General features: G+C 37.7%; 1 protein-coding gene across 1 annotated transcript; it reads left to right on the top strand.

The window, feature by feature from the left end:
• Positions 1-266: 266 nt before the first annotated feature.
• On the top strand, positions 267-241,635 carry LOC140244063 (voltage-gated inwardly rectifying potassium channel KCNH6-like). Its single transcript, XM_072323713.1, has 15 exons — positions 267-342; positions 2,727-2,957; positions 117,413-117,592; positions 122,727-122,777; positions 133,224-133,539; positions 134,254-134,477; positions 138,317-138,555; positions 220,565-220,999; positions 221,655-222,054; positions 228,574-228,773; positions 232,515-232,767; positions 233,384-233,577; positions 234,326-234,434; positions 236,302-236,643; positions 240,797-241,635. Exons 1-15 carry the CDS (start codon positions 267-269, stop codon positions 241,633-241,635), a joined length of 4,089 nt encoding a protein of 1,362 aa, XP_072179814.1.
• The last annotated feature ends 46,723 nt before the right edge of the window (positions 241,636-288,358 follow it).

A 288,358-nucleotide genomic window follows, 5' to 3' on the forward strand; every position in this document is an offset into this window, starting at 1 on the left:
CAGACCGTGTGCGTTTTTCTTCCATGGACCTAAACACTGCGGCACTCGCGGCAAGATGACGCACACACACCGGAAAACACAGAAATGAAGCTGCCCTGCTATTATTGCGTGCATCATGTACGGTAGCAGACGATATGACATGGACAACAGACGTACTATCGAAATGCGACGCCTAGCGAGTGGATAACATCACTGGTTCCCCCTAATTGGATTTTTACCCCATGGATTGTTACTGGAAAATGTCTCACAGATAAATAATATACATCATGCCTGTCCGGAGGGGTCATGTTGCCCCACAGAACACATTTATTGACACGATCATCAGGAAGTTTGACGGGCAAAGTGAGTATAAACTGCGTTGTGTTGTCTGTATTTTAGAGCGTTAACACGAACCTGTTCAGTGCAACATAGATCTATTATGTACACTACCGTCACCTCTGTGACGAGGCACGTGCAGCAGCGGGATCCGAGAAGCCCCACCGCCACTTCAGCCTGCGGCTTGATCTCTCGTGCTTGACTTGAAAGACAGCTAATTCCCACATTAGCCAGTTCCATCAAATTCCAGCTATCAAATGCACTTATCGCATTAGTTCTTTTCAAGAGAGCTTTTCCAAAAACGAACTTAATATATGACGAAGTGATACTGATATCTTAAATTCATGTTTTTACTGCTAGCTTGATAAAAGGGAAAGTGAATTGACAATCTACAATAAATCATTCATAGTTCAAGCATTTGCCATTAGCATTAGGTGGTTTATAAGCCTATGGGATATAAAACATTGATGATCTGTATGTGGCATTACTCTGAAAATTTTTATGTGACCAAAATGTTGTTTATGGTGAGATAGCATTGACAGCAAATATCAAAACAAGACTTCCACATGATTGGTGATATACCAAGTACACTTGTAGTTGTGGTGAGGATGTAATATAGGCCAGCCTACCACATATCTTACTTGTAGTTTTTTTTTTCCAACTGCATACCCATGTTTATTTTTTCCTCTATAGCTATGTTTTGAGAGGAAGTAGAGACCAAAATCACCAATAGTTATGTTATCAATGAAGAACTAGTAAAAATATAAATAATGTAATATTTTTCCCTTTTTGTGGTCCTCATAAGAGAGATTTAGTCTATTCAGCTGGTGATATGTTAGTTTTCTTTGGAAGATTTTTCATTGGCAACAGTTCCTTTGCCTCATTCCCGAGGAGGGTATATAATGTGACATTATAGAATACGATTAAAAGTATCAGGATATATAATATATCATTCAAGTTGAACTTACCAAAATACCATATACTGCCCTGTGATTGTCCAGAGTAGTGGGTTTGGGTTTTTTTTCTTTATGATTTAGGACTTTTCATGAGCATTTTAGTCTTTCGTATTTGCATGATGAATTATGATATTTGTTCATAGAAGATGTGAATTACAGGTGCATTAAGTCATATGAGTAATTACATGATATACTCCACACACTATAATTCATTGCGAGATAAAATCCACATATTATTATTCAAAATGAAGCTGTGCTATATAATAGATTCTCCTGAGCTTGATATGATGCAAACATTAGATGCAAAAGTATGCAAAACACATAATCAAATGAATCCAACAGACAAGTTTTGCTTAAAAGAAAATCAATATGTAATTCTGTCTCAGTTAACAACATTGATATATTTCTCCATCATTAGTTGAATACGGGAAGAACTGTCGTGATCAAGCTTCTCATAAATTTGAATGTTATTTCTTTGATATGCAGAAAAGGAAACTGACTACAGTTAACAAGAGATGGAAAGCATTGCTAAAAAAAACTTTGGATAATGACTTGTAATATCTCAAATAATATAATCCAGTTATGTGCAGAATTTATGTATACATAATGTACAACCAATTACCAGAATTGCAAGAATAATCTTTGTGTTACAAGAATAGTCCAAGGCAGAAGCGCCTACAGATAATTACATTCCAGGGCATGTATGCTGTAAAATCTGAAAAAGAGGAGATAATTCTGCATTTGAAAGTACAAATTAAGTTTATTTCACAAATATAAAGCTTAATAGATAGACAATAGACTAATCATTGGTAGTTTTTATGACTTTTTATTGTTTTGACCGATAAAAATGACATTATTACAAGCCAGTGACCTTTCTCTTCAGTCCCCAATATACTCTGTTTTGTCTGAAAGAGTACCACTAGGTGTATTTATAAATAAATCAGTGTGACAATACTTCACAAAATTTCATACAAAGTCATGAATGTCAAAAATAAGTTGAACTCAGAGATTTTTAAATGTACCTTTCATGAATATTTTGAAGTCTACCAGTTAGGTTTTGCGTTGTTTTGATTTTGAGGACATGTTTAATACTGTTGGCTTGAGCTGAGCTAAACAGGCTTTAGCTGCATCATTTACATCTCATTCAAATTCGGGCCGCATCACACTTTGTAATATGTGACGAAATGTTCCGAAGCAGTCTGTGCATTTCCATGCAGTCAATCAGCAGTGATTGATTGAGAAGTATATCAAATACTCTCTTGACCTCGTCACAGTACCTGCACTCACAGCAATGGGGAGCTTTTCGATCAAAGCCTCCCCAAAGCTGTCACTTTTCATTTTCACGGGGCTCAGATTCCGCCCTCCGCCTCGTAATCTTGTCATCTTGATATGTTCCTCTCAACTTACATCCCTCCCCCACCCCCCCCCCCCCCATTTTCTTTCCCCCCTTTCCAGATCGGAACTTTATCATTGGAAATGCTCAGGTGGAGGGGTGTGCCATTATTTTTTGCAATGACGGCTTTGGGGAGCTCTCCGGCTTCTCGCGGGCCGAGCTCATGCAGAAGTCGTGCTCCTGCGAATTCTTGTACGGCGAGAACACCAGCGAGGAAGGAATAAATCAAATCAAAAATGCCCTGGAGAAGGGCGAGGAGTGCCAAGTGGAGATCACATTCTACAAGAAAGATGGTGAGTTTGACTCACTTCAGGTTCAAACTATACTAAAAGTACAATTCAGCATCTTATGTAAGTTTGGTTTTGATTATATAAAGTAGAATTATACAAGCGGAGCGATAAATGGCTTCATCTAAATTGGCTCTGAAATAAAGTTTAAGCGTCACAACATGTTTTTACCAATCCGTGCTATGGATCGCAGCCGCTTGAGCCATTGGAGGTGATGAGGAGAATGAGATCTTCAACTCACTTGCCACTCAATGACTTGCACATATATCTTCACTTCTGTTTTATTTTTTTTAAATCTCCTTAACTTCGTATTGCTCAGTCTAGATGACCTATTCTGCTTTGTGTAGTGTGATGGTCATGACAAAAATCACTGTCAGTGAAACCAGATGTAAAGCTTTCATATTTCAAAGCTTTCTAATAATAAATTATTCTTTGTTTTACTTTGAACCTTATTTCAACCCTGCAAACAACCTGCAAACTGATTTTACTATCATTTATTATCAAATGCATCTTGAACACAGGTCTATATTTAATACATTGGAGAACTGCACTGTAGGGTCCCTAGGAATGCCATCTTGGCCTTTCATGGTGGTAGACACTGTCATTAAGTAATAGACTCTGGGTTCAAAAAGAGGAGAGCCCAAGTTGAAATCCTGCCTGGTGCAGCTATGTCTCTAGACAAGTTGCTTTATTCCTTGTGCCTCCTGTGGCAATGGTTTAATAAACCCTGAGGTTCTTGATGTTGCTTGGGTGATATACATAATGTGTGTATATGAAAGATTTGTGTGGAAGAACAATGCTTGTATCTAAAAGACAATCTTATGTAAGTCACTTTATGTAGACACTGACTTTATATTGAGATCAATATTATTTTTGTCATAATTATTGTTGTTGTTGGTGGTGATGATGATGTTCTGGTTTAATGATGATTAATGATTATTGTCATTATGATTATGATTATGATTAAGTATGCTAACTCTACATAATGTTTCAGTTAACTTCCTTGTAATGTAATCACCTCCAAACCTAATAATCCCACTTGAACATCTTCACTCTCCTAGCTCGCTCTGCAACATCTGAGAGGGTTATACGATGTGCGGGAATTAGAAACCTAAAACTCTGAGTGCCCTTAAAATGATATGTACCAGATATTTATATACTTCTGATAGTGCTATTTTCAAGTAGCTCTTCAGTAAAATCACGGAAACTTGTACAAAGAGACCACTACCTTGGTGCATGCATGGAAAATTTCACAGTGAACTACAAATATGAAAACAGAGAAACACTTCTCAATATCTTGTACATATTTGCCTGATTTTTACTGGAAAAGATGTCACCTTCATCATGCTTTCTTGCCGTAAAAGGTTGATTTTCTACCCTAAGATTGTCAGTCAATGCCTCAAAGGTGCATGACCTTGCAGTGAGCTTACTACAAGCACAACACGATTGGAGATAACACTTGCTATCATCCATTTGGGCATCAAAACTTACAATAGGACCATTCTGAATTAATATGCCATTAGTTGTGACCTAGACAATAAGCCCTCCTATTGTTTGCGGCCTCACCATTGTCTATTCTTTGTATACAATTTTTTTTTTTTCAGAGTAGGCATTTGAAACTGGAGTGTTGTCTATATTAAATGGTCATTAAGCTTTTCCTGTGCCTCCACATTTATCTTATCTCCATTGAACCACAATACTCCTGAGCTATTTTATGCACCCTTTTCTTCCTGGTTTGGCTTTACCTTGTCCTAGAGATGAAAAAAAAAGGAATTGTATACTCTAAATTAATATCCATTCTTGCCACCAGTCTAACCTTCAGGTGAGGATGCTAGCTTTCACATAATTATAGCCTATGAGCACATGTATCAACACATGTATACAGCCAAAAGTGGTAAACGTGTAAAGCTTAACCGCATCGCATGTTGCACAATGTTCGGCCGTGTTGTAAACCGCTATAATGCCGTACAATGAAGAGGTGTTCAGCTGCCCCCCTCGCATTGGCTTGCTTTTGTCAAGGCCGACAATCAACGGTGTCTTCACATCAATTATTGATCTGGGGCTCTCTCTCCACCTATTGATTTTTAGGTGAAAACCCCAGTGACTGAGTGGATGGGGATGTTGTGTTTGTAGACAAACACACACACACGCACACGCTTTCTCTCTTGCTAATTTGTGTCCATTACTTTATAGGACTAATTTTAGTATGAATTTTAACCCGTTGATGACGGGCTGATTTTACTACAACACTCATTTCCCGTAGACCCCTGCCCGAGTATACTCAGGACTTGTCCTCAATGGGTTAATATCTTGTGTGGGATTTTCTCCACTTATGTTTGTCTGTTATATGTTCTTCAGTTTTTTTATTCATTTGAAGGAGACATGATTGCTTGCTTACGTTGTGAGTTAACAAATTGCGAGACAATTTGAGAAAAAAATGAGTCAAACTTGGCAGTAAAGTAAGAGATGTGTTTGTAGACTTTCTCTCTCTTTCTCTTTCTCTCTCTCTCTCTCTCTCACACACACACTGTTATCTATATCTTTATTAATCAGGACTAATGTCAGTACAAATTCCAGTTTATCTTGAGTGGTATACAGGTTTGTTGATTTATTTCTCAGTTGTGTTTGCTTCATATATTTTTTCAAGTATTATTTGGTCATCTGGAGAAATGTATTTCAGTTTGAAGTGTGAGTTAGCCCAGTGCAAGTCAAATTGAGGAAACTAAGTCAATCTGAGTACCGATAGTGAAATAGGAGATCTGTATGAGCGATGATGATATCTGATACTGTACTTTATTTAGGTGCAGATTGTGTACTATTTCTTGTTTGCAAATAAACTTGTCATTTTGAAACATGATAGATGCAGTAGAATGATTGACAATGACTTTTTAATATGAAACTGACATCCTTGAAGAGCTGTCAATAGAGCAATTTCCTCATATTTCTCTCTCTAATGTAGACTCTTTTGGGGGGAACATAATAAAATTACCATAGGTCATGTTGCATTTTGAATGACAATACATGCAAAAGAGTTTAATGATAAGTTGCGTTAATATAAATGAGGGTTTGAGATGTGTATTACAACTCTGTCAAAGGTGATATCTTGTATGAGCAGCATTAGCGGCTGTTGGCTGTGACTAATGCCCAGTTGATCAGATTGAATAAGTTATATCGTCATGGCATCAGCCTTTTTCAGATTTGTCCTTGATGTACATGATGATGCAGTTGATAGTGAATCTTTCCAACGTAGATGTTCACCAGACAGATGACTGCAACCTTCAGATTTACATGGCTGCTATCTACAAAACCTTTCTCCTGGATTCACTTTTGTTGTTGTTGAGTTGTTTGAAAATATGGCTTCATGAACGGTCTCTGTGCTGTGCATTGAGTAGAATCATTATCTTGTATGTTTTCTTCATTTGCTCCCCTAGCTCACCCTAAAAGACTTTGAAATGCATTTTGGATTTCATAGAATATGAACAGTATGTCTGAATATTGCTATCTGAAGAGAAAGCCTGTGGAAGGGTGAAAGTATAAGGCTAACATTTCAAGACAAAAGAAAATAAACTGTAAAGCTCTCTTTCACAGAAAAAAAAAGATGATGCGTGTGCTTGCACATGTGACTGCTATATTTTGTCTTTCAGTAACTGCCCTATTGATTGGTATAAAAGTGGGTAATAAGCTCAGACAGAGTAGATTTAGTGTTAAGTACGTAACCTTCAGAGCCTCAAGTGTTACATTTAAGTGATTTGGATGGCGATTACCTACTGTGACGATGAAAATAACAATTCACAGAAATTGCCACTGACCCTGAGTTGTCCTGAGATACAGACAGATGATTGGTAGAAGCAGTGGTTGTTGCAGAAATTACATATTCTTTAGGAATAATGATGATTATAATGTAATGTTTTATTATAATAATGATTGCAATCATTATGAATATTGAAAGTAATAGTGACAGTACTGACAATAATGATAATAACAATAGTAACAATATGGCGGCAAGAATGATATTAAAGATAAGAATGATGATAAATAAAATTGCATCAAGGTGGGCATAGGAGAGAATTAATCAATGAAATAATTATAAGAATAATAATAGATAGTGATGATGATAAGTTGATAACTATATTGATAAAATCATGATAATACTCATGTATCCAGACATTAGTACATAAAAGGCCACATACTGTGTACGCTCGCATTAGAAAAAGAATGGGATTCATTACCTATGCATGTTTGCTCGCGAAGGACACTGCTGTTATGTGGCAACATTGCCCGGGAGGTGATATTATGCGAAATGTGTTCAAGGAAAGGGCAAATTTCAGAGAGATTGTCGGAGTTGATTTACATTCGAATGACGGCTAATCATGACAATCATTTATGTTCTGTTGTACTGCTGTGTACATACAAAATGACACATCACAAACCTCTCTTCCCCTCTCTTTCTGTCACGCTCTCTCTTCTCTTTACACTGTGTGTACAGATATTGAAGGTCAGAAGTAGTTATTAAAGGACAAGTCCACCTTCACATACATAAGAATTGAGAGAATGCAGCAATATTAGTAGAACAAATCAGTGAAAGTTCGAGGAAAATGGGACAATCCGTTCAAAAGTTATGAATTGTTGAAGTATCTGCGCAGTTACTGCTGGATGAGAAGACTACTACAGTGTATGATGTCACATGCGTACAACGATAAAAGGAAAATAAAAAGAGAATTTCACAAAACTTTACTTTTTGAATAAAGTTCACATTTCTTCAACTTGTTACTGACGTATGTTAAGGGTAATATTATTCCCCCTGCCTTCTGAAAGAGAGAAGTCAAGTGTTCTTTCGTTATGCAAGAAAAATGGAAATATGTTGATTTTTCTTTATTCTTTCTTTATATCGTAGTACTCATGTGACATCACAAGCCATAGTAGTCTTCTCATCCAGTCGTGACTCAGCAGAAACTTCAAAAATTCATAACTTTTGAACGGATTGTCCAATTTTCCTCAAACTCTTACTGATGTGTTCTACTAATATTGCTGCATTCACTAAACCCACATGTCTATGAAGGTGAACTCGCACTTTAACTTTCTTTTTGACAGATAGAGAGATTGAGAGTGAGAGGTTTTAGAAAGTGAGGAGTGATTGCTTGTCATTGTGTAGTATTCAAGATAGAAGAATAATGTTTGGACAATTCAACAAATAAAATGCAAATTTAAAGGCTAGATTCAAAAGATTAAACTTTGTCATTATTGTGGTATGATTTTTCTTCAGTTTGTCTCCCCGCTGTACTTATATGAAATTTGTAAGATTGCAACTGCTGATCTACATTTTAACAAAGACATCAGAGAAAGGAACCAAGGGGATTTGAACCTGTCATCTACTGCTTTCCTGGCAGTGACACAACCACCAGGCCATCCATGGATGCTGGCAGTGACACAATGAACTTGGAACAAATACCCAGGCTCTGAAATTCCGACATCAGTAATGCTAAGATTATCTAAGGTGGAGAAGCCATATCTCTTGCTTTCATTATCATTATTCATCTACATTCTGAACAGTAGAAACATTAAATACATAAAGATTATGTGACAGATCCTCTGTCAAGTATCATTACAAAAAAGAAAGAAAGAAAGGATATTGTTTTGGTTTGTCGAGTGACTATCAGGGATATATATATTTGAGAAAAATCAAAAAGTGTAAACACTTTACTTCAATCGTCAAAATTATTTTGAAAAAGATATTCAGAGAATTTTTCAACTGCTCCCTACTGGCTTCTCATCTGAAATTATGAAATGCTTACAAATTATATTTGTATATTAGCTTTTAAGCTTTTTTTTTCCTGCAGGCACCTTGCATACCTCGGAATTGTTCATGTTTCAGGGCTGCTGCAGGCCTCACATCTAGCAATCATTAGCAATCATATTAGAAAACAAAAAATTGTGCATTCCACCTTACTGATGTTATGGGACACTCATGTTTTAAACAGTGGCTTATTACATTAATAGCTAAGAATTTTTGGGGTCTGCAGAGTGTTAATTTTGTAAAAAATGTTTTGGAGTGGTGGCTGGGTCAGAATGCTAAAAAGATCCAGGGTTATAGTGGACTTGCATTTTTTTTAAAACTGTACTCATGTTTTTGTAATCATGAAATGCAGTTATTGTTGATCATCTTTATAGCCTAAAGGTTCAGTGTGGTTGCAGGGTAGGGGAAGGACTGCAACCTCATTCAGTCCTTCATGTTGAGGACGGACTGATTTTGCTACAACACGCATTTTCCATAGACACATGCCCGAGTATACTCGGGACTCTTCCTCAGCCGGTTAAAAAACAAAACAAAACAAAACAAAACAAAACAAAACAAAACGGAACAAAACAAAACAAAACAAAACATGCATGTCAGGGAGCTTCATGGAACATACCCTCACAAGCTAAACGCTTCATCTAGCAACTACAGGGCCCCATTTCATAAAAGATGTTAGGATGACAACATTTGGTGGAATGACAACTTCCAATAGCAACAGCCAATCAGGAAGCTGGATTCTTGTTGTTACTATGACAATTGTCATTCCAGCAAGGGTTGCTATCATATCAACTTTTTATGAAATGGGTCCCAGGACTTCCACTGGCCTCTGTATTCTTCTTGACATTGATTTAATTTCAGTTTTGCTTTCTTCTTTTTTTTTTAGACAGAAAGTAAAAACATAGCTAAAAAAAAAACAAAAAACCAACAAGTTAAATGACTGGCAATATTTTGATGCATGAATATAAGAGAGATGGATCTCAGATATAAACTTGTATAAATGCATGAAGCAGTATATTGTGGAACACAATTATGTCCTAGTTGTTCAAAAAGAAAGAAAGTAGGAATTGAAATGAATTCATTGTTAATACGTATCCATTGGCAGGAAGAGACCGCCATTTTGTGTGATTCTCCCTGATCTTAAAGATACGTGCCTTCATTTGCTAAGAATCAGTTGGAAACATAAAGAGTAATGGCTTGTAAACTGACAGCTCCATTCGGTATGGCTCTACATACAGCCCCCGCATTCGTGTTGGCAATCCAACATTAACCTAAAACAGAAGACCCTTTTGGCCTCAAGGCAAGTCAGATGAAAAAGCAAAAACAAAAACAACAACAACAACAAAATGTACAAAGAATTTAATGGGACTGCTAAAAGAAGTGGATTCTTAAATGGCAGTGCTTCGTAATAGTAGGGGACATGTAGTGACATTAGAGTCATGTTGTTAATATACGAATATTGCCTAAAAGCAGCCTACATCTGCCTGTACCTCCATATCTGGATCTGTTTATTCATCCCTACAGAAGACATAGTCATTACATTCTGAAAAAGAAATAAGATTGAAAAGTTATTCATTGGGAGTTTGAAAAGGAATAGATTGTGAAAGGACAGCTCGCATTAAACATGTCACAATACAAGATTCGTGATGACAATTTAGCATTTAATAAAGTGGAGCTTTTGCTTCTGGAAGACATTACAGAAATCATTGTTAACAACTGGCAAAGCTGTAGAAAGGATGTTGGTACATTGAGGGAAAATAGGATTCAGAAATTACAGTACCTGGCATGTAAAAGAGAAATAATAAAACTTTGGAGTCATGTAGCCAATTTGCAACAGACTTCTAAAGACAAGTAGATCCTTTAAACTGGAGCCAACAATGTAATTTATATATAATTATGTATAATTTGATATTAAATGAAAGATATATTAAATTAGAGAGTATTTTCACTTTTTAGAGTTCCTTGAACTTATAATGTGCTTACAAGTTTGTAACCAAAATATTTGAAGAGTTTGTTCGCAAAAACCAGTAAGTCCATTTTTGAAGATTTTGAAGTACGGTCTCGGTCATAAAGTACAGAATAATACCTTTTAAATGATATATTGGTCACTACATATAAAGGTGCATTCTTGAAGTTATGGTCAAAAGAAGCAAAAAATGTTTTATTATTCTCTTTATTTTATTGACCTTTAATCGCAAATATCTCCATTTGGCAAATATGGACTTATCAGTTTTTGCGAACAAACTCTTCATTTGTACTTTAAGGCACTTTACTGAATCCAGTGTCGTTATCTGATGAAATTAACTGAAAATCTGTATGTCTTCCAAATTGCATATTTCCTTACCCATCATATTAATGATGTCACTTTGCTAGCACTTACTTATTAAATAGAATGATAGAAGGTTTATTGAGCATGTTGTAAAATATGAAAACATTAGTTATAGACATTTAAAGTCTCACATGTTCTTATACAAGGCAGTGATACAGGTGATATGTGGCTGTGAAGCCATTGAGTCAACTGTAACTATTTCTATATGACATTATATAACTAGATTATTTTTGTCTAGTGATAACTGAGTGATGATGACTGGGGGGGGGGGTGGGATGGAAAGGGATTTAGTTGCTACATTTTTATCAGACATACACTTTTCATAATATTTTTGTGTACACAGCAAAAGGGGTGTTGGAGGTGATAACAACACTACCTCTACTTAATTACATGTAATTGTGAGAACTGTCATTAATGTCATGAGAGTATTCAGAACTTTGAACCTTGCTGCTTTGTTTTTTAACCTGTATTAAAGGACAAGTTCACCTTCATTAACATAAGGATTGAGAGAATGTAGCAATATTAGTAGAACGCATCATTGAAAGTTTGAGGAAAATCTGACAATCCGTTCAAAAGTTATGAATTTTTGAAGTTTTTGTGCAGTCACCACTGGATGAGAAAACTACTGCAGGGTATGATGTCACATGCGTACAACAATATAAGGAAAATATAAAAAATATAGAAAAATATATAAAAATATAGAATTTCACAAAATTTCATCTTTTGAAAAAAGTACACATTCCCTTGACTCGTTACTGACATATGTTATGGGTAATATTATTTCCATTGCCTTTAGAAAGAGGCAAGTCAGGTGCTCTTTTATTATGCGAAAAAAGTGAAAATATGTTGAATTTTCTTTACATTTTCTTTATACCGTTGTACTCATATGACATCACGAGCCTTAGTAGTCTTCTCATCCAGCAGTTCCAACACAAAAATTTTAAAAATTCATAACTTTTGCATTGATCGTCCAATTTTCCTCAAACTTTCAATGATGTGTTCTACTAATATTGCTACATTCTCTCAATCCTTATAAATGTTAATGAAGGTGAACTTGTCCTTTAATGAAGCTCCTTCCATTTTGTATGTTCTTTTTTTCTTCATACATCCAATTTAGCTTGAACTTGTGTCACTGTACTTTAAAGATGAGTATACCATTTACATGCTAAAAATAATGAACCACACCTGTGTATAATGAAACGGGATATTATTTTCAGCTTTCCTACTTCACCTCAGCACTTCAGACTGAATAAACCACCACTTACCGCTCACATCATTAATGGGATAGAATCGCCGGCATAATTTCTATTTTCCAATGACAATCTACAAGTTGAATGGTGTTCCCGCGAAAGCCTGTTTTTTAATCAAATACAGATGGAGCCTCAGTAAACACATTAAATTGTCATTAAAAGAGCATAAAACATGCATTAAAAATTGTTGAAATTATAAACGTGTAATGGAAATGACTCCCACGGGGCATGATTTATAGCTTGCTCCTCACGGGAACTTTGATCTTTATGATGGGGGCTGGACTGTAGTTTACATCAAAGAGCACTTTTCATCCCAACTTTGAAAGGATCAGACAAACACAATAAAATTGTTATCATGTAGAGCTGATAGCTGTGTAAATACACAATTTGCAAATCAGAAGTATGACTTCCAACGGCTGGGTGACTAGAACAGAACCCTCTGGGTTCCTTTAATTAGTCCATTCAGGATGGGCTGATTTTGCTACAACATGCATTTCCCATAGACACCTGCCCGACTATACTCGGACAGAACAGGGCAGGGTTACATATGATACATACATCATCATGAAAGCCACATAATGTTTGGAAAGTAATTTTTGATTTTTGATGCATATATATTTGCAAAATGTTAAGCTTTTAATTGATTTATAATTTATCCTACTTCAATACAAGGAAAATATTTTCTAGGAATTAAAAATTAGAAAAATATAAATGTTGTGTTGCCAAAGTTAGATTTTCTTGCTCTTATGATCTCTGACTTGGGTAATGTAGTGATGCACCATCAGTGGCAGATCCAGAGGTTAAAAACAAACTGTTAAAACAAAAGAAATAAAAAGAATAAATGGGGGTGGGGTGCGTGCGCCCCCTTTGATTCTGTAAAGGCGCCTCCCCTTTGTGGAATTCCTGGATCCGCCCCTGTAACTCTTTGTCTAACCTGTCTACCTTTAGTACATATGTATTAAAGCAGTTAGTTATCAAGACGTGTCCCTTTCTAACTGCATGGTGAGGTGGATGTTATGTTCTCTACCAAAATATTATGATACAGAAGGAACAATCAGAAGCTCTACTACCTGTAGAAAAGATCATTGTCAAATAGGATTGTTTTCAGGATTTCAGTGAGAAAAAGGATTCTGCCCTAATGTCTTTCGTGCAACTGATCACTGCTGGTCCATGCATTGTGATCGTTCACACGTACTGAACACAACATTATTATTATAATTTCTTTTTCGCAATTCCTCTTTTGAAAGGCAATGAAAAAAGTTTGTTAAATCTTGTGTGTGGACCCTATAAGATTATCAACTCTCGATAAACGGGCCAGCTTGATTTTCTTTTTCCTTTTTTTTTCAAAAACATGCACGATAATTTGCCGTGTGCCATGTGAACAACAGTGAAGACATAGGTCTGCATACTCCACACTCAGGGGCCGGGGGTCATGCTCCTATCCTACATTAGGCAAGTGCAGCCTACTGGTTCAAAATGCTTCATTTGCAGCTGAGTATTTGTGTGTGTGTGTGTGTGTGTGTTTTTGGTTTTTTTCTGCTAGGACTTTTTTTGTTGTTGTTGTTGTGTGTATAAACGATATATCAAGCAAATGAGATTGATTTTTGTGTCACAATGCAAAAACCAGTAACTCGTATGTGTGTATGTGGCTATTGTCCCCCTAAAATCCTATCAGTTTCAACTCTTCAATACAGGGTCAGATCCAGAAATTCCCTAAAGGGGGAAGGGGGGGGGGGGGCTTTACAAAATTAAAGGTGGGGGCACGTGTGCTCCTTTTTATTTCTTTTGTTTTACAAAAATTAAAAGGGGAGGGGAGAGGGCAGTTGTGCCTGGCGGCCCCCCACCCCCCCCGCATCTACCACTGCAATATTTGTGACCCGCTACAACAAAAGGATCCGAAAGTCAGGGGAGGACAATTTTCTGAAAATGACATGACATTATTCCCTTACTCTTCTTCTTTAATCTCATATATAGCGCAACTCATAAAAGTACTGGGTTGCGAAGATATCGATGAGTTTATTAGCGCATGTCAAGTGGTTGAGGAAATCAGAGTTTCGAGAAAAACGCCTTGAAAGTTTTGCTTCCGACGCTATTATGATCAAGGGGAGGCGAGACAGTTTTCACCACTTGACAATAGAAGGTATGCTCCTAGCGACCTCCGCGATGTTCAATCAAGCTTAGCGCCAGTGGTCTATGCACGACCAATCAGTAATCAGGATGCCATGCACTGACCAATAAGATCACTCCCTCGTTGCTAGGGGCGGAGTCTAGTTGCGGCGCCAAATCTTCGGACATGTTTCTGTTACGTTGAAAGTCTGAAAATCATGGCCCAGAAAAACGCTAATTTCTTGCCTTTCGTTTGGTCATTTAGCTTCGAAATTTCGGCAGATGATAGACAAAACATTAGACTACAAAGTTACGCCAAAAACAGAAATCCGATTGTTTTGACCTATTTTGATGATGCGACTTCAAACTCGATTTTCTCGGTTTAGCCGTCAGCGACTGTAGGATCTTTTTGTTGTAGCGTGTCACATTTATCTGAAAGGGGGGGGGGATGAGAAGGCACATTTACAAAGTGAACTTGATGCGGGTACATCAGAAATGACAAATCAGTTTCAAAATGCAACATTTAAAAAAAAAAGATTTATTGTTAATGTTTAATTGTTTACCCACACAATAAGTGCAAATGGTTACCATCTAGTGACAATTTAATGATACTCATCTACTAGCTACAAGATTAATGAGCAAGCCCAGACTATTCTAGTAATGAGAATGATAATGGAGTGGCTGTTTTTGTCCTGTTTTTTTTTTTTTGGTTTGTTTGTTAAGAGTCCTTGCCCCCAGCATGAGTTAATTGAGAACAAGAGCAGGTGGTACAGAAAAGGTGACTGCATGATTACTGAGGAAATATGATGCATTGTAGAATATTAGGAGTGGTGCAAATGTCATCTATATAAATTATGTCAAAAACCACAGGAAAAGGAGCTAAAATAATGCATATTGACATGTAGTGTATAGCCTCCCCAGAGAAGCAATCAAAAGCTTCAGTGTATTGATGGAAGACAAGAAATGATTTCTTTTTTTTTAAGCATGAAAGCGTGGGAGTTTAGACCAGTAAATGTGTCAGGAAATGCTGTAACTCATCCATATGTAGCAGTCACTTCCAATGCATGCTGCATGATGCATTTGCCGTGGATGAGAGCTGATATGTTCATCTATATGTAGCAATCGATAAACTGGTGGAACGTGCCGTGCGTCTATCGCTACACATGTTTCGTGTTCAAGTCACAGCATTCATGCATGTTGCGGTCAAAAGAGCAAATGAACTGTTAATAACTGCATTGCCCTCATCAATCATTATATGTGGGACCTGATGGTGCCTATACTGCTTTCTAAAGACAGAACAAAATTTGAGAAATGTTTGCAACTCTCAACTCTCAGAAGTCCTGTTTACCTTTGGGAGCAGTGATTTAATAGATGTTCAAGATATCACATTTGATGCATATACATGTGTAGGTCTGCTGTACCACAAAACATCCTACCATATAAAATTTTTGAAATAAAACCTAAAATACTGTATAAGGAAATATCAGCATTTTCTCAATAAACTGTAACTGTAGACAGTTTAGTCTAGAGACATTTTTATTATAACTATTCCCATTTTGTACATTTAACAATACTTACAGTTGTACAATCGATTTTACTGATTGACATTTTTAGAGTGATTGTTTCTATCCCTAACTCACATTTTAGAACTACAATGTATTTTAAAGCACTGATGCTGGGTTTTTGTTTCATCTGCAAATGGTAAATTATGCCTGTAACCTCAAGGCATTTCTAACCGAGGCTTTGTGACATTTTTTTTTTTTTTTTTTTGGGGGGGGGGGGGGGGGGAGGGCAGAAGAGACAAATTTCATTTAACCATTTCATTACCACTTGCTACCTGTCCATTCACATTAACAGTGCTTCTTTGAGATAGCGGATTCAAGGGTGGTAGGAAATTTTGTTGGTATTTTAAAAATAAAACAAACAGCACTTCTGTCTTTTAAGTCATTAAAGGGTGTGTACAGTTCTGGTCTAGGTGAGGATTTAGCTTTTAACGTTTTGCGAGATATTCAGAAACCACTCTATGAGATGTCAAATAGCATGCAATTCTAAGGGGTATCAAAAGTTTATTCGATGAAAATCGGTTTTGAAATGACTGAGATATCCAAAAACAAGGTGAAACAAAGAGATTCTAATAAAGTTGTGGCATGTCGCCTTTTATTATTAGCACTTTTTGGGATATCTCAGCCATTTGAAAACCAATTTTCATCAAATAAACATTGAATCCTTCTTAAAATTACATGCTCTTTCATATTTCATAAGAGGCTTTTCATTATCTCACTTAGGAATGTTCAAAACATGAATCCCCTCCTCAACCAGTACTGTACAGTCCCTTTAATGTTGGTTACCCTGGCGAGTACATTTAGTACATTTGTCGAGATGTGATCACCTTTTCATCCGTGATGTACAACCTTTTAGTCAGCCTGTTGTAATTACGGCGCTGGTGTGTATTTGTCAAACCTTTTCCAGTATCGTTCTGCCCCACCCCTTCTCTTCTCTGACCTATAGTCTCTGTCAGTTTTTTAATTTGTCATGCACTACAGCACATGACGCATTTTGACGTGTGAGTGTGTGTTCGGGCTGTCATTCCAGTCCATAGAATTCCCCTTGCCAAGGGCACTTTTGCTAATGACTAAGGTCAAGTCAGTTTTTGCATCTTTTTTTTTTTTAAATCTGTTCCATTATCCTAACAAGCCCCCTTCAAAAAAGACAAAAACAAAAATAAACTCTGCACATTTCTGTCATTTAATGTTGTGTCTTTTTATCATACTTTTAATCAGTAATTGCTAATATTTCATAATTTGGTCAAATGATAAAAAGTTATCTTTCACATGAAGCCTATTTTGGTCACGTGCCATTGACTATCCTAGTTGCAAAATCATCTAAATTGCTTATTCTACTATTCATCCTTAACTTGTTCTTAAAGACATTTCAGAAGATGAAAAATAAAGGTAATGTTCTGTCAAATCAGCAATCATTGTGCCAATATTTCAACAAATCTAACCAGTCTTACCCACTCTTTCTCTCAAAGGGGGCACTTAGTAGCATTTCCCAAAATGTTTGGTGAGTTCAAGACAATATCTCAAGAATAAGACTCTCATAAATATCTCACATGCCTTAGGGGCCCAAACATCCTTTGCTGTCAAAGAACATTATCATCTTCTCATAAATCAATTAACCCTTTTTGTGCCAGGGAATGTGGACAGTGTGTATAATACTATGGGGAATTTTTTGTGCCAACTGGCACTCAAAGCAGATAAAGGGTTAATGTATGGTAGTGGTTTGATATGAATTCCATTTCACTGCCTATTATATACCATCATACAACCTTAAAGCTTCAAGATAATTACTTAATTGCCCTGCAAGGGGGTCTGAGGAAAGAAGGTAGTACTCATCCAATGTGCATTGTATTTGTGCAGGGGTGTGGATGAGCCAGTAAAGAAAGCTGTCCCACCCATAGAGGAAATCATAAATGAGCTCTTAACCCATAGCCCACCAAGATATTTATTCTCCATAGGATTAACACACCACCCCTCCAGTTCTAATGTGCACTGGGTTTTACATACTCCCCTCAAGGCATATAGCTCTCCTTAGATATTTAAACACCTGCTGCATAGTATGTTGGACCTACATGTAGTATATAACCATGTCATTGCTTCTCCTGAATAGGGGATGTTTAAAGGTGAACTTTTATCTGCCATCAACAATTTCAGTAAAGTCATGTTTTTAGTTTAAAGGTTGATTGTATAGTTTTGGTTGAGTTAACTTCAGGTTTCTGATGTTTTTTGGTGAGATAATGAGAAACCTCCTATGAAATGTGAAAGAGCATGTAATTCCAAGAGGAACTTAAAGTTTATTTGATGAAAATTGGTTTTGAAATGGCTGAGATATCCAAAAACAGAGCAATCCTAATAAAAGATGGGGCCCACCTTTTATTGTGATTGTTTTGTTTTATAGTTTGTTTTGGACGTCTCGGCCATTCCATGACCGATTTTTATCAAATAAACTTTGAGTTCCTCTGAGACTTGTATGCTCTGTGCTATTTATGTATTTCACATGGCTTCTTGGCATCTCGCAAAACATATTAACCCCAATCCTCATCTCCACCAATACTATACTATCCTGTCTCTTTAAAGCCCACTGGACATAATATGTCTGAATTGGACACCAAGGCAACACTGGCCTTAGGTGGGTTTAAAAGTTTGATCTTTGGTGCTGGTGTGGTTGTCGTTGTTTGAAGGTTATTGTCCTCTTTCATTTTGAAGACAGCTCAGTTATCCTTGGTTTGGGATGAAGGATGCAAACAGGGAGGTACGTGGGATCCCACCTCCCTGATGCAAAGGTGTACCGTAGAACCCAAGTTGGAGGCCTTGATGATGAAATTATTTTCTGGCTGTGTGTTTGTTTGTTTGTGTGTGTGTGTGTGTGTGTGTGTGTGTTCATGTGTTCATGAATGTCTTGAAAGTGGGTGTTTGAGGTTTGAGAGAATTGAGTCTTGGTTGGAGCTATACCAGTTTAACCCTTTGTGTGCCCTGAATGCCGATTGGCACAGAAAACCCAATAACCTTGTACACACTGTCCAAAAGTCCCTGGTAGAGAAAGGGTCAATGAAAATAGCCTTTGGCTCAACATCATAGCACACACACGCACACATGCACACACACACACACACACACACACACACACACACATATGAAAGTGGCTAGCTCCTACTCCAAGTGTTTTGTTGGAGGTGTGAACTCCTTTTAGTGCACCCTCTCATCGAAGTCCCTCTGACGTCATCCTTCTGTCCATTAGTATCAACTTTCCGAGCTCAGCATGGCTGCGATTAGCCAACTCACAATGGTTTAAAGCAAATCAATAATGGCATGCAGACCTGGTCCAGAAACATTGTTACAATTCTTTGGCAGCTTTTTAAGCTACGTGCAAATCGCTTGACTGTCTGCGGCTCAATGTGTGGGCCTAAGTTGATCATCTGATAAGGACATTTATGTGCAAGTTAACTTCCTGATGCATCAGTCACAACTTCTTTCAACATGTGAGAATAAAACAGCCTGTGCTCTATATAGAGTTTAATCTCCAGTGTGAGCTAGTTCACTGAGCTACGTGCATGTTTCTCGATCACATCAAAAAACATGGGTCTGAAAAGTCAATACAAATCAATATCACAAGGAATGTTCAGCAAGAACATTGCAGATGGACTGTTGAAATGTGCTGTGATGACATTCAGTAATGCTACTCTGGTCAACTATCTCACACATGTATTGAGGACGCGACAGCAGTTCTTACCCACAATGCAGTTTTCACTTCCTGTTTGATACTTGTTAACAGTTTGTTTCAGATGATATTATTTTCCTGCTAGTTTCTGGTTGTGTGAAATCAGGGAGGAAGACTCTTCCACCTCCATGGTGAAATGCACAAATATTTCAACACCTCAAAAATTTCCACATATCAGAGATATATCAGAGATGCCAACTTTTATGTTTTGCAGTGTTTTGTAATCTTTTTGCCCAAACCCTTGAAGAAAAAAGAAGGGCTCATGGAAAATATTGTTTTTTTTTTATTTTCAGATTGTATTACTACATTAATTTGTATATCTATTGCAGGAAAGATAAAAATGCTGTTTTCCACCTCAAATATCCCTTCACAGCCTTTAGAACACAGTTACCTGCTATGCTGTTTTGATGAATGGCATACCTGCCTTGATATTCTCATATGACTAGCCATGAACCATAGGCTGTGTTACCTGTACATGTGGTAGTAGTCAGTCAATTCAACAATTTGCGTCAATTTGTGACTGTCACTGAATAATGGGGTCAAAATGATGTCCTTTGCCATGGAGATGAAAAATTGATTAATTGAAGTAAATATTCTCTGCTCTTGAACAAATACATGGAGTCAAAATATGACCGTGTCTTCAGGGGTATAGGTGTGAAAATTGATATCACTAATAAGAAGAGAACCATTTGACTTGTAATGCCATGTTTTGCTCTTTTGTAATCTAATGCAGAGTTCATGTATTATGTGTATGATGTAAATTAAACATCCACTTACAAGTCAAACAGCTGTCGCATCGTGGCAGCTTCTTCAACGGTTGACTGAGTGAACTCTTCCCCATGTATTATGACTTTGGATTAGCAGGTGCGTGGTAGAGGCCCTGCTGAGTTAGAAGAAAGGGTTATAAAATGTCACTGATATTAAGTGTATAATTATGATAATGAGTGTGTATATATAGGTGTTTGTCTGTGTGTGTGTGTGTCAGTATGTGAGTGTATGACCATCTATTAGCTAGTACTTGAATTACATGAGAATGTGGGGGGGGGGGGCGGAGAGATGGAGAAAAATATGAAGAGATAAATATGAGGAAATGTCAATTCATCTGCCACTGTTGCAATGCAGAATGATACTAAGTGAGAGAGGGAAATAGAGAAGAGAGGAAGAGAGTAAAACATAAATAGCAAAATGCCATATATAATTAGCAAATATATATATATATATATGAAGAGTTTGTTTGCAAAAACCGATAAGTCCATATTTGCCAAATGGAGATATTTGCGATTAAAGGTCAAGAAAAATAAAGAGAATAATAAGAACATTTTTGCTTCTTTTAACCATAACTTCAAAAAATACCTTTATAAGTAGTGACCAATGTATCATTTAAAAGGTATTATTTTGTACATTATGACAGAAATTGTACTTCAAAATCTTCAAAAATGGACTTATCGGTTTTTGCAAACAAACCCTTCATATATATATATATATATATATGTGCGTGTGTGTGACTTCCTGACAATTTTGCGAGTGGTTAAATTTGCGATTGTGGAGTACATGCAGTACTGAACAGAGAAATATATATGCATCCACATCACATGTATGCCGCAATCATAGTTGATATTTTTGTTTGCTTTTTTATTCCAATTTGTGAATTTTTGTGAGACATATTATGATGTTTACAGTAGATAATATAGTGCATAAAATTCACAGATTGAGAGAGAGAGATCCGGCATGCATGGTAGAAGGAGAGAGAGAGAGGGAGAGATGTCCATGATTGGTACATGTCTGAATGTAAGGAATACTGGGCCAAGTTAGATTACCTGTAACCACAGAGGAATTTTACAGTAACGCCAGAGAGAAAGAAGAAAGACAGGCAGAAGAAATGGGCAGAAATCAGACAATGAGAGGAGAGAGAGGGAGAGATGGGGGGGGGGGGGGAGGACCGGTGGAGTAGATAGAGGGATGTGAGGGGGGGGGGGGGGGCTGGTGACCGGTAGAGCAGATACGGGGAGGAAGACTGGAGAAAGTGGGGCCGGAGGAATGACACTGCATACAGGATGCCAGTGAAGAGTGGCACGGCCAGTTAAGGAAGGAGAATGACTGAATTATGGATTAATTTGAGAGAATTATCTCCCTATCGAGTCCCCCCATCAGCGCTGGTTCCTGCGCACAGCTGTGTCAGTGACATCGACTCTCGCAGGTTTACGCCACAGTGTCTGTTTAAAGGTGTCGGTTAGCCCCTCGGCGCAAGCCTTCCCACCTGTGACAAAATTAGGGTTTTTCAGATGGTTGATAAAAAGTGTCACATTTGCATGGATACATGTTTCAAATTTTGAATCAAGACGCTGCTACTTATCTTATATCATAAGGCACAACATGGCTTTTATTGAGAAAATTAATCTTCCATTTCCAGTTGTATTGATATTATTTTGACAGTAGGGATCGGTCCTATCATTTTCACGTTAAATCATTCTAGTATTTTGAATCTTCTTTTTCTTTTAATGCATTGGACTCATCATTCCAGTGTCTTCAGGTGAAGAAATTATTGATATTGATTTATTTACTCCATTTTACGGTAATTTGAACTTTAAAATTCTACCAGGTAAATTGAATCAAGTGTGTTGAGTTAACCAGCCTGATGGCCAGCTGAAATCCTCTTTAGCTTCCTTGATTAAAAATTGTAGACCGTGTACAGTGTAATAAAGTCAGCCAGCTGTTTTGTATGTGGTCTGCAGCATACCAGGTGTCAAAACACTATGAAATTTAACTGTCTTCCGTTTTCCGTTTTCCTTTAAAGATGTTGTATTATAGTTTTGGTTGAGATGGGGCTTGAAGTTTCCAGCTTTTTATACAAGATAATGAGAAACCTCTTATGAAATATGAAAGAACATATAATTCTAAGAGGAATTCAAAGTTTATTTGATAAAAATTAGTTGTGGAATGGGTGAGATGTTAAAAAAAAAAACAACAACAACAACACTCTTAATAAAAAGTGGGACCCACCTTTTATTTAGGATCGCTTTTTCTACTTTTTTCTTTTGTATCTCAGCCATTTCAAAACCCATTTTCATCAAATAAACTTTGAATTCCTCTAGAATTGTATGCTCTTTAATATTTCATAAATGTGGTTTCTAACTATCTCACAAATAATTAAAAGCTGAATCCTCATCTCAACCATCCCTTTAAAGATTTGTCACCATGTATGGGCATAGTCTGTGGGCAGGGTCTATCATGAATGCATATGATATGATCCTGCACAGTGCAAGGGGAATAGAATATGGAATAGTCAGAAAATGCCTGCCCTTCTGCATAGAGTTGTTCCTTTAATTGGCTTAGGGGTATTTTAAAGGTAAAAATAATTCCAGTGCATCTTTAGAAAGTCTTGATTTTTGCTCAGAAATGGACACATAATGCATAAGAAATGTGTGACATAATGTTGTGATAACACAATTTCAGTTGGGTAAAGATGAAAGTGCAAAATGTTGGCTAAAAAGGTGCACTGACAATATTGCAGTCTGAGAACATATCCAATTGTGCTTGCTATGTGATGTTTTGTAATCATATTGATAATCAACAAACTGGGCCAAAGCACTATCCATCTCTGAGCATGTGTGAGAGAAAAATCACACACAGCTGGTTGATACTATTCTTAGGGCGCGATTGATCATCACATGACGTTCTACCTACCTACTGATGAATGGGGAGGATTCTTCTGGAACGATAGTCACATACCCCGATCTAAATTATTCTACAAGTGCTTTTGATCTCAAAATACTCCAAAACAACTCAATATCCTGGCAAATTGCATTAGCCAGACAAGTTTCTTGGTATAACCTTTCAATGTATTGCAAGCAAATTCCAAATGGTGGAAGATGAATTTTGAGCTCTTCCGAACACTATGTTTTGCCTTTAATAGTGCTGAAGGGTAGTTCTGAAAGTGTTTTTCAAACAAATTGCAAGTAGGTGAAATTCCATGGAACATTATGCACCTGTTTTTGCTATTATTCTTGTCACTTTGCCCTCTTAACTGTCAGAAGACAATAAGCGTGCTGTGTTCTTGACCCATTAAGATAACAGTCTGTATTTTGTCCCACAGACATTTTGTTAAACATTCTACATGTTACATTTTTGTACAGAGAGAAAAAAAAAAACAAGCAACAACAAACTCCATTAGCACCAACAGGTATTCAAACATTTTTTTCTCAACATCTGAAATAGGTTATTTGGCATTCAATCACTTTGTGTCTGTTCAGATATTTTGATTTTTAGCGAAGGTGTATAGAACTCCTCTCCTTTGTACTGGTAATTCTCTTGATGGTAATTAGGAAATTTGAATGAGCAGCAGTGAGTGTAATAATGTGTAATGCTGGGATTTCCAAAGATGAAATTTGTATGGGTCAACCAACTATAGACCCTTAAATGAGAAAGAATGATTTTCAAATGAATGCATAATTTTGCTAAATCTGATCAAATGGAGCTACTTCATTGCATATTTACCAGTCTTAGCAATGCTCTTATTCCAAAATTTACTCTTGTAGCCAGAAATGTAGCATTTCACCTCAGAACTTTATTGTAGCAGCTGAAAGTTCGAGTTCAATGTCACTGCCATTGGAGGAAAAAATGGTTTCTAAGCGACCGCCTCCCCAGAGACATTGCTGAGAACGTGGACATCTTCAAGTAGTCAGTCATTAAAACCGAGCAGAGCATACCTATTTGTTACACTTGAGTGCATCAATGTATCTCCTGCCAGAAGTATCATTAAGTAATGAAGCAGCTTTTAGGTGGTGCATTGGATGTAATGTCCCTTCCCCCCATTCTTACCACATATGGGCATAATGTGACCCCCCCCCCCCCCATCAAAACACCCCATCTATTAGATAAACACACACACACTCTCTCTCTCTCTATCTCTCTCTGTGCTTCCATCTCAGAAAAGTAACCCCCTCCTCCCCCTCCTCCCCCACTTCTTTTTTTTTTTTTTTTCTACATGGTGTCGCTCACCTCCGGTTCATGCTTGAAATTGTACAGCACACTCTTGAGTATTAAAGAATGTGTTATGAGCTTGTCGGTCCGTACAAACTTAAATGACAGTACCTCTCCAAAACCCAAACCAAAAAATGGAAATTTATCACTCCATGCCCTTCTTCTCACTCTTCATTTTCCACCTCAGATGCTTCTTGCATACTGAGTAATGTACATAAGGAATGTCTTTTTTCATCACAGTTGCCGGCAGAAGTTGTAGATTTCATCTCTTATTACCATTGTTTCATTTCATTCAGTTTTTCTGCCAAAAGCTCAGAGACAATTTCTGTGTTAGATATACTTAACCAGGTGAAAATTCAGTACATTGCCTGTAATCAATGTTCTCATTATAGCATATGGAATTCGCATTTAATGTTGGGTGTTTTTGCTATCTTTTGGTAATTTTCATGTAGATATATATTTTTTTCCTCATGAAATAGTAATTACCAAAGGCAAGCACATTTTTCCGCAGTCACATGACACACACACACACACACACACACACACAAAAGGAAAGAATGCATTTAAAGTTAAATGAAAAATTTCTACATTCCAAACTGGACGTGTTTAATGCAAGGTACATTCTTTGTGTGCCACATTTGCAAACCTGACTCACTTTCAGTGGCTTGCAAACCTTGCATATTTTGATCAAACTCCAAACTGTGCTCAGTGTGACTGATGTATCAAGTATTAGCTGTCTGCAAGGAAAATAGCTGTAGCTTTGTCATGGAATTTACATCAGAGCAAAGCTTGCAATTTTCTCCACAATTTTGCTACACTGCATTCCTAGTAGAAATGCTTCATATACAAAAAATTAAACATTTTCTAAAAGCTCTCAAGTGTTGCTATCTCGGAATGATATGGCCTACAGGGGGTTAGCACCATGGTAAATGAAGTGTCCAGAGGGGGAAAAAGTAGGAGAAAACCACACCTTTTTATGGAAACGTACCATGCATTCCGTCGGGAGAGGAGAGACGGTGATGACAGATCGTGGAGTAATACAGGAATGGAAGAAGACCGCACGAGCTATGATCCAGAGAGGAGACCAAAACTCTTTGTTTGAGGTTTTTGATGCGAAGTTAAAGGGGAATATATCCATGTAGCTTTTATGTACAAACGGATTGAGGTAATGCAGCAATACTGGCAGAAAACATCAATGAAGTTCGAGAGAAAATAATTGCTTCACGACAATTTGTTAAAAAGTTATGAATTTGTTAATTTTTTCATCCGGGCATCACTGGATGAGAAGACTGCAACAGTTTGTGTTATCAATACAGGAAACTATATAAAGAGAAAGGGAATTCCAGAAACTTTTGTTTATTATTTTTTTTTTTCATGAGAAGTACACATTTCCTTAATATTGATATAGTACTGACATATATTAAGGGTAATCTTATTCCCCGTCTTCCTGAGAGGTAAGTGAAGAGATCTTTCGTTATGCTGGATGCAAAAATGAAAATACATGTATGTTATAAAATTATCTTACATTTTTCTTTATATTGTTGTCCTATACAAACTGCTATATATATAGTCTTCTTATCAAGTGATGATGGTGCCAAAACTTTAAAAATAAAAATAAAAACTTTTGAATGGATTGTCTGATTTTCCTTACACTGCACAAATGTGTTCTACTATAAATATTGCTGCATTTACTAGCTCCACATGTATATTTCGGTACCATTTCTGATTGAGATTGTGCAGAGAATCAATGTGACTTTAACCCAAAGTTTGCAAATTATAGTTATGGTATTCAGGTGTGCAACATTGAGTTCAGCCTGTTACTGGCAGGTGAAAAATTTTAATGCTTTCAGGTGACTTCAATTAATGCACCCTTGGAGAATGCAATTTGTCATTCATTTTTTAACATTCTGGCAGATTTGTCGGTCACGGTATGTCTAGAGCATCAAGAGCAAATGCTGATTTCCCCCCTGAACCTACCGTTGAATATTAATACTTCACTCTTCCGCTCCGATGCCGTAGGGGTAATTAGCCCCAGCCAGCAGCCTGTTTAATCATAAAACAGTCCAATATTGACAGTATGGAGGATAGGCTCTGCAGGGGGAAAGAACTCTGGCAAATTTGCACAGTGTCCTTCTTCAGTGCTAAATTGGCAAAAAATGTAAATTATTCATAAAACAGATGAGGTTCTCATTTTTTGTCCATTTTTTTTTCATTCCATGTGTCACACTGCCTTTACTCTACAACAGCCCATCAATTTGCATTTTGATGAATGTATTTTGCAAAAAGAAAATGAAAAAGAGGAGAGAAAACTGTAAATTATTCAGCAAAAATGCCACATTGGGTGGAAATTACTCTTCACAAATTGACATGTTCCTTCCTCCTACTCAATTTGTGTCAAAGCAGTATAATCACAGCCCACATTCATTCCAGCAGCGGTGCCCGTCCATAATCCTTGTTATTCCATATTTTGCATATACCTGCCTTATGAAAGATTTGAGTTACTCTTTTTAAAAACATTAACATGATTAAATTTAATTGTCATACAGTAAGACACATCTTAATAAAGTTTCTCTCCATAGCTGGAAAGTCAAGATTTTTATATTCCAAGCCATTTTCAGTGTTTAATGAGATGTAAATGAAATGGATTCAGAGTATTAGGATATTCCATCATTTGTAACACATTTGCAACAGAATCTTTGAGAATTATTGTACTTGCTTATTTTTCCCTGCTTTTAAATGTATGTTCATTATATTTTGATATATGATATGATAACAGAATATATTTGATATTGGAAATTAAATTGAATTGAATTGAATTGAGTTGAATTAAGCCGATAAAAACATAAAATGTTGTGTAGAAGTAAGAGAAGGCTGCCTAGTTACTGGTATTGCTGAACCGAATGTTTTATGAGCCCCTGGATTAATACTGTATTATGAGGGAATGCAATTACATTTACATGTGTATATGTCTTTTTGGATCAAGACAGTATTCTGTGTAGAACGTAGCATATTTCTCTGTTTATGTAGGTCCTATCCGTTTATGTAATGACAGAAAAAAATAGAGACGCACTCTGAGAGTACAGACCTCTGCCAAGCATGCAGCTCAATTCCATCATTTATCTTGTTCTTCCATAGAGGTATCAGTGATTTCCACCCACATGTACTTATAGCATTGTGTGCTGAAAGTTGCCCGATTTCCCAATATAGAAGCCTTTGTTATGTCATAAACCCTCACTTGCACGGCGCGCCTCTCCCTAGCAGAAACTAGAGAGCATGCACTTTAGTGCGCGCATGCAAACCTCAAATACGCACAGCCTGAACTCCCAAATTCTCGGATCACTACCAAAAGTTACTCATTTTTTACTTGTGTCATTCTCAACCTTTCCTGCAAGTTTCATCCCAATCTGTGAACTACTTTTTGAGTTATTCTGCACTCGGACAAACTAACTAACTAACAAACCAAAGGTAACGAAAACATAACCTCCTCTCTTGGCCGAGGTAAAAAATGTTTGACAAATGATTCTTTAGATCCCTCTACAATAGCATTGCTTCCAATAAGTCTAGTAGACACTCACATTGTAGATGTTGTATATGGGAAAAGATCTGAATCCAGTTCATTAACCTTTGATCATATAGTGGACTTTGGAAATGGCGTGGAACATAAAAATCTTGATTTCAGTTAAATGGAGAAAAATGTGATAAATTGCTGTCACAATCAGTCTCATCATGAGAGCTGTTCACACATGTCAATGAATAAAAATTTGACGTTTTGATGAGTGTTGCTAGGCAACTGCCCATACGAAAAAATTGCATGGAAGTATGGCAAGAAAAACCACAGACCCGGTTGCAATGAATTGCTCTTATTGCCACAGTAAATTTGACTATATTTGTCGTGTGATTTCCATCTGACATTTGGATTCCTGCAAGCAGAAACACAAAAACATGCATCACTATCCCTGGGTAAATAAAGTGCTTGTTCATAACTATGTACAGCAGGTTGCAGAGCCATGCATGCACAATCCATACAGTATGTCCCCCCCCCCCAAAAAAAAAAAAAACAACAACAAAAAAACAAAAACAAATACAATCAGATTTTCTCGTTGATAACAATCAATGTGATTAAATTGTGTAAATGCTACTTCAGGGTCTTAAAATATAACATCTTAGTTACAGAGAAATGAGGATTGTTGTATTACTAAAGCATGTCATGGGTCTGATTCTTCCAAGTTTAGCACTTGGATGCTCCTGGAACTGCATATTAATGTGTGAGCACAATAGACAGAACTTGGAGGGACAGGATTCCTGACATGCTCTACAAAATTCCTCATTTCTCTTTGATCACTGAAGCAAATCGGATGGGGTTTTCTGTGAGATGTGGGTAATAAGTTATAGTTTCATACCCTGAAATTGTATTTGGATTGATTCACTATTTTTTCATTTTTTTTTCATTGCAAGGGTTCCCGTTGTAATTTTTTTTGACATACGCTACAGTTAGCCTTGTAATACTTACATTTTCTTTCACAGGTCCTTCTTGCAATGTGAATAGAAGGTCATCAAATTTTGAGAATTTGTAATGTCGTGATATTTTGCAACTAGAATGTACCCATCACTGAAGTGAAATTTTCAGCCATTGCCAAATGAAATGTTTATGTCATTACATTGCTAGCATGCTTTCAAATTGAACAGAAATACTTGCTTCTCCATTTCTGTACTGAGAATGGATTGATGATACTACTGTGACCGTGCACCTCAAAACGAACATAAAGTCGCACACACTGATTTTGCGTGAGGACTGAAAATAAGTGAAATGGGTCAACCTAGCCGAACTTCACTTTTTCATATTTTCTGAAAGAGCGGGTCTTCTTTTACATTATGCTAAAATTTGGTATCATAAAACGGGCAGGAAAGTGTGTGTTTTTAGCAGTTTATCTCGAACATTTTTTTGGTAGAATAGTGTGATTAGGTATGTCTTTGGAATCCCTTTTTCATTTCTAAAAAACCTTGTCCACACTCTTCACTTTCAACTCTGATAACTTTTGAAAGGATAGCGCTACTGCTTTGAAAGTTGGCATTAATTATGGACAGAATGTGTTAATGAGGCATGCTTAATTTCAGTTTAATCTGATAATCTCTTCATTGTTGTTACTCTGGTGGTTTACTTCCTGTTTTTTTTTTTGTCCCATTCATGGCACAGCCAGCACGGTTTGGTAAAGATTAAGCGCTTGAATAGACACTGTACTTCAGAGCCTGTTTTCTCAGTTCACACTTTTCCAGAGTTTGTGCTTTCTTTCCAATATTTAGATAGGTTAGGAGAGTCTATTTGATTTGAGTTATACATCATTTTAAAGCTTAAAGTCTGCTCTTTCAGAATATGGTCGTAACTAAAAATTCATGCCTGGCGACTTTTTGTTTGTTTTGAGGTGCAGGGTCACACTACTCATCCAGACCATGTGAAATCATTTAGGAGAGCTACATCCTATATTCAGGGGGATTTTGTCGTGTATTTCCTGTTAGTAACACAGGCATTTTAAGCCAGAGGATGATTACTGCATTCAATGTTTCCTTGCCTTTATCCATGTCGAACCAATGACATGTGAATAACGTCATCACATTTCATATACACTGATTTCTCTCTCACCCTTTCCCCCTGAAAAAAAATAAAAGGATCAACAATTATGTCATCTGCCTGATTCAGTTTGCATTACTATTCATAAAACATAAAATATTGCAAAGTCAGACAATTTTCATCCTTTTATGCATTAATGGCTGAGTTGATTCATGAAATTCTAATCACTTCCATTTTAAAGCGGCATTCATAATTTCTTATCGAGATCTTTCAATTTTGCAAATGAGAACTATGAGTGCACGTGAGCGTTTATTGATAGTGTTTAAAAAAAGCCTGTGAAGTTTTCGTGAGATATTTTTAGTTGCAGAAATTGAACATTTATTTAGGTCATATATCAACTTTTGCACCTGCTCCTGTGCACATATTTTATTCATGTGGTAATAAATCATTCCCACACTTTACTTTGAGAGTAGCTCTAATTGCAAAGGTCAATCAGTGTTTTCCATATTTTTTAGTCACAAGCCACACACAAAGCTCAAATTTTCACTCGGCTTTTAAAGGCATGGATGTATTCATTATGTCCATGATACTGCTAGCAAAACTGTAATGGAAGCACTTGCAATGATAATGTCATAATGATATAGTCCATATCACTTACATTGTGTGTTATATAGATGTTATGCCACTATGCTATCCAAGAAGAGTGTGTGTGTGTGTGTGTGTGTGTGTGTGTGTGTTTGTGAGAATGAGAGAGAGAGAGAATGTGATAGAAAATCAGATTTACATATAACATATCAGTGAAAGTAATATCTTTTTAATATGTTTTGGATTTTTTGAGGGTGAAATCCTTCAAGAAGTATCTTAAGGTAATTTAGAATAAACGATTCATTTCCTATAGACACTTGCCCGAGTATACTCGAGACCAGTCTTCAATGAGTTAAAGGTTTGATAAGTTGATCTATAGTTTTGGAGATCAGTGTGAATGGAGAAAATGATGCTGTGGGGAAAGGGTGTTGAAGGAATAAGCTCAGCTAGTTTTGTGAGTGCTATGGACTTGTCTCAAGGTTGGCAGCATTGCATCTCTTTCTGTGAACGTTTAATTGTGCGAGAGACACAATTGACGTCGTATGCCGTCACTCATTTTTGCGATTGACAGTCTCCGCGACGAACCGCTGCATATCTCTCGTTACCATCTCTTGACATGGTATGACTTCCGGGATACATCTCTATCCTCTTCAAGCATGATCTCAAAAACATCTTGTGTCTGCTCAAGAGTTGCATATCGGGGGTTTCAGTTCCCCGAAACCATATTTAGGGAGATGTGTGTGTCTTGCATTAGAACAGTACAATAAACGTGTTGATTTCCTTAGTTGTTTTGTGCTTTTGAGTAGGGAATATCTCTTCTCTTGAATACTCTTATATGCTGAACTTCAGTTGTTTCATTGCTACGTGAATCTTCTTCCAGTGTTTTTATGAAATTTAATTCTGTGATTGATGCCCTGCAAAATACATGACCGTATTAAACCCTTTGTGTACTTTGAGTGCAGATTAGAAGAGGAAAAACACCTAGCATTGCAGACACTGTCCAAATTAAGTAGCATATCAGCCAGACCATTTTTTTTTTTATGATTGACTTATCCAAGTTTTGTTTCAAGAGCTCTTGTTTGTGTGAGTAGATTAGATTGTGTGATTATTCGATGTCAAGGTGTCCAATCTATGCCAGTTGTTTGGTAGCAGTGATAGTACCAAAAGTAAATCTGTTAAGTGTTTTACAGTATCTCTGTACCGCAACACAGTGTACAAAGCACTCTTCAACATAGAGTTATTTGATTGCAGAATATTTCAAGAGAATATGTAATATCAGAGCAAAAACACCCTGGATAAACTAATAATCAAGCCTCTGTTTTCAGTGATGTCTCTGTTTGACCGAAGCCTTGGACAAATGGCTGCGAACAAACATTCACGTAATAGAGCAGAGTAACTGTGTATATAATCAACTCTGACTTTTATGGTATGCTGGAAGCACGCAGCACACACTCACTCACACCAAGCATTCAAACAAATCTTGCAGGTGGGGACCATTTTTTCATAATGGTGCCTTAAAGGTTCACAACTGAGTATGCTTTTATCCCCCGTGATACCTTATTTTATATTTGTAGGGTCTCCTCTGCTCCCTGTATGCTCTCTCTCTCTCTCTTTCTCTCTTTCTTTCTTTCTCATTCTTCCTCTTTCTTCCTCTTTCTTCCCAGGCCCCTAGGAAGAGTATCTGTATCAATCACAGACACAGCTGAAATACGGCTATCCATCATGCTTGCCGGCTCGGTAATTTTGTCATGATTGCACATACTTTAGCTGATGTGTTAGTAGCAAGGTTACGTGTTCTTTGGTTATCTTCTTGGTCCTGTAATTTTAATGAAGATACATGCCCACAACAAAATACACCAAACAACAACAACAACAACAACAACAACAACAACAACAACAACAACAACAACAACATCATCAACAACAACAACAACAACAACAACAACAACAACAACAACAACAACAACAACAACAACAACAACAACAACAACAACAACAACATATCATTTCCAAGTGCTCCATTTCATCAGAAGTTGCTATGATAAACAACTCTTGCTGCAATGGCAAGTGTCATGGTAACAACAAGAATCCTGCTTCCTGATTGTCTGTTGCTACAAGAAGTTGTCGTTCTATCCAAAATTGCTGTCATAGCACTTTTAATAAAATGAGACCCAGGTCTCTTGAATCAAACCTACACCTGCAGTACACTCGTTCATTCCACTGGGGAGCATTGTAGCTCCATTACCACTTGTTCATTGCCATGAGTGCTGCTGTCGTGCTTTGAACCCCAGACCTTCCTAGCAAAGCGCCTGTCCATCATACCACGCCACCTCCAGGAGGAGTTCAACTTCTTTTATGTGTTGTTTTCTCAATGTTCTGAAATCTGTACAACATAAAGCAGCAGCTAGCTCATATACATGTATATAACCTCTCCCACTACCCATTACTTATACATTCTTTATGTCTTACCCTTTTGTGTGCTTTGAATGCTGATTGGCACAGAAAATCCCATAGCATTGCACACACTGTCTAAAGTCCCTGGCACAAAAAGGGTTGAACATATACATGTATATCTTATATTAAAAATCAGTGCAGTATGCCTTAAAGGGACTGTACAGGACTGGTTGAGGTGGGGATTTATGTTTTGAACATTCCCAAGTGAGATAATGAGAAACCTCTTATGAAATATGAAAGAGCATGTGATTTTAAAAAGGATTCAATGTTTATTTGATGAAAATTGGTTTTCAAATGGCTGAGATATCAAAAAAAGTGACAATGATAACAGGCGACAGGCCACGCCTTTATTAGGATCTCTTTGTTTCACCTTGTTTTTGGATATCTCAGCCATTTCAAAACCGATTTTCATCAAATAAACTTTTGATACACCTTAGAATTGCATCTCTTTGACATCTCATAGAGTGGTTTCTGGATATCTCTCAAAACGTTAAAAGCTAAATCCTCACCTCAAACAGAACTGTACACACCCTTTAAAAGTGGGATTTTGAGATTGCTGAAAATTGAATCTAGATGAATCCCCCCCCCCTAGTATTCAGAATGAATGACCAAAGAGAGAAATAGAGAAATATTTCACCTCTTTGTACTTTGCTAGTAAGTGATACTCAACCTATTCATCCACTTCGTAGCAGAATAATTATCTTCCGAGGGATGATATACCAAGCAAGGGATGAAGAAGATAAACTCTTCCTCCTCTTTGTAGTGTAGCTGTCATCCTTGTCTCTCGTCCATTAACTGGTCGCAAGAAGTTCATGTCTATTTTTAATTTTTCCTCACTGGGTCATGCCGCTCCGCTCGATTCACCTCCAACGTCAGCTCGATTTCCTGCTACTCCAAAGGTTGTGAAATGAAACATGAGTCACTCGCACCCCCATTGGAAAAGTTCACCCGCCGTTTCATCTTCCCAGTGAAACATGTTGGATCTTATTCTTCAGACCCCTCCCCTCCTTTTCTTGAAGTGTAAATGTACCAACAGTAGGTATGCCCTATTTCCACAAATAAAAAATGTCACAAGAGTCAGTATGTTTTCATCACTTTAAACTTTTCCTGTGGCTATTTTCTGAGAACCTTCAATGCACCCACATGAGCATTTTTTTTTCCCATCAACCAAAAAGGCAATGGGACAGGTTGGTAATCTGCTTGTGGGAAAGCAGTCAAGCAGTACATGTTTTCCCTTTCCACGTTCAACTTTTATTGCAAAATAGGTGCACTACTATGTTGGAAAAGGTCAATTAGATGAAAATACACACAATTTTGATAATGATAATAGTAAGTACAGCATTTGTTATGTACCTATCAATCTAGTGGCCTATTCTGAGGCACAGAGAGACATATAAAGAGAATTACATACACTGTATAGTTGTGCAAATAAAAGTTGAAGAACAAGGAAGAGATAGAAATATATATATACCCGGTAAGGAATTCAACAAATATTCCACCAAAACAAGATGCAAACATAAATGTATGACTTCAAACGCTTGAAATGTTTCAATGGTTTCTGCTGATCAGATCCTCAGTGGAAGAGCATTCCAGAGAGATGGAGCTGCAGAAATAAAGGCTTTTTCTCTGAGAGTCGAGGTTGTTCTTTTAACTGTTAATTAATCACTATTACATGAGTGGAGATTTCTCCCAGGGACATATTCTGAAACGAGATTTTGAAATATTTTGGAGCTGAAGAATGTATTGCTTCCCATGTATCGGTGTATGTTTGGATGTATTTCTGCATTTTGTTAAACAAGTATGTAAATCCATGCCTTGATAAAGTGTAATCTTATATAACTGTGATAGCATGGATTAAAAGATTTGCAAAGCAGAAGTTATATTTGAAGAGTTTGTTTGCAAAAACCGATAAGTCCATTTTTGAAGATTTTGAAGTACGGTCTCTGTCATAAAGTACAAAATAATACCTTTTAAATGATACATTGGTCACTACATATAAAGGTACATTTTTGAAGTTATGGTCAAAAGAAGCAAAACTTTTCTTATTATTCTCTTTATTTTTCTTGACCTTTAATGGCAAATATCTCCATTTGACAAATATGGACTTATCGGTTTTTGCAAACAAACTCTTCATTTATACTCTTGAAAAACTTTGGGAATGACTAGGATAAAATTTACAAAAGAAAATAACAGTAGGGACCTCTGTCTTGAGCTTTTGCTTGAACCAAAGCAGAAAGGTCACACCTAATTTCCTATATTAACCCGTTGAGGACAGGCTGATTTTGCTACATCACACATTTCCCATAGACACTTGCCTGAGTATACTCAGGACTCGTATTCAACGGGTTTAAAAAAATCTCCACATGTCAAGACGTATCACGCACATACTGTTGAGAAAATCTGCAGTAGTTTATTTCCCCCATTCTGTATGTCATCAGTAGAAGTTGGTGAAATATTAAGGCCTCAATCAGATAATGTGAAGGATTCAAATTGCACTGCAATCAATCACTGCACCATTAAGCTACACCTTTGTCGGTTTGAAATGGTGGTTTCTTTGTAATGCCTGACAGTAAGAAAAAGAAAACAATAACAAAAGCAAAACAAAACAAAATAAAATGAACAAAACAAAACAAAGAGATAAAATTTTGTAATGAAATGAGAGGAAAGAGGTTATTGATGGAGAAAATTCTTGGGCGTGATGAACCCAACAGGGTTTGACAGACTTCATCAGACAGCTAAGATTTCAACTCAAAATGTCAATCAAATGTACAGGCAGACCAAGAGGAGACAGTACAGATGTAATCAGTGATTCGTGAGAGATAAGCATCTTTCATAAAGACAGTTTTCATAATTGAGATGGAAGGGGGATTTTTTTTTTTTTTTTTAATTTCGAGCAAATGGTCTTGCTTCTCCTTACCAGGCCTACTGCAATGTGCTGTAGGGATGTATGTATTTTGATTGTAAAACAAGTTAATTCCATTCTAGCTAAGTTTTGATATTTGCGATCAAGGCTTCTGAAAAACAAAGAAAATGACAAGAAAAAAAGGATATTATTAATCATAATATCAAGGATATTTTTTTCTTATGTTACAAGTGAGATATCACTGGAAAGGTTTTATTTCGCTCAATGTGATGATAGACTTACTTGAAAATCTTTAAAAATGGCACTTAGCCCATTATGAGATCAAACTCTTTGTATACTCATATACATGTATATGAGGGATAGAGAGAAATTCCAGTAGTGTTTGCCAAGATGTTGTTTTAATAGAGTCAGTAAAGATGAATAATGCATGGTTATTTACTGCAGCAAATGAATTTGAAAAACAAAAAACATTGTGGTATGGGAAATTGAATACTGAATGTATATTTTTTGTGCTTGATATGTAAGATAAAAATGCACATGATGGTTTTTCAACATGACAGTATGTCTGGTTTAAAGTTAACTTTCTTTTCATTTTTTTTTTCTGATACTATACAGTTGTACATTGTGTCATTTAGTACTTTCATATCTCCTGAAGATGATAGGTTAAGCCAAGAATGAATGCCAGTATTGTATATCACACAGTTTCTGAAGTTTTGACAAATTCATTCATTGGCATTGATTCAGCATAAGTTAGTTTTGCATTATGCCGCTGCCAACTTTGTTTTTGATTTTCATTTGTTATTTTATTATCTTTTATCTTGGGTCTAAAATTCATAGCATATCATGATTTCCTCAAACATTTGGTTTTCTTTGGTTTTGTTCAGTGATGACCTCAATGACAAAGTGACTTCAAGTTTATTCTCTGACAGCTAATCATGTACATGGAAAATTGCACGACAGCTGTTGTAGCTAGCCCCATACTGTGAAGACAGACTGAGTGGTCAAAGGTGGCTAGCTGTCTGTTTTAACCCGTTGAAGACGATCCCAAGTATACTCGGGTTGGGGTCTATGGGAAATGCGTGTTGTAGCAAAATCAGCCTGTCCTCAATGGGTTAATATGACATTTACGTTACAATGAAGGAAAATGCAAGCTGTAATTTGAACTTGAGATTTTCTTGTCTATGTTCATTGTGTGCAGGGATTTTTTTTTTCTTGGCAGACCTCCTTTGTTAGTGATCCAGTATTGGCATCTAAGACAGCAAAATGCTAATTATGGAGAGAAGACTTTAATTTCCTTTTCCCCTCATTTTCATCATCACTCTAACTGAATTACTAGGAGAGAGCAGTTTTGTCTGATAAAGGTAGAAATGAGACTTCAAAACAATAGCAACTAAAATAAAAAAGCTGTTGTCAACAAGTTAGAACCTTCCTGCTACTTTTCTGACTAGGTCAGCCTCACTTATACTGCCCTGAGAAATTTTTTGTATTGGGAATATTTAGCTTAATTAGCTGTGTGTTTGTCCAAGGCTTCTGTTTCAGTGTGGTTTTCATTGATTGCCTGTGGGCCAGGTATGACCCATTTAAAATGAGCTTAATGAACCATTTAAATATTGTGCATGTCAGTATGCTTTTAGAGGGGGCTGATCAATAGGCCTTTGTGTTATTTGGCCGAGCGCTGTAAAATTAGAAGTACCATCCCCACCCCTGATTCTTCTTGCAGGTAATACAAAAACAAAAAAACAAAATAAAACATGAAAAACCTCACCGAGTCATCTTAGCCAGAGTACCTGAGTGCAGTTTAATAGTGGAAAACAGCAAAGAATAAAGTGTCAAGGCCTTTGGCGCATTCAGTCCAGAGTCGCTGGCATCCTGTAATTATGGGTTCAATTGCTCTGATTCAGTATGTAATTTGCCCAAAATCTGAGAATGATAAAGTCATCTCCTGACAAAGAAACCCGAGATCCATTCCTCCCCTTGAGTTCAAGTATAACTGGATCACGATTTATTGCAAAACACTTTTTTTTTTGGCAAAGATTCTTCTGCAGTGATAATTGATGTAACAGGAATGGTGCATTCTTGCATTAGATGGTTTATTTATAGTCACTTTTCCAACGACACAGTGATTTTGTTCTAAAAGTTTAATATAGGTTTTGCACTTGCTTATTTTGCCACTTGCATACATTGTGTACATATGCTTGCATTTTATATTGTATTACATTGACTTTTGTAATTATTGTGTTTGAAAGAATTTTGTGTGATAATGGAAGTATGAGTTGATTTGAATTGAATGGAATTGAATTACTGTATGACCCATAACTCTATCACCATGGTAAAAATGTATACAATAAAGTTTGGAAAAATATGAAAGATGGTGATGTGTTCTAGAAAAGAAATAATAAGGATGGCATTTGTTAACAACAATGTCAGTTTGACAGCTCTGCTACTTCCTGTGTGGATTTCAAGTCTACATATGGTTTGTAAAATGATAAACAATTTTGGAGGCTTTTTAAAGTCTTGCAAAGACACTGTGTTGAAATATTGACACAATAATGCCTATGTGATCGGCAAGTGGACAAAGTACTAAAGTGAAGACACAAGGTGAAAAAAAAAGAAGAAGTTGGCAGCAACCACAGCAGTGCAGTAACACTGCCTGCAGGGGATCATTTTATGCAAGGTAGGACTAGCTTCTAGGGTAAGAGAGTATCGGTGGGTGGGAAGGTGTGAGGGTCACGGGGGTGGGGGGAGGGGTATATGAAGTGGGGTAGAAGATGCTTGGGAGGGTCTTGCAGATGGCACTGGCCGGACAGAGTCGTACGGAAAATGCTCGTGGAAGCCGGGGCAGGGCGGTTTTGCTTTCTCCGCCATCAGTTTATGCATGTGGCGGAGATGATTCTCCTCCATCACACACACGCAGGGAGGCACTCTCCGACTCGAAACAGTAAAGCCCAAGGGAACATTATGTATGTTTGTCACATTCTACTGCCGACTTGTAACTCATCCCTTCTTCTACTCACATTACCCTGCACTTGTTGCCACGGTGAAAACAAAAATGCAATTTAAACAAAAACAAAAAGACCCCTAATGCATTACTTCCTGCAGACATTTCTTTGCAATTCTTTCTATAATACACAATACTGTGTATGCCTTTTTCTGCAACTTATACAGATCATATGCTATTAAGATTCTGCTGAATGTCATTCTTTTACAGGTTATGTGTTTTACAGCAAATCACAAATAGATGTTCTTGATTCTTACATTTCTGTTCTTGTCAATACACAAAATTAAAGCCGTATTCTTAAAGCTTTTGTATGTTCATTCGTTTGTTGGTATTTATTTTGCTTCTCAAAATCAAATCAAATCAAAATGAATTACATGGGTGTGAACATTTTAAACAAAACATAAGCAACTGACAAAGCAGCAATACAAAAGTGCAGTTTACACTACATACATAATCAAAAAAAAATCTTTGTAAAACATTTATAGTTGCTTATAAAACAGCAAAGGCAGTACATAGGATTCAACAAGGAAGCAGGAGACCATCAGCATTAGAATGGCTTGACTGGGCTAATAGCCTCATTGGGAATATCACACAGGCTTGCCTCTCACGAAAAATAGTTTTATATGTTTTCTATTGCAATATTATGCTTTAGAGGGAAAAAAGAATATGTGAGTGAGTGCTGTGCATGTGCAATAAAAGGTGCGTTAAATGTTTGTGTTTTGTGTGAACCATTAATTTTCTAAAATACAGTGTAGTTGTCCATTGATATCCATGTCATGACCCTAAAAGAAAAATCCTCCATAGTCTCTCAAATAACTTACCCCAACACAAGGATTTATTTGCCCAAGAACACCTGTCAAGTGTCTGCTTGGCAGTCACGTAGGAGAAGACAAAATTATGTGTGAGCGAGAAAAAAGGGTAACAGTTTGTCAGATTTGGCTGCATGGGTATGAGGTATTAGTAACGACAGATGGTTTGAAGTCGTCAGCAGGAGTGATTACAGTGTAAAAGGCTTAGCAAACAAATTGTCTCAGTGATACAAAGAAGTGGTTATCCATTCATGAAATAAACGTACGTCTGGTGTAATTATATTCATCCACCTATTTATCTATAGATAAACATTAATTCATAGGAACATGCTCTATAATATATAAAAGCAAGTAGATATATGGAAGAGAAAGAGAATAGAGAGAAATATATAGTCCTATGTGTAAAGTAATCATTGCATCTCCATCTTTTGTGAAACCTAGCACAGGTGCCACTGAATTACATTTTATGGTAGTAATCAATTTCAGTCGGAAGCATGTTCTGCATCTACGCCAACTCCATGTCTCCTGCTGTCTGCTATACAATGATCGTGACCTACGAAGTATAAAAACTCAACCCCACTGTCTGAATGAAACAAAAAAACTGTGCGGAGGAGTGGCTCAAATGTCCCCAATCAGGCTCTGATTAACTGTCAATTTTCACAGGTACATGGCAGGAAAGTATCACTTGATCTGGTGGGTTTTTTTTTTATTGATTTAACAATTCAAAGGCTGTCTAACTACAGTTTTCTCTATTGACAAAAGAGAGAGAGAGAGATAAATATTTGTTCAAAATAGTGAGTGATTACCCCAAATTGGTATACATTATGCCTCAAAAAGTAATGATACATCTATGAAACAATATATAATTTTGTATCAGATAATTGTTTAAATTGTCATTGGAAGAATGAGCAAAATTCAGACAGTTTCTGCTTTAATAAACTGACAAATTTTTGACCGCCCCTTATTTGCACAATTTGATGTCCATCCTGTAGGAAAACGAGTATGGAAGAAGGATCAATTTATGATTCAAAAGAGATAAGAGACCAGAATATTGTTGGAGGTTTGAACAAAATTTTAAACAGTTGCTGCTTAAACTACAACAACTTTTACTTTTAGCACTTCATGCCTGTCATTGTCTTGCCTGTAGGGACATCTAACAATAATCATGGAAGAAACGATCAATCATAGTTTTATATGATGAGATAAGAGAGCAAAATACATTGGAGGTTTGAGCAAAATGAGGCAGTTTCTGCCATAAAAATTGTAACAAGTTTGAGTGTTAGTAATTCATGCAGCTTGATGTAAGGCCTTTGGGGACAGTAAGAAAGCTATGTCTTCATGGAAGTTTGATGGTACTTGCCGACACATCTTCTGCTTTTGTATAGTACAAGATCAAATATTTAACTAGTTTCCTCTTATACTACTTTTATGTAATATGTTTTGTGATCCTGTGTTATTTGTATTTCTGATAGTAAAATCAACATCTCATTTATTTACTCTGTATGTGTACACAACCATGCAGTCAGATATAATTGCAATGCTGTCCCTTCCAGTGAATTAGCCGAATCACCATGTCCATGTCTTGTCTTGTACTTGTTTGCGTTGTTGTTGTAGGTTAGTGTGATTTCACAGAAATGCGTCTAGATGTTATGATACAAGGATAATGGTAAAGGTTGTGCTTGGAATAGCTGCATTAAAGTTTCAAAGAAATTTCCCCCTATTTTTTGAGCAAAGCTGACCTTTTGTATATTATGTGTAGAGTGCTTGTATATTACCAAACAGAAAGAAACAAAAAAATCCTCTTCTTGAAGGACTAGTGGGGAATTCAAAATTATTTCCAGTGAGGTACCTCCGCGAGGAATATGTCCATGTGCCTGTGGCCAGTTCATCAGATGGGGGGATACGCTCCTGTCCCTTCCAGCACGTCATTTTTGATTCTCTGTAGTCGAGTGATGTGTAGCGAGAACTCATTCTCCTACCAAGTCTCCATGTAGAGCTTTACATGGATCTTTCTCCCCACTCCCCTCTCCAGTCTGCCCCCCACCCCACCCCACCCTCTACCCTCTACCCTCTCCCCTCCACCCTCTCTCAGTTATTATGTATTAGGATGCAGAGGCGAGGACTGCTTCTTGTCCGTACAAGATTTCATGATCACATTCATGAGCGTTACGTTGTCTCTCATCATCAATGAACTGTCGTGAAACATTTATGTCAATCAGCAAAATAAAACAATGAACAAGCAGGGCATGACTAGAATGAAAAGACAATATTACAATTAGACAAGCAGGTGAATTGAAAAGACAACAACAACACCACTATGAATAACACCAGTGCGCTTAGAAACACCCGTATAAAGCGTCATATAAATGCAATTATTAAAGTCATTGTTGTTATAAGCATTATCATAATCATTATTATTATTGTTATTATTATTGTGATATTATTATTATTATTATCATTGTTATTATTATTATTATTATCATCATCATCATCATCATTATTATCATCATCATCATCGTAATTATTATCATGATTACTAACAACAACAACAACGACAATAATGACAACAATGACAACAAAATGAAGGTCTCAGGTGATGTCAGTCTTTGCCTTCATTCTCAATTGCAGGCCAAAGAGTCAGCACCTGAACTTTGTTTCTACAGAGATCATTACCCATTAACCCTTTCTGTGCCATGGACTTTGGATAATGTGTAAAACACTACTGAGTTTTCTGTGTTAATTGTCACTCAAAGCACACAAAGGGTTACAAAAAAAAAGTCTTATATTAATCATATTGTAATTTTATCAAAAGAAAGTTGGTATGATTTGATCACACTCAGTTACATAGTTTACAGTTAAGGCACGGAAATTTGCATTAATAGGCAAAAAACAAACATAACAAGCATATATCAAGGATTTATCTTTGCTGTGATGATATTTATTTAATTCCTGCATTTGAAAGGCAAATCACAAGTAGACAAACTGAAAAGAGTTCCAGCCATTGGGGTTGATAATTAACCCTTTCAACATCAACACCCTCAAATCCTAGTAACTTTTTACAAGCATTTGCCAGTGAGACTCAAAGACTGTAAGTAATTCAGCTTTCCTTCTTCCTTCCTTCCCCCCACCCCCCAAAATAGATTATATAAGATGTAAGAACTTGAATTTAGGAAAAAAGATATCCATGAATAAATCTTATACTTTATGTGGTGTTGACTGTAAGTGTAAGGACTTCTACATTGTATCTCTTTGTGTTTCAGTATGCATTTATTATTTTTCTGTTTCTCTTTGTGTTTCAGTATGCATTTATTATTTATCTGCTTCTCTTATATATTTGGCCTGAGTGGCATAATCAGTCAAGATATTATAGAGAGACAGGTAATACCTCATCAAACTCTAGATTTCAAAGAATTGGCATGACTTGTCTGTTTATTTTTCTGCTCGTCATGTATTCTATTGTCCAGCTAACAGTGCCAAACTCATGAATAATATCTGAAGTAGTGCAAGTCAGTGATGGAAATTGTCACTTTTTGTTGAGACATCAAACACTGTACATCTTGAAAGGAATAGAATATTAATGATATTTCACTCATGGATACCGACACTCGGGCCCAATATGAAATATTATGAATATCATGCCTCCCCTGTGGAATAATGAATGCCTTGAAGGTGGTGAAAGAACGACACATGTGTGAGACAGTCTTGACTTTGGATGCAAACGAGCGATCGTTAGGAATTCTAACGCCCAGAAAAAAAAACACAGCGACAACAACTTGATGATACTGCTCCAGCCATTTTGCCAGCTAAGTGTAACATTGAGCAAAGCTTTGCGTGATTACTTCTGAGAAAAGTGGGCTGTTCAGCCCATTCGTCGATCACGCTCGCCGTTCTTACGCCCGCGGGAAAATGGAGCTGTAAATATCACGCCATGATGTCCAATGCATGGCGCTTCTTGCCGTTTGTGCCTGGAAAAGCATGGACATCTTTTTTCATGGACCTCGCGCGGTGCAACTATTTCTGCAAAATATCAGCATCACTGCTCAATCTCTGGCAGAAAAAGTAAAAACATCTCTGTTTAATAGTTTGCATAAATACTAGGAAAGAGCTAGCTGTAGGTTAAGAGACACCTGTGAAAAAAAAAAGAAGATTAAAAGAAAAGTATTCAGAGTCTATAAAGATGGAGTTGATTTCTGTACTTTTTGTTGAAGTATTGCAAAATTGACTTAACACTGCTTTGTGGTTATAAATGTCGATGACAGCTTTTTGTGAAGGATGTATCGAAAGTGTAATAATGAGTGTGCTTTTGCTTAAATCACAGCTCTGTTTCTCACAACAGAGACCTAGATCGAGATATGTTATTTGAGTGACTTGAGACTTTTTGAAGGCAATTCTATCATGCCACATAGTTGGGGTAGTCAAGGCTGTGAAGTTGCCATTTTAGCACAGATGAGAGTTGTAGCTGCCATTGCCTATAGAAATTTCGTAAGATATGTAAAAAAAAAAAAATCTGTGGGGATTTCATCTCAAAAAAAAAATGGGCTAAGCTCTATTGCCCATTTATACTGTGATGTGTTTGTTATGTGTCACTTGTTTTGAAAGTTTACCTTCTAGAAAGAAGCTGTCGATATTCAGCCTATGTCCAGCTGATAACCAGAGGAATGTAGGTCCATAGATTTAGCATAGGATTCATTTCATTTTTACTTTTCACTTACTGACAATATTGACTTCATATTTTTATTTTTATATACAAACAAACATGCTTGTACATAAACAAATCAAATAGTTGTAAATTGACACCACATGAGTATATCAAATCAAGACAATATGGAATTTTGGCTGGATACCTAGAAAGTGTAGCAAAATTGCTTTAGATCATCTAGAATGTATTCCAAGAACAGGTGCCATGTGTATGAAATCAGGATTTGTGAATAAAGTTCTACCACATATTATGCAACAATCATTTGTGAGGTTGGTATCATAATAATGATTTATATTTTTGTTCCGGAATGAATCATCAAAATAATGTGGGAGCACATTATTAGTATAGAAATGTATCAAATAGTGCAAATTAATTGTGTTCTCCGTATTGCATAGGAAGAGTAGTGTTGGAAGTTGATTAATTTCCTCTGCATTTTGAAAAATTTGTACTACTTTTGAAAATGTGCTTTAGATGGACAGTCCAAATTCTCATGTCTGCATCCGTGTTTATTAATTGCTACCTTACATATTAAAGATAATAGGTATGAACAACATGTGTATAACAGGCACATATATGTCTGTCTCTCTTCCCCATTTCTGTCTCTTCATCTATCAATCAATCAACCAATCAATCAATCAATCAATCAATCAATCAATCTTTCATCTATCTATTGATAAACTATCTATCTATCTATCTATCTATCTATCTATCTATCAATCAATCTATCTATCTATCTATCTCTGTATCTGTCAATCTATCTATCAATCTATCTACCTATCTATCTACCTATCAGTCTATCTATCTATCTATCTATCTATCTATCTATCTATCTATCTATCAGTCTGTCTGTCTGTCTGTCTATCTATCTATCTATCAATCTATCAATCTATCTATGTGTAGACAAAGAGAGAGAGATATATAAAGGGAGATATGCTCATACAGAGCAAGCTCTGTGTAAAGACTTGTACATCCTTTCAGTACTTATTATACACACTGTAAAAAGGAAATGGTGTACGTGAATGTTTCCACAGTGGGGCATGGTCAGACAGAATGTGCATTTATGTGAGCCACTTGAAGGAGTAATGATATGTGGACCTCTCTCTCCCCTCCTCTCCTTCTCTCTGTCTTTCTTTCTCCCTCATTCTCTCCCTCGTTCATCCCATCTTCTCTTCATTTGCGCCTGAAAGCCGACATACTCCCAAGACGATGCACATTGTAGGAGCAATTATTGCCGTAATGTGATGTGGAAAAGTCGGGTGGGATCCAGTGGCTGGCCAAGATTATCTGCAATGATGGGGACCCATTGGTAGGATGGGGGGGGGGGGGGGGAGAAACGGCAAGAAGGAGGGAGGGAAAAGATAGATAGATAGATAGAAAGATAGACAGATAGGCAGATTATCTGCAATGATGGGGACCGGCTGGTGGGATGGGGGGGGGGGGGGGGGGGGGGAACGGCAAGGAGGAGGTAGGGGAAAGATAGATAGAAAGATAGAAAGATAGACAGATAGGCAGATTATCTGCAATGATGGGGACCCATTGCTGGGATGGGGGGGGGGAGGAACGGCAAGAAGGAGGGAGGGGAAAGATAGTCAGATAGATAGATAGATAGATAGATAGATAGACAGATAGATAGATAGATAGGATAGAGATAGAGAGAGATAGGTAGATAGACAAGATTGATACATATATATATATATATATATGTATAGGTAGGTAGACAGATAGATAGAGAAATAGATAGGTAGATAGATATATATCTTGATAGATATTTTGAAAAAATAGAACTGATAGAGAAGCTAATGCTGTAGATGAAGTGTATGAGAGAAAAAATGAGAGAAATAATGATAGATTGAAGATATAAAATATGGAATCAGAGAAAAGAGGAAGGTGTTGATAGATAGATAGATTGATAGATAACTGAAGATGGACAAGGGGAGAAGGTTGATAGGTAGATGGAGAGGGATGATGAGGGAGGAGAAAAAGAGGTGGTGAGTGATTAAAAGAGGAGGAACAGACAGAAAGTGGGATATAGAAAAAAACAGATAGTTGAGAAATGAGGAGATTTAGGAGAGATGGGGGACTCATTTGATTAAAAAAAGAAATAGACTGTGAGAGAAAATAAAACAAGGCTGAATAAAAGGGGGTTGAAACATGGATGCACAGAATTTGAGTTGGATCACACAAGAGAGAAAAATATATCAAAATGATAAATCAGATAAGAGAGTAAACAGAAATCTATATACTGATATAAATATATATTATATTCTATATATAAAATAAGCTGAAAACCAGAAACAGACTATTGTGTTCTAAGATTTGAGTATAAATAGAAATAAAAATCCGATCAAAAGTGGATAGATTTATAAGCATTGTTCCAAATGTCACATAAAATAACACCCTTGTGGCTTTGATTTTTAGCATTTTACTGAAATTTGAAAATGATTTGAAATTGACACCATAATGTAAAGGAGATCAAGCTCTAAATGTGATCAATAATTCATTACCCCCCAATATTACGATGATGTCCTTCTGGTTCCCAGCTGATGATATAAGAGAGAGAGACAGGATGGGAGTGTGAATATAGAAAAATAATAAATGAGAACAAAGGGAGCTTGCAAGGGAAAAGTAGATAGCTAGAAAAACCTTGTCAGTGCTCATGTCTTTGCAAATAATGTGCTCCACATAACAATGTACTTGTGGTCATAACTCACATAAAATCTTACAAAGCCTTTTCTTTTGCCTGCTGAGTATGCTGAATGAGAACACATTTTCTGATGAGCGGGCGGACTATTTACGTTGTCCTATTCTGATGCAGAGCCAACTATCGCTACCCACTTTGACAGGCAGGAAGCTATAAATGCGATTATGAGATTACGACGTCAGGTGAATGCGATCAATACCTGGTCATAGTGGATTTCGAGTTCGAGCCCACTCAACTGCCAAGTCAATCTGCGTTTGCCCATTTTTACCCCCCTGCACCCATATAATAGAATAAAGTATGTATCAAATGAACCGTACAAGTGTGTTTGCGTGAATAAAAGGGGAAAAAATAGAGGACACCATATTTACCCACCATATTAGTTGTGTTCAAGGCATTCTCATCTTGTCTCCACCTGAACACCTCTTAGTTCCACATACAATCATCTGAGCACTCTGAGTGATAACTGTGAGCATCTTTGTGGAGTGGCTGTTATTAAGTAAAATGGATCTTCAACGTAATAATTTGATTTGTTCTATCGGAAGAGAGATCTGTTTGTCCGCATGGCTGTATTTGACTTTTTATATATCTTTTTCTTTCTGTAGGGGTTGGGTGGTTAGGAAGAGGGAATAATATATCTTTTTTTTTCTTTTGGGAGGATTTTCTGTGAATTTACCTTTAACCTGTTGAGGTCGGGCTGATTTTGCTTCAACACGCAATTCCCAAAGACATGTGCCCAAGTATTGACGATGATGACAGTGATGGCTTATTGCTTGGGTGGGCTTGGTAAAGAATAACTTGTGATATGCTTTACCAGAATGGTGCAGGCAAAGCTTAACAAATTATAGCCAAGGACGTGAACACTATGGCCCGAATTCACGAAGGTGGTACAAATGAAACCATGGTTTAAACCATGGACAAAAACCATGGTTTAAACCATGGACAAAAACCATGGAGCGCCAAGTGTCGCACGGAATATTTCATTACGAAATTGGTAATTTTGTCAACAAAATCACCGTTTCGTTAACGAAATTATCATTTCGTGAACGAAATGTTAATTTAGTTACAAAATAATCATTTCATCGACGAAATTATTGATTTCGTAACAAAATATTCCATGTGACACTAGGCACTCCGTGGTGTTTGTCCGTGGTTTAAACCATGGTTTCATTTGTACCACCTTCATAAATTTCGGACCATAGAGGGTTCCATAGCAGCTTAACCTGTTGAGGATGGGCTGATTATGCTACAGCATGTATTTCCCATAGACACTTGCCCGAGTATACTAGGGCCTCGTCCTCAATGGGTTAATAATAACTATCATGAGATGACATAATTTAATCATGATGTAATTTAAATGTGATAACCTTTATGTCTTTACATTTTTCTGTCTTTTCTTTGCTTGTTCTCTGCTATGTAGTTTTTGTTGCCTGAAGTTTTTCCCCTTTCGATTACAACTGTTTTTGTTTGTTAGTTTGTTTGTTTTATTTTTCTTGCTCTTAAGGCAATTTTCGTATTGTAAAGCAGCAACCCATAGAATTGTCTTGTTAGTTGTTGGCAAGGTATGTTCCAATTTCCGCGCTGAGAAATGATCTATGTGAATATTACGCACCAAGAAAAAAAAGGCGACCATCTTAAGTGGATATTACCACCGTTTATCTCTGCTAATTAGTCCTTGTAATGAATCATGGAGTAGCCAGAGAAATTGATGCGGTGCCACACAAGAGCGTCCGAGGCGCTGGAAGAGGTCGCAGAGGCTTTTATGCACAATCGACCGCAGTGAATATCAAGTCGATGAATTTCGGCACGGCGCGGCTAACGGAGCGGACGCCAATTGCACTGATATAGAGCATGAAATCACTGAAAGGCAAACACATTCTACATGACCTTTACATTTTTGCGCTTTTATGTTCGTCATTCAGGTGAGCAAATGTTTGCCATGGAGAACAGCGCATATAGGATCTTCTGCACTGCTGCTCCTTTGAGCACAATATTGGAACAAAATGTCCAACATGAGCTTCTCCTTTTTTCCCTAATTGGTAATTGTATCAGTCGTGGCTCCTGTTGCAAAAAAACAAAACAAAAACAAAGCAAAACACTAAACAACACAGACAAGCACCCCTCCCCCAAAAATAAACGAGACAAAATCAGCGGGATTGTGAGGCAAAATTAGAAGAAAACTGAAATATAGGACAAATAAAACAGTCTGATATATTACAGGTGCGATCCTTTAACCCATTGAGGACGGGCTGATTTTGCTATAACACACATTTACATAGACACCTGCATGAGTATACTCGGGACCAGTCTTCAATGAGTTAATAGCCTACATGGCATGTGACGGAGCCTGACATAGCACTTGTCAATAAACAGCGAAGGCTTGGCATGATTAATCATTGGCTCTTTTTATATACAAGGTGTATGACGATGCCCAACAGACTCGATACATGGCTTACGGGGTACCCAGAAGCAATAGGTTTAGGAGATACATGTATATAGAATTTGTTTAACCCTTCACCTTCTTAACCGTTTCTGTGCCATAGACTTTGGACAGTGTGTACAATGCTATTGGATTGTCTGTGCCAATTGGCGCTGAATGCACACAAGGGATTAACTACCTACTGTTGCCTTTTAATTGTGTGTGTTGGGTAGAGAAGTGTATAAGAACTAAGGAATGGAACAAACTCCCCACTTTCATCAAATCTGCAAGCTCAGAAGTACACACTATTAAAGAAAATGTTAAAAAAAAACTTATCCATTTCCTCACTTGTGATGATTTGAAATAACACGATGTACTGTATACGCTGAATATTTCGCGAGGTTTTTTATTTTTGCGAATGTCGCGAGTCAGCTGCTTTTCGCGAAATTAAAAACATGCGAAAATATTGACTCTAATCCTGATATGAATGTGATGTATGCGTACATATTTTTCTGTTCAGTACAGGACTCCACGAGTGTGAATTCAACCACTCGCAAAATCGTTTGGAAGTCTCGATTTGCCAAAATTTAGACTCGTGAAATATATGGCGTATACAGTATTTTGTTTGTTTTTGTGCATGTATTTCTTGTAAGAGCAGTGATATTGTTGAACTATATATAGCATATCTAACTGCCTGGTAATAATAATGATCTAATAGATAAATAGATGCATATTGTCTCTTTGGCATCCATAATATATCACACAAGTCTGTCCAGTCATTGTTACTAAATGCATGTTCAAGCTCTTCCTATACATGCAAAGTGAAGTGAAATATACATCATCCTTATTATTGAGGAGAGATTCTCACAGCAAGGAAATAAAAAAGGAATGAGAAAAAATAATGAGTGCTAAAGGGGTTACTCTCAAGAGATGATTGCAGGAGAAAAACATGTTTGAAAACTAGGAGGGATTTGAATTCAAAGTTCATCATCGATCAAAGATTCTACAGTACTATCTTGCAAGAAAACAAGGTTCAATTCAAATGTCAGAGAGGTGTAGTATGTCACAAAGAGAACACAATTGTAATATAACATCTTTTGTTGTCACTCTGTTTGTCTTTATTTACTGAATCCTTATCACAAATATTAGATTTTTGATGGACATGTCTGAAAGCTGACAACACCTCTGCCAATGCCCGACAATGACAAGAATGAAAAAAAAAAGTGCTGCGGGCTGAGGCAATTCAAATCTGATATCGACCGAACAAGCGCCAATCGAGCATCAAAACAATCACATTTAGTTACGATAACATGCAGGAGTTGAGACCATTGCTTGAGGGATGAAGGGGGGGGGGGCAACTTTGTCCTATGAGTCCCCTCTGGCTTGTGGGCAATTTAATTTGACGTCGAAATCCTGGGGGATGATTCTGTGCCTTTTTTTTCTCCCTCCACTTCGCTTGGGGGGGGGGGGGTGATGGAAGGGGTAGCGTCTTGTCAAGTAAGCTTCATTGTGAAGCATGGCGGTATTGAGTCCCTCCGATGGCTTTATCCATATTTCAGCAGCAACATCATGAAATATTAAGAGGGTTAAAAGAGGGTCTGAGAGATGAGTTTCTCGGGGCACACTTGTTTTCATCCCTCCATAATTTTATGCACCCGTCGTGGCACACTGGCAAGAGGTGATTTGGGATTGATTGGCAATTTCAGGTATTAAAATAGAAATATGATAGACACTGATCGTAATGGTACCCAGGCAAGAAGATAATACCCTCCTAAAAAGTAATGAAGTTGTGTGGCATTACACTTAGGATATTATGCACATTGTAATGAGATATACCAGGAAATTATGTTGTGAAAAACCCTTCTTTTAACAATCAGCAGTAGATTCTATAGGCCTACATGACTCAAGATTTAATTTTGAAGAAGCACGTGCGATTTACTAGAGTTATCGTAATCCTGCTAAGCAAGAATTTGTTGAAACTATTCTCTTTCTCCTTTTATGTCAGTGTTTTTGTAGATGCCAAAGAACTTGGAAACCTTTTTTTGAATGCTGAACAGAATATTGAATATCAAATTTCTCCTTGAGATGTGGCATGCAGTGGAGTTTTCATACATGCAGCTCACTTCCACACATAATAGGAGTGCTTAATTTGAAAGACAATTGTAATGGCGCATCACTAGAATTGTGATTCAAATGAAGCATTCTCACCGTGTGAATTCAAACTGGTATTGCAGAGGGTGATTTGAATTGTAATTTCAGTCGTGTTTCAAATGATGGCCCGGAGGTGTTTTCCAATCATGATCTGCTAGAATTACGTAACGAAACAGTCGTGCGAATGGATTGACCTCCAATTGTGTTTTGGAGGCAGAGTTTATGGTGACCTTTCAACCACTTCCGCTGGGGAAAAAAAAATGCGCTTTTCAAGTGCTGGCACTGCAGTCAAAGCGTGGGCTACTTACTGCTCTATAGTGATTGATGGGAACTTGGAAAAAAGCCAGACCTCCCTTCCTTGCTCTGAAATTGAAAAAACTGCATTATCTGCGAAGTCTTCCTCGGCCGTCTGAATGGACAATAACTCGAATCGTAATTCCAGTCATGCTTGTAATTCACTATTACAATTACGTTTCTTGACAGGTGTGGAAACGGCCATAGTCTTGGATAACCAGTCACCTGCAAATTACCACAATGACTTTATTTGTCTTACTATCATCATCAGACTGTTTGGGTGGTGAGTTGGCTCAGTTGGTAGCACGTCTGCCTCACGATCACGTGGCCTGGGTTCGAACCCAAGTCTGGACTGAGCAATGTTGTGTGTAAGCATACCCTCTAGCAAGAGGCAAAACACTCTGTCCCTCGGATGGGACATAAAATGGAGGTCCCGTGTATGAGAAAGCAACAGCTCATGCACGTAAAAGATCCCGCTTCATTCATTCATCGCAAAGAGCAGGGTGTTTAACCCGGTGAAGTGGTCCCACCTCACATCCAACTGGACCCCATGGAAGACCAGCTTAACGTAGCTGAATATGGGCTATCCAGCCATCTTGTCAGATGGAAAATGAACAAACAAACAAACAAACAAACAAGATTGGTGTATCCTACCACAGTCAGTGCAAATAAAGTGGAACTTTGTTGGATCTCAGAATCTGTGTGACTAGATATAAACAACGATGAGATCTGTTCACCTCTGGGAGTAGCAGCTGGGAATCAGGTGTCGTTTTGAAAACAGTTAGCCCTTACTCTGCTTTGTTTTCCAGTTGGCACACACGTTGATGTGCCTTCGATGCCAGTTATGACCAATGTCTTGAAACCAATAGTTAATGAATATAAATTACCTAATCCCTTGATCCCCTAGATTCCTATTGTGTCAGCATGTGTAACTCTGTATTCACGGCCTCTCTGAAAAACAGCCTTACCTGGCTGATCAAGGGCATTTTATTCCATGATTAAATAGAATAAAAGAAACAAACCAAACAAACAAACCATGGCTTACAGTTGTTATGCATGAATTGGCCGGATAACTTACAACTTTGTCTAGTTTGCGTGGAATATTGAATGATTGAATATAAAAGCATGTCAATTTAAACTAAATGCCTAGGCAAGTCAAGGGTTAAAGGTAGCAGTTTCATTCTCAGATTAATGACAGGGAACTAAGCATTAGATAATACTGATTAAAAAAAACACACACAAAAAAACTGATGTTTTTTAAACATTTCTCCCATTCCTGCAATTCCTTAATGAAAAGAGATCCCAGTACATAATATCCTACAGCTGTTGTTACTTGACACCAATTCATTTAATTTGATAACAGTTCTAGGTTTTGATCAAAAAAAGGGTCATAGCCAAAATTGTAGTGGCGTCATCAAATCGTGCAGGCCAGGGACAATCACTGTAGGCCTACACGTCAGATTGGAGCGAGAGGACGTCATGATAAAGAGGACTCTTTATCATCTCGGAGAGAGGGCATCTTTCATGTTGTCTTTGCCAAATGGCTGGACATGATTGAGTAGGTGCTGAACACCTTTTCCAGTTGCCTTAACTCTGCTCTCACGTGCCCGCCGCAATTTACCCGCCGCGATAATTGCCCGCAGAAAGCCATCTGGAAGAGGGCCGATCGACGAGTCTGCCGTCGCCGAGCGGCGTGCCAGAAATCCAATAATTGTAGAATGGGGGGACCGGTTTATGGAGCGGGATGGGATTAACCGCTTCCATTCCCCCCTTTCAGTGTCATTCACCCACCCCACCCGTGTGCCCATGGACACTAACCCTCTCTGTTCCAGGGACTTTGGACAGTGTGTACAATGCTATGGGCTTTTCTGTCCCTACCTGCACTCAAAGACTTAATAAGTGTCTGTCACTCTGTTGCCTAAAACATTACTGTTACTCTGGTAGCAAGCATCATGCACCTATACTCTTATTCATTCAAAAGACGCACACATACACTTGCAAAAGTCAGTCAATGATCCAGTTTTTCTGTCAATTGCACATAGTGAATACTTTCGTAGGACTGAGTTATGCATCATATGGAGATATATCTCTATCTTTATAATGTTTAGAATGCTACTTATCTTCTCAAGCTCCACTGAAATTGGCCAACCCCTTATTAGGCCAAGTAAAAAAAGAAAGTAGTTTCTCGTCCGGGTTTTTTTAGCAAGGCGATGAGGGAGGTCCTTACTATTTGATATCTTACTATTTTTTCGAGAATTGTCAAAATGAAAGTAATATGTGTTTCTCGTCCGGTAATTCTGAGAAAGGTAACGAGAGAGGGCTTTACTATTTTCTATATCCAATTTATGATATGAAATATCACTCTGGTAGCTGTGTTATGAGATACCAGGTCCCAAGTGTATGTCTTGCCTGGGCACTCTGTGCATTTTCAAACAAATATATATATGTACCATACTTGAAATGAAACTTCATGCATGCAGAAATACATTGGCTTTTTCTTTCCACTACAGATGTCAAGGGAAAATGACCATCTTAAAACTGGTATTTAGTGTTGTAATGGCATTTCTGATACCAGTGTACTTGCAATTCTGATGTATTGTGCTATTAATTGAAGCAGGTATAAAACATGTCTTTCAACAAATGTATAATACGACTGAAATGAATTCCATGATATTCAAAACACTGCTTTATTTATCATTGGTGTTTGTGACTTTTTGTGTCCACACAGCTGGTATGTACGTCTATCTGCATTTCTTCACAGTACAATGGTAGCTCATTCAACTGGAAACTGGCTTGTACAATTGCAGATGGATGTCAAAATGATACTGATATGGCATTATAGCATTAAACATTTAAAGATATTTCTTCATGTTCTAAAAAGACATTTGATAATCACTCATCATTTGGATGATGAATGATTGTATACCACACTACAGATGATACGACTCACGGCCGTGTCCGTGAATTTACATCGTAAAGAAAAGTATCCCGCAGAAATACGAGACAAACCAGAATCCGTGGAAAAGTTATTTATTTTGTAGATACACCCATTTAATAATTCTACATTTGCTGGAAAAGCGCATTCATTTTATCTTCAAAATATAACAATACATCGCCGTCAGATGCAACGTTACAGAGCAGAGTGTACGGGCCTCTACACAGCTACAGACACGCACATGGCCAATAAACGGTGCGGCACGGCCACTGCATTACCGTACCTTCCGACACTGCACGCACATGCACATAGTCACAATGACAGGAAAATGTATACAAACTCCATACAATCCTCACAAGCATTTGTACAGTACAATTCATCCGCTTAAAATATGAGAAACGGGGAAAAATACGAACAATGCGCGAAATACGCGTGGAATATCAGCGATTGTTCGCAAAAATGTTGCCGCTATCGCGTTCACGACGTACCGAGTGCGCTGACATCACAGCCCAGGCCCGCCCGCGGCCCGCCCATCCAACTACAGTTCGACTGCTTCGTGGAGCAGTGTGAAATGCATGCGTTTTTACATACGCATTACAGAAGCTACAGCTGTACTACAGCTAAGTAGAGGACGCAAGGCGTAATTAGAAATGAGACATCACCATTGGTAGGTGAGTATTATTGTCAATTTCTTTTTTCGGCGGCCGAAAAAATAGTAAATATCAAAAAAGTCGATTCGGCAACTGAAAATCGATGTGGGCGGGGAGCGGGCTGGGACGAGAATTATGAATTTCTTGGTATTTTCAGCGCCATTTTGAAAATAGTAAATAGTAAAAAAATCGATGCGGCGGCCAAAATCGATGCGCGCGAGGACGAGAAACTGGTTTCTTTTTTTACTTGGCCTTAACTAGTACGACATTACACTGTCATAATAAGTTTGTCTATAATACAAGCTGTGAATGACAAGTTTACTGAACAATTATTTACACATATATCTTTTGTGGCATTGTCAAGTTGCATGTCATTCTATCTTAAACAGTTTTGTCGAGCATATTCTTAGAAAAATGCAGAAATTAAAAACAAGTTCACCAACACTTCTTCATCATTTCTCTCCTAGACTGACAGATCGCAATTGGAAAAATCGTAATATCAACACTCATACTCAAAGAACCGTTTGTCTCATGCCTTGGAACATCTTACTCGTGAGCAGCAGAATCCTTTCATCACTAGTCATGCTTATAAAATTTCGACAAGACACGACCCAAACACCCAAAATTGGAAGACTAGTTATTTTTCCTATCCTCAAATTAGTTCCATGAGTAGGGTCACTACGTCATCGGGGCTGTCTTTGGTAGTAAGCAAAGACTCATTCCTCCACCCTGCCCCCCTCCCCATCCACTGTCTGTCGGCTAAATCCAGAAAGCAAAATAATTCTCGCTCGATTTGGCGATGTCTATTTTTTGCTCCGTCCGTGTCATAACCGTGGCAAAGCAAGCAAACAAAACATTAATCTTTATCACTCATCAAATGCACTCTACAGGCTAGACATTTCCCTCGAGATTTTTTTTTTCCCCTTTCATGTACCGCTGATGAAAGGGGAAAAAAATGTTGTAATAAATGAGAGCTGGGAGATATTGTAGGATCTAACTCTCAGTCCTCCGTATGAGTGATGCACACACTCTCTCAAATGTCTGTGGGTTCATTCACACTGCAAAATATCACAACATGAAAACTCGCAATGGTTTACACTGTGTGTCCTCATTACTTACGATGGTAGCTCTGGTTAAAAAAAAAAAATTATGAAGTTTCTGGAAGAAACTGCGCATGCCCACTTTACTTGTTCAATTGGTACCAGCACCATGCATGTATTCAAATCTATTGGGGCAGCGCATATGCAGAATCAGAACACTGATATGGCTGCCCACACACTTAATTGTCATGTGCTATACAAAGAAGAACAGATGTGGAGGTCGCATGAGCAGAATCAACATTTTTGTGTTTTAGTTTTGTTCATTTTTTCCATCACAAACACCTAGCAAAGTTTTATAAATGCAAATTTAAACAAATTACACTCAAACTTATGATCTTTTGTGTGAAGTTTCCTGTGGAATTTCGAGCAGCTGGTAGGCAACTTCCATCCTAACTGTGCGATTTTTTTTTTTTTTTTAACTTTGTAACATTTCAAGTCCAGTGAGAATGCCCCTTGTGACCCATTCACTGTACACCTTGTGTCATGTTTGAAGTAGAGGGATTTATGAGAAGCAAGATGTTTGTAGACAGAGCTAAGGTAGATACATGTGTTTATAACCTAGTGGGCATTCTACTATCCTATTCGAACATCTCTGAGTCTAACCCACATTCAATCACATCACTTCGAAAGCTCTGCTTTTCTACTCTTTGTCAGGTATGTATGTGTAATAAAGTCATATCCACTTCAGGACTAAAATCTTCAATATTTCTACACCTAATTTGTTTCCATGGAGTGGGAAAAAATTAAATCCAGTCAAAAATGCAGTCAAAGTCATTTTCTTGATTTACAATGAATTGTGAACATTAAAATCCTTTTCTTGTATCATGAAAAATAGCTTACTCAGTTATGTATGATAACTCTACAATGAATGAATTCAATCCATAACTAATATGCTCACAATTTTCCCTATCAGTATACATAATAATTAATCCTGCACTGGTGGTTTTTGTTTGTTTGTTTGTTTGTTTCCTTGTCTGTGTGTATTTTTGTTTCTGTTTTTGTTGCTGAAATTGATGTCTATCCGTAAATACATTGTATGTTAGGCATGTCCTATACAAGTTGTGCTTTTTTGGTGCCACACCTCCTTAAATGTATACAAATTGTCATTGTACATAAATTTTTACTGTAATGATTAGGTATTTAATTGAAGGAAATAAATGTTGCTTTGAACTTGAACTTGAACTTGAACTCAAACGGTTGCTCTCTTTCAATCACCCCAAGGTGAAATCCCAGGTGTTATCTCTTGTGAGGCAACGTAGTCTCCATTATATTCTCTTCTCTCGACGATGATGAATTTTCCACCTTTGGTGGACGCGGTAGAGGAAAATAGTTAATTAGCATTTCTACAAAAATCTTGCTCAATTCTTCTTTTATTTTTTTTTCAATTCTGCTTTCTGTCTCTTTGAACATGCCTGGGAATGCAATGATTTCCTGGGAGGTAAAAAGTTTGTGATTTCTGTATGTCACCAATAATAGACTTTGTTGTTGTTGTTTTGTTTTTCCATAGAGTAAAACTCCGAAGAAATATGTTCTGGGAGAGTTTTATTAACCCGTTGAGGTCAAGTCCCGAGTAAGTCCCGAGTATACTCGGGCAAGTGCATGTTGGAAGTGCATGTTGTAGCAAAATCAGTCCGTCCTCAACGGGTTAAAGTAGTTCAGTTGTCCACAGGATGAAGAGATAAATCCAGAGCATGTACCAGTGAAAATTGATTCTTATCTACCAAAGGACACACACAAAAAAAGATCATTCTCAAACTGAGTCAAGTTGAGGACCAATATACTTCACTGTGTCAGGCCCTGAGTTAATGGCCTTGATACACTCTCCATACAGGCAAATGAAATGAAAGCGAATTAATGTGTACATATCTTGTTACATTGCCCAGGGTTAGATTGCAGTGGGCCTGAACTGGCTGCCCTAATGAACTTTTCTTTTCAAGGGTAGGGGATTGATGGGATGGGGGGAGGGGAGGGGAAGGGGGGGGGGCAGCTGGAAGATGGGCAATGGGATCGGAGAAAAGAGAACTCATCATTCAGTGCACACATCGACCTGATACCTCTCCTCCTCCTGAGTCACACGCACAGCTGGTAGCAATACAGTATCATTTGTTTTGACTAACAGCCATCCCTCCCTACCTCCCCCCCCCCCCCGACACGTCTGTCTAACCCATGGGGGCCATCTTGTGGACAAGTTCAGGTTACTGATAGATTCTCCAACAAGGGGGTATCCATGAAGGGAAGGGACCCCTATGCCAGCATCTCAATGGACCACACCCGTTTACCGTACCTCAGCCAGAGGGTGGCTGCATGCTTGGAGCATTTCGGATGCTGGCGTCGGAGAAAGCTTAATTGTTACATCTCTAAATCTGTCCAACACAAAAGCTGCAGTGTGTCATTTTACAGAATGTAGACCTCCTTGAAGTGCCCATCCCTTCTCAGCCAACCCCCCCCCCCCCCCCCCCATTAGAAGATTGACAAGGGCCACAGGAATACATGTAGGAGATGAAGCTATTGTACTTGCCTGGCATAGTTTAGCTATCAGAGAATGGCCATCACTCTACCAAGGGATGGGGGAGGGGGACAGTTTGTGAACCTTGTTTCTCCAACCCCTCATTGGAGAACCTCTCTCTCTCTCTCTCTCCCTCTCTCATAATACAGAGCTTTAGTTTCAGTTGTAGTTATTGTTGTGTTTCTTTATACCATTCCAGTATATACTCTGTTTATTGTTATATTTGTTTGGCTATGATGTGATCTATTTTTTTTTTTTCGGAGGAGTAAGTAACACAAGCTGTGCTCATGACTTGATCTCTCCCACTTTGGTTCCTACGACTGTTACCATTTGTTGCAAGTGATGTTATTAGAATAAATGTTTTGATTGTTTTTGTACATAAAAATGGACAAAATGTTATTGTATAGTAATAATCATTGCATCTCAGGTATGTTTGTGCCTTGTATTTATGAACACAAAGTGGAAATAAATTCAAATCAGTCAATAAAAAAAAAAACCGACAAAAAATAATCCTGAGTATTTCCGAAGAGAGAGTCACTGGAGGTAGTCCTGAAATTAGCCAAGCTGTTGTCATATTGCAGTAAGAGAAGTCTTTTTCTCCCTTACATTCTTAAAAATCAAATGCTCCTATTATCTTTTCCCATCATCTATTTCCCCAGTCACATATGGTATACACAAACAAGCAAACATACCCGCATATCCATAAGCCAAGTGCTGCGTTCATTGTGATTGATGTACACCAGACCATCCAGGTGGCGGATTGTGCAGGAGTATAAATGAGTGTCTGGCATTGTTTAGTTGTATCACGCCCTTCCCATCCCACTTTGCACCCTCACCTGTATATTCTAAGTCACTTTGCATCCCATTAGATCTTAAAGGGCCCCATCATGATGCCCCGTCATCCCAAAAAGAAGAAAAAAAAAAACTGTTCCAGGCGAGAACTTCATATCTAACAAAGCAAGCACCATGGTGCAAATCTGGGTATGCACTGTCAAACTGCATCATATTTGGTCTAGTAATTCCCTCTAGAGCTGGATACTCTGGAAACCCTATCAATATCCATCTTACAGTGTGTTTTCCTTTTTTGTAGATTCCTGTTAACCCTTTGTGTGCTTCGAGTGCTGATATACACACAAAACCCCATAGCATTGTACACACCATCCAAAGAGAACAACTGCACACTTATTCAATTGCCTTCACATTTGTTGCAATACCTTAATACTGAGGTTTGGGAAGTGCAGGATTTTATTGATTGCTCTTTTTATTGTGGAAATGTCAGTTTGATTTCGTATCTAAATCATGTACGTGTAAGTTCAAGCAACTGTGGTGGGTACATTTTGTTGTAAAGCTCCTCACAGAGAGAGCAAAATTGATCCTCTTATCTGACTGCTCTTCATTGTAAGCCACTAACTGTCACGCAGCAAGGTAAGTGTAATGGGATATGTTTAACGCCACATGGGTTCAAAGTCTGTTGACTGCGTGAGGCGTACAGTACTTGCACTTGACATGTGCCTCATTACAGTCATGTATGTATAATGTGTGATGTACAACTGAGACTGGACACTGTGTGAAGCATGAACAGAATAAAATAGTTTTTAAAAATATGTCAAGTAAACGTTGTCATTCTCTCTGACCTCCCTGCTCTGACATTGATTTCTCTGTGGCAGATTGTGCAAAGTTGTATTGCTTACCACTTATTTTTTCTATGTGGATATGATTCCATTATTGGAAGTTCTGAATTGGTCATTATCTCAGTTCACTTCATTTTTATTTGTGCATTCCATTTCAATACAGAAAGTGTTGGCATTTATTGCTTGAATTATAATGATAATAAACCATTTTTATAGAGCGCAAATTACATGCAAGTCTCTAAGCGCTTTTAGAAATGAGAAAAGACAGATTATACATGTGTAAGAACACACAGTACAAAGTAGAAAATTACATATATATCAACTTAAAACACATTAAACAATTTACAGAACAATGGTTACTTTACAAACAAATGAGACTTCAATAAAGACTTGAACTGATCTAATGATGAACATTCTCTGATATCATTGGGGAGCTGATTCCAAAGTTGAGGTATATATCATCATAGATTATTACATTTGTAGGCATGTGTTTATGAGTATGCATGTATGTTGTATGTTTTTGTTGTACATAGGATATCTCTCATGTGTCTCTAATGTCAGCCATGGATGCTGCACTTCTTCATATGAAATGAGAGCACTTGTTATTGAGAGTATATTCTGGATGACAGAACTACATACCAGCAATTCCAACTATATAATGCTGTACATGTGGTAGTATAGAAACCATCCATGCACTTGTCACAGTCTTCACATAGAGGTGTACAGAGGAAGGAAACATTTTGAAATGTGTGTTTGATTATTGTACCAGGATGTATCGATCTGGCAGATCTTTTCTGGCTAGTGTTTGGTAGGCATGCATTGGCAAATGGATGAGACACAACATTGGGCCAGATTTGTGCCTCACTCACACACACACACACACACACACACACACACACACACACCACACCATGTGATATGTCTGTATCTACATGTTTGCCAGAGCGTGCATGAACTGTTTGCACGTGTTGCCCCAAGGGTTGGGGTGTGGTGGTATACATTGTAGGTTTGGGAAGGTAGGTTTGGGGGGGGGGGGAGGGTTTGGGATGGGGATGGGGGGGCTAGGTCTGGCTGTTGTCTGCAGCTTGCGAGGTACGAACTGGCTGGAGTCGGTTGAACTCATCAGCACATATTTCGGTGGTCACGGGGAAAAATTTTCCACGGATGCCGCGCTCGGCTCAGTTCGGAGACTGCTCCTAACCCAATCGGGACTGATTACTTGTCAATGAGCTCACTGACATATCTGTCCGGTGCTGCACTCTGATGTTTACCAAAGCTTTGTCATCATCCTCTTTCCTAATGGCTATTATGATAATTCTGATGATGCTGTATCTCCCAAGGATAGATGTTTTCCCATGCCAGGGCCCCCCTCACCATCTTAGTTAAAGATGGCATTTGACGTAAGCAGCAGAAAAACAAAACAAAACAACCTCACCAATCCTAAACATATGACAGAAGACATTGCAATGTTTACTCACCGTGAATACTTGGGGATTTAAAGTGATTTTTTTTTTCCATCTTACATCTCCTTTATTATTGTTACATTTTCTTGACACTACACATTATATCATCAGCAGAGAACCAGTGGAACGCTACCACGTTCTAAGATTGAGCTTAAATAAAAACAAAACAATCAATTTTCATGAAATAAAAAAGTTTATTCAACCAAAAGTTGACAGATTTATAAGCAATGTTCCAAACATAGGGTAAAATTGTGCCCTTGTGAGTTTGATTTTTAACAGTTTACTGAGAATGAAAATAATTTCAAATTGATACCATAATGTAGAGGAGATTGAGCTATATCCAAAAAACTTGCAATAAAGCCCTTCTGGTTTTCAGCTGAAGAAATTGACATTGATGAATTGCTTCCATTCTTGCAGGATTGTTATAAACAAGAATCTGATGACCATGCCTGTCCTGTATTTGCAATATTTCTGTGTCTTTCAACAGAAATAAGTATACAAAGTGCTAGCATTTGAACTTCTACTCTGTAAGCCTTGTAATTGCACTTATTCTGTACTTATTTCCTGCATACGGGCTATGGATAAGTGTACATATAGTACACTGAGAATATGTTCCTACGTTTTTATTTTAACTATCAATTTAATTGTTGCAAGATGGCAAAAAAAATTCATCAAAAATGCTATTGCAAAAAAAAAGGAAAAAGAAAAACAAAAAGAACCGTCATTACAGAAACAATGAAATTCTCACAGTGCTTTGGATGAAATTTGAAAGATAATTATCTGACTTGGAACAGAAATAAAATGTGCCCTGTCAAATCTGTGAGCATTAAATTTTTCAAGGTTTGGCTTTAGTCCAGCTTTTTGATTTCTCCTACACAATCAGATCAGGGTCGCAGAGGTTTTCTACACAGTGTGTCAGTGTATTTGTGTGTGTGTGTCTCTTGGCTACGACTAGATTTCCACCGAATTATCATCTGGGATGCGTGCAGTACATCATCACATGCGGAGTGGGAGGGTCTATCATGACATTATTTGCACATCGTTTGTCCCGATGCTTTGCCGCAAATTGCCATCCGTTCCGCTGATTGCAAAACTGTGAGCTCTAGTCAATACCCATCACCACACGGCCCATGTGTTTATGATTGATGGGTGTGAATATTACAAGCATCCGTTAAAACCTCCCGAGCCCTTATTTCAGTCCCACCCCCACTGATCAGTCTGCACTCTTGTATTTGCCTTGCGAATGTAAACACTGGTTCCTATTTCGGAGATACACAAGGGGGGACTTTTAAATCTCGGTGTTTATTTTCTGTGCCATGTGTTATTCCCCATTTTCTCGTAACCCCCTAATACCCCCATGAGCCTGGTCTTTGGATCCCTAAAGGGGGGGGGGGGGGAGATGGGAAGGCAATCGGGGATGGGATGAGAGATACACCCCTTTTTTTTTTCCATGAGTGGACGAAGACACAGTATCACATGACACTTGGGGTCAGATACAAATGTTGGACCTTGATGTTGGTGATGTGATTGTTGAGTTTCCCCAGATTATCAATAGGAGCTATATACAGTGTCATCTCGTCATTTTTGTCTTCTTATTATTAAGAAAAATATTCAGTGAAAATACCGACATTTACCGTGATGTCAGAATGGGTACGGTGTCAATTCGAATGTAGTGACAACTCCAGAGCCCTTTATGTGGAAGAGCAGTGCTGATGTAAAACAGGCTACCCTGGCTAAAGACCGTATGTGGGTAAAGTGCTGTTTGTCATTTTCACTTCACCATGAATAACGGCCACTGGCCACAGGACAATTCAAGGCGTGTGGATAATAAAAGTTGGAGTGTACATAGATTTGTTTATCATACATGTATGCTACGGCCCATTTCAAATGTTACAGTAATAAGTCATTGTCTGCCAGATATTGTTGTCTTCAAGACCTTAGCTCTCCATGCATCAAATCCATAAAAGGATTCGGTCTCGAAAACATTTGCTTTGTGTCTAGAGTCATGTTGAAAATCAGGTGTGTTTCATTTTCTCGCAGTGATATTTAAATAAATGAAAATCTATAGTTTCAAAATGAAACATATACATTTTTAAAAAATGATCATGTTACTACAAACATGATCCCATAATTTTATGATTATGATGTCATAAGTGCTGATGTGGTACTTTACTTTGTAGATGAACATGAGCCCACATGTTTCATTGCTGTGATTTGAATTATTCATGAACTTTTAGGTGGAGGGGGGGGGGGATAGGGGATGGGGGCAGTACACATATCTTTGACTTTGTATTTGGAAGCATGACAGTACGCTGTAGAATGATACAATTGTACTCTATACACCCTTATGCTGCAAAATTGATATATTTCTGCACTGTTATTGCAGCAGGAGACTCCTTGAAAATGTGAATATCTCTTCATATTTTGCCAAGGTAATATGTGACCCTGGGTCACAAAACTAACAAAACGTTTCGAGACATGGATTTTTAGCTAAGGGCAGATTCTGAAAGAGCAGACTCAAAGCTTTAAAATGATGTATAACTTAATACAAATGGACTTTCCTAACCTATCGAAATAATGGGCAGAAAGTGCACAACCTGGAATAGTGCTTACTGAGATAAGAGGCTTTGAAGTTTAGGGTCTATTCAAGTGCTATGATAATCTCACCAAGCTGTGCTCTGCACAAGGAATGGAACATAACACAGGGTGTAGATCTCCAGGGCAACCACAATGAAGGGATTATCAGATTAAGTTAAAAGTTTGCATACTCTATGAAAACATTTGATTCATGCCCACTATTAACTCTGAAAGCAGTAGCATTATCTTTTTGAAAGTTATCAGAGTTGAAAGTGAAGAGGGTGTAGAAGGTTTCTAAGAAATAACATAGAGCCTCTTAAACTTACCTTATTACCCTTCCACAAAAAAGTGTTCCAACAAAAGTGCAAAAACATAACTTCCATTCATCTTATGATCTCAAACTTACACATTATGTAAAAGAATGATGGCTCTTTCAGAAAATACCACAATCTGAAAACTGACTCTGTTCACCCATTTCACCCATTGTGAGTCCTCGCGTAAAATCTCGGCATGCGACTCACATATGACAACCTGCATGATTTGGGAATATCTTTACGTCTTTTGAAATGTGTCTGACTCAAGAGTAGCTGATTGCTCTTAGACTGAATTTCCCTGAAATCAATGTGTGAAAAGTCTCCAGCCCTTGGAGGTTTTTTTTTTTTTTTTTTCTGTAGATGGTTTGATCAACAGGTCAGCATGGGGCCTGAAGCAATTTTCAGATTCCATGACAGATATTTACTTTGAGTGAGATCTCAATGTGACACTTGTCAGTTTTTGTTGGCAGATGGGTGTATCTAGATAAAACTGACTCTGATTCTGGTGCTGAATAGTCTGAAAGGCTAGGAAATTTAATAAATAATAATGATTTTTAAAAGTATAAAACACAGGGCCTACCTGATGACAAACTCTCACATGAAGCATCTGTTACTGTGGATTCTATAAGAGCAAAAGCAAATGCACAAACTTTCAAGCCATTTTTCCCAATTCTATTTCTCCCAGTGAGAAGGGAGCAGATACACCCTTTTGCCTTGTTACGGCAAATTATGAGGACAATATGAATCTATGTGTGTGTGCTTGTATCCGCCTCTCCGGAATCTCAGAAAAGTGCCCTCCCCTTTTGTTAAGTATGCAATAATGCATCCATAGAGAGCAATTTGTTGGGGGGGGGGGGACAAAGCAGAAAGATAGAGAGACACAGCCAGCCAGACAGACATACAGACAGACAGACAGATAGACTAGATTACACACATTCATCAAGACATGGGTTGAAGAAAATTGGTTTTCAAAGTGCAAACTTTATCAAGGGCCCATTGTCGGGGGCAAAATACCGTTGGGTGCCAAGAAAAACTAATCAAGACCGGGGGAAGCTCATATTTATTTGCACGCTGGGGTCAGCAGACGTTAGTGGACCACACTTGGCAAGTCTAGGGACGTCAGACAGGGCCTGCAAAATGAAAGGAAGTAATCAAACTGGAAAAGGAGAAATTTCATTAGTGAATTCCCACAACCTGACCCTTTTTTTTTTTGGCTGTGGATTCAGTTGTGGGACGTGAACTGCGGTCGTGCGGTTCGTGTGGTGGTGGCCCCCCGTGATAGATTGAAACTCGCGGGCCGGCGTATCGGTTTCGGCAATGTCTCTGGCAGCACCATCTTGGGATGAGAGCCGTTGCCCAATGGACGGAACGGCAAACGCATTACCAGTCGATCCGGCGAGTGTAAACACATGATCTCGGCAGAGGTATTTGTCGCGACCGACAATCCTGAGTCAATACGGAGAGAGGGCCTTGCCTGACAAACATCTATCTTGGCTTTGCAGGGGATATTTGACATTTATTACAAGCTCTGTCCATTCAATCAAGTCACTCAAACTTTCTAGAATGTGCCTAAGGCAGGACAAAATATGTTTTTGAAGAGCGTAAATCAGCCTGTCTCAACAACATATCTTTATAGCATCAAGTTCCTTCTCTACTACTGCTACTACTACTACTACTACTACTACTACTACTACTAATAATAATAAATCGGCAGAAAAAGAGTGCTCAGAAATGCGCTCATATTTGTCAGTTGGTAGTGTGAGAGTAGAGACTGTGAAGTGATGGCTAAATATTTTCTCTTTTACTTTGACTAAATATAACATCAATCAAATTTATGGATTTCTATATTTTTTACGAAGAAAGAATGGGAAATTGGTATCTTCAATTCAATTCAATTCAATTCAGTTCATTTCAATTCACTTCAATAGTTTATTTATTTATTGTGACCTATCTATATTATCTTTATTTATCCTGATTACCTTTTGTTTAAATATCAAAGTCTTGGAATGTTTGGAAAATTTGAAACCTTTCTTTGTTTTCTTTATTTAAAGTAAACTATGCTACTAAGGTATTTAAGAATTACCTAATGTTTTGTTGTGTTCAAATTCTAAGGAAATTTTCTCCTAAAAAGAAAATGACAAGAAAGTGCATTGAATTATGCATCAGTGGAAAATTTAGAGCTTGGATAATCAAAAAATATGAACATTGAAAAAAGTGCTATTTATTCACTTAATCAGCTTTCATGAAGATAAATGATGAACAATTACAGGATTAATAAAGCTGAGTCAGTTCAAAGGCCACAAAGTGATTCCAGACAAAGGTCTTTTAAATTAAAATTAATCTATGCAACTTATTTCAAACTGAGGCAATAACCTTAACCTGTTGAGGATGGACTGTTTTGCTACAACAAGCATTTCTCACAGACACCTGCCCGAGTCTTCGTCGAGAATTCGTCCTCAATGTGTTAACATGATATACTATCTGTCGCAGTGAAAGAACTGATACCGTAATATCTATGAAGGTCTAATACTGGAGACATCATTTCCTTGATGACAGTACTCCGAGCTGATTAATTGATGAACGTGACCATTCCCTCGTTGATGACCTCATTGTTATGTGTAGTGAACAGAATGAAGGTTTACGACTTAGTTTGAGCTTTGCAATGCTTGTGCAGCGGACATCATGCATTGAGTATTTTTTTTTTGTCTGTCTTGTTTTGTTTTTCTCCCAACCCGTTGGCGGTGGTCTGTTCATCGCCCCATGCATGTATACCCTCCGAGGCACGCCTTGCGGCTGTGTTCTCCCTCCCCTCAAGCCTCAGGCGCCTGGGGTGTGCGAAGAAGACGCACATAATGGGGGCCTTGCACCATTTATGACGGCCATACACATTGTTGCTCTCACTCTGTGCTGGGATTTAAGTACTTTCTTCCCCCCCCCCCCCCACCCTTATTATTTTTTTTTCCTTATTGGGATCTGGCTCTAAACCCTGTATTGATCTCACTGCCTTCTAATCCTCCGGGGTCTGCTGTGGAAAGGGTCCCGATCAATAATAGTAAAGGTTTAGGCAAAGGGGGAGAAAGGGAGAGAGGAGTGGGGGGTGAGAGATTCGTAGCTTCTCGGCTTCCACACATTGAGATTGAACGCGGTATGATATGACATGTTGATGCCAACGTGGTGTATGGATTTAAAAAAAAGAGAGAGAGAGTGTAGGGAAACAAATGGAGTCCTCCACCGTCAGCCAAGGGACTTCAGATCCATCTTCTTTATTTATTTATTTATCTATCTATCTATCTATCTATCTATCTGTCTGTCTATCTATGTATTGAAAAGAAATGCAAATGTGTGTATATGTTTCAGGCTGTAATGATATACCTATTATTTAAAGTATGTATGTACATGTGGGTAACTGTCATTTCACAAGGGATAGTTGCACATGTATGGTTGATATAACACAGTGTCTGTCATCTTTTTTTTTGTAAAATAAATACAGGCATTAATATGTCATCATCAACGCTACTAAAGGAGCTTTAGTCACCCATTATGCTTAACCCATTGAAGACTTCAGATTGTAGTCCTGAATATACTCGGGCAGGTGTCTACGGGAAATGGGTATATAGAAAAGTATTTTCATCCTCAGTGGATTAAGAAAGGAATGAAAAAAATGTTTACAGGTATTGATATTTGGTAGGGAATTGATATTGAACATGCTGAGGTCAAACAATTGCAGAAATGGACAAGGAATTGTCTTGTGGCGTCAAGTAGTAACCTGTTACTTCTTTGGGGGCTTGACGTGCGTGGCAATCGCAAAATAAACCCTCAGCTGAGAAGGTCAAGTGCATGGCCATTGTAGAGATGATATCTACTCAATCAAAATACATGTGATTATCTCCAACCCACCCCCCCCCCACCCAAGCACTCCTTTTTTTACGCAAGCATGAAGATCGGAGCTTCTCATGTTTAGCCTTGGGCTGTATCTTCCACATTATATTCGGGTCGCCATGGTTACATGGAATATAATTGACGGAGCTGTCAATTTGGCCTGGGATTAGAGCTCAATTTGCTGGATTGCAGAAAAATCAAGAGAGCCGCCGACCATCACCTTGCAATAAGATAATGGGAGCTTGTGATCAGCCCCATGATTGACAGGTTGGTCTGGGGTGGGGGTGAAGCGACCTTTTTATATTTTGACGTGTGATTGCTTTGAGTTTCAGTTTGTAATCAGCAAAATGTGCGGACTGAAATAAAGTCCTCTTAATTGTTAGAAATGTGGTGAAATTCCCTCCATGTTGATGCATTTGGTATGTACCGTCCTGTCTGCTAATGGGCCATTATATACATTTGAGGTTGAGTACACTCAATCATGATGAGATTTTGTACACTCTGGCATCATTTCGGCCTTGTATTCTCATATCGGCTGATTGCAAAATTGTGCTGGGTCTTTCCGATTAGTCAGCCTGGTGAACTCGTCTTGCCCAAGTAAATAAATCAGCAGAGATAAACAAGCATGAAAGTTTTTTTTGTTTTTTTTTTTTTCATGCCAAAAATGTAGGGAAGAATGTTTTAGCGTAATTCTAAAATAACATTCATGAAGTTATGTTGTTTTATTTTTGTTTTTCATAAAATTTTTATTAGTATGATTGTTAGATATGAATGTAATCTACTAATTGCCCTTGCCTTAACCCGTTGAGGATAAGTCCCGAGTATACTCGGGCAAGTGTCTATGGGAAATGGGTGTTGTAGCAAAATCAGTCCGTCCTCAATGGGTTAACCTGTATTCATTCCTACCCAGTCTGGATGCTGATCCACAAGAGCTCCACACCCTGATGATCCTGTGTACAATGTGTACAATTCAAATCAGTCTAATATGTTTTTATTTCCATCCAATAAAAAGGTAATTAATAATACAAATGGCATACTTTTGTTGAAATATATTGCTTTGACAATTTGTAAGGAGTACAAGTCTTAAAGTACAGTGCACTCCCATTGTAGCGAACATGGTTATAACGAAATTCCAGTGAATACAACAAAGTAATATTCAGGCCAGAACATTATCCACTCTATATGTATTTTTATTGTTTATTTGTTTGGTTATAACAAAATTTTGATGTAACGAAAGAAAACTGCCAGTCCCTAGGACTTCACTTAAAGTGCACTGTATCATACAAAATATATGAAGTGTTTGTTCGCAAAAACCGATAAGTCCACATTTGCCAAATGGAGATATTTGCGATTAAAGGTCAAGAAAAATAAAGAGAGTAATAAGAAAATTTTTGCTTCTTTTGACCATAACTTCAAAAATGTACCTTTATATGTAGTGACCAATATATCATTTAAAAGGTATTATTTTGTACTTTATGACAGAGACCATACTTCAACATCTTCAAAAATGGACTTATCGGTTTTTGCAAACAAACTCTTCATATGTAGGAAGGAATATGCGATGAGGGAAACAATGCATACTTTGCAAGGGTAATAAAGAAGTAAACATAAAGATGAAAAAGAGCGATCTACTGAAAGTGGATACTGTGTGATACGGATCACTCAATTAACAGTATCTACAAATAACATATTCATCCAAAATTTACCTATGTGTAGCTTGTTGCTTGCACCTCACTTTTGCTTTCTTTTTTTTATTTCTTTATCTACTGAGAAAGAGAGAACACTTGAAACAGATAAGTGAAGGGACAGAAGAAGAAAATCAACTGATTTGTTTTTATTGGTACTGAGATGAAGTTGGGATTAGCTCTAGTCATCTGCTTAATTTTATCAGTCCAAACATCCAGAATGTCATATGGCAATTCTTGTTGTATTGCTGAAAGTTGTTTAAAACAATGTCGAATAACAGAAAAATGTAAACATTACTACCTTTGTAGATATTGCACACTTGTCAAAAGCTGATATGAAAAAAAGTAAACTGTAAAAAATGAATAGACTAAGTTTCAGATGCATCATTACCACTAAAATATTGATTGTTCATACATAAATATATTTCACTCACCAATCCATTACTGTCGTTGTTTTTAGTAAATGTCTTCTCAGAAAAAAAGTATACTTTGTCAATGCTATCATTTCCCATATCTCAAAGCAGTCTTCCTTGCTTTGTTGTTGTTTTTTTGTCTACAAATATGCAGCAAGCAGATGCTATTCAACAGAAATGCAGTTGCAAAGAATGATTACTGAATGTAGGCCACTATTATATGGAGATGAAGAGTTGCTATAATAGTTTCTGTTATGTTAATGGAAAATACATCTCTCTGAAATCTGTCTACTGTATAAGCACTTATTTTGTGAGGGTTTAATTTTTCGCGAATTTCGCAAATCACAGTTGATCACGAATTTTGACAACACACGAAAATGTTGCCATGCACTAGGGTAATAATGCATGTAAGATAGCATTGGGGTCAACGAAAATAGCATCTCGCGAAAATGTCTGTGACCTCCTAATTTGTAAAAATATTTGTACACAAAAATGACAGCTTTTACAGTATCTATTTATCTATCTATCTATCTACCTGTCTCTCTGTCTGTCTGTCTGTCTATTTTTTATCTATCTATGTTGTATATATCTGTCTCAAATGAATACTGATATGACTGACAGTAAATTCATCTGTCCGCTTTAACATTTTGGTCCTTTCCCAGCTGCCTGCAGGCTTAGTGACTAATTTGTATGATTTTCTTGATTTTGAGACCTGTTCAGAAGTGACAGAATATTAGAAAATGAAGGAAGAACTAATCATATTGCAGAAGGAGTAGAATGAGGAATCTTAATAGAGGTTTTCAATTCTGTCATTATTGTTTTTGTTTTTGTCTTTTTGTGCGTGCCCAAATTTTGTTATCTTAATTTCGATGGCTAGATCTGCACTCTGGCGTATGATCTCCGGCAGCATGGTCTAACATGCCCGGCGGAGATGAAAATTATTGAAATCGATCGGTCTTTCAAGAGGGGAAACCACCCTGAGATTTATTCGCCGAAGTCGTGCACATGGTTGTTTGAGGTTCTTGAATAGGCTTGTTGACTCTACCTGGGAGGCAGAATGGCATACATCGCGCATTATTGTAACACAGATTCATGAAATTATTCTGCTGCCCCGAACTATACAAGATGCGGCTTTCACTTGCTGCCATGAAAGAGTTAAAATAAAAACACAAACAAACACAAACACGCACACACACAGACACAGACACACACACACACAGACATACAAAAATAAAAAGCCACAGGCCAGTATTGTGCCAGCGTTTCATGAAAGAATAGACCGTGTTTGACAAACAGTCAATAACTTGTCACTAAAGATTGAATAGGGAGTCAGGTAGACCAGAACAAATCTAATAATGGCAGAAGATGACCCAAACTGCACTCACTAATGAAACCGCAGCTCACAATAGTACTCTTGTTGACAGCATCTCGTGGGCATCTCGCGGCTCAGTGCTCTCCAGCGTATAAATCCCCATTTCGCCGCGGTCGGACGGTGCTACTCGCAAAATATGCATCTTGGCAATTCCTCTGTGCAGGTTGTATACCTCCAAAGAACATGTCCATTTGATTCTTACCTCCGCCAAGGAGGTTATGTTTTTGGTGCCGTTTGTTTGTTTGTCCATTTGTTTGCTTGCCTCTATGCAAAATAACTCAAAAAGTTGTGGACAGATTTGGATGAAACTTGCAGGAAAAGTTGACAATGACACAAGAAGCAGATGATCAAATTTTGGTAGTGATCCGGAAATTTTTATGAATTTTTAATGGATTTCTTAATGTTTTGGCATATAAGGACAATGAACGTGGAAATTCAAGCTGCGTGTATTTGAAGTTTGCATACACGCACTAAGGTGTGTGTTCTGCTCAAGGTGTGCGGAGCTGCACAGCAAGAATTCTTAAGCTGATGACGTGGACAAAAGGCTCCTATATTGGGATATTGGGCGATTTTCAGCGTGTGTGAATGGGTAGAAATGAGCTGTTTGGCGGAGGTCTGCACTCTCCATGTGCTTTTCTAGTTTTAGTCTTACTTCAGCGTTCCAGTGAGCTTCGCCTGACAACCTCACTCACATCACCTTTCTGTCTGTCGTCCCTCTTCCCCAACATTCTCAGTGACTGATTTCATAAGCTCGACTACCTCCTTTGAGGGACCAATTATTCCAATCTGGGTCACCCCCTCACTTCTGCCATCTTATTTTCCCACCTGATCTCTCCCCCCCCCCCCTTTTCTCTGTCTCTACTGTTCTATGTACTTATTTTGTTTTTCATTCTTTTGAAACAAATCTATTCATCTTCTCTGAATGCCCATTTTTTGCTTTATTAGGTGATCCGAGTATCCTCTCGGATCACCTTCTGTATCTGTACTGATTCTTTGTTCTTCTTCTTTTTCTTCTTCTTTCTCCGCAAAAGTTGTGTAGAGGTAATCTCGGAAAGTCCTCTTCATATCAATGTCAAAATTATACCATACATGTATCATGTCCCAAAGACGATCCTCCTAATAAAATCATAGTGATTAGTCGACCGTGACGTCACTATGACGTCATTATATGAAAACACATTTTCATTCATATCTCATTAATGGAATAGAATTTTGCAATGAAATCTACGTCACATGCATTTCAAATTATGCGCATTTTACTCATATTCTCAAAATTCATATTTTCTCTTAAAACGTGCGCGTACGTGCGCGTTGAAATATTTGTATGCTCAAATCGAGCTCAAATTTTTTTTGCACACGTTTCAGACCATTTGGAGCATTTTTTGAAAAATTGAAAAAATTGGACGGACGCGTACGCGCGCGCACATATTCGCACACACAGCTCATATGCAATGGAAATTTCCCGGTTTTTTACACTAATCGGATGCCTGAAATGTCAAGGAATATTTCTACCAAGTTTCAAGTCAATCCGACTCAATATGACGTCATACGGGCCCGTCAAAGTTGAAATTCCGCGCGCGCGTCAATGGCGATATACAGTGCAACGATGCCAAAAAAAACGCAAATTTTAAATCCGATTTTAATCATCAGGATGGACGGTAACCCCCATTTTCTTTACATATTCTGAAAGCTGATGAGTTGGACATGTTATTTCATGGGTTGGCGATGCTGGCAAAATGATTAAAAGATATCAAATTCCTTTATAAAGTAAAAAAAGTACATTTTCAAAATGACGTCATCAAATTTCAAGTTCACTCGAGCGTATCTCACTTATCCTTTGCCAATTTACACCCAGATTTCAGTATGTTGTAGCTTAATATATGATCTTTCATTAATATAATTACAACATTTTGATCGGATGACGGCATTACCTCGTAAAAATGGATTGAAAGTAATATTGTCAAATTTGATCAGTTTACGTGTTATCTCTATGGGAGAGCAGTTTTTCTGGCAGTGAAAATTGACATGACTCTCTTTTTTTAGCACTAGCTCACTTATGCTTCAGTGAATTTCTCCCAGATTTTAGTATGTTGTAGCTGAGACTTTGGGCTATCGTAAGTGTGCCCTCCATTTTTTCATACGATTTCGGCATCACGTCGAAAAACTGGGTTGAAAATGGCACGAGGCTTCGATGCAGCGTCATTTTGCTTAATACAGAGGGCCTATGGAGAATGAAATAGGTCATTGCGTAGCGCATCCGACTCGTAATCCTAAGGTCCCTGGTTCGAGGCTCACCCCTGCCAATTTTTTTTTTTTTTAACACTTTTGTTCTTTTTTTCTTTAGTTAATCTTAGTCTCCCTTTCCTTACTTTATCTTTTTCTGATTTTTTTATGCTTCTCCTTCAAATTTCTATAAAATAACAATTTTTTCTTTATTTTTCTTTCTTTGTACTACTTTCTGTGCAATAGATGAACAACAACAATGGCTATCAATCCCATATTTTGCACATGTTTAGTACATGTCACGTACATTATTTCATAAAATAACAACTACTTGATCGGACACCATCTTGGGTATGTAAATTAGGGTCAAAGGTCATAAATGTTTCATCCTGTATCTTGGTGAATACATGTCCTCCCTTTCCCATATTTTGCACACGCAAAGACCATGTTACAAGAATCATTTCATAAAATAATCACTTTTTGCTTAGACGCCATCTTAGGTGTGTAAAGTGAGGTCAAAGGTCAAATATACTTCATTCTGTATTTCCGTTAGTGTATACGGAATTCGGTACCAAAGATGGCAGGTCTCACTCCCTTTTCTATTAAAATGAGAATACAAACATCACACGGCCAATGTCCCGTCAACACAGATGAAACCTGTATGGTCATGAATATTGGGATCAGGACTGAAATCATTGATTTTCGAAGAGATCGGATCACCTAATTTGTCAGTGTTGACAAATTCCGGTTCTAGTTTCTTTTTTTTTTTTATTTTGGCTCATCTCTGTAACCATTTTCTTTTTCAATGCTTTTATTTTTTGTTTCACTTTTTGCCCTGCTGTTTCATATTTTTCCTTTCTCTTCTTTTTAATGTCTTATTATATCTGTCTTGCCAAAATTTCCTTGACTCTATTTCTTTACTTTTTAAAAAGCAATCTCATTTTATGTATCTCATTTTGTATCAGTTGTCCATATTTCTTTCCCCTGTACATTAAAGTAAAAACTAGGCTATCAGTTGCTCAGAAGAAAGTCTCTTCAGGCTTGCAGTCATATGTAATAGTCCTCCCTGCCCCTCCCCCTAACCCCACCTTAGTCCCAGAGGAGAAAAGAATCCTAAGAAATTACACAAGATGTGTTTAATCTCTCCACATAATGGTGGTGCCAAACTGTGACTCAGTCTCCTCTCTCCTTCTCTGTCCGTCACAAGTGATGGAACTCGCCTTTCTCCCCCATATATTTCTCGCTGTCCGGAGGAGTCATTTGCAGGCGACCAATTCCACGCTTGCCACCTCGGACCGGAATTGTCCCCAGCACCCAGGCACCCTTCCAACTGATCAGTCTCACACCCTTTATCATTCAGGGACTATTCTTGTAAGTTAATCTTGCCTTACCCCCTTCCTTTTACCCTCACCCTCACCCCTCCCTGGTGTCCATCCCTCTACCCTTTCCCAATCCCATCGCACCGCTCTTCTTGGTTAACTCCAAGAAGTGGAGGGCTGGGAGTTGTACAAACCCTTAAAATAACTATTAGAAGAACTGATTGATGGTGTTCTTAATGTATGATATGATTTCCCCTCAGTGCCTAATCAAATTGTACTCAAAGATTGAGGCCCAGGTAAAAACAATCATACACTATATAGGCTTCAGCAGAATACCTGCTATTCTTGCGTATTTTTTTTTTCAGGATCATATTGTTTCTTTATAGTTGAATGTCACATTAGGTCATCATCATACATATGAGGACCCATATCTAATCATGAAGCAAACACACATCATATTCATTCAATTCAATTCAGTTCAATTCATTTATTTTTCATTCTTCTTTTTCCAACAAAACATAACGCATAATAAATTTGGAATTACATCATGAACATAAACATTCGACTTTGCAAAAGATAAATGCCATTTTCATCCTAGTCTCTGTAATATGCACAGTATCTACCCTTGCTCAAATCTATTTATCTGTAAATGATTAAAATCAATATATTTAATGAAGATTGATTTTGAAAACTTGGTGATAAAAATCATTTTGGGTTTTGCTGTGCAATAAATGGTTGATATGAATGGCAAAGCAAAAAGCTGCTATTGACTGTTTGGGGCCATATGAAGTAGACCTTAAAGCACTTTAAGCACCCATGGTTGTCATGGCAACTTGCCTTGGTCTGACCCCGAGGGAGATGTTTGTATGTACTAGTGCCTCCTCGACGCGGCAAACTAATTACGAAAATTGTGTTTGAATGGAGATCCGAGCCGGCCCTCTCGGCTGTTTCTATGAAATACGGCGCTCTTGAGAATCTGGAGTCGTCGCGCGTGATGTCACCTCATAAATTTGGAATAGTTTTTTTTTTTTTTGTTATTGGTGGTTACCTAATTTTGTGCGATGTGTTTAACTTGTAGTCATAACTAACTCACTCAGGGCCTCGGGCAAATTGTGTTTGAAATTCAAATTGGCTTGAGCTGGGAGAATGCAAGAGTGCGTTTAGACAGGAACAGCCATACAAATAATGATTCTGGAAACTTTCGTGCTAAGCATTTGGGATGAACGTTATTAGATGTTGCCATGTTCCCCAGATATTCTAAAGAGCAGAGAATGGGGAATTTGATAATCTTCCAATTTTCCCGTACATTAATCATATTTGCAAATGAGGGAATTAAACTATATTCAGAATTTAATGCCAAAAAAAAAAAAAAATGGAGAGAATGTGCATATTGAAGGGACAAAAATGCATCCATTTTATTGTATCTATTTCTTTCTCATGGGTTGATTTCGTAAAAATTTCAGGTTGAAATTAGTTACTTTATTTGGCAGAATTATACGCTTGAATCATTTCACTTAATTTTCTGTCCTTAAAATTCTGTTGTCACATTCTCAAAATCAATCGCTCAGAGAATGGGAGGCAATGCCAATATTGACAGTATGAAAGTAATTTGAAAGAGTTAACTGAATGCTGATGAAAAAAAAAAATGTGTGAAGTCTTTACAGCCAAGGGGTTGCCATGGTGATCATTCCAATAACTCCCTGGCACAGCTAAGTAGTGCCTGTTCACATAAAGGGTCAAACTTCTTGAGGCAGTTCTAGACTTTATTGTCAGTGGTAGTGTTTAGGATATGGTACATTTGTATATCAGAAAAAACAACAACAACAAACGATTTACAAATTACTCAGTTTGCAGAGAAAAAAAAAAGGATTCATGCTATCATTTTGTGGGCAAAGATTTCCTGTAATTAGAAGGAGCTTGATATTTGCCTGAAGCATTCTGTATACTAAGGAGATGTTTTGATTGTGGCGCTCATCATAGTTTTGCCATACATTGTGGTATTAACCCGTTGAGGATGAGTCCCGAGTATACTCGGGCAGTTGTCTATGGGAAATGCATGTTGTGGCAAAATCAGCCCATCCTCAATGGGTTAACCTATCGTCACTGGGGCGACAAGACCTTGTATCTACAAAATGTCAAATGTTCAGGAGAGCCAAAAAACATGGCGGCCAAAGCACTATAGCGAATGGGATAGCCTTTCCTTTGACATGCCATGGTGGCTTCATTTTTGGAGTAAGATGGTTGGGATTTGGACAGGACCTCACTTAACCCATTATTTGACTATTGATACAAAAAAGTCATTTTCACCAAAATTGCAGATACAAGGTCTTGTCACCCAAGCAACGCTATGCTTGTACTCAAAGTACATTGTTAACTCTTCATGTACCAGGTGCTTAGCTCAGTCTACCAAGTTGATTCATCGGTGTTCAGTAATCCATCCAAACTTGACCTCATAAAGTTAACAAGGGCACTCAGGAGTAGCAGTGTATCTCACTCAGTCCATCAGGGAATCCATGGTTACACAATAGGGATTAAGGGGATTAGCTAATGTCTATTCATTGACAGTTAGTTTTTAGACATCTGTACCATTAGGCAAAGAAAGCTTTCCAGCATATGTACCAATCAATAAAACAATAAAAAGTAAGGTTTAAGTACAGGATTAAACCCTAGATTCATCTGTCATTCAAATGTCTGAAAGAAATGACGTTATACACATGTAAAGTGAACGATGGCTGTATTTACACCGGGTCACTAACTTGGTCATCTGAGGAGAGTGACATTTCTGAGGAAATCGCAATACATTTGTACCGCTGAGACGTTTGACTGAAGTTGCGTCGGTCGGTCGTCACGCTCCTGCCTTGAGGGAGCAGTGATAACAAAGTTAGGAGCAGACAGCTAATGTTGGCACAGCTGGCTTCATTAAAAAAGGAAAAGAGTGACCACGTACTTGTGATATACATTGTATGTCAGCGAATTGAAATGCGGAAGTCAGGAAGCTGGGATGGACAGAATGGACAATATATTTCTTTCTTTTTTTTTTGCCTGTCTAGATGGCAAGAGTGCTTGCTGCACTAATTTCGTGAATCATGGATGTGCTGACCAGCCTCAGATTATGGTGGAGTGAAATATTTCGACCAAATTCATGGTGCACTTTTAGCGGTGACACAACATTTGCTCCTGTGACAATTTCTCTGGTCTTATTTTCTTCAAGGACTTGGGTTATGGTTGTGATAGGGTTTTAGGTTGTGGTTGTTCTGGGTTTTGAGGATTTGGATTAGGATTATGGTTATATTTGTAGGTAGGATTTATGTTTGGCTTCTAGCATGCAGATATTTCATGGGAGCAATTGTCGCAGAAGCAAATGTCATGGAACCACTTTTAGCACAGTGGAGTCATATGATCAATCAAAGACTTGTTTGACATTTTAAAGGAGTCCTCTTCATTGTGAATGCATCATAATCTGCATATCAGAGGTCAAAAAATACAACCTACTTTCAGAATGTAACTGTGATAATGCTTCCAATGCAAAGAAAATCTTTCAGTTCCTTCAACTTTGAGATGTACATGCATTTTTAAATGACTTCAGACACATCATATTTTTGTTACATATCTTCTAAAGCTTACAGTAGCATGCACAATTTAATGAGACAATAAAATACCATAATGATGGTATGAACAGAATATATTGCAGATATTAGTCAAACAATAGTTTGTTGAGCATACTATTTGATTCATTTTTTTTTTTAATGTAACAACAAAAAAGCTGACATTTAGTCTGGTAATCCAAAAATATTTCCCTAATGAGACATTGATATATCATTGGAAATGTTATGGGGGAAAAGTGTCTACTGACTTTCAGATGATTTTGCATGATGTGTAGGCGTACGTGAATATAAGGTATTTAATCAGGCCAGGCTGGCTGAAATGTGTCATGTCAAATTGGTATTGGAAAAATTATATTGATTATTTTAGAAAAAGATTGTGTGAAGCAAATATTTTCATTGATTGCGATAAACAAGTGTATAATATATTGTCCTTGGGGTGACAAGATCTGGTGTCTCATTTGGCCTGTGCAATAAAAATCTCCTAACTCAACGTAGAATGTCAAAAATAATAATTTCAGGGCCCTGTTTTATGAAGAGTTAAAATTTATTACATAGTTGATTTCAACTGTAAGTCTATGGCATCCTGTGTGATAAGGAAATTTAAAATTGATTTTATCTTTTGATAAAATGGGGCCCAGTTTGAAAACAGGACAGTTACTATTAATAAATCCAAATCAGTTGTCTCTACATTATTTGACATCAACACTGATGTTATTTTGTATTAAAAATGTTGTGAAAATGAAGTTTTTACGCTCTCCTGAAAATGCATGATTCTTTTTTCTAACCCGTTGAGGGCGGGCTGATTTTGCTACAACATGCATTTCCCATAGACGTTTGTCAGAGTATACTCGAGACTCGGATCGTCCTCAACGGATTAATATATTATCAAAGTTCTTGTCACCTCAGGGACAATATGTACCAGGGAGCTAAAACTACATCTGTAAGAGTATGCAGACATCTCATGATTGTCTGGCCAGTGGGCAGCAGCAGTGAGAGTGCTGAATGTCTTTTGCTAGATTAATCCAAGAATGCTTTCCATTAGCCTGATAAGACATCACACTCTGTCCTGACGTGTCCTTGGGCTTACTTCCTCGCCCTGGCCAAGCATGCTCGTCAAAAACAAAGTGATAATGCCCCCATTCCCTCCCCCCTTAAAAAAGTAAATAAATTAAGCATCAGGTGCTTTGTGTCATTAGATGGTAATCATGAAACATTATTTGGTGGAAGCTTTAAAGGGGATGTTACTTCTTTCTGGAGTTCATCATTTTGAATCTGGAATAGCACCATGAATTGTGAAGTCATATACAGAGTGGCAGGTTTTTTTGTCAAATAATCAAGAGTTCTTGTGAAGTCAAAGTGAAAATCTCTTAAAGGAAACCCAAACCCAAAGAGAAATGTGGATTATAAAGGAAATTCCATAGAAATTAATTTTTCATGAAAATTACACATTCCATCAACTTGATACTGACATAGCAATTATTCCCTCTGCTTTCTGAAAACGGTTAGTCAAGTGCTATTTCATTATGCTAGAAAAGTAGATTTTTGTGGAATTCCCTTTATATTCATTTTATATTGTTGTCCACACATGATGTCATAACCTCTAGTAGTCTCCTCATCCAGCAGTTCCAACACCAAAATATTAAAAATTCGTAACTTTTGCATTGATTGTCCGATTTTCCTCAAACTTTCACCGATGTGTTCTACTAATGTTGCTGCGTTCACTCAATCCACATTACTCTTTGGGTTTTGGTTTCCTTTAAGCATGGTTGTCAAAGATATCAAGAAGCTTAAGAAAGGCCAATATGTACTAGCTATGGAGTCAAAAGGGGCCTGAGCTTTCAATCCTAGCAGAATCTTCATCAGAGCATTCGTACAAATGGTTCATCTCAACTTATATGTGACATTTAATGACTAAGATCTACAGATGGTTGTCTTTCTGCCCTTCACTGGCTAAAGGAAGCAAGTACAGCAGACAGGACCTATATTGTACAATACAGAGCAACATGTTTGCATTGATATCAGTACACTTGTGACATCTAGAACTAGATGTAACTCTCAGGAGGATGAGTGTGTATGCTATAAACTTGTCATCCAATAACAACAAATTGAGTCTAAATCTGAAAGGGTGAGTAAGTCATATTTTGATGGCTTGTCACTTGCTTCCTTTTGCCAACAACATAATACTCCCAAGGTCTTTAAGATTTCCACACAAGTTTCACTGCGACAGCTCTCTATTTCAACCCGCTCAGGATGAGCTGATATTGCTGTAACACACATTTCCCATAAACACTTGCCCGAGTATACTCGTGACTAGTCTTCAGTGGGTTAAAGTATACAACGGAAGCCACGATATGCTGAATCTCACTTTGTCCCAACATTGTTTACACTTAATCAATTATATTGCATCTTGGTGATCTGTTGCTTTGATATTATGAACTTCACTCAAAACAAAGTCTGTGTCTCTGAGTTAAGCAAAGAATCAGATGTGTCTTTCACTCGCCTGAGTTCGTGAATTCAGTGGAACGGAAAACGTCGCTGGATGAAGAGAGAGCGCAACATGGCCTTGAGTTCATTATATCTGGAATGTCATACAACCCAATTTGGCAGACCCTGAATGTGCAAGATTCGTGCCATATCTGTTGTCCTTCATTATATTATGAGAGATCCTTTCTAACTCACTTTTTTTTTTTTTTTTTTTGGCGGTACAGCCGTAGCAGAATTGGCATCCAGACACACAATAAGCATCTTAGCCTGTTCCTGCTGTCATCCCAATCGCGAAATATGAAGCGGTTCGGAGATTTATTAGCCACATGCGCCCATCCTTTGGGAGCTTTACTTCGGGACATTTAAGCTGGTGTGGCAAGGCTTTATAACCACACGTGTATTGGGTATCGCTCATTTGGTCTGGGAAAAAAAAAAAAGATATGAAAGATACCTGGTGTCTTCGAAGCTAACCCGTGCTGTGATTAACCACTAGGACAACATGAGAGACTGACAAAAGTATCGAGGGCTAAATATTGCGAAACACGGCTGGGGCAAACATGCACAAATTTCCCCTTGATGCATACATGTACATGTACCATATTCCCATGAAAAACCAAGCTCGAAAACTTATCCCAAAAATGGTCCAGGGATTCTACCACAAGACTATAATCACCCAATCGTCAGTAAATGTATACCTCTCTTAAAAAGTGATTTTTTTTTTGGGGGGGGGGGGGGAATTCTCTTATGCTTAACAGGGGTTGTTACCGAATTATTTTCTATATCAAAGCTTGACAATAGTTCTCTCTTCAAAACCTTAAAATAGACCAAGCAAGGAGATTAATCTTCATTCATTTATAAATTAATCCATTAACATCTTTAATAAAAATAACAGAGTAGGTCATCCAGTCAGAAAACTGCAGCCCTTTTGCATTTATAAACATATCAATTTTATACGACAATATGAATTTACATTATTCATAACAACAAAAAACATATCTCATCTACAGATTGGCAAGCCTTTAATATATGTTACATGGGACATAGAAAGGAAAACAAAACAAGCAAAAAATAAGAAAATAGAAAAACAAGCAGAAAAAACTGAAGAAGTCATTTCCATCACTATATTTACCTTTTGTCACCTTTGCAAAGTATGCGTTGTTTCTCTCTTACATTCCTTTGCATTACTTTGCATTGATACTTTATTACTTATTAAATTGTTTAGACTATTTTTGTTCATACCAACTTTCAAGACTATAATTGTTTAAACTTTAAAAACTATTTTTGCGTAAACTTTAAAAACTATTATAATGTGTTAAATGTATACATTGTATTATGTGTTACCTCTTGCATGATGGAAATACAGTATATTTGAACTGAAATTGAAAAACAACACATTTGTGTTGCCAAGATCTATAGAGAAGGTCGATAAAAGAGTGACAATGTCTTTTGAATGCATGCGAGGGGAGAGCTCGTCTGCACATTCTATGGAAGTTCAGTGAACGAAGATTGGGTAATGACAGGAAACAATGGTGTTTGTCTTTATCAAAGTTTTGTTTTTGTTGTCAATTGTCAGATGAGGAAGCATCTGAGATGTCTGAAATTCCATTTGCCTCTGCTGATGGTATATATACATATTTCATGTTGCGGACTTTGTCCATATCGCCCGATATTAATGCCACATTTCATTCTTTTTCTTTCTCGCTCTTTTTCCTCTTCCTCACCCTTGCAACGTTGCTGTCCGGATGCACTGAATACGTAATGCAGGTAAGAGCCTCATTTGCTATTTCGAGCTGTGTGATGATGTCTTGCCATAAAGCACTCTGTATGAATAATCAACACTCGAGAAGATGACAGGTTGTGAGAACGGGAGAATGCTCTGCCGTCTCAAGAGCGAGAGAACAAAAGGAAGACAAGGAGATGAAGAGATAGCAAAGAGTGATAGACAGTAGGCAGCTCTGAGACTCGGTGAAAGAGAGAGAAAAAATTTGTGAAATGTCTTTGACATGAGACTAATAGACATTCTGCTCTATCATCTTTTTTTTTCAGTCTTAATAGTAGCTTTGAAAATGAAGCAAAACAAACATGCTCGTAGAACAAAAGACAGCCGTTAGTACACTTGAAACATTACAGATGTATTTTGTGATGGGCATTTCTGAAACCAGTGCCGCCTCAATCAGTCACTACTACCCCCTCCCCCCTTTGAAGGGAACATATCTCCACTTTACATACACACATTACTCGATCTTTATAGAAGTGGATGTCTCCATTAACTCTTTATGTGCCACGTTCGCACATCCAACTCAGTTGACGGCGTGCCAACCTCACATATTCTGCTCAAATGCACAAACCCACCCAAAGCAACCGATAAATTGCCAAATGCCGCAGTACAATAAAAGTGTTTCCCTTGCTTCCATTCCTCTCACATAAAGCTTGCATTTTTGTTATGAAAGAGTAACAAGTGGTGTTCCCTACTGAATTTACATGTAAATTCTAACTTTCTGTCAATGTTTTGTGTGCAAAAGTCATGCCTTTACAATTTAGCTATAAACTAGTCATTTGAAAGAAAAACAAGCATAGATTTGTCATATAATTTACATCAAAGCAAAGCTTTGCATTTTCTCTACAACTTTGCTCTCTATAATGCCCAGCTTAACAGAAATCTATTGAAGTGACATTAATTTGAAAAAACAGAATGTTTCTCAAAGCATGACAACGTTGGTGTCTCAGAATAATGTGGCACACAGGGGGTTTCACCATGGCACATAAAGAGTTAATATGTGGACTCGAATTGTGCACAATAAGCCATCACATCATCAGACATTGCTTTATTGTGTCAGCCCCGTCAAACTATGTCTGCTAAAATGCCGATCAGCACACTCTCACCTGCACCCACCATGATGTATGCTATCAGCTGACTTGCCTCATCAGTTGATTGCATGTATCAGATCTCCATTTATATGATTTCTTTTTTTTTTCAATAAAGACTATATTTTCTTCCTGCAGATTATGAATTGGTTCTGAGAAGTAAAAATATTGACGGGGGGGGGGGGGGGGGAGGATGTGGAATTAGATAAGAGAGACTAGAATCTTCTCAGCATGATAGATGTGAGAGGAAGAAAGAGGTTGGTGAGTGAGTGGAAAGAGGAATGATTATGCAACAACAGCGGATATTTCTTTTCTTTATGGATTATTACTAATGCAGATTCCCAGGGTACAAGGATGATCTTCTGGCTAAAGATTGTTATCTGGAGGGAGACAGACAGACAGACAGACAGATAGACAAACAGACAAAGAGAGGGAGAGAGAGAAAGAGATATGGCGAGAGGGAGAGAAGAAATATATTCAGTATATGAGTTGCCATGAAAACATGACATTGATCATTAACTGGTCTCTGGATGTGAATTCCTTAAGGCCAATCTCATATGGTATTAGAGAAAGAGTATTATGAGAAAAGAGTGAGAGATAGGTAGAAATGGAGAAAGAGAAAGTAGATGGAGGAAGAGAATTTTGAAAGGGGAGAAAAGGAAGGAGGCAGATAAAGAAGTAGATAAAGAGAGATAAAGAGAGATATGGCAGAGAGGGGGAATACATGAGGTATATTGGTACATACAAGTAGAGACTCATGCTAAGACATGTGAACATCGTGTTGTGTAACCTTCATTAGTAGAAGTTGTTCTTTTTTATCTCTGGCTGCCATCACTGTCAAGTACCTGTCCAAGACGGCAGACTCTACATTTTTATTTCTCTGTCGTAAACGGGAAATATGTATGTTGCTTATTTCTGGAAATTCATTGTATTTGTTCATGTAGTGTAAAAATCATTGTGATCATTATACTGGGAATTTATTGTTATAGATTTTTGTTCAAATACATGTATTATTAATTCATCTTATTTTCTTGGAATTTGCATAGATAAAATCAAACTGAATTGAAATGGCAGAATTTTTTTTTGAGTGGTAAACTTACAGGAAAATTAAGTAGTTAGATGTGTCTACTCTTTCTGTTCTTCTTCACAGAAATTGAAATACATTGAAAAACTATGTACGCTCCTTCCTACATGTATGTCAAAGCCATATGCTTTGGGATAGTCATAAAAAGTTAAAGAGGAAGCTACGTGTATCTCTTTGTTTGGGAATGTATATCTTAGTAAAAATGCACCATTTCTCACACCAATCTTTCTTTGCACCCCAACGTTGATTACAAAAAATTACCCCCCCCCCAAAAAAAAAGAAGGCATACGTGACTTTATGCCCATTCACACTGGTGGTGAAACACCCTGTTATTTCATGCAATATTCTGTAGTGTGAATGCAAATACCTTGTGAAATACAGTGGTACGTATCTAGGGTGGTAATTCAATCTTTGCATGGAATAAGCATGCAAACTTTGAGTGTGAATCGTGTCAAGAAATACCACCCACTGCTCTGCATTGTATTTCTCACGTACCATGTGATATGACACTCTTCCTGTCCTCTCATCCTAGGAGACATGAGCATGCGTTGTGCTTACCTGGGAGAGGTATACTTTCAGGCCAGAAATATGTACCATGGTATTTTATGAATGAGAACTGCACTAACTGAAGCGTCCCAGTATCTATTACCAAGCTATTTCTTCAATGGGAACAGTGCCTACAAATTACTGTGGTATCGAATACCACGGCACTTCCAATGTGAATGCACCTTATGATAAAAATTTTTCCCAATATGTTTGCTCAGTGAATTATCACTCTCCTTACAAGTGTTGATGAGCTTATTTCTGCAACTGGAGTGATGCCTTCCGGAGGGGTTGCCACGAGAATGAGGATTATACCCGCAAAATGAGTTTCCACCTCGCGGATTACTGCAAGGGGAGATGGGGAGGTCAGTGGAAGGTAAACGAGATTACTGGAGGAGTTTGACACCTTCTTCATAGCCCATTAAGAAATTTTGTGCCGAGGCCGAACTGGACTTCTAGTTCTTCTTATGAATCCAATGTGTGAATCCCAAGGGACCATACCCTTTCATGTGCACCATCTTTCCTTCTGTATGGGTGAATACATGGAGGGATGCTTTTGACCACCATTATTCTGTTCAATAGAGATCTATCACAATTTTTTCTTCTAGAACAAGTAAATTGTGTGTATTATCAATGGTAAAAAGAAAAAGAAGAGAATGAAAGCACGTCTTGCTGCAACTCATGCAGAACTCCAAGAACAATTTCTCAAAGAACAGGTGTTATCTAATGAAGATGTGAATCCCCCTTGCAGTCTTCTTTAAAAGGTTTGAAGTGTGGATTATGTGGATGTAGCACCAAGGATCCATGTTCTGCCAGCATGGATACAATCTGGTGCCTCAAATGGAGTGATCATGTTGAGGCTACCAATACCTGAACAGAGACGCACTTCAGAATATGCATGCCTCTACAACATCTAGTACACATATGTTCTTCCTCTTCATCCACATCCATTGCAATGTTTGCATTGCTTTTGAAAAGAGATATAATAGTTGCTGTTTTTTTTTTTCCTGAAGGTTGTTTATCAGCCTTTGCATGCATGATTTCCCCATTTACAAAGAAAATGTTTTTTTTTTCCATCAAAAGATTGTTTTCTTTTTTTAGTGTGCCTCAGTATGTTAGTTTGCTTGTTTGTGTGGTTGTGTCTGTATGCAAGTGTGTGTGTGTGTGTGTGTGTGTGTGTGTTTTGTGTTTGTGTGTACACAGGGGTTTGCAGCTTTGGTGCTTCAGTTGTTGTTTTAAGATTCTTGCAAGGTTTTCTCCTGTGCAGACATGATGTACCATCTCAGTACTGCTTTGTTTGAGCAGATATGAAAAGCTCTTCACTAATATTAAAAAATGACAATGCACAAAATGTAAAATATTTCAGATTATGTAACAGTGATGAGATTCAAACAGTGATGATGCTTTCAAAGTCCTCCATTACCAATTAAGAATTTACCAGTTAAGAATTTACCAGTTATTTACTCATGCAATATTTTTGGCTGTTGTGGAAAAGACCTACCACAGCCACTATAACCTCCGACAGCAGCAAATCCTACTATTGGTTTTTGTACATGAGATACAGCTGTATCAGTTGTATTTATAAAACATATATCTCCTAGACAAAACTTCTGGCCTCAATACCACTAACCTTGATATGGCTACCACCTTTGTGAAATTCATGTCTTCAGAGGTCCAAGTGCTGGAGGCGATGCCAGTAGCTTCTGTACTGAAGCTGCCCATTTTATACAAATATGTGTCTCTGAAGGGTTGTAACATATAACACTTCTGCCGGGGAGCTTAATATATAGCAACCATCTCCCGAGTGTGGGTAGACCATGTATAATGCATCGTGAGGAGAGAGGTAAATGCTCTCGCAAAAAGTTTGGCCCAGTCTAACAGACCACTTGCACATTATTTAAATCTATATAGGTAAAACATGAGCGCGAAGTGATACCCCTGGGGGGTAAGCCCCCACGAGGGAGATTGGTTCTCGTTTCCGATTGACAGGTTTCCCCACTTTCCAGCTGTGATGGCGCTCAATAATTCAGGCTCTGTTTTGACTCGTTTTCACATGCAAGGGTGGCTCGTGTTGTTGAATAATCTCTCGCAGTCAAAAAGCGAAATTGGGAGCAGTGGATTTGTGGAATGATGGACGAGGAAAAAGCGGGGAAAAGGAGAGGTAAAATGTGTGTGTATGCACATTTACGAAAACTGGATCCTCTTTATTTTCTTGGAATCACTAAAAGCAACAATGGGATTGGTGATAGATACGTAGTATTCTAGTATTGTAGCAAAGCGGGGGATCATTCATTTAGTGTGGCTGCATCCAAAGAATGGAACAGCATCCCAGCTTTCATTTGAAGCAAATAACTCTACCGATCAATCTAAAAGATTCCTGAAAACATATCTCTTCCCCAAATAGTTACTCACATGTAGTTATCTTTCTGTATCTCTTCTATGCCATTTGATTATCATTTTTGTTGTTTGACTATTTTGTGTAAATGCTGTGATATTAGTCTATACTGTGAAGAGCACAGTAAATATTTGTTATCATCAAAGTACATTGTATGTGACATATCCATTGTACCACATTATTGATGACATGCTGTGTTTCATAATGATGTTTGTTTGAAGGAAAGTCTGTTGTAGAAGTCTAGAGAGGATTACGTGTACAGTGGCATTAAGATAAAGCATCAATACTGTAAAATATTTAGGAAGATTTGTATTTTTTTCAGCTGATAATGTCTTCAAATCTGCTGAAAGCCTCATTTCTATTCAGTTGTGCATGTATCCCACAAAACATGGCATTTCAGTTTTGAGTCAATGATGCTGCATGTCCATCCATATTTTTTTCAAGAATTCACTTGGCAGCAGGGAAATGTAGGTTTGGTTTTCTTTTTTATGCTTTTAATCCAAAAGGTGATATTTTATGTCATATCATAGATGTAATGATCTCTCATGTTAGGAATATGAACAAAATAAGGCCTTTTCTGTTACTGTAATATCCATCTATCATCCTCTCAAACTTTTTGTACCGATGCACTCCCTTGGGTATTTTGTGCTATTCCATTAGTGTTTAACCCGTTGAGGATGGACTGATTTTGCTACAACACGCATTTCCCATAGACACCTGCCCGAGTATACTCGGGACTCGTCCTCAACGGGTTAATGGTTGACCTTCATCACCCCTTTCCTTCACCACCCTCCCCCCCCCCCCCACCACAACAAAATGACCACAATGTGAATGATAATATCCGCTGAGATAATACAATACCACAGTCCAACAGGAAGGCCTGTGTGATACAATGGGGATGGGAAGGATTATGTAATCACCATTCATGTCGAATAGTTAGTTTCAGGACGTCTGTACAAGGAGGCTGAGATAGCAGGCTGATGGATTTGCGTATTTGGAAAACAAAACACAGTAATATCTATAGTCTGAGTGAGCCTTCCACTTCCAAATTAGTATTCTGAGTTTAAGTAAACATCTGTCTCCTGCAAGCAATTATTTTCATCATTTCACGAAAAGGAATTATGGATTTTGATAATGATCAAACAGTAAGAGCGCTTGGGTGTTCATTTTTTTGGAGCACAGAGTTTGCAAGTATTGTGGCCTCAAAAAGCACTGCCCCCCCAAAAAAAAAAAAAAAAAAAAAAATATGTAATTATATGTGACCCTCTACAACAAAAGGATCCTAAAGTCAGGGGAGAACAATTTTCTGGAAATTGCATGATGTTATTCCCTTACTCTTCTACTTTAATAGCACAACCCATAAAAGTACTCGGTTGCAGACATATCGATGATTTTTTTAAGCACATGTCAAGTGGTTGAGGAAATCAGAGTTTCGAGAAAAACGCCTTCAAAGTTTTCCTTTTGACGCTATCATGATCAACAGGAAGCGAGACAGTTTTCACCACTTGACAATAAAAGGTATGCTCCTAGCGACCTCCGCGATGTTCATTCAAGCTTAGCGCCAGCGGTCTACGCACGGCCAATCAGTATTCAGGATGCCACATACTGACCAATGAGATCCCTCCCTCGTTGCTAGGGGCGGAGTCTAGCTGCGGCGCTAAATCCAAATCTTCGGACATGTTTCTGTTACAGGTTGTACGTTCAAAGTCGGAAAATCATGGCCTAGAAAAACACTGATTTCTTACCTTTCCTATTATCATTTAGCTTCGAAATTTTGGCAGATGATAGACAAAACATTAGACTACAGAATTATGCCAAAAACAGAAATCCAATTGTTTTGACCAATTTTGATGATGTGAATTTAAACTCGATTTTCTCTGCTCAGCCGTCAGCGACTTTCGGATCCTTTTGTTGTAGCGGGTCACATATATATGTAAATACATACACTGTATGTACACAGACCTGGCCTACTCATATCTCATCTTACTCTTTAGAAAATGAAAAGGATAAAGTCACAAGAATTACATAAACATATCCCAGTACATTACCACAATATACATATGAAGATTTTGAATGGAAAAACTAATAAATGCCATTTTCATTTTTTTTTTACAGTAAAGTCATCATCAAATAGTTAAACATGTAATCTTTCCCATGAACAGTCTCTAGGGATTTATTTAATAATCTTTACAGTGAAGAGGTAAAGTAGTGTGTGTACATGGTACTGACATTATGACCCACCAAAGAAAATAAGCGCTTGTCAATAATTATTTTCAGATTATGATGTATGTGATGAATGTAATCATAAATGATATATTATTTTGATACGTATTGCTTTTTCTCAAGAAGCCATCATTCACAGCAGACATTCCATCCTGTAAATCACATATCCTCCCCCCACCCCCCCCCCCCACATGTGTTCACAAATCCCTGCTCCATTTAAATGAAAGACGGGACAGATCTTTCCAAATAAATCGTATCTCGTGCCAGAAAATTGAATTTTTAGAGTGGAAAGGAACGCCTAAAGACAAGCTCATGACTGTTTTCTCCTCACTTCCTAACAATATTTATTATTTGATAGATATTGATTCAGAACAGCTGTCACGGAACCGCTCTGGTTCCGCAGGCACTCCAAATCTCTGTATATGCATACACGCTTGTGCATTCATGGAAATGTGCCAATATTATCGAGTGTGTGTGTCAAGAATACTAAAGTATGTTCCATGTAGTTCTCTAAGAGGTCCTGGATGTAGCCCTTCCATATACACATATATATATATATCTATTCCCGAATATTTATTCATTCATTCATTTATATATATATCCTAACAAAATGTGGGGCTCACCTTCTATTAAGATCTCTTTGTTTTACTTTGTTTTTGAATATCTCAGCCATTTCAAAACCGATTTTCATCAAATCACCTTTGAATTCCTCTTAGAATTGAACTCTTTATATTTCACAAAGTGATTTCTAAATATCTCGCAGAAAGTTAAAAGCTGAATCCTCACCTCAACCAATACTATTCCATACCTTTAATGAAATAAGACTGCCAATTAGGAAGAGGTGTTAGTGATCAAAGACAGTGAAACAAACATGGACAGTCATTTTGTTAGAATGTAATTCTTTCCTTACCACTGTCAAGTTTCCATCAACTTTGCTTTGCTGATTACGAACTGCATGAACTCTCCGACAATATTAGTATTCATAGAGATGAATCAAATCTCTATGGAAAGGAAGACCATGTTTGTGCATCATGAATACAAATGTGGCAAGGATAACTGAGTTAATACACACAGAAAGATTACTGTAACATTATTGTAATTCTAAGTACATTGACTTGCACTGCCTATCAGGTGGGACGCCCCCTTGAATATCTTAGCTCCAAGTGGTGGTTCGAATGCAGTGTATTTGTTGTTGTTGTTTATCATGCTTTGACACATACAGAAGCTAGAGCAAAGTATCTCTACGTGCCCTCCATCAATCTGAACCCTCGTTTGCCCACTTCAGATCGTGGGTTTCGAAAAGAAAAACAGGAGGAGAAAAATCCAAATGTTTGTCACCGTTGAAAGTTTGATACGTGTATCTTGAGAATACTGGCAGTTGTATTGTTAGGAGATTAATCACATCTCACAAAACAACAACCCTGAGAAAACTATCAGCTACTAGTGTGTGTGGCTGCGGCTATGCGTATTATTCTTCGCTCGTTTTCAGTTACGGGCAAGTTGTCTTTGTCCATACGTCATCAAAACACGTTGGACAGGAAAGGGAAAAATCTCAGCCTTATCGGTTTCCTCCTTAATTAGGTTTGTATTCTGCCAGCAAAGGTCGTTTAAAGACTCCGGCGAGAGTTTTGTAAGGAGAGCGTCGGGATGGGGTGATTGAGTGGTTTTGTGCATTGCCACTACGTAGGGACACCGTACGGGGAGCAAATCTATGCTCAGTTGTAATTACACGATTGGAATATTCATTTGCTTTTACACTTGTGGACAAAAACAAAGTGTACGAGTGACTCGTGCACGCACCTGCAGAATGACAAGATTGTCATGCTCACGGACTGCACTCGGATTGCAATTGTTCAAGATATAAATGTGTTGCTCCTTCCTCTGTAGTGACACATATGTCTAACCACAAGTTTGATGATTTGTTGAGTGTGTGGTGATACCAATATGCATCTATCATGGAATTAAAGAGTCATATCTCCCATTTTAGTGAAATTCTTGTTTACTATAAACTGTGATGCCATCATACAACTGTTGGAATATGAATGTAGATATTATTCAGGAGGCCATGCTCATGTATTGCTTTTAACCACCTGATGCAACCCTCTGGTCACATTTGAATGCATGTCAGGATGAAGGATGAAACTTTTGAGAGTGGTATACTGCTGATCAACTCTTTTGGATACCAACTGTGGCAATTTCCCATAGAGTTGATGTGCATGAAGTGCTTGTTCTCGTAAATAGCATGTCCCTTCCATGTTCCTTTTGGCACAGTTGTATAGATTGGTACCTAGCAACGCTAGGGTTGTTTTCAATGGCAGGGCCTTCTGGTAGAGCAGTGGTAATACTAAAGAGGCTACCCTGGATAAAGAAGACCATACTGTTATTATCATCATCATTATCTTCATCATCATCATTGTCATTATCAATAATATCATATTTGTAATTATTATTAGAGGCAGATGGAAAAGAAAATTGATGCTGTTGATGCGTCTTGATTGTTTGTGTGAAAATGCTATGAAATGTTAGTCAGTAGCAGATACAGAATACAGAGGGATGAAGAGATGTTGTTCTTCGAGCATGAATTGCAAATTAGCCATGGTCTGGTTGGCAACCAAGAAAAAAAAAGAATTCCATAGCAACTAGTATTCAGAATAGTAGTATTGCGAACTGAAACTGTAAAAAATGTGATGTATTTCCCCTTCCATTCCATTGTCCTTCACAACACAGGCTGTCTGAGTAAAGATAGCTATGCATGATGTCCATTTTACTGTGAGTAACTGAAAGATTTTTCATGGGTAGGGGATGGCCAAGGGAGGAAAAGGAAGGAGGATGGATACACGAGAATAGATCTACACGTAGGATCCTCATCGTACCAATAATAAAGTGCACTTTGTAGTCTATTTTGTAAAGGTCAATTTTCTTTTTTGAAAGAGAGAATTAATTCTTACATACACATACATTTTGGCCTGAAAAGAAAGAAAAGAAGAAGGAAAATGCAAGCAGTTTTTCAATTCCTTTATAAAATAATTTATATGTAAGCTTTTTTTGTGGAAAGAAGGTGGATTTGTTGGACAAGTGATGTACTGCTGCCGAGAGTGTGAGTACACATGAATGAAGTCATAGCATTATAATTTGACTTCATTTCTAGTTTGACTGATGATTGAGTGCCATCCTTGACACTGATAGGATATTTGTTGATATTTGTTGCCAATCTGACTGCTTGATGCAAAAAGCAAAAAAAAAAAAAAAAAAAAAGAAGAAAAATCTGCACGAAGTGTGTTTATATCAGAGATGACGTGTTCGAGAGCAGCTAGGCGTGAGATTTTGAGGCGCTTCAGAGCTGCCTGAGGGAGCGAAATGACCGAGCGGGGTGGGGGACGTGGGTGGGGGTGTACCCCCTCCAGCAGTAAGGACCCTTTGGCATTTTAATGACCCGGTAGCACAGGGATACCATGGGGTGGGAAGGCTGGCCTGGCTTGGATACATTTTCTGTTACAAAAAAACAAAAACATATTTGCATATTATGTTCTTGTCGAAATATGAAGTAAAAAATTGAATTGAATTGAAATTGAATATTGAGAATCCCCGTTAAAAAAAAAAAAAATTAAAAAAAATGTGTACAGCTTTATTACTGATCTCTGTGTAAGTACACACACAGCCAAAGAATTTTGACTGGAGTCAGTGGTCACAGATGAGCATGTGGTATACACTAACAGGGGCTATTTGAGGTTTTCAAATGTACCCCAGTCGGTAGCGAATGAATCAGGCCACCCATGAATCCCCACATTACTGGTTCTTTAAATTGTATAATCTGGTGCATTATAGGTATAATGTTTTGACAGATTCTGATTTAAAGAAAAGATTATTAAAAAAAAAACTTAAAAAAAAGAAAGAAGAGAAAGCAGTATTTGTCACATTGTATGAATTTGTAAATAAATTTGAACTTTCTAAAAGGTTTAAAACCCAGAAAAAAAAAATCAAAAAAAAATCAACTTTTAGTGGATGGAAGTCCATGTTTGTTTATTGTTGTTGTTGTTGTTTGGGGGATAATAGTGAAGGGCATTTGTTTGTTTGTTTATTCATTTGTTTGTTTTGAAAAGGGGAGTCAATAGACTAATGTGTGTGACTTGGTATGTCTGGTATATAGGCCTACATACATGTATATGTGTTGATAGAGAAAGAGATATCCAATAAACACACATGCATACACTCACACACCTGCTTCAACGCACTGGTGGTTGCAAAAAGTAAATATGAACACATCTCATGCTGTCTGACAAGAAGCATCATGGTTCTAAATGGAGGGGAACGAGCTGCAAGTCCAAAAATGCTTTGTTTTTTTTTAAATATTTGGTCTGCCCTAGTCCAAGCTTGGGATTTCTTTGTAAAGTGTTATAACTGATAAGAAGAATAACAAAGATATAGAGATTGTGCTTCTTTACATTTCAGTTTGGTCTTTGTTTTGTATTTGTGTGGAAGATAGTAAGATAGAGATATACATGGCAAATGTGTGTATTTTAGTAAGTGACACAGTGAAATAGAAGACATGCTCCAGTGTGTGTTTATTTGTATGTGAAAGTGCAAGTGCAAGTGTGTGTCTGTGACATAGGCAAGCAAGAAAGTGTGTGTGTTTTGGTTTGTGTGTGTATTACCTTGTGGCATTAACAAGGTTAGTGTGTGTGTATGTGTACATGACCTAGAAAAGTAGAAAAAAAATATGTGTGCATTTAGGTCTGTATGTGTATTACCTTGTGACGTAAATAAGATTAGTGTGTTTGTGTATGTGCATGATCTAGAAAAGTAGAGAATGTGTGTATTACCTTATGAACAAGGTTTGCGTGTTTGTGTATATGACCTCAAGACATACTGTATTAGTATCTGTGTTATTGTTGTTAATGAGTGTGTGTGGAAAAGATAGAAGGATAAACACAGGGGAAGAAAAGTGACATGGCTTTTACTTGCTGTAAAAGCTGTTATTTTGTACAGAAATTTTAGCGAATGAGGGGGTCACAGACATTTTCGTGAGATGTTCTCGCAATTTGAAACTTAGGCTTATTGTAGTACACTAAGTAGAGTTTGGTTTGGAGATGACTGATTATGTAATACTGTCCATAAGAAGAAGAAAAAATACATCAATTTATTTAACCTGACAAACATTCATAAATTGACTGTGATATTCATTTCCTCAACCCATTTTGGGTTTCTGTTTGTTTCTTTGCTTGTGTTTTTTATTCAATGCTTGAGTTTCGGCCTGACATTACCAATGCAACACGTTCCCTCGTGTGAATGCATGCGCCAAAGCCCATCACCGCAAAGGTTACCTCTGTGATAAACAATTTAGTCAGCACACAGACATAATTATTCTGAGACCTTACCTTTTTTTCAATGAAGTGCCATGTTACCATGACAACTGCTTCCATCATGCTAGATAGCAGGATAGCAGGGAATGGTATATCTCACTTTTTTCTATTCCTCTCTCTTCATCTCTCTCTCTCTATCTCTGTCTCTCTTTCTCTTTCTTTCTTTTTGTCTAACATTCTTTTCAATTCCATCTCTTTCTTGCCGCTTCAAGGTTAATGAATAGTATTGGCTCAGTTTTCAGTGGCAAAGTGATGTACACCCTGCTTTGTAGAATTTTTTTTTTTCATATTACAAGATTTATTCAATCCATAATTGCTAACTGCTACTCTATCAAGATTTTTTTCTCTCTCTCATCTCAGAGATGACATATCCCTCTGATACAAAGGCATATGATTTGTAAAATATTAATGATCACAAACCAGCTCATTATGTGCATTTGGTAGTCCAGGGCAGATTGTTTCATTGTATAGTTCAGATGCAATTGCCTCATGTTTGTCATCTGACATCATTGTTTATGTTACAGTCAAGTTCTTCTTTCATCTCACAAGATTTTATTTGTTTTCTTGGTTTAAGTGCCCTCATTTTCTGCTTAAAAGTGCATTTCTTATTAGCTTCTCCCACCATACAGTTGTATCTTCTATAATTCTTAAAACATGTATGCTCTGTTGCAGAAGGTGATTCTCATGTTGATGATGATAAGTCTTAGAAGCTAATTTGATAATGTGGTACCTTATGAATGAATTTACAACAACATTTTCAATTAGTACTTTGCTCTATGCTTTTACATGAATAACTATTGTGTCCTACATTTTGTGTATGTAATAAAATCAAGGAAGGCTTGCTTACTGATATAAATAATGTGAACTGTTCATCTACTCACACACATGTATGAATAAATATGAACGAATAAATATGAACTTTAACTTGAACTTGAACTTGAACATAGTATGTGTGCATATTTCTGATATCATAGTTTATAAAAAAAGTTTCCTTTTCTGTTTTCCTTAAAACATTTCTTTCTCCTATTTTATTTTTTTGTTTTGATTTTAAGAGTAAAGTTTGCACATTCTTCAAAATTGTACCTAGCAAATTGGTTTTGTCCCTCCATTCTGTTCCGAGGTAATTTCCATCTAAAGTATTCACAATTTAGCACATAGATCGATGATCCATTTTCTTCTTGTGCTCTATAGCGCATATATATCTCTGCATCATATCTTTCATTATTGAACGGTAGCACCCTTTGTAAATGGTATTCGATCCTCAATCATATTCTCTGTTCCCCCATCCCTCTCAATCTCGAACTTTTTTTTTTTTATTTTCTATTTCTGTCACCCCCCTCTTGTGGACCAATTCGGTAATGGCGAATTCAGAGACGTCTAATTGTCCAATCTGACTATATTGGCATCCTCCCTATCGCGGCCATGCACAATCGGAAACACTGTCAACTCTGCAAGCTCAAATTGCGTCCTAATTGATTAATGAGAGCGGAGTCACGCGCTCGGCATGCATGCTCGCCGTTCGTATAGGGCCCGCTTTGCAGTTTTTTTTTGCGAAGACGGGCTCGAAGCGACGAAGGCAAGCAGGTGGATATTGCCAGCACGAGATCACAATCATTACCCTCCCAGTGCCCGTCTCAAGGAAAGTTCTGTTAAGATTAATGTAGATTAATTTGCATCCTTATGCCATCCCCAAACTCCCAAAGGATCCTAATTAAAGCCATTAGTGCCTTGATGTGCAGATGATTCAGATAGATAAATACTCCTTTATTCTCGGTGGCGACGTGAGTTCCGTCCGTTCTTTTCTTCTTATTCTCATTGATGGGTGGGAACCTTCAACAGTAATAGGTCATCCAGAGGTTTTCTTAGAATTCCATGTAGACCATTATCTGATGAGGCTACCTATGGACCATACAAGGAATGATGACATCACACCTGCTTTTATTCTTCTAACAAAGTTATGACATCATAGAGAAGAATCTATATTTTTTCCCCATCTTGGAAAAGTAGTCGAGCAGGGAGGTGCAATCATAGATTCAAAGTGAAAATGAAGACTAACAGGTTGATGTCCAGCTTCAGTGTGTGCAGTTTGCTAGAGTAGAAATGGATTGAAAGTTGAATCCTTTGACTGAAATTTCGTTGACATTTGGGATTTTTAAAGTGAGGCCCCAAAAAAACTTTAAAGGAAACCAAAACCCGAAGAGAAATTCACTGATGAATTCTACTGATGTTGCTGCTTTCACTCAATCCACATTGCTCTTTGGGTTTTGGTTGTACCTTTAATTGTGGTGTGGATTTAATTCCTGTAGTGTCCTCCATGAGAACAATCTTTTGTTTTAGATTTGCATCATGATAGAACAAAGTGAATAAGAAGAACCCTGTGTGGTATTTCAACCTGTCACTATACTGCTTATTGGGTTGCAACAATATCATCAGGGCTAAAGTCAGTTTATGGCATGTGCAAGGACAAGAAAAACATGGAGCAGACACCCAAGTTGTTCACCTAGTTCATTTCTCTGCGTAGTCTAATTTCATGATAGTTGATTACATGTCTTGTTGATATTTTCGCTGCTTTGGCACTCCAAAAATGTAATTAAAAAAATGAATATTCATGTTACCCTCTCCACAAAGATAATGCTTCTTTACACTTATTCATACACCCTGGTTTCTTGTGACAGTCACATACAGCTATATATGAATATTTCAAAAAAAGACTACATGTTCTGTATCTTCAGCAAAGTCTTTAAAGGACAAGTTCACCTTCATTAACATAAGGATTGAGAGAATGCAGCAATATTAGTAGAACACATCAGTGAAAGTTTGAGGAAAATTGGACAATCGATGCAAAAGTTATGAATTTTTAAAACTTTTGTGTTGGAACCGCTGGATGAGGAGACTACTAAGGCTCGTGATGTCATATGAGTACAATAGTATAAAGAAAATGTAAAGAAAATTCAACGTATTTTCACTTTTTTCGCATAATAAAAGAGCACTTGACTTGCCTCTTTCTAAATGCAATGGGAATAATATTACCCATAACATATGTCATTAACGAGTCAAGGGAATGCATACTTTTTTCAAAAGATGAAATTTTGTGAAATTCTCTTTATATTTTCCTTATATTGTTGTACGCATGTGACATCATACACTGCAGTAGTCTTCTCATCCAGCAGTGACTGCACAAAAACTTCAAAAATTCATAACTTTTGAACAGATTGTCCGATTTTCCTCAAACTTTCAATGATGTGTTCTACTAAAATTGCTACATTCTCTCAATCCTTATGTTAATGAAGGTGAACTTGTCCTTTAAGTGAGTGCATAAACGTGCGAGTCATAGCATGTGACTGATCACAGAAACATTCTTTTTAAATGTCAATACTATAGACTTGTGCATTTCTGTTTGTAGATTTATATGTCTAAATCATGCTTTTTAGTCATATGCATCTTCTACGGTGAAAAGGGCATGAAGCTGTCAATCAAAAAAAAAAAAAATATATAAAAAAGGTTGGTCCACAGCGTGCAAACCTAGTCATGCCTCTGCTGTTCCCATGGCAACAATAATGTCTCGACACCAGGAGACAGGCGGGGCAGTTAAGTGCCAGATGCTTCCCCCCTTGATTGATTTTGTCTTCAAAGTGTGTGGTGTGTGTGGAAAGAGACTGCAAGCTAGTAAAGCCTGGATAGGAAGCAGTCACTTTAGTACTCGTGGAAATATGGATTGTTGGAGGGGGGGGGGGGGGAGGGGTGTACTGGTTTATCGAGGGCGTGTCTTCCGCATGTGCTCGTAGACCGTAAGTGATGAATCCGGCCGGGGGAGCTAATCCGACAACCTGTTGCCCGGCCACCTGCAAATGATCCGCGATCCATTTATTCGGGAGCGGGGGAGGCAAAATTCTAGCTGCATCAGCTGACACCCGTGCACGACATGCGAGACAGTGTGGAGGATGCAAATAACCTTTCATTTCCAACTCACTTGGCCGACATATCATTTAAACCAACTGTGAGGCTTTCAAACATTACCAGCCACCTGACTGTGCCTTGCATACTGCGTATGTGTACTGTGTTATGCTGCAACCTCTTTCCATCCCTTCTCCTCCCCCCCCCCCCCAAAAAAAGGACCAATTTCCCATGAATCTGTATCTTGAGAAGTACTGTCAGTGTACACAGTATATCATTAAAAAGGCATTTCCAATTATAGCTCTTTTCTGTCAAAACCCATTTATTTCAAAAACAGGACCGATGATTATGTAATTGTGGATTATTTGAACTCATACAACGTAGTCGATTTATATGTTTGTTTTCTTTTGTTAGTTGTAGAAACATTTTCGCCTTAAGCGCTTTATATAGAATTTCCATATTCTTATTATTCGTGACCTTTTACAAGCATGCAGCATGTGGTAAAAATCCATGTCTACTACTTGGCAATTTTTGTATATGGAAGACAGTTTTTTGTCCTGCATTCTCAGAGTTGTCATGGAGACCTTCTGTGGCCACATCCACCAGACATTACCTTTCAAGTAGGTCTTTTTTATCTCAGTTGTAGGATGAAACAAACTTTGAGCATAAAATTCAAAACAAATTCAACGCAACGTTTTATATAATTTCCCTCCCAAAGGTTGCATATAGTGTAGCTGAAAACAAATTCAGGATTAAGCTATCTGAAGGACAGCAGGCTATTTTGTATGGATTTTTTCCCCTATCAAATTGCATTCATTTAAATGTCATGGAAAGTTGCAAGATGGCAGTTGTGTTGCTCATTTGACACATTGTGTTTTGATTGAAATTGTTCCAAAAAAAAAAAAAAAAGGAATCTACATCTATCAAGAAGCAGATGAGAAATAGAATAAGATGAATAGTGATAGGGAATAAGGATCATTAAACTCCAAAGTGATTCAGGACTATATGATATGCATAAGCCCATATCCTACCAATAAGAACACAAAATGATAATATATGAGAATATGTTATGATATATAATGAGAAGATGTTACTCAGAATTATTGAGGAACCGGTTGTGGCTCAGTGAATAGAGATTGCACAAACTCTCAACTTTGAGGTTCTAGGTTTAGGTAAGCTGGCAGGAAAAGTTGTGCCCTAAGGCAAGACATTTTATTTTTCATGCCTACAATACATTAGTCCCACCGAGGGGACTCGAAGCTGATGGGTAGCTCATGAATATTTAATTGATTCCTAACAAGTGCCTGCAATAAATCCAAAGACACACATATTCATAGGTCAATAAAACATAGCAGGAAGCTTATTCAAAAATAGTATAGCAGCTGTAATGCAAAAAATAAATATATACAATGTAAATGAATAAAAAGGCAGAGTTTTGTATTACATTGTAGGTATGTAATCAAAGGTTTGTACCATTTCCTTGAAAGCACTTCAGGGGACTGTTTCTCCCAGGCACGGGGTTGACTTTATGTAGAAAGTATTGCTGATCGCAAGCTGTTTAAAGCGCCTTCACTGCTATAAATACATGTGATATTTGAAACATCCCCAGCGTCCAGCCAACTACCCCACCGGCGCAATGATTTCCCGCTCGCGCGAGGAGCATCGCTTTCAAATTCATGCGAGCGGTGCTAAGTGCATCGGGGGAGAGTGGCGGTAGCTATACTCAAATCTGTTGTGACAGTGAACATGTCTGGTATGCTGTGAATATTATTTTCTCGGGTCTTGTGTGTCTTTGTAGTTCAGAAGTAGAAGAGCATAATTTCCATATTTTTACCTTTACGATGTTTACATCCTTCTGGCACCCAAATGACTTTGCTTCTCTCTCTCTCTCTCTCTCTCTCTCTCTCTCTCTGTCACATTGAAAATGAACACAAACAGTCAAAGGGGAATGAAAGCAAAATGTACACTTGTTTGCGTGGATTGAGTACAATTAGCAATATGAATAGTAAAACATATCTGAAGTTTGAGGAAAATTTGACAGTTCATTCAAAAGTTTGGAATTTTCAAAGTTTTGGTTCCACCATCACTGCATGAGAAGACTATATTCATGAGGTCACAGATGGAAAATGATGTACAGAAAAGTAATGGTGTGGAGCTAGTATGCTGATGTGGTGGTGGAGTATTGTTGTGGTAGTCTGATAGCGTAGTAATGTGGTCTTGAACTTTTGTGGTGATGGTGTGGTAGTGTGGTAATGTGGTAACATGAAACCTGTAATGATATATACATATATATATATACATATGTATGTATGTATATATATATATATATATAGTTGAGACAATGTAGATAACAGAAGATGTCGCATGAAACCGGCAGAGTTGTGAAGCTTTCGACCGTGGTCTTCCTCAGCTTTAATGTCTGCTAAGCAGACGTTTGTGTTACCTGGATGTCTCGTGGCTGAGGAAGACCACGGTCGAAAGCTTCACAACTCTGCCGGTTTCATGCGACATCTTCTGTTATCTACATTGTCTCAACTATAATTTCACTTAAGATGACAGAGGCGTGCGGTAGGAATATCAGCATCATCACACTATATATATATATATATATATATGGTGTACTAATGTGTTAGTGCTGCACTGTGGTGCTGCAGTAGTGTAGTGATGATCTGGTAGTGTTTTGGCTTGGTAGAGTATTGGTGTAATGTTCATTGCTGTATAGTTTCCAGACACTGAGCCAATCAGGAAATAATTAAAGCACTCCAGTGTGCATGCCTTCCCATGAACTAGAAACGGTAGGGGTTAACTCATTTAGGATGAACTGATTTTGCTGTAGCACATTTTCCCCATAGACACCTGCCAGAGTATACTGGGGACTAGACTTCAACGTTTAAAAATGGGTAAAATGTTTCCAAGGAGTTATCCCTTCCTATGTCAGGGACTTTTAACAGTGTGTATGATGCCATGGGGTGTTTTGTGCCAATCAACACTTATGGTATAGCAGTCAGAGGGTTAATGTGTGGGATGTACCTACTTAGTGAGAAGAATTGCATCTTAGATGAGAGTGGAGGAGGATAGGAATGAGACACGGAGTGAGGAACGTAATGATTGCAAAGTGCTTTTAGCAGTGCTTACATTCACACTGAGGTCAGTGAGGGAAACGTGCTTAATGCATGTTTCATGTCGCAAATAAGCTTAGTATGCATATCTCAGTGACGTCATTGGTCCGAAAGTGCGGTAATATTATACATGCATATCATTGCAGTTCGTATTGATATTGATTCCCTGTATGTTACAAACTTACCTCGACAATGTCAAATGCAGAACATCTTTCTTGAATCGGTAAGCAACATGCAATCTCTGTTGAGCCACTTGAGTGTTGGTACCACGCATTTGACGTACAATACATGATGCATTTTTCATGCAGTGCTTGGGTTTGTGGATCTGCATTGTGAAGCGGTCAACTGATAACAATATATGCTAAACATGATCTCATGTAGATATGAATGTGGCAACCAGTCATTGTTAAAGGAAACCAAAGCCCAAATATAAGTGTGAATTGAGGAAAATTGGACAACCGATTCAAAATTATGAAATTCATTAAGTTCAGGTGCTATCATTGCTGGATAACATTAACAAGACTACTGCAGTTCATGAATGTCATTTTGGACAACAATATAAAGAAAATAGAAGGAAAATTCCACACAAGTTTATTTTTCATGAAAAGTACAGATTCCACAAACTTGTCCCAGACATATGTTAAGGGTAATATTACTCCCCCTACTTTTTGAAAGAGGGTTTATAGTCAAGTGTTCTTTTCTTATATTAGAAAAGTGAAAATAAGTTGGAATTTCTGTTATAATTTCCTTTATATTATTGTCTACAATGATATCATAAACAGTATCAGTCTTCTTATGCAGGCATTTAATTGCACCAAGACTGCACCAAAACTTAAAAAATTCATAACTTTTGAATCAATTGTCCGCTTTTCCTCAAACTTTCAATGACGTGTTTTGCTGATACTATTTTTTCTTCACTCAATGCACATTTATATTTGGACTTTGGTTCTCTTTACTGGTGGAATTACAGCAAAGTGCAATGTGACATTTAAAGTAATACAATGAAATCCTGAATTAATGTAATAGGGGTGGGGGGGGGGGTAAGGTTATTCAGAGGGTGTTTATATGTGGCAGCATTTTTGTAATTAAAAGTGCAGTCACTTTCTATTTATCACTGATGATTTGTGGAATCCTGTTTGTTCACCCAAAAATTAGTTGCCTTTACAAAGCTTGTTGATTAAAGTGTATTTTTTTTCTAAATCTCTTACTCATACTTGTATTATTACTGTTCCTGTCCAGAGTTACATAGCTTGTTCTTGGTGACCTGTCATTGAAAATGTGTGCAAGCTTCTCCAATTACACCTAATTGCAAAACCTGTTCACACCCATGCTGCCCCCATATGTACGTAACATAACATCTATTTATAGGCTCATACAATATCAGTAAAATGTCATGAAGTTATTAGCAATTCAAAGGTTTTCTATGGGGATGTAAGTTATATATTTCACATAAAAATATTGTGCATTTAGTATATTTCATTCAAATTTTGAGGATTATGCAATTCTCTTTGACCTACAAATACCTTGAACATTCTGTTATGAGTATAAAGAAACAAGATCTATGGAGATGGCAAGTATCTTTTTTATAACCCCGCCAAACCCCGCCAAACGAAGTTAGAAGGGGGTATGTGGGAATCAGCGGACGGTCTGGCGGTCGAGCGGTCGGGCGGTCGGTCCGTTGCAAATCTTGCGTCGCGAACTACTTCCTCAGTTTTCAACCGATTCCCATAAAACTTGGCACAGATGTGTGCCTTGGGTTGTAGATGTGCAAGACGTATTTTTTGACAGTACCCAAAAGTACGTTGCCATGGTAACGGCATATTATGGGCAAAAATGGGTACAAATCTTGCGTCGCGAACTCCTCCCACAGTTTTTGATCAATTTTTATGAAATTAGGTACAGATGTTCATCTGAATATGTTAATGTGCGAGACACATATTTCCGCAGTGGCAAAAAGTGCGTTGCCATGGTAACGGCATGTTATTGGTAAAATACAGGGCAAAATGCTTCATGGCAAAACTGCTTCATCAGTGTTCTTCCAATTCTCATGGAATTCATATTGAATGTTTGTCTTAGGATATAGGTCAGCATGACACATTTCTTGACAGTGACAAAAAGTATGTTGCCATGGTAACAGCTCACATATTATGAGCCAAAATGATGGAAAATTTTGTGTTGCAAACTACTTCCTCAGTTTTTGCCCAATTTCCATGAAACTTGGTACAGATGTGTGCCTTTGGTTGTAGATGTGCAAGACGCATTTTTCGACAGTACCCGAAAGTACGTTGCCATGGTAACGGCATATTAATGGCAGAAGATCAAGGAAAGATCTTGCGGATTTAACTACTTCCTCAGGTTTTTGACCAAAGCTTATGAAATGTTGTTTTTACCAAAGCTTATGAAATGTTGTTTGGCGGGGGTATAACCAGTCGCTGTAGCGACATTTCTAGTTATTTTTAGTTCCTTTTCTGTTGACTCAGGCAAAGAGTACGGGTAAAATTGTGATACCAGATTTCCAATAAGAGCAAGAAGGTGTTAACTCCACAGACAGACTTTGTACATTATTAATGCTGTCTTGGTTCTCACATGTATTATGGTATCTTTGGCGTGTATGTTATAAACATGGAAAAAGCTTTCTGCAAGTTGCCGTCGTTTATTCATGACCAGCCTCGAGAAGCATTTTTCTGCGTAAGTGTTGCACATCCAGGGAGACTCTTGAAATGAATACCATACCCCACAGACCAGGGAGATCATGGCAGTAGTGAGGGTGTTATGGGGGAGGGGTAGTTGAGGAGAACACTTGTAGGAGTCAATGAACCTCCTCCAAGTTGGCCAGAGCCTACTCATTTCCATGATTCCATATCTTGACACCAAGAGGGGAAAGGGGGGGGGGGGGGATGGAGAGGGAAAGGGGGGTGTGAGATTTACCCCCATGCACACACACTCATGGCTCTCCTACTTTCAATTCATTTGCAAAATTCATCAGCTTCTATTCCACTCTCCTGAAGGTTTAGCGCACTGTCATTAGTTACCAATCGTCTGCACGCCCAGTGATGGATGGCGAGTGGAGAGTGTGGTGAGATTTCAGTAGCCTTGCTCCAAAGCTAGGATTTTTCCCTCATCAACCCTACACAGAAGATTATCGTGTGTTTATGGTGAAGACTGGTTTGAATGTAGCAACAGAGACCTGATAAAGTGAATTGTCAAAGTTTGTCAGGGTACACTAGCAGAGCTTCTTAAAAATTAAATCATGATTGAAGATTTGATACCTTACCTTTATCAATTCCAAATATTCAAGTCTTACATTTTCAATTTGAAATACATTAGAAACTTTTCAACTTTTTGATGAAGTATCTATTTTACTAGTTATTAGTATTGAATACTCTAAAAGTTGTTATTTATGTGAGGGTTTAATTTTCACAAATTTCACAAAGCACTGCAAGGCAGCAAAATTCTTGTAGCCTTGCTCCAAGCTGAGATAGAGTTTATTTTTTAATCTACCATACACAGAAGATTCTCATGTGTCCATGGTAAATACAGTGATTTGGATATAGTAACAGAGATAAAGATGAAGAGCATTATAGTGCATTAGGGTACGATAGCAGGGCGTCTGAAAGGCATGACACTAATTATGAGTTCATTGATCAAGATGAGCCGTTCATAGTTGGAGGAGGGCAGCATTCTCAGAAGTGTAAGTAAATGTCAAGGGGTGGAAGAGACCATCGACCATTTGAGAGTTCTGCATTCAGACTCTCTTGTCCACACAACTTCAAAGAGGGCACAATCAGTGTGGACAAACAAAATCCATGCAGGATGAATATATTTCTGCCCGTCTGATGTAGATATGAGATGTGAGAGATTTATAAGTCCCTCCTTGACATATGTATAGGTATCCCATTACCCTACTGTACAGATGAAGCTGCATACAGCAAAGGCAGTTAAACTGAAAATAATGTATGTTGTGCAGAAATGTACACATTTGACATTTGCATCCAACTGAAAATACTATATCTTAACTTAAATACTCCATTCTAAGTATTCAAGTCTCAAAATGTTTAAAATTCTTTTCTGAAATTCTTCAACTTTTTAAATGAAGTATGTAGTTCTTAGTACTAATGAAGGATCATCTTTATGGTATAAATGCTTAACATTTTGCAAAGCCAGCTGCATCTAGAATTCAAAGTTTTTGTTTTTGTTTTCAAAAGTATGTTTGTCTTGAGGCAAGCACTCTTGCAGTTCTTTTCCAATAATAAATCATTCATCAATGTAAGACTTTGAGTCTAGAGAATATAGTGGGTATTTCAAGTTAAGGACATCCATTTTGTTGGCTTTATCGCAGTTTTGTGGTGACCACTCACATGTGGGGCTCTCGTCATAATGACAGGTGATCATTTTTCACACGATCTCTCTGCTCACTGACTGTCCCCTTTGCAGGTGCCTGGACAAGTCATGCCACACCTGCCCCCCATTTGTATCTTAAGGATGAATGGCATCTCAGTACAGTATAGTCCACCAAAGACGCGTATGTGTGTGTGTGTGTGTTTTATGTATTATGCGTGAAGGGAGTTTGGAAGTACATGCCTTAATTACCGACATGGATGTATAGATGTAAATGTATATTTTGTGTGTGTGTGTGTGTGTGTGCGTGTTGTGTGTTTGTGTGTGAGTGTTTGTATGTATAAATATGAATGCAATGGAGGTTACAGTAGTGAGGTTGCTGCTAGTATGACTGCATTTTCAATATATTAATTTCTGTATGCCTGTGTAAGAAAAGTATTCAAGGAATGCACATCAGCTCATTAAGAACAAACAGAGAAGTCCAGTCCCTGTATTAATTGCTGCGTAGCTCAAATAGGCCATCTATAGATACTCTCAAGATGGATCCACATAAATTGTTCAGTCGGTTCCCGTGGGGATGTCATAATGCAAGCTGCTCTACCTCATTCCCAGGTCTTCTTATTCTCTATTATGTCCACACTTTCCTCTCTCATCTCATGCACATACTCTCATCATCATTCCAGCGCATATTTCGTACCCCCTTTTTACGTTAACATTCCAAGTCTACCACCTCTCATTCCCTAGGGGCGCAATGTTGCCCCCCCTCCCCCCTTCTCTCTTTCCCCGCCTACCATCATGTAACAAAAGTTCTCTGTCAGATCTGCTTGTAATATTTCCCTCTCCCCTTCCCAAGTTGGCAATCTAGTAGTTTTCATCTTCATCTTCTCCTTTCCTCTCAGCGACATCTTGTTAACAGTCAATTCTCATCCCCAGCAGCTCACATTTTTACTTTTTTTTTAAAATTCTTTTTCCCAGCAGGTAGATTTTTTTGCTAATTCCCAAGTCGCATTACCCATCTATTGTCCCACTGTATCCTCCCCTCTGCTACGCCCATCCAGGCCAACCGTACAATGCCATTGCTACTTGCTCACAACATGTTTACACCACTGTCATCAATCAACATCATTCCCTGCCTCCTACTTCTCCCCCCTCCTCACCCCTCCCTCATCTTCCCTCCAAGTCCGACCTTTTCTTTCCACCATGTCTGAGCCTGGCGGAATCACCACTGATCCCCCATGAGCCCAATCAGGCCCCCCTATGAAAGCCCATTCTGGCACCTTTCAGATCTCCACAGTGCTACTTCAATAGCCCTCTTATTTGCTCATTGCCATTTGGTGCGCTAAATTTATCCCCTGATGGTGAAAATTGCTGCAATTGACAGTTTGCATATAGTCTCAGGTTTATGCCGGTTGAAATATTGCAGAGATACAAACATATATATCTATATCTTTCTCTCGCTTTCTCTCTCCCGTACATACTCTCTCTGTATATATTTCGAAGTACACAGAGTTCAGCACAGGTGCATAAGAGCCGTATGATTATTTTCATGTATTGATGTTATACATTATTCATTTACACAAATAAAAAAAAGTATGCAATATTTTACCATTTACAAAAATGCCCAGGAATATGCAGAATATGTGCTGATATTATTTGAACACTTGTCTCTGCATAAGATATAAAACATGAAATGAAACCGCTCTCATTCACTCTGCAACCATTAATCTGTGACTGTATGTGGCACACCCACAAGAAGTTGACAAGAACTTGCAAGAGTTCGTTTTTTTTTTGTCCGGAAGTCCAGTGTTACATTGATAAGGACAAGTTTGGGTTTGTTTTGCTTTCTGAGTTCTAAATTTGATATTTGGAGAGCTAAAGCGAAGTGGGAGGGTGTTTCTATCGGTTTTTGTACACCTGATCATTTTTTAAAAACTCTTCTCATGTTGGTTTTCCCCAAGCTCTGTATGTGAACTTGTAACATGAAAACTCTACAGAGGCTGCCTTAACAGTAGCCTGGCTGTATGACAAAATCGAGTAAAGAATATTGTTAATGAGTGTGTCATGTTCGAGATTAATTTGACCATCCCTTTGCAGTGGTTGCCATGGCATTTTAAATCTCTTCTTGTGACACCCACACAAAAGGTAGAGTCAGTGCATTCAATAAATCCTGATTTTGAATGCCCCTTATTTTAGAAAGGAACTTTTCAAACATTATGGATTTGTGATCATTTAGTTTAGTGGGTTTGTGACGTCAAGTTACGATGAGTATGTATCAGTTTAAAGGGTTGGTACAGTATTGGTAGAGATGAGAATTGGGCTTTTAACTTCTTGCGAGATACCAAGAAAACACTTATGATATAGTACAGAACATACCATTTTAAGAGGAATTCAAAGTTTATTTGATGAAAATCGAGTTTGGAATGACTGAAACATCCAAAAACAATGTGAAACAATGCGATCGTAATAAAGTGTGGGTACGTCCCACACTTTATTAGAATCACTCTTTTTTGGATATCTCAGCCATTTCAAAACCAATTTTCATCAACTAAACATTGAATTCCTCATAGAATTACATGCTCTTTCATATTTCATAAGAGGCTTCTCATTATATCACCAAAAAATGTTAGAAACCTGAAATTGGGTCTCAACCAAATCCATACGATCCCTTTAAGTCTGAGAGTATCTTCTTTCAAAATTTGACATGAAGTAAAAAATGAGAAAGTTTGTCTGACAGCTTTTTATGAAAAGGGGCTATTAAGATGTATTGGAGGAAACTTTGTGCTTTTAGAGAATAAGGCAGGTGTGAGTTGCCAAGTCAAACTTATCCAGTTTACAAAGGAGGGAGACCAATGGGGGGTGGGGGGGGGGGGAGGGGGAGTGGATGTGGATGACAAGTTTAAACTACCTGATAGACCTCTCTCTGTGGAGCATGATACCATAGAGACAGACCTCATCAGTTTGCAATTAGCTAAAATTTGCACACCTGGGGTTCTCTCCCGCTTCACTTCCATCGGTGCATTCCTGGCTGCATCTTGCGAAAAATTGCATTAACACGTCATGCGAGCCCGGCCTGGCGGAAGCTAATTGCAGCCTTTGCCGAGCGATCTCCGGCAGCGGTAGAATCACAGGTGTTTGGAGGCTCACTTTTCGAGGTCAGCGTCACCAAGTGGCATCCGCGCCTTACTGTGCTCCCTCAGCACCGAGTGATGCCCATTTATCATTTATACCCCCCCCCCTCCACCGTACCCTCTGTGGTACCCCACCGTGATCTTACAGACACTATCTTCTGAGATGAGGTTAATGTTCGTAGGGCAAGACCCCACACCTCTTGCCCGAGATTAGAGTTTGAGCTTGGCGTTGCCAAACTTTTTATGCCTCCGCCACGAAGTGGTGCCGGAGGCATTATGTTTTCGGGTTGTCCGTCCGTCCGTACGTACGTCCGTACGTCCGTACGTCCGTCCGCTTTCGTTTACGCGATAACTTGAGTAATATTCACTGGAATTTTACCAAACTTGGTCCAAGTATGAAGTATGATGGGGCAACGATTTGATAAGATTTTGGGTGAAATCGGCTGAAGGTCAAAGGTCAAAGGTCAAGGTCAAATCATGAAATTGTATCCGTTTACGCGATAACTCAAGACTGTATGGAGCAAATTTCACCAAACTTTGTTGGAGGATGATGTATGATGGGACAATTACTTGATTAGTTTTTCAGTGAAATCGGACAGAGGTCAAAGGTCAAAGATCAAGGTCAAATCCTAAAATTTGTCTGTTTATGTGATAACTCAAAACTGGATGAAGCAGCTTTCACCAAACTTGGTCCAAGGATGATGTATGATGGGACAATTAGTTGAGTAGATTCTAGTGACATTGACAAGAGGTCAAAGGTCAAAAGGTCAAGGTCAAATGCTAAAAATGTTGCTATTTCCCCCATATCTATGCAATGCCCGCAGTTATTTTCTTGAAACTTAGTGTAGACATGTACTACTGCGTAAGGATTCTCCAGAGAGAATTTCATGTCATAAGGTCAAAGGTCAAAAGGTCAAAGGTTAGGTGAAAATGTTGCAATATCACTTTTCTCGCAAATGGTTCAATGTATCTTCATGGAGCATGGTACATATGCATGTACTGACTGGCAGGGATTATCTAGGGAATTTAGGGGTCATGGGTCAATAGTCAGGGGTTCAAAGGTCAAGGTCAACTCCTCAAAATGTTACTACTGTATTTTCCTCATACATGCATACTAGTATATGCAATGATTGCATTATTAGTTTTAAAAGTGTTTAATATATGTACATGTATTACTTGATGGAGATTCTCTTGGAAATTTCCAGCCAGAAGGTCAAAGGTCAAAGGTTAAGGGTCAAAGGTCAGGTTTAAATGAAAAAAAGAATATTTTGTACTGTAATTACACTCTTTCTTCATACCTTGAAAATTATACTCAATGCATAAACTTATAATAAGGTCGGTCAGAAGTCAAGTAAAAATTTTCAATTCCCCAAATATGTGTACCTGCACTCTTTAATAGACAATTATAGCAAACCCAGTTCGTGGAAAGTGAACATTCAAGATATTTCTGACAAAACCTGTTATTTCGATATTTTGCCAGTTATGTGAAACTGTCATCACACATTGTCAAGACATTGTACTATACACCTATTGGGAGAATCATGCATTATGGCGGAGGCATCAGTCGCCGTAGCGACATTTCTAGTTTTCAAGTTTCATTTCTCCTCCATCATATGGATGAAAAGACATTGCCATCTCTTCATTCATCTACATTGTATGAGTTGTCAAGTGTTCACAGCATCTTATTTTAAATATATTTCATTTACTTTTGCAAATTTTTGTGAGTTGGGTGCTCTTTGTGAATTAAATGACATTTCAAAACAATAACTCTGATCCTGACATCAATGTGATTTGCATGCACTCATACTCCGTGCAGGCACGCACACATGCAGGCATTCCGTGCACATTACTTGAACAAGGTGCGTGATGATTATTGTCCACTTAATGTAACCACTTGCAAAATTGTGTGGAAATCCCTATTTCGCAAAAAAAAAAAAATTAGACACACTGAATATCTGGCATTGTATATATTGATTAATGCATTAATCAGCAGCTACATGTATGACTTTTGTTATAACCTCATGTTGAATGTACATAAGCATGAAATTGCTGTTGATTTGCCAAAAAGACAAACAAAAAACAAAAACAAAAACAGAGAGAGAGAGAGAGAGTAAAATCAGAATGTTGTTGAAGGCTGGACTCTAACATTCCATAGCTCATGGTGTTACTCCTATACTTAGTGTGGACCTTCAACTGTCTACCAGTTGGAATAACAGCCAGGAAAATCACTTAGCTACCACGCTCCACCAACTCAAAATAACTTCTTTATTGGAAAACACAGAAACGTTGTGAAATTCAACCAGACATCATCATTTCCAGATCAAAACATTGTCCAGTTTTTTTTTTTTCAGAGTTGCAAGCTTTCGCATTACTTCAGATTTGTTCTTCTTTGTTTTGAACATAATAAAGAATGGCAAGAAAGCTAGTGCGAAGGAACTATTAAAAAAAAAGTTTCAACTCAATACTTTGAAAGAACCCACACCCTTAGGGATAATTACCATGTGTTGGAGGTAACTGGTAAATTTTAATGCTTGGATGCAGCCTGCAAAACTTCTAGGGGGTAAGGCATTTAAAAATATTATTGATCAATTCAAAACAATGCAGCAACATGCTTCTAATATTTCAAAACTTTCTGAGACAGTAAAAATATGGACTAGAGGTAGATTAGAAATTAAACATTATATGTTTGAACAAATGTAAGTTTGTTCATTTTTTTTTCAGCCTCTTGCACCTTGGGCTACAATATTGTCTGAAGCAATGTCCATGACCATTTAAGTTTAGTATTAAGATGATTGATCACACACAAACAAGAGACTCTGCGATTCCATTCATTAGCACCATCTTTGCTTTTCGTAACAAGAGATGAGAATATGTTGACAGATTCGAGTGCCTTTGACGTTGTTTTGAGCATGCCTTTTTCAAATTGTCAAGACATCTTCTGGAGAGTGATTAGACAGGCCGATTTTGCCAAGGGATGCGAGGCTTATTTGTTTTTGTTTTCTTGAAAGGTCAATTCACGTCAGAAGAGAAACAGAACAAACAACAGACCCTCTCACTTTGCCACAGTGTGCACATATTCATCATTTTATTTTCTTTTGTTGTCTCAGCAAGACAAGAGCAGACAGTGAAATGCCTGGCAGAAGTTTGACTTTACTGGTGATAATGGAGGTGATGATATGATTTTTTTTCTTCTTTTTAGTGGGTCCCTCCATTTTTTGAAGTTTGTGTGTCATTTCATTTTCATCACTTCAGTTTTCATGATAATGTATAATTACTACAAGTTTCCACAATCATTTTATACTCTTCTCAGTTTACTTTGTTTTGCTTATGAAACTTTATTCTCTGTTCCCCCAAAATAGTGAAATGTCTATGTTCTTTTCGAGAAATGAAATAAAATTCGAGTTAAATTGAATATGACAAATGGCCATGTTGACATAGCCTCTCTATCACCAATGGCAGCATCAATTGAAAATTATGCAAATTATATCTCCTAACTGTGAGTTACATTCACGTAATGCTTATCATGGGTGATAGGATTCATAATCTCTTGGCTAATTGAGATACACTTAAGAATAAACTGGAAGTGCAGCACATCACATGCAGTGAGCGTCATTTCATGCTCACTGAACATTTATCAACTTGACTGTGGCTCTTTATGGTTCTGTGGCTATATACAGGGTACGGTTGAAAAGCTATCACTGGATACAAAATTGGTGGCTACTGGACACATTCAAAAGACAAGTGGATGCTGTGCACAGGGTCTTTAATGTGGCTTTTCTGTCAGGGGTTTCTGTAGAGACCACATACAGCAGGTGTCCATTTAGACAGGTTTGACTGTACACACACACGCACACACACACACACACACACACACACAATAAACATGAATTCAGGCCACGGCAGGCACACTCTTGTCTACCTTTTGGGAACGTGGTATAACAGGTTCCCGTATATCAGCTCACCACAAAAACCTGGTATGCCAGGTACCCGTAAGGAGCAGGTTAACTGCGAGAACTCTTACTATTTAACCCGTTGAGGATGAGTCCCGAGTATACTCGGCAGTGGTCTATGGGAAATGCGTGTTGTAGCAAAATCAGTCCATCCTCAATGGGTTAAACTTTGACATCTGTTTTTCAAGTCAGTCTCTTTCTCTCTGTCTCTCCTCCTCCTCCTCGTCCTCTTCATCTTCTTCTAGTTTTCCATCAACTGTACCTGTTAAACTCCTTCAACGTCATCCTAATTGCAGGAATTCCTCACAGAGTTGCAGAGGGCGAGGAGAAAATGGCGAAATTAATTTTCTTAACCTAGACCCCACGCACTTGCTTAAGCAGCAATGATTTGGTCATCAGCGAAAGTCGTATGCAGGGGTTTGACGTTCGTCAGTCTCAAGGTGTTACTGATGGCTTGGCACTGCTAATTGTGCATTTTAATCTGCTTTTCTTTTCTTTTTTTTTAGAGATGGAAGAGCTGAAAGTGTGCAGGAAGATACAACAGAGTGTATTGTGTGTGGAGAAGTGAATGTTAATCACAGTATTCCAGTTGATGACGAGCATAAAACGTGATTGCTTAAAATGACCTGAAAGGTGTGTTTATGCAGCAATCTTAGAGACGTTGTCCCCCGCCCCCCCAAGAGAAAAGTGTTAAATGAAAATGATTTCCTGAATTACCTACATAGTTCTTATCACAGTGAAAAACAGTGCTCCAAGCTTAGATGACTTCGAGTTGATTCTCGTCAAAAGGTGAAAATAGGAAAATGAAATAAAAATTTCATCCTAAACACACCCGTTTCTAGTGTGTATGCTACTTCTATATGATCATCGAACTTTTAATATGAAACTAGGTGTGTGATTAAGCAATAATTGCACTAGGATTATTACTAGGGCCTATCCCTCAGCTAATGGGGGCTGTAAATGTAGAAATATTTGCTGCGTGATGCATGGGTATATGTGAAGGCCAAAACTAACACTTGGGATTGCCAGTCTTTAAAATCTCATAAACAGCTAATCTTTCAACGAAGGAGCTCATCGGAATATAATATACAATCACAGCAAGTCTGGTTAAATGTCCTGTCTAACAGTGAATCATAGAAACAATTATTGAATTTTATTGTCTTCAAATGTAGTGTTTCCTTCCAAAAGTATTTTGCCTTTTTCATATAAAAAAAAACAGACCAGTCAGTTGTGAGAGGTCTCCTCGAAATTATGGACTATATTCTATTAATTTATTTATTTTTTTTGCTATGTATCTACTCAAAATTGTTAGTTTACTATCATGCTGACAATAAAAAGCAAACTTGGTGATAAGGGAAAAGAATTAGTCATTACCTGCATATATATGTATGTATGTATATATATATATATATATATATATATATATATATATATATATATGCATATACTATTTTTGCAAGTTCTGGGATATGTCTGCTTGCTAACATCAGAAGAGCACATTGTCACACTTTCTTGATCGCCTGTCCAATGCAGTTTCCGTTGAGACAGACAGTGCAGATACTGTGGAGTTTGATTTTATAAACCTCTGTTTTCTATTAGCTTTATGTGCCATGGTGTAAACCCCTGTGTGCCACATAATTCTGAGACACCAACGCAGTTATGCTTTGAGAAAACATTCTTCTTTTCAAATCTATGTAACGTTTATACATTTCTGAACCTCTACATGCAGTGAGCAAAGTTGTATAGAAACTGTCAAGCCTTGTTTTGACGTAAATTCTTTGACAAATCAATGATTGTTTTGCTTTCAAATGACCAGTAGCTACATTAAGTAATGTAAATGCATAACTTTTGAACACAAAACAGCGACAAAAACTTAGAATTTACATGCTAATCCAGTAAGGTATACTTCTTGCTGGTCAATCATTACATAAAATGCGAGTTATATGCAAGAGGAAGAGAATCGCGACAAACGCTTTCAGTGTACTGTGGCATTTAGCGATTTATCGATCAGTTTGGGCGGGTTTGTGTGTTTGAGCAGAATATGCGAAGTTGGCACGCCGTCGACTGAGTTGGGCGTGCAAACGTGGTACATAAAAAGTTAGAACTGTTCACATCCTTTGTACGGTTCCATTCGCAGGATCGCCATTCCTATGCAGCGTCCTCGTCGCCCCGGTCAAGAACGAGAATGAGGAGATCATCATGTGCATCCTCAACTTCGAAGACATCAGCGAGGCCAAGTTTGCGCCGACGCCGGAGGAGACACCACCGGCCGCCGCGGCAGAAAACAGTGTAGGCTATAAATGGCGGAGAGGAAGAAGTGAGTATTGTGCCTTCACTGTATCCCCCTTCCTTTTTTTTACATGTACATTGTGAAATTTTGCATTCACAGGAGCCCATTACCAGACCATTTTATATACTGTAAAAGTGGATATTTTTGCGCGACTAATTTTTCTTACTCGCCCGGGTAAAAAGAGTTTTGCATAGTTTTAATTCTGCGGAATCAAGACATCAACTACTGGAACATATGGCAAGCAAAAATATTTGCATGTTTTTATTTTCGCGCTAGTTTCTGGTTGCGCAAAATGTGCGAAAATTTCAACACCATGAAAATCTCCACTTTTACAGTACATTGATGCATAATTGTATCGTCAAAACGTGTCAGATACCATTTTCAAAGACTTTTACTACATGCAACGTAAGAATCATAATTCTCTATGCTCGTGTATTCGTTTCTTCCTCTTTACAGCTCTTTTTAAATTGGTAAACATATGAAAGCAGATTGCCTGAAACTTTTTTTTTTGGTAAAGAAATGTTATGTCAGGATTCAGGTGTCTTATATCTATAACTGCTATTGGCAACCTATCCTCAGCATTCAGTGAAGACTTTTCTATTGACTTCACAACATTCAGAATTAGCTTAAAGGCATTATTTACCATTTACAGATAAAAGAAAAACCCAGCTACAGAGCTTCAAAATAGTTTTAAAATGTCAGTCAAGGATAGAAACAACCAATGTAAAACAAAAATAATCAGTATAATCAATGTTAAGTGTTGTTAAATATACAAAATGTGAACAAAATTGTTTCTAAAATAAGCTGTCTACAATTTGTTTGGATAAGTGAGGAAAAATGTGTTATCTCCTTTCATGGTAGGCTTTATTGCAAAATTTTGTATGGTAGGATGTTTTGCAATCCTATACTTATGCATCAAATGTGATAACTCGAACATCGTTTTTTCAATCTTTGCTCCCAGTGGTAGAGAGTACCTTTAAATTGTTTGTGTGTCCAGTCACTGCCACTTTGCCTCTACGTTAATAAAAAAAAACAACTTCTTTACTTTACTGAAAGAGTGGTAGACAAAATCAAAAGCACTTAGAGAATTCATGCACCTAACTTGATCAAAGATTAGAGGTCTGTATCCTTTTTTCATGAGTCTCAGCTGATTTTTGTCCAATTTTGTATGCTGCAAACCTTGTAGGACTTAGCTTACCAGCCCTGCTACTGTCGGGTAAGAAAATAACAAGAAAAGGAAAAGTCATTTTGTTCTAACCCACTACAGGTGCAATCTATCCCTCACAGAATCTTATCTCCATCTCAGTTTATATCACAATCATATAATGGAACTATTATTAATTTCCACCTTACTAATCCTAGCCAGCAATTTGACCACAGCAGCAAAATCTTCAAGCATAAAGGAAATGAAGGGTTTGTTTGCAAAAATCGATAAGTCCATTTTTGAAGATTTCGAAGTACGATCTCTGTCATAAAGTACAAAATAATACCTTTTAAAAGATATATTGGTCATTATATCTTAGGTATATTTTTGAAGTTATGGTCAAAAGAAGCAAAATTTTTCTTTTTATTCTCTTTATTTTTCTTGACCTTTAATCGCAAATATCTCCATTTGGCAGATATGGACTTTTCGGTTTTTGCAAACAAACTCTTCAAATATAGGAGAGAGAAAGTTTTTGGTACCAGACAACTTCTAAACAGTCATTTTGGAAGAAAAAAATGGGTACACTTTATTTCAATATGAAGAGGGTACCATTGTGTAAAAACCTACTGTTTTAGTCTGCTCCATGCTGCTTAACTGCTTGTACCAATGTGATGAATTCAATCTTAAATTGCAAATTATTATCAAGGACACAATTAGTGCAATTTTTCACACTTTAAACTTAACAAACGAAAGTAAAGACAACGTTTCTTATAAAGAAATTAAAGAAAGATATGTATGTAACTCTTTCTTCATCTGAACCTCATCTGAACCAGATGTGCCTTGAAGTGAATCTATTGGAATTCTTGTACCTTACAACCAGCAGGTGGATGACACTGGCCATATTTTGGTATAAGGGCCTGAATGCAAAATAAAAAAAAAAAAAAATGAAAGAATACATTTCTTTTCTATTGGTAGGTCTCAAAGACCAAAATGTTCATGGAACAATTTCTCAGAATTCATTGAGCTTTTGTTTTTGAGGTATTTGGGGCTACTGTATTTCAAACCTTATTTTCAACATTCTTTCTGCTTATTGGGGGAAAAGGCATATCACTAGTTACACCCCTGAATTTGCATGGATAGAGTGTTTAAAATTTGCCAGAAGGGAATGTCTCAAGATAACTGTACACCTTTCTGCCAAATAAAATGGGTTGCAGTACTCGTAAATATGATTTGGCAAAAGGCATTTGTGAATAAAACCATAAATTAGGAAATATTTTGGGAAGGACCTTATACAACAAAGAAATTTGAAGTGTATAGAATATTCCAGAAGAAAACTGACTGCCCACCACCTAGAGGGATTGTACAGTTTTGGTTGAGACCTAATTTCGGGTTTCTAACATTTTTTGGTGAAATAATGAGAAACCTCTTATGAAATATGAAAGAGCATGTAATTCTATGAGGAATAAACGTTTATTTGATGAAAATTTGATTTTAAATGGCTGAGATATCCAAAGAAGAATGATTCTAATGAAGTGTGGGACCCACACTTTATTACGATCGCTTTGTTTTACTTTGTTTTTGGATGTTTCAGTCATGCCAAACCCTATTTTCATCAAATAAACTTTGAATTCCTCTTAAAATGGTATGCTCTGTACTATATCATATGCAAGTGTTTTCTTGGTATCTCGCAAAAAGTTAAAAGCCCAATTCTCATCTCCACCAATACTGTACCATCCCTTTAATAACTTCTTCAATAAAGGAAGACACCAAAACTTCAATGTCAATTTTCTTGGCTTTTTCTTTATCATATCAACATGTATTTAGACCCTTTAACCAAAATGTGGCCTCACCGTTATAATCAAGGAAATATTGTATGATAACAATTTTAAGTCCTGGTAACACAAAGCACTTGGTATCCATAGTGTGTCTTCCACATTTTGTACAGTGAATTAAGTAATTAAACTAATTGAAAAATAAAATCTGCATGTAGATTTTTTCATCATAGTACTGTTCTGTGGTCAGTCATTAACCATTACTTTCAAAGGAATTATGTGCCCAAGTTGTCTTCCATATATACCCTAATTCTTGTTTCATATATTTCATTGTATGGTATTATCTGTATTTCAAATAATTGTGACCCGCTACAACAAAAAGGTCCTAAAGTCGCGCATGGTCGAAGCCGTGAAAATCATGTTTGAAGTCAGAGCATTAAAATTGGTCAAAACTTACGATTTTCTGATTTTGATATATTATTACAGTCTAACATGTCTTCTATCATCTGTCGAAATTTTGAAGCAAAATGATCAAAGGAAAGACCAAAAAATAGCGTTTTTCTGAGCCATGTTTTTTGGCGTTTCAACGGAGCAGAAACTGGTTCGAAAATTTGGATTGAGCGCCACAGATAGGTTCCGCCCCTAACAACGCCAGAGTGATCTCATTGGTCAGTTTGCTGCTTGCTGCTAACCGAAGCGTGAAGCTCGCACACTGCCCAGTCGACTGGTGCGTGCGGGCGGGGTGCGCTGTGCTCAGCCGCTTCTCACATCCTGGTCACTGACTGGTTGGTGAGGAGACCGCTGACGCTGATGTGCTTGAATGAAGTCTTCGGGGGTTGCTAGGGCTTACCTTCTATTGTCCGGAGGTGAAAACTGACTTGCGTGTCCCTTGATCGCGATTGCGTCGAGAGGAAGACTTTTAGGGCGCTTTTCTCGAAACAGTGATTTTCCAGACGTCTCGACATGCTCTCTTTTAAACATCGATATCTCCGCAGCCGATTATTTTTATAAAATGTGTTATATATCAATTTAAAGCAGAAAGATTAGGGGATTATATTATGCAATTTTCAAATAATTGACCTCGCCCGACTTTAGGATCATTTTGTTGTAGCGGGTCACAATTATTCTTCTATGATTGTAGATCTTTCATGATGATTTGCACATTGTAAATGCTTTCTGAACTTTTATCAATTGATTTATTCTATTTTGTGTTCATGATATCATATACAATATGTTACAGTCGTAACTCATATTGACACAGTTGATTTTCTGAAATTTACCGTCCATTGTATATATATTGATAATTTAATTGAGTTTATTTTGTATTTTCACTCTGAATTCATCATATGCATCTATTTGATTTTTCATTTTGCCCATATTTCTATCGATTGTGTCGTGATTGATTTTGCATTAACCTTCTCATACTTCTTCTTCATTATGATGTGTGTATATTTATATATTGTGATATGATCAGTTTATATTCACTTTATTTTCATATGATATTATTCAAGAAAGTGATATGGTTTCCAAAGTGTTTAACATTTGTTTAGAGTGTCACAACGTATTTTGAAGTACTGTGAAGGGAAATGGTTGAGATCCAGAGATGATTTAAGACGTTTTTAAGAAGTTTTCTACAAAGTAAATGTCTAGTCTAAAAAAAAAAAAAAAAACACAACTCTTCACCTGAACTCATTTAAGACTATAATCACTCATAAGGGTTTTCCCCTGTCTAATCTTTTACATTATGATTTCAGTGCAGATATACCAAATCTTCTGTTGAGCTCATTCCTGGAGGAACATGTTGCAATTTTTTAGACCTTCTGATGTGATGCATATTTGAAGAGTTTGTTTGCAAAAACCGATAAGTCCACATTTGCCAAATGGAGATATTTGCGATTAAAGCTAAAGAAAAATAAAGAGAATAATAAGAAAATTTATGCTTCTTTTGACCATAACTTCAAAAATATACCTTTATGTGTAGTGACCAATGTATCATTTAAAAGGTATTATTTTGTACTTTATGACAGAGATCGTACTTCAAAATCTTCAAAAATGGACTTATCGGTTTTTGCAAACAAACTCTTCATTTGCAATAAGGAAAAAAAAAGAAACTGGTCCGTTAAAACCAAGTGTAGAATTAAAAGTAATAGCATTTTGTTTTAGTGGTGTTATTTTTGGATATGATTATATTATGTTTTTACCCCCAAACTTGTGATCTATCCCCAAATTTCCCTCACTCTTGTAGATAAACTGAAAATAGCAATGTCCTTGCAGCGAGCTCTTGACCAGGGCAAAGGTAAGAGGGCGTGCTCCGATTTGTGCTGAATTTAACCTCCTCGAGACCTCTGTTATAGCGATGTACACTGTTCCTGCATTTGTTTCAGTTTCTTTTCTTTTTCTGCTGCTGTCCCTTTTTTTCCTTGCCAGTACCAAAAGCGCTACAGCTTCCCTGAATTTTTTTCTTTTTTTCTTATAGCAATGATCAGATACAAAATTACAGTGATTCTATTCCTTCTGCGAGATTAAAAAAATAAAAAATAAAGAAAAAGATAATATTGCAACCATGGTCAAGTATTTGAGACTATGCAGTCACACATCACCAGGCTGATTGCTGATTATCTGCAGTAATAATAATTTGCACACTTATGTTCAACCCTGCATTACATTGATGTCTTACATGGAGTCCAGTTTAAAGAAAAGATTAAGAAATTCCTTTTTACTTCATTTACGGTGGAGATGATGTAATTAGACCATTGAATATAATGTCGTTGGAAAATCACTGTGGTTTTGTATGCATTATTTCATGCATCATGGTCATTTTTTAATCACCTCTTAAGCCTCAACGGCAAACTCAAATCTTAGTTTGGTCTGGAATACTGCATTTCAAGACTACCATCACCATCACACGTTTGTAGTGATATTACAGTGGAGTAACACCGGAAAGCTCAGAAGATCAAATTTTTTTTTCCTATATGACTGACCTCTACGTACTTGAAAGGTCATATGTCACTGGCATGACTTTAACTTACAGCATCTTTACACTCAAGTGTGTTGGTCTTTTTTTTTAGACCAATGAATTGTGTCAGGTTTATTTCAAACAGTAGAATTTAGCTGAACTGGAAAATATTTCAAAGGCATGCAACTGATAAGGATTTTTAAAGTGGGATTTTATGTCCTAGAGGATGCTTGCAATGACTATTTACTTTATGTAATGGATGCACATGTCATGCTAATAGCGTAACATCCTGAAATGTTCGATACTTAAAAGAATTTATGGTACAACAATAAGTACTTTGCCACCATGGAACAAAGGGCATGACATTTCAGTATTAGGATTGTGATGATTTTTACTCTTTACAATAAAGGAAAAGGAATGCTTAAGTTTAGATAGATATTCAGATAGATAGATATTTCCTTAAAAAACAAAACACAACACAACACTTGTTGAAAACTGGAAAAATCATTTTGCTCTTTTGATTAAAGCATTTAGTGTCTTGAAGCCTTTAACAGTACCAAAAAAAGGTATTCTCCGGTTACGAATATTACAGTTTTTACATGTTATGTCATATAAACATGACAAGAATGTGCAGATCACTTGCATCTTTTGATTTCCATTTGGGTGCACTAACAACTTTATACACTTTTTATACCATTTGACTGCCTAACATATCACCAAATTACTTTCTTTATTTGGTTTTGTTTTACTCTTCACTCACTTTTCTTTTGTAGTAGATGATTCTACATTTTATCAACAGTATAATCTTTCAGAACTTCAAAAATATTAATCCTTATTCATAGCACATTGGATCATATCCACTAACTTGAATGTGTCTTAAATTTGAACTTTTGCCTGTAGTTGGGGAAGAAAATCCAGCGTATTGCTATTTAAATGACGTGAAGTTATTTATTTAGAAGTTATTTAGGAAAACAAATACTACTGTACATGAAGAAAGCCAACAAGTTCTATACCAGAGAACAGACAAGAATAAACACTATTACAATATCCAGTATCCTCCTTTTCTTTGAAATACATATGTATATTGTATGAAGAGCTCAAATGCAAAAACCCATGATGTCCATTTTTATCAACATGAGGTATGTGAGATTGAAGCTGCTGAGAAAACGAAGAAAATAATTAGAATGTACTGGTATGTGGTGATTTTGATATCTTCAGAAATATTTTTGTTATGTAAGAGTGCAGTATCATTAGAAAGATTTATGTCTTCTCTATTCTTTTTGAGAATTAATTTACTTAAAAACTTTGAAAAGTGGCATTTTTCGTTGCATTCAATTCTTATACATATTCACGCACACCCCGTAATATCAAATGTAACACCACCTACATGAAGATTTAAATGGAAGTGTTAGAGATTATGTCACAATGGCAATTGTGTGATAGAGTGACTGTAGCTCACCAGCTGAGGGCGCTATGCCAATGACATTCTTATGCATGACTCTTGCCATGAATGGATTTGCCCAGTTAGGTACACCTTGATAAAATTAGTGTTTCTTTACAATGCATGGGATGGGAAGGGGATTTTCATACAATTTCTATTTATTTTCACAGAAAAAAAAAAATCTGCTAGTGAATGCAACTTATATTCCAGTGATGACTTAGATTGAATCATCTTCCTTGATTTGGTATGGTTTGGTTGTATGTCTGTGTTTCTTTCTTTTTTTTTATTCTGTAGGTGCAGTGACAAATGGATTGATACAATGTGTGCAGCAAATTAGAAGATATAAACCAGTGTAGGAATTGTCATTTCCGTTAACTACACTGTCCCTAATAACATAACTTACAGGAAAGTTGTCGTTGTTGTTTTAAAGGAAGAAGAGAAAGAGAGAGAGAAAATGGGGCCTTATACATCAAATAATTTGCTCCAATACAAGAAAGTGATGACATCGCATACTACAGTCATTGTGAAATGAGAGATAAACCTACACAGGATATCATCAAATTCAGGAGAGCTTGACTTAATGAATGGGGCCCCATCATTATATATAATTTACTATACCATTACTATTACATTTACACTACAATACTATCTACGTATGCATTACTATTTAAGGGAAAGCTGACAAACTGGGGGTGATAGTAAATTTATCTAGAACAAGGTCCCCTCCGTACCCAAGTAAAACTAACAGAAGGATCTTCTGCTACCTTTTAGGGAAGAATCAAAACATTACCAAACTTAACCCGTTAATGGGCTGATTTTGCTACAACACGCATTTCCGATAGACACCTGCCTGAGTATACTCTGGACCAGTCTTTAACGGGTTAATCTTCCGTAAGAATTGTAAGAATCAGCAACAGGTGTGTAGTATAGATAATAATGTGACACACGAAGTCATTTTAACAAACTCTTCGAGGAGATTTAAGCAATTAACATCAATATCAAAGGAAAGGAACATTTGATTCTGGCCCATGATAGTGTGGGGAAAATGCAATTACATAAATGACAAACAAAAAAAGATGGATGATATATTTAATTCTGCACAGAGATGACACCAAAGATCCCCCAACACATAGGATGTGCTATAGGAGAATTAGGGATTTTCCCTGAATTACAGACACAGCAAAACAGAGAAGATCAATTTGTGTCAGGAGCTTGTTCTTGGGTGCATTAATTTTTACATCTACTTTTTGTATACTGTTTTCTATTTTTTTTCTCCCCCCACTATATTGTCACTACTGGTAATATATGAGGAGGACATTCATCTTTTGTATATTACTTGTAGCTCTGACAGGATGCTGTCTAGGGAGGACCTTCAGAGGATAGCCATTTATCATTACAGCCTAGTCTTGCTTCTAACCCCCAGGGGTTATGGGCTTGGGGGGGGGGGGGTAGAGGGAAGGAGTGAGGGAAAATAGACATGTCTCTTTCTGCCATAGGTTGATGTCGCTGTTTTTTATCCTCTTTTCCGAAATAGGTCCTCTTCTTTGTACACTTTGCTTTTGCAATAATTTGCTTTCCAGGTTTTGTTATCTTATCAGTGATGCTGAGTTGTAGCATTGATTGCAAGTGGTTGACAGGTGTAGACCTGCCTTTTCTATCATCAAATGTCTTTACATTCTTTCAATAGAGGAAGAATACCTGTTCAGGGGGGGGGGGGGGAAGGGAATAGATCTTCCAGGTCTAAAGCTTTCTAGACCATCCTTTATTTAGATCTTTATGTTTGTTAGCGCAAGTTTGTGTAATGCAAAGGAGTTTTATGGGATAGCTGCTAAAAAAAAAGCTTGACTGTTTTTCAGTTTCTGTGAGTATGTTGTCAAATGTTCGCAAGCAGGCGCTGTTGTTCTTCTTTATACTGATCAGAAAAGTAAAAAGAAAGATGGGATATCTTATGTACTTTTCCACATTTGTCCCTGGCCTTGGGTTTACTATTACACAGCATTAAGTCCGGTGGCAATCATTCTTCAAGGTGTCAGGTATGAAATGAACCCCCATTAGTATGTTATGCAGCATGTATAATCTAATATCTCCGTTTAAAGAGCAACCCATCACAAAGCTGACATGCGATGAAGGTGTGAAGTCGTATGGTCCATCGTGATTGAGCAAGATGATGGTGATGATTATTCCGATTTCAGGTCCATTTTTGTTCCTCTTCCCACGGGATTGATAAGTGCGGGTTCACACCCTGAGAGTGGATGTTCGAGGGAGGTTCTTTGGGGAGGTTCTGCGAAGATTTGAATGTAAATTTCCTGAATGAGGAGCTCTTGGGGAGTCTATAAAAAGATGCATCTTATTTGCGGGTCACACATCCTTTTGTGAGGTATTGTGTTTGCAGGTTTGTCTCTTTTTAATTCGGGTCATCATTAATTCAGTGAGGCCAAACCGAGGTGAAGAAATTTTGACTTTTTGCCCTGTCAGGCTTTTTTTTTTTCATATGATCTGTCTTGTTCATCAAATAAACATGTCATTTAAATATGCTTCCAAATATGAAACTGTCATCACACATTGTCGAAACGTAACATAAACTATTGGGAGAACTATGGCAGAGGAATAAGATTCGCTGTAGCAACATTTTTAATTTTGTTTCTATTTATGTAGTTATTTATTTATTTATTTATTTATTTATTTATTTATTTATGTAGTTATTTATTTATTTATTTATTTATTTATTTATCTATCTATCTATTTATTGTTTTCTTCTGCAGAAAATGATCCTGGCAACCTGCAGTTGTGCACATAGTTGAATTAATGTCTCTAAACATATATTTTTTTAAAGAAACACTGACAAAATGTGCTCATCCACTTATACTTTGCTGCTATCAACCCCACAAGGCAATGCATTCTTATATTTTCCCACCGATGGCCTATTTGGCCACAGCTATACCATTGTACAACCAAACTGCTTAATAAAAGCAAAGCAACAAATGTGCTAATGTCAAAACTGTATATAGCAAATACCTCTGTATTTAGCTAATGCCTATTTATTTCACATGATGATATGTATTGTGCTAAAGCCAGGCAGTCAGAAAGGTAATTCAGCTTTCTTTTTTATTAGGCCTACATTTCCTGCACTTTTCTGCACACAATTAGTGCATACAGTAACAGTGAGATATTAGTGCAAAATCAAAAATATTGTATTTCCTTTTTGACTGCCTGCAAAAAAAAAGTTATTATGCCCCCACTCTTTGTGACACTTGACATATGATTATAAAAATCTACTTGATGTTTAATAGTCCCAACCCATATTATGTGCGTACTGTATGATAGACTGGAGTGTATAGTCCATGTTTCACCGTCTTAATGTCACCGTCATATATCAGTGTATACTCCATGTATAAAGTGCCATTCGCTGATGTAATGCGTAAACTATGGCTAGCTTCAGTAGGCTTCAAAAATGTTTCTAAGGAGCTTTAAGTTGGTAATTTTACTCCAAAGTAAGGAAAAATATTTAAAAGTATTATTATCCCTTCATGTCATATATTAGGACATGGTCTTTGTTGCATAAATGAAAAGAAAGAGATGTATATATATATATATATATATATATATATATATATATATATATATATATATATATATGTAAATATGTATGTTTTTTCTTAAGTTAATTCGACACCAACAACTGATAACAGCTGCTTTTAATATTTGGAGTTGAGTAATGAGCTTTGTGTAGTTGCAATGTTTGAATATTATATCAGTATCTAGTGATCAGAAAAAAGAAGAAATAAAAGGAGAATAAAAGTTTGAACTAGCATGTCAAATTTCTTCAGGTTTTAGGACATACGATATAAAAACAGTCCTTTGTGTAATCATTAGTTTAAGGAAATTTAATGATGAAAACTCAAAAAACAGAAGCATTATTTTGGCAAAAATAGTTAATGTCTATTGGGTTGTTTGTTTTTTGCACGAAACTCTTTACTATTTTAGCAATTAAAAGATTACACCTTAAAAACAGAAGTATTATTCTGGTGAAGGTAGTTAATGTCTAATACATGTAGTTCTTACTTACAGGAAACTCTTTCTAGTTTTCACTGTATCCTTACTTTTGTATCAATTCTATTTATATATTTTGTTGTCTCATTTTGCTATTTTATTTATTTACCTGATTTTACAAGCACCGTATCATTGTTTTCTTTCATATAACAACTTCACTAACCCTCATATCATATTCATATATCTGTGTTTGCATATCTATAGCAATCATCTTATTTTTTGTTCACTTCTTTTACATTTACTTTTTGTTTGATTTTTCAAAGCCTATGTATATTTATGTTTTACTTTCTTTTCATATTTTCATTTTTTTTTGTATATGTTTCTATCAATCCATGCTTCATATACTCTCATTAATGCTGTAGAGTAGTTATGATTATGCATACTATAGCAGATGCAAAGTGCAAAATGCTTTTAAGAAATACTACCCCAGATACCCTGTATAATTCTAGTTTGTAAGCTGAATATCATACATGAAAGTATCTGTATTGTCAGTAAATGTATATATTTCCAATGCGAGAGAGGCCCTGATATCGTCTCTCTATTGATTAAGAGATCTTTTAATCCTGTGATTACAATGACAGTACATGCATCAAATGTCAATATGGGCTGTGTTGAGAACTGATAGCTTGCAGGAGATAAAGGCCCATTGAGAGAAATGTGTACTTTAAAAAAAAAAATTAACAAACCAGGAAATTGTTGCAAGCTGTCTGCAAGGACTGTCCAATGTGCTGTAAGATGGGGATGAATGATACCCCTTTCATAAACTCATCCTCCTATTATCCGCATAAGAATAATGCGGACAATTCAATAAAAAATACGTTCACAAACTCTGAAAATAATCCGCATTATTTTTACGAGCGCCAGTCCTGAAAAAGGCAGATAATCGTCATGGTGACTGCACACGTCCCTCCTGCGGGAAAGACAGGTGACGTTTGACCGCACCCCGGCAATTATCCGCATTATTTGGGTTTGCGTTCATAAACTCAAAATCTGGTCCCGACGCTGCTATTATGCGGATAATAGAAGGGTCGAAATAATGCGCATTATTCTATCCCCGCTCCGATTTTACGACCAAATGTTGCGGATATTATCCGCATTATTGAGTTTATGAAAGGGGTATAAGTCTGTTACTGACAGTGCATTGTGTCCCACACAAGGAAGAGTCAAAATACTTTTCTCTTATTTTTTTTTTTTTCGGCAAAGTGGACTGACATGTGCAGAGTAACTCAGATGGCTATATTACCCTGTGCCATTGAAGAATGCTGTTATCACAATATAGCCTTGTGTTATGTGTGTCCTGTATCAGTGGTCACCAGTTGACTCCTGCAGAGCTGTTATTTGTGAAATGTAAAAAAAAAAACAACAACAACAGGAATGTGTTTGTATTGCAAAAAAAAAAAAAGTAGGGAACAAATGACACTTTGATTTTCTCTGCTGAAAGTTCCTTTTGTATGTGATTGTTGTCAATTGTTGTTTTAGTAATATCTGCGCAGCAAGTATCAGTGAAACAAAGCAAAAAAGAAATGGCAGCAGTAAATATGATTTGTCCTAGTAGCAGTAGTAGGTTGTCATATTAGTAGCAGTAGTAGAAAAAAAATAAAGAAGTTAAAAGAGATACAGATTTTGATCTGTAATACAATGATGCCAGAGAAAGTAATGAATTGTCTGTTTGTCTGTAGTGCCTCCATTTGTAATTGCTCTTGAACCAGACAAATTGAACACAACTTAGGTTCCAACATGGATTATCCCACTACTGTGAACATTGATATTTTAGCACAATTGATTTTTCCCGCTGAGCGGCTCAAAAACATATTTGCGGGTTCTTGAATTTGTGCTGTGGGATTGTCAACCCATTCAAAATGTGCAGATAAAATTGTGAAGATATTTTTGCGGGCTGTAGAATTTGCGCCAGCCAAAAGTAGAATTAATGTACAGCAAGATTTTTTGCGTTGACAATAACTTGATTGTACATGGAGTGATGATGTCAACAGTCAAAGAGCAAGGTCATACTCATTTAAACTGTGGCCGAATGAGAAATGACTAATGACAAGTTTAATGAAGATAAATCACAGCTTGAAAAGTTGACTGATTTTATACTGAGCTGCAGTGAGATGTGATAACAAGCGTAGTCATTATGTAGTGGATGTTTGCTGAGATGACGACCAGGTAGGTATTGTATTCATACCAGAGCAAATTAGATAGAAGAACTGCAGCTAGCCGGAACCACATCGGTTAATTTTTTGCAATGTTGCTTTGTATGATTTATGACACTCAAAACCCGCTTTGTCAAATACGTAGCAATAGATGAATTTATTTGTAGATCACACTTATAAAAATTTTGTAAAGTCTTTATCAAGATTGATTTCAATATGATTCCATCTCATCATTGTGAGTTCTATTCCTATCACTCTGTGATTTGTATTTGTTTGATGAGTGACCAAGTTGCCCCTCTTTTTGGATCATGTGCTTTCCATTTTTTATGTCATTCCATAATCTTTTAAAGATTTGTAAAGTAATCACAAACATAACAGAAGTTCTTTACTTGACTAATCTATTGCCTACCAGAACCAATTTGATCCTGTACGAAATCCTGTTAAAGTTTGTTATTCTAAATGTTTGTTAATCAGAAAACAAAACAAAAAAGATTTGTAATTTGAAGGTTCATTAGTATGCCTCTTTTTTTGCATTCTTGGATCAACGGACCCTTTTTCATATTCAGAATATTGTACCTTTGGAATAACAAGCCTTATTTCATATTCGGATAAATGAACCTTTCAGAATAACGAACCTTATTTCATTTTCAGAATAACAAACTCTTGGAATAACGAACTTTATTCAATTCTATGATTAAAGAGCCTTCTGAATAATGATAGAATTAACAAACCCTACATAATTTTTGGATTAACAAACATTTGCCTACAAGGAATATCTTTGTGTATTTTAGAATTACAAATCTTCAAAATTATGATCTGTATTTCATTTTTGGATTGAAGAATCTGCAGAATAATGGACATCACCCATTGCAAGCGTAAATTAAGTTCTGACTTGACTAATCAATGTCATAGCAGAACCAGGGTGATCCTGTACAAATCTAGGGAGTTTCAAAAGCTCAAAGGAATTGGTTTAACCCATCAAGTCCCCAGGAAATTTCTGCCACAGATATCGTCTTCTTAACAAAATTACATAGGCCTCGCTGAACTTCACTGCATGTCTGTTCAATTTGACTCGATTCAAATCTAATTTCATTTTTCAATCAAAACAAAATATGCATTTTACTAGACTAGTGTTGGAGAAAGATTACTCTGAACTGGTTAAATTCAACAACTAAGGGTTCAAAAGAATGAGAATTTTAGCTCTATGTTGCAATACAATGAAAGTGAATAGTAAAAATATTTTGTAAAATAGAATATTTGAATGAAATGAACATACAGCACCAAAACATGAGTCTGTGGTTTGTGAGACTAGATGGGTTACAGACCCAGTTGTTTTGAGATTTGCATTTTGCACCGCTGTCACTTGGAGATCCTAATGTTCTATCCTCTGTTTTGCTGCACATTTGAATTTAGATTTTGTATTGTCTCTTGTAAGCTTCAAAAGTGCACTAAAAGGACTAACACAATATCCGCACCATAACAGAAAAACCTAAGTATTTCATCCAGTATTCAACATTTGATGCGATCTTTGATATCAGATTGTAATCATATCTGAGCAATAACATTGTGAAAAAAAAATGGCAGTTGTCTTACATGACACTTTGATTTTAGATTTGCTATTCAAAAGTGTGTTTTTTTCTTAGAAATAATCAAACTTTTGACCAAGAAAGAAGAGACTATTTATGGTTTTGTCAGAATTCAAACATACTGAAGATAGGCTTTTGAATGTTTTTTTTTTTTTCATCATCATGTATAATATTTACTTTGCAGTTAAAAGGAAGCCTCTTCATCTGAACACATAAGGAACACAAATGATATGAGAAATACCAAAATTTATCTGTTTTTCTGGAGGAAATATTTTTATATTCCCTCTCCTACCCATCCCCCAGCTCCAAACAAACATAGGAAATGCCATTTTTGTATTGGTCAACAACTATAAAGCTACAAATATATGTGGTTCTGCAACCAAAAAGAAAAAAAAATATGAAGTTGGACAAATTCAAGTCCTCACGTTGATTAGAATGGCCCATTTTCTTTCTGACCCGAGATTACAATCATGAGTTATGAAGGTTGGAATAATTCCCTTTTATTTTGATTGTCATGCCCCCCTTCCCACCCCCACCCCCCCCCCCCCCCCCTCAGATAACCATAGGACTTTCAGGCTCAAGCTGCCCCAGATCTACCGGCAACGGGACAATAACCAGGCCCCCTCGGGACCGGCGGAGACGGATGGGGAACGGGAGAGGGAGACGGACGCCCTCCAGGGACAGCCCTGCTCCTCGTCATCGTCCGCCACCGCGATGGAGCCGGAGAGCTCGATGCCGCTGCTGAGCCTCAAGAAGCTGCCGTCGACCAACGACCTGCCGACGTCGTCCACGCAGTCGACGAAGTCGGTGCACTCAGACTCGCTGTCGGCGGGGGACACGTGCAAGCAAAGCACGGAGTCTCTCCAGCTGAGGTTAGCGTAAGGAAATGGGGTCATGTCAGTTCATTGCTCTGTAACTGGTGAAATCAAAAGTTGTCTATTACTGATAATGGTAGTGATTGGCATATGGTCTTCAGGGGCAGATCCAGGAATTCTGTAAAGGAGGGCGCAACTAATATTTCTGATGCCAATTCCGGGTTTCTTCTCATTTTTATATTTATTTCTTTTGTTTTTAACGAAAAGTAAAGGGGGGCGTGCCCCGATTGCACCCCCCTCTGGATCCACCACTGGTCTATTATATTCAAATTTGCTTGTTAGTGCTAGCACTAGTTCCAGCACTGCTCTTACAGAAGGCACCAGACATAAATGCATCATCAAGTTTAATATATGTCAGTATTTGTCCTTTCAAATTTTTTTCAGTTTACTTTACTTAAGGTAGCCCCAAATATTTTGTGAGAGTTTTAAGGAAAACCCAGGAAAAATATCCATGTTTTTGTGGTGTTTTTGTGTAAGAGTGGAAACAGACCTAAAAAACGAAATCCATTCTTGTATATCTATCATCACATCCCTGAAATAGTAACGATAGATAGGTTTCAGTTAGTTATTCACAAAGTCAAAAGTGAACAGTATTTGCAAGACTTTTTTTATGCCACTAAAAATGTTCTAAGGATGATTAGAAGATAACCTAGTGACATGGAAGTATAATGCAAAATATTTTAATCTGTGACTTTGGTTGTGGATCAGCAGGAGAGATGGTTCGGTTCTCGTCAACAACGTGGCGGCTGCCAATCAACAGGACAGGAGTCTGACGGTGGACAGCGCCACCGGTGGCAGGCACCATCCAGTCGTGAAGACGTGGTCCGACCAGAGCATGCGGAGCGGGGTGAGCCTCCGCCGTGCCTCCTCGCTCGACACCACCGACAGCTTCAGCATACGACCCAAAATGCGCAATTCATACCTAAGTGACCTTGGTGAGTTTTGTTGTTTGGAAAACAGAACGAGATTGCGACAAATCTCATTTACGAAAGGAAATATTTTTTTTTTTTTGTGTCGGCCAAATGAGTACGAGGATTTCAGTTCACAGGTCATTTCTGTACTTGATATTTCCTCATTCACCCTTTATAGAGCTATTTTGATGATATGCTGGCCTACTTTATGAACTCATCAGTACAGTTGTCCCAATCACTAATAGACATTCATTCATCACCCCAAATTCCCTGCTGTAGTAGCTCGATCTTTGTTTTGGTCTTTGGCAATATCATGCTTGGGTATATTGCGCAACTCTCACATTCAGGTCAAATTTGGGGGCAACAAGAAAGGATGGAGGCAGATGGATAACCAAAGTTTAATGAAATTAAACTTGGCAAGTTAAAAGCGAGTGCTTGAGCACATGAAGTTTAAACAAGGGTACTGATAGAGATCACAAATACATATCTCTGTTTTGATACTGTCAGTTTTGTGAAACTCCACCTGCATTGGTCAACCATCATCAGAGGCACATGGTTCATGTATTAAGTTAACACTTGCAGGAAGATTGTAATCCTATTGAAATTTGTGTATAAGCATGCTGCCAACGGGACTTACAGAGTTACCGTAAATAGATACAAGAAAAAGTATACCAAACAGGGTTAACCTCCAGTGACCCTGAACAAAACACGACTGACCACTTTGACATGCGACCCACAATTCGCAAGTGACCCTGATAAGTCGAGAGAAGTGGAACGTTAAATGGGACAAATCTCATTACTGCAAATTTTCTCCGCAGATCGATTTTCTATGATGGGGCGAATGAATGCTAGGATATCAATTCATTTGGTCACTCCTTGCGTGACAGTGCGCCATCAAATGAAAATGGAGATTACAAATAACTTCTGTCCACATCACCAGCTTAGGTGCACTTTGTCCTGAATTGTCACGAGTGTCATAGACAAGGTCATGGAGACTTTGATATGAAGTAATGTAAGTGATGTCCCATTTGTAAATTTGAGTTTCAACGCTTAAAGTTGTTCAGTGTATGGAAGGACGATGTTAAAGATGCTTTGATACCAAATATGTCAAATTCATCCTTTGTTCTCTTCTGATATTTCCTGATGTAGTTTGTCTCAATGTATGTGTAGTATGGAATTTTATAATCACTGTCTTTAACCATCTCTACAACAAACTCAGAGCCCTGCCTCTGTTCTTTGTCTATTTGTATCTCTAATTTCATTAGAAGTGACACTTCATTTCTTCTATCAAAGCTGCATTTTTTAAAACCATACATTAGTCCAATCCTTCCCCGAAAAGAATTGTTCATTAGTTCTGGATTGCAAAGACTAAAGTCTAGAAGTGAAAGCCCACACTATAGTCAAGTAAACTTCTTATTATAGATCCAGATATTAACAGAAACAGTGAAAGCTTCCTCAAAGTCAGCCATAAAAATAATGATGAAAGTTATTGAATTTCAGATTATTCACATTTTGTCTAGAAGTGAGTCATAAACTGTAAATATACTATGTAAACATAATGTAATGGCAAGTTTCCCATTTATGTGCATACCAATCTTGACTAAATTTCCATTTTGACATGCAGTTGACAAGAATAAATCATATCATTCATGTGAAATTGTTCAGGAGATAAGTTTGTCGTGATGACTTTGTTATGAGAAGGAAATTTTCATTTGTTGAATCATAGACACACAAAAAATAGACCTGTAATATCACATACACTAACCAACTGGAGAGGTATAATGCAGTGATACCATTTTCTTGTTTTATTCACCACTGTGATTGTGATAAATGCTGCCTCCTGGCAAAAACATGATAGTCTTCAAATTTTGGTAAATTCCTTATTTTTTTGCGTGATTCAGAAAGCTTTTTTGAACTCTTCTCTTTGAATAAATGTTGAACGTAGAGTGAGGCGATCCCTTAAAATTCCCTCCCCAACCAAATCTGATGTGACTAGCCTTTCTTCGCATCAGAAAAGCACTATCATTCATATATAATGTTTTGATACGTACATTTGAACTTGAATATCTCCTCTGGCAAGACATCCCACTAATGGGCTTGCCTTCCTGCCAGAGCAGGCAGTTGGTCTTCGTCCGTAGTTGACGTCGCAAAAATTCTCGTCACGTAATCGTCTGCTCACCCATTCACTGACAGAGAAGAAGATCATTTACTGTCTGATTAGCATTCCTCGAGGAAAGCAGGTCATAAAGTATGACCTTGTCAACTACCACAGCTAATCATTTCAGTGGCACTGATGTAATTAATACTGATAGCCCAGTCATATAATGCAAAATATCATATTTGCGATAACAAAAAAAAAAAAAAAAAGAGATGAAAGATCATTAGATGATGAAATAACAGAGTCACCCCAAGTGATTTATTAATGATCAAAATTATCTTGTGGGATAAAAGATTGAGTCTGGCGTTAACCAGGAAAAAAAAAAGAAGTGAAAGTTGGAAGGGGGTCATTTTTCAGACATTCTGTATGCATTAGGTACAAGCATGCAATGGCTTCTCATGGGACACATTAGGAACTGAACTCATGCCATACATTTCAATGTTGGTTAAATATCATTTGCCGTGTTCACGAAAGCCCTGGTACACAAAGAGGCTGAAGTTACTGAGGATGTACTTTCATGCATGATGAAAGACTGCATGCAAATTCAGGCAGTACTGCTAGAGGCAGATTTTTTCCCTCCTTTTGTTTCAATTTCTTTCTCGGCATATTTCTCCCATTTCTTTCTATTTCTTTATCTTTTTTTTATTTTTATAGTAAAGTGCATTTTACCTGAAGGTTATTGCTCTTAACCAAGTGCAGCAGTACTTCCTACATTGTACGTCATCTTTAATATTTACAACTGATGATGATTGTTAAATAGAGGTTCAGAGTAACAGAGCTTGTTCTTGTTGTTACTTTAAAAGTAATATGAGGCTTTATCAGAGATGACTTATCCCATGCAGTGCCAATATTACCCCCCCCCCCAAAAAAAAGAAAATCAACAACAACAACAATAACAATATATTAACCAAGCCTGTGCAATTAATAATTGTTTCCAAATAGCAGCATATAAATGGATTTTTATTTATTTGTCATGAGGGAGTTCATATCAGGGCTTGGTGAGAAAAAAAAAATGCTTTGGCACTAAAAAATCACTGATATTACATCCATAACCATCTATCCCATGGAGTTGATTCAGATGCAGCATTGCTTCAAATCGCAATTTTGAATTACTGTGAACACATACATTTTTGCAACACATTCATTTTTGCGTATTTTGCAATACTTCTGGCTAGCACGAATTCAAAAACCCATGAAAATATCTTCACAGTATTCTTTGCGCATTTTGAATGGGTTGACAACTGCGCAGCGCGAATTCAGGAACCTGTGAATATGTTTTTAAGCCACTCAGCAGCTGATGTTTACAGTACTGTAAATTCAGAAATTCTCTTGTGCATGAAACTTTCAGGAATTTTGAGAGAAGCCAAGATTTGTGAAAGTAAAATGTATGCAAATTTTTTTTTCTTTACAATGCATTGAATGCCAGCTACAATTATTTTAAACAATAGTTCCTTAAGTATAATATATTTATTGTTGTAATACATTGTACCTTTTTTTTTTAATCTGTATCGACATAACAAACGAGTTTTTAATATTGGAAATAAAGTTTCATTTGAATTGCAAAAAAATTAATTTGAAAATGTTTCATGCCACAAATGTTTCTGGTATTACAGTATTCAGAGTGTTGCCATGTTGCCGTCAATCACCACCGAGTTTTTGAGGTGCAAAATGCCAATTCCCCGAGTCTACTTCTTCCTCCACGCAGGAAATTTTGCTAAGAATCTACCCTCTGCCGCCTCCGACTCGGACCTGACGAAGTACCGGGTGCTGCGTAAGGACGTCTCGGTCCACAGCCTGCGCAGCCTTGAGGAGGTTCCCGTCGAACTCGGGCTCGACGACGACGACGACGAGAACGGAGACGACTCGGCCTCCACGGCGATGACCAAGAAGATCCTGAAGCCTGTCAAGGAGGCGACGCAAGTCGTGGGCAATAAAGTGACCCAGGTGAGTTCGCAAACAACAAATAATTACCTCCGCCAAGGGAGGAGGTTATGTTTTCATTACCGTTGGTTTGTTAGTTAGTTTGTCCGTGTGCAAGATAAATCAAAAAGTAGTTAAATGATTTGAATGAAACTTGCAGGAAAGATTTAGAATTATACAAGTAACAGATGATTAAATTTTGGTAGTGATCCAAGAATTTTGGGGGAATTTATGAAGGATTTTTGATATTTTAGCAGGTAGGGTCAATGAACTTGGGAGTTCAGACTGCGCGTACTAGTATTTGAGGTTTGCATGCGCGCACTAAAGTGCGTGCTCTAGTTTATGCAGCTGGGCGAGGCGCGCCGTGCAGATGAGGGTTTATGACATAACAAAGGCTTCTATATTGGGAAATCGGGCGACTTTCAGCACACAATGCTGTAAGTGCGTACATGTATGGGTGGAAATCACTGATATCTCTATGGAAGAACAAGATCAGTGGTGGAAATGAGCTGCATGCTTGACGGAGGTCTGTGCTCTCAGAGTGCTTTTCTAGTTCTTCATGTGCCACGTTCGCATGGCAGGCTCAGTCGATGGCGTGCCAAGTTTGCATATATTCTGCTCAAATGCGCAATCCCGCCCAAACCGACTGAGAAATCGGCAAAAGCTACAGTGCAATAAAAGTGTTTCTCATGATTCCGTTTCTGTCACATGTAGCTTGCATTTTATGTGGTGATTGACCATCAAGTTGTGTTCCCTACTTGATTTGCGAGCCAATTCTAAATTTGTTACTGTTTTGTGTTCAAAAGTCATGTCTCTACAATAATGTATCTACTTATTTGTCAGAAAGACAATCATAGATTTGTCAATACAATTCACATCAAAGCAAAGCTTGTCATTTTCTCTACAACATTTTTCATTACATGTCGAGGGCAACAAAAATCTCAGAAAGTTACATAGATTTGAAAAACATAATGTTTTCCCAATGCATTATACTATGTTGCTATCTCTGAATAATGTGGCATGCATGGTGTTTTTACCATAGCACATAAACAGTTAAAAGAAATGCAAAACAAGTTGCAGCAATGAGGAGTTGATTGTGTGTCCCTCCAAATCTCTGGTGCCTAGGACCATGGTGAGTTATTTTGAGCTCCGCCCCTCTCCATGGTGCATGTCATGGGCAACACAATGACTCAGGTGTGTACGCCGACAACAATTAACTCTTTATGTGCCACGTTCGCACCTCCGACTCAGTCGACGGCGTGCCAACTTCGCATATTCTGCTCAACAAACAAAGCCGCCAAGACCAATCGATAAACCGCTAATTACTGCTAATCCCGCGGCACAATGAAAGCGTTTCTCGTGCTTTTGTTCCTCTCATATATGGCTTGCATTCTACGTGGTGATCGATTATCAAGCGATGTTCCCAACTAGATTTACTCGTACATTCTATGTTTCTGTCACGGTTTAATGTGCAAAAGTCATGCCTTTATAGTAATGTAGCAACTGGTCATTAAAAGAAAAAAAATGAATATAGAGTCGGCATACAATTTATATCGAAACAAAGCTTGGCATCCTCTTTAACTTTGCCTACTATTACGCCCATCTTAACAGAAATTTGTAGAAGTTATACAAATTGGAAAAAGAGAATTCTTTCTCAAAGCATGACTACCTTCGTGTCTCAGAATAACGTGGCACACAGGGGGTTTCCACCATGGCACATAAAGAGTTAAGAAATGCAAAACACGTTGCAGGAACAAGAAGTTGATGGTGTGTGCCTCCAAATCTCTGCTCTGATGGACTGTGGTGATTTATTATGTGCTCCCCATTACTCCTCCACTCCGCTGGGTTGAAAACAAAAAATAGTTCAGGGTGGCTCCATTGTCAGCAAGTTAGAATGAGTTAGTTTAGGATGCTTGCTTTTCATACAGCTGAACCCAGAGTAAGTCCAAAACCTGGTTAATCTTTCTTTGCAAACAAGACAATGCTCATCATATGCATTTCCTTTTAGTAAATTTAAGTCCCCACATGAAGTGTTCTTTTTTATATGCTTTTGCAAAGTTTGCTGCTTGGATCAGACAATGGACAGAATTATTTCCCTTGAATTCTCTGATTCAGTTCCTTTTTTGCTTTCACCATTTTTCTCTTTCCCCTTTATTTTGTATATTGTACTTCTTCTTTTTTTCTTTTTTATGTCTGTTTTCCCCCTTCTTGTGGTATTCCGTACAAATTTAGGATGATATAAGACCATTGTAAGCTGTGATCACCATTATTTGGTTTGAAGTTGAGGTACATTTTACTGAAGGCTTTATATTGAGAAAGGTCTGGAGCCAAAATTCCCCTTATTTCTATTTTTGTTTTCATCTAACCTGACACAGACACTACTGCATTGTTATTTCTTTTTAAAACTAAAAAACAAAACAAAACAAGTACTGAGATTTTTTCTTTCTATGTAATTCTCTAGACTACTCATTCTTCATTGTGCAGAAGTTACTTTCTTTCCATAAGACATACTTTACTGATAAGCATTAATTTTGGTCTTTAGGGTTTCTTTGAATAGAAGTTGCCTTTTTTTCTCTCTGCAAGGCATAAACGAGTAATAATCAAGGTTTGCTTTATACTGTATCGAGGGATTGCAATATTCAGAGCATGAGACAGTGCCTACAACTAAATACGTGCTTGTGCAAGAATTACATGAGAACTTTGTCTGAAAATATTAAAGTATTTCACCCATTTCAGGAGCTATCTGTCAATTGTCAACAGGGGGCAGCAAATACACTCTACATGTTGATGAAAAAAAAAATGTGTTCACATCAACAGTAGATGGCAGTATGCCACAGTAAGTCTGTTGCAGAACTGCACAGCTGGTGTGCTCATGCCATTGTTACACATGCTCTTTCTTTCTATATTCCAAAGTCTAATCAACTGGGGGGGGGGGGGGGGGGGGACACACACAGATCCTATCACGACCAGTTTGAAATTTTACAGGATACAGGTACTTATGGCCACAATTTAGAAACACCTACTTTATCACATTACACTGTACCTCCACCTATCATGACATACATGTACCTCAACACACTTGAGAATTTATGTCGCATAGTTATACTTCACAAGATAATTATAAAGTGCTTTGATTTTTGTCTCCCCTATATTTCCACTAAATTGGCTGTTGCATCATCACTTTCATGTAAATGGAATATCGTTGATTTAGATAAGAATATGTGTCAAGGACTTTTTTTTAATTGATTAAGTAACAGAGACTCAGTCAGATCAGGGGCGAATCTAGGAATCCTGATTCCAACCTGATCCTTATATTACTTTTTCTTCCATTGCTTTGTCTCATTAATTTTAGAGCATTATTACATCATTCTGTGCACAGTATTCTATGTCTCAACTATCATTTTGTGTCTGTGTGTGTCTGTGTGTGTGCGTGTGTGTCCCTGTGTGTCACTCTGCTCTGTTTGTCTGTCTGTCCATCTTTCATTGGCTTTCCTTTCTTTCCTTTTGCCTGTACTTCTCTCTTATCATATCCTTTGCCAATGTTTCCCTCAGCTTCTGCTATCATTATCAGAATCACTGTAGAATCTATAAAATCCCAACATTTCACGTGTCTCATATTCTTGCTCACACCGTAAATAACAGTGAGACCTCATTTTCACATCTTGTTCATTTTTTTTTTGCTTATTATTTTGAGATATTTCTAAATTCCTTTCATTTTCCTAGTCTGTTTTACCGGTACTTCATTTTGGCCTCATGTTTATTTCCTCGTCTTTCCTATCTGCCACTGAGGTTACCCTCGTAGGCTTATCTTCAGTCTTTAAGTCCCAACAATTTTGAGGTTTTTATAAGGATACAATTATTGAAAAATAATGATCATTTTTAGAATCTCTTACAGAATGGCAGCTGAGTTACAGATTTACATCTTTTTGAATGTGTGTCTCTCAAATATTTTGAAAGATTTTAATTTATGAGGACTGCATGCATTTTCAGCGGGCAATCTGAAGGACTTGTCTGACTTTTCATTGTAGTTTTCCTTCAAGACTAAAGAATATTCATAATCTTTCTGGGTTTCTGATGCATTCTGAATGTACTGGTGCCATTGATAATGACAACAATGGAATAAGGCTAATGGTAGAAATATGAAAGTTCAGGAGTAGTTGCTGGTGTATTATTAAAGTCTAATTGTAATATTTGCTTTAACCCTAATCAGGCTGGGCTTTTTTGGCTATGCTATATCGGGGGGGGGGGGGGGGGGGGGACTCCGCCCCCCTTCAGATCTCGCCTATGGAACGCGCGATTGCGCCGAAAATCAGCACACGCGACGCCAGCGACGTATTCTATCAAAATGTATGGTTGCTTTCTCCGAAAAATATTTCTTATATTTTATATCAATTAATTATTGTAATTTATGCATAAAATCAGTTTTGGGCTCTAAATCACTTATTAATGGTCAAATTAAGCTAATTTCTTTTTTAAAATGTTTCTTGTATCATTCTTCTGAGACATAGGATAAAAAAAAATCTGTATGGAAATTAATTTCTTATGTATTTTATTGTTTTTTTGAATTTCTTATGTATTTCTTTGTTTTTTGACCTTTTGTTTTTGTTTGTTTTTTGGCCAAAATTTGTCACAGACATTTTTTGAAGCATTATTATGTTAAAATAAATTAATTTTGGCCATTCTAAGTGAAGATATGAATTTTTATGTGAATTAATTGAAAAAACACAATTTGCATTGGATTTGTACACAAAATCACGTTTTGGAGCAATTTTGGGGTTGACAAATTTTTTTCGAACGGGCGTCGCGTCAAAACGGTAAGCGCGGGCGCAACAATTTGGGTCTCAAAAGTTGCGTGATACTTGAAAGAAAAAAGTCATGAAACATCGCGGCGGGAGCTTATCGCGTTGCGAAGATGTTGTGCAAAACGTCGAGGGGGGGCGGATTCCACCCCCCCCCCCAGCCTGATTAGGGTTAAGTATCAAGCAAACTCATGTGGGAAATTATATGCTTGCACACAAACCAATGGGAGACATTTTTAGGTGGTGACATCGTCACTATGCTTTGATATTTCAAACCTGGTTGGGACCACTCTCACAGTTTAGTGAAAACATGTGAAACTGAAATTCTACAACTGCTTCATTGTCAATCTTTACAAAATTTCTACCATTATATTCATTTCAGTTTACTCCACATGCAGTTATGTCACTAAACTTGAACATGGTGTTGACATCCACTTTAACCCGTTGAATACGGTTTCATTTTGTTACAACATGCATTTCCCATAGACACTTGCCCGAGTTTTCTCAGGACTTGTCCTCAACGGGTTAAAAGATTACAATTTGCAGAGAATACTGCTTTACTAAAATTTCACACATCAGGAGCCAGAGTTCTTAATTGTGATTAAAGTCCCTGTCTAAATGCTCTTTTTTCCCTTTCTATCTCAACATCATTAAATCCGTATTCATTATCAGACTTTAAAAAAAATGTAATGCACAATGTTGGATACATTACGATATGAAAAATGTACAATTTTTAGTGAAGTCAGCCACAGGCTGGTGCATTTTTCTATTGTCTGGTTTCCAGTTCTTCACACATGTTTGTTTTTTTGTTTGTTTTTGGTGTGTGCGTTTTCTTTTTTTCAAGTGATGTGCGCAATGCCCGCGGTGGTCCCTGTCCACTGCTGTGCCCCTTTGGGCCCCCTCCTGCGGACGCCCACAAATATATAAATACGTAATGCCTCCTCGGTGCCACTCGCGGAATGCGGGTATGAATTATAGATGGATAGTGCGGTGAGAACCACGCTGGCGGCGCGGCGAACCTCGCAAAAAAACACCAGAGACTCGGGGTATGACTCAACTGGTGATCGGTAGGTCGCAGGTGACCGAATAAAGAACATGTGCCAAAGCAATAGAGGGACTGGGAGTGGTTGGCATAAAGTCGACATCATAGTGACAAACATGACAATGACTCATATTTGCAGAAAGATTAGAATAATGAAATGAGTATATGCTGCAGACCCTCGTGAAGAGGGAGAAATGATAATCCCAATTCATTACACATCCACCTGTTGAATACACTTCGTGAAATATTGAGATTGATTGGTTTCGCTTCAATATCATTGACATGTGTTGATTATTATTCCACACATGTATGTGCAGTTCACTTCTTCTTTTTTTTTATAAATAATTGATCACTCCTGACCATAATCACCCATTGACTAGTTGCTATAAAAGATGTGATTTGGGGAAAGATTTGAATAAATCCTAGAGGGATAGGGATAATCACAATGGGAAAAGAAAATCTGTTTGTGCTGGATTGTGTCATCTGTCACTGATTTTTCCTCTGCTACTTACAATCAGACACATACACACACACACACACACACACACACACACACACACACACACCCCACAGACCAACATACACTATGAGACATGTATATTCACCCATACTCCTATAATCATTTACATGCAAAAGCTGTCTCCAGTGATTTGTTTGTGTTTGTGTGTGTTTGTCTTTACACAGTTTTGTTGCTTCCCCCATAAAAGATAAATGAATAAAATCAAAGAGATTGAATATTGAACAAGTTTCCAATACATTCATGTGAGGCCTATAGAGTCATCTGGATCTTTGATATGTTTCTGTGTCTCAGTGAGCCCCAAGGATGATGCAGAGCAAGATCTATTTTTTGATAAACAAGTCACAAGTTTTAACAGATTTTTCATTGAAGGATCAATTTATCATACAGAGTGAATATGTAAAAGCCCAGAAAAAAAACCCACAACTTGTCTTTTTGTTTTTGCACAAAGAGTTCAGTCTTGAATGTAAGAATGTTTTTTTTTTTTACATTGTTTAATAGGTTTTTCATTATTTGAATATTTTCAGTTTGAAAGGATCTATGTGCCACTTTTCCTCTTTATGTGTCAAATCACATCACTGTAAAATCAGAAGCATAGAAGCATTTGCTGCATGAAACTTTTGTGAAGTATCTGACTATGGTGTTGTACAGCATTTCACTGATATTCAGTGCATTGTATTGGCAAACACTTTTGTGTACCTTTCATTGTCGCGAATCATAGCTCCTTGCAAACTGCACAAAATTTTCACACACACAAACATTTCTGGTTTCACAGTATACAGACAGCTCTCCATGATGGAAATATGTCAGGAATGTCTGTACAGTGGGGAAGTGATGGGTAAAAAAAAAAAAAAAGAGAGAGAGAAAATACATCAAGGCATGCTCGAGGAGGGAAAAAAAAGAAGAACTGTATAAGCTGTTAATTTTGCGAGGGTTTGATTTTCGCAAATTTCACGAATTACTGTTGGACCACGAATATTACAACATGCAAAAATTCACCATGCTAGGCGCTGGGATAATAGTAAATTTACAATAGCCTCTTTAGTAATTCACAAAAAACAGCATCTCATGTAAATGTCCATGACCTCCTCATCAGTAAAAATATTTGTGCACTAAAATAACAGCTTATACTGTAAATGGGTGAGATAACTCTGCTGCATCTTTAAAGTAAGGTTTCTCAAGAGGAATCTTTTAGACCAGCACTGACAGAATTCCTAAATAGGTGTGTCAACCATAATTGTGTTTCCGTTGTGTATAGTATACAGTCAAGATATCTTTGAATGTAGACCTGTTGTTTTTTTCTGAATGTATAATTTTTTTGTTATCTTGCTATACAATCATTGCCATATTTGTATTTTTTTACTTTTGTTTCTAATTTGTATTTTAGACCTTTTGTATTTGTACAATTGCATTCTTTTTGGATGTTATTTTCTTAAGAATATGAAAACTAACTGAAATTGAACTTGAAACGTATATATATATATATATATGAAGAGTTTGTTTGCAAAAACCGATAAGTCCATATTTGCCAAATGGAGATATTTGCGATTAAAGGTCAAGAAAAATAAAGAGAATAATAAGAAAATTTTTGCTTCTTTTGACAATAACTTCAAAAATATACCGTTATATGTAGTGACCAATATATCATTTAAAAGGTATTATTTTGTACTTTATGACAGATATCGTACTTTAAAATCTTCAAAAATGGACTTATCGGTTTTTGCAAACAAACCCTTCATATATATATATATATATATATATATATATATATATATATATATATAAATATATATATATATATATTTTAGGTTCAAGTCAATTCATTTTCATAATTCTTAAGGGAATAACATACAAACAGGTATTAATTCTCTCCTGTCATACAAAGCATTTTGCAGTAAACATTTATTTTTCTTGTTCTTTTGAATTTCATCAATGACACTCATAGCGCTGTGGCCAAAGAGGCAGTGTAAGTACAGAAGCTGTCTTTTGGGTGCTAAAACTTCACAAACTTTGTTAATATCTAATCATATTGACCATTACTGGAGTGATTACGAAGCACCACACCTCATTAACTCTATAACCCTGTGATATCTTCACATTTATTAATCTCTTTTCAGAAGAACTTTGTCAGCTAAAAGAGGAGAGAGAAATATATAGAGAGAAAGATAGAGAGAAACATATAAAGAGAAAAGATAGAGAGAAATATATATATATAGAGAAATATAAATATATATATATATATATATATATGTATATATATATACATATATATATATATATATATATATATATATATATATATATATATACAGAGAGAGAAAGAGAGAGGGAGAAATCTATAGAGAGAGATCAAGGTGAATACACATATCCATATCAGCAAAATTTGATTTTGAAGTGTGACATTTTATGATTAACATATTTATTTTGTTTGGGACTCACCACAACACTGATTGTGAGCACTATTCACAGTTAACCTAATTCACTCTTTATGATTACAATATCATTAGAGGGACTGGTCCACTTGGTGATGGAGAAGAGAGAGAAACATATAAAATTGTTGTATTAAAGTCATTCATCATTTATGACCCAAAAGCAAGCAAGGAGCCTGCAGACAAAATATATTTTTTTTTAAGAAATAGAAAAAGACTTTGGGTACATGGTGGCTTTCATTTATGTTAATCAACAAACACATTCATACTGCAATCTGTCATTTTCATTACAGTAAACATCCTTCCGATATATTAAAAAAATCAGTATGATAATAACAAATTTAGTAATAAAAGTAATGACAGTGATAATGGCAGTAGTAGCATCATCAGAAATGGTGATGATCACGACAATGATCATAATGATAATTATGATGATAGTGAAAGTTATAACAAGAAGAGTGATAACGTCAATTAAAGTAATCATAATAATCATATGATAATTAGACAAAGGAAAGTAAAAGGAAAAAAGAAAAAGAAGAAGAAAGATATGTTGTATGTCAAGATTATAGGTTTTACTGTGATAATCATAAATCTCTATACTTACTATTACTTCCCAGATGCTGAGTATTATTTAGTAATATTTACTTGGCTATTATTTAATCAGTATATCAAAATTGTGTTTCATATATGCACTACCTCAGTCACACCTGCAATATTACTAACAAGTAAGTTGGACTGACCAGCAAAAACTAATATTTTTTCTGTTGCATTTTATACTATGGTATGGAGATATTCCATGCCTTGTTCTATGTGCTGATATGTTCTTTCGGTATAACTCATCTTTGTTTGTTTTTTTAATCTGGCAGTCCTCAGTTTAAAACTCTGCTTATTTATTACTCCCTTGCATTCATATCATTATCTTTTGATTTGTTACAATCATAAATATCATTGTGGTAATGATTGTAATCCATTATGAGTTTATTCGGCAATTTATTTATTTACATAACCCATTATAGATGTAGCTGTGACACCATTTGGGATGAGAGGAATAGTCAAAATATTGGAATATTACCATGATTAGATCATGATTATAATCTTACTGCCTTACCATCTTCAATATCACATGATTTTATACTTCTATCATTATCTCAAATATTTTGCCAAATATATTTCATTTTCTTTTGGTTGCTCAAGTTTTGCCACATTTATCTGGATATGCAATCAGGATATGGAGCAATGCATGGATCTCTGTAAAAACTACCCATTTTAAGTGCATTGATATTCTATCTTGCATATATAAAATGTTTCAAGTAGAGTGAAATTCAAATATAGAGGAGGCAGAGAAAGAGAGAGAAAGAGAGAGAGAGAGAAACACAAATACCATTAATTGTAGACACTTGAAAAAAAAAATAAAACAAAATGTACAATGTGTCAAATTAATCTTTTTTAAGGTTCATTTATGAAAGGGAACTCGTTTCTCCTGTAATCATGTGAGGAAATTCACTCCGTCCATACTTCATTCATAATAACTTCACAGCTAATAGCTGCCAATAGACATGACCGTAGCACAACCTTTGTGATTTGTTAACAGCAAACGTCTTATAAACATTATTCATTAATATTCTTCTAGCAGACTAAGTCTACAGGAAAGATCAAATCTTCTTCACTAGGAGACAAATGATTAATTATCATTTTAACACTGTCAAAACAATAAAATTTGATAAGTAAACATTTATTTATTTGTTTATTTATTTATTCATTTATTCATTTGTTCATTTATTTATTTGTTTATTCATTTATTTATGTATTTATTTATTTTGTTAGTTTATTTGTTTATTTATTTATCTATCTATTTATTTATGTTTATTTTGTTACTTATTTGTCCTTGTGTTTATTCTCTTATACTTTTATCAATTCAAATGAATGTCCTCAGTTATTCATATTTGAGATACAATTTTCTTCTTATTTTATAGAGCCACATACACGCAGAAGATGCTGATATTTGTTTAAAAAAAGATATGTGTTGCTGTGGAAATGATGGTCATTACACAGTAATACAATGGAAGTAATTTGAATCAAAAAATATAATTGTTATTCTTTTAATTAGTAATGGTGCCAGTACATTGCAACCAAATAGAATTTATAGTTCTTTATATACTGTGTATGTGTAAGATAACAAAACTGGCAGCCTCATTGTGTTCTCTTTTTATCTAATACTATAATATGACATAATAATACCCACAATATCTTTATTTGATTGATTCTAATGGTTTATGTACAAGTGAAGCTGTGCTCTGCATAGTTTAACATGCTGTCTGCTGAATTTTCAATACATGCACTCGCAAAGAATCGATCGACCTCATTTTGACTTGTCCATCATATAAGCCAATTCACAGTTAGCGCTAGTCTGCAATGACCTCTCCAAACACAGACTTTGCAAAACGTGGAATAGTCTTCAAGAAGAGCAGTTGAAAACAGCCATGCAGGAAGTGGTAATTTACATGTCAGTGCTGCATGAATGGCTTTTGTTAAATGTTGCTGAAAAGAATGCACATTCACCTGTAAATACCAATCTGCACCTGGTTCATTTATAACACAATTGTCATAAAGCCCTATCAAGGCTGGAATACCTCAGTTGCAAATCCACTTCAAGAGAAGGTCTGCAATGACCTTTATCTGCACATGCTCAGATTGGAACTGTGAACTGGCTTATCATATTATTAATGCAACAATCACCCATGATTTGATGTCAGCCCTGTATGTTTAAAAGATACCTTTAGACTTTAGGAAAAATTTAAGGAAGAAGGGAGAAATGCATGGAAACAGTAAAAAAAAAAATGGAAAAAGATAAATAAATCCACCTGTAGGTTTGTGCTGTGTCATGGTAACTTAAGGTAAGTTTTACTAGAACAATATGTTTGAATTCGTTTATATTTATTTATTTAATTGTTTGTTTATTTATTTATTTATTTATTTATTTATTTATTTATTTATTTGTTCATTTATTTATTTATTGTTATTCATTGTTATTCTTTTTTTTCTTTTTATTATTATTATTTTTTTATTTTTTTTATTTTTTGCTGTGCTCTGTCCAGGAATTAAACACTGCACAAAATCTTTTTGGGTGATTTTTGTGTGAATAACATGGTGTTAGATGTACAGAACATCAAATCTTAACACAATGATGTCCAAGTGTTCAATGGGTTTTGGTTTTTCTTGTTTTGTTCTGTTTGTTTTTCTTGGTTGTAAGTTCAGATTTGAATAATGTACATAGCAATCATTATGAAGATAAGTTTGATGTGTTTTGATGTATTTCATATTTGTTGAGTTTATTGATGACAGTCACATGAATATTTGAGTGTTTATTTGAATATGTACATGTATATTACATGTGTGAGTGTCTGTTTTGGGAAAGGGATGAAAATGATGTTTTCTAAGCCATCAAATATATGAATAGCAGAAAAAGCAAGTAGCATGTGTGCTGATGCATGTACTTAGAACTCCCCTGATGCAGGAGACACTATTACAGCCTCAAATTGTCCTGCAAAGTGTATTTTCATACCACTCCTTCGACATATACGTCTCCTGTGGGATGAAAATAGGGGGACGATTTTGCAGAGAAGTAAGAAACAAGTGTGTATTGAAGAGTTATGGGCTGCCGTGGAGTGTGAGAGCTTACATGCTCAGGTGTGGAGGCAGTGTGTACGAGTCGAGATGTGTGAGCGTGAAGGGAAGCTGTGCAGGAGTCTGCATGATTTTGGGGTTTTTTTCGCGATGTGCCTGATTTTCAGGTGCAGTGGCATGAGCGGTCTCCATGCCCGTGTTGCCTTGTAATTGAAGGTGTGAATGTTTGCTCTGCTGCACATTATGTATGAGAGCGATGGATGTGTGTTTTGGCTTTGAGGCTCTGAAATCTCCATCAGGGATAGTGATTCTGTTTATATGTTCTCTCAATTTTTCATGTCTTGTTGGTTATGCCCCCCCCCCCCCACTTGCCCATCTCAGTAGTACTCATTTTAAAATCTAGGATAATATTTTCATGATAAAAATTTGGTCTGTGTTCTTGATCTGAAGAAAGAAGAATTACATACTTGTATTTAACAACAGAGTGTACATAGAGATGGGTGTATATTGGGGATGAAAACTGTAGAATGTGTAGAAAACTCCCTTTATTATTATTATAATCCAATGTATGAAAAACTATGATTACTGTGGGTAAAAATGAAAGGGGGTTCATTAGAAAAGCATTTATAATGATGATGATGGAGTGAATTTTCATCAACCTTTGCCTGTCTTATGATGTCGGCTTGTTGAGCAATGAGATTTATTTGTGGCCAAATCATTGGTATTTCTTCTCTCTGGCATATAATATATGCATAAACATATGAAGAGTTTGTTTGCAAAAACCGATAAGTCCATATTTGTCAAATGGAGATATTTGCGATTAAAGGTCAAGAAAAATAAAGAGAATAATAAGAAAATTTTTGCTACTTTTGACCATAACTTCAGTAATATACCTTTATATGTAGTGACCAATATATCATTTAAAAGGTATTATTTTGTACTTTATGACAGAGACCGTACTTCAAAATCTTCAAAAATGGACTTATCTGTTTTTGCAAGCAAACTCTTCATATGTTTCATGCGAGTTTCACCTGCGGACCAATCTTGCTTCATCTGTGTGTGTGCGCACATTATGGGAAGAAGTTCAACCAAAGCTTGTGCTATGGTTAACTCTTTATGTCCTTTGAGTGGTGATTGGCACAAAAAAAAAAAAAAAAAAAAAAAAACTCATAGCAACATAGCTTTGTATACACTGTCTAAAGTCCCTAACACAGAAATGGTTAAACCACAGTAATTGCTAACCCTTTCAAGACTTTCGATCTTTAGAATACCATTGACATTGTACATGTCAAAACATATTTGATATAAATAATTTTTGTAGGTCTTAGAATTATCCCTGCAATGTGGTAATCTAATATTTAAGGAGAGGAGCAAAGAAGTGTTTCTTTACAACATGGCACACAATTGCCACTTGCTTAATGTCGTTCAATTCCATGGTCACAAATTCCCCGGTACAGCTTTCTTCAAATCCCGTACTAGAGCTGTGGCTTGCACATTCACGCAGACTGAAGGGTTCACTACATACACTTCATGCGGGCAGGCCAACCCCTGTTTTGTCGACATCATGTTTAGCATATTAGTGGAGTCGTTCTTTTGTGCTATTGTAGAGGCAAATGGCACAATTTCATTTAAACATTGCAGTGTGGTACAAGTCTGTGATGTTACGCTTTCTCTCTTTCCAAATTACATTTGTATTCACCAGTGTGGTTTCCATGGTTACGGCTTGCAAATCGTATTTGATGTCGAGGGTAGGAGCAAGGGTAATGAAGTGGAGACATTTTGACCAGGTTTGAGTGTAAATTGTAAAAACTTTTAAGGTGAACTGCCTCTGTAAGTGTACAATACTGGCATTTTGTTATATCATGCATAGATTTACAAATTTGATTTGCAAATTTGATTAAACCCACAAACCATGCACACATGCATATTTGTATACATACATTTACTTGTAAGTGTAGGTTTACAAGTTTTGAGAGAGCAACTTCATGGGGGGGGGGGGAGGTGCTGCCCATTAACCCATTGAGGACGGGCTGATTTTGCTACAACACACATTTCCCATAGACCTTTGCTGAGTGTACTCATGACTCGTTCCAACGGGTTAACAATTCAATAAGCTTTTATAGCATTTGCATGAGTATGTTTAAACTGATGAACATGGTTAAAATTTGTTATAAGAAATAATATGAATATGCAGATACAGAAAATAAGGCAAGTCATATTCCATAGTGTGAAATAAAATGGTTAGATACATGTACAAAGAACAAATGAACAACTCAGATGTCAAAGACTTTGATCATTTTTTTTTTTTTAGATTTATTTTTCAATTACAGACTGTCCGCTGGGTGAACATGCCTGTCATTTCATACCCAATGTATACATGTTGATGTTACTATGAACCACTGACTAGCCATGGGAGTATCTGTCATTGATGCATGGCATTGTATATATGCAAGCTGTCATTTTGGTTGTTTTTTCTCATTCCTCAAGTGATATTGTTCACTTGTCCTCTTTGTATTTTCATTGAAAAAAACAACAACAACATACTGTTAACATGAATGATCTTAACCCATTGAAAACGAGTCCCGAGTATACTCAGGCAGGTGTCTATGGGAAATGTGTGTTAAAGCAAAATCAGCTCATGCCCAATGGGTCAAAGCAAGGACCCATAATCACAGTAATTTTGTGCTTTAATTTTTTAGCATGATAATACACTGTCTAGCATTAATTCAGCACTCTCCATGGCCAAAATGCAAGGTGGAGTTAATTTACCTTTTACCCTTTTTTTTATCTATCAAACTCGCATACTACCAAGAAAAAAAAAAGGGGGGGGGGGAGGGGAGCGTAAGGGCAATACATATCCAATCCTGAGTTACAATCTACCCTTAATGGATTGGGGTAGAGTCCCCGAGAAGTGTTTCTGACAGCTCTCTTAATAAAAGGACATTATAATTTTCACTTGATGAAGGTCAATAAGGGTGGGGCCTCATTCGTTCGTCCCACGAAGGGATAACTCTTGTTTTGTGTGTGCATGTGTGTGTGTGTGCTGTGCGTGTGTGGATTTTGAGTGGATGAGTTTTAAAAGGCCCCGAGCACCAGGCACCCATCAGTACATTGGAGGCAGTTCTTGTAATTAATGAGATTGAGAGTTGTACACGCGGACTTCACCTTTTTTTTTTTTTCCGCCATAGCTGTAGAGTACACTTCAAGCCTAATGCCCACCAAGTTAATAGCCTGATGCTATAAATCAGCGGTCGGAAAGTGAGCCAGATAGGGCATCCGCTGTACATCAAATGCCGAAAGTAAAAATCTGTTATCAGTGGCTCATGGTTTCCACCTCTCAATATTGTATTTGTCGTGGGTTCTGACTGATTTGTTTTCCATTAGTTTGTGATCCTCACTTTGGATCAATGTTCATGCTGAGACTCTTTAAAAATAGATTTATCTCTATCTAGTGGGATACATAACACTATTATTGGTGCACAAGGGATATTTAATTAACATTGATATCATTGCAGCAAGTAATGTTGGATGGATATGGAAGTTTGTCGCAAAATGTTACTCAGAGGGTCTGTAAAAGAAAAGTTAAAGTTGGTCGCTTTATAGAGATTTTACATTCTTAGAGGAAGTAGGAATTATTTCTATTTTGTCATCATTTCATTGATAGTCCATCATATTCTAGTATATTGTTGCATGATTAAGCTTCCTGTAACATGTTGTTACACGACAGGTATTGGTAAGTCCAGCCTCTGCCACTCCTCAATTCAGTTCAGCTCAGTTCACTCCAGTTCAGTTCTGTTTTATTGCTGCATTCTGTTATCAACACAATGTGACAAAATGTAACAAAGTGTTGGCATAAACATATGAAGAGTTTGTTCGCAAAAACCGATAAGTCCATATTTGCCAAATGGAGATATTTGCGATTAAAGCTCAAGAAAAATAAAGAGAATAATAGGAAAATTTTTGCTTCTTTTGACCATAACGTCAAAAATGTCCCTCTATATGTAGTGACCAGTATATCATTTAAAAGGTATTATTTTGTACTTTATGACAGAGACCGTACTTTTAAATCTTCAAAAATGGACTTATCGGTTTTTGCGAACAAACTCTTCATATGCAAAATTCATATGAATAATATGAAATACATACATGTATATCAGAAAATATATATGAAGTAAAAATATAAAGTACTTTCATATTGAATGTAATTTTAAGAAATTTATGAAGCACTGAAAGTGAAGTGTCAAGGAAATAATCAAAATGCAGAGCCTGACTGGGAAGATTGCCATTGGAAGATTCTCCTAAGGAGAGGATGGATCTTTAACCCGTTGAGGATGGGCTGATTTTGCTATGAAGTGCATTTCCTGTTGACACCTGCCTGAGTATACTTGGGACTGGTCTTGAACAGGTTAACTTGAATGGCCTTACATGGCATTTACTGTGGTATTTGTATTGTGGATGATATTCCATCTTATTACAATGATCCTTTTATCATGTGACATTCAGATAAAATTAGATTCAGATTCAGATTTGATAGTCAAATTTACCGGAAATTTAAGATCCTTCTAATCAAAGCAGGAACCTACCCTTTTACCTTTACTTTCAAAATGATGTTCTTCCATGAATATCATCATGTCCACAGACAGATTTATGGTTATTAATAGGAAAACTTTATAAGGATGGTTATTCACCCTGAAACTCTGACATAAAAGTCTCACCTTAAAAACAAATACCCAAATCATGAAAGGGAATGGAATTAACCAACACTGGGCTGCAAAGCACTTATCCTTTTTTTTTTTTTTTTGGTTGTTGTTGTTGTTAGTGTAGTTGTTTTTTATTTTGGCTTTTTTATAGTCAACACAATGATAAGGACATTAGGATGGTTGCCTTGTAAAGAAACCAAAAAAAAATGTATCTTCTCTGTTTCCATGGCAACAGGAAGCATTCCCTGCATCCTATTCAGTGGAAGAAGCATGATGCTTTAACGAGGGGGTCCTTTAAGCTTCTTTCGGCATGTAGTCGTGTTAAATAAACCGACGCTCCCTTGGGCTTTTCTGCTGCCAAGGCCAGCCACGAAGAGGCGAGATGTTGAGAGTAGAACGCTGCCGCCTCTCGAGCGGCTGTCAGGAGGCCGAAATGAAAGACGCCGGCGTGGATGCACGGGGCCCGCATTGCATTGTGGGTGCCACCTCGTTCCCAATCTTGCAGTTTCCCCTCGCTCCAGCTAACTTAGTTGGCAACATGGTGAAAATGTGCATCAAAATAGTGTAGGCGGACATAGTTGCATTAATCATAGCATGAGTGTGCATATTACTCAGTTTCTGATGTATATGTTTGTGCATATGTATTTGTGTTGTGCACAAAGTGGTCCACATGTTATATGCCTTATCTACTAGTAGTATCTTGAACCCCCAGCCTCTGCACTCTTTCCTCTTCTTCTCTGACCCTCTTCTACCCACTCTTCTTCTGTACCCCTCTCTCTCCTGTCTTCTCCATCCTTCTCTCACGCCACTCTCCCTCTCTCCTTCCCCTTTCTCTGCTCTCTCTCCCCCCCCCCCCCCCTCTCTCTCTCTATCCAACATTCCCTCGCAGATCTTTTATCCTGCATCAGAATGTAGTAATAGCAATGGGAAGAGCGATAAAGCTGCTTAAGTGGTAATTTTGAATGTTCGAGCATAAATTCTAAACATTTGTCTCAGGGGCCATTAAAAGGGGGCTGGGATCATGCAACCCCCCCCCCCCCCCCTCCACCCACACATACACTCATACATGCACTTACAGCTCTGGCCAGAACAAAGAGAAAAATAGAAACAAAAATTAAACAAGAAAACCCATGACTTGCAAAGGTTCCACCCAAAAGGAGGGGGGAGGGGGGAAGCTGGTGTTGGTTGAAGTGTACATTATGTCTGAAAAGAATTCAAGCACATGTGCATAGCACATGATAACATAACATGCACATACAGACACACAGACACACTTAATTGCATGCAAATGCTGAGAAGATGGTATATATATTTCAATCTTATGGTAAAAATAACATTCTTTTGTTGGTAAATGACATCTACAAGAATCAACTTGTGTAAACAGTGAAAGCATGTTTTAATAGATTAGCACCTTTACCTGTCTTTTTCCCCTCATGTTTTGCATACACACTGGAAGGAGTCAACCTTTCTGTTTATATGGTCACAGTTTTTGTGTCTTCAACTGATGAGGTTCAGTAATTTGGTTGAGGTATCTGTTCAAAGTTAGAGTTTTTTGTTTTCCATCGGCATTGTGATATGTCACCGAAAGAAGACATGTTGCCAACGACCGCCTCTTACCGAGGGGTACACGCAAAATCTTTCCACATTGCGTCCAATGTCACTTTGTCAAGCTAACTCCACAGCTGCCATGAAGATCCTTGGTGATGGATGATTACTTAAAAATGTCATGCAATTTGTCCGTTGCCTGGCAACGCTCATGGTGAAAGCTTTCCGGAATGCATGGAATGTGCACACACGTGTGGTACCTCTCCACATGCAGTGTTGTTGCCTCACCCCACATGTGCTAAATATATTTTGTAGATGTACATGTTCACTGTGAGGTGTAATTCATGACACTGAGAAAAATCTCTTCCATCGAAGGGAAGGAAGGAGAGGGAGAAAAAAAGAGAGGGAAAGAAGAAGAAGATGCAAAGAAAATAAAAAAAAAGAAGATAAGAAGGAGGACAAGGAGGAGAGAATGTAATATAATTGTTCTGACACGTTGCGTAAAAATAGATGCGACATTTTAGAAATCGGCTTCATCCTCCCACCGGGCACCTTTCGGTTTTCATCCCCAGCGCCGCTGCTGCTTCGCAGAAAACAAGTGTCTGAAGCGATCCCCGCTTCTAGCTGTCTGCGGCATCTTGGCAGCTCAACGCTTACAGCTTGTGGCATATTGGGGTGTAGCGTTGCCCAGACTTCCATCGGGGGAAAGAGTGCCGATGTAATCCCATCTCTTCTAGCCTCATGACCAGGTGTCACCAGCAATTTCTTTCGCTGACAAGAAGCGAACGCCCGCATGTAAGGAATGAAAGAGAGTTGGGTTCTCACTTTACAATCAGTGAAGGAATTATATGATTATCATCAATGTTGGAGATTTACAGCCATCATATTTGATGGGAGTCTGAGGTTCTGTGCAATGCAATTCACTAAGTGGGAATTCATGTTGTAAAGACTGTTCAATGAGTCTAAGCAAACTTATTTTGTCACTCTAGAGTAGTACTGAATCTTTATTATAGGGAAAATAACAGTATATAAATGTATATGTGTTGACAATTCAAGGTTATTCATTTTCCTTCAATCTGTCATGACTTTAAAGAAAAGCCAATTTCATTCTCCAACAACTTGTCATATTCTCCAACAGAGTCATCATATTTTGAAGCTTCTATATCCCCCCCCCCTTCTCTCTCTCTCTCTCTCTTGCTCTATTTGGTTAACCCATTTATTAGTCACTGAAACACCTCCAAACCACCCATCTTATCAATTCCTAAAACACCCAAAACTGCCTGTCCATTTTTTTTTGGTAGTTTTATACTGTACCATGTTTTTGTTTCATATAGAACGTATAATTATTTCATTTGAAAAAGGTCAAAGGTAAAAAAAGATATAAGTCAGAATTACCTATGTGACACACCATTCTCTTTGTAAAGTCTTAGGCTTTCAAATAAAAATAGCTAATAATAGACAAAAATTGACATACAGCGAGCTATTCCATATCATTTAGAAAGTTGTCGAAATGAGAGAAATATTGCTGTATCTTCCAGGGAACCATAGGCCATTATGTACAGAATCTTTAGTGGTTAAAGGGTTAATGTGGGGAAAAGGGACTTACCAAAATCTTCATACATTCTGATTATTTGACTTTTGAGGGATCTTCTGGTACATAATACATTAGTAGCTGTGTGTTTACTGTCATATCAGGTACAGCTGTAGTACAGATATCTCAAGTTTTTGACATTTCTGCAGTAATCTGAATGTGATCTATGTGCAAATTGTATGATCCCATCCGTAACTCCACAGCATTGATAAAGATCTGCATAGGATAAATATTTATGATAAATACCAGAAATAGTATAGTGCTCGTATGATAATGCTAATGACAATAATAAGATAAGACTGATGGTAATCATGTCCAACTCTATTGATCACATTGCCATGAAAAATAACAATGATGACAACAGACTTATTAGTAACAATGATTTTGCAGGATTGTGACATGACTTGGCATATGAATGATAACAAAGAATAAGTCATGATAGCTATGAAAGTAATGACAATAGTAATCAAACTTCAAATCATAATCATAGTCATAACAATAATGACAGAGAATTCCTACAGCCATAATGGCAACAATAACAAATAGTAGATGCGACATTGATTGCGAATGTTTTGCTATATAGTATGCCGTGCATATGTCTTCGATTACATGCCGAGAATCCAAATGATTTTCAGTGATTACCCAGGAGATCTGTAGGCATTTCACATCGAATCAAAATCGTCTCTGTATTGATACCCAGCACACCCAGTTAGCTGTTTTGGATACATCTCAGGCTTACCCTTAATACTTCTCTTTTATTACCCTCATAATATCTCAAATCTTCTGCTCTAGAGGACAGGTCAACAATCTCTCCTTCTCATGTTTTCTCTCTGTTTTTTTTTTTTCCCTTCCCCCGCGATCATGAAATGCCCATTTCATTTGAATCCCTCCCGGGCATGCCTGCGTGCCAGCCGCGATGGGTTCGTTACAGTTTTGAGATAGGGACAGAGGGAGAGACAGACAGACAGACAAACAGAGGGAGACAGACAGACAGATAGATAAAAATAGTTGAGAAAGAGAGAGAGAGAGATAGATGAGAGAGAGAGATATGTAGATGGTTGAGAGAGAGAAGTATACCATATACTCCCCTCTCAGGTTAGTTCCACGGTCTCTGGTGTGCATGCCATATCACAATTAAAGTGCATTTACCCGCAAATGAATTGGGGCAGGCAATACATACTGGATTTCCCTTTCCCGATCATTACTGGGCCTATTTCAGTCCATTGCGAAGTGCATTGGAGGTTATCTGAATATCTTTTTTTCATTAGATCTTTGAATAATAATAAGAAGTTTCAGTCACAACTGTTTCCATCTGTATACAAGTGTAAAAATGTGAAATATGTACATAGATATAACTATATATTTCGCATCTATTTGTATACATGTGTATAAATATGTGAAATATATACAGATGTATTGTGTTCTGCAATTCTCAATTCTGCAATTCTGCAGTAATGCACTGCAAAAAGTCCGGTGTTGAATATGAAACACCGAGCTGGTGTTAAATTTTTTGTGCTCATTTTTGGTGTTAAATTAACACCTCCTGGTGTCACTTCAATGTATGAAAATGTTTTTTGACTAGTTACTTGGTTACTGTTTTTCTTGTTGATTTTGACCTTTAACAAAACGATCAAGAACTTTCCGATAAAGTACTTGATTTTGGAAAAAAAGATGTGAAAACATTTACACCACAGTAACACCAGTTGGTGTGGTCCCTTATTGAAGCTGGGCGGGTGTTATACCATTGAAATTAACACCAGCGATATCAACTCAACACCATGTGGTGTCAATGTTGAATTAACACCAACGAAGTGTCAGAATATCACCAGCTACAGTGTCAAATTAACACCACGAAGTGCTAGGTGAACACTTTTCAACACCATCACAAAATACTTTCAACACCTGTCGGTGTGGTCCTCTATTGACACTTGATCGGTGTTAGATTTAACACCCATGGTGTTAAATCTAACACCGATGTTTTTACAGTGTGGGATTCATTCTGCTGTTTGAATATAAGATGAAGCCAATCATTTTTATTCTCAAAATAAATATTTACATTTTCATTTTTTTTTTGTGTTTGATAAGTTTCTCTTTTAAATATTGGCAAAGATGCTTATGAAACTGTTTTTGGGAGGGCTCTGATTGGTCATGCTGGAATGTTTTCTTCCTCAATCTACACAGCTCTCTGGAAACTCATCAACAATGAATAGAGATTTAATAATCCCCTTCATCTCAGTCATGTCACTTGCCACAACCAAATTTTGTAATGGCCATGTGTCTTCAAAGATATTCATCAGAAGTGTACCAGACTAGACAGAAAGTTATCCACAACATCTGTAACCGCAGTCATGACAGTTATGTCATTCCAGAAAGTTGTAGCAGCAGATTTTTCCTGAGTTGAGACACCACAAACATACGGACATTATTTTGCCGTAATGACTCCATAATTAAGTAGTGACGGGGAAGGGCATGTGTCTAATGGAAGGATGTATGCAGCGAGGCATCTCGGAAGGTCACTCCGCCGAATACGTCTGGCTCCGAAATATCATTAAAATTCATTGGACGTTGTCAGGACCACAAACAGGATGGCAAGATTCTCATAAAAAGTCTCTTGGCAAGATGATTAGACATGACAAGGGGTTGTAATGAGTTAGAATGTGGAGGGAAAAAGCATAAAAGTGCATTAAAAATACTGAATAATCATTGTAGCGCCAGTGTAAGACTGAGCAAAGACATGGGGTACTTTCCTGTGTTGTGATGTGAAAGATTACCCCAAACTTTGCAGTTCACATTTTTTCTGTAGTTTTCCAACGGCAACTGAGTAGGAAGGTTATTGCTATTTGCAAGATGCAGGCACAGAACGTAATGGTTATGTCAGAAGGTTTGGAGCGGTAAACAATCTATTTCTGTCTAATACATTCTATTCCTGTCTTTATGCATTCTATTCCTGTCTTACACATTGTATTTTGCTTGCTAGCCGAGAATACTGTTAAATATTTTCCAACCAAATTGGTGTTGCCCATTGCTTCGACAAAGTACTTGTTTTCTTCAAAGATTGGTCCGGTGATTTTTCTGAGATAAAGAGTGTGCAGTGCATCTGCCGTGTTCTCTGACCATCGATCTCTAAATGAAGAAGACCTTGTTAGTGTCTTTTCTATCCCATGTGTGTCCAGCGCTCATCACACCCCTCGCCTCCTTCCCCGTCCTTCCACGATGTCTACCATATGTCTCATTAGTCTAATTAGTGGTGATGAGGTTGTTAAGATGGTAGCGTGATGTCACGGCGGTAAAGATGGATGGGCGGGGGTGGGGGGGGGGGGTGGGGGGAGGGGAGTCGGACATTCTCCTGTATATACCTTGTGAAATGGAAATCAAATTGGCAGCAGCCTTCTTTGATGACAAAGAGCAAATTTTACGCTATGCGTGGGATGGAAGTGGAAGAATTCTCCAGAACTAATCAAAGTAGGAATGTGAGAGGTAGAGAAAACATAGAAACGTGATATGACCTGTGACATTCTATGAAGCACTCTTAGGATACTATTACCAGCTTCTTCTTTTTTTGTTAGTTTTTCCATGGATTTCGTGATGTGAAATTGGAATGGATTATCTTTTAGATGACAACCACTTTTGGTTCAGCTAATATCTCTCAGTCAGAACTCAGTATCAACAATGTAAAATTGCATTTTTTCTATATTTTTTCTATATTTATGCTTGAATTCAACTTTTTGGTAAGTCTTTATGAGAGCATTTTATGAGCATCTAGAGTTTAGACTGTATTTTGTTAAACCCCAGTTTTTATTTGCCATTGAAGTGTTAATTCATATCTGCATAGACCATAAGAACCCAAATGCACAAAGGTAGTTTAAGTCAGATCCAAGGTTCAGATTTAGTCCATGGACTAGAATGAGCATGAATTTATTCATGAATGCATTCATAATGTCATGCACACTTAATATGCAGTTGACTTTTGCATAATTCTTGGACTAGATTCAAACTACCCCTGTGAATTCTAGTGAAGGAGTTTCTTCAATCCTTTTTTTTCTATTTCATTTTATTTCCACTGTAAACAATGACTTTATCAGAAGAGACAGGAAGGTTCAAAGTATTTGTACAGCTGTATGTTGCAGTTGTGTGGGAGAAAATGGATAAAGTTGACTTTAGTCGATGGACATAGAAAATTTTTAGGGTCAGTGTGATAATGAGAGAACCAGTGTACCAAATTGGCTGGAAAAGTTTCTACATAGCAGCCAGTGTCGGGATAAATCACGTTTAGTGAGGTGCAGTCTTGAGATGCTCACAGATTTTTCATGAGGGATTGATGGAAAGGTCAAATTATTACCCCTTCATAATCACTCCATACCCCCTCCAACCCCCCCATTATACCCCACTCTTTTAGAAACTGGTCACTGTAGAAAGAAATATCACTGTATGATTGCCAAAGGAGCCGGAGGAATTGTAACTTACTTCTTGGTTAACTGCAATTGCTGCGTAGTCATTTTTTTTTTTTCTGTTTGTGTGCATAGTATTCCTAGTTGCCAATTTACTGGTTTTTGTGAGATGCTTTAGATGAATTAAGGTTGATGTTGATTTAAATTCTACTGACACTTGTGACAGCAAACAAAATAGACAGGACTAGATAAGGTGTAATTCACATCAAGGAATGATGCATATTTCAGAATTGTTCCACATGCAAAGTTGTTGTTGTTGTAATTGCTGTTGTGTGTTGCTTTGTTTGTTTTCAATGTGGTAGTGTCATACCACTCCTTCCAAGGCCCGAGGAGTTGGCCCCTTTAATCATCAGCCTAATTGGGCTCACGCCTCTGTGCTCCGGTATTGACACGCCTCCCACCAGGAGAGCGTTTGAAGGATATGGCATCCTCCCATTCACACCTCCGCTGCCATGGCAACAGGGAGGATGTAGGGAGGGTTAATGCACTGTGAGGTGATTCTGGGCCTTATACATCAACACAGTTCTGCCAAGGTCCCGAATGTCATCATTCAGAGAAAGACAGAATACTGTACTTGATAATGTCACAGTCTAAATACATCTAGTACTATCACATCATAGAGAATCTCAAGCTAAAAAATGTAGTTGTAGAATCATAAAAGGTAATTGACCTGTATAGTTTCTTCCAAACAACTTTTTTTTTCCTGTTTCCGATTTTTCCTGATGAATATGAGTTTTTGTCAAGGGATACATAATGCCACAAATGTAATATCTTGGCATATCTACTACAGAATTTGCAAATTGCCATTGGTATCAAATGCCATCTTGTGTGGGCTGTGTGTAATTACTGCCACCAAAGTTTTCTGTGATCTTCATTATAGAGGATTGTATTTCTGATGTGCACAAATGGAAGATGGAAAAGAATTTGACGTCCAAGCATGATATCAAAGGATGAGCAAGAAAATCTCCTTCAAAGATATAAAACCTTGTTTTTCTTACACTGTCACACAAATTATAATATTTCATATGAGTGAAAATTTTGATGATACAATTAATGCTTTGAGATGAAATATTCAAACAAATTTTTCAAGATTAAAAAATAATCTTACATCATGCTTACACGTGTATGTCACTACAAGCACTCTTATAGTACATAATGTATGCTCTGCAGCTGGTTGATATACAGTATGAAATTTTTGTTCTGTATCTACAAGCATCACAAATATATGGGGATTAGCCGCATTAACTCATTCCATACTGTGACAAGGTGTCTAATGTATCATATCCATGGGGAAATACCAAATCTGTGATGTAGAGAGTTAATAGTGGAGAAGGAGAAATCACTGTCTGTCCCCTGTAGACATCCATCTCCTTAACTCTGCTGAATGTTTCCTTCTGATAAAAGGGAAGAAGAAAAAGGAGACTTCCTTCTCATGAGGCAATAGGAAAGATGCCATAAAAAAGCATCAAAGAGGAGCAAAGGAACTGTGGGAAACCCACCCCTATTCCCTTCCAGAACATGGCTTAAAAAGAAAATAAGAAGAAAAGGTCATTCTCGAATTTCAGTTTGCCCCTACTCCTTATTCTGATATTGTATTTTGAAAATTCATGCATAATGCAAGGGCTTGTGCAATATAGTGTAAAATATGCAGAATCAGAGTTATAGAGCCATTACCAGACTCTGCGGCATTATTAAAGCCCTTATTCTGTGTGTTTGAGTATGTGTGTGTGTGTGTGGGTGTGTGTGTGTGTGTATGATCAATATTTCATGTAAGGAGAGGTCCTTCAGAGACATGTATGTGTCAAGACTAAACCTGCCGATGATGAATTGTCCATGTTTAGAGCACGGACAAAGCTTTGTCCCCCCCCCCCCCCCTTCTCTCTCTTCTTCAAGAAATCTTTGCTGTCGTCCCTATAGCCTTCACCACACAGACATGAGTGATGAGCCAAATGGCAGGTTACTGCCACATCATAGATTTGTGAGCGGTCAAAATCTCGAGAGCCCCCCTATTTGGTTGCCCGGTGGAAAGGGCGAGCAAGCGGCGCTTCCCCGCGGGCGTACCATAAGGCGCCATTATTATGTGTTTTTATGTGATGCGGGCCCGATGCACGGGTAGTCGTCGTGACGAAAAGAGACTTGAAATAAATGCATAATGACAGGTGGAATGAATAGGGCATGGATAAAGCCACAATAAGTGTGCATGGAAGTGTGTTTATGTTGTGTGTGTGTGTTGGTAGGAATCTGGCATGACAAGCTGTTAGCACTGATTGATGACAGTGGTGTGTCTTCTAAATAAACACAATAAGAACATTTACAAATGAAAGCAGATTTGAATTTTTTTATACACTTCCTTCTCCTCCTCCACCCCTCCCACACCTAGATGTTTGCAGTTTTTAGTGATAAAAAATGAAAATGATGAAGATTTGTAACATATCCCTAATATCTGTGCATCACATCTGCATCACCTGCACAGTATTATATCCAGTCAATCAAAAGATCATGCTCTCTTCACCCATTGGATTTCCAGTCAACTCCTCAATACAATATACTTCAAGCATATAAACAATTTCCTATTTCTGATTTACACCTGTTATTATTACCACCTGGCTATTTATTACTTACACCAGGTTGTTTTTATTCAGTGCTTTTTGTAATGACAACAATTCTTCATATTTTTGATTATTGGTAACATGGTATTGTTGTGATCCAATTCACTCCAATCACATCTGATTATGGTAATACTGCTTTGATTATTTTGTGAAGATTTTAGCACTTTATCATTATGTACACATAGGCCCACATGGGGTGTTATATTTACCTCTTTTTGCACTAAGGAGCAGTGTGACTAGCATACTTCATATTATTCAAGATGGCATCATATGCCACATGGTGCTTTCATTTTTTTTTTGTCTGCCTCTCTTAGCAACAGGTCATGTGATTTGATGCTGTTGTTTTTGTTCTTGATATTACTTACCTGTCCACCCCCCCCCCCAAGTCCTTGGAGCCTCGTTGGAAGCAAAGGAGGCCCTCGCTTGGCATACTTGATGAGAGCGAGAGAGACAGAGATGGAGAGTGCAGGGCCAGTAAAGGGGCACGAAGGGGCTGGTTGAGGGGTGTAGGAAAATCCTCCTACTTTAACTCTTTGATTATCACAAGTAGCAGCACTGCATCACATGTCATTGGTATTTAACCAGAGTGGTTTGAGATCAGTTAAGATGAGACAGACTCCATTGAGGTTTCATTATTTTCACATTGTCTCCTAATGTCTTTACCAGGACACCAAGGGGTCACATACTTTCCCGTTTTAGCGCCCTTCCTCGATCAGTAAACAACCCAGAGCATTAAAAGAAAATCTATAGATGGAACTCTCGCAAAATGCCTTTACACATTCAGAGGTGAAAAAGAGCACTGTCGACTGTAATCCCAACAGTACAGAATGCTCCAATATTTGAATACATCATTCTGCGGCAACAAGACAATGTATAGAAGAGTGATTTTGTGGACTTTTTTGAGAATCAGAGTTGAGATGATATTCTATTAAGGAAAAGATTCCATTGTTGGAAATGCAGCTTTGAGGATACTGTATTCAATTTAAAGAATGAGTAATACAAAGCATGGTATCAAATTATATCTTTGCATGATGTGTACTGGTGTGCAAAGTTTGAATTTCAGCAATATATTTTTTTTGTTCAAATTCTGGGAGTTCTTCTTCAAAACAGAATGATATGAAAAGCAACACTGACCTGCTACCCGCATTGGTGTATTAAGCACTCACCATCCCTCCTTAAAAAAGGAACATGAACATGAAATCATGCCATGATTAGTTTTCAAAGATTGCATTGATAAATATGAATGAAATTATATGAAAATTGATGCAAACCAAACTCATAAGTGTGACCCTTCAATTTCAAGCATAATTCCATGATAAAGTCCACAAACTTAAAAGCCAAGACAAGTACAAGTTAAAGGTGTTTTTTTTTAATATAAATATTTGAGAATGGATGAATTTGTATATACTGCTGAACCTCCAAGTGTTATTATCCGTTGGGGACTAGTTGATTGTGCTACAACATACATTTCCCATAGACACCTGCCTGAGTATACTCAGGACTCGTCTTCAGTGGGTTAAGGTAATTCCAGCATTGGTTTAAAAAGGGGGATTCAAGCACGTAGAGATGTAAAGAGCAGGTGCATATTAAAGCAAATGTATGTAGAAGTTGGCATTCTCAGTAAAGGATTGTAAATGATAGTGCATTGATCACTGAAGTATTTGTGGTGGGTATTGGCAGTCTGTTGTTTCACAGATGTAACATTCTCTCCCGTACCTTCTTATTCCGGTGGTGACATTTCATGGCGAGAGCCACCAATAAACATTGTATCGATCATGCTTGGCTGCCGTGCTGCACCAAGGTGGAAGATAGCATGCGCCGATGTATCCTATACAGTTTCTAATGTCCCAGTGTAGGGATATGCAATACGGACTGCCATGTGTGCATGCGTGTGTGTGTGCATTTGTTCATACGGAAGCATTCACTATACCGGTACTTCACACACCCGCACACACACACATACACACATTCACACTTGTACAAACCCTGCCTGCTCCATGTGGGCGTTGATGTTCGAGATCATTGTGGGAAGCGTTCCTTTGTTTGCGCTTCTCGCGTCTGCCCATTGTTCGGCCTCGTTTTTCATTCCGTTTTGCTGCTCCTCAATTCTGTATTCAGCCAGCACCCATTCCTGCCCAGATGGTTGGAAACAGTATCTGATGTAGTGTGTGTACCTGTACTTAATACCTAGTATGGCTGGTGTGTGGAGCTCCTTCTAAATCACTCATTTTACAGTAATCACTATTATCGGTGCTACTTTGCTGTATCAGAAAGAAGAGTGGAATCACAATTCTCAACATTGAAGTTGGTTTAGTAGTCCCTGTATGAGAAAGTGAATTAATGAATGGAACAGGAGGATAAAGAAGTTATTTGAGATCTGTATAGAAAGTAAACCCCACCTTTCATTTCTGGTTTACATGTAAAGTATGAGGAGATTTTGCAAATGTACAAATCAAATACATTCAGTAGAGGCAAGACTTCTACCACTTTTCCCCTTTCTTTTCATATGTAACTCCGTTTGTCCACAGTCAATTTACAGAGCCAAATGTCAAAAATTTCAAATGAGTTCTCACAGCTTCTATTCTCATTTTCTTGATGAAAATATATGCTCAATGGAAAACTGATGAGTTTGACAGAGTAGAATATAGAAGAATGCTCTAATGAATGTGCAGTAATATGAAGAAAATGTAGCACATGTTGTCAGCCTATTCAATACCAGACACTAAAATCTCTTTAGAGTTTTGACACTATCCACCATATTAATTTAGCCAGTGGGTTAATCAAAATGATTGGACCAGAAACAAGAGAGGAAAAAAAGAGGAAAAGGTTTATTGCATCTTTTTTAATTCCAGTGATGTAATTTGAAAGATCTTTTCAGCAAAAACCTGATTTGATTTATTTTCGTTTTCTCAATCAATTATAAAAATAATGCATGCCTTATAGCAAGCAAAAGTACTGTTAGTAATAATAAAATAATAGATTTGGACAGAAAACCCTAATCAGCTGTTAAGCTGTTGCATAGCTATGTGAAGTTATTTGTAAATACTTTTTCTAGTGCTCTGCTGTTCTAGTCTGTGTGAAGTATTTTTTTAGGCTTATGAAGACATTCTAAAGGAGGTCTGTGGCTGCACAATGATAGGTACTAAGGAAGTTTGGAGAAGTTGATCTTGTGTATCTCTTCCAGTCAGCCAATCAGGTTTATGCTGCAGCAGTCACCTGTAATTTGTCCAGGGCTTTGTTTTGTCTCGTGTTTGAAGCGATGCAGTGCACTTTACTTCATCAACAACACCAACGATAGAAAAACAAAGTACAATAAGGAGGCCCAGGAATAGTTTGTTTTTTTCTTTTTCAAAGTCCTTAATGTCATGTCATGTTGAAGTTGACTGCCGTGAATGGAATGAAATCCAACAAAGCAGAGTGATAACAGTTTCATCAAAACTGGCGTAGGGAAACTTACATCAAAGGGAGACGCGTGAGTCATGCAGCTACTTTGCCGAGCGCAAGCGTGCCAGTAAGGTACGCCTGCATGGTCCAGGCACCTTAAATATGCAAATCAACGCATGATTTTACGAGTGATTGGTCATGGGCATGTCTGTCAAACTGCAGACATAGAAGAAAATAAGAAAGTTATGGCATTGTTGAAATTTTATGTGTTTTCACACAGAATGGCAGTTGTGGTCACATGATGCATGTAAATTACACGAGGCGATGATGTCACAGTCCGACAGATATTCTGCATGTTTGAATGGACACAAAAATGTTGTAAAAAGCATGTTACAGTAAATAACTTAGTCTTAGACAGTACAATCCCCTCTTCCCCAGTAGTCATCAGTACTAGGTTTACAACATTACAGCAGTTATTTGATGCACAGCACATATTTTATCTTGTTATCATATCTGAAAAGAGAATTTCGTGCTGCTTTTTGTGTAGGTTTGTTAGAGACTTGTGAGGAAAAGACTGTAGCACCCCATGGACACTGTGTACTCACTTGTTTGTCTTAAACATGAAAAACTTAGAAATCCCATATCTTTTTCAAATTTGCATGCCCAGTTTTATGAAAACTTCCCTTATTATCTTTGTTTGACTCTCTGTAAACTCTACATCCATGTGAATCCAACTACGACATGAAGTGGATTTTCCACTTAAAACCATCTAGACCATGAAAGGGCTTTACCCTCAAGAGAATCTGAAGGATGTAAAAGCTCCCCCCTCCTACCCCTACCCCCACACACACACCCCTGATATTGAGGTCTCGAGAATTGGTGTGCCTGGGACTTCGATCAAAGACAAACTGGCCACTTTAGACTCGAGTGATTGAGTTAGGAATTTGTCGAGTAATAAGTGGTTCCGGGGGGAGGGTAGTTACCATCCTCCCTGGCATGGCAAGCCAACGAGACGATGTGCGCATCTCGTGGAGTGTGCCTGTCGCCACGGCAATTCCTCATGATAATCGTTCACGCTCCAGCCACGATTCATTCTTGTCGATGAGGGTTATCTACAGCTTGTTAAGGCATGGAGACAGTCGACTTTCGGTTCGCAGAACTCTGCACCAACTTGAACCTGAAAAATCTCAGTTGACATTTCAGCTTCCGTGCAGAGTCATTCTAATTTGACAAATGATCGAAATGCGCAACAGTGCAGACATTTGATGCACTTCACTCATTGTCTGTCTGTTACTGTTTCCGTCTTGTCTGTTTGTCTGTCTCTAAGTAAATGAATGTGTAAATTTAATTACATGCACATGTACACATATATTATGTATCATTAATGTGCCTGTGTGTATGTGTCTGTGTGAGATGTATACGAGAGATAAAACAATCAGTGATCATTGAATAAGCCTATAGAAGAGAAGCCTACAGCACGTCAGACTAGCTTGAATTATTCTACAGCTCACACACCTGCATCCATTCTATGTGTGTAAACATATGTACGTGTATTGCTGTATATCCATCTGTCTGTACAGAGGTAGATAAATAGATATATTGATATGCACATATATCATGACAAAACATTGTCTTCTTGAAGTTCTTGTGATTATACTTGGAGACACAATGCATTCCTTAGCTGGGCAGCCCTTCGTTGCCAACATTTAACAATTTGTTGGGGCAGTGAGTTTACATCTACTTAAGATGGCTCCATTTTGTTCTACTCACTGATATACTGCAGTGCTGCTTATATGAAGAGATACTGACCTGCTGCAACTAACAAATGCTGTTTAAGGAAACATTCATCCACGTCCTGTCCCTGGTTTTCAAAATTCTGATGTTTGTGGTAATACTTAGTTTTGTTGTTTTTGTTTTTCAAGGCAGTATGTTGCAGTGGATGTATTTGTAGGCTTGCATCTATGAATGAGCATTTAACATTTCAGCTTTGTGTCCTTCAAAAAAAAAATAATATCAGAAAATGTACTGCCTTGCTATCCTTTCTGCTGTTCCCCAGTAAAAAGTCTTACTCAAATCTTAATAAATTACATGTAGAAAACAGAGTATTCAGCTACCTAGTTAGCTCAACTGGTTACAATAAACCTGTTTTGGATATTTTGGCGCTCAGAAACTAATTACACCTATAAAGTCTACTGAATAACCTAATTAACCCTGTATGTGCCCACGCAATTTGCTTTGTTTGCCAAGGTTCTTCATCAGCAGTCAGTTATCCATGGAAACTTGACCAAGCTATGGCATACCAAGTCTATTGACATGTATTGTAGCAATGTGCATCAATCCAACAGGAAGGCCATGTTGATACAAAAGAGATTATGGGGATTATGTAATCCCTAAGCTATTCATTGACAGTTAGTCTCCAGATAGCTAGTTGTGCCAATCGATGAAGAAAGCACTCCACCATTAATTTGCACTCGCAGTGAAGAATTTGATAATTTGATGTTTAGACTCATTACTGAGACCTGCTGAATAGCTACTTACGTTTCTGTTGAAAAGGTAAGATAACACAGGTGATTTGCAGTATTCCATCTATTTTATACAACAGATTTATTTATGCTATTCTGTTGTGCTTTTTGAAAGACATGTACCAACTAAATAAATAAATGACTAACAATAATACACTAATGTACTTATAATGCTGATCATGACAACAATACAATACTGACCACAATGATAATAATTACAGTTATAACGATTATAATGACAAAAGTATGTCTAAAAAATAGTGCTAAAAGCAACGACAATGATAATAATGATTAATAATGCTATTAGTAATGATATTAGTCATAACAATGATAATAATGATAACAATCAAATTAAAGAATGATAGCAAAGCAAGGAAACTAGACTTGGTGGTATATGTAAATGAGAGTGTACTATCCTTATCACAACAATAGGTTTTGGGTATTGCAGACCAGTTTTTGACATAATTAAACATCACACATACTGTACTTGTTTTCCAAATAAAACGTGTGCTAATTGGTCTTTATGGAATGTAATTGTTCATGGGCTACATAGTTGAGGCATGGTTGAGGTGTTTATAATTCGCAGTATTGGTTTTCAATTGGCGGATGCTTGTACGTGTATCCCGTTTGCAAATCTCTCCAATATATGCTGTGCAAAATGTGACGATTCGGTGACCTTGCCGGCCGCCATGATTACAACACTTGCATTGCAGCGATGATTGATATCAATAATTGGGTGTATATCATGTGATCACTTGATCACCTGCTACTGTAGAGGCCGAACTCTAACATGTCTCACAGTGGCGGGAAAGTCTACCGCAATTTTTTTTTCCCCACCCAATGATGTATATATATTTATTTACAGAGAAAGATCCCCAAATTGGCAATGAAACGGATGATGCCTGTTGTGAGTTCTTCCCCCGCACTGTTCCCCCCAGCGCGACCTTGTGCGTTAACGACACCGGAGAACGATGGAAGCGCAGCGAGATGAGAGGGAGCAAGGAGATACACAACTCCCAACGTTGGCTGCGGAGGGCCAGCTGAAACTGGCCAGATATAGAAAAAAAGAGAATCAATAGCAAGATAGGCAAGCAACATCCTCCATGTAAGGTAGTGGTGAAGGAAAAAGAAAAAAACAACTGAGACCTTCACAAGATGGAGGCTTAGTGTTTAAGCTAATTCCCTATCCATCGTGTTAACCTTTTGTGTGCTCTGCTCACCAAGTGGCTGAGAAAACCCCATAGTGTTGTGCACACTGTCCAAGGTTCCTGACACGGAAAGGGTTAAGCGATGGGCCTGATATTATCCTCGTGCATCGTATGCCAGTAATAAACGGAGGGAAGGGTGCAAGGACAGGTGAAAGTAACGATCATGATGTCATCGGTTACGTTAGAAAACGCGGCGCACGTTCATGGGAAGCATGATCGAGCTCATAATATATTAGAGGTAGTGATAGGCTCATGGATTGCCTTCAAGGTGACCACTGCTATGAAGCAGACTCTCATTTCCCAGAAATGGCAAGCACAGTGCTGCTGTCAAAACGTGCCTTGTCATCCGTTTTCGCAGAATGCCATCACATATTAAAGCAGTTAGAGAGAGAAGCTGTGACCCAGATTTTAAACTTCGCAGAAACTTGGGGTGTGTTCATGGTGTCTTCTTCTTCTCCTTGTGTTTTTTCATTTCCTTTTTACTTTTTTCTTGCAGTAAGACTGCCACACCTCTTTTTTGACTGTTTCCTTGGAAATTTGTTTGTATATAGCTTTCACAGCTGTTTCTCTTGGGCAGTGACTCAAACTACGTGGAAAAATTCCAGCACACTAGTGTATTTCCCGTGCCTCTTTCAGCTTGGTTTCTAATACAATCATCACCACATTATGAGTCCACCATAGCCACAATGTGAATACAGTACATGGATGTAGAAACTATGCACGGCCATGACAATCTGGCCAGTGAACAGACATACGTAGCAACAGTCACAGCAAATAGAGAACTCTATATTTTTATTCTACAGTTTTGTGGAAAAGATGTTGAAACCTTTAGATAGAAAAAGCTAAAATGTCCTGCAACCCCCCCCCCCCCCGCCCAAAAAAATAGAGTAGTATGTGTCAAAATCAACACTTGCTGTGTTGTAGACTTGCATTTCCTCCTTGCTTAGTTTTGTATGAAACCATTGAATTCCTGATTAACCCTCTGTGTATGCTTCTAGTATCGATTGATATATATATACAGAAAACCCATGGTACTGTATATGCTGCACAAAGTCCATGGTGTGGAAAGGGTTAAACATCGAGCTTTGCATTTGGAGATGCTTCACTGGACGTAAATGACTGCAGACTTCAATTTTCAACAAAATGATCCCCTCCCATTCTCATTCATTCACAAGTAGGGGGATTAATTATGTAAGAAATGAGCCGTTGTTTAAGCCACTGCCTTCCAAGGTTGATAAGGGTTAGTGAGAAGTGAGGATCCATATGGGTATGGTATAGATCACCCTCGGAAGATTTACGACCCCACCGCAGCCAATTCAATCGTTTCCTCAGACTCGGGTCAGTGCTCAGCACTGCAGAAGGAGTCCAAATGAAAAGGCAATAAATTCGAAGAAAGGAAAATGAGTTTATTATCAAATACTTCTTTATGTAGCTTCATGAATTTATCTATGTGTAGACTCACCCTTTTTTAGGTATATCTTTAATATCAATCTGAACTCACTGTTTGAATGTGTAAAGTAACTCCTCAGTGTGCTGTTTGCTAGGTTTTATATATTTTTGCTTATAAACTCATAGTTTTTAAGGACTACTTTTAGGGGTTTAAAGTCATATGTAAAGTGCTGTTCTTCAATGTGTTGTCTAATTAGTTGAAGCATGATACAAACACAAAATTTGCTTTATTTTGAACTTAGTCATGATATATTCAAACTTCCTTTCTTTTTTCCCCCTTTTTGACATCACAAGAAATTGGGTCATGTCATCACATGTTACATAACATAAAGGCACATGTTCCTTCATGAGAAGGAATTGCTTCCTTTGGTCATTTATGACTTAATGCAGAGTAAATGAAGGCTTTCCCATTTGAAAGGGAACCAATTTGATTTTTTAGTGAGATATGGTGGTAGTACCATTAAAAAAGAGAGAGAGAAAAAAAAAGAGAAATGGAAATACTGCTTGCTGTTTATCACAGCAAGCAGTACCTACAGTAGGTACAAAGAATGGTGTCTTCCTTTCAACATTAACCTGTCGAGGACAAGTGAAGGGTTTGTTTGCAAAAACCGATAAGTCCATTTTTGAAGATTTTGAAGTACGATCTTTGTCTTAAAGTACAAAATAATACCTTTTAAATGATATATTGGTCACTACATATAAATGTATATTTTTGAAGTTATGGTCAAAAGAAGCAAAAATTTTCTTATTATTCTCTTTATTTTTCTTGACCTTTAATCGCAAATATCTCCATTTGGCAAATATGGACTTATCGGTTTTTGCAAACAAACTCTTCAAGTATACTCGGGCAGGTATCTATGGGAAATGCGTGTTGTAGCAAAATCAGTCTGTCCTCAACGGGTTAAAGGAGAAAGAAAGGTGACAGAGAAGGGGGAAGGGGTGGGCCCTATATAGAAATGAGGAATGCAACCAAGGAAGTCATGAATTACTCAGTCTGCTATGACACTCTGGTATGGTTCATTTGATCTCGTGTGGATGGGAAGGTCCCCCAACTTTGTCATTGTTAGAGAATGGATGAGGCATGCTTCTGTACATCATACAACTTTAACACATTGTAGCTTATTTATTGCTTATTCATACTAACTGCAAAATTCTATGGAACACTTTGTGCACTTTTTTTTTCACAATGATCACCTGATAACAAAGACAATTTTGGAAAATTGAATATTATGGTGTAAAATTGAATACTATCACTTTTAGAACATCTTCACAGTTCCCCCCACCCCAAACAAAAAGAAAGACTATTGTAGAATCTTTGAATACCTATGTTGTTGTCCAAACCTGAGCATGCATCAAATAAATTTTTGATGTTTTTTATCATAGAGCCAAGATACTTTACGGACACCTAGTGGAAACATGAAAAGTAATAACTGCTGTACTTACTTTATTGTTACAGAGGAAGAAATTGTCTTCATTAGTTGTCTATTTTTTAATTTCATTTGTTGTTCTTTTGTTTGTTTTCTGTACACGTCTGGCAATAATCCGCTCGTAGGTGAGGAGGAATTGTGCTGATATGCTTTGATAGATTTGGATTAAATTCGATTCTGGATGACATATGGAGAGTGGCCGAATGACTTTCCTCACCCTGAGTAATACAGTTTTTCCGCTCTGACTTTCCAGAGAAGTTGTGGTATCTCCGATTGAGTGTTTGTTTGCAGTGAGTGATGGATTTGGGGAATAACGTTGACCCCCTCAATATGCAATATCCATCCACCACTGGGCCATGGATGCGCTCAGAGGAAACAGTCACCGGGGAGCGTTGTCATGGAAATCTTTTGCTTGCAAGACAGTTTGAAAGCATCATCTTTTCTCTTACGAGGGCGATGTAAGCCTTGGGCAGTTTGCTTGGGCGTGAAGAAATCAGGGGAGTAGTATGCCATGAGGCAGTATTTTTTTTTTTCTCTCTCTGTCTTTATTTCTCTCTCTGCATCTCTCTGTCTATCTCTTGGATCCTTGACAAATGTACTTTTTGCAAGTTTATAGACAATAGGCTACGGTGGGAGAATTTTGTTTCTGTTCATATTTGCTGGTCTTATGTCATTGTTAAATTGAAAGCAAACTCTTGTATTGCCTCAAAAGATGCATTGATGATATCTTTAACTAGCAGGTACACTGTGGTATAATCGTAGATATTAAAAAAGACTCTGGACTTTTCTTAATCTGTTGAAGGAGATTCCCAAGTATATATTCGTGAAGGTGTCTATAGGAAATGCATGTTATAGCAAAATTAGGCAGTCCTTAATGGGTTATTGTTTGAATCCTGCCCTGTGCTGATGTCCTTTGACAACAGGTAAAAATGGGTACCTGGCAAAAAGTGCAAGGCTCTCTGCTTGAACAGTTTTAACACTGAATAGACTACCCTGGGTAGAGAAGACCATTATAGTATTATCATTATTATCATCATCATTGTCATTATTACTCTCTCCTGTATGCACTGAAGAGTCGAAGAATGTTTTGAAATTGAAACATTTGTGGTCTTTGGGAGGCATGTTACCACAGTGTTTTGACTCAACGAGTGATATTTCAATGATTTCTTTGTGCTTTGCTGTCTCATAACTTTGGACAGATTTTCTCCCTCCCTCCCCCCCCCCCCCCCCCAAAAAAAAAAGAAGAAAATCTGGAAGCTGGCTGAGTTAGCATTTCTTTGATAAGTGTTTTTAGTTAAAAAATTGTTGCACATGATAAATCAGTCTTTAAAACCAGGAGAATTTTTGAATGCCAGTGTAAGAAAATCAATATTTTGGAGCTTCACAGAGTTTTTGTAATGAAGGAGCACAGAGCACATCAAACATTACGCATATCAATACACATATGGTCTCGTGAACAAGCAGAAAATCAGTTGAACCTCTGCTGAAATCTGTTGCTGGAAACGGTCGCACAAAAAAAAAAAAAAACATGCCGTTCCCAAAATTGGGCGGTCGTGCGTTTCACCCCTGCCCTTTGCTGCATGCTGAATACCAACACCTGCTGGAAGCTGGCTGGCTATCCGCCGCTCTCTGTGTGGCCTCACATTACTGCACATGTTTTCTGCATAATGAGACATACATTGCATACGCTCCCCAAGACATTGTCTTATGCGATGCTTCCTTCATGTGATATTTTCAGTGCCATGTGAATGCAAGTACACCCAGGAGGGGCAGACACGATGGTTGCATTTTTTTTTTTTATTGGAAAAACAATACGTGATCCATGCATAGTTATCTATGTGGCTTACATTCTTCTTCTTCTTCATATTATTATGATTATTCTTCCACTCAAATATTCCTCTGAAGTATGAATCTGTTATGAGAGCTGTTATGAGGTGCAGAAAAACAAATGTAATCACGCTGATTCTGTGGTGATGAAAATTATGACCTTGAGTAATCAGTGAATGACAGTGCTAGCCCTTGTAATCCCAGTTAATATTAGCATTAGAAAGGTAACAACATCGGATCTACAGTAAATGTGCTGTAGATGGTAATGTATACAAATTCCTGAAAACATTTGTTTCTCCTTGCAACATTATCAATCACCAATTTGAGGCACTCCTTAAATTTGCCATGCATTTTCCCTGTGATCTCCATCTACCAACTTCAAGAAATTGATAGTGATGATGGTAAAGGTTGATATCTTTCGAGCTATCATTCCTTTCTTCTCTTTTTCATCCCAAACTAAGCTCAAAGGATGGTAGAAGACAAGTATTGCATGAAGAGATGCTAGCAATGAATTTTCTTGCTCAAGGGAATGTGAACTCGCCCGATTTCAGTGTGGGCGTTAAGACATTGAAGGTCGGTATTTGAGCGCGTGCGGGGATGTGAAAGCATTTTAATGAGCCTGCTATGGGCATTTAGCCACGATGCATCAAGTGTTCTCCGCTGTGTGGTGGAGAACCAGAGGGGAATTGATTTGGCCTCTTAAACCTTGAGGAATGAAGCCACCTGTTCATTGGGGGGTACGAGTAGTCAAGGAAATATTTAGAAAAACACTCTTGGGATTTCATATCCATGCTTGACATGATTTTTCATTGCACTGCACAGTCAAGTAAACCCCCTCCTGCTAGACTTCAGATGGTCCATGCTAATGGTAATATATGCTGCCTGCAAATTTCCTACTCCTGTTGCCATGGCAACAGGGAATTATACTGCTTACTTTGCCCTTTCCCCCTCTCCTTCTCATTCTATCAGTCTTTCTATAACTTTTTCTTTCTCTCTTTCTCTTCCTCTATCTATCTATCTATCTATCTATCTTTAGATCAGAGGACTGCCTTTCTTTTTTAAGCTCTTTTTTCTGTGGAATATTTAAACCAGTTGTGCTGAAAGTAAGAAAGCCATCATGATAATTTAGGACACCGTATGAGCATGAGAAAGGCTCTGAGCATTTAGGTTGCACTGCTTTGGCAGCAGCACACTATCTACTGCAGCACATTGAACACACATTTTGTAACTTAGCATGTGCAAAAAGAGGTATGGTGCATGCTGAAAACTCAATTCATCAGCAATTTCAATCTGTGAATGCCCCCCCCCCCAAAAAAAAAGGAAAAGATATTAAAGGAAGAGGAAAAGAACAAGAATCTCAACTAATCATGCAACTTCTGCTTTGAAAGCTCATTAGAACATGTGGTTTGATTCAATGATATGTGTTGTGTTAATTCTTCCTGTTCACTTATTTTCCATTTAGCATTGTCTTAACCCATCCAGACTGGATTTTCCCCTTCTTCCCTGTTTGATTCCAGGTGATGAAAAATCAATGCTGGGATTGCAAATTTCAAATAATTCTCGGAGAAACTTCCACTTCTTCCTTTCATTTCCAAAAGGAAAGAAATATATTTCATGGGGGAAAAAGACATTTCTAGACTGTGAGTGGAATTCTGTAAAAACATCCTGCCGAGATGCTCCCTCACGTTTATGGCCCAATTAGCCCAATTCTCTCTCAGATCCTGTCCGAAATGACTCACAAATGAGGAGTTTCTTTGCCACTTTGCACCACGTAGAAGTGGCAGGCCATTTATTTCGGCCCAGATCTATCATTGTTAAAAAATTCAGTTAGCTAATTTGCATAGATGTGTGTTCAATCAGGCGTAGCGCTGGATTTCGTTTCTTGTGCATGTAAAAACATGGTAGACAAATGGAAATCAGCATTGCAGGCTAATCCTCTTTGTGTATAGTTTTTCTATTCCTGTGTGCCTTGTCACGCTGCAGTTTGCATCATTGCAAGTCAAATAGCATTTGAGAGTCTAGAATGAGAATATGAGTGAATTGTGCCCAAATTGTAAGCAACCATTGCTGATTTGGGGTTGAATTTGTAAAACAGGCATACTATTAGTATATATAAATGCACTATATAAATGTATTATTGTCATTATCATTATCATTATTGTTATTATTAGCATTATTATTATTATTATTATTATTATTATTATTATTATTATTATTATTATCATCATTATTATTATTATCATCTGTTTCAACTAATTCTCTTAGCATGAGCTGCTTTCAGCATTTATTGATATTAGTATCAAGTGTCATGTTGGTATAGACTATGGTACTATTAGTGTAATTCTCATGAATGTGTTCATTATGGCAATTATTATTGTCAGTACACCATACAAATTTCAATCTCAGTATCATTTCATAATCTTTACATTGTACTACAACTGTCAATAACTCCACTAATCATAGATTAATCTTAGTCTCACTACACAAGTGAACTGTTCGTGTAGACATTGTATTAATCTCAATGTAGCTGTTAATACTTCATCCATAATTTTTACTTTTCTGTACAGGTGGTGAGGTATTGTTCAAATTCTGAATTTTCAAATACACCCTTATTATAGGGAAGGAGTGTTTGAGCTTCATAAAAAAGTATAGGTATGTTTATAGTTTGTACTTCTCTGTATAGGTCACTAACTCGTTATGTGCCATGATGTAAACCTCCTGTGTGCCACTTTATTGTGAGAAAACAATATAGTCAGGTTTTGGCAAAGCATTCTGGTTTTTTTTTTTTTTTTAATGTATGTAATTCTTATAGATCTTTGTTACCCTGGACATGTAATGAGTAAAGTTTTGGAGAAAATGCCAAGCTTTGCTTTGATGGTAATTGTATGACAAATCTGTTTTCCTTGCAAATGACCAGTAGCTACACTATCGTGGAGACTTGACATTTGCACACAAAAAAACAACAACAACAGTTGGTCAGAAGAATAACTTGCAAGTCCAATAGGGTACACATATTGATAGTTAATTACCACATAAAATGCAAGCTACGCATAAACAGAAATAGAATTGCGAGAAACGCATTCATTTACTGTAGCATTTGGTCGATCGGTTTGGGCGGGATTGTGCGTATGAGCAGAATATGCAAATTTCACATGCCTTCGACTGAGTCGGACGTGCGAATGTGGCACATAGAGAGTTGATAGATGCAATCACTGTCCAGCATTGCTTCAAATTCTGAATTTTCAATTTACTATACAGCAGTTAATATTTCTTGAAAGGTAATAGTATGTTAATGTGGATAGCTGTTCCGAATTCAAGTACTCTAAGGATTTTCTGTCACTGAGCTGTAAATTCCTCCCTCTGCCCAGTGCGCTCTCATCTCTCAAAGTATGGATTCTGGGATTATGTTTACACTTTTCATTTTATAGTATGAGGAAAAGCTGCATGGGAGATTCTTGTCATCTATGTGACTTGTGACCTTTTACTGGGATTTATCATATGCTAGATCAATTTTTGTTTGTGTGTGTGTGTTTGTATTGTGTGGGTGTATGTATAGTTTGCTTTCTGGTGTGTTTGCTTGCTTGTCTGTTTGTTTGTTTGTTTGTTTTTTTATTTGCTTATTTGCTTGTTTGTATGTTTGTTTGAAATGAAAAAGGTAATAGTGATCTTCATATAGCATGCAGTTGTGAGTGAGTGTGTGTGTGTGTGTGTGTGTGTGTGTGTGTGTGTGTGTGTGTGTGTGTGTTGGGGTATTGTAGGGTACTCCCAATAACTGAGCCAATGACTGCTTATAACCTGTTGAAGACTAGCCCAGAGTTTCAAGCAGGTGTCAATGGGACATGTGTAGATAATAGTGTATCATTGATTTTAGTCTACATCGATTATGGTGATGGCGTGTGCTGTAAAGTGATTTTGAGGTGACAGATTTCACTGGACAGCTATGAAGCAGAAAGGGATGAATTCAAACAAAGGTTTGATACATCTGTAGCAAAGTGTATTGCATGGCTGAAACCACTGAAGGTGTAAGAGATCTGCTCGGAATTTTTCTCTCCAGTGCAGTTTTGAATCTTGCTATGATGCTTGTCATCTGAAACAGAGAAATATTTCACTGATAGGGGGAGGGGAGGCTAGCTGGATAATCAAATACCTGCCCAATGTTGAGTTTACTTATATATTCTTGAACTCTTTAAGACACACACATGAACTTTTTCATCATCTGTAGATGTGTATAGCCACATTTATGTTACATACATTGTAGTATGTGCCAAAACATGTTTTTTCTTCTAAAGTAAGCATAAATCAGTCCAAATCATTAAAATGGGACTTGATATCTATGAAAAGTGAAAAATAGAAGATATATCTGTTGAGTATGTATATAATGAGATACACAAAGTAAACATTTTCATATAGTATTATCTCAGAGAGACGGATTTCATGGTATCTTTAAAGAGATGTACAACTCCTTTAAGGTGTAGATTTATTCACCCACACTACAAGTCAATTAACAAGCGCATCAGCTTCTCCAATTATGTGATACCAGTTTATGCAAACATATCTTCATCATGAACATGTCCTACAGGTGTTTTCCCTAATGGTTAGAGTTTATGGATGAATGAAAACAGGGGGTTGGGAGGGGGAGGGGGGAGGGCAGGGCAGGGCAAGGAATATCATGAGCTATGTTTGTTTGTTTGTTTGTTTTGTTTAAGATGATGTCCACGCGTATTAACTCCTTGCTGTGACAGATGTTTCTCTCGAGTGGGATCACTTTGCTGTCATCATTTGGCCATGCTCTGTCATGTAGCATGAGTCTGTGTATAGTCTTGGCATGTCGGGTTGTAGAGGATGGATGGATAGATGGATGTATGGATGTGCTTGTTCGAGTCATGTCTTCGATGTACCTACAGCTGAGCTAACAGCGCAGCTTGTGAGACTGCGTGGTGCATGGCCTCCATAATGTAATTGATTTCTGAGGGGGTAGAGAACAAAGCCATTTCAGCTCTAATTGCATTTCGCCGATGAACCTTCCAAGATGACGAAGATACAGCAGATAATTAAGGTGCTGGTAGTAAAGGGAAGGAAGACAAGACCGGCATATGTCATATTGGAATCATAATTATGTACAACTGCAGTTTACTGTAAAACATGAAATATTCGCGGCATGAATTTTTTGCTGCCACTGGCGTTCAATGCATATAATGTAAACATGGACTTTCGCGTGCCTTTTAATTTCGCGAATCTTGGCGCTCTCGAAATTCGCGAAATTAAAGTGCACGCGAAAATTCCTTGTTTTACAGTACATGTCTCTGCTCTTTATTGATGAACTTACAAGGAGTACGCCTTCCAAGCACTTTTTTTGTTTGTTTCATTCTCTTGTCTTTTCTGCTCCCTCACCCCATGGATGTTCTCATTTTGTATCTTTTTGTCTCATATGCACACACAAGCACAGACACACACAAACACACACACACACACACACACATCCTCACAAACACACATCAAGTACAGAGACAAACTGACACACTGTGGGCTCACAGCGTGGCAGAGAACAGTAGGGGATATTATGTATGCACACACCCTCCGCCCTAAAGCCAGCATACTGTGAATCCAGCCAATGGAGTGTACTGTCAGCGGGCGAACCACATCCGTACACACACACACAAACATGCTCACGCAGAGAGAAAAAAGCAGGGGGGAGTTTCTCCTGAGCACCAACGGCTACAGACATGTACACACACACACACACACAAACACACACACACAAAATGTTAGCCTTGTGTTAAAGCTTAGAGTATTGTATACCACCTTCTCTTGCGTTGGTGATATAGACAGTGCATTTGAAACTGTTTTTTTTTTTTCTCTCTCTCTTTGTGGCCTTCTGTTGGTGATTTTTTTTTTTTATTCTTCACCAGTCTGCATATTGTTCAGACCACAGCACCTCCACATTTGGAGGCATGAGTGGGTTTGAGACAAAGCCTCACTGTCGCCTAGTTGTTGTTTGATGTTGGCAGCCTTGGTTTAAGTGGCAGGGAAAGATATAGGCCCTTTAATCAACTTGCATCTTGTTCGGTCATCTGTTCCGTTGGCTGTCGTTTTGCCTTGAACAAGGGTGTTTTTTTTTTTTTGTCGTAGTTGCGTGCATGTACAAATGAGTGCGTTAGGCACAGGTGATTGCGCCATAATTGTCACTCGATGCAATTCTGGTAAAAGCCTCGCATCTACGACTAATCAGCATTGTTGATGGCTTTCGCTCAAAATTGCCATTAGAAGTACATCAAGAAGCGCATTCCCCATCCATTCCGCTGGACCATCGTACATCACACAGCCAGCCTTCAATTTCCACTCTTATGCACCGGCGGCACGGCCATGAGCTATCGCGTTTGCTAGCGCTGCCCGGTCACTCTGGGCTTCGCGTGCACTTTCTCCACAAAATCCAGAACATTATCGTGCAGATTTTTTACAACCTCTTCATGTCAGCTCAAATTGTCTCCTAAATGCGACTGTGTGGACTTCTCATCAGGGAGCACACACCCATGTGCGCACAGCGTACCCATCAGGCCATGGACACAAGAAGAGGAGAGAGAGAGAGCTGAGAGGGGGGAGAAAAAAAAAAGCGAGCGTGGTACACGCAGAGTGAGGAAGAGAAACGGGAGAGAAAGCAACGACGAGGGAGCCCCTGCTCTCCTTCCGCTAAACGATTCCAGCCGGTTTTTCCACAAATAATCGAGGCTCGAGAGATGCATGCTAACGGATAACAGCCAGTGTCTGGCATTTTGCGCAAAACCCGCATCATTCAGCGACGTCGTATTTCATCTACCTCCTCCTCCCCTACTATATATCACTGCTCGGAGGAACCGCAAGGGCCGACATGTTTGTTTATCCAAGAGGAGCATCTTTGACCAAATAAGTCCAATCTTGTCCTCATCAATGGTACTTAGCATCATTCCTGGAGATTTTGCTCGTTGGCCAAGATCTATTGATACATTTGTCCAGCATCTATTCTCCGGCCATCTTTTTTTATTCCTGAGACTCCCGAGCCATGTTGATGCAGTGGACAACTTACGAGATTGACGCCGGAATCCTGCCCATCTCTATTTGCTGATTATCTCTCGGTGCCGCGTCAGACATTCACAAATATCATTAAAAGAGAAGATGAAATCTTCAGACTGAAGGAGCTCAGATCTCGGCTGTGTTCTCGGAAGTTTCCTACTTTGGACGGATCAATCTTGCTTGGGTTTCCCCTAGCACTGATTGATGAAGCACCCCGTAATCTTTCTTCGATTAATGCTCTCTGTTCTCCCAGAGAGTGAAATACATGGACACCACTTCATTTTGCCACCAGTGCTCTCGAGTCCTCCTCAACACACAAGCTATCTGCAGTAGATGTGTACACATTCAACAATAACAACACTACCAAAAGAGCGGAGTTTTTAGAGAGCCTTTCTTTCCAGATTCTTGATGTTGCTTATCAGCTGCGCCGAGGAGAACCGAAATGGATGCCGAGATAAGACACCATCCACCGAAGCCAGCTTGATACCCTGGTGGTAGGAAGGTATCTAAGCGTTTATCGGAAGCCTCTCTTTATATTGTATTTTTGTGCACCATCCACAAAGCTCTCAGCAGGTGGATAGTTTTCACGCGTAGACGTTTCCACAAAAATTTGCAGAGGATTTTGTGTGGAGTGACCTGGGAATGGTGAAGTTTTCTGTGAATGTCAACCATATAGGTGACTCTCTTGCTCTCTGTCTCTCCGTGGGTCATTTGTGGAGTCGGCAACACACTTTTTTTTTAAACCGAGCCATCTGAAAGAAAGGACTGATTTTATTTTGCCAGGAAACCGTGAATTAACTCCCCAAATACTTTGCTGTATTTTGCAACTCAAGAGTTACAAATTTATTTGATTTCTTGGAAAGAAAAAAAAAGAACTGTGAATTTGGAGGAAAAAAAAACACAGTGAAAAAAATACACCTTGCATCTGTCTAATATTCACTTTGTGCATAGTGATTGTTGACAAGAATGTGATTAAAGCAACAAGTTTGTGAGACAAAGCCCTCAAAAACGTGGTTAATGATATTCTGTAGCTGTGGGCTAAACACTGGTTGTCCTTTCTTCTGGAATGTTCAGATGCTCTGCGATTCCTTTCACCCCGTGTGGATTCGTAATAGTCTGCAATGTGATATGTCGAGAGAGCCTCCAAGAAACAAACAGTTGCCTGCACAGTGCACTTCTCTCAATCTTGATCCAGTTTCCTGAGCGGTGCACTGGAGAAACATTGCTTGGTTAGGATCCTCTGGGGGGTCAGATTGAAAGAAGGGGGACTTTTTAGCAGTTTGCACTGCTGTGCTGCGCACCCGCCATGTTGAGCGAGCCGGTCTGTTTGGAAGTACACAGTCATCAGCTTAGGAATAGGGACCTGTGAACAGCATCTGTGTGTCCATGATGATGCTGAGAGGGAAAACAGGCATGTCCAAATAGCTCATCTGTGCTGAGTACTTCTCGAACTTACCCCCATTTCTTCCGATCCATCCAGTCTAGGAGGGCAAACTTACCCCCCCCCCCAAAAAAAAAAAAGAGAGAGAGAGAGAGAGAGATAATATATCGAACTCTGTCTACAGCAGCAGTGGTTGGACATTCCGCATCTTGGATACTCTATTCGCCAGACTTCCACCTTTATGCTCGCAAAGATGGAGAATATAAGGAATAAATTCCGTCGGAAAAACACGACAAACAACAAAACCAATGGTACCGAGTTCCCACACCAGGAACAGAAGAGGGATAACACAGTGAGTAAATCTCTGTTCTCTTGTTTTGTTTTGTTTTTATTTCCTTCGGCCTATTCGGTATGCTCTGGATCATTTGATATTGACTTGACACTGGTATTTCCATTATAGGTAGTTTCTCCAAATTGTGCAGTTCAACTACATATATGCATTGTTTACCTGCAGAATGAGGAACATATCTTTTAGCTGGCATATAGATATTAACCCGTTGAAGACAAGTCCCTAGAATACTCGAGCAGGTGTCTATGGGAAATGAGTGTTATGGCAAAATCAGTCCTCCACGGGTTAATGTGTATGTAACAAATAGCTGCTGTTTTAAAGAATATAGCTAAGATACAGAAAATGAATATGTTTCCTTTCAAGAGATTGCACTTTTGGTTGAGGAATGAATGAAATAGAGGGAGATATATTTAGAGAGAGAGAGAGAGAGAGAGAGAGAGAGAGAGAGACAGTTATGTGTTCTTCCGTTATTCAGATTGCTGTGACATATAATCTGTGTATTTTATGAAACATATAGATATGTAAATGTGAAGATTTTCTTTAGCCCATTGAAGACGAGTCCCGAGTATACTCGGGCAGGTGTCTATGGGAAATGTGTGATGTAGCAAAATCAGTCCGTCCTCAATGGCTTAAATTTGTCTTTCCTTGAAGTTAGTCAATCCATATTCCCTTTAGCACTAGCCTCTCCCTTTATGATTTACATTGATATATTACCCCCCCCCCCTTTTTTTGAGATATCACCAATGATAGAATGAGGTTTTTTTGTGGCCCGCAAGATTTTTTTTTAGAAAGAAACAGAAAATGCAATATATTCTCTGAATCCTTCCAGCTTTTAGAACCATGTTTTATGCATTATGTCGATGTATTATAGAATTATGTTTGGATGTTGCTTTAGCTATTTGGATAGCTCTCATAGAAAGTGATAACTGAAATTGTATTGTTAACAGATAATGCTTGTCGTAACACAAGCAGGCACAATCTGTGGTCAGAGTAATATGCTATACATTAACCCTTTGAGCATGAGTCCCGAGTGTACTCGGGCAGATGTCTATAAGAAATGCATGTTGTAGCAAAATCAGCCTGTCCTTAACGGGTTAAGAGCATTATTTTTCTTGACGAACCAGGGCTCCATAAGCTTTCACACTCTCCAAGGTGAAATATTTAATCAGCACATGCATCATACCTGAATCCACTTAGCTGAACTTAGTTTCAATGACACAACCAAGCTCACTAATTTCCTCATTTATATAGGTATATTTGCCCTTGAATGAGTTATTACGAAACAAGCGTGTGTGCATCACAGTATGTGCGACTCTTAATGCATGGTTCTTTAACTCAAAAGTGTGAAATTTCAGCCACCTTGCTCATTCCTTTATATTCATTGTTTTCCAATCAATATTCTCATACCTCCCCCAGTGTTACAGTAGTTTTGATGTTGGTGATTCTTTCAATTTTGCACATGCTTATAGACTTTTACGTATGTAGATGTAAATGTGCATGTATATTATGTATGTATGCGCCATATATGTACATGTAAACATATGTTTGTAATATATATATATTATAGAATCTTTTTACATGTATTTTGATCAAGAAGTGGACAATTAGATGTTGAAAATACAAAGCATTGTTTGCATATAGGGGATATGTCATGAAAGGGTTATTTTGTTAATCAGTAAAGATTGAGATCTCCTGGTACATTTTTTACACAAATATTTTTTTCATATTTTTTTTTTTTACATAAATACCACAGGATTCATGGGAAATATAGGTGTGTGTTTTTTTTTTAACCAAATTGCATTACTACACATTATGCCTATTGCCAGAAGGTAAAGATCTTGTTTTTTCCACTAGAAATCATGCTTTTTCACCCCTCAGAATACTCCAGTACTGTTTACAAGGTATGGCATCCCTGGAAGACAACAAAAAAAGCCCCAGTCCCACAGATTCAATTACATTTATTTTCCATCAGTCATGAAAAGGAGACTTCAGATGAAACTGAAGGATCACATAATCTGTACCTGGGAATTTTGGGTAAGAAGATTTATGGGAAGGAAGAGGGCGCGGAATCACATTTCAAGGAAAGAAATGCACAAAACGAGGTCACGGAAAAAACAAGTCCAAGCAACAGCCAGACAAGACACTTTGAGGTTAGCTCAAAATCGGGATGTCGGAAGGAGGAGACTCCCGTTTCGAATGAGTTTAGCATCGGGGAAATTGTGATTAAGGATCTAAAAAGGTCAATTTGTAGCCAACCTCGGCCGCTTAAGTGCCGAATGTGCTGATCTGACATTTTTGGGGGGAGGAAATGCACAAACAACCCGCGAGAGTGATTAAATTTAGCTTCCCCCACATCGTTTTGTTTCTGAACGCTCTTCTGCATCTCTGTTTGCTCCCCTCTGCCTTAAATGTTTGATGGCAGCGACACGTCCAGAGGGCTCATGTTCCTTGACCATTAGCTCTGACTTTCTTGAAATGTCTTGGGGTATTATCTGCTTCAAGCTATGCCATCCTCATCCACCCCCCCCCCCCGAAAAAAAAAATGCTTGATTTTTTCATGTATGTGCTTGTTCATGTCATGTTTTTGCTCCTCTAATGGCAGATGTTGTAAGATGTCCTTCAAGAATGATTTTTCTTTATACTTTAGACAGTAAATATAGATAGATAGGTGGATAAATAGAGAGAGAGAGAGAGATAGGTAGGGACATAGGCAAGTAAAGAGAGTGTCAGTAAGATAGAAATAGAGAGATAAAGAGAGTTAGAAAGCTAGGTAGATATATCAATTGATTGAGAGATAGATAGATAGATGAATAGATAGATATATATAGATAGATAGATAGATAGATAGATAGATAGATAGATAGATAGATAGATAGATAGATAGATAGATAGGTAGATAGATAACTGGATGGGCAGATTCAAGAGGTAGTCAGTAGATAGATATATAAGAGATAAAAGGAGAGAGATATATAGATAGATATATGAATTGATTGAGAAGTAGATAGATAGAAAGATAAATGGATGGGGAGTGAGAGATTGACAGAGAACAGAAAAGACTGGTAGATACGGATATATTTGTTATGAATATTGCATGTAAGACCTTCAGAGTGTAGTCTTTGTGCACAATCTGGCATTGAATATATGGAATATGTTAATATGCGTCTGAATACCAGAAGGATATATACCCACGGTAGATATCTAGAAATTGATGTAGATCTACATATGAAGAGTTTTATCGCAAAACGAGCTAACTCCATTCTTGATAAATTGTGATATTTGTGATTAAAGTTGCTTTTTTTTTAAATGTAAAAAATAGTAAGAAAATACAGGATATTTTTAATCATAACTTCAAGAATATTCCTTGTTATGTTGGAAGTGAGGTATTGCTGAAAAGGTTTAATTTTGCTCTTAATATGATGATGGACACACTTTGAAATGTTTAGAAATGGCACTTAGCCCATTTTGCAGTAAAACTCTTTATATATATAAATATTCACATTCAATACTGTATGAAATAGTATGAAATTTAACTCACATGTGGCAGCATTACGGGAGTGGATTTGAAAAGAAATCCAGTCATGGAATTAGAATCAGGACTTGCTTTCGTGCGAGCACAGTGCTTCCGTGTCAAAGGTTACTGCAGAAAACTCCTGGGAATGTGCACTTTGCAGTTTCGAGAATGTCCTCTTGCTGTCTCCCGAAATGAAGATGGATCACGTTTCCACGTGCATGGCGGATGTACTTTTCCTGCCACACATCATCTATTACTGAGATGTTCTTGCAGGGAATTTTTTTCTGGGATTTCAGGTCATGAAAAACAACAGCAACAAAATGCTCCTTCTTCTCTCCGTGTGTTCCTGAAACCAGACAAGGAATTCCATGTGACCAGAGCACCAGGCAATTACAATCATAATTACAGTGATATTTGAGACATCTTTGTCATGCTCACTGGAGGGAACCACTTGTAATATTGATGTGCAGTTTTCATTTCTTTCTTTTTCTTTTTCTTTTTTGTTTGAAACAAAGAAAGTTGCATGTGCAATTTTATCTGGGACTTCATTGAGAATGAAATATTAATTTTGCCTTGTGGGATATTCATTTCAGGTGACATAATTTTGGCAGGTTGCCAATGATAGAGATGGATGAATGTGATGAAAGATGAGGGGCTGTAATTACATCGGGATGAATGAAAGAGAGCCATAATTTGAGTTCTTTAGTATGTTGCAAAACACATCTAGTTTTATATACTTCTGCAATTCATATAATCTCTTTCTCTCTCTATTTTGTGATGTGTATGGAAGAAAAGGGCAAATTTGAGTTGTGATTGATGAGGTCACCATCTGATGGTCTGCAAAGCTGATGAAGTATGGCGGAGACTAGTCATTACAGAATGTCTGTAACACACACACACACATATACACGCACACATCACATATCTATGCACACACACAAACAAATTCACACACCATTACACACACACACCGACATACACACAAACCATTATACACACATACGCAAATACACACACACACATATCACATACCTATGCACACACACAAACACACACACACACCATTACACACACATATACACACACACACATACACACACACATATCCAGGGACACACATGTATGCACTATTAAAACAGAAACAGAGAAAGGGGAAATGGGGGGGGGGAGAATTTAAAACTGCACCCCACAAAGCATTCCACCGGTATAAATATCTACCCTCTGTGATCCCGTCTGACAGGGAGGAATCTAAATGATGGAACTGTGTGTTTTTGCCTCAGCTCACTATCCTGCCATCCTCTGCATCCAAAGGAAGATACAGTACCGATAAAGAGGGGGGGGGGGGGGGCACACGCACACGCACACACAGGTCCCAGTTCATACCTACGATGGACTCGTCTGTCCAGAATCGGTTAAGAATCCTTGGTGTGAATAGGAGTGGTCCAGCCTTTTGTCTGAGCCGGGACCAGACAGCTAGATCAAATTTCAAGAAGTGGGTCCTAAAGTGCTTTGCAATGTCTGAAGGAAAAGTGGGGAGTCTTTGTAAATACTTGGCTATCCTCAGTATCAACTCGGGATGTGCAAAACAAGCTGCAAATAATGCTGTCGAGAAAATACCAACTTATTTTCATTCATTCTCATGTTGTAAAAGTAGTGACTTGATTTGAAATGATTTGACTTGATTTCTTTTACATGATCACTAAGTAAGCAGCAAAGGCTTATAAATAATTAGGCAACTACTGCTTTCAGTCCACTCCAAGGGACTAGACATTGAGGACAAAGTGCCTTGTCTAGGGGCACACCTGCTATCTCACCATGGGACTTGAACCAGTTTCCTTGTGATTGAAAGTTTTTCTTCTTATTATATCCACTGAGCCAGTATATTTCCTGTTGTAATGACGATTAATATGTTTTAAATTTCATAGCACAGATTTTGCATAGACAAATTCTGCTGTGTTGAGGATGTGATGCCCCTCAATTGCATAAACTCTGAATGCCTTCTTGTAGAGACACATGCCCATACCATGGGTCAGATCACAATGAATACATGTACATTTTGTCCCAGGGTGACAAGACCTCATATCTCAAAATTAGCTGATTTTTAAGGACAGTATTTTTTTTTTTTTTTTTGCAGGAAAAATAAGAACCTTCTGTGTTGACACAAGGTAATGTAGAAACATTATTTTGGACTACATTTGTAATTGGAAAGTTTTTAAACTCATGTCACTATATTTTTTTTATTTCTTTATTCGAACTAGAGTTCAGATGGTTTCATGCAAAATTGAGATACGAGGTCTTGTCACCCCAGGGATGATATTCTTTCTGCTTGCTCTCCAGGAGAGCTAATACAGTAGTTTGTTTTCATCAAGAACACAACTGTGAGCCAAAAGCTGAACCTGTCCACTTTGGCAATTATCTGGGCATTGAATCGATGCTTTTACTTGCTGCCAGATCGAGGAGTTTGTCCTAATTGCCTGCTGTGACCCTCTTGGGTGCAGTCAAATACCAAGGATGTGTTAATTGCAAATTGTTACCTCCACCAAGGGAGGAGGTTATGTTTTCATTATCATTGGTTTGTTGGCTTGTTTGTTGGTTTGTTTGTCCGTGTGCAAAAGTAACTGAAAAAAAATTGTGAACAGATTTGAATGAAACTTGCACTGTTGCAGGAATGGTTGAGAATGACACAAGGAACAGATGATTAGATTTTGGTAGTATTTTTGGTAGGATTCTCATCATTTTGGCAGCAGGTCAATGAACTTGGGAGTTCAAGCAGTGCATTTTTGACGTTTTCATACATGCACAAAAGCGTGTGCTCTAGTTTCTGCTAAGGCGAGGCGCACTGCGCAGCTGGAAGTTGATGACATAACCAATGGTTTCTATATTGGGAAATCAGGCAATTTTCGGCATGCATATGTATGGGTGGAAATCACTGATCTCTGTGGAAAAACAGGATCATTGGTAGAAATTAGCTGCTTGGTGGAGGTCTGCGCTCTCAGAGTGCTTCTCTAGTTTATGAAGCAGACAATATGCATCAGAGCTAGAGGGCAGGGGAAAAGATTGATTGTCAGAAAGGAAACATTTATGTCCAGTCACTGGTCAGTGTATGATCACTATTCAAAGACTGACTGAAGGTAAAACACACACATACACAAACAGACACTCATACACACAGACGTAAACACACATTCATACAAACACAAATACACACAAATGAGATAAGATGCATTCAGCATCTTTCATAGCCAGCCGCATCTGTTTGTCCTGCACACAGTAAGTGGTAGCAAATTGCACCTGTGTTTATCAATGCATGATACCAGCCATGTCCGCGGCGCGTAATTGGACTCCCCTCTGCACCTACCGCTGTCTTGGAAGTTATTAACTACGTCGTCCCTACGGGAATGCAGCGGTAGTCCAGACTGAGAACTGCTTGTGATGTAAAGAGCACCTAATTGTTGCACAACATCACAGCCAGAGATGTGTATATTTACCACTTTTGAACTTGTAACCATATTCATTGCTTCATTTGTGCATCTGAACCGTGACAGATAAAAACAGTGGTAGCTAGTTACCATTGTATGGACAATATTGCACAATCATTCAAAGTCAGAAATATGGAAACTGCCATTTTTGTACATGCAACCCCGTTTTAACTGTGTGTTGACTGCACTTCTGATCCAAGAAAGAATGATGGTAGCCCAACAATGCTCTAATAATGTTATAAAATGATATAGCTAGATATGTGTGTATTATCACTTCTTCATTTCCATCCCATGTACACTATGCTCTTTTACTGTAGGCCTGTGTCTAAACAAAGAGAGGATGTTGATAGTCCATTTTTGGCATCATGAAAATATTACTTGACATTTACTGCAAGAGATGTGCTTACTGCAGTTTCCACATTTCTGATTCATGTGCATTGTGTTTCAACTGTGTGTCTAACACAAGTGAGATTAGACCATGAAAGCTATTTGTGTGGGGGCACTCCATTATCTGGCTACTTGCACCTGTTTCTATAAACATCCCTCAAGGTCATACAGTGGATGCATGTGTGTATGTGTGTGTGTGTGCACAATCGTGTGTGTGTGTGTGTGTGTGTTAGGGTGTGTGCACAGAGTTGTGTGTGTATGTGCTCTGTGTGTGTGTGTGTGTGTGTTGTGTGAAGGTGTGCCCCTGTTAGTCATAAATTCATGTGTATTGGAATGAAAAAAAAAAACAATAGTGTTCTTTTTGTCTGGCATTGGGAACGGTGAAAATGATCCTTCTTTTTCTAGAGAGTGAACCTCTTTTGTAGAAACTATAACTGGACTCTTGCAACTCCCCGTGGTGTGTGTGTTTGTGTGTGTTTGTGTGTGAGTGTGCTTGAGACTATTTAATTTTTGTATGAATGTTTATGAGAGACCTCTCATGTATGAATTTTTGTGTATCTGTGCCTTTGCCAGTGGAGTAGTGTTGGTACAGGTTTGTGCTCTTTTGAAGCCTAATGAGTATATAAAAATTTCATTTCATTCCCCAGCATTGCAAAGCAAGATATTTTTTTTTTTGCAGCATGAAATTTTCACACATTAGAGTAGACAGCCTTTTTTGCAGCGTGAAGTTTTTTTTTTTTTGTGATTCGCCCCTGACATTTTGATACATAGGCCTATAGTGTAGACAAGAGCTTTCATGTGCATGTTGATTTTAGTGAATCTTGACTCTCACAAAATTTGTGAAATTAAAGTGCACACGAACATTTCTGGTTTTACAGTATCATTTATATTTAACCCAATGAGGACGAGTCCTGAGTATACTCGGGCAGGTGTCTAGATGGGAAATGTGTGTTGTAGCAAAATCAGCCCGTCATCAATGGGTTATGGGTGCGGTATCAAGGACAAGTTCACCTTCATTAACATAAGGATTGAGAGAATGCAGCAATATTAGCAGAACACATCAGTGAAAGTTTGAGGAAAATTGGACAATTGATGCAAAAGTTACGAATTTTTAAAACTTTTGTGTTGGAACCGCTGGATGAGGAGACTACTAAGGCTTGTGATGTCATATAAGTACAGCAGTATAAAGAAAATGTATGTATACAAGAAAATTCAACATATTTTCACTTTTTTCGCATAATAAAAGAGCACTTGACTTGTCTCTTTCTATCTAAAAGGCAATGGGAATAATATTACCCATAACATATGTCAGTAACGAGTCAAGGGAATGTGTACTTTTCTCAAAAGATGACATTTTGTGAAATTCTCTTTATATTTTCCTTATATTGTTGTACGCATGTGACATCATACACTACAGTAGTCTTCTCATCCAGCGGTGACTGCACAAAAACTTCAAAAATCCATAACTTTTGAACGGATCGTCCGATTTTCCTCAAACTTTCACTGATGTGTTCTACTAATATTGCTAAATCCTCTCAATCCTTATGTTTATGAAGGTGAACTTGTCCTTTAATTTGGAGGCAAGGTTGGCCTGATTGAATCAATCTTCATTCGGTTCCCACCGCCGTACATTCAAAAACCAAGTCTAGCACAGGCCTGCTAGAATAGAATTGCCTGTCAATGAATATGTCCACCAAAGAGTGTTCAGAGGTAATGTTAGACACCAGTCAGGATTCTTAGACTGTGTGTGTGTGCTGCATATAAAGCTAGACACATTTTGATGCACGAACTTCCATACATCTGATATCTGAGTTTGGTCAGCTTTTCATCGCATGGCCTCCCCATGCTAATTGGGTCTTTAAAACACAATTAAAGACATTACTTTGCTTCTTTTTTTTTTTTTTTGGGGGGGGGGGGTTATTTTTAACTTACAGCTAAAATTGTGTTAGTTTTACCGGAAGACTCATTTGATTCATAAATTGCAAAAGAAAGAAAAGGTGGATGATTGGAAGCATCTTATTCTCATTGGAATTGTTAGGAGATAACATAGCAATCTCTCTTTCTCTGTCTCTTTCTCTCTCACTATCTACATTATATCTGTCTATCTATCTATCTACCTATCTGTTTGTCTATTTATCTACCTACCTATGTATCTATCTGTCTATCTGTCTATCTATCTATATATCTATCTATCTATCTATCCATTTATCTACCTATGTATCTGTCTGTCTATCTGTCTATCTATCTACCTATGTATCTATCTGTCTATCTATATCTGCCTATGTATCTATCTATCTGTCTTTGTCTGCAACCTGTGTCACAACATCTTTCTTTTAACACAACAAATTGTTTAAAAAAAAAGAAAGAAAATTCACTTGAAAGCCTCAAATGTGTCACTCTTTGACATTATTTTCTCCTCATCCACATCCAATCACCTCAGAAATGGACCTAAATGGAATTGGGGCACATCAAATTTGCACCTCTAAATGGTGTCATACCTGTAAAACATACCCTAGATGGCGTCACCACCTGCGTCATATATCCTCTAAATGGAGTATGTGGTGTAATATGTGATGGTATGTCTATCAAGTACAATATCCTGAATGGGGCTCTAAAGAAGTGCTTCATATACTAGTTGGAAACTAACAACATGATAGCAGTTCCTGTAATACAAAAAGGAATTTAGTGAAACAGATGTCAAATTTATTGTGTTTGATCCACAACTTTTACATGTAGGCTTCAATGTTTAAAAAGTGTTTTGTGAAGTAGGACCTGTAGAAGGCAATAAAAAGAAAACAGCTTAAACAAATCACACTAAACAAGGATGATGCCATAGGAGGTTCACATATTTCAGAAATGTAGCAGTGTAATTCCATTACAATACCGCTTGCTTGCGAGTTCACCTGTGTATAATCTATGCATACCTTCTTCTTTTGTTCTGCTTCCTCGAGCCCCAACTCATCTATTCTTATGATGACTCGGCTGCCATGTCATCATCCTTGTTCACTGCAAGTTGTTCTAAATTTTGAAAACATTCTTATTCTTTATCTCAATTATCACAAATTCTGAAACTCTGTCCTCAGTATAATTAATTTATAGTTGCTCAAATGTAAAAATCTGGAAATTATCCAGAGGTCTCCTTTAATGTCGCTGTATGTTGAAAAAGATACCTTTTTCAGCGTTTTTGTTTTTTTGTTTTTTTAACACAGGTGCGTAGCAAGTCATTAAGAGCCATCCTCCCCCTCCCCCCCCCCCCCAAACTAAAAAAGAAAAAAGTAGAAAAGGGAGTAGGGTGCACACCTGCCCAATGGTAAAGCATCTCATCCTGCAAGATGAGGTATAGGCATCAGTGGCTGCCTCACCCAGCCAGTGGTGTAGGGTTACCATCACTGATGGATGGTTAGCAGAGAAGGAGGGCCCAGAGAGGGGGCTAGATGGGAGTGTGAGATGGGTAGGACAACTTTTACTTGAATTAAGCAGGGGGCATTTTATTTATTTATTTATTTATTTATTCATTTATTTATTTATTTATTTATGTATTTATTTATTTATTTATTTATTTATTTATTTATTTATTTATTTATTTATTTATTATTTATTTATTTATTTATTTATTCATTTATTTATTCATTTATTTGTTTATTTATCTATTTATTTATTTATTTATTTATTCATGTATTCATTTATTTGATAGAAACTTTGTAGAATAAAGCTATATAGGGGTCCTTTCACAGATTTGTCCAAAATAGATTTCAGCATTATGTACAATGTATGGTAAAAAGTCACAGCATGCTTTAATTCACTTTAGTATAACATTTGGATAAAAAGTATCAGTTTACAAATACACAAAAATTTTCCCATATCACCTAACAGACTAGGCTCTGTTTTCATCCCCTTTGTTTGTGTATGTCTTGGTAATGAAAATTCATGGAAGCATATATAGTGCATATGAAGAGTTTGTTTGCAAAAACCGATAAGTCCATTTTTGAAGCTTTTTAAGTACGGTCTCTGTCATAAAGTACAAAATAATACCTTTTGAATGATATATTGGTCACTACATATAAAGGTACATTTTTTAAGTTATGGTCAAAAGAAGCACAAATTTTCTTATTATTCTCTTTATTTTTTTTGACCTTTAATCGCAAATATCTCCATTTGGCAATTATGGACTTATCGGTTTTTGCGAACAAACTCTTCATATGCAGTCTACATTCATTTCATTCAGTTTAGCATTGGGTCATGGGTCAGTGTTACCCTCCCCCCCCCCCCTTCATTTTGAATGATTATTGTAGATCTTTTTTGTGTTTGTTTAAGAGCCAAATGTAAAGAGGCAAAGTTCCCCCACCAGCACCCCTCCATGTCATTTCAAGCCCTTGTAAAAATCCCAAGCCAAAACAAACAATATCTCACGGACAATGAAGGGACTGAACAAACAGAATTCTGTTATCTACTTTATGCAACACTTATAATGGAAAGTAAAAATCATTCACAAAAACATGGCACCAAACCACATTAATGTGTTATCTAGGATTTCAGGGGTCATAAGAAAGCGTTCGGTCAACCTGAATTCCTGTTTGTATGCACATCCACGCGCATGTTCCACCTGGTTTCAATCCGTACATGGTCCGCATTTCGTATCGGGGGCACCCATCTTGAGTACTTGTAGGGTCTCTCCCCGCTTTAATTTGATTGCAAGCGGCTGGCGGGCGGCGCACCTCTCGCCCCGAATGACGTCAATTTGAAATTCGGGATTTCTTGCGTCTGGTTGTGCCTCAGGGTGAATTCAATGTTCATTACATTCCTTTCTTTCTTTCTTTTTTAGCCCAAACCTCTTTTTATTGACTTCTAAGAGACAGTTTCTGAGTTTTTCCATGGTATGTGCTTTCTAAAATGTGGGAGTGAATTTCTTCTTGAATACTCAAGCTTAAGATCAGAAGGGAAGAAAATGAAGAAGAATTCATGGCAACTTTCATTCTGATCCTGCTGAAAAGTCCCCATGGTATTTACAGTGTACAGTAATAACATAAAATCATGGTGAAGGCGATGATTTATTATACAAATTCAAGAGCACAAAGTACAAAGTAGTAAATACTCCAGACAGTGGATATATGATACTTGCTCTTTAGAGTGAGGAAGAAACAGTATTCCTCTTCTTTCCAAGATACATCAAGGGTGAAGGTCACCCTAAGATTTGAAGTGTGTCAGCTCAAAAATAAGTGTTTTTTTTTTTTTTTTTACGATACTGTTTGTGATAGGCTACCAAGTTGGCTTGTTGAGTTTCCCGGAAAGAAAGGAAGGGTTTGTTTGCAAAAACCGATAAGTCCATTTTTGAAGATTTTGAAGTACAATCTCTGTCATATAGTACAAAATAATACCTTTTTAATGATATATTGGTCACTACATGTAAAGGTATATTTTTGAAGTTATGGTCAAAAGAAGCACAACTTTTCTTATTATTCTCTTTATTTTTCTTGACCTTTAATCGCAAATATCTCCATTTGGCAAATATGGACTTATCGGTTTTTGCAAACAAACTCTTCAAATAGTGATCTTATTGTCATCTTGCTCCCTATAGTGTTGTTCATTGTCATAGTGGTATAAGGGGGGGATCAGATGAGCTTGAATATTTTTGTTCATGATTGGTGTTAAATCACAGATGTACAAAGGATATTTATTTAGCCAAAATCTATGGATGCTAGAAGAAAATGAGCTCAAATTGTATCTAGTGAAGTAGATTATTAGCTCCCAGTTCATAACAATATAATGTCACTTTTTTTTTTCAAGCAAACTTGATATTCACATTACAAAAGCTTTATTTACCATGATCATCGTAGGATGTTATACAATATATGCCAATTCTTTCCTTTCATTTTATTGTATACATGCTGCCTCACCCCCCTTTACATCGTCTGCTTATTGTACGTGTATGCAAGGCACTCACTGGTCAAGCCCCCAGTTACATTTCAGTGAATTAATAGTACTTAAATCTTACAAACATACTCACAATCTGCACAGTTTAGGAGAGGCTCTCTATCTATGAATCCTAGCATGTAAAACCACAATAAGATAAGAAGACTGAGAATTAGCTAATGCAGCACCCAATCTGTGGAATAATTAACCAGTAGAAATCAAAAAATCCCCGACTGTAGCAATCTTTAAAAGCAATACTCAAAACATAATTTCTCATCTAGCTGTTTGGTATTGTTAAGCATATTCGAAGCTTTTAGTGCAGAAGAATGTATGTACATGTACGCAGGTTCTCTGCATTATAGATTGATATAATTTTTATCATTATTATTATTTCATGATGAAAGGATTTGTTTCTTGTAGCTCCGTATGACAACTTGTAGTTATTGCTTCAAAAAGAAAAAGGATCTTGCGCATTAACCTGTGTCCATTCATGGCACGTACACTACACCCAGAGTGCATCGTGCCATCGTGTGCTAACCGCACGTTGCCGCCGTCAGAACTTTGTCATGCAGATTGGACCGATGCTAATGGCTCTAATTACCCCTCCGCTGGATGAGGGTTTAATGCTTGTCTGGCCATGCGTGGAAGCAGTAAACTCTATCTCGAATTTAAAGCCTAGAGTGATAGAGCTTTCCAACACACACCCCTAAATGCAGAAGCCCCCCAAAATGATAATGTTCTATAAAAGAGAAAATGACTTGTAGTTAAGTCACAAATAGCCACATTAATGTTCCAGTGTAAGCCAATCAGCCTCGTGACCTTCAAGGATTAATGGGTACACTCCTGGGTTTGATTGATGTAGTAATAAGTGTATGCATGTAGAGCATCCAATTTACATCATAATTATACTATACGTAGCAAGTAGCCAAGAAGGCATCCTCTGTATGCAAGCAGGGAAGACGGCAGTGTATTTGGTATGCACACAACAGACCGATGCTCGAAGAGTGTGGTAGCGTGGTGTCATCTCATTACCAAACAAAAGATATGTTTAGCTTGACTTCAAGAAGTACCTCTCTGCCTTAAAGCTTGGTGCATTATAAATAGGTAATTGATGAGCTGTAGGAGGCCTCTGGTGTGTATAGATCTAATGAAGATTACCTTGCATAAGACTACATGGCACGTGATCTTTTGATGTTCAACTACCAGTACCGCACAAAAACCTCGTCTTGAAAAAATGCATTTTTGAGGAAAACTCTCCAGCTATGCATGTCCACATCACCGATATACACACCTTGAATGTAAATACACTTCTGTGGTTGAGGAGTAGAATAAGGTAGAAAACGTGGCCAACGTAGCTGCTCAGGTTGATGTATGATTGCACAATTCTATCAGGGTACACACGGTGTTTCTCTACTCATTTACTTGGCAGGCTACCATTGTACCATTCTCAGTTAGAGAGAGCTAGTTAAAAAGAAAAAGGGGAGAAAAAGTCAGCTAGGGTAATTGGATGAACAACAAGAACTTTTGTCTAATCAAAGTCAAATGTTTGTTAATCTAATTACCTTCTTCATAAATTTCAAAGAATTATGAAGATTTAGGATACGATAGTTTTTGGTATTTACAAAGCATGTTACCATCTTATTTTGAAATGATATACATTGTGAAATGACCTTTTCCTGCATACTTGACTGCATATGAACTCCCAAACTGATTTTCTCAAATCTGTGTTTCTTTTTTTTTTTCTGGTTGCTAGCCTTTTATTTTCTGTGGTAGGTTTCTCATCAAAAAGTGCTGGTAGGACAACTTACACATCACTGGAATAGCTTTTGGAGCATAGAGAATTTGATGATAGTTCAGGAGAGGACCCACACATCCCTTGGATGATCAAGACCTCTCATCTTGAAATCATGAATTTTAAAAGAAAGTGATAGAATTTTTCAATTTTTGCAACATATATATATATTTTTTTTTGGCAAAACAGCGTCAGTGTTGAAGTGAAATAATGTAGAAATATTGTTTGGGTTCGCATTAATAATGGTAATGTCTTAAAACTCAAATCAGTATTTTTGATATTAAAAATTGAGTTAGAAGTATATGGCAAATGAGATATGAGGTCTCGTCACCCCAGGGACAATGTGACAGTTTTGTGACTATACTGTAATGGCAAAATGATTTATATTCCATCATTAAATCCAGCAAATCTGTGCAAATGCTGCTAACTTTAGCAAATTTTCAGACCGGTCAAAAACCCTGGAAACCAACTAATGAGCTCTGGATATTTGGCAAGGCCGTTAATTTCATGTCGTTCTGCCGCACCGCAGATTCAGGGCAAATCCACCATTCTTCCTTTGTACCACTTGGCATGGTGCATTGGCTTCGGGATGAGTCGATTGCTATCAGTGCAGAAAACCCATTTTCGTGATCCGCACTGGACTGCGAAAAGTCGGCGATGGGATGAGAGGAAACGAAATGAGGAGGGATGGACCGCGACTGTTCCTCCAATCTTGTACGCCTCATCGGGGCGGTGGGCCAAACAGGGCGGCTCATGCATGAGGCACGATACATGTGGAGGCCACCGCCTTGTGCTTTGTTTTTGTTTTATTTTTCTCTTTTCCTCTCGTCTCTCTTGGAGTAGGTATTCTCCTTTCGCTCCCGTCTGGTTGGCTCGTGCAGAGTCGGTCTCATCGGGAATGAGGCGTACATGATGTTGCACGGGGTCTTTAAGACTCGTCGGAGGATTTACAGAACTGCACCGCAAGATGAAAAACTTTACGACGTCGGGTTGTTTGCAGAGTTAGCCAGCTAAAGGAGAATGTGGAGGGGCTTGGTGAGGGAGGATGGGAGATGCGGTGCAGCGGGTTGGAAGTAAATGAATTGAGATGGATGTGGTATCAGTCTGATGCATGGTTTTACACCAGAGCTTTAACTTTAGAGACAGGAGATGCAGACATCTCTTCTCTTACTCTCTCTCTCTCCTTCTACCCCTGTCTTCATCTCTCTCTTTCCCTTTTTCCTCTTCCCTCTCTCTTTATTTCTTCATTCTTCTCCCCCCCCCCCCCGCCCCCATCTTCTTTTGACCTTGTTTTGATTCTAAACTGTGGCATATCATGTTTTTCCTTGGACAATGAAAAACGCACCCACTGCATATGCATGAGTAAATAATCATAGCTTTTTCATGAAATTTACATCACAGCAAAGCTTTGAATTTTCTCTACAACTTTGCTCATTGTATGTCTGGTATAAAGCATTTCTATAAAAAGTTACATGGCTCGGAAAACAGAATATTTTCCAAAAACATGTGTTGTGGTCTCAGAATAATGTGGCACACAGGGGGTTTACATTGTGGCACACATAGAGTTAAATTACAACTTCATCTTGATATATTTGTGGATTGAGTGAGTGCAGCAATATTAGTACAACACATCAATGAAAGTTTGAGGGTCATCAGAAAATGTGTTCACAAGTTTTCAATTCTGTTCTTTTTTTTTTTTTGGAAAAGTACATTTGTACACATTCTCTTGACTTGCTACTGACATATGCTAGGGGCAATATTCTTTCCCTGCTTTCTGAAAGAGGCAAGTCAGAGTGCTCTTTCATTATCTGAGAAAAGTAAACATATGTTGAATTTTCTTTGTATTTTCTGTCTCCCATTCTATGCATGTGACATCACAAACTGTGGCAGTCTTCTCATCCAGCGATGGTGGTGCTGAAACTGTAACAATTTTATGACTTTTGATGGCATTGTCCAAGTTTCCTCACACTTTTGCTAATGTGTCCTACTATTATTGCTGCATTTACTCAATCCACACATATCTTAAGGTGAACTTGTCCTTTAAGAAGAAAGCCTGGGGCTGGCATGTCAGGAGCTTTCATAAGAAGCTTCCTGCCTCTGAATGCAAGTCTTTGCCCATCATTAAACTCATAATAGAAGGAAAACCGTTCCATCAGCAGGTCTACACATTGGGCGCGCAATGCAAATCTCAGTAAAAGCCCACTTTAAATCACCGTAACAGCATGGCCCACATACACAATCAGATCCAGGGCTTTTAGCACTGATCTGCAGAGGCACGGAACAAGTTTGCAGAGTGCGAAAGGGACAGTGATGTGATTGACACGCGGCACGTCGTGTTTGTTGCATACCCGCCGCTCGCCCGCTCATTATTCCCGTCTCTGTTTATGCAATAGACGGCGATTAGATGTGTCTGTTTATATCTCCTCCGGATCATCTTCGCTTATCCTACCGCCTCTTGTGGATTGTTGCTGTCTCTTGGAATCAGGGCTTGGTCATCATATCGCGTATAATAAATTTGTTTCATAACATTCCACCCCACCCCACCCTATCCACTTCCCGTCATCTATTTTAGAAGCCTGTACGTGCCTTGTGAGATACAGTCTAGAGTCTATCGATATTTCCCGTTTGTTTTAATGGAATGTCGCAGACCTTGTGTTTTTATATTGAGATCATTAGTCGGAGCTCAAGTTGGTTTTGCAGTAATTGTTTGTAAATATGTGTGTGTTTGTGTGTGTATGTGTGTATGTATGAAAAATATGTAGCCAAAGGAATAGCTGTTCTATGAGTGGTGCAAAACCATAAACTAATTGTAAATGAAATTGTTTATTGAAGATTTTATGTTGTACTGGATATAGTTTTAAAGGGATGGGTATTATATATGATAACATATTTGTATTTAATATGTTTGATGTATCTTATATGTATATTATGTATATCTATTTATAAACATGTGCATGTGTGAGCATTTTCTAGGTTGTTTTCTTCTCGTTATGTGGGACACTTGATGCATTTTGTAATAAAAAGGACGCCATAATGCCAAAACGATTACTTGAGTCGGTGAAAGGAAGCTAATCAAGCGCAGAGACACTCCGGGAAGGTTCGGTAATGAGTGTGGACTGCTTGTTTATCACCCTGCCTTGAGGGCATCGTCATCAGACGCACTGGTCTGCTTCATCCATCTTTCTCGTGCTCGCCGAATCCTTCTCCCCGCTTTCAGAGGAAAGCGTACGTGCGATAGAGGCAAGCATGCCGAGCATATGTACAGTGGGCTTCATTCCGTGGGCACCAGTCCTGCCATTGCAAGGATTACCCTTTCCTTCCTTTATTATCGTTTAGTGTGAATGCTTTATGAATCTTTGTTGTGGGGGTGTCATTGTTTTCAGAGTTGGCGTCACTTCATACACAACATTCGGTGACAAGGACTGTGTCCTGTGATGGCAATTAATGGCATTTTAATCAGTCTATAATGATACTGAAGCTTCTACCTCCTCCTGCTATTGCCAGGGTGTTATTTTCTACACCCCTTTCTCCAACTGCATGTACCACTACTGCTACCCTGTGTGTGCTTTATATCATGTCTGTGTGTATGTGTGTATGTGTGTGTGTTTGTGTGTAGGAGTGCATTCATAGTGTCCTTCACACAGTCCACACAATGCCAACACACACACCTGCTAACCTTGGACTTCCACACCGACCATGGATGTATGTGCTTGTCGTATGGAGTTGCTTAAAAAAAAAAAGAAAAGTAGGACATTGATTACGAAAAGCTGCATTTTAGCATGAATCAGCCATTTCTGTAATAGTATAGATGATAGAAAGAAAAAAAAAGACAGTGCAATAGTTTGAAGTCTGCAGTCTCTCATGAAACATATAGTATTTGTTTTTTCTCTTTTTTATTCTTTGCGTTTTTGCTCTACATGTACATTGGAGTGACTGACTTAAAGGAACCCTTTGGTGGGTGTGTGTTTGTGAGGGCAGATCTCTCATCAATAGGCATGTGCTGTTAATGTGGGATATTTCTTGGATTCATTCATTCATGTTTTATTTTCATTTACAATCAATATACATAGGTAATACAGACGTCAAAATAATAGTGTATTCTTGTAATATATAATGTCACATGATCAATAGAAATACATCTTGTGTCAGTAAGGACTTGATGGGCTCACATAGAATCTTTTGAAATACTATAGTAAGTGTATGTGCTGGAGGATAATGCTACAATTGTTCAGAGTGTTCAAACGTGTGTCGTGACAGGAGAATGGAAAGCAATTCAATGTTCCTAAGATGGTGGCCAAGGAGTATATTGGTGCATCAGTTTGCTCTCTTACATCATCTCTTCTTCTCCCAGGCTTCATTTCCTTCCTTTTTGTATTCCCTTGATACTTTCATCTCATTATATTACTCCTTGAGCTGATGAAGTCTCGTGTTTGATTATGTCTCGTGAAAAGGGATCATTCTTGCGAGTCAACTTTGTCAATATCAGTGGGAAGCATTATAAGTACATAATATGCAAGTATGATAACACCGGACGAATATGACAGAGATCTTTCTGCTTTATTTCCTTTCAGTCTTTTCCATCCTCAACGGGTTAATCATTATTTCAAAAATATTCCTTGCAATGAAACAAGTAAGATGTCGCTGGAAAGGGTTTATTTTACTCCGTCTGATGATGAACGTACTTCAGTACTTCAGAATGTTAAAAAATGCTCCTATTCCATTTTGCGATCAAAACTCTTCATAATGGAGGCATGTCGGGCTTGGTTGTGAAGGGGTTAAGGAGATTCACAGCTTGTCATCAGCCGGCTGGGAGGGGAGATTAAGCAAGAAGACTGCGCCCCTCTTTCTGCCTGACACCTACTTCTGGCAAACAGCAACACGTATCCTCGCAGCCAGCAATATCCCAAATTGGTTGGGTAGGAATGTGAAATGCAATCCCGGCGACACACGTTAGATGTGTCAGGCTTTCTTTTTTCATTCCCAGAGGGGAATGTAGGCATATATATATATATATATATATATATATATATATATATATATATATATATATATATATATATATATTTATATATATACATATATATATATGTAGATACGATGGATACAGATATAAATATAGATATAGATATAGATGTACATATACATGTACATAATAAACATATACATATACATATACATATACATAATATGAAGAGTTTGTTTGCAAAAACCGATAAGTCCATATTTGCCAAATGGAGGTATTTGCGATTAAAGGTAAAGAAAAACAAAGAGAATAATAAGAAAATTTTTGCTTCTTTTGACCATAACTTCAAAAATATGCCTTTATATGTAGTGCCCAATATATCATTTAAAAGGTATTATTTTGTACTTTATGACAGATATCGTACTTCAAAATCTTCAAAAATGGACTTATCGGTTTTTGCAAACAAACCCTTCATATACATATACATATACATATATACAGTATGTGTGTGTGTGTGTGTGTGCCAGTGTGTGTGAGACAAAGGCATACACATAATGCTTTGACTCTGTGAGAAGACTTTAAGAGGGGGAATTAGGGGGAAACATAGTGAGATGGGGGGGGGGGGGAGGTTGTTAACAGCTGCTCCCCTACAAACATAAGAACCTTTTCCTTTCGTTGTCAACCCTTGCATGATTCGCCAGCGGCTTTGAAGTCCGTTGACGAAGATGGGTAGATATGCAAATACTCGAGGCATGTAATACGGCGTTTACCCGGCCCGTTGCGTCTGCCTGCGATTTGAGGCTGCTATAGCTGCCTGCCAAATTGCATTTGATGGATTTGCGGCAGACCTGCAGACATACGGATCCACTGTGGGGGGGGGGGGGGGAGGGGGCACTACCAGTATTGGCCAGATAACACTCTCCGCATTGCTGATAATATCTCTCGTGTTTTTCTGTCTCAGTGCGCTTGGAGAGGCACCTGCAAAAATGTATTCATATTAAAGATTGATTGTTTTTGCAAGAGAGGAATGAATATATACACAAATGAAAAAAATACATGTTTCTCCGGTTTCAAGTGTAAAACATTTGAAGAAGAAATTCAAACAGCAGAAACTGAGAGTGGTAAAAAAAAAGATGTAATTTTTTGGAAACTATCAGTTTAAGTCTTCAACAATGATTTCATGCTCAAAGGTTGACCTTTGGCATAAATGAAAGGTGTTTGTTCCAGTTTGAACAATTTTCCTCAATGCAGTATATATTGCCCTTTGAAAACATAAAAAGACACATGATTTACTACAGGTTTTTTTTTTTTTTTAGGAGAAATGATAGTGCCAATTTTACATGAATTTTTCTCTAGATGTACACAATTTTTTGGTTAGGGACTAGTACTTTGTCATGTTTTATTCCACAGTTCATTCAAATTCAACACAGTAATTGATGTGTGGATGGAAGCAGTGGTAAATCAGTATTCAAATTGTGGCAATTCTTTTTTCTTAGTGGGAAGCCAGCATGAGTGTGAAAAGCCTTTTTTTGTGGGGGGGGGGGGGGAGTTGAGCAGAGACCGAAGTCCCAAGAATTTCATAGCATCTTCCTGTAGCATACACAGAGGGGCGTTTTCAGCCGGCTAGGCATCTTATCATCTGGTGGCAACCTGGTGGAGGCAAATCTTTTTCCCTAGCTCCCTCCTAATCGAATTAGAGGGGGGACCCATGCCCCGGATCCGACGTCCTGTGTGATTCAATTTCGAGGGTTCGATGACAGGGTGGAACGGGCTCTCTGATCTTGTCCTTGTCAGTGAGAATTGTCTTTTTTTATTCCTTCTTCCTCTTTTTTTTTGTGACACAGTTAAGGCTGTAGTGGAACATCTCTTATCCCCAGTTTCAGGTATCAGGGGCTTCTTGAAGAGAAGCAGTTTCATTCATGCTCGCGTGGCAGTTACCCAGACATGGCAGTGAAAAAATCCCTCTTCACGATGGAACAATGCTCATATAAACCCGTTGAAGACAAATCCCAAGAATACTCGGGCTGGGGTCTATGGGAAATGCGTGCGGTAGCGAAATCAGCCCGTCCTCAACGCGTTAAGACAATGTTCTTGGTAGATGCATGCACATGCACTTTAATCCGTTGAGAATGAGCTGATTTTGCTTAATACCCATTTCCCATAGACACCAAGTATACTAGGAACTGCAGTCTTCAATGGGTTAATTGAACATGCAAGAGGCTGATGAAATATGACTTTATTCAACTCATGTCACCTGTCACTGAATAGTGACATGTTTTTAGCAAATTAGTGTGCTTACAGGAAGAGAGAGAGGGAAGGTTTGAAGCCAAGGGGCAAAATGTTGGATGAGAGCCAGGATTTCTTGGTCAAGCCTGCAATTATGATATGCAGGTCTACTTCAAAGATGACATTTCTTTTTTTAGTCTTTTCTGTATCTTGCCATGTATATCATTCTAATACACATTCTACCATGAAACTTGAGAGACGGCAAAAAGAATATTAACCCATTGATGGCGAGTCGGGAGTATACTCGGGCAGGTGTCTATGGGAAATGTGTATCGTAGCAAAATCAGTCTGTTCTCAATGGGTTAGAGAAAAATTACAATTGACTCATCCCTTTAAAGAGAATGCTCTCTCGGGTAAAGATCTGTCCTTTGAAAAACATGATGAAACACTAGGAGGTGAAAATTTTAATCACCCTTAATTTGAATATCATGTATCCATCATGACCTTGTACGTGTGTGTGTGTGTGGGGGGGGTGTGTATGTATGTATTTATGTGTATAATATATTGGCATCAAAATCTCACTCATGACAAGATATGCACAAAAGCAAACTATGGTGCAGAAGCTGTTGAATAAGTGCCAGCACTAATGCAGAGCTTTGAACATGTTTTGTACATATCTGGACGCATAATGATCTAATGTAGATGTGAAGTGTTCAGCGTGTAGCACTGGGGGCAATGAACATTCATGGAAAGCAACATACATTGACATACATCCTAATATTTTCATGGGTGTTCTTTAAAAGTAAAAAGGAGTGCTAACTCTAAAAATTAACTGTTCCAATAAATTTGTCCCCTTGAATTTGTCCCCATCAATTTATTTATTGTACAAATATGCTAATATCTGCATTTAGTACTATGTAGGCCGTCCAAACTCATTGTGGCATGTGAGCGGGAAGAGTCCATTGAAATACTAGCAAACCCTCTTAACCCATTTAGGATGAGTCCCGAGTATACTCGGGCAGGTGTCTATGGGAAATGCATGTTATAGCAAAATCAAACGGTCCTCAATGGGTTTAAATGAAATAAACACAGATGCAACAAGATTTCACTATTATACGATAGTTTTATAAAATTGTCATTATTTATCCTTATTTGCTTTATTGGTTTGAACAGGATTTCATCATAACAAAAAAAAATGCTCAATGTCCTTACTATCTTGTTTAAAAGGGGGTTTGCCTCTACATCAAGAGTAGACAAGATTGGTTGCTCACTACACAATAGTTTCAGTTTGGCTATGAGCTTATCCATGAAATACAAAGTGTATGCACACAAGCAGATATACCTGTTCCGGAACAAAGCATGAAAAAGGTTGCATGGTCTCCCTGTGTGAGCTTGTATCGGAATAAGCCTCCTAATGTAATATTCATCTATGTAGGAGGAGACATATTAATATATGAATGGTTAAATAGTTAATATTGAATAATGAATATTGAATATTTGCAGGAGTTACATAGGTTTAAATAGCAAGAGGGAGGATGTTCTTTATCAATGTAGTAAAGCACTGTGTAAGAAGTCTTTAGCTCTATCTATATATATATATCTCTCTATCTCTTTATTTATCTATTTATCTATATATCTATGTATCTATGTCTCTCTATATCTATTTTTGTCTATCTCTCCTATCTCTCTCTATCTCTCTCTATTTCTCTTTTTCTCTATCTATCTCTGTCTATCTCTGTCTTTCTCTATATCTATCTGTATCTCTATATCTTTTTTATCTATCTCTTTCTCTCTCTCTTTCTCTCTCTATCTCTCTTTATCTCTCTATCTATCCATCTATCTGTCTCTCTTTGTCTCTGTCTGTTTTGTCTCTCTGTCCATCTGTCTGTATGTCTGTCTCTCTTTCTCTCTCAGACACTGTAATGTATTTTCACTGTCTTTCCTTAAATTTGAAAAAAAAAACTCTCTGTGATAAGCCTAATCCAATAACAGAACTCATTCCATCAACCCATGATATTAATGCTATAGCTCCCACAAACAGACCTTGTCTCTACATCATATCCCAGCATGCCGTGCGCATCACCGCCACGCCAACACGCACAAAGCAAGTGCCTTCACCACAAACAAGCCTACCCTCAAGGTGACCATATAATATTGCTAGTACTGCCGTAGTCGTCCTATTGAAGCAATTAGGAATGGCGTTGTGATGTAACTGAATTGTAACCATCGCGAGAAGGAAATTGTCAATCCGGGCGGGCATACAGATGAAGTGCACTTTTTACTAGGTTGCATGCATTATTATATATTCCATGGCATGAGTATCTGTAGTGTGTACAAAGTTATGACAGATTTGGTAGTACACTGCTTTATAGGAAACTTGTGCTTCTTTAAAATGGGTTTTTGTTGTTGTTGTTGTTGTTGTTGTTGTTGTTGTTGTTGTTGTTGTTGTTATTATTTCAATAACTTTAGTACTGTATCCTTTTTTATAAAGGATGATGATGTTACTAAATGCTACAGTATAACTGTCAGCCATCATATTAGTAATTCCACTTCAACAGACTGCGCTACATGTTATATCACTATTGATGGGGAGGGGATTTGTTGTTGTTGTTGATGTTGTTGTTGTAAATGTAATGTCAAACAGCCACAGGGAGTCAAGGCAAAATAAGTTAAAGGCACATGGTCCCGGTGGTTTAGTCAAATGCGTACGCGGGCGCACGGCGCAAGTTTCCTACAGAGACCTACGCTATCGACTTCTCTTTAGCGCTTATGCTGTGGCCCACTTCCCTGAGTCCGAAGAAGTCCAATCCACAGTAGCCAGTGGTCCGATCACAGTTCTGCTCATGATTCGGCTGAGGGAATGACAGCTTTAGCAGACTTCTTCTGTGATGTCATAATAAGAAACACATATGCACGCACCCTGGTATTACTACAGACTGCGTGATGCGCAGAGAAGACAGCAAAGGCAACGTTACTTAGCAACACCTACCTGCTTTACTCTTGATGACAGCTCAACTTCGGCAATCTTCGTATCAACGCTAACGGTGATCGGCAGTATCATCAACAGTGCCCTCTACACTACCGGGACTATGCGCCTTTAACCCTTTCTATGCCAGTAACTTTGGAAAGTCTGTACAAGTCTACAGGGTTTCCAGTGCCAATAGGCAGTCAAAGCACACAAAGGGTTAAATGAGCTGGAAGAGAGAAGTGAGTGACACATAATCAAAGTCTCATCCCTTAGCGTCTCCATCCTCTCTCCTCTGACGGAGATATATGTGGCTCTCCGGCATTGCCACTGCATGGAGGTAATGAAAATTCGCCGTAATCAGGCACGCAGGAACCGTTGCCTCACATTAGGACGGAATGGCGCACCGTTTTACGCGCCAATGAGAACCAGCATTACTTCAAGGGGGGCGTTTCATCAACGAGTTCGTCGGAGGTTTTCACCGACAAATTTGCTATTAGCCAATCAGACGCAAGGATTTCAATAGCTTTTAACAGTTGTTGGTGTAAATCACTGACAAAAAGTTTCATGAAACACCCCCCAATTAGCTTTCAAGAGCATTTCATGAGTAGGCACAGGCATCTAAAGATGAGCAAGTGTTGATTTTCTTAGCAGCTACAGTGTACATCAAAGCAGACAATTCTCCATTTTACTTTGCAGATATATAGGTGACCCTGCACCACAAAACCAACAAAAAGTCGCCAGACATGGATTTTCAGTTAAGGGCAGATTCTGAAAGAGCAGACTCTAAGCTTTAAAATGATATATAACTCAATTCAAATGGATTCCCCTGACTTACCTTATACTGGAAAGAAAGCACACACTCTGGAAAAGTGTGAACTGAGAAAAGAGGCTTTTGAAGTGCATGGTCTATTCAAGCGCTTATTTTTTACCAAGCTGTGATAGCTGTGCCATGAAAGAGACAAAACACAGGATGTAAACCACCGAAGCAAGAACAGTGAAAGGATTGTCAAATTAAGCTGAAATTAAGCATGTTCTATTAGCACATTCTGTCCATGATTAATGCTAACTTTCAAAGCAGTAGCCTCATCCTTTCAAAAGTTATTAGACTTGAAAGGGAAGAGTCTGCAAAGGATTTCAAGACATGAAAAGCGTTCTCTAAGTCATACCTGATCATTCTACTCTCCCCCCAAAAAGGGTTGTAGAAAAACTGCCAAAAACACACTTTCCCATTCATGTTAAGATACCAAACCCTAAGAATAATGTAGAAGAAGGATAGCTCTTACAGAAAATATGAAAATATCAAGATTGACTTGGTTGAACTATTTCACCTTTTTTGAGTCCTCACTTAAAATCAAGGGGTGCGACTTTTTGTTCATTTTGTGATGCACAGTCACATATGATGTTACTGTGTCCTTTTCATTTGCTAGTAAACACAAGGTGTCAATAACTTACATGATATGCAAAAGATTGAATGGAAAAAAACTTTAGGAATATGTTTTCAAGGTAGGTGAGGGAAGTATTGTTTTAGATAAAGACACAACAATAACTCTCAGGATACATCGAATGTAAGAAAAGCGACTGCTTAAAACTGCTTATCCAATAAAAGTGAGCCAGAGGAATAGAATAAAGTCAAAAAGGGGCCTGACATATTGACCCTATTCTAGCGGAATCTTCATCAGAGGAAAAAAAATGAGCATTTTGCCTCTGACAAATATATTCTGCTCTACAGGAGCAAAGGCTCAGGCCCCATTTGACTCCAGGTTATATGTAAATGTGAATGGGGCCTATCCAGGAATTATCATTTGAATGTGAATGGAGATGGCTCTCCCAGTCCACTCTTGCCTCTTGTACAGGCCTATAGTATACTGTACACATCATATATTTAGCGAGTCTAAATTTTCGCGAACCAGGATTTCCCGACAATTTTGCGAGTATTTAAATATTGGTGATCATGGTGTACAGTACTGAATGGAAAAATGTACAATGTATACATGCACTTCTCATTCATATTGGGATCAGATTCAAATATTTCAGCGCGTCTTTAACTTCGTGACTAGCACCTGACTTGCAAAATTTGCAAAAATATAAACCTGATGAAATATTTGTTGCATACACTAGCCAACTCTATGATGCCAGGATGCACAGCCCATCAGTGCTTGGTGTAGTGCTACAGTGTTGCTTTTGCTTCTGTGGCTTATTTTTTTTTATTTCACTCATCTACACATCATCATGTCATTCGCTTGATTGCCCAGTGAGACAGGGAGAAAATGACAAGGCATGCCCACCACATTTTATGCATCATCAAATTTCATTACCATCTTTTCATCATCATCATCATCATCATCTTCCTCTTCTTCTTCTTCTTCTTCTTCTTCTTCTTCTTCTTCTTCTTCTTCTTCTTCTTCTTCTTCTTCTTCTTCTTCTTCTTCTTCTTCTTCGTCTTCTTCTCCATGTTTACCATCAGTTACCAATAGTATACCATACATGTATGTAAAGATGTACAGCTGTAAAGGTAGAAATATTCATGTTAAATTAATTTCACATTTGGATTGAGGATCTCTTTCTGTAAAGCTCTGCTACGTGGGAAGAGAAGCTTTGCATTCTTTCCCAAGGTTCTGTGTAGGAGGAGGAAAGAAGAACACTACTGTTCATGTGTCAGGATTGCAATATAACTATGTGAAGAGCTATGTCATTGTTCTCCTCGATGGGTGTATAAGACTAGTTTCCATGGAAACAGGTATCAGGGAGACCTTAATTTGCTAATTAATGCAATGTGGGTATGTAGAGGGATGAGGGGTAGGCCTTTACTTCAAGAGGACATGGTTGATTCGTGCCTGCATGATGCATGATGAAGTGGATTTACTACACAGAGTGAAAATGCAGTATACATCACCACGTAGGCAAAACAACAAGTGCCCGTGTCTGGAATGATATAAGTATGTGCCTTCTCAATACGCCACTTGCCTCCCGTGTAGGCCTATGCATGGAGGCCATAGCATGTTTTTCAGATGATTGCAGACAAGAGAAAACGATGCAGTATAATCAATGTCTGGTGGAAATGTCAAGGTCTGTGGGGCAGAAAATTCCCCATATTCTCACCTGTGGGCCGAGTAGGCACAGTGCTCCAGCATCCGCCACCCACTCCCCTTCCCATCCCACCCCACCCCCACCCCGATCGAACTCTCGATTCGGGATTGACTTGACCTTTCTGCTTTATTCATGGCTTGTGGAACAACATTTGTTTGGCGGTAACTGAAGCAGAAGAACCAAGCATTACTGATTGATTTCCACTTATTGATGTCGGACGACGCCAAAAAGAAAGAGGGGGGGGGGGGACAGCGGGCAATGTTGTTTGTAAGATGTGGTTCTACCTGCACTGCTGAAAAACTCACAGCAGATTAAACCTCACGTTTTCAGTCGACCAGTCCGTGGTGGGAATGGGGAAAAAGTCGACACGAAACGATACGATAAGCTTTGGCATATCCGTGGGAATTGTCCAGCGAGCTGCTGTCGATGTAGATCGTGTGCTTATCCATGCAGACATCTGACACCGTTCTCTTATAATTTTGCCCCCTCGCATCGGCCGAAAGCATCCATCGAGGGCGAAGCGCAAATGCTGATTGTATTGATTTGGCAGGCAGTTCTTCAATATGCAGTAGTGGCTGTTGCTTACTTGCAATGATAGGTTGGAGAGGCTGTTACATTGCCTGTAGTTTGATAGTAGCAATGCCACTACACTGACATTAAAGCTGCAACTCATACCACTGCTACTATTACTACTTCTTATCCACCACATATCAACAGCTATTATGATGATTAAAATCAGTTAAACAATAGCTCATGTAAATGCTGAATTCTTATTTAAGCATCATAATTTATTGATCTCCTGGAAGTGCCATATGTACCAAATATATCAAAACTTGGCCTTTCATGGGGATTATGGTCAAACAATACTTAAGTGTGGCAACTAAATATACTGTAAGAATTATTTTATCAAGCATCAAGAAGTAGAAATGCTAAGAGTAGTAAGTGGGACATATATGTACAATTGTGGTGATGACAATGCATATTCATTATTGAACATGCCTTGTAAATCAAGTAAGGTGCTATACAACCAGAAATCATCTACGCACCACTCAAGAAAATACTTGGAGAAATCAACCATTGAGGAATCTTGTTTTGGAGATGCATGAACATGTTTCTATGTACATACTGCATGCTGATATCTTATTCATATCCAATATACATAACATAATAACAACTGTAGCACTAGTGATGATTATGATAATCAAAAAATGATAATAATGCTGATATCACTAATGAAAAGGACAATGACATTTAATGATAAAAATGATGATGATAATGATGATCATGATGCCAATAAAAACAGTAATAATTACAAAGATTTCATTATAATAATGGTAGTTAAGAAAAAGAGGAGAATATAAAAATTATAATCATGACAGTTATGATTCTGATATGGATAATGAGTCCTTGTAAAGTGCCATCTTCACACTAGCTGGGTGCTCAAAGTGCAAGGTTAAATCAGGCATTGATATGCCAACGTATGAGATAGACATGCATTATACAAGGTCCCCTGTTTATTGTCCATGAATACATTCATCAGTGTCTGTATTGGGATGCAATATTTCGCCATGAGTTGATTTGATAAGGGGGCGCGGAAGAGGGGAGAACTCCGTCTGCTAACGTACTCGACCAGTTGCTCAGTTGCTCATGGGAACACTTGTTACCTGCAGAGAATCTCTGGGGCTGTACTGCATCTTTAGCAGGGAAGGGGAAGGCAGAGGTGACAAGTAGAGGGAGGGGTTGAAATATTTCATCAGCATTTGAAGGAGGATTTTACTAAAATAAGAGAAATGTGGCTGTTTATCTCTTTTTATACTTCTGCCGGCTATACCTCCATCATCACGGAAATCATCCAAACATTCTTCTTCTTTTTTTTTTGCTCTGAAGTAAATGTTCCTTTGTAAGTGTGAGATATCCAAACATTAATATGTAAATTCTCGGCTCCATTAACCCGCAGAGGACGAGTCCCAAGTGTACTCACGAAAGTGTCTATGGTAAATGCATGTTGTGGCAGAATCAGCTCGTCCTCAAAGTGTTAACACAACTAGATTATGAATTATGACTTTTCTGTTTCAGAAAGAAGATAAAGAGTTGCAGGGAGATACATATGTCCGATATATATTTCCTTTCCATTCCTATCAATTATTTAAATATTCATTTTTGTGAAATATACCAGTATTATCTGTAGATGTCAAAGTTGAGTAACCAGTGCGTGTTTGTTCAGTATTCCACTAATGCACCGGCCTGAACATTTCATTTCTATTCGATTGCACTCGTTGCGGTTTCTGCCCATCAATCATGATAATTGTAGATTGGATGGCTAGATTTGCTTCAGTGGCATTGGCAGAGTTTATTTGATTTGTTGGTTGTTGTTGTTATTGTTGTCAGTGTGTGTGTGTGTATGTGTGTGTGTGTGTTATTTCTCTATCTTTATATGAGATTAAATCCCAAGCATTTTCCAAGGTCTTCATTAAATATGTGTGTATGTATGTACGGCATGTATGTATGTACTGGCAAGTGCCTCTTGATCAATGGAAATGAAATATTAGCGAAAGCCGGCTTATGCACTCGTCAAAAAAAAAAAATCCTGTCTCCGCAGTGCAATCAGATAATACTGCCTCAATCCATGTGCCTGATTGTGTGTTCAGGCATCAGATCAGCCAATCCACCAAATAATACATTGCTCTAGCCTCTGGACTTATTTTGCCCTTTGGATTACCGGTGTGTGTGTGTGTGTGTGTGTGTGTGTGTGTGTGTGTGTGTGTGTGTGTGTGTGTGTGTGTGTGTGTGTGTGTGTTTTTAATGTAATAACATAGAATAGGCTTGAATGTCAAGGATAATGTATAGGGTTGCAGTAAAATGTTATCATTATTGCAGCCAGGCAAGACTTGTGTATGAAAGCGTGTGGAGTTCATTTGCCATTGTTGTTAATATTGCTGCTGTTTTGATAGCCAACATATCAAAACCAAGGACAATTTACTGTGTATAGTCATTTATGGACAACTTCTGGTTGTATTCTAGGCACCTACACATTACGCATTAAGGAGTAATGTGTTGTTCATTGCTGACAGATTTCATTTTGAAAATCAAAGTTGTTCAGATTTGAACAGTATATAGTAAATAGTAAGCTGTCTTCTTGTGATATAGTGGCCAAAGGAATTAGGATTTGGTATAGCTGAAATTCATGTCTTTGACTCTGCATGATACACAGAAATTGAATACCGTTCAGTCATACAGAAAATCATACTTGAAATGTATCAAAACATTATATTTTACAAATAAATGATAAATATTCTATTTATATGTGACCCTGCACCTCAAAACAAACAAAAAGTCGCCAGACATGAATTTTTCGTTAAGACCATATTCTGAAAGAGCAGAATTTAAGCTTTAAAATTATGTATAACTCAAATCAAATGGACTCTCCTAACCTATCTAAATATTGAAAAGAAAGCAAAAACTCAGGAAAAGTGTGAACTGAGAAAAGAGGCTCTGAAGTACAGTGTCTATTCAAGCGCTTAATCTTTACCAAACCGTGCTGGCTGTGCGATGAATGGGACAAAAAACAGGAAGTAAACCACCAGAGTAACAACAATAAAGGGATTATCAGATTAAACTGAAATTAAAAATGCCTCATTAACACATTCTGCCCATAATCAATGCCAACTTTCAAAGTAGTAGCACTATCCTTTCAAAAGTTATTAGAGTTGAAAGTGAAGAGTGTGGACAAGGTTTTTCAGAAATGAAAAAGGGATTCTAAAGACACACCTAATCACACTATTCTACCAAAAATGTTCAAGATAAACTGCTAAAAAAAAAAAAAAAAAAAACACTTTCCTGCCCGTTTATGATACCAAATTTTAGTATGATGTAAAAGAAGACCCGCTCTTTCAGAAAATATGAAAAAGTCAAGTTCGGCTAGGTTGACCCATTTCACTTATTTTCCGTCCTCACGCAAAATCAGTGTGTGCGACTTTATGTCTGTTTTGAGGTGCACAGTCACATATATTAGTCATAACATTTGTCAAAATATTTGAGCAAATACATTGAAATCAAGAAGGCAGCAATATAATTACATCATATTCAAGAGAGAAAAAAAAAAAGGAGTCTGCCATCTCAAGCAGATGCTTAATAGTTCAGTTCAGTTCATTCAGTTTTAGTTCATTTATTTTCATTCTCATTTTTCTTTCAACAAAACACAACACAGAATAAATCAGGAATTATATCATAGGCATGTGTACATTAGAATGTGCGAAATGAAAATTGACAAATAGGGATATACATACATATCGGCAAAATACTAAGTTATGTTTGTAAGGGATAAAAAGAGAACTGAGAGGTCCACTAAAAAGCAATGCTTGTATATTGTGAATCACTCAAGTGTCCCAGCCTCGGGGGAAAAAAAAAAGAAGACACACACACACACACACACACACACAAAGTGGGCTACTTGCCAATAAAACTTGTTTTGTGCAAACTTAATCAACAAAAGTGATAAGAGTGTAGAAGGAAGGAAAGTGAACATCTGTCAGTGTGCAGAGTGGTGAATTAAAGGGATTGTATAGTTTTGGTTGAGACCTAATTTCAGGTTTCTAACATTTTTTTTTTGGTGAGATAATGAGAAACCTCTTATGAAATATGAAAGAGCATGTAATTCCATGAGGAATTCAACATTTATATGATGAAAATTGGTTTTGAAATGGCAGAGATATCCAAAACAGAGCGATTCTAACAAGTGTGGGACCCACACTTTATTACGATTGCTTTGTTTTACTTTGTTTTTGGATGTTTCAGTCATTCCCAACCCGATTTTCATCAAATAAACTTTGAATTCCTCTTAAAATGGTATGCTCTCTACTACTTCTTAAGTGTTTTCTTGGTATCTTATAAAAGGTTAAAAGCCCAATTCTCATCTCCACCAATACTGTACCATCCCTTGAAGTGAATTGGGTGCAATTTAATGTACTTTTGATATTGTTACTGTATTACACCTCATTCATTTTTCTTCTCTTTTTTGTTCCATCAGTTTGTACATTTTTCCCCTACCCACAATTTTATGTGAAACCTGATATTATAAGGCTTCTAAAAATGTTTCCTCCCTAGGTTTACTGCCTGTTGTGTGACGTACAGTCATATGATGAAATAGGAAATGAGGTTGATGGTTTAGGTTTCCCCCTGTCCATGTCATTCTCCGCCCCAGGCTTACCCCACTCACTACCACCATCCCAGATATGTCATTCACAGCGTACTGTATACGAAAGGTTTACTGCTGGTAATGACAAAGTGAACCCGTTAAAGACTAGTCCCGAGTGAAGGGTTTGTTTGCAAAAACCGATAAGTCCATTTATGAAGATTTTCAAGTACGATCTCTGTCATAAAGTACAAAATAATACCTTTTAAATGATATATTGGTCACTACATATACAGTTATATTTTTTAAGTTATGGTCAAAAGAAGCAAAAATGTTCTTATTATTCTCTTTATTTTTCTTGACCTTTAGTCGCAAATATCTCCATTTGGCAAATATGGACTTATCGGTTTTTGCAAACAAACTCTTCAAGTGTTCTCGGGCAGGGGTGAGTGGGAAATGCATATTATTGGAAACTCAGTCCATCTTAAACGTGTTCATCCGTATGCTTGACAGTTGAAATGTCCTCCGTTGTGTCTCCCAATTTTTTTTTTTTTTTTTTTTTTTGGGGGGGGGGTGGACATGTATGACAAAATACAATATAATGTAAATGGTCGATGGTCTCCTTTGCATAACGCTTTTGCACGTCTCATGCCGTTATGCTGTTTTTTCTTTCTCCACCAGGTCTTGTCTCTTGGCCCAGATGTGCTTCCAGAGTACAAACTCCAATCTCCACGCATCCACAAGTGGACCATACTCCACTACTCTCCGTTTAAGGCCGTGTGGGACTGGGTCATCCTTCTTCTGGTTATCTACACTGCCATCATCACCCCCTACAACGCTGCCTTCCTCCTCAACAGCGAGACCGCCGCCTCGACGACCAAGACGTCGAACACGACCAACTACAGCAGCCCCCTGATCATCATCGATCTGATCGTGGACGTCATGTTCATCATCGACATTCTCATCAACTTCAGAACGACGTACGTGAATAAGAATGATGAGGTTGTATCGCATCCGGGGAAGATCGCCGTGCACTACTTCAAGGGCTGGTTTCTCATCGACGTGGTGGCCGCCATTCCCTTTGACCTCCTACTCTTTGGAACTGATAATGAAAAGGTGAGTCCACATTTCTCTCATCCTTCCTCTTTAGGCACGTTCACACCCAAAAATAATGTTGTTTTCTTCCAAAACCGATTGTGCTTTTTTTTTTGTGGTGAAGCAATGCACAAATACTTGAAACATTTGGGTTTGGAGACACAGAGAATCAGTAATTGTTGTGCTCCCATCAGGATGCAAAAATCAGCCCATTTTGTTTTGTTGGTGTGTGTGTGTGTGGGGGGGGGGGACTCATGATAATTTGCCTCCATTGATGTGTATGAACAGCCTCCAAAAAGATCATATTTTTTTAGTCCCATGATTGAACCACCTGCGCTAGGTTCAGGGAGCCTGGGGTTATGTGCTGGTCATTTCTTACAATGTAGGTATGCACAGTTCAAAAATTTGAAGTGCTTTCTTCTTCTTCTTGTTCTTCTTCTGGTTAAGTCTGCCTCCTTCATAAAGCTGAAGATTCTTGCATGCAGCTGAGTGAGATTTTAGGCCATGTGTGAATACTGGTGAAGACAATGGTTTTTGCAATTTGATCCCAAACCCAATAAGTCTTATGTGTGCATATGGGCCTTTGATACTTTTCTTTACAATAATAGAATGCAGTCTTTGCTGTGAATATCACAACTTTTAACATCTCATCTTCACCCTTCTCCCGTCCTTTCAGTCAACAACACTAATCGGGCTGTTGAAGACAGCTCGACTGCTACGACTCGTGCGAGTGGCGCGCAAGCTGGACCGCTACTCGGAGTATGGCGCGGCCGTCCTCCTCCTCCTCATGGCGACCTTTGCCCTCATCGCCCATTGGCTGGCCTGCATCTGGTACGCCATCGGCTCGGCGGAGCGCAATCGGCTGGAGCACAACATCGGCTGGCTGGACCACCTGGCCAACGAGACTCACCAGTACTACCAGGCCAATGTGACGACCAGCGGGCCCTCGATAAAATCCAAGTACATCACAGCGCTGTACTTCACGTTTAGCAGCCTGACCAGCGTAGGGTTCGGCAACGTTTCGCCGAACACCAACCCGGAGAAGATCTTCTCCATCTGTGTGATGTTGATAGGCTGTGAGTGCAATTAGCAGAGAAAAATGACCTCTTGTGGTAGATGAGAATCATCGAAACAAACAAATATGTGTGGCGCTCCGACAAAATGAGTCATAAGTCGCACGGGGAGTTTTCCCGTAATGAGCCGAAAATGAAGGGGAAGCACTACTCGGGTCGAAATTTTTTTATGACGGATTTTGATTCCTTTATGTTTTATCTGTTTGTACAGAAAATTTCAGCGTGTGAAAATGAGTACAAGTGTCCCAAATCACCGTTTTTCTGAGACAATTTTTTTCGGTTACATTTTTTTCGAACGCTCGCCTTTGCGTTGCGTTTCGCACCTATTGTTCTTGCCAGATCGAGACTCCGCCTCCGTTGCTAGGGTGTATGCTAATGAGGCATTTCTCTTGACCCCTTTGAAGACAAAAACAAAGCATGGTGCGCGCGGCGGCGTCGGCGGCCAAGCGGCGAGGGCTATAGAATTACGCAATAATAGTGAGCTGACCAAGGCTATTGATTGCATGACCAGCGAGTTTCGTTTGATACATGCACTCCATTTCAATGAGTGGTGATTGACATGACGCACAAATCGCACTGAAAAAAATAATTCCAACGAACGATCACGCAAAATTTATGATACTTTATCTATGAGCTAATACAATGATCACATATCGAACTCGAAACCTTTTTTATGCGTGTGTGTACTTTTACAACGGTTATTAATTGGCCTCATTAATGAATTTGTTCAAATAATCATAACTTTCGTTCCCTGGTATGTGACTTGCTGTTTAAAGTTCATCTCTGGAGATATAGTAGGGCCTAAGTTGTCAATTATTCTCGTTTTTATAAAGTCGACAATTTGTGTGATAATTCGCCAAATGTATGTAATGCGTACTATTATTTCCCTGGTTAATGAAACTTATTGCCTTATTACTTATGATGGTTTGGGCCGTGACGGCATGGAGAGAAATAGGAAGACAAACATTATTAATGCCCAGATAGCTCGTGTTCCCTTTGGAGGATATTCTGACTCTAGTCATCTGTGTATTTTTTTAGAAGTAGGACCTATTTGAGAAAGGGACAGAAAGCTGTGTCGCTACTCAAAAGTGTGCTTCTTCATTTTGTTTTGTTTTTTAATCAGAATGTTTGTAATGAAAGTTGTTTGCCGTGTATTGCGTGTAGCTGACATGTGAGAGGTCTAGTCTGCAAAGAATTGGGACAATTGGGTTGGCTAACAGCTTTGCCAAGTAGCAGCGCTAATTGCCCATTGAATTGCGTATTCTGAGGAATTTCGAATGAAAGAACTCGCACGGCAATGTTCACGCCTTGTATCCGAGTAAACCCCGCATCAACGAAGCCTTAAACAATGAAAGGTAAACTTCCTGCTATCAAGGGGTGGATAATCACGCAACCAGTATTCTTTCTTCGCCATTGATAGCAGAATCAATGACGGAATGGAGCAACAGTGTTGGAGGATCGGCATTATGTCTGCTAATTTGTAAAGGAATTTTTCAGTCTCCTTTTGTGTTCAGAACCACAGTCAGTGACGCTAACTTACTCTATCTCCTACAAGCTATCGTTACCATCTTAAAATGTGAATTTTATGAAAGGCTAAAAGTGATCACGGAATCAGTTCTTCCGCGTGACACATGCAGGCTTTTATAATAGCATAGCAAGCTTAAATCGTTTACCTGTATAGAAAGGGCGGGGATACACACTTATCGCAATCATCCGGATTTGAGAGTGATACACTCTACTATACTTTTCTTCATCTTTCCCCCGACAAAGACCATGGTAATTCAAAACAAACAAACAAATAAACAAACAAACAAACAAACAAACAAACAAGCAGTTGATTTATATCAGAACGTAGAGATTTTTTTTGTGTTTCATGTATGTATAGGTCATCTCTTGATGTATAGTAGGCATTTGTTGTCGTTTTTACAGCGTTTCCTAATAAATGCCTATAGCGAAAACCCAACAAAACTTCTATCAAGGAGGGAAGGGAACTTAAATTTAAATATCACATAGTTTACAGAAATCAGACATGTAAATAAAGCAATCATATACATCCGCACGGCCGATTGTAATCTCTTACTATGATTATCAAACATGATCGCCTGCATTTACGTGCTTTTTTCTAATTTCTTGAACTTTGCCTCATTTTCTCTCTTTTTTTTAACAATTGCTCGAAACATTTAAAAATCGTAACACAGTCTGCTATCCCACAACATAATATTCCATTTGATTTGTCACTTATTGTTGGTCGGGTGACGCCAAATGTTGGAATCTCGAGCGATGATACACGGCATTTTGTTTGTTGGTTTTCGTCTCTTTGCTCAAACGAATTTTGACTACGATTACAAGACATAACTGATGGTTTACAGAAGTGATCATCAATTCAGTAAGGATTAGTCAAGTCATGAATTCACTTTACCCATCATGACTGTCTAATCGAACTACGACATTGTTTGGGTAACCGCGCCTTTTTATTCTCATAGTTCAAACTAATTCTTGACATAATCAAAACAAATAATTCTTTATTAAATTTCTCAAAATACTCAATAGACGGCCTAAGTCAAAACTTTCTACAAAGATTGCCTATACGGCAATCTTTACTAGCCTAAACAAGTTTTCTAGAGCTATCAGTTCCCCCCAATGACAATGACTTCGATCGCGTTTTGAACTTGTATCGAACTACTTTCAAAACAGCTATTACCTTTGTAGTTCGATTAATAAACCAGTCTTTTGAATTCATAACCAACATTCGTAATCGTAACAATACAGTAACATAGTACTGCATGTCAATAAAAGTTGGCAAATGTAAATGCTATAATAGTAGCGCAAAAAAAAAAAAAAAAATGAGTAACGATTATCTTCATACATTCTAATTCCTAGTGATGTCGCTACGAAAATGACACATGGTTTGGTTCAAGCAAATAAAAGTAAAAAGGAATGGGATATACTTCTAATGATAGTACCACGCCGTACAATGCATTTCACTGTATTTTGTAACATTTGGTTACGTTTCTGTGCGCTTTACGTATACGGAAAATAAAAGGCAGATTGGTGCTATTAACATGCTAACACGCAACGCATTCAAAATGTTTTTTGAAATACACCATATACAATATAATGTTTTAGTATACGGTTTGAAACTTTGAATTTGCGAGTCCTTTATGAAATTATGATCAGGGTTATTACATTATCAAGCAAAAATTAAAGTATTTAGGGATTCGGATTTGCGCAGGAGACTAACAGTGCTATATATGGCGATCGTTCGCGACAGAGACAATCCTCTTCAATAGATATACAATGTAATTCTGTTTTCATGAATTGAAAGAGAAACGAAAAGAAGTCAACTTTTTAACTTCATTTAGCTTTCTCACCAATTGAACTTGATTTGATCTGCCATGCATGATATCGCTGTGTGCTCTATTAATTATATTAAATCATTTAATCGGCGTGATTGTTTTTATGCAGAATATCACAGGTAAGTTTAATTCATTGAAGTTCATAATGTTTGTACATATGGCGTGTTCGTTGTTTTCTATTTTCATTTTTATAATATATCACGTGTCCATTATCTGATTCTGACCACGAAAATATGGCGACTGTTTAAATGCGGAGCATGTACTGGAAAACTGTAATGTCTCCTGCCAGTATAGACAAACTAATTTCTAGTCTATCCCCGCTTAAAATTGAAATGAAATTGAACAAAAAACAAAAAACAAAACGAAGTTCGACTTTCAGTAGATTTCAACCGTTTTGTATAGTGCCTGATTCATGTAATGGACACAATTCTTTAGCACATAAGCAATCACACAACTTTCGTGAATAGATGTGTCTTAATGATTGCATCTCATGGAAGAAAACTCGTCTCCTTGCCTGAATTTTAGCTTCTTCCTGTTCAAGCTCCCGTGAAAGAAATAGTTGAACATCAATCGCAATCATTAAGAGAGGCACATCCTTAGAAATAAGCACAGGAGTACTGAGACACACTACGAAATAAAAACGGGCCTTTTATCGCTATTGACAACGCATGACATTGAAATGCTTTTTTTTTCCTTGGGGGAGGGGGGTAATACAATTGATTATTCTGAAGGTTCGTTAATCACACAATGAAATATGGTTTGCTATTAGCTTAGGTTCGTTAACAAGAAAATTAAATGCGGTTCCTTTCCGGTAGTTCCTTTACCCGAAAGTAATCAAGCAATCATTTTTTTTTCTGATAAGGTTTGTGAATACAAAACGAAGTGAAGAAGACCTAAGTATTAATTCCGAATATTTTTCAGTATTATTATTTATGATCCACTTCTCAAACGCAGAAAGATTGTAACTGCACATGTGATGTAAAAAAAAAAAAAAAAATCCGCTTAAGCTACAAGTTAATTGTTTTTTATATGCTATGCTATTAGAAAAGTGACTGAGAATCATTGTAAACCCAACGTGAAGCTGTCAAGCCTACATCAACCTTTGCTTCTGATACTTCTGATAAGCGATAATTACTGTGCACGCAACGCCTATAAAGGAAATGTGCCTTTAATATGGCGGGAATTCATAATGTTACGGCTGTATACAGCTGCAGCAGAAAAGACGCGAAAGCAGTTTTTGATGCTCTGCAACATTACGACCATGTGCGTAATTTGAGGGTTTTAAGTACACGCAAAGAACACGATCTCAAAAGACGACTATCGTTAATCAACTTCATTGACTTTTTCTACCGATGCTGTCTTTTGAACCCCCGCTTAGAATAGGTTCTCAGGTTCTATTTAATAGGTATTGGTACTTGCTAAACGCATCCTCTTTAGTTTCCATTGACAACAACATGGGAGGAGAATGGAAGCGATGAACGCCCTCGCTAAAAGACGCTTCTCGTAAGACGCATTGCGTGCCCGCCTACAATAGGTTCTCAGGTTCTATTTAGGTATTGGTACTTGCTAAACGCATCCTCTTTAGTTTCCATTGACAACAACATGTATGAGAGGAGAATGGAAGCGATCAACGCCCTCGCTAAAAGACGCTTCTCGTAAGACGCATTGCGTGCCTTCTTTTCTTTCTACTGTTTCCTATTGTTTGTGAGTTAAAAATTGCGGCAAACCACAACGCAGCCGACACACAACGCGTACCGACTCATTCATGCGGCAGCAGCGGCACGGACACAAACGCGCCGAAGTTTACATTCGGGCTGCCGTATTGGTCAGAATCGTTAATGATAGACCTGTCCTGCGATTGGTTGATTATCTTACATACCCAAGCTATCGCCTTATACGGTAGTGCGTGCGATGGAGCGTAAACGCCGTCGCTAAGCAGGACAGTTGTATTGTTTCGTCCCGTGAAAGAAACAGGTTGTGAACATGAACATAGCCTGAACTTTGAGAGCGATTTTCTCCGTTATTTAGAAAATCAACTGACATAACAAACGTGGTTAATATTCGTTTTTATGATCTATAGGGATGTCGAAATGAGTTGTATTACATATCAGTGTAAAGCTTAGAGTCTGTAGAATTCACTTATAGGCATAACTACGATTTCATTTTTTGCGACTTTTGACTCATTCCGACGGAGCGCCACACATATACAACTGATATTACACTGTACAGATGTAGGTCATAGTTAGAAGAGGCTTGTGTTGAAATGCATTCTCCTGTAGCTGGTAAAAACTTTCCATGAAAGCAAAGTGCTTGTTAGCCCTGAAGTTACACACATAGGCACTTAAGGTGTGTCTTCATCAGACTGAGGTTCAAACTCGTGGGCTGTTTTGCAGTTTTAGGAAAATACCCTGATATTACAAATGTGAGTCTTCATAAGCTCAAAAACAGCCTGCTTGAGAAATTAGCCCAAAATCAATCAACGTATGAGTACTTTGCATCATTACTCAGCTCAGCGCACAGTTCAAAAGTGTTTTCCCCAGTATGATGGGATCAAGAATATTTTGGGATGATGGGGACACAATCCAAATAGCATGCTAATTCATAAATATATCATTTACAAGCTAGATCAAGAATTTTGGGGAAAATTTTTCTGATCAAATAGTGCGTCATTTGCGTCTTTATTGCACAAATAGCAGCCGGGCTAATTTGACATCAGGCTAATTTCCTTACTACAAAATGCCACGCTATTTGAAAACTTTGGACCAATGAAGACAGGCCTTTAGGTAACATTCTTTAGCTGAGCTTTTTCAACAGCATTCAGTGTTTTATCCAAAATTGAATTAGTAGTAGATAAGCAAGCCCACTCAGGTATAGTAGTGTGCCTCAGTCAGACAAAAAAGTCATAGTGACACTACAGGAATTTAGGGGAATCACTATAATCTTGACTGAGGAAGCACTCCAGCATGCATGATAATCAGCAAACTAAAGTATTGTAAGATTTGACCATGACACAAATTGTTCATTTTGAGAGATGTAAGTTGAGCAGGAATAAGTTCAGAGTGTCCATATAATATACATCTCACAAGGTACCATTTCTGATGTATGTGTATAGTTACATTCTGAACGATAACTTTGCCACGATGATCCCGACTCCTTCCCCCCTCAGCTCTGATGTATGCCAGCATCTTTGGTAACGTTTCGGCGATCATCCAACGCCTCTACTCCGGCACGGCCCGGTACCACACCCAGATGCTGCGGGTCAAGGAGTTCATCCGCTTCCACCAGATCCCCAACCCCCTACGGCAGCGCCTGGAGGAATATTTCCAGCACGCCTGGTCCTACACCAACGGCATCGACATGAATATGGTAGGCGGGGCATAGGAGATGAGTTGCGGGGGGGGGGGGGGGGGGGGGGGAGGGGGGGAATGGAGCAGGGAGGGTAAAAAGATTTGCCAGGAGTGCAGAGTATTGTGTGCATTTACACATTCACTCACAAATACACACATTCATTCACGAGAGACGCATACAGAGATAGAAAGATAGATGAGAGAGTTATAAAATAAAGAGAGAGAAAAATATGCAATACATACAGATATATTTATTTGTTTATCTACATGCTTATCTATTTATAGATGGATAGATAGATAGATAGATAGGCAAATTTGCATAGCTAGCTGGGTAGATAGATATATAGATACATATATGCATACACATGTAGGCAGACTTATAGACACATGTAGGGAGATACACGTATGGTCTGGAAAATCTCAAGGCAGATAATGTTAGATTGTCTCTACAGTTGCACTGGAGTGACAAATTATTGATATGTTCCTATGCCTGATAAAACTTGTAATCAGGCACAAACAATGCAAAGTTTTTTTCAAAGATTTGACCATGCATTCCCTCAAAACCCCGCGAAATTGTGATAATGTCCTTCTGGTTTTCAGCCAGTGATATACTCTCTGCCTGTGTGCTGTAGGCCTATAATGTAGAGAATGTACAGTAGAGAGGGGTAAAGAGATGAGTGTTAGTGTGTGACTGGTAACTGGGTGTGGTCAAAACCTGTTTCCGTATACATGGGAAACTCACTGCTTACTCCCGAGAGCTCCAATGTAGCAAACGCAGTAATTGATTCCAATGTAACCCTCTCTAGCACACAGTGTTAATTGATGATGACTTTTGTATATTATCTGGTTCAGATAAACCCATCATTCAGAGGGCAGTTTTAGTCAAAAGGTGTTAGAATGCATAGAATCTGTCTTGCCACGACGGTGTCCAGCAAACCTAGTGACCGGCCCCTTGCTACAGTATGTACATGCACACCCTGGGGCTTGTGGGCGGTCAGCTCTCAGAATTGCATGAGCTTCCGAGGGGGCTCAAGTTTCACGTCCGCTGCCACGTCTTGGAGATTTCTCCCTGAGAGTTGGTTTCCGCTCCATTTGACCCTTTCAGGAGTGCGTCATCCCCAGATTAGAATACTCATCTTTCCTCCAACCACCCTCCTCCACCACATACACACACATACACACAGACACCTGTAGGGACTTGCAAGGGAAAAAGGTGAGACAGACAGACATACATACATACACACAGACAGGGAGAGTATTGGGTGCAGAAAAAGCGAAAGAGTGTATTTGTGACAGAGGGAGAGAGTTTCGAGTGCTAGACTTAATCCTCATGTGTTATGCATGGAGCGCAGAACCTGTGAATGGCAAGGAGAGAGAGTGGCATAAATAAGCAGTGACAGAGATATACACTGTATACAGACAGACAAACAAACGGACAGGGCGGTGAGTTGGCTCAGTCAGTAGCGCGTCTGCCTCACGATCACGCGGCCCGGGTTCAAACCCGAGTCTGGACTGAGCAATGTTGTGTGTAAGCATACCGTCCCCTCTAGCAAGAGGCAAAACACTCTGTCCCTCAGATAGGACATAAAATGGAGGTCCCGTGTATGAGAGAGTAACAACTCAAGCACGTAAAAGATCCGGCTTCATTCATTCATGGCAAAGAGCAGGGTGTTTAACCCGGTGAAGTGGTCCCACCTCGCATCCAACTGGACCCCATGGAAGACCAGCTTAACGTAGCTGAATATGGGCTATCCAGCCATCCTCTCAGATGGAAACAACAAACAAACAAACAAACACAGAGACAGCCTGTGTCAGGACGGAGATTCTTGGAGGTGGAATAAACAGATAGATGGATATACACATGTACCGTATGTCCAAAAAAAAAATTAGAACGGGACCCTCCGCAATGATATCTCTAAAAATAGTGAATCAATCCAAATACAAATTCAGGGTATGAAACTATAACTCATTTTCCACATCTTGCAGAAAACCCCATTTGATTTGCTTCAGTGGTCAAAGAGAAATGAGGAATTTTGTAGAGGATGTCAAAGATCTCTTCCCTCCAAGTTCTGTCTATTGTGTTCACACACAAAAGCATTGAAGTGCTAAACTTGGAAGAATCAGACTCAAGACATGCTTTACAACATTCCACATTTCTCTGTGACTGCTTAATCAAATTGAATAGGTTTTCTGCAAAATAGAGCTGAGATGTCATATTTTAAGACCCTGAAGTAGCATTTAGACAGTTTGATCATATTGGGTGTTATCAATGCAAAAATTTGATTGTAATTTTTTGGGGGACATACTGTACAATGTATATAGTCGGATTGGCAGACAGAGGGATGGTCAGATGAATAGACAGACAAACAGATAAATGGCTGGATAGATGAACAGATAGATAGATAGATAGATAGATAGATGGATAGATAGATAGATAGATAGTTTGAAATGGGTAGATAGATAGATAGGTAGGTAGGTAGATAGATACGTGTAGATAGATAGGTGGATGGATGGATACATAGATGCATGGATGGATGGATGAATAGATAGATACAGACAAGTAAATAGATTTTATAGATAGATAGGTAGGTATGTAGATAGATAGATAGATAGATAGATAGATAGATAGATAGATAGATAGATAGATAGATAGATAGATAGATACACGTAGATAGATAGAGAAATAGATGGATAGACGATTAAGGGAGAGGGAGAGAGAGAAAAAAAATCAAATGGACTTGTTCATCAACAGGTTATAAATTCAATTCATTCATGTTACCAGGGACATATCAATAATGAGTGCCCATGAAATATTCATCACGGCTTGTTAACTTGACGTCCGCATAATCTGAAATGGAGACAGTATGTTTTCAATGCAATCCGACTGCCATTTCGATTCAAAAGAGCAAGGAAAAATTATTTATGAGGCCAAAACAGGTGCAGATGGCTGCACATTGATTTTTTTCTTTTTTAATTTGATTTAGGGCTGGCAAGATTCGGGCTTTGTCTTCATATTCATAATCATACATAATATATGAACTCAGTTTCGCCTAAGTCACCCTTGCACAAGTCAAGAACTTGGTCATGTTGAAGAAAAATTCCACCTGGGATGGAAATGAACATGTGTTAATACCATTCTGTAAGTTGAAATTCACCATTAGGCTGAATGATATTCTTTGGTCCTCATGTTATCTCAAAATTAGGTTTAACGTACTCTATGTATCACTAGAGTTCTATGAGGTTGATTAAGTCGTAATCAGAAAATAAATGTTTGGCAGCTTTTTCTGTTTTTTTCAGTTATGAATCACACAGAAATGTACTCAGTCTTCAGTAAGTGTTTAAGTCAATTTGTATTTTTATTGTCTTTATTATTTTTAGTAATATTCCTATTATTACAGTTACCATTATCATTACCATTCTTGTCTTTTTATTATCATCATCATTACTACTACTACTACTGTTGCTGCTCTTATTCTTCATGCAATCATCATTTTTGTTGTTTTTATCATGATTATCATCATCATTAGTAGTAGTAGTAGTGGTATTTTTAGTTCTATTTGGACTTCATTCAAACTGAAAGCATCTGAGCTCAAGTTCACATTGAGCTTTGCAGAATAAACCATTCAAGGCAAACCTTATTTGATAATCTCTCCCTCAAACAAATAGAGTTGGTTGATCATGAGGCTATAACAGTGTGTCAAAAATACAAAAGTTTGGCATCAACCTTTCTCTGCACCCCACCCTCCCCCCCCCCCCCCAGGTCCTGAAGAGTTTCCCTGAGTGTCTGCAGGCCGACATCTGCCTCCACCTGAATCGCAACCTCCTCAACAACAGTCCCGCCTTCAAAGGCGCCAGTCCCGGCTGTCTGCGAGCCTTGTCCATGAAGTTCAAGACGACCCACGCACCGCCCGGCGACACGCTCATTCACCGCGGGGATGTACTGAGGGCGCTGTACTTCATTTCGCGAGGCTCCATCGAGATCCTGCGGGACGATGTGGTGCTGGCCATTCTCGGTACGTATCACTGTTTAACCCCTTCTGTGCCCGTGGTCTTTGGACAATGCATGTGTAAAGCCCTATGGGGTTTTCTGTGCCAATCTTGAATCAAAGCTCACAAAGGGTTAAAGAGAATTGCATTTGTTTCAAACCTTAAGCCTCTTTAGTCCACCACCTGAAAATGAAAATGGAAGTTCATGTCCCCCCCCCCCAAAAAAAAAAAAAAAAAAAAGTGGCTGAAGGCGGTGACTGAGCTAGCCTTGATTCATCATCTGTCTCTAACACAAAATTGTATCATCTTCCAATCATAAATACAGACACAATGTACCCCAATGCAGTAAATATGATATAAATGGTTTTTGTCTAGTGTTGTATATTTACTTTGATCTGTCCAAGTTGTGTGTGTGTGTTGTATGCTTTCTCAGCCATTTGTGATTTTGTACTAGAAAAAGAATTTTTCATATTTTTGTACTTGATGAACAAAGTTGAGTTGAATCGTACAGATTACAGACTACAGATGAATTTAATGAAATATCCTTCATATTAAGATTGACTGAATAGATATTTTCAGTTTGTGCATAAAATAAGGTATACCATTATGCCTAAATCAATCCCGTATGGTTCTCCAATGCAGGCAAGGATGATGTCTTTGGAGAAAATATCGCAGAGAGTCAAACTGTTGGGAAGTCTAAGTGCAATGTCAGGGCGTTGACTTACTGCGACCTCCACAAGATCTTGCGCGATGACCTCTTGGAAATCCTGGAGATGTACCCCGAGTTCTCAGAGCAGTTCACCAAGAACTTGGAGATAACCTTTGAACTTCGAGATGTGAGTGTTTTGTTTTCTGAATGCTAAGCTTTTCCCCCAGGCTTTTCCATGTTTGATAAATGACACGCTATTGCCGTACAAGTCTAGTTACCGATAGTGATTTGCCATCAATGAAGTTGACATGTGTCAGAAAATTGTAATTGCCTGCATTACAAGAAATCAGCAAGCATGACATTTCTCCATCATCATGTTGGAATCAAGGAGAAATGCCATGCTGAGAGAAAAAGATGCTCTTCGTTTCTTTTTTTATAATTGTAGTAAGAATCTAAAAAACAAATTAAATTAAACTAGTAATAGTAATAATGAAAACAACAGCAACAACAATATTTATATTGATAATGATAGTAATGGTAATGATGGTGATGATGATGATGATAATAATGATGATAATGATAATAATGATAGTAATGACAATAATGATGATTATAATAATAATAATAATAATGATAATAATGATGATAGTAATAATAGTAATAACAATAATGATAATGATGATAATAATAATAATAATAATAATAATAATAATAATAATGATGATAATGATTATAATAATGATGATAATGATGATAATAATAATAATAACGATAATGATAATGATGATAATGATAATAATAATGATGATAATGATAATGATGATGATAATAATAATAATAATAATGATGATAATGATGATAATGATGATAATAATAATGATGATAATGATATGATGATAATAATAATAATACAATTTTCCTTTTCTCTTGAGCAGGAGCAGGCATCCAAGCACCATGAGGAGATGATGCAGAAAACCAAAGTGGCAGAGACCGTCATCCTGGACGAGAGAGACAAAACCAACGATTTTAAATACCAACAAAAAGGTGGGAGCAGTGAGATTGCAGTGTATATCTTAGTTTATATCATTGTGGATTCTTTTTTCATATTTATATTTCATTTCATCTATTTTCCATATCTGAATAATGCTAAATGATTACAAAGTTAGCAAGAGCCTTTTGTATAGTACCGTATGTCCCCCAAAAAAATACAACGGGACCCTCCGCAATGATATCTTGAAAAATGGTGAATCAATCCAAATACAAATTCAGGGTATGAAACTATAACTCATTGCCAACATCTTACAGAAAACTACATTCGATTTGCTTCAATGGTCAAAGAGAAATGAGGAATTTTGTAGAGGATGTCAGGAATCTCTTCCCTCCAAGTTCCGTATATTGTATTCACACACAAGATCATCGAAGTGCTAAACTTGGAAGAATCAGACTCATGACATGCTTTACAACAATCCACATTTCTCTGTGACCGCTTAACCAAATCAGATGGGGTTTTCTGCGAAATAGAGGTAAGATGTTATATTTTAAGACCCTGAAGTAGCATTTAGACAGTTTAAAGGGGAAGGCTAGTAACTGATCAGTGGGAATCAGTGGAAATGCTGGGGGATGATTGTTCCAATCCTTATGGGATTCATTCAAGAGTTCATTGTATATCTATTGTTGTGTGAAAATGATTTGCTTCAGAATGGTCTCATATTCAAGTAATGTGCAGTTTAATGCTTCCAGGTTAGCGTCCCTGGTCAGTGACGGAGCATTAATCTGCACATTACTTGAATATGAGACCGTTCTGAAGCAAATCATTTTCACACAACAATAGATATACAATGAACTCTTGAATGAATCCCATAAGGATTGGAACAATCATCCCCCAGCATTTCCACTGATTCCCACTGATCAGTTACTAGCCTTCCCCTTTAATCATATTGGGTGTTATCAATGCGAAAATTTGATTGTAATTTTTTTTTTTTTTTTTTTTTTTTTTGGGGGGGGGGACATACTGTAGATTATAAGACCTTCTACAATGATGATGAACATCTTCCATACTGAAGACCTTCTGTGTTTGTCATTCATGACTGTCACTAAAAATGAACCATTCCAGAAGAACTTTCTGTTGATGTCAGTATGAATTAGTACACAACACTGTTCTCATTTGCAACACACACCTCATTATCATTAATCTTAGACTATGATATTCATATGAGCTCTCTTTATAGAAACAGGCACTTTCTTACCTAAAGAAAAAAAAAAAATTCAAGCCATCAAGCGAGTCACGAGTCTCAGTGTTTACCTTTTATCAAGACTGACTGAACAGCCTCCGATAGTTCCAGTTTTTGCAAGTTTCATAGAAGTTCACAAAAAAAAAAAATCTTGTTTGACATTTGACATTCACCAGTCTCTTTCAAAGTACATGTTATTTCAGTTTCGAGAGAAATTTTCCAAGGGAGTCCTTTCCTTACTTTGAAAATGAAAGATGAATGAATGTATTCTGCGGTTTTTGCATGGCCCCAGTATGTTGTAATATTGAAAATATGCTTAGAGGCTGATATATTCTGCCCCTGAACACAACTTTTTTTTTCTTCTGGCTTAGCCTTAATACAGTATAAATGTATTTGATGTCATGTACACACCAAATTATAACATTATGTATAATTGTTCATCTTGGTTTTCGTAAATAATCCTTTTAACCCGTTGAGAATGGGCTGATTTTGCTACATCACGCATTTCCCATAGACACATGCTCGAATTTACTTGAGACTCATCCTCAACTGGTTAAGAAATCTCTGCGAAGTGGTAGACACAGTGCATCAATATAACAGACGTTAAATGTTCATTTTGAAACTTATTTTGAAACTTCATTCCCCTCTCCCCCCCCCCCCCCCCAATCTCTTTCCCACAGGAGTGGGGCACAAAGATGCCCAGGCAAGGCGTAGCAAGTTTGCCCAGAACCAGTCCGGCAGCTCGGGCCACAACAGCATCCCGACGCTGGACTCCAGCGACGAGGACGAGTGCGGGACGGGCATCCTGGAGTTCTCGCCGGACATGGCCGGCCGGGACGTCACCCCCGCCCCGGAGATCCTACAGGGCCACGAGGAGAACCGGCGCAGCGGGGGCGGGGGCGACGGGACCGGCGGCGGGAGAGGGGGAAACTTTAGCACCATAGCAGGTATAGACTCCTCCCACTCGTGTTTCCCCTCCTTCAAGGATTGGTTGAATAGGGAGCAGCAAGGCAACGGGCAGGGTAAGGAGGATAATGTTCAAAACGCCCCCCTCGTACACCTGTTGGCAAGCATCCAAAACTAGCCCCCCCCCCCCCAGCTTTAACACTAATTTTTGTGTTTGCCTGCATGAACACTGCTAGAAATTAGCAGTTTAATCGCCCACCAGTTTAACTGCCCACAAACGCAGAGTGTGCATGTGCCTTGAGTTGTATACTATTAATGCAGCAGCACATATTATTTGTAATAAGCACATATTATTTGTAATATGCACATATCATTTGTAATATGCACATATTATTAATATGCACGTAGTATACTTTGTGTTCGCAAGCCAAGGCACAATTAAACCAGGTATATTCCCCGACTAATGCAAACCAGTGATCGTGAAATTAGTTCTGATTTTCATGTCAGCACCCAAATTTTCCCAACAGACCATTCCATAAGTCAGATTATCCTAAATTAATTGTAAAGTCAACACCTTGAAATTTTACACAGGTATCAGTTTTGAAGGGGAAAAAAACAGAAAAAACAACAACAAAAAGTGCCATTGTTGATAATCCCAACACCTCATAGTAATTTTGGTTTAACTTTACCATACATGTACTTTGACACCATCTTCTTGAATCATCACGTACCATATAGGTTCCGAGACTGCCTTGCATTAACTGAAATTTTAGATGTCTAATTTTGCACTATTTCATGCACAATTTTTTAGAGGCTTTAACCCGTTGAGGACGAGTCCCGAGCATACTCGGGCAAGCGTCTATGGGAAATGCGTGTTGTAGCAAAATCAAACCATCCTCAACGGGTTAAAGTAGCATTTTTATTAGTTGTACCTGTTATTTACTTAGTTACCTACCTATTTATTTGTTATTTTTTGTTTACTGCCTAGTATTGCTATTGATGTACACTGCTTACTGCCTATTTTGGTTTATCTGAATAGGGGTAGTAACTGCGTCCATCTGCGCTTTCATTGTACAGCATGTTTTCAAGTAATGTATATTATCAGTTGAAAACCAGAAGGACATTATCACAATTCTTTTTTTTTTTGGGGGGGGGGGGGGTTGGGAGGGATTGAGTTATTGGAATCACATTGTAGATCCCCTGTACATTGTGGTGTCAATTTAGATAATGTTCATTTTCAATAAACTTTTATAAATCAAAACCACAAGGATGCTATTTTTCTGTGATATGTGGAACAATGCTTGTAAATCTACCCAGGTTTGATAAAGTAAACTTTTTTGATTTCGTGAAAATTGATTGTTTCCAAGTGTACACTCAAATCTTAGAATGCGACAGTGACCTTCTGGTTCTCAGCTGGCGATATTAGGATGTAACCAAAAGACATCTACAGCTATACCCTCACTCTGAAGTTTTTTTCCTCCCTGCTGTTTTTAGATGTTTTTATTTAAATTAATAATCTCTGTATTTTCTCTTCCAATCTTCTCCACCATTGTTTTGCCTTTATCTCTTTTATCTCCTCTGTCATCTTTTCCTTACATTCTTCCCTCCCATGTTTTCAGTCATTATTGATTGACTGATTGATTGATCGATTTTATTTCTTCCTTTTTCCAAATCACACATAACAAAAGATTACACATATTTAGAAATTAACGTTACACGACATTTAAGCAAGCATATCACTGTCTTGCAAATTAATTCAAGGTACATATACACACACACTATGAACATGACAGTATTCGATGTATAAGACATGTAGCATATCATTCACAAAAAAAAAAGTTCGGAGGCAAATCGTTAAATCAACACTTGTAGATTATGTAAATAATAATTGATTATTCACTCAGAGTATATCACGTCGTTTCATTAAACGAATTTTAGAAAAAAAGAATAAAACACAGGGGATTTGAATAAATTGATTTTTAAAATTAAACATTTTTGGTTATTATAATAAACAGAAAAGCAGGAGACCGTGATCATAAGCAGCAGCTTGACATGGATCGAGGCCTCGGGGTAAAATTCGAGACTTAAAATCGATTTACATATCTGTATAACGGACGTGTCTACAAAAATAGAATCAATAGTCAAATCCAAAATATTGTAATAATTTATGAAATCAGAAGTAAAGGGGGAATTCAAAATAGTTATCATTTCATTCATCAATCTATCCATTCATCCATCTATCCTTCTATCCATCTATCCATCTATCCATCTATCCATTCATCCACCTATCCTTCTATCCATTCATCCACCTATCCTTCTATCCATTCATCCACCTATCCATCTATCCATTCATCCACCTATCCTTCTATCCATTCATCCACCTATCCTTCTATCCATTCATCCACCTATCCATCTATCCATTCATCCACCTATCCTTCTATCCATTCATCCACCTATCCTTCTATCCATTCATCCACCTATCCTTCTATCCAGTCATCCACCTATCCTTCTATCCATTCATCCACCTATCCTTCTATCCATTCATCCATCTATCCTTCTATCCATCTAGTATCTAATTCATATATCTGTCTGTTGAAGTGCTTTGAGTTTTATAGAAAAGACGGTGTATGAATATTCGTTATTATTATGTTATTATTATTTATCTGTGTATTTGTCTATTTATATTTGTTTATCTGTCTATGTATATATATATATTTGTATAGAAGTTTCCCCATCAATAAAAGTGTAAGTTTGTATTAATGCCTGTAATTCGTGTCTGGGTATATGTAATTACACATTTATTCACCTCTATATATCTATATGCCCTTGTGCACATTTAGTTGTGCAGGAATCTCTTCATCGGTTTTCTTCCAGCAGCTTATGGCAGATGGCTAGTATCTATCTCATTCTGCCATGTTTCTGTGCATTTCTAATAATTTTTTTATCCCCTTTTTGCTCCTTCCCTTTGCACATATATTGTGCATGTGTTGCGTAAACCTGCAGAGTCAGTTTTGTACTCATATCATTGTGCATCATTTTTAATTGATCATTTCTTCTGATAATAAATGCGTGTATGTCAGATTTTGTTGGCTACTAATCAGTGATCAGTAATCAGTGATATCCGTAAAAAATGCATCATAAAAGCTGCCCAGGAGTTTGACATTTGCAGTGGGTTAGAAACTTTGTGCTTTGGGACAACATGGCTCAGTTTCATGTTTGGGCATCTTTTACAAAGTAATCCTTTTTCTTTCAATATACATTGTATATCCAGCTTGGAATCTCAAAATTAAGTTTGAGTTCAAATCTTTTAGCTTTAAAAGAGGCCTGTTTTGGGGGTGAATATTATATATCTATTTTTTACTCTTGTGTTCATTAAAAATGTGCATAAAAAACCCTGAGCAAACAGTCAAAATTAGCACTGATATTTTAAAATAATCATGAATAGAATGTGGTTGGGTAATTTAAATTTTAGGGTGATATGATAATCCCCATGTAGGAGTTACTTAAGTTTCTTTCTTTTTTTGTCCCACACACAATAAGGAATGGGTGAGTGAGTCAGTGCAGGTGAAAAGATCTTTAACTTCATTTTTTTTTTTCAAAAGTGATTTTCAAAGAGGAGGGACTCTCCATATCTTATTTCAGTTGGTCAGGATTGCACAATTTAGATGAGTTTTGAAGTGTTTTGATAAAAAGCTGAGAATCTCTATTTTCAAATTTGGACTTTGCGTAGGTAGTCTTTGTGATGCACGGTCACAATATGCAGTGTAGCATGGTGGTCGTGACAGTCCACTTTATGATTGCAGAAACTGGTAACATATTAGCAGGTCTGTATGCAATTTTTGATGAAGAAGCATGGCATTAAAGAAATAAAAAAAAAACAACCAGAATGTTCGGGATATGTATACTTCAACAAATCTGACTTATTAATTAGCTTTGCACACTATATGGTAGAGAAGGCGTTTCCTGGTTTAGAGTCATCTGTATTTGAAATCAAGTGGCTGAGATGCATTTTGAGGTTCTCAGTTTGGTGAAACTTTGGATGAGAATTATGATGACAAGTTAGCAATGCACAACAGGGCTCAAAAGAGAATCCTGCCTCCTCAGCAGAGGTACTTTTTGTTTGCAATTTTTTGTGAAAGCTTCTGTGGTATAAAGCAGAAAGAATAATGCCTTGATCTCATCTTGTATGAACTGACAGGTTTAGATCAAGAAGTTTTTATGGAGTTGAGATGGTGACAAAAATCTTGTTGGTTCTGTCTCCATTTGCAGGGGCGCTCTCGGGAGTGAATAACATTGTCAGTGCAATGACAGGGACGAAGGCGCTCAGTCCGGATTCCTCCCCAAACATGAAGCGCAAGGCACGCCACCCCTCCCTCAACGCCGGCCAAAACGGGAAGAACGGGCGCAGCGCTTCCCGCCAGCCCGACATCATCGTGGAGGACGTGAGCAGTTTTGTGTCCAACCCGGACATCGAGCGCCGCCTGGACGACCTCCAGCGCCAGATGAACCGACTGGAGGTCAAGGTGACCGGCGACATGAACTCTATCCTGGAGATCCTGCACCGCATGCACCAGACGTATGCGGCGCCCCCGCAGCTGCTGTCCAGCCGGGTCAGGCAGCAACGGCCCACGCTGCCGCGCATGCGATCGGCGCCCTCGCACCCTGTCACCTCGCAGAGCTCCAGCTCGCCGGAGCGCAAAACCCACAGCACAGACTTTCCTGCCCCGCCCGCCAAGAGCAGTGGCCGGCATGGTCGGACTTCGGCTCGAAGCGAGCCCACACTTTCCTCGAGCATGCACCCGAGCGGGCCCCACGAGCGGGACGGCGTCTCGTCGCTAGAGAGCCCGGAATCGGTCGAGGACGGCCCGGTGAGCAGACGACGCCCCAAGCCACCCGAGAGCCTCATTCTCTCCTCTCTGTCCGACGTCTCGGTAGATAGTCACAGTAGTATACATTCGGAAGAGGCCGGGATATCTTCGCCGCTCTTCACGCAGCCCGGCCACATACCAAAGAGTAGCTCCATGCCGGCGCCCACGACGACGCGAATCTCCTGGAACGGGGCCGACGGCGATTCCTCACTGCCCCCGATAAGGAACACGGACGTATAGCCCGTGAAGCAGCCCATCCAGAGTTGGTAGCATTGTCTGTGCAATCTACGGTGTTCTCTTGAAAAAGTTTCATGGCGTACAGTACAAATGTCACCCATTTCCCTGTGGTATATATAGTTTAGAGTGTCCCCCTCTGTAATTTGAAGGAAAGCAGATGTAAAGAATGAAAATGTATGAAATACATTTCCTGTCTCTTTTCCCTTTATCTATGATGCATTTTTATTAAAGTCAACTTGTGTACTTTATGAAATTTGAAAAAAAAAAGAGAGGAGCTTGCTGTTGGGCTATAGATGATTGTAATTATCATGAAGAGGAAAAGTTGGAGAAAAATGAAAGGAGGAGATTGATGCAATGGGGCAATAAATGAAGAGGGATTGAAGTTTTGTTTCTTGATGTCACAAGTGAGTGTCAGAGGTTTGGAAGAATTGCAGTTGAATGTATACTTACAACCAAATGCTGAAGCTGTAATTAAAAAGCATTAATGTTGTGATATTGTCTCGCATCAGCTGATCACATGTCATTATCTGAAATCACCTCTTCTGAACAAATCTGCATCAGGAACCTTGTGGACTCGAAAAAAAAAAAACAGGTCCATCAGTTCTGAACAGTTTTCATGGGTGTTTTTTGTTTTAGCACACTGCATCACAGTTGCAGAGACTGTGAGTGCAATATCTTTCCAGCATTATCAGATAGCTGATTGTATAGCTGCTGCTTAAAAGGCAAAATAACAAAATCACAACTTTTTGCCCTATCCAGTGTAATTGAACAACCAAGTGTCTGTACAAATTTCATGTGGACAAACAAACGAGATAGAGGATAATGCAAAAATGTGAACGACCCTCTGAACAAATCACATCTAAGAGAGGCTGCCCCATTATGACACAAAGTTGTCATGTACATTAAAAAAGATATATATAAATGTTTATTTGTCTTTTGTGTCATGTGCTATTTGTCATGAAGTCACACAGAAGTCTCGTGAGAATTCCATTTGGTTGTTCGCTAAGAGTACTGGAGTACCACGAAAACGAGTCTTTGAAAAGTTGTTATTATTTACTTTCGACATTCCTGTTGATGGTTGTAGCAGAGAGCATGCCCATCTTTTCAGTTGTAAGAATCAGGTTCCCCATCTTTGAATATATTAACTTTGCGACTCTATGACCCCGTTCACACTCGGTGGATAAGAAGTGCACTCTGAGAGGAATGACAATCAATTGCTGTGTAATGCAATGGAAGCAGCTGGGGGTCTCCTTTCAGCAAAGAGAGAGGTGGGATGCTTGTAAATATAGCTCTTTGGATTAATTTGGAGTTGATTTTGATTAGATGAGAAGAGTTCATTTCTGCATTCACATTCAGTGTGATGGCACAAAAGAAAATAGTTCTCGACTCGAGATCAGACTAACGTCATTGCCGATGCTCAGAGAGGAGACATCTGGTGATGATTAGTTTTTGACAAAGGGGGTCTCCCAAAATGTGAATTGGGTCATATATGTCTACACTGCATTATCATTTGGTCTCATCTCAGTTGGACTTAAAATCCAGGATGTTTCATTTATGATATCATTCCAAAAATGCTGATTATTCTCGAACCCTGACCCTGGAACCTGAAAATTTGAGCACAACCATTGCCTGTTTAGTCCAAGTTCCCACAACCTGAAACCCTACACCAAATTCTCTAGGCTGTGTTAGGAGATGAAATTGGGAAGCAAAACAAATAGAAATAAAGAATGTGATGCTTGCCACACACTTATTAGCTTAACAGTGTGAAATTTGCTTATTCTTCCTAAGATTGCAAGTTCTGTCATGAAAAAGCATTAATTGCAGAATCATCTGTATCTATGTAATTGCATCATGCAAATGGTCTACAAGTGTAAATGCAGCATAGATTCTGGTTAAAGCTATTACTATTTGCAGATTCTTCAGGAAACGTAGTCACACGTATATTTGTCATTTGAAGTGTGCAATACAAATGTGCAGTTGGCATAGGAATTTATATGTACTCGAAAATGATGTAATTGGTATTTCTGATGTCGCTACATTCCTGCCCAAAGCATATTGCAGTAAAATCAAAGCAATTAACAAATGCTTGGAACATATTAGTCATTCAATTAATTTTTGGCACTTCTATATGCATAGATTAAGACAAATTTACTCATATTTATCACTGAAAAGACAAGGAGGAAGTTAAGTTCTTTCGTGAACAATCTTTGCAAAATGCATTTTGCCAAGGTCCTTGCTTTTTACATTACTCACACTAAGTTTTTCACACAGTGCCATAGTTTCTGCTATTCAGTGGTGTGGTTCCATAAAGAATGATATTGCACAGATCCACAACATGAAGTCACTGAAACCCACTTTGTTTCTGTCTGTTCGCAAATCTTGTCTAAATATTTGATTGAATACTATAGTAAACATACATAAATATATATTTGGGTGCAACAGCATACATCTATTTACATAAGTTTCATCTCATAGGTTTATGCAGAATGGATTGTAGTTTTCTTTGCCTTTTTTTTCATTTGTTTTTTCCTGAGACCTTTTTTTTTTTTGTTGTAATTGTGTAATGGCATACAATAATACAGCTAATAAAGCATGCAGTTATCAAAGGCAATGATGTTAGAATCTGGAAATCTTGAGTATATAAGGTGGTAAATACTATGTACCGCTCCAGATTATTCGGACAGTTGAATTGTTCCCTTATTAAGCAGGGTAGAGTGATTCTCATAAATGTCTCTTTATTCATCTACTTATGACGGCATGGTGTTCAATGGTTTTGCCCGCTGGATTAACAAGCCGCATTGCCAGATTAGGTTTCTGAAGTCTGAAATGACACGAATTTTGTATTCAATACGTGATAGCTCTTTTGGCTTAACCCATTGAGCACCTCGGGTGTGTTCAGACTGTTGCTGTTAAAGATGCCGTTTATAACCCCCGAGTACCTCATCTATCCCAAATCACATGTTATTCTACCGTCTATTAGCCACGGGCATAACGTTTCAAAGGACAGAACATTCATTCATGTATCCCTCCAATTTATGAAAGCACGGCAGGCATCAATGCCACTATATTGGCAGAGATATATTTAGAAGTATGCATGAACAATGACAATTCAGCTTGGGTTACCAGGTTTGGATCAATGTGGCTAGCTTGTTTTCCATTCATATGAAATGCTGATACAGGGTAGTGCAGATTTGAATGTTTCTATAATAAGTGGGGAATTTTCAAGCTTGTTTAAAAAACAGTTAAAATTGAAAGGAGGGAATGTCCACATGGAGCATGCAGTGAATGCAAAGCTACGTCATAGCCAAATAGTGTAAGCCTATTTCAATGGAGCTAAATCCTGTCTTAGATGCAAATCAAACCATGTTTCTTTTCCAAATCATTTTTTTTTCTCAAAAAAGTAATTATCATCTTTGTTTTTATACCTCACCGGAGTTTCTGTGGAAATGTACAGAAATGCAGAAATAAGTTTAAAAGGCAATAATTTTTCCATTTTACAATTTTTTTAACAATCTTTGTAATAATTTATTTTTATTTATATCATTTTTAATTTGTGGGGGTTGCACCAGTTAGCATCTGGAATGGATGTCATAACTACTGGTATACATGCATCAGTGCAAAAAAAAAAAAAAGATGATAGATTTAGCCGCATTCAAAATTGAGCATCACAGAAAATACTTGTGTGTAAAGGCATGGTGGAGTTTGCATGCATTTGTCGGATATGAATATATTCCTTTTACTTCTTGTGGATTTAAGCATTACCTCTGGAAGTGTAAACATATTCAGAGAATGTACTAACCAGCGGACATCTTGCTTTTTGTCCATATACACCTCTTGTGGTTATTTCGGCAGTGGTATATATTCTATTCTGCCTGTAGGTTTCATATATGTGATCATCATAAAATTTGATCTTGCATTTTAAAGAATGTATATCTTATACTCGAGCTCGACATGCACAAGTTGCGAAGGTACGCACAATTCATATTTATCATTGCAATGTATATCAGATATCAGAATTGGTGATATGCAGTTTGTAGAATTTGCAGCAGCCGTGCCTGCAATGTATTGTATGAATAGTACAAAAGAAAAAGAAAAAAACACTAGCACATACATTGTACTTCAACATGATAACATTTTTTGATATCACTTAAAGTGTGTGAAAACTCTTCAAATGTAGACAGATATTTAAAACATTATTGTACTGGAGTAATATACATGAATAATTTCCCTTTCTGCTTCTCCTTCTTCTTGCCGAAGGCGTCGTGTCATTTTAGCACAGAAATGCGCAAGGGATGGTTTGGGCATGATTTGTAGCAAAGGTATGGCAGGCCAGAGCAACTGTCAAGTGGAAAAGGACTGCCTTAAAATTGGCTTTTCTTATTGTGACCATCATTTTATCGTGACCATCATTGTGGTCGTCAGGGTATAGGTATGTTCAAGGTCCGTCTGACTGAGTGTAGGTTGAGAAAAACAAAATAAGATGACCACATTATGAACAAGAGAGGAATGTCTGAGTTTTTATTCAACAGCCTGGGGGTTGGTTTATATGGATCAAAAGAATGTACAGTAAATACAAAGTTTTGACAAGAAAAGGATGAATTGCTTGGAGCTGGTGACGATAAGTGAGCTCTTGTCATTGCATGATGACCGGCATGTCTTGGAACAATGTCACAAATATTTAGTATGGTGAAACAGCGTGAGTGCAACAGAGTAGAAAGTTTTTTTTTTTTTTTTTTTTGAGAAGAGTTTTAACATTGTTGTTTTCAGTGGCAACCATGTTGCAAAAGATATCAATCGTATATCTTGGTGATGGTTCTTAGGGGTTTGATAAGATGAAGAAGCAAGTTTATGCTGCTAGGATAGCAACAGATGTGTGTTTTCAGAAAATGATGGAAAAGGGTATTTTTCTTTAAAAATCACTGTTTGCTTGCTGGTTGCTGGTGTTTGACTCTTCCTAGGAGAGTTGTCACGAGCAGATGAAATGCCAGGAAGCAGGTGATGTGTCATGTCAATCAGATGGACTTGTAGTGGCAGAATATTTGGTGTCTTTGTGATGTGGCCATGGAAAAAGCATAAAGATTGATTTATATGGCAACCAGACCAGCCATAAGCATGCTGCATCAGCGAAAGATGCCCAACCAGACAAATTTGTCCTTTTTCTTGGAAGCTCTGAGTCTGTAAGGATAAAGAAGAGAGCATAATACTTTGAGAATGGTTTTGAGATATGGGCCTGCACTGTTTTTTTTTTTCTGTTTAAGACACCCATTGTACAGGTTGGTGGAAGAGTGTGTTGCACTGTCAGCGTGCAGATATTTGTGAGGCAGTAAAACTCTTGCTACATTCGCATGTTTCAAAGACACACTGGGAAAGAGTTCAAGGAGATGTATAGTTGGATCCACTGAGGAAAATGTGCATTATTTGTTGTATGAAATCTATCCCCCCCCCCCCCCATCCCCCAATCCCCAGACCCCATATTGTTGTTGGTATCAGAGTACAGACATAGGTCACTCGTATGCTGCTTTTTACTTCTTTGTAAAATTTGTTTCATTGCCTTCATTTTGCCCGGACAGTTTTTAACCTTATAAAAAGTGGCCAATGGAGAGACTGGAGAAAATGCGAGATGCTTTATTGCCTATTTCCATGTCATCCTGTCATACGCAAAATATATCACTAGTTTGTGATGTTCCTATATACTGATGTGGTTTGTTCCACTTTCATTAATTTGTACCCTTGTAGATAAGAAATCACAACTTTGGGATTGCTGAAATACATGTAACTACATTGTATATTCCATTGTACATGTAATTAGATACACATATCCCATATTGCAGAATGTTTGAAATGAATGCACTGATCCAGTAATAATCTCGATGGTGTATGAAAGGGTGTCTGTAAATTCAAGTGCTAAAGGTGTCGAATATTATGCAGTAGCCCAGGGCAAACTGTCATGATTACTAAGATTTTTATCGCTGTCCTAGCTACTGATGAGGATGAGTGCTCATTCGTTGAGAAAGGGTGAATTTTAAACTGTTTTACGCATGACTCTTTTTCTTTTCGCTGTTATATACCTCACATAGTCTGCCATGTCTGCCATGAAATCGAAATTCCTGACAGTGAATGCTCAGTTGTAGGGACTTGGAGTTTGTTTCAGCTCTATTTTGAAGATGGAATACAGAAAAATTAAATATTGGATGCTTGCATGTAAATATGCGGGTCTGTGCTGCAACAAGTTTGCATGTAGATACACAACAGCTGCTATGCGTACATATCATGTCTACAATCTTTCCCTCTGATACAATTGTTGATACATCTTTGAGTGCATAGTCAACGGCAGTAGAAATATGACTTGCAAGATGACTTTCACAGGGTAGTTTGATACAATCATGGGTCCCATTTCATGAAGCTGTTTACATCGCAAAATGCAATCATTTGCCGAGTTTCTGATGTGGTAACATTGGGGGGGGGGAAAAAATAATCAGTTGAAAAGCATTCCAATAGATGATTACAATAAATTGTAGTTGCAGTGTACTGTTATACACAGTGATCACTACTTTTGATAATATGAGCACATTATTTCAATAGATATGGGGGGAGGGGTGAGTGAAGCAGAAAGAATTGTTTTTCCCTTTGTTCAAGTGATTTTAAGTTGAAGCTGCATAAAGTTTGATAATCAGCATAACATGTCTGAAGATACCAAAATTACTTACCAGTGTGTATGGCTAGCAGGAAACAGACACAAATCTCCGTTGTACTATTACAGTGATTCTAACACCAGTAATAGAACGCAAGGTATGGTTGGTTTTAAAAAGATGCAATAAATGGAAGCTTTTATTCATTTGTGATAATTTTCTTGGGATGAAATAGAAAAATAACTTGGAATTCACATTTATAGCCAGCAAATGTATGTTTGAATGCTATTGCCCACACATCAATTCTGCTTATAGTTATTTTCTTATGTGAAGAGCATTGGTTCGGAGCATCATTTAAAACTGAATACACTGAGAATTAGCATTCTATTGCAGTTGAGAATGATATAAAATTAAATGCTGTGGTTGTTGAAATATTATCATCGAAACTTGGCCTTTTATAACTCTGAAATTGATGTTCGGTGTGAGTCATACATTCACTTGAGGGAAGGAATGCCATGCAATTCAATTAAGCCATTACCTCTTGGAAATGATGATTCCCGTATTGATACACAGATTTGCTGATTAAGCCACTTAAGACCCTTGTATATGTTTATGTAAACTATGAAGACCCATGTACACAAATGAAATCCAATGGATTATAGAGTTTGCATAAGTATCAGACTTTTTACTATGCAAAGGCATTTCTGTTTTGTATGAACTTATGGAATTGAGTTTTGCTATCTAATAGATGTTATACATTTTATTTCTTTTTTTTTTATCTCTCCTTTTCTTTATTTGCCTCTGTTATTCAGATGAACATAAGATGTGATTATTTCCCAAATGTATATAATATATTTATATGTTTATCTTGCTCTGTCGAGACTAATTTGCATGTTACCCTTTTTGCATCAAATTATGAGAAACAGGGAACAAAATATGTTTGCCAGTAGAACCAAAGTATACCAACAGTGTTTAAAATGCAGCTTAAATTTAGACAGATATGATTATGTGCATTTGTCTTCTCCATGAGGCTCAAATCGGCCTTTTGGAATAATGAAGAACGAAAGATTGCTGGAGAAAAATCAATGCTAAATTATCGTTAAAGGCTAACTTTTGTTTAGCTTTGCTGCTGAGCAGCTAATCATTATTTTTCTATTTCGTTAGCAGCTAATCGCGTCTATGGTTTCTGCAGCAGAAATCTAAACTCTTTGCACGATTACCTTATGAATCATTAGCATGCTTTATCTACCATAACTATCAATCAGGAAGAAGTTTTACTTGTTGCAAGTTTTAGATATAAGATCGTAGGATATGTTGGTATGTATTCTGTTCTTGCCCCCACTAGCGAAGTATTTCTGATCAAAGCTACAATATTTACTTTGCCAGCATATGATAGCTTTTGTTTGCACTCCAGATGGAAGTTCATTTGCTAGAATTCCCTTTTGATAACTGTCTATTGTTGTGTTTGTTTTTTCTTCAGCGATGTGATAATTTCTCAATGCAAATTTATGACAGGTGTTACCATGCTCTGTGTTTGATAACCATGGTGAGGTCAAAGGTCAAAAGATCAATGTCACTTTGATAGATTATGATTATATGACCCCAGTATTATTTTCTGATGGCACAGTGAAGCAAATTAAGTGTCGGAGGTGGATATGCATAGTGTTCAGGGATCAAAGGTCAAAATTTGCATTATTTTTTTCTTTGACATTCAAGTCTTTCCACTGGTTATGTTATGGCTAATTATGAAATTATTTGAGAATATCAAAACTGTTTGATGATGTAGTCACCATAAGAAAAAAAAGCAATGTAAAAAAATATCATGATGGAAATTATAGCTTTATTACATGTGTTTTGTTTACAAATTTCCTTTGTTTTTACTGGTAGAACAATATTTTTGTTCGTGATTTTTGTAGCAGCTCTAGCAGCTTAACATGCAACACACAAAGTAGATATGTAGCTTGGTGGTGTAAGATTTTTTTCATACTGTTGTCAGCTGCTTGAAATAAAGTGGATGTTGATTTGCCATTGATGTCACCTTCAGATTTCATTTGGTGCGATGTCTAAAAGAGAATGATATACTTTCTATGTGGATGACTATCAAATGTTTACTTTGAACCGAGCAATTTTTAGTGATTTTACCAATCTGCCTTTGCTAGCTACTGACTGAATTCCTTTAGGTAATGCTTTGCATCAGTTTTGAAATATAATGGGACTTCATGAAAAAACAGAGATTAAAAAATAATTTAAAAGCCCAATGCAGACCGAAAAAAGAAGTTGGACATCCATTATTTTTTGCCTTATCAATATTTTTATTGTAATTTATTTTTGTTGGTTCAACATGTCAAACAGATGTTCTTGCTTGAAAAAAAAAAAGTGAAATGTTCTGGCAAAAAAAAAAAAAAAAATTGAAATGCAATTTCATGCTTTCAGTGTTGGTATTAATGATGCAAAGTTGGTTATTCCATGCGGCTGAAGGGTAGGGCATCTTGTAAGGATGATGTCAATTAACAGGCAAATATATATATATCTGATCTGACATAATATTCAAAGCGTATTTACACTATACTTCTGTACATGTGGCAACGTACACACTGCATTTGCCACTATTCTTATGGTTGGTCTTCAAGTATTTGTATTTTGGCGTGTATAGGAATTTCTGCAGATGACGATAAGGAGAAAGCACAAAAACTTCCAGATAGTGATTGTCTTACTGTAAGTAAATGGAGAAGAATGTGAATCTGGAAGGATGAGGCAGAAGAATTTTTTCCTGCTGTATAAAGTGTAAATATCAAACTGTGTATGAGGTGAATTATATCTATAACTGTGCTCCTCGTGTATCAAAAGCAAATTTACTTACGACAAAAAAATTGGAAAGATGTTACATTGGTTTCTTTTTAATATAGGGAGTAAAAATGCAAGCGTTTTTACATAAGATACAAGTGTGAAATGCCTTCTTTATTTCAACTGTTACTGGATTGTACGATAGATAGCTTGAAGTGATTAATAGTGGTAGTATGTTTGTGTGTGTGTGTGTGTGTGTGTGTGTGTGTGTGTGTGTGCGTGCGTTGGCATGTGTGTATCTATATACGTGATAAAAACTGTTGATGTACGTATATAAACATACACGCAGATACATGTATATTATATATATACATGTATACCTACATGTTCATCTTGGAATTTTCCACGTGTTGGACTTCAAATGTTACAATTATAAGAAGAGTGAGTCTCAAATACGCCATCTGTAGATCCAGGAAGAAGGTATTTATTCGTCAGTGTTGTGTTTAATATTGAACATTTTGTGAATAAAAACCTTCTTGTTGGCTCTACAGATGGCGTATTTGAGACTCATTCTTCTTATAATTATATATGAATACATATATATATATATATATATATATATATATATATATATATGCAATAAATGCATGTGTGTGGTGTATATAGATATATATTAATATATATATATAAATGATTTTAACATGATATATTTCAGCAAAATGATAAAAGAATTAACAAACTTCATTCTCAATGGGCTACCAGACAGTTACAACAAAAATGTCCGCCCAAAGCATATCTCGTATATCCATCGAAATGATCGAAATGTGATATCATTACAGCAACTCTCCATCTATCTTTTACTCGCTGACATTACAAAAATATGCTTTCATGAGTTTATATTTCGTAGTTACAAGAAGAACACAAACTGAACCAAATTTCCAAACTTGCTCTTTATAAATCACACTATTTAATACCTTAAATTGAAATTCTCTGCATTTACTGCTAAGAGTTGTAGACCTTCGTTTAGCAAATATTTCTTTGTTTTTCCTCAGTATACTCAAAATCATTATGTGGGACCCACACTTTATTACGGTCGCTTTGTTTTACTTTGTTTTTTGATGTTTCAGTCATTCCAAACCCGATTTTCATCAAATAAACTTTGAATTCCTCTGAAAAATGGTATGCTCTGTACTATATCAATAGTGTTTTCTTGGTATCTCGCAAAAAGTTAAAAGCCCAATTCTCATCTCCACCAATACTGTACCATCCCTTTAATTTTTGAAAGTATTTACAATTGAATATGCGACAAAAAGGTTTAATATTACAAATGCAATGCAAATAACATATGCAAGAGCAAGTTCTTTAAGAAATCCAAATTATTTCCCTTGCAATACAGGTATAATACTATTGTGTAAGTCAATAAATTGAGTAATACCAGTAAAAGTTACATCAAAATTTGACATATCAAAACAAGAAAGATATAAATATCATTCAAATTCATTCGAATTTGAATGATATTTGTGATTATGATTTATCTCCGGACTGACATTAAGAAACGTGAACGACACAAATCATTCTGACCGAATTCATGACAAGAAAGGACTCGTAGTGCAGGTTTACACACACAGCCCACTTGATCATGTAGCGTGGAACTTCACTTCTAAGGGAAGCAGAGACTGAGAGAATGCGTGCTGTGATTAACAGGTTCTTTGTGAACTCCCAAAATGAATTTCTTTGATCATGTTTATATGCACACAAGCTAAACACTTGTATTTAAATAAATACATTATGTACATCACAAAAGAGAAAATAATCCTCCAGTAACTTATTATGCTGTAGCTGTAGCTAGTTCAACACCAACGATTTATTTACAAGGCACAAATTTTCGGGCACCCTGCCCTTTGTCAAGTGATTTTGAATACGGACCGAGAATAATAATTGTTGTCATAACAACAATGAGACACGCTGGTATTGTCTCGATGTGATCGGGATTCAAAATATTATCTTTCTTTTAGTATATGACATATTCAAATATAGGTTTGTATGAAATGGGACAATTTCTATTCTTCTTTTCTCATGAATACGTTGCTGATGAAGTCTTCTGCAAAATAGACTTGCCGTAAAAGTGGATGAGGTTACATTCCGAAACTATTGAGGTCGCGAAGAAGTTATTCTGGATGAATTTGGACATTTGCTAATAATGGGTGTTGAGAAACAATCTACAACGTTGACATATGATATGGGGACACTAAAGTCTTGTACTCTGAACGCAAGATAGAAGTTCAAAGAAAGACAAGAAATGTAAACAAGCAAAAAGTTGACTGTCGTACTTGTGTAGTAATTGTTCAAGCGAGTACGTGATTACGTATTACACCATGTTTGCTCAGATTGAGTACTGAATACTGTAATGCCACAACAATCACATGTAAATATAGCTATGTAAGAATGACTCGTTTGCTTTGCCGTGATTGTTTGATTTCGATAAAATATTCTTTCACTCGCCCAAACAAGTCTGTGCACTGTCTCGACAAACACAAGAGTCAGATCTACTATACATGTGAATTTGCTGTATTACTTTTGTGGTAAGTATAAAACTGTCGTGGTTACATTAACTGTTTTTGTCCACTGATTTTTGCGTTTCATATTCACACTCTCTCATAAACAATACAAAGTGTACATTTTTTTTTCTATATTGTTCTTATTTGGCGCATGGTAACACGACCCCGGCCCTCCATTCCAGGGTCGGAGGGACCGCATGGCGTGTAATCGGTTCATTTCGCGTTTCAAAATCCGGCCAGAAAATTGTAAACGCACACAAAAAAGGGTGTACGTGTATTCGACTTTTCACAGTGAGATTTTTATCAGAGAGGGGATTTGTGTGTGTGTGTGTGTGTGTGTGTGTGTCTCTCTCTCTCTCTCTCTTTCTCTTTGGAATCCTGAGAAATTAAAAAACGGGGTCACGAAACATCTTGAAAATCATAGAAAATTTGATCCAATCCCGGGATCAAATTCCAAAAATTTCTGCTAGTTTTGAAAATTTATCCCTCATTTATTTTTTGTTGTTGTTTTATAAGTAAAAACCATGTTCCTCAGTCCCCCATCAACTCGGTAGTCGGATATAAGGCATTACATGCTTATGTATGTATGTGTGTGTTTATCTCTTGGTCCGATAGACCAAAGATTTGTCAAAGTTTGGTACCTTACTACTATGGTTCTCGTTTTTACAAAATTTACAAAATTACGTGATTGGATACGAGCTAATAAGCTGTCCCTGAATATCAATAAAACCAAGTATATGTTTTTAGCAACACTTTAGATAATTTGAATATGGATATTTGTTTTGATGATACTGTTATAGAAAGTGTTTCAAACACAAAATTTCTTGGAATTACAGTAGATAATAAACTTTCTTGGAAATTTCATATAGATTATGTTTGTAAAATTATTTCACGCAATATAGGCGTTATTAATGGGTTTAAATTGTTACTTCCCCAACACTCATTATTCATACTGTATTCGTCTTTGATATTACCTTATTTAAATTAAGGAAATTTTAGCATGGGGAAACACGCAACAAACATTATTAGATAGGGTTTTATTGTTACAAAAGAAGGCACTTCGAATCATTGGTAATGCCGCTCCTTGCTCTCATACGGCTTCTTTGTTTTTTGAAAATAAGATTTTGAAAATTAAAGATTTGTTCTTATTTTATTTAGGACAATTTATGGATAGTTATAAAACAAATGTCTTTCGCTTTATTCTATGTTTCCTCGTAACCTAACATAATCATAGTTACCCAACAAGACAGTCTAATGAATTTCATTTGCCCCTGCTTAGAACTGTGTTAGCTCAGCAGAAATTTATTTATACAGGTCCAAGATTCTGGAACTCCCTTAGTCCAGACATGAAAAAATGCTTCTTCTTTGTATTCGTTTAAAAAAAAAGATTGAAATTATTCCTCCTTAAGTCCTATAATGTAACAGAAGGAACTAAGTTTGTTTGTTAATCTTTTTAGTAGGTTTTGTAAGCACCAGGATGCTATTGATTTTTCGTAGGCATCTTAGGACGCGTCTTTCGCGGCATTCCACACCACATCCCTTGATTATTTTATCGCATACTTGTATTCTTTTACACGTGCCTTCACAGAACAGATTAACATGTTCCGCTATCAGCAATTCCATACAAGTTATTGTATATATCACTTTCTCGTCGCTTTCAACGCTCTACACTTCCAATATGGCTAATAGTCTCTGTTGGTTTAATCTTGAATGTATCGATTGATCTAGGCTTTTTGTTTTTAGTTGTCTCGTCTCTCTACTTCTATTTCTGTTTCCTCCCTTTCCCTTCTTCCATTTCTTTTTTTTTTTTTTTGTTCATCCCGCACACTTGTAGTTAAGTTTTCACCTATTTTTTCTCCTGTGAGGTGCCCACATTGTACAAGCATAGTCCTTTGAGTGGGTACCTCCACTTTTTTTTTCGCAGAATGTATAAATATATTTGTATGAAAAAAATGCCTCATTTTGTAATGACTACTGATAAATGTTATTTTTTTCTATCTATGTATCATTCCTTCAAACGCATGTTAAATTTATACTTATTGTACATTCTGTTGAAAGAAGTGAAAATAAAACCTTTGAATTTGAAATTTGAATAGATGATCGGAAAATAGGTTCCCAAAATTCTACGCGTTTTCAGGCCTCTACCTTTCTCAACTTCATATATTTTGATCCATTTAGAAAACAGTCATGATAATCGCAGGTAAATTGTAGACACAGTAAGTATCAGTATTAAGTATATAGAATCTTCGCCTTGTCAGACCTTCGATCTATCGGTTAGGCGTTGAAAGTGAGCAATGAACTGGATGCAAGTGTGCAATGAGCAAGACCTTTTTACCATAAACAAGCATTCATCTTTGGCTTCATGTGAGTTCTGAGATTCTATTTCGAACAACAACAACAACAACACCAACAATCTCATGCAAAGTTATAATGTACTGATATAACCTATTAAGACGAGGTGGGTGCCTGTCTTGAGACCGGAAGTTAGAATGAGAGCTCGCGCACACTCACACTCATGCACACACGAACACACACACACACACGCATACACACGCAAACACAGACATACACAAATACATTATTTTTTTTTTACCAAACTTAAAGGCATGCATTATTTACCATTTGCAGTAGAAATAAAAACCCAGCATTAGTGTTTTAATATAGTTCTAAAATGAGAGTTAGGGATAGAAACAACCACCGTAAAAAGTTGAATCTGTATAATCGATGTTAAGTATTGTTAAATACACAAAATGTGAACAATAGTTATGATAAAAATGTTTCCAAATTGAACCGTGTACAGTTACGGTTCAATGAGAAAAATGCTGATAGATTTCGTTGTATCTTAGGCTTCATTGCAAAAATGTTATTTGGTGTGGGACATTTTGTGATACAACAGACGTACATATATTATGCATCAAATGTAATATCTTGAACATTTTTTAAATTTCTGCTCCCAAAGGTAAACAGGACCTTTAATCGCTCTATCACTGTGATGGGATATTTAGATTAGATCGTATTTGCTTGAAATGTATTGGGAGAGTTGTGAAGTGTTGCGTTGGGTTGCGTCGGGTTGCGTCGTGTATAATGTGTTTGCAACCAATATTGAGATTGCTTGTTTTCTTTTCCTACGGTAGGCCTACATATACGCCAATATTTTACCAAAGTTTAAAGGAACGTCCGACTATCCCAAAGATTTAAGGAATTATAGACTTACTGCCAACCTTTAGTACGTTGCTAGCTATTATGAGAGAACATAGTAACATCACGCGGTTGCATGAGTATTTGCATAGATTTGATTTGTGTACCAAATCACAACCAGGGTGCCGACAATTCCAATATGTTTGGAAGCCGTCCTGATAAAAGTTGTAATAATAGTCTTGTTTCTCTCGATAAAGGTGAGGAGATCATAGTACTGCTAGATAATATAGATTATATCTCACCCTTTGACACCATGAATCAAGATCCTCCAAAGTCTAAACTTGTCTCAAAAGAATTCAATGAAAGGCTGTCACGTGCATACACGGTGGGGGTGGGGGTGGGTGGGCGATCGTCGCTTCTTCCGAAAGCGAATCAGAATGACTTTAAGTATTCAATCTTGAAATAATTGCAAACCAACTGTGTGTGTATGTGTGTGTGTGTGTGTGTGTGTGTGTGTGTGTGCGTGTGTGCATGTGTTTCTCTTTGGAATCCTGAGAAATCAAAAACGGGGTCACGAAACATCTTGAAAATCATAGAAAATTTGATCCAATCCCGGGATCAAATTCTAAAAATTTCTGCTAGTTTTGAAAGTTCATCCCTCATTTATTTTTTGTTGTTGTTTTATAAATAAAAACCGTGTTCCTCAGTCTCCCATCAACTCGATAGTCGGATATAAGGCATTACATGTTTATGTATGTATGTGTGTGTGTTTATCCATTGGTCCGATAGGCCAAAGATTTGTCAAAGTTTGGTGCCTTACTACTATGGTTCTCGTTTTAGATGATCGGAAAAAAGGTTCCCAAAATTCTACGCGTTTTCAGGCCTCTGCATTTCTCAACTTCATTTATTTTCATCCCGTTCGAATACAATTATAAAAATCGCAGGTAAATTGTGGACACAGTGTAAGTATCAGTATTAAGTATTATAGAATCTTCGCCTTGTAAGACCTTCGATCAATCGGGTTGTTAGCGTTGAAAGTGAGCAATGAACTGGACGTAAGTGTGCAATGAGCAAGACCTTTTTACCATAAACAAGCATTCATCTTTGGCTTCATGTGAGTTCTGAGATTCTATTTCGAACAACAACAACAACAACACCAACAATCTCATGCAAAGTTATAATGTACTGAAACCTATTAAGACGAGGTGGGTGCCTGTCTTGAGACCGGAAGTTAGAATGAGAGCTCGCGCACACTCACACTCATTAACACACGAACATACACACATACACATGCAAACACAGACATACACAAATACATAATTTTTTCTACCAAACTTAAAGGCATGCATTATTTACCATTTGCAGTAGAAATAAAAAGCCAGCATTAGTGTTTTAATACAGTTCTAAAATGAGAGTTAGGGATAGAAACAACCACCGTAAAAAAAAAAAAAATAAATAAATAAATAAAAATGAATCTGTATAATCGATGTTAAGTATTGTTAACTACACAAAATCTGAACAATAGTTATGATTAAAAAAATTTCCAGACTAAACCGTGTACAGTTACGGTTTAATGAGAAAAATACTGATATCTCCTTGTATCTTAGGCTTCATTGCAAAAATGTTATTTGGTGTATAGGACGTTTTGTGATACAACAGACGTACATATATTATGCATCAAATGTGATATGTTGAACATTTTTTAAATCACTGCTCCCAAAGGTAAACAGGACCTTTAATCGCTCTATCACTGTGATGGGGAATTTAGATTAGATTGTATTTGCTTGAAATGTATTGGGAGAGTTGTGAAGTGTTGCGTAGGGTTGCGTTGTGTATTATGTGTTTGCAACCAATATTGAGATTGCTTGTTTTCTTTTCCTACGGTAGGCCTACATATACGCTAATATTTTACCAAAGTTTAAAGGAACATCCGACCATCTTGATGATATGAAGAATATAGAGTTATTGACGACCTTTAGTTCCTTGTCAGGTATGATATAGGGGGACATTGCAACAATAGGCGGTTGCGAGTATTTACATAGATTTGATTTCTGTACCAAATCAAATCACAACTTGGGTGTCGACGACCACAGAGTAGAAACCACCCTGATAAAAGTTGTAAATGATACTCTTGTTTCTCTCAATAAAGGTGAGGAGGTTATATTAGTATTGATAGATAATATCGATTGAATCTCAGCCTTTGAAACCATGAATCAAGATTCCAGTAAGTAGCTTGTCTCAAAGATTATTCAATGAAAGGCTGTCACGTGCATAGACGGTGAGGGGGCGGGGCGATCGTTGCCTCTTCCGAAAGCGAATTACATTTTAACTATTCAATCTTATTGCAAACCGTTTGCAAAAACAAACAAACAAACAAACAAACAAACAAACAAACAAACAAACAAACAAACAAACAAACAAAGAAACAATAAACAAACATGTTAACAGAAGTTAGAACAGCAGGCACAGAACGCTAAGGTGAACATTAAAGCGTGCATTACATGAATGACAGTAACTCAGGCTAAAATCATTGGAAACTTTGCGATATTATAGTTTATTTTGGAAAGCATTACAGGTTGTTACGGCAGAACCTGCGATGATAACAGAGTTCCATTAGAAATCTTTGCCTGTGGGATTAAAATTTCATTTATACAGTTGAAGGGTTTGTTTGCAAAAACCGATAAGTCCATTTTTGAAGATTTTGAAGTACGAGCTCTGTCATAAAGTACAAAATAATACCTTTTAAATGGTATATTGGTCACTACATATAAAGGTATATTTTTGAAGTTATGGTCAAAAGAAGCAAAAAATTTCTTATTATTCTCATTATTTTTCTTGACCTTTAATCGCAAATATCTCCATTTGGCAAATATGGACTTATCGGTTTTTGCAAACAAACTCTTCAGTTGTTGATCATTCGACTTCGTGTACACTGGTGTATTATATTCATGAACAGAATTATTCAATACCGAGATATCGGACAATATATACTGTTCTGTAAAGGATTATTGCCTTGAAGTATAATTCTAATTGATGGACCCGTGCATAATTAGAGATTTGAGAGTTAGAGGTAGCAGTTTCAAATGAATGAGCGAAATCTATGCGCTCTAAGTGACTCCGGTAATTGACAAAAAAAAAAGTCATTGCATTGTAGGCCCTATGGTGATTGTAATAGTGCGTATAGTTATATTATGCATAATCGTGTTTTGATAAAGAAACTAAGACATTAGAAACACCTGTCGACATCCTTTGTCAAATCTAAGATTGAAATAATTATTAATGAGTATACATGGCCAAAGTACAGTATTACCACCATTGTCGTTTTGCTTTCATCACGGTGTCAACGATATACATACTTGATGTGATTGTGTTGAACAATAACATTTTGAATGTCTCTAAAACTACAGAGAAAAAAAATAATAAAAATCAACTCCAACATGCCTGAATTGAGTAAGCCTACAGCTATCTACGGTCTACTTCTGATGTGTGTTTTCCGAGGCTGTTGTACAGACACGTCACTTGAACGGGCAAGTACTCCACCTTTCAAATGTAATGGTTGAATTGAATATGCGTATTTTTGATAATGTATATAAAATGTACATAAATGGACATGTATACAATCAACGTATTATAGTTATACAAGATTTAAATGTGTAGCGTTTGTAAGATTCTCTGCCATTATTATTGATAACTCAATTATGTACCCTTCTAGGGGCATTTCATGAAGCATTTTGTCCGACAAAGTTGTCGGACAAATTTGCTCTCAGCCAATCAGATGCAAGGACCTCAGTAGCTTGCAACAGTTTGTCAGAAAAATATCCGACCAGAAACGCTTCATGAAATGTCCCCCTGATCTATGTAACTCGTTACATTCCGTTGCTCAAATTCGAGAAAATGTATGGGCTGCAGAGTTTCGACAATAAACGTCGAGATGAGTGAGATTTATTCTTCAATCTTCTCACCAGTGATTCCCTATTTTTTTCTCTCTCTTTTTAAAGGACAAGTCCACCTTCATACACGTGGATTGAGTTAATGCAGCAATATTAGTAGAACACGTCAATGAAAGGTTGGGGAAAATCAGACATTCCGTTCAAAAGTTATGAATTTTTAAAGTATCTGCGCAGTCACTGCTGAATGAGGAGACTACTACAGTGTATGATGTCACATGCGTACAACGATATAAGAAAAATATGGAGAGAATTTCACAAAATTCTACTTTTTGGAAAAGTGCACATTTCCTCGACTCGTCACTGACGTATTATCATTCCCCCTGCCTTCTGAAAGAGGGAAGTCAAGTGTTCTTTTATTATGCAAGAAAAATAAAAATATCTTGAATTTTCCTTATGTTTTCTTAATATCGTTGGACACATGAGACATCACAAGCTGTAGTAGTCTTCTTATCCAGTAGTGACTATTAAAGCAGAAACTTTAAAAATTCATAACTTTGAAACGGATTGTCTGATTTTCCTCAAACTCTTGCTGATGTGTTCTATTAATATTGCTGCATTCACTCAATCCACATGAAGGCGAACTTATCCTTTAAATTTACTTCGCAGCAGTGGGATTGTGAGTTTGACTCACAGATGTGGTACGACGAGGGTCCCGAGTGCCCGAATGGAGCGACAGGCCTCAAACTCTGCCCGGCGGGGCAGATGAAGAATCAAAGCTTACTGATAAAGGGGTGCATCAGTGAGGATGAAGAAAAGACGAATATGTGAGGGAATCTTTTCACTTCATACCCCATCTTCTCCCCTCACTCTTTTAGATAATCCTAATAGTGAGCAGGTACTGTCTCAAAGTCTTTTACTTTGATGTGTATAAAATACCCCAATACACACACACACACACACACACACACACACACACACACACACACACAAACAATCAAACAAACAAACACATACACACACAAGTAGGCCAGAATAAACAGCCAGACTATACGAAATAAAAAAAAAAAAACCAATGCAGTTATTTATACTTATTCATGGGGGTGAGTCCTGTTTTCTGTTTTGTTTTGTTTTTAATGTTTCTTGCCTTTGCTTTCTGTATTATTTATTTGTTTGTGTGTCGTTCTTGTGTTTTTGGATTGTTTTTTTTTTGTGGGGGGGGGGAAGGGTGGTTCTTGGTGCTTTGTCTTAGAGCATGATCTCGACAGTTCCGTGTCCTTTTTATGTGGTCGATCCCTTGACTTTTTTAAACTACTGCAACGATCTTTGCGTCAGCGTTTTTGTTGTTTGTTGGTTTTCCTTTCCTTCTTTCTTTCTTTCTTTCTTTATTTACTATTTATTTATTTATTTATTCATCTATTTGTTTATTTATTTATTTATTTATTCATTTATTTATTTATTTATTTATTTATTTATTTATTTATTTATTTATTTATTCATTCATTTATTTGTTTATATCTTTGCTACTGTTTTTATTGTTTTCTTTCCTCTGGTCTGTTTTGTAAGAAAACAAGGCATGATGCGACATGAGTAACGGTTTCCAAAATCTTGTGATGAATACCACTCAACATGTCCAATCAAGATTCGTACTCTCGTGTTACATTGTTGAAGATAATCATGTATTTCTGAATTGTTTCTCTCGATTTGTTTGATTCTATCAACCTGTAGATGTGCAAACTGTCCAGATAAACACTACATATCAAAGTATAATCGGTGCCCAGAGTGCCACCTGTGCACGGATTGTGGAGAGAATGAAAGAGTTAAGACTCATTGCACCGGAGATATTGACACAGTCTGTGAGAGCATCATTCCAATGACGTCAACTGCTTCATGGTACGACCAGACCTCATGGTACCAGACCAGTCCAACGTCTCAGCCAGTTTGTGAAAATGGTGAGAATACACGGAGTACATAGTGGTAAGACAAGTGTAGGCCTATATCTGAGACACAAATGAATTCTGAAATCATATAGGGAAAGAACGTCCGCTTTTCTATGAAGAAGGTTGTTAGTTAACTCTGTCAAAATGCTTCTGTATCCTCTGCAAACATTGTAATAATGTCGTGTAGTAATGGTAATTGTCACAGTAATCCTGATTTCAACTACAAAATACTACAAAAACCCAAATCTTAATTATGATAATCGTATAGTGCTCATAGTGACGATACGTTTTTTGACTTTGTCTAGTTATTCGTTTACTAAAACTTTTTGTTTCGACTTAACGCTCCTTTTTCATTCTCTCTTTTTTACACAGAGACTGGTAAATATCAACGTCTTGCATATGCGATGATGTCACTGTGGCTTATATTTGTTGTCATCTCTGTGGCCCTCTGCTTCTTATGGAGGAGATGATTGTAATGCACAATTAAGGAGGTTAACACATGGATGACTCGAATAGGCCATTTTTTTTTTTGTTACGTGAAACTTTACATACTCAAGATTGAATGGTTTCTTGAAGAAATTTACTACTTAATATTTTGTTGGATTCAAGTGGATATTTAAACTCACATTTCGAATTTGTGGTTTAGCACTTTATTGCAGCCAAATCCATCATGGTGATATACAAATGGTCTATATTTTGTGAAAACTCACAACATATCAGTGACTCTTCGCTCAAAATAGAAAATTAATGTAAGAGATGAGTTTCCCTCCATTGTGACGTGAAATTATTAAAAATAAGATATACTTTTTTTTTCTACCAGTCTCTAATGTGTAATCTGTGTGAACTTATGAAGACATACTATGCATATATTTCAGATCAGCACAGGATCAATCATGTACGCTTAAAGACATGGAGATTTTAATTCAACAATTCAAAAGACAAAGCATTCACTGTCATAAGAGTCACATATTTGTCGTGGGGGGGGGGGGGGGGTTATGTCTCATTGAGGACTGTACATCCCAGCTGAAAGCAGGGCAAGGGTCCCTTCTTCAGCATCATGCATGTAACGCTCGTTTAGCATTAATAGTAACTAAATCAGAAAAAAAGTAAAAGCGTATCAACATCATTCCAGACGTGATGGTGTCCTTTTATAAAGGGAGAAAAATGCCATAAAGTACACCATAAAGCCTTGTTAAGGTAGGTTGGTTTTCTTGTTTAGGGTATCAAAATCACCACTAGTACTCTACAATCCTTATTTGTGTGAGAACGAATTTACCCCCCCCCCCCCCCAAAAAAAAAAAAAAAATGTTGTACGAGGATGGTGTACAGGCCTCAATGAACCCCTCCCCCTCCATACTCGTTCTTATCACAAAATGAATGACTAACTCTTAATTACAAAAGTTCCATGAAAAGAACAATTCAAAAAAGTGGAATCAAAAGAATTCTCTTTAGAAGTCTGAACACTTATAAATACTTATATTTGGAAAGACCATACATGGTGGAATACAATGTGCTGAATAAGACCAAAATAGATGGTAACTGACAATGTACCTACCCAGTTGATGTGTATGTGCACATTTTACCTATATGCACGTTTTCAGACCACATTTGGGTCATAAAAATTGTTTAGAAACAATGAACTTCAAATTCATGAAATTCTTCCGTCGAGATATATTCATTGCAACTGATTTACAAAGTGCCCTACATCGACGTAAATAAGCACTGAATTGATCAGTGTTTTTAGTAGTAGCCATGATTTAAAAAAAAAAAATCATGGGCTACATACTCGAGCAGGATTCGAACCTACGACCTCCTGATCGCCGGAAAGGCGTCACGGAAGAATTTAATGAATTTGAATAATTACGCAGTACCCGCTGCATGCTATAAGGATTAGAACCAACACTTGCTGTCGGGCGAAAGCTCGGTGGTCTAGTGGAGATGACGCGTGTCCGGTGATCAGGAGGTCATAGGTTCGAATCCTGCTCGAGTATGTACAGCTGTACGCCCATGATTTTTTATCATGGCTACTACTAAAATACTGATCAATTCAAAGCTTATTTACGTCGATGTAGGGCACTTTGTAAATCAGTTGCAATGAATATATCTCGACGGAAGAATTTCATGAATTTGAAGTTTATTTGAAATTTGAAGCTTATGTAGGGCAATTTGTCAATCAGTTGCAATGAACAATACATTTGTTACTGTATAAAAGCCGTCACTATTGACAAGATCATGCATGAAAATCTAAAAAAAAAACCTATGCTTTCAATAGTTTCATCAATCACAAAACTCCAAATTGATTCTAAGGAAACTTTCTTTTTTTGTAGCAATCTTGAAAACAAGCATGTGAAAAACAACTTTGAAAGTTGTATTCAAGGTGTCCTGTAAGAAAAAAAAAATAATGTAGCGAAAGTCAGCTCTCCACTTTCATAACTTTCAGAAGAGTGTACAGGTTTAATACTTTATAATGAATCAGATTCTCCTATTTTTTAAGATGAAAAAGTCTGCTACAATGGCTTCAGACACCCTTCTGTCTGCTGCCATAGTGGTGGCCATCTCAAAAAGTGTGGCTTAGCACTAAGATGTGATTTTTTTTTTTCGGGGCAAGAAGGTGCCTGCATTTATAGACCCACATAATTATTAAATTTCAAGATGACATTTTTATGAATTAAAGAGCAATGATTCAGGATGGTGTTAATGCATGTAACTCCTTTTTCACAAAAGTGTGGGTTAGCAATTATATTGCACCGACCCCCTCAATTATATCCGAGTTATTTCAATCCGCCTTGCTTCATAAACAACAAGACCAAACGAAGCATGAAAAAGAGAAAGAAATGTAATAGCTGTTATTGACTTACCCCTAAATGCGAGTTTCCTGTATATTCTTTCTTTCTTTTCTGCTTATGGCTTATGGGGTATTCTTTGCTCTGCTTTGTTGTTGTATTTTTTCCTCTTGATGCTATGGTCTTGGCAGTTTAATGTCCATTTGGAAATTGTCGATCATTGACCTTTTTCTAATGTATTTTTTGTTTGTATTAGTTTGTATTAGATGAGGATCTGTTTTATAAACAAGGCATGATGCGGCATAAAAACGGTTTCTGTAAAATGTTTTGATGAAGACGGCTTAACTACCTGATAAAGATTCGCGCTCTGTATTATATTGTGGAAGATAGGCCTAAGCATGTATTTCTGAATTGTTTCTCTCTTTTTATTACATGGATTTTTTCACCTGTAGAAATGAAATCTGACCTCTAAAACATCACAACTCAAAGGATAACTGATTCATAGAGTGCCACCACAGCTCGGAATGAGTAATGAATCAACGAGTCAACATTACCTGTACCACGGAGTTAGGCACAGTCAATGGAATTGTCTTTCCCAAACAGGAAATGACGTCTGACTTCTTTATAAAAAAAGTGTAAAAGAATTGTTAGTAAGTATAGATATGTAATGATTTAAACATGTAAATATATGCTTTTGTGTGCATTGAGCAAATACTATTGTAATTTTTTTAAATATATTTCAGCCTAAACCTATAAAGATTTTAGAACACACTCTGATGGCCAAGCTTCTCCTGCTCTGTCCCAAGCCTCCCCCCCCCCCCCCCCATTCCCGGCCCACGCAAATGCACATGCACCTCTTGTATTGAATTGAGAAAGTAGATACAGATTTAAACCGATTTCTTTCAGGTTTGTCATGCTTGTGTCTATCCCTGCAACTCCATCAACCAGTATTATAATAGAAAACATTAGAAAATACAATGCACATTGCTTATTGATTTTGATAAGCCTGTTTTATGTTATATCAGGGTGTCAAAATGTACCCGGTTGTGATAGTTTCATCACATGTTGCATATTTATTTTCATTGTAAAATTTTGTTCACGGAAAAGGAGCAGAAACTAATAAATAAAATTAAATAAAATAAAATGGAACGAAATGAAATTGCGTATCGAGGGCCTAATGCCGCAGGTCCATCTGCCTTATTGTCCGTCGATGCAGGCCAGTCCAACATTTCATAAAGGCGTTGTCATGGCAATTTCCGATTCTGTGAAATCGATTTTACACTATCGAACGAAATTTGTATTTCAGTTTCGAATTAACGAACCTTTAGAGTAACGAATCTCATTTCATTTTTGGACCAAAGAACCTTTGGAATGAAGAACAATGCCACAAATTAATGTTCGATAGCGAACCCTATTTCATTTTTGTACTAACGAGCGTCTAAAAAGGTCTATACAGAATTCGTGCGGTTCGGAATGACAAACCTTTGGAATAACGAACATCAGCGGACACGATATCAGTTACAACTGAACCATAATTCTGATTCACCACAGGGCCTGGAAATGGGCGGTTTTCTAAAGAAGTTTCATGCCTTACTTGAAGATTTCAGATTGGTTCGGTTTTCTCATAGTATTCCTTTTAACGCCGTGTCTGAAATGTGCATGTATGTTACAGAAAATTAAGTTGGACGTGTAGAAAAAAAAATAATGAAAATAATTATAAGGATAGACAAAAACAATAACAGGAAGAGAAAAGGGAAGGTGTGTATGTGTGTATGCATATGAAGATTTTCCATTTTATGGACAATAAAAAAATGAATTGAAATGAATTATCATTATGATGATGCGATGGCAAACGTCAATTTGAAACAGCTTTTAACCATGGAACTACTAGTATGTTTTAACTCAATGTTTTAACTGTAGCTGCGCTGGTAATCGTGAATTCAACACATTACGACTGTTACAATTGACACTGCAAACATACGGGTCATGAGACCCAAACCCCACACTTAGTGTCACTTATACGCCTATGACCTTTCCCTCCCTCTGAAAGCATCCCCCATCTCAAAATTTCTTTTCCTGTCTTTGGAGACTCTCCCCCTCCTTAAGTCGAAACACTGCTCCTTAAGAATCCCATATCTCAGGACAGCTCCCAATCCAATCCCGTATCTCAGGACCAATACCCCACCCCCCTACATATAGCTTTAGAAGATGCCTTTTCTGTTAAAAGTTGAACTCAGAACTACTAACCAATAGGAAAAATGACATGTATGTACTTAATTCTTCAGAGAGAGAAAACGCCCCCTTATAAAAGGAATCTTGGGGGAAAGTCAAATACATTCTTTTTTTTTTAATGATACAATTCTCGGGACGGATTTCGTCGCGCGAAATAGTATACCGGAGATATAGGGGAACACGTATGCGGTGTGTGTGTGGGGGGGGGGGGGGGAATCCTTCTTAAACATGTAATAGTGTAACAGCCATAATAATCCTGATTTCAGCAACCAATACTACTGCCAAAAACCAAAATCTAAACCGCGATGTTACTTTCGGTACAAGTCGTGTAGTTGCGATAGTCATGATCGTGATGGTACGCGTTGAATTAAAGTAGGCCTATTATACGTAAACTTTTTTGTTTCGACTCGATACCATTTTGTCTCTCCTTAAATCATTCTCAAGAAAATGATGGATATCGACCTCTAGCATATTGTCGATGATCGCATTGTGGATTATATTTCTTGTCTTTATACTGCGGTCCTCATAGTTGTAATCTTCATAATGAGAAAGATATGGAAGGGACTGCAATAGGAAACAGAGTATAAGGTACATGGAGTACATACTTCTGCTACATTCGTCTATGGAATAAATTTTATTGTCGGTACCTGTTCATTCTATTGCGATCTCATTTATTGTATGCTTAACAAAATGTCACTTGGGCAGCTGGGTAGGTCACCTCCTTTCTCTATTCCTTACAATAAGGGCTATAGGAACACAACGACGACCAGGGTGAATTACAAGAAGATAATCACATTCTTTTAAAGAAGGGCACTAGTGAACAAGCAGGTGATAGCCTTTTATTAGTTATAGAGATGTACCTTTCTGCTAAACTATGCAACGTTATGCTAAAAAATAACACACTAAGCAGTCTAACTGTAGTAAGATTTATTTTACCAGATGAAAGTTCTTTTTGAGGGGTGAGTTCTTATAATCAGGCATTAATTTGCACAATTTATGCAAACCATTATTGGTTTATTTATGTATCTACAGAGAACACCTGTTTTTAGCATCAAAAAGGAAGGGAGGGGCTGTGCAAAGTAATTACTTTTGATGGTGAACCCTTGGGTGTATAAAGGGGAGGTCTCAGTAATAAAATCAAACCTGTCATCACTTCCTTAAAAATGCATTCTCATGAGACTTGGCAGGAATCATATCGTATGAGGAGTAGGGAGAAGTTAGTCAAGTTCATTTCAAATGATCTCATTTACCATAGTATTATTGAGGGAACGTAGTAGGCCTACTTTCAGGGGGACATGTGATTGTGTAAAACACATTGTTTGTGGAAAATCCTTTCTGTTTGACCTAAGAAACAGTTCCACTGGACAGTATAGTGCCGCACAATCCAGTACTTGAATAGTTAAAGGTATTTTAAAAGCCCGAAATCTATACTTGTATAGGTAATTAAGAACATATTTGAATAATGTATTCAAACATGCGATTATTTGAATGACTGCTAACTGAACTATTGACTTTTTTAACATACTCTATTGAGGTTGCAAAGTATATTAAAAAAAAAACACTTTCTCAGTGTGATTTTTTTTTATATTCATATTTGGAAACGCTTAGATACAGAAAAGTAACTGCCATAAGGAACCCATAGATGCTTAATTGAAAAATTTCTCTTTTCAACGAAACTTTCTGGTTTGACATGAGCAAAGTCTATTATGCAGTGTTCACTCTCTACAGAAAGATTACCAATAATTCAATACAAAGTCAAACTCATTTTTGTTTTTCGACAGAAGCAGGCCTACATAATTGCGAAGTCACATTGAGCACAAGATGACAACAACCAGACCAGTTACCGTGCAGCAAATGAAAGGTTAAACTGTCTTGCATTGTCACACACACACACACACACACACACACACTACGTTATATATAATCATGTCATAATAATCATGGCCCACGAGTTCGACATTGAAAAAAAAAAGGTCAAAATAGTCCTACGGCTCACGAGTTAAATATACAGCCCACGAGTCATACAGCCCATGATTTCGACACTATAGGCAAACAAGGTCGATGATTAAGACATTCAATTCAATTTTCAATTTCAATTCAAACTTTATTTCATTTTTCGAAAAGAACATAAACATTTCACTTTCTTTGGTAGCAGAGAATAAGGTTACATAATCAAAACAAAATAAATTGAGAAAACATAATTGTGTAACCTTAGCGTAACAAATATATTGTAAGGAGAAAAAAAAATGATTGACTAAAGTGATACAGACGATATAACAATACGCAAAACATCGAAAAATTGAGGGACCCACTAAAAAGACAGTGCTTGTAGAATGTGGGCCTCTTAGGTACAGAATGTCAATATAAAATTAATCGGTGAGAATTGGAGTGTGTAATTACTTGAAGATCTTTAAAGCAGAGTTTCCACAATACACGGACACATCAATACCAAACAGCAAGGGAAGAGAGCAGTGAGCAGTGGCCATTTTGGATGAACAAAATACGGTAAGCACTATTTAGTCACCCGTCCCGCTTCATCATGAATATTCATCATCTACATGTATCCGTAATACGGTGGAAATACATGATTTTTACATTTCCCGGCAGCGTTTTTACATTTCCCGGCAAAACTGAACATTTTTCCATCTCCCGGCGAGACGTTTTAACATTCCCCGTTGATGCAATTTTTCGAGATTTTGATATTTCCCGGCAATACGTTTTTACATTCTATGGCACGTATCCAGCGTTCTGCCATTTACTAGTACAGTATCTTACTGCCTGATGAATATTCATGATGAAGCGGGACGGGTGCCCAAATAGTGCTTACCACAAAATACCAAAAACCTAAACAAAACAAAAGACCCAGCCTCTAAGCCACGGCGGGGGGGGGGGGGGGGGGAGGTGATATTTCCTATGTCGATCTGTCACTTTAAACATGCATACAATAATCGTGACTGACTGATTGATTGAATGATTAAATGAATTATTGATTGATTGAATGGTTGATTGATTTGATTGATAGATTGGATTGATTGATTTGATTGATTTGATTGATAGATTGGATTGATTGTATTGATTGAAAGATCTGAGGATGCATTAATTTTGTACTTTTTTTCTTGACTGAGTGACTGGCATGTGGGTTCGATATGTCTGTGCATAATTTGTGATAACTGTGCTTAAAAGATCTTGATGTTGTTAATCAACCTTCCATAACACAATGGAATCATTTAAAACGTGACAGAAAATTGCCAGAAAATTTCTAAGCTCTCATAACAATAAAAAATGTGAGCAAAAGAGCAATTTGTTTGAATGAGAACACTCACTTGGACTGCTGGCTGAATTTTCCATCTTCTTTCAATGTGGCGCAAGCCATTTTTCACACTCTGGACAAAGAGCGTCAGTGTTCAGCCAAGCGTGAACAAAAAAAAATTGTTTTGTTGATTACACTTGATAGATGAGACTATTGGGTATCCATAAATATGAAAAAATCTTGCAAATATTTTGAAATGTAATTTAGACAATTTTTTTCAAAAGTGTAACTTCTTTTGATACGCCCTGTATTAATGAAAAATTGACTAATGACGAGATGGAGTAGCATATTCATTGCAAATTACTGTCGGCTTTTGTTTTCACAACGTTCATTCCATATCATTTCTGTTGCCATAGCAATAGCATGAGAAAAATGTTTTTTAAGGATCAAAGTTCTATAGAAATCTGTTGGAAATTGCTATAGGGGAGGTCTCATAGTCATTTAAGGTTTCAAATGTCTTGGAGACATTAATGCTGAAATAGAGTACATCATGACGAGAAAATTGGAACTATTGGGGAGGTTTTACACATTTGTATTGCTTGTTATTTCCAATTATACTTCATTTATTCGCATAATTTAGGAATGAATCGCTGGTGAGAACATGAAGAGGTGAGATCACAGTACTGACAAGTTAAGATGCTTATAAAATATATTACACGTGTACATAGAAAATAACACATATGTAGGCCTACATGATTTATAAATATAACAATGCACAGATTTGCGTATATTTATAATACGTTATTATTTTTTTCATCTTCCGAAATGATTACAATATCCAAAGTGTTGGCGGAGCTTAATCCCCCTCCCCGATTAAATCAGAGTAATTGAATGTCAAAGTAAGCACAGATCGTAGGGAGGTTGAATGATCATGTAAACATCGACTTGGTTGGAAGGCATGATCACGCTCCAGTACAGTGGATTCCCGTTATAACGAAGTCCTCGGGACCGGCAGTTTTCTTGCGTTGTCTCGAAATTTCGTTATAACCGAGCAAATAAACAATAAAGATATATACCGCTCAATGTTGGGACATGATTTGTTTTTTATTTCGTTGTAACCGGAATGTCGATACAACCTTGTTCGTTATAACGGGAGTGCACTGTAATGACGAGTGAGACCGCCGATAATTGCGAAGGCGACGTTGGGCGTGGTTTCCACTACATGCACGGAACTAGCTCGTTATGATAAGAAGGTACTGATAGGTGAGGCTCGCCTATAAAGTACCTCCTCGGTTATAGCGAGCTGTCTTGAACCACTGTTAGTTTCTCTTTTTTCTGGTACCTTGTTCAATCACGTATAAACAAATAATATGAAAACCGTCTTCGGGTCAATGATTTTTCTTTCTGCAATCCCTTTCACGATAGCAGTCTTCTATGTATATCGGTTATAGTACAAGGATTCGGGTGTGTATGCAAAGCATACAAATTATTCTGATTTCCAAGCAAATAAGACCTCAGCATTGGCCAACGACACAAAAGGGAATACTGAATAAAGATTACAGAACAGGCCAATGGGAGCATAATCGGTAACAGTGTCGTCATCCCATCCTCTATTTTGCGTCATGCTGTGGTTACAGCAAATAATCACTTCGTAACATAATAACCATTAAAAACTTTCAAAGTTTCCACAACTTCTTATGTGATCCTCCACCATTGTTTTTGTGATATTTCATTCATTTTATTTGTGGTTTAAGAATAGCACTTGCAGTCGAAGGGGGCGTTGCAAGAAAGTTGGAATTAGAGTCCCTTAGAGTACAAAATAAAGGACTGTAGTCGCTATTAATCGCGCATCCCCCAAATAGCAAGTCTTGCAATATTTCAAGTGAAAAAAATCAATGCAATTGATATTTGCAATCGATATCAACTCGACTTTCTTGCAACACCCCCAAAATAGTCACTGTCCCTACAAGGGATTACGCAACATGATTCATTAATCAACTCATCACACACTCATTCAATCAATCATTATTCAACTATAGACGTACAAGGTTTGCAGCGGACAGACAGAGAGGAAACAAACGAGATAATAAACCGAAAGATGTTAACTCCGCAAATGCCATGGGTCGTCAGCAGCACACCAGGGATCATCAGTGTTTCGGCCATTTAAGTGCTGTACACCTCCTCCCGGCTGGCCGGTGCTGCGCTGGGATCCCCATGACAGCACCCCCATGGCATTTCAAAGACAAAACAAAACAAAACAACACGAAACAAGACAAAAAAAGGAAAACGCTTGGCCTCAATCACCTCTCCTCACTCCAGACACACTCTCTCTATACCCCCTATTCCCACCAGCCCCCCAAGCCTTCCCAACTATCCATGCAGATCCTGTCTCTGCTGCCCCACAAATTCTCCTGATCCACCTTTTCCCGTCCCTACCACCTATTCCCATCCCTCTGACCCACCTCCAGCAAATCCCCTGCACCCTACCTCCACAGTATGCACCTCCGCTCTCCACCCCCTTTTCTCACACTCCTCCCTCAACTCAGCATACCTACCCAGCTTTCTTTCCCTTGCCTCATCCATCCTTGTCTCCCATGGCACAGTTAGCTCCACCATTGCTAACCTGTGCACAGACCTAGCCACCAGCACCATGTCCGGCCGAAGGGCAGTTACTACCACCTCCTCTGGCACTGTACGGTTCCCCTCATCCACCCGCACCTCCCAATCGTCTCCCGCTGCTAAGATCCCCGACCATCATCCATCTGATCCTTCCTTCTCACGCTGCATCTCACCCCCTCCTTCACAAACCGGATTCCCCTCACCCTAGGAGGCCCACTCTTCTTCCTTGCCTCCACTGCCACCCTCGCCACCTCCGCCATCTCCTTCAACACCTGGTTGTGCCTCCATGTATAGGCCTGTAATAGACCTCCACATGCTGACAAAATGTGCTCTAGTGAGCCCTTCGCCTTGCTGCAAAGCTTGCACCCACCATCCTCCGCAATGCCCCATCTCTGAAGATTTACTGGAGATGGCAAAACATCAAAGGTGGAACTGATCATGAAGCGCACAGCTCCAGAGGACATTGACCAAAGGTCATTCCATGACACCTTCCTCTGCTCCACCCCTTCCCATCGAGTCCACGCTCCCTGCACTCCCTGCTGTACAGCCTTGGCAAAGCGATATTCCTCCTCCTATAATAATTTGATGACAGAACGAGTTAACTCCAATTCTTCAATCTTACTACATAAGTAAGAGAAAAATATGAAAACCTATGAAACCTTTCTTTTAAAGGGAAAGCAAACCCCAAGAGCAATGTGGATTGAGTGAAAGCAACAACATTAGTTTGAGGAAAATGAGACAATCAATGCAAAAATTATGACTTTTTAAAGTTTTGGTGTTGGAACCGCTGGATGAGGAGACTACTAGAGCGTATGACGTATGAGTGGATAACAATACAAAGAAAATATAAAGGAAATTCACCAAAAATTCACTTTTCTAGCATTATGAAAGAGCACTTGACTAACCGCTTTCAGAAAGCAGGGGGGAATAATTGCTACCCTTGACATAATGTTCGTATCAAGTTGATGGAATTTGTAATTTTCATGAAAAATGATTTTTTTTTAAATAAAATTTTCTTTATATTTTCTTTGTTGTTGTCCACTCATACGTCATAACCTCTAGTAGTCTCCTCATCCAGCGGTTCCAACACCAAAACTTTAAAAATGCATAACTTTTACATTGATTGTCCGATTTTCTTCAAACTTTCACTGAGGTGTTTTACTTATGTTGTTGCTTTCACTCAATCCACATTGCTCTTTGGGTTTGCCCTCCCTTTAATAATTACTCCAAAAGTAATATTTCCTGTTATGCAATAAGTGAGGTACCACTGGAAAGGATTTACGTTGAACTATCCGACGATGGGGACGTCCTTACTGTAAAACAATTTTAAAGTAGCGCTTAACCCATTCTGCGATTAAACTCTTCATTATGACGTCAACATCAATCAAGCCAGAGAAACCGTTTGTCTTGAAGTAGATTAGCCAATTCTTCGTTGTAGGGGCGGTAGAAGTCACGCAGTATCTATAATGATAGCCATAAGAAAAATAAGTGGAAAACGTAGAGTAACATAGATGGCGATGAGAAAGATGGCGATGTTCAAGCCCTTGTACATACATTGTATGTACATTGTACATATGTAATCGAATCTAACAAACACGCTTATCACCTTCGCAGTTCTAAAGACAATTTTCATGAGACACTCTTCAAATTCTTTTACAAAAATCCCAACCTGTAAAACATAAATAACACCATTAAAGACCGATTCCTTGATAGCGCTGCTCCCAAACCCTGGAATAACTATTCTTACCGTTAGAAAGCAGGAATCCTCAACTCTAGGTTACTAATAATTAGACGGAAAAACATATAAAAACTAACATTGCAAAGCTTATCATAAGTTCTTGTAGCGCAGAATAGGCTATGTACATCTATACGGGTAAATATTTCCCCATAGAGACGTGTGTTAAAATTCAAAATTCCAGAAAAAAAGTAAAATATAGCTGGGAGAAATGAGGTGTTTCATCTTCTCTAACCTGAAAAGAGTGAGATATATCCTTTCATCCATTAAATTTCCAAAGGAGGGTTCTTCAACTCAAACTCTGTCCAAGGGTTCGCAAAGCCAGGCTACCCGAAAAATCACATATTTTCTGTAAAAGCACCCTATCATGTTAATATAGTTCCTTTAAATTCCATGAGAAAAGCTTTCATCTTCCAACCGAAATGCAGTTTGTAGAGGAATTCATACTCAATGTCTGCAGCTATTAAGGTTTTGTCAAACTGCATTTCTTATTTATTTTTTTTTCTTCATTTATTGTAGTATCTTTGGTACGATTTTGTGATGCGGTCAGGGATATTCCATTATATTTACAGGTGTGAGCCCTATAATACATCATCAGTCGGGAGTCTTATCCACTATGCCACAGCGCCCCCACCAGTATGCCATGATATATTTGTGTGTGTGCGTGTGTGTGATTTACCTGAGCTGTTTTCTTGAGCATGGGTGTTTTCCGTCGCTTGTTGACGTTTTGTTTGGCTCTCGCGCAAAGCCTCACTATTGACTCCTTTGGAAGCTCTTCTATTAAAGTATCAAAAGTTATGTAAAAAAAGGAGAACATGGAGGGTATCAGTGTAATGATTAGCGATTACCACTGTGCTTGCCATATATCTTGTTTTAATCTTATCAATAGACAATAAAGAAACAATGTTCGAACAGCCTGCCGAATTCCATTTTATTTTATTCAGCTATTACCTATCAGTGGCCACTCTGTGTTCATCGCCAATGTCCTTAGAAGAATTGGGCCGTCGGTGCGGTTTAACTTTTACAGAGCGCAATTGTCCCGCATGATATTGCTTTTTTGGTCAAACTTGGATGGATATGTATCTAGATACCATGTCACTCTGTCAAATTCTAACTCAATGTTGCCAAAGAAATCGATTTTCCTTGGATATTCAACGCCTCTATTTAAATCTCCTTTAAAGAAATGCATATAGTATTTAGTTGATACACTTTGAATGATGGCTTAAAAATAGATCTTTATCTATTTCTTTTTTATCTACCTTATCATTTATATTGATTTAAAAGAAAGGGCCCGTAAACATCAAGACGCATCAAAATATGATTAGCACAATTATTATTCAGTTTCTTTGGGGGTTTATACAAATCCGATATGGCAATTCTTTGTTAAAATTAGGCAGATATCACGAATATGACAAAAAGATCTTATGTCAAAATTTAAACTGGTTGTTCTTCATCATATACCTATTTCCAAGAACTGAAATATTGTTGGGAGTAGACCAATGCAATTTGCGTTCCAGTCACGCAAACGCAGAACGAGGATCTGGTCACGTGGAAACACTTCCAGCCAATCAGAGAGAAGCACAGAGTACAGTCCCAATGTGACTCTCTGTATACAAACGCAGGCGGAAATGAACATTCTTCTTTTAATTCATTGGAAAATTCACAACCATGCTAAAAAAAAACTACAAGCAGAAAAGAAATCTACAAATATTTGTTTCTGAGCATGCGCATTATGTAACAAGTATCACTGATCATCAGGGCTTATAGTCTTATAAAAAGTTGCGAAATAGAATCAATCGTAAGTCCCCAATAAATCGCAACATTGCTATTCATTTCAAATTGAAGTCCGCAATTACTCTTTCCTGACATAAAAAAATGATCATTACTTAAATAGCAGGTATGACTCTTAACCAAGAGATATATTCAAGGTCATTGGAAACAATGTTAAGAAAATATATATATATATATATATATATATATATATATATACGAATTATACAAATTATAATAAAACCGCTCCAAAGTCGGGTAACATATTTAATCAAAGTTGAATATAATAAATGATAAATGTGACATTGTGTCTTAAGTCACAGAAAGGCTTTATAAGTTATTTGAAAAAAAAAGCAAATATAGATAACTTACCGCATCAAAAGGCTGAACACACATCCTTGCCGACATCTCGCGAGCGCACGTCTGAAAATTTAGTATTGACTCTATGGCACGTAGATGAAACTGAGTAGGGGAAACGGGCCCTTTCCTGAAATACATATAGTCGGAATAGACCCTGGAGGTAAAAAAAAAAAAAAAAAAAAAAAAAAAAAAAAAATATATATATATATATATATATATATATATATATATATATATATAATTATATTCTAACTTACAGGGATAGACATACAGTTTCAGCAGAGATGGGGCTTTAGGTTTGAATTTTTTTTTTTTTTTTGATGACGAATTTTTGAGATAATGAAAAACCTGTTATAAAATAAGAAAGAGCATATGATTAAATTAAAAGAGGAATTCAAAGTTTATTTTATAAGAATTGGTTTTGAAATGGCTAGGATATCTAAAACAAAGCAATCCTATCAACAAAAGGTGGGACCCAGCTTTTATTAGGATCGCTTGGTTTTACGTTGTTTTTGGATATCTCAGCCATTTCAAAAACGATTTTCGTCAAATAAACTCTTGATTCGTCTGAGAATTGTATGTTTTTCAACATGTCATACGGTGGTATCTCACAAAAAGCTAAAAGCTGAATTCTTACCTAAACCAATACTATATACCATCCCTTTAATATACAATAATGACATCAATGGACTTATCACATTAATGGCAGTATAATTCTCATGTTAACAGTATGGCTAAAAAAGAAACAAACGAACAAAATAAAACTAAACTGACACACTGCGACATTTGCGTCCAATTATTTGATTTCATTTTATAGTCCAGCCTGCCTTAACGTCCATCTGTCCACAACGGCCACCCGCCGTACACGGCCACTACATAATCTCCCGGTAGAAAAAAAAAAAACAACAACACGAAAAAGACTCTGTGTAGAGCGACCAATTATATACAACGGCCATTCTTTTCTCGCTTCCCCTAGGTGGCCGCAGCAGGCAGATTTACCTGCATCGCCAAACTTACCGTTCTGCCGGCTCTCGAAGCACGGCAATCAATTTGACCCCGGGATTGATCTCACGAAACACTTCCGGTAGGGCAGGGAACTGGTTTTCAGAGCTAATGTTGAAGAGATTCAATTGGTACCACATTGTGGATGCTGACGCGTCCGCTTTAATAGAAGATAGGACAAAAAGCAGTCACAGATACCTGCAATAACTTAATTAATTGCTCGAGATAATTCATCCTCACCAGGAAGATGATGAAGATATTAAAAGTGATAACCTCATCAGTCAATAACATATCTCAAATATGCATACTAATATGCCTTCTAAACATGCGACGTGGAGGATATAGGGAAAATGTCGTTACTATCAAATACCAAACATGTATAAAAAGACTCAATTCACAGTACAAATAAGATTGTGTTCTCAAAGCAGCGCAATGATTGGCGGAAAGATTCTTTTGGGGATTTCAATTCTTTATTTCCGATTCAATATATGAATATACAAAAATACATGTGAATATGAGCAAATTGTACAAAAAGTGAGTTTAAAAACAATGGAAACGTCAACAAAACAAGACGAGATTATGATAAAGACAAAAGAATAAAAAACAACATGGGGAAAACAGATTTTACAGGTACATAAAGAACAGAAACTCATTAACATTGTTTATTTTGTTGATCGGAAAATGGTATGCGCGTAGAAAGCCAGAATAGGCTTGTTATGTTGCACATACCCCGGGTTATAATCATTTTAAAATTACTCAAATCATTACTTTAAAAAAAAACACACACACATTAAACACCATAATACAAATAGAAGAAAGACCAATGTACCCATTTAAATATATATATACATACATATATATATATATATATATATATATATATATATATATATATATATATCAATACTTACTAATCAATATTTTCTTGTACTGTCTTTTGAAAATATCTTTTGATAATATTCAGCGCGTATGGCAAATGAATCTTGAAAAAACACAGATTACAAAACCAACAACAAAACTACCAGCACCGTCACCAACAGCAACCACAAAAACAAAAGCCCGCCCTGATATATAGCTTGCTATTACTTCTTGACAAATTTTATAAGATAGAGTATAACGATTAGCCCGTAACTGATCGTCTCTGGTCTGCAGGTTGAAGGTACTACACTCCGGTTTGGTGGGATCGCTTGTTTACAATCGACTGTTGTCATCACTCTCCCTCCCCTTAAAAAAGGATCCCTGAGGTCACTCCAAAATTAGTGAAAATGAAAATTTTCACTCCAATTTCACTCCGATATCACTCTAAACTCACTCTTTTCTGTTATTCACTCCATCAAGAGTGAACATTTTCACTAGCTTTTTTTTTTTTTTGGTTTGTTTGTTTGTTTTAAGAGAGAGAATAGGGATATTTCCTTCACCCCGGACAAACTTCTCGATCTTTGCGTGCAGTGTCTCCAAAACGCAAGGCCATTGTCATGTACAGATGTGCATTGTTACGTCACAATCGCCAGCCATCGGACGGTGCGCTCTTTCTTCTTTCTTGCTCGCGCGTGCCAATGACCTAAACTTCTCTGATCAAAGTGTGGCTGCCAGTGTGACCACACGACAAACGATCGCGAAGACTTCCCGACATTAAACTTCTCGATCTTTTGCCAGTCTGACCGCGCCCGCGCAGGAGAGAGTGCTCACTCCCTCATCTCGACCTATCAGCTCCGCTCGTGAGGTCAGCTGCTAGGCCTTTCCAGAAGGTCCTGTACTCGTTTGTTGATGCCAGGGGTCTTCAAGTCTCTCTTTATAGTAAGGTTCTCATGATATAGGAACAGAAGAGGTCGACCGCTGGTTCTCAAGCCAATCAACGCCAAATGCCAACAATTAGATAGGTAGAGGACTTCTCTTAGGTTTATTAATCTTTCCCAGGATATACATTGCAATTCCGTTCCAATGAAGTAAAATGTCAAGTCCCAACATTATTGTCGATATATCTTTATATTCGGTTATAACGAAATTTCGATATAGGGCGGAAAAACTGCCATTCCTCAAGAATTCGTTATAAAGGGAGTCCATATTGATATACCTAACCTGCCTAAGATGCCGTGTAGCATTGTGAGTGACACAATATTTCTGACCTCTGTCAATGAGGACAAAGTCTTACCTATTGGTCATTATGAGGCAATGGCGACTGCTAACTGTAAGAAGTGGGTGGCAATGCATGTTTTTATTGTTGTTGTTGCTGTTGTTGTTTTACCTTCGCCCTAAACAAAGTAGTGAAAACTAACAGAAATGGAGCTAATACTAACCTCCAGAATTATAGAGATTACTCACCAGCAATAAGGCTTCCAGGTTTATCATTTGTGGAGATGAGCCGCGCAAGACGACCGAAATATTTTTTGAGATACGCGTCATAAGGAACCCTTTTAAATTTTCCTGCGAGACAGACAACGTTATGCAAAGATTTGATGTTAATATTTTGTCTTCACATTTATCATGAAAAAAAACATTTATATGCAAAGCGCCGAAAAACCCCCATACTTATCTAACTCGTTCTACAATGCAGTGTAAACACCCGTGTTCCACATTATTCTAAAACTGCAACGCCTTCATGCGTCCAGAAAACATTTTGTCTTTCAAAGCCATGTAACTTTCAACAGAAATGTTAATGCTGGACATTCAAGGAACAAAGTTGCAAAGAAAATGGAATGCTTTGCTATGACATAAATTTATGACAAAGTTATTGCTATTTTTCTTTCAAATTAATTTCACATTCATGACTTTTGCACACATAACAATGACAGGAACTTAGGATTTACACGAAAAACCAAAAGGAAACACCGCTTGATGTTCAATCACCACATAATGCAAGCTACATTGTGAGAATTTTGTTGGCGAACAGAATAGGGAGCCACTGTATCGTAGCATTGGTGGTTTGGTTTTGGCGGGTTTGTGCTTTTAAGGAAAATATATAGGGTAGGTTCTAGGTTCAGGTTCAATCATAGTTTATTTCCAATCAACGAAAATCAAAACGTAATACAAAGTATACATCATAAAATGATATTGTCTACACTTTTACAAAAGGTTCATGTAATATACAAAATAAATTATATACATCAACATAATTATGTACAATAATCAGAAGGAACGATGCGTATACATGTATACTTCGCGAGCTTTCAGAAAATAACTTCAATTTTGGAAAATAGCGATCCACAAAAAAGCTAAGCTTGTAGGACGTGGATCCCTAGATAATTGATGAGTAAGCAATATATTATTCAAGTTTGTTTTATTATTTTCTTACAGCATTCATACTGAATACTAGGGTATTGACGCAGCCTCGTCGACACCCAGTGAGCTCGTCCACTGAGTCGAGCATGCGATTAGCGTATAGCATATAGCATTTAAGAGTTAAAGATCCGATAGCGTGGGGGGGGGGGGAAGGGTTCCATGACATTTGCTCCTACGGAAATTGCTCCCATGAAATATCTGCACGCTAAGCTAAACATAAATTCTAACCACAAAGAAACGTAATCCTAACCCTAATCCTAATCCTCACATCATACTAAACCTAAACCACTATCACCATCCCAACCCTTACCATAAGTCCATGGAGAAAATAAGACCGGAGCATTTGTCGCAGGAGCAAATGTCATGAATGTAGTGTCACGGGGGGGGGGGGGGAGAAGGTTGGCCCGATTGAATTTCCTTCCCTGCACACCTGGCTACCCACAACTAGCGAAGGCCTGCTGGAATATATAGCCTACACTTACTCGTCAGCAAATTATGTGCATTGAAGCTAGCGGATTACTCCTAGTGGTAACGGTCGGTTCTATTTTTCGGCTGTATACTTATGTAAGAGATCAATGATAATATAAAGCTGTCCCATAATTCGTTACATGGATTCTCAAAGATGGTCGAGTGGAGCGAGCAGCCTTCACGCTGCATGGCTTCCCAACTTTATAATAATGATAATGATAATAGTAAGGTCTTATTTACCCAGGGTAGCATCTTCAGTGTTGCCACTGTTCTACCAGAGGGCCCTGCTATCATTATTACCCTAGCGTTGCCAGGTACCCATTTATACACCTGGGTCGAGAGGGACACAGTGGGTAAAAACATCTTGTCCAAGGACGTAAGCACTGGGCGGGATTTGAAATCGGGTCCTCCGATCAGGGGTCGGGAATCTTATCCACTATGCCACAGTGCCCCCATTCTCTTTAAACGGATGGTATGGTATTGGTTGAGGTGAGGTTTCAGCTTTTTTTCCCGAGATACCTAGAAACCACTCATTAGTGAAAGAGCTTAAGATTCCAACTTGTTTAAGAAGAATTCAAAGTTAATGAAAATCTGTTTTCAAATGGCTTAGATATCCAAAAACGAAGTTGAATAAAGCCATCCTAAAAAAAACCCAACAACATGGGTCCCGACTTTATTTTACATACCTCAGCCATTCTAAAACTAATTTTCATCAAATAGAATTTGAATTCCTCTTAAAATATATATATATATATATATATCCTCTTTCATATTTTATAAGATTTTTCTAATTATCTAAAAAGTCTTCATATAAAAAAAAAAAACACGTTGGAAACCTGCAGCCACACCTCAACCTAAACTGTACCATGCGTATTGATATTCAATCATGTTAAACAAGACGTTATTAAAGCTATGTGTGTGTGGTCACAAAGTCATAGGGCTATTTGTATCATTATCATTGCCATCAGAATCACGTATTGCACTGTGAATGAAAGTGCCCACTGAAACTTTAACAACAGTGACTGATGATTCGAATGACACAGATAACCTTTATAATGGTTGTGGGGCCTACTTGTAATTGGTGAAACGACTCCAGACAGAAAAGTCTGGTCCGCAAGTCTATTGAGAATTCAATACAAATGTGTGTACCATCAAGCCTCAAGCTTTTCGAATATAAAATAGAGAAAAGGAGAATCATTGAGAAAACGCTGGCAGCCAAACCCAACGATTAGCAAAAATGATAACCCATCAAACCTTTTGACCGATGCGACTTCTTTTTTTTTTAACAGTGGTATAGTGTGAATAGTTTTTACTGAGTCATTTATTGCTAGTATACAAGTTTGATTCTTTATACGTACATACTTAAACGGGCGAAACAACTCGAGACAGAATATAGCTATATATAAGTGGGGGATACATACAAAAACATTCATATGTAAGCACAACTCCATATTTGGGAAAGTTACGAAATGATCATGGCCAACTTAAGTAATATGTAGGATTTTGTGGATGTGTCTATTACATTGAATATAATCATAAATCATTGTCTTCTGAAGTAATGAGAAGTTTGAATATTCCTACATCAATTTTATGTTTGAGTTCACTGATGCTTAAGAAGTAAACTTTTTAAAGATATACCTTTTTTCTTTTATTTTAACAAAAATAAAAGAGTAACAAATAAAGACAGAATAAACTGACCAGAAAGAATATAAGTTATTAGTGGAAAAATGAGCAAAGAAAATGGGATTCCATCGGGATTCCATCGGGATCCCGATGGAATCCCATTTTCTTTGCTCATTTTTCCACTAAAAACAAAAGAGCATAAAGAGCTAGAAACTCGCCTCCTAGAGGGGATCTTCCGACTCTCGTTCTCGTCCACCAATGCGGCTCCTTTAAGGTCCGCACAACCGATGGATGTCTTATGATCTTCGAAAATAGGTCTGTCGTGCCGCACTTGGGCATGCCCATGAGGTAGAAATAAGGGAGGCAGCGGAGTTCTGGTGCTGCTCCCGTCGTGACGTTGACGTACCAACAAGGACTCTTCGTGTGTTTGTTAAACTCCAGTGGCGTGCTGAGGAAAACCTGCCGCGGTAGGATAAGGATCGAATTGTCATATTAGGGAAAGCATGTCAAAGAGCGAGGAAATCCATCTCAATTACGACTAATGGCTGTATGTTTAAAGCAGCGCTAATTTAGAAAAGTGAAGAGTTTGCAGACTGGATCAATGGTTTGATTTTTATACAATCAATGCAGTCTATATAATCCTTGCAATAATATCAATGCGTGGCATCTGGTACTGGCATCCGTGAGATGTCATGACCAATATCCTAGCCAGAAGCAGCTGACTGGCATTCAAGATAGAAAACGGATGATTTTCTAAAGATTTGATCTAAGTTGTTCACCGATGGAAATTTGGGTAAACGTAATGTATCAGTCATGTGGGAAACAATCAATTCTCCCTTGATATGAATTTATTGCTTGAAGCAATTTCTATTTTAGTCTCTTTGATTTTTGTCAGATTTCGTGATCTTTGTTTTTTTTTTTCATTATACTGTCGAAATTAGTGTGCACTTCGTTTGAAAATCAACAGTAGAATAGAATAAGGAAGTGAGGGTGGGGTGCAGAACAGTAAAACAGAGATCATGCCGAGATAAAGCCCCGGTCACACAGCACTCCGCGTCTAAATCACGTACAAAAAGTTATGAAAATCTGGTGGACGTGGTCGTAAGTGGTAATTTTTTGGTCAATAAGGTTTGGCCGCGGGGGTATGGCCGTTGGCGGCTGTTCCACTGCTGAAGCACTGCCTAAGCACGGCTAAGCACGTCCAGCCACGTGTATGTAGGCGGAAAATCCATTTGTCAGTGATAAGCCGAAACACACGCTATTTCCCGTGATACCAACGAGTAACACGCGTCAGATGACCGTGCTCTGCCCGTGACAGACCTCTAAGCTTTCGCGTCTTATACCCACGTCTTACCGCGTCTCCCCAAGTTTTAATCACTGCCGGAACACGGATTATCACGTGTGTTTCACGTGTTTTGCACGTCTTTACCACGTGTGCCACCCGTTGTTGTCCGCGGAATAAAGTTTTGAGCAGTTCAAAACTTTTTACCGCGTCCGACTCCGTTCCGATTTTTCCCCGCGTCCTGCCACGTCTATAAATCGACCGTAGCTCGTCTTAAACTTGACATCAACGCGAACAGCATCGTCTGCTTCACGGGAGACCACTTTTTGACGTGTTTTGGCCGTGATTAAGCCGCAAAGCGCTGTGTGACCGGGCTTTAAGATTGAGTGAGAGCTCCGGAGTTTGGTTTCCCCAACTTTGAATGTAATGTTGCAATGTTCAGTTTGCTATATAGACAACTATAAATGAATATACCTTCCAGTTCTTTGTTGAAATAAATTTGGTACACTGTATAAGTGAAAGTAATCAAAGAGACCTTGAGCGTTGACAATGATTTGGAAAAATCTGGACAAATTCTAAAAGACATCTCTAAGAGCGAGTTGCTTCTGATTTAATTTCTAATTCCAAAGTCACACAGAATGTTGATCTCCGTCATTTCCATCTCTGTTGAAGGCAATGATAGGGGACAGTGGCGGTTCGGGGGGGGGGGGAGGGGCTCCGGTGCGCCCCTCTTTTTGTCAAAACAAAAGAAACAAAAAGAAAAAGATGGGGTATGGGGCGCCTGCGCTCCTCGTTCATTTTGTAAAGGTGCCTCCCCTTTACGGGATTCCTGGATCCGCCCCATGGGAGATGGAAGACTTAGATGGCTGTTATTCAGCTAATCATTTTTCTTCCACAATGATCGAACTTACCAAATAAATGCATCTTAAATGTAAATTATAAAAATACTAATATCAATAAACGTACATTCAAAGTTCGAACGAAATATTGTATTTTGTCATACATCATTATTAGTGGTGATCCAACTTCAGTTTAAAAGAATAAAAACATAAGGGATATCACCTACCTCCGGCGCAACGTTAAACAATTTCCTCGAAATATTCCTTTTAAGTATTCCACTGCGTTTTAGCTTTTCAAATTCCCTTTGGGAAACATATGTCAGGTTGACGAACTTTGTGGCAGAATCCATCGCGATGTGTGGTATCATATCGTTCCCTGCGTCTCCACCTATAGCAGGGTTTTTTAACATTTGCGGTTGAGTGGAAAATGGCTGCGGTCTGCGCTTTGTTTCCGAGCCCATCATCTTCGGATTCAATTCTGTTCGGAAAACCCTTTTGATTTGGTTGCTGTTGGTGTCGTTTATGTGCGTAGGAGTATCGGGGTCATTATCATCATTGCGCGATACTTTTACTCCGGACTCGTCGCTGATGGCGCCAATGTTCATTACATTTTCCCAAAACGACGAGGGAAAGAGGACTGAGGAAGATTCGGATATTGTCTGATCCGAGTACTCCGAGTCGTCGTCGCCTGTTTGCATCCATCTCTCTACAGAAGTTGCGTCCATCCATTCGGATTCCTGAAATTCATCGCGAGAACTCGGATAAGATGAAAACAAATCCTCAGGAGCCGAGTCGTCGGTAAGAGCCGAATAACCGGGGTGGCGCCATGTAGTAAGGTCTTCTCGTGCTAGCTGCTCAAAACGATGAATTCCCCCTCCTCTACGACTTGTAGCAACGTCAATGCCTTTCGGAAAATATGTTTCTTTGTCGCTTCTGTAGGAACCAATCCCAATATCGCTGCGACCCACTGAGTCTAAATTCGAAGTATCCAAAGACGGGGCTTGCCCAGATTTGAGCCGTAGGGTCCTAGTGTGCCCACGCCTTCTAACGAATTGACCTGGTTCTAATGGGGTTGGACTATTTATGGTAATAGTAAGCCGGCTTGTGAGAAGGATGAAAGCAGTCGCTAGCACGAACACGGCAAACCCCACTTTTACCTGCACAAAGATGTGTGAGATAATAGGCCTGCTGTTACATCTTCGAGCTTTTCAAAATCTTGTAAATCTTGTTTGTTGTACAAGGAATCCTTTTGTCAATCATGAACACATGTGACGATAGAATGACATATTATAGTTCAGGGATACACCAATGACGACCTATTCTTATAATTTCTAGTTACATCGGTCTATTTCTCAGATGTTTTATTTAAGATCTTACGAAATCCAATTCTCCTTGCCATGCATGGAATAACAATGAACAAGAATTAAAAGGAAGGACCAGCAAGATACCGCCATAATATTTAGTAAAGCTTGGAATGTTGTACAAGTATTATGGTCTTGTGTATACCGGAAAAAGAAACCATGTAATTCAGCATTCAAATCTTAGCACATTAGTATACGCACCACGTAGTCACTACAATATGCATGTGCATTGAGTTAACCTGTTTAACTTACCCTCACATAACATTTACAGTACCATTTAACTGAAACATTGCTATACTGTCCTTGATACATAAAGCAGTCGCACAATCTGTGCATTACTGCATGCCCTTGTATTGTGTAACATCCCAATTACTATAAACACACCAGTCGTTATTGCATATACGTGACACTCAAAGTGTTTAACTCACCCTGAACACGGATGCAGATATCATACAACCATGATATCATCATAGCATGTCTGCTCTAAACTCTGTAATAGGAACATTTGACCTCAGCTAGCATGTGAAAGATTCGGTTATTAGGCTTGTGCTCCCAACCACATTATACACGTATTATCACTGGACAACATACATGACATATCAATACAAATTGGGACTTGGCTGGGGGCCCTGACACAAATGAAAAGAAAAAAATGTCAGGAAATTCAGAGTTTTTAGGAGCTTTACCTTTCGCACGTCCATTATCACCGATAGCGCGAAAAGTCTGCCCAGAGTTCTGCCACCGAATTATTCTGTAAAAAAAAAAAAAAAAAAAAAAAAAAAAAAAAAAAAAAAAAAACACCAAGACGAAACGTCAGGTATATGGACGAAGCTACCAAGGCGTTATTATGGGGTGGACTGTAAGAAAGAGTCTGCTTTTTGCCCTCATTGCTAGTGGTATTGGGAAGGTAACATTTCAAAGGACATTCTCACTTTTTTTTTAATTCGGGCGTCGCAATCACTGTGTATGCGCCCCTAACTCGGCTTAGCGAAATACAGCGGGCTACTGCACGTACGTATACAAGCTGCAACTCGGAGAAATGGAGACGAAATAAAAACGGATAGAAACTAGACTAGGGAAGGATGCGTGAAAGGTACGCCAACATACATGAATGTTGAAAACCTCACTACAACTTACAATATTCTGTAACATTATCTTTTACTTGTATCGAATAGGACAGTTATTTA

This window comes from Diadema setosum, chromosome 20 (assembly GCF_964275005.1).
Source record: "Diadema setosum chromosome 20, eeDiaSeto1, whole genome shotgun sequence".
Lineage (NCBI taxonomy): Eukaryota > Metazoa > Echinodermata > Echinoidea > Diadematoida > Diadematidae > Diadema > Diadema setosum.

Coding starts and splice junctions, on each gene's coding strand:
- LOC140244063 (XM_072323713.1), top strand. CDS start 267: ATGCCTGTCCGGAGGGGTCATGTTGCCCCACAGAACACATTTATTGAC. Junction 222,055..228,573: donor CTGTGTGATGTTGATAGGCT/GTGAGTGCAATT, acceptor TTCCCCCCTCAG/CTCTGATGTATGCCAGCATC. Junction 236,644..240,796: donor GCAGCAAGGCAACGGGCAGG/GTAAGGAGGATA, acceptor CTCCATTTGCAG/GGGCGCTCTCGGGAGTGAAT.